At 37.7% G+C, this 288,358-nt stretch overlaps 1 protein-coding gene, 1 long non-coding RNA gene, 1 other non-coding gene and 1 pseudogene across 8 annotated transcripts, besides 3 other annotated features; 3 read left to right on the top strand and 1 right to left on the bottom strand.

Annotated features, from left to right (window-relative positions):
• Positions 30,706-31,228: an enhancer, noted in NCBI's record as "NANOG hESC enhancer chr11:101480606-101481128 (GRCh37/hg19 assembly coordinates)". NCBI's record gives its function as "activates a minimal SCP1, AML or CMV promoter by ChIP-STARR-seq in naive H9 embryonic stem cells {active_cell/tissue: H9 hESC(naive)}" and the evidence as "EXISTENCE:reporter gene assay evidence [ECO:0000049][PMID:30033119]".
• On the bottom strand, positions 46,172-47,026 carry KIAA1191P2 (KIAA1191 pseudogene 2; annotated as a pseudogene).
• On the top strand, positions 57,096-189,539 carry TRPC6 (transient receptor potential cation channel subfamily C member 6). 6 transcript variants are annotated; one of them, XM_047427509.1, is made up of 13 exons: positions 57,096-57,171; positions 136,305-137,079; positions 149,365-149,547; positions 152,002-152,166; positions 157,938-158,154; positions 164,569-164,802; positions 167,330-167,594; positions 168,771-168,966; positions 169,717-169,920; positions 171,602-171,676; positions 186,002-186,085; positions 187,378-187,453; positions 187,997-189,539. In XM_047427509.1, exons 2-13 carry the CDS (start codon positions 136,393-136,395, stop codon positions 188,146-188,148), a joined length of 2,538 nt encoding a protein of 845 aa, XP_047283465.1. In that variant the 5' UTR covers positions 57,096-57,171; positions 136,305-136,392; the 3' UTR covers positions 188,149-189,539. The 6 variants fall into 6 exon arrangements, with proteins under 6 accessions (XP_047283465.1, NP_004612.2, NP_001426264.1 ...); NM_004621.6 differs by having other exon boundaries at positions 57,096-57,769; XM_047427511.1 differs by lacking the exon at positions 57,096-57,171 and adding an exon at positions 57,836-57,928.
• On the top strand, positions 121,198-121,283 carry MIR3920 (microRNA 3920). Its single transcript, NR_037485.1, has one exon. It is a non-coding gene; the product is annotated as a microRNA 3920 (primary transcript).
• Positions 126,446-126,971: an enhancer, noted in NCBI's record as "NANOG hESC enhancer chr11:101384863-101385388 (GRCh37/hg19 assembly coordinates)". NCBI's record gives its function as "activates a minimal SCP1, AML or CMV promoter by ChIP-STARR-seq in primed H9 embryonic stem cells {active_cell/tissue: H9 hESC(primed)}" and the evidence as "EXISTENCE:reporter gene assay evidence [ECO:0000049][PMID:30033119]".
• Positions 174,696-175,379: an enhancer, noted in NCBI's record as "NANOG-H3K27ac-H3K4me1 hESC enhancer chr11:101336455-101337138 (GRCh37/hg19 assembly coordinates)". NCBI's record gives its function as "activates a minimal SCP1, AML or CMV promoter by ChIP-STARR-seq in naive H9 embryonic stem cells {active_cell/tissue: H9 hESC(naive)}" and the evidence as "EXISTENCE:reporter gene assay evidence [ECO:0000049][PMID:30033119]".
• LOC124902737 (uncharacterized) lies at positions 202,035-206,377 on the top strand. The gene is made up of 3 exons (XR_007062861.1): positions 202,035-202,074; positions 204,088-204,300; positions 204,721-206,377. It is a non-coding gene; the product is annotated as an uncharacterized LOC124902737 (long non-coding RNA).
• The last annotated feature ends 81,981 nt before the right edge of the window (positions 206,378-288,358 follow it).

The raw sequence follows: 288,358 nt of genomic DNA, 5'->3' as shown, positions 1-288,358 counted from the left end.
TTTATCCAATTTGCCAGTCTGTGTCTTTTAATTGGGACATTTAGCCCATTTACTTTTAAGGTTAATATTGTTGTGTGTGAATTTGATCCTGTCATTATGATGTTAGCTGGTTATTTTGCCCTTTAGTTGATGCAGTTTCTTCCTAGCATCGATGATCTTTACTATTTGGCATGTTTCTGCAGTGGCTAGTACTGGTTGTTCCTTTCCATGTTTAGCGCTTCCTTTAGGAGCTCTTGTAAAGTAGACCTGGTGGTGACAGAATCTCTCAGCATTTGCTTCTCTGTAAAGGATTTTATTTCTCCCTCACTTATGAAGCTTAGTTTGGCTGGATATGAAATTCTGGGTTGAAAATTCTTCCCTTTAAGAATGTTGAATATTGGCCCCCACTCTCTTCTGGCTTGTAGAGTTTCTGCCGAGAGACCCTCTTTTAGTCTGATGGGCTTCTCTTTGTGGGTAACCTGACCTTTCTCTCTGGATGCCCTTAACATTTTTTCCTTCATTTCAGCCTTGGTGAATCTGACAATTATGTGTCTTGGGGTTGCTCTTCTCGAGGAGTATCTTTGTGGTATTCTCTGTATTTCCTGAATTTGAATGTTGGCCTGCCTTGCTAGGTTGGGGAAGTTTTCTTGGATAATATCCTGAATAGTGTTTTCCAACTTGGTTGCATTCTCCCTGTCACTTTCAGGAACACCAATCAAACCTAGATTTGGTCTTTTCACATAGTCTTATATTTCTTGGAGGTTTGTTCATTTCTTTTTACTCCTTTTTCTCTAAACTTCTCTTCTTACTTTATTTCATTAATTTGATCTTCAGTTACTGATGTCCTTTGTTCCACTGGATCAAATTGTCTATTGAAGCTTGTGCATGCGTCACGTAGTTCTCGTGCCATGGTTTTCAGCTCCATCAGGTCATTTAAGGTCTTCTCTACACTGTTTATTCTAGTTAGCCATTCATAGTTTTTCAAGGTTTTTACCTTCCTTGTGATGGGTTCGAACATCCTCCTTCAGCTCAGAGAAGTTTGTTATTAGTGACTTTCTGAAGCCTACTTCTGTCAACTTGTCAAAGTCATTCTCCATCCAGCTTTGTTCCGTTGCTGGTGAGGAGCTGCGATCCTTTGGAGGAGAAGGGGCACTCTGATTTTTAGAATTTTCAGCTTTTCTGCTCTGGTTTCTCCCCATCTTTGTTGTTTTATCTACCTTTAGTCTTTGATGATGGTGACCCACAGATGGAGTTTTGGTGTGGATATCTTTTTTGTTGATGTTGATGCTATTCCCTTCTGTTTGTTAGTTTTCCCTCTAGCAGTCAGTTCCCTCAGCTGCAGGTCTGTTGGAGTTTGCTGGAGGTCCACTCCAGGTGCTGTTTGCCTGGCTATCACCAGTGAAGGCTGCAGAACAGCAAATATTGTAGAACAGCAAATATTGCTGCCTGATCCTTCCTCTGGAAGCTTTGTCTCAGAGGGGCACCCAGCTGTATGAGGTGTCTATTGGCCCCTACTGGGAGATGTCTCCAAGTTAGGCTATAGAGGGGTCAGGAACCCACTTGAGGAGGCAGTCTATCTGTTCTCAGATCTCAAACACCATGCTGGGAGAACCACTGCTCTCTTCAGAGCTGTCAGACAGGGACATTTAAGTCTGCAGAAGTTTCTGCTGCTGTTTGTTCAGCTATGCCCTGCCCCCAGAGGTGGAGTCTGCAGAGGTAGGCGGGCCTCATTGAGCTGCAGTGGGCTTCACCCAGTTTGAGCTTCCTGGCCACTTTGTTTACCTACTAAAGCCTCAGCAATGGCGGATGCCCCTCCCCCTGCCAGGCTTGCCGCCTTATGCGGGATATAATCTCCTGGTGTGCCGTTTGCTAAGACAGTTGGAAAAGTGCAGTATTTAGGGCGCAGTGTCCTGATTGTCCCAGTACAGTCTGTCATGGCTTCCCTTGGCTAGAAAAGGGAAATACCTCAACCCCTTGTGCTTCCCAGGTGAGGCGATGCCCTGCCCTGCTTTGGCTCGCCCTCCACGGGCTGCACCCACTGTCTGACCAGTCCCAGTGGGATGAACCGGGTACCTCAGTTGGAAATGCAGAAATCACCAGTCTTCTGCATCGATTATGCTGGGAGCTGCAGACCAGAGCTGTTGCTATTCGGCCATCATCAAATTTCCTTCTTAACACTTCTTTAGCTGCATCCCAGGGATTCTGGGACATTTCCTCTTTGTTCTCATTAGTTTCAAAGAACTTCTTGATTTCTGCCTTAATTTCATTATTTACCCAGGAGTCATTAAGGATCAGGTTGTTCAATTTCCATGTAGTTTTGTGGTTTTTAGTGAGCTTCTTAATCTTGAGTTCTAATTTAATTGCACTGTGGTCTGAGAGACTGTTTGTTATGGTTTCAGTTCTTTTGCATTTGCTGAGGGGTGTTTTACTTCCAATTATGTGATCAATTTTAGAGTAAGTGTCATGTGGCACCACGAAGAATGTATATGCTGTTGTTTTTAATTGAAGTGTTCTGTAGGTATCTATCAGGTCCACTTGATTCAGACCTGAGTTCAAATTCTGAATATCTTTATTTTCTCTCAATGATCTCTCTAATATTGACAGTGGGGTGTTAAAGTGTCCCACTATTATTGTGTAGGAGTCTAAGTCTCTTTGTAGGTATCTAAGAACTTGTTTTATGAATCTGGGTGCTCCTGTATTAGATGCATATGTATTTAACATAGTTAGCTCTTCTTGTTGAATTGAGCCCTTTTCCATTATGTAATGCCCTTCTTTGTCTTTTTTGATCTTTGTTGGTTTAAAGTCTGTTTTGTCAGAAACTAGGATTGCAACCCCTGGCTTTTTTTCTGTTTTGCATTTGCTTGGTAATTTTTCCTCCATCCCTTTATTTTGAGCCTATGTTTGTCTTCGCATGTGAGATGGGTCTCTTAAATACAGCACACCTGTGGGTCTTGACTCTATCCAGCTTGCCGGTCTGTGTCTTTTATTTGGGGAATTTAGCCCATTTATATTGAAGGTTAATATTGCTATGTGTGAATTTGATCCTGTCATTATTATGCTGGCTGGTTATTTCACAGACTTGTTAAAGTAGTTGTTTTATAGTGTCATTGGTCTGTGTACTTCAGTTTTTTTTTTTTGTAGTAGCTTGTAATGTTTTTCCTTTGCATATTCAGTGCTTCCCTCAGGAACTCTTTCCAGGCAGTCCCGGCGGTGACAGAATCTCTCAGAATTTGCTTGTCTGGAAAGGATTTTATTTCTCCTTTGATTATGAAGTTTAGTTTGGCCAGATATGAAATTCTGAGTTGGAAATTCTTTTCTTTAAGAATGTTGAATATTGGTCCCCCAATCTCTTCTGGCTTATAGGGTTTCCATTGAGAGGTCCACTGTTAATCAGATAGACTTTGCTGTGTAGGTGACCTGACCTTTCTCTCTGGCTGCCATTAACATGTTTTCCTTCATTTCAACTTTGGAAAATCTGATGATTATGTGCCTTGGGGTTGATCTTCTCATGGAGTATCTTACTGGGGTTATCTGGATTTCCTTAATTTGAATGTTGGGCTGTCTTGCTAAGTTGGGGAAGTTCTCCTGGATGCCATACTGAAGTTTGTTTTTTAACTTGTTTCTGTTCTCCTCATCTCTTTCAGGTACCCCAGTCAGTTGTAGGTTCAGTCTTTTTTACATAATTCCGTAGTTCTTGGAGGTCTTGTTCATTCCTTTTCATTCTTTTTCCCCTAGTCTTTTCTGCCTGTCTTATTTCAGCAAGATAATCCTGAAGCTCTGAGATTCTCTTGGTCTATTCAGCTACTGATATTTGTAGTTGCACCGTGAAGTTCTCCTGTTGTGTGTTTCAGCTCCATCAGGCCATTTATGTTCCTCCCTAAACTGGTTATTCTTTTTAACAGCTCCTCTAATGTTTTGTCATGATTCTTAGCTTCTCTGCATTGGGTTAGAACATACTTCTTCAGCTCAGTGAAGTTCATTATTGCCCACCTTCTGAAGCCCACTTCTGTCAGTTCATCCATTTCAACCTCAGCCTAGTTCTGTGCCCTTGCTGGACAGGTGTTACAGTCATTTGGAGGAGAAGAGGCACTGGCTTTTTAAATTTTCAGCGTTTCTGTGCTGATTTTTTCTCATTTGCGTGGGTTTATCTCCCTTTAATCTTTGAGGCTGTTGACCTTTGGCTGGGGTTTTTATGGGGTCGTTTTTTGTTGATGTTATTGTTTTTTCTTTTTTTCTATTTTTTTTTCTTTTTTTACATTCAGGCCCCTCTTTTGCATGGATGCTACAGTTTGCTGAGGGTCTATTTCAGACCCTGTTTGCTTGGGTCTCTCCTGCACCTGGTGGTATCACCAGTGGAGGGTGCAAAACAGCAAAGATGGTTGCCTGCACTTTCCTCTGGGATCTCGGTTCCAGAGGGCTACCAACCTGATGCCCGCCAGAACTCTTCTATATGAGATGTCTGACAACCCCTGTTGGGAGGTCTCACCCAGTCAGGAGGCACAGGATCAGGGACCTGCTTAAAGAAGCAGTCTGGCTGCCCCTTGGCAGAGTGTATGCACTGTGCTGGAGGGAGTTCCATTTGCTGCCCTGACTCCTCAGAGCCAGCAGGCAGGAAAGACTAAGTCCACTGAACCAGAGACTGCAACCGCCCCTCCCTCCAGGGGCTCTATCCCAGGGAGATCAGAGTTCTGTCCATAAACCCCTGGCTGGAGTTGCTGCAACTCCCACAGGGAGGTCTTGCCCAGTGAGGAGGGATGAATCTGGGTTCCACCTAAAGAAGCAGACTGGCCACAATCCGCCACAGCCGCTGTGCTGTGCTGTGAGGAATTCCTTCCAGTTCAAACCACTCAGCCTCCCTGGTACTAGCAGGGTAAGATGGCTGCCTGGAGCTGCAGTGATGGCTGCTACCCCTCACCCCTCTGGAATCAGTGGTCTTAGGCAGTCTCTAGCCTGCTGCCACTGCCCAAAACCCGAGCGGCTGCCAAGAGTCTGCACAGTTCTGTGCTTGGGACCCAAGGCCCTGGTGGTGTGAGTTCACCAGGGGACCGCCTGATCCACTGGTTGCACAGATCTGTGGGAAAAGTATGGTTTCCCTGGTTGGGTAGCACAATCACTCACTGTCTACCTTGGTTGCAGGTGGGAGTTTCCCTTACCCTGTATAGCTCCTGGCTGGGCTGTCACTACATCCTGTTTTCCCTTGCTTTCCGAGGGTTGCACCAACCACTTACTTAGTCCCAGTGAGAGAACCTGGATACCTCAGCTGAAGGTGCAGGATTCACTTGCCATTTTCATTCTTCTTGGTGGGAGCTGTAGATGGGAGCTAATTGGTCGTCTCAGCCTCTCCCACATCTATGACTTTTGATTTTAGAAAATCACTCTGTAATAATTTTCCTTTTTTTTTTGGTTATGTTGGTAATATTTATTCCTTTAGTGTTTGGGGAAATTAACTTTCAAAGCCATTAGGTCCAGAATTTTCCTTATACTGTGGTTTTTCAGAGACTTCAACATCTTTAATAACTATAGAACTACCCAAATTTTTCAATTTCCTCCTAAGGTTTTTCAAAAGCCTTGTCTCCTTGATCTGACTTCTTATTTTCATATTCTAAAAAATTCTTGTATTTTCTTTTAAAAAGCTGTAGAATCTATGAGAATGACTCGTTTTTTGCACTGTTTATGTTGGTTAAATTGTGTTTTCTCTTTTTTTCCTAGGGGTGTATGAATTTTACTAGTCTTTTTAAAGGACTTCATTAGTGTTCATTTATTTTCTATTTCATTAAGTTCCTATTTTACCATTTTTTCTTGCTAGTATTTTTTAGTTTATTTTACAGTTTTCTTTCTGTCTTCATGAGAAAAATAATTAGATCATGGATGCTTAGCCTTTTTGTCTAGTATATGGAATTTAAGGCTATAAAATTTCCTCTAAGCACAGCTTTAGCTGAATTTAATTTTTTCTATTGTCTATTTTTTTCTCGGTTATCAGTCCAATGTTATCTTTTCAATGCTTGATTTTTTTTTCTTTTATTGAATGACAGCCTTTATGTGAAAAAAATAAAACAGAGAACCTTTGAGGTTCTGGTAATAGTATACACACCCAGAAAGAATTTACTTCTTTAAGCATGCTTTTAGACATTATTGGCAGATCACTTTAATTCAATTGGGAATTAAGCTGATTTGAGTCTGGAATTTAGTGTTAGTGCAGATTATTTCCAGTGCATTCCTATTCCTGGGGTAGATAGTCCTTTATGTGTTCTTACTGAAAGCCAAAGATGTTCACCAACAGGTCTTCACCTTAACAAGCCCTGAACATCAATGTTTATTTCCCCAGTACAGTGAGATTATTGAAAGCTCTGAAAGGTCTGTTAGTCTCTAGATTGCCATTTGTGGACTGACAAAATGCCTAGAGGAGAGAATCAACACAGAATGTTTGGTTCATCTTTCCTTGCTGTGTTGCTCTTTTGAATCTTGTTCACTCAGTGTTGGTTACTTTGTTAGTTTTCTTTTGCCCTCAAAGATATATTTTAAAATATTTTATCCACATTTATTAGTTGTGACTATTTTCCTTGAACAGTATTTAATGGCATGAAAACACACAAAACAAAAGATAAAAATCAGATTACAAGTATTAGTCTTTTGAAATCATGTATATTTATGTATATGTGAGCACATGCATAGAACTCATTCTGGCTGATGGATACCAAGATATTAGTAGTAACTGTCTCAGACTGATGGAAGTATAAGTCATTTTTAGTCTCTCTCTCTCTCTCTCTCACACACACACACACACACACACACACACGCAAACACTCTTACATACACTCATCCCATAGATTCCTGTGGTGCTTCTCGGTTCCAAAGAGTACAGGTCCAGAGTTCAGGTTCTCAGATTTCATACAGTCAGATCATATGTATGTGTGTGAAACATGTGGAGGAGAGTTAAATGGTTAAATGGTACCTCTTAGTCTCCATCTGACACCAGAAAAGTCACTAGCAACTTTACCACTAGGCCAGACCTTGGATTCCTCAAAGTCTGTGGTTTCCCTCAGGTTCTGGCAAGCCAGAAATATGTATATAAGTGATTCTTATTAGATAATAGTGAATTTGGTATGGTTAGTTTGGGGCAAGGGGGAGTTGGTGAGCAGAGATACATGAAGTTATCTATGTTCCTATGTACATTTTTATTGATACATAATATTTATTTGTATTTATGGGGTACATGTGATATTTTGATATATGCATATAATGTGTAATGATCAAATCAGGGTAACTGGGATATTCATCACCTAAAATATTTATCATTACTTTGTGTTGAGAACATTCCCAATCTTCTAGCTATTTAAAATACACACAAATTTATAGATAACTATAGTCACTCTTATAGGGACCTATAGTCATTCTTTTTCCTTTTTTTTTTTTTGTCTGAGTAGGTTATTTTAAAAGACCTGTTTTCAAGTTCAGAACTTCTTTCTTCTGCTTAATCTAGTCTATTGTTAATGCTCTTGATTGTATTTTCGATTTTACTACTTGAATTCTTCAGTTCCAGAATTTTGTTCAGTTCTTTTTTATGATACCTGTTTGTTGATTTTTAAATTCTGGTCGTGAATTATTTTCCTTATTTCTTTGTAATGTTTATCTGTGTTGTTTTGTATTGCACTGAGTTTCCTTAAAAGCAATACTTTGAATTCCTATTCAGTTATTTAATAAATTTCCTTTTCTTTGGGGTCAGTTACTGGAGAATTATTATGTTCCTTTGGAGGTGTCATGTTTCCTTGCTCTTTCATGTTTCTGTGTCCTTATATTAATATCTGGTGTAACTGTCACTTCTTTTACTTTTATTGAGTAGCATTCACAGGGAAAGACTTTTTCCTGTAGATGTATCTATAAGGTCAATTGGGTAAGGTTCTTGGGCTTTGATTTTGAGTGGGCAACAAAATGTGGTCTCCATATGATTACTTTGGCTATAATAAGTATCAGTGGTGTCCTTAGTGGCTTAGGCTGTGGTAGGTTGTGGAGGCTTTTCTGAGGATGCGGGTGCTGGGCAGACTGGTCTTCAGGCACCTAGCTAGGTGGTTTGTGCAGTCACCAGATGTGGTAGAAATATGCCCTTGGCAGGCCATTCCTTGCGCCTCAGGTGAGTCATGCAGTAACTGGTGGTGGTAGTGTTGGGCCCTGAGTGGGGCATTTGGGCACTGGCAGTAGCAAAAATGGGTCAGTCATCAGGCACCTAGGTGGGCCCTTTGTGTGTCAGTGGCGTTGATGATGGGTCAGCTGGCCTAGTCCCCAAGTCCCTAGGCAGGGTGTGCAGACACTGGAAATGTCCATGTCAGGCCAGTCCCCAGACTCCTAGTGGGCTGTGTCATTCCGCAAGGGCCGTGGCTTTGAAGTCAAGTGGGGTCACTGTTGGTAGCCACAGCCTTAGATAGGTGGATCTCAGGCTTTGGGGAGTGCCTGCTTTAGTTCCCTATGTCCCAGGGCAGCCTCCCTGATGTACTGGACTATATATTCCCTGGGGTACAGGCACTTTGCTGGCTCAGGTGCTGGCGATGTGATCATACCTCTGGGTCCAACTGGTACCACAATGCTGTAACCCTTTGGGTAGATGTGGGGGGATGTTGGTGGGGCTCCAGGGATGTGGAAATGCAGGGGCTACTGGACCCCTAGGCAGGTTGTAGCTTGGTGTCAGCTCCATACTCAAAATGGTACCAGGGGTAGAACCCAATATAAAGTTCCTTCTCTGGAATAATACCATCATGTGGACTCCAGGCAGCCCCTTATACTAGGCTCAAGGACTATGAGGGCTGAGGGGCTTTCCTGCAGTTAGAACTGTCAGAGTCTGCAGTGGAAATGTAGACTGCTGAGGACCTCTTACCTTTTCCCCTCAATGGGGAGTCCCTCCGGGCTCTGAGCCAATCTGGCCAGCTGCCTTGCTTCCCTCTCTATGCTGCCATCTCAAGCTTCTGTTCCTCATAGGGTACCTCTCACTTCCTGCTGGATTCTAGCATTCCCCTCTAGAACATCTACTTGATGTGCAGTTATCTCCTTGCTACTTTGGTCTTTGTTATGGAGGAGGATAGTGCTGGGTGCATCAACCATAGTGATGATGTCTCCTCCTTAGGTGCATTTTGATATATTCTCCTGGAGGGATTTATCCCAAGGTGACTATTGATCATGGTAGTGTGTGGTATCCCATAGGGATGGTTTGGTATAAATAACAGCTAAGAGTAGTTCATCGCTGTTAAAGTGGAGTTGTTCTTATTTTTAAGGTAAGTCTAATACAAGATAATCCTCCATAGACAAAAGCAGAAATCCCTACCAGCCTGCCTTTTTCTACAGAGAATAGCCAAAGTGATCTTTTCAATTCACAGATCACTTCAGATCACTTTTCTAAGTAGGACCCCTGGAAGTTTTTCAGAACACTTAGAGTAAAAGCAAAACTGCTTACCATAACTTGCAAGGCCTCACATGGTTTGGCTTCTGCTTGCCATCCAATCTCATCTAACACAATCTTCACGTTTTGCTACACCAGCCACCAAGGTCTTCTTCCTGTTCACAAACTCACCAAACTCCTACCTGCCTTGGGATTTTTGGTTCCTTTTGCCTGAACACTTCTACCTCAGAGGGTTATATGGATGATAACTTTTTAATTAACCAGGACTCCACTCAAATGTCATCTCTTCAAAGAGGCCCTTCCCCGAACCCTTAGGGCTGCTGTGTAGCACAGTTGAGGGGACATTATCCGTATTAGGGACTATGGAAACGGCACTGGAATTCGGCAGTGCACAGCCTGGTGTGGCTCTATGCTTTCTTCCTGGACCACTCTATTCAAAATTCCTCCTCCATTACTCTCAAGCACAGAACCTTATCATTATCTAAAATTATGTTATTCATTTACTTTACAGAAGGTATGCCTGCATGCTGCCACTTGCATCCCAAGAAGGCAGCAACTTTGTCTCTGCTATTCACTTCTATATTCACAGAGTTTAGAGAAGAACCTGGGACAGGTGCTTCCTATATATTTGTGGCACTTCCAATATATTTCCTATATAGTATGGATTGTAGGGGTATCTCAACACAGATCATAGGTCGTGTCTCCCCGGTTTCATTTGCTCTGCTTCTTTAGGGGTCCAGTGGACCATATTTGCTTCTTGTTCCAGATATTAAGTATTTAATAAATATTTATTGAATAAAATTACAATAAAGATACAATAATTAAGATGGCATGATGGTCATACAAGAATAAATAAATAAATAAATGGAACAGAATAGAGACACGAGAAATAGAACACACAAATGTAGACAATTGATTTTTGAAGAGCTCTCCATGTAATTAAAAGCAAACTAAATGTTTTATCAATTAGTAGTCCTGAAGAAACTGAACATTCATATAGAAATAAGTGATTCTTTACCCCTAATTTGTACCATACATAGCAATTAACATGAGATGAATCATAGACTTAAATGTGAAAGCTAGAACTGTGAAGCTTCTAGCAGAAAACATAAGAGAATAGCTTTAAGACCTGGGGATACAAAGATGTTTTAAATAGGAAGCCAAAAACACTTGCTATAAGATAAAAATAATAAATCAAACATTATCAAAATTAAAATTTTCTGCTCATCAAAATACCATTAAGAATGTGAAAATGCAAGCCACAGGCTGGAAGAAAATGTTTATAATACATATATCTGTCAAGGGTGTCATATCCAGAACATATAAAGAAAAATAAAAACAATCCTATTTTATAAACATAAATAAAAGTACTTTAAAAGTACTTCATAAAATAAAATATCCAAACAACTGATAAACATATAAAAAGATATTCAACATTATTAGCCATCCAGGATATACAAATTAAAAACACAATAATATACCAGCCTACATCCACCCTAAATGACTGATATTTAAATGACTGAAAACACAAGTGTGTTTTCTAGAATTTTGAGCAAACAGAAACTTTTTTTCAATAAAAGCCCATAAACTGAAAACAACACTAAATGTTCATCATCAGGATAATGGATAGTGATGTGAGTGCATTACAAACTGATACAAGCAACAATATGAAAGAATCTCAAAGCATGGGGAGTGACAGAAGCCAGAAGAGTAATAGTATGTGATTCCTTTTATTTATTTATTTATTTATTTATTTATTTATTTGTTTATTTTTAGACAGAATCTCACTCTGTGGCCCAGGCTGAAGTGCAGTGGCACGATCTTGGCTCACTGCAACCTCTGCCTCCTGGGTTCAAGCGATCTTCTGCCTCAGTCTCCCGAGTAGCTGGGACTACAGGCATGCACCATCATGCCAACTAATTTTTTGTATTTTTAGTAGAGACAGGTTTTCACCATTTTGGCCAAGCTGGTCTTGAACTCCTGACCTCGTGATCCACCCGCCTCAGCCTCCCAAAGTGCTGGGTTGCTGGTGTGAGCCACTGCACCTGGCCTATGTGATTCCTTTTATATGAAGGTCAACAGCAGAAAAAACTGATCAGTTAAGAAATATGGAAATAAGTGATTCTTTACCCCTTATTTATTGACTGAGAAGGTGCACAAGTAAGTAACGGAAATATTTTTTATTTTTATTTTTAATGGGGTGGTAGTTACATGGATGTTGTGATGGTTAGTACTGGGTGTCAACTTGATTGGATTGAAGGATACAAAGTATTGATCTTGGATGTCTGTGAGGGTGTTGCCTAAAGAGATTAACATTTGAGTCAGGGGAGTGGGAGAGGCAGACCCACCCTTAATCTTTGTGGGCACCATCTAATCAGCTGCCAGCCTGGACAGAATATAAAGCAGGCAGAAGATCGTGGAGAGACTAGACCGGCTTAGCCTCCCAGCCTACATCTTTCTCCCTTGCTGAATGCTTCCTGCCCTCGAACATTGGACTCCAAGTTCTTCAGCTTTGGGACTTGGACTGGCTTTCTTGATCCTCAGCTTGCAGATGGCCTATTGTGGGACTTTGTGATTGTGTGAGTTAATACTTCTTAATAAGCCCCCCTTTGTATATAAATATATATAGCAGCCTCTCTCTAAAGTCATAATTATATATACATATATATATATATATATATATATATATATATGTATATACGTAGACCTCTCTCTAAGGTTGTCATTATATGTATTTTATATAATATAAATATATTTTATATATATATATTTTATATATGTAATGATGACCTTAGGTATATAAAATATTATATATTATATATAATTTATATATAAAATATTATATATTTATATATATTTTATATATAATATATATAAAATATATATAATGACATCATATATATAAAGGGGAGTTTATTAAGGAGTATTAACTCACACAATCACAAAGTATATATATTATATATATATAATATATATATACTATATATATATAATATATATATCCTATTAGTTGTGTCCCTCTAGAGAATGCTGACTAATACAAATTTATATGTATTGGCTATACAATTAAGATTTGTGCATTTTCCTACATTTAAATTATAGTTCATTAACAATTATACTAAGCAAAAATAGAAAATATATGTTGAATGAAAAAACAGGGAAATTATTTACTATACAAAAATAAATGTTCAAAGAAGGTTGTAATACATTTTTCCTTCAGAACTACATTTATCTCTCTTTATTTGACTTATTAATATTGCCTATTATTTTAAAATATTATATATGCTAAAGAACTAATATAAATTGCTATTCAGAATTTCCAGCCAGAAGTTTAACTTAAGAAAGAAGAAAGCCATGATTTTAATTTTACAAATAACAGAAATTTCCCTAATGTCAGACTATTGCAAAACAGATGATATTATACTCTGGACAGCAGTTATGAGCCTATAATTAACAACAAGATGACTTTCCCTGCTGGTTTCATGAGACAGCTTAACATCCTAAATAAGTTATACAATGCTTATCTCAGATAGCAGCAAAAATGGAACATATTTATTAGCCATGCTTTGTATGTTTTACGTTCTTCATGGTTTTCAAATTCTGTGATTTTTCTTCTCCCTGTATCTCTCATATTCACCCCATTCTTCCAATTCCCAGAAACACACCATAATTCAAGCTCTTGAGCATTTCTCATAGGGAGTGAAGATCGTACAGTAAAGGTGACATTTTTGCTGTATTATTATTTGATTCTAGTTTTAACAATGACATCTACAGATTGACAGGCCTTTCAACTGACTGAATTAAGCTTATGTTATGACCTATGTTATTAAATATTATCCCCATTTTATTCCCCATCTTTTTCACATGCGTCCTCCTTTATGTGCTCATGGTGTTATTTGCCCAACTTTTTTCTCTATCACTTTTTTCACGATCCACTCAGCCATACTCTATCATTCAAGGCAATGACTTCCTGTTGTATTTTCCACTGGTGCCTTTCACTGGCATTGTTGATCTGTCTTGCTTATGTCCTTCGTATGTTCACATCTTCACAGATAATATATACAGAGTCACTGAATGTTCTGGAAATTTCTGTTTCCTTCTCCAAGTTCACACTCCACCTTTTCCAGTGGGCTGTGTGCCTTAGGAGGCTGACCTCTTTAACTTCATCACTCACATTCCCTCACTCTCTAGTTTGTGGGTGGATTTTGCAGGTGACTCTTATTGGCTGGATATTGGTGAGTGGGAGTACAGAAAGATGGAGATGTTTGCTTTTGAGATTCTGCAGTGGTTGCACCCTCTCTCTAAGGTTGTCGTTATTAATGGGTAACTCCTGTCCCACAACTGTAATTTTTGCTGAGTTCTGTTATTAACTACCTTCTCTTACCCCATTAGACCAAAGGAGTACAAAAGTTTCTAGCCATTTCTTGTCCTAGAATTCTTAATCCTTCCTGTGTGTTCCTACAACTTGCCTACAGCTTTTCAAAATGATCTCTTCCCAAAATTCTCTTTGCTTTCTTCTTTTAGTATGACATCTCTCAAGACCTTGATGGATACCCCTGTTTGACATAAATAAATGAGGCTTGAATATGTGACCATCTCTGAGGACACATATGCTAACTTTTCCAGCTAGCCATCAAGATTAAACTCATGAGATTTTCATGCTTAAATTCGTGAACTTATCTCAGGAGTTGCACAGATTAGGTGTGGGGCATAATCTTGCTATTACCTAGAAATTCCTGGGATTACCATTAGTATGGAAACTTGCTAGGCCTCCTCCTGGAAGGAACAGTGCATGCAATGAACTATGTCAGTTAAGGACCTCTGGACACAAATATTATAAAATTAGTCAAAAATAGCTGGCACTTATCAAATGCTTAATGTACATTGGAATAATTGCTTTACATTCATTATGTCATTTAATTATAACTTTTTCTACCACTACTACTCCAATAAAACATAATAAAACTCATCCCAGGCTCTGGGGATTTTACTACATTTGAGTATATAACTCTCCACTGTAATGTTTTGCCCCATTAGTTGACAGCTGTCAAGATGATGAGAGGTTGAAAGGGCGTATACCAAGATATCTCTAAATCTCCTTCATTGAAAACATTTTATTTCTCTAATTAAATCTGTCACCTGAAACAGCACACATAGACGAATTTTCCTCATGGTGAAGTGACTCAGGAGGAAGATTCCTTTGATTAGCATTTACTGCATATCTGCTATGTGTAAGACACTGTCTGTCAACCTAGGAAGATGAACTAAGTACAGCCTATGCCCACAAAATGCTCATAAACATGAACACATAAACAAAGTGAGCATACAAATACAAAGTGTGACCTAGGTTGCCAAGTTGTAGCACATGAAGGACCCTTTGAAAACTCTAATCCGTCCTCCTCATCTTATACATGAAACCCAACTATAAACCCAACTAGTGTAAGAACTTCCCAGGTCTGAATTCATGGAGTCACTCATTAGTTTAATAATTAAAATTTAAATTGTTAGAGGGCCCTATTCCATGTATTGGAGGAGTAGAATGCCTTGTACAGTGTCAGCAATTTGGCAAAGATTTAAATTTTAATAGTTCTATCCCACTCCAGTTTCATATTTCTAGGAACCCTTGGTCTTATTCAGGACTTTCCCCACCATGGCCATTCTGTCGTCTTGTCTCTGAGATCTTTAAGACATTTATCATAGTCTCTTGTCTGTGTGTGATGTCTCTGAAGCATCACCCACAGAAGGCAGTCTGTAGTTTGGAGGGAAAGGGAGAGATACATTGTAGCATGCCAAAACCTGTACAATTTAATATTAAATATCCTGGTTCATAAATAGCATCTGGACATCCCCTACCTGAGGAATTACATGGAAGAAATAGCATGAGTTGGGCTCTGAAGAACAACAGAATTTTTTAAAGTTAGAAGTTGGGGGTAGGGACATTTAGAGAAGAAACGTTCGAAGTAAAGGTTCAAGTCAAGGATGGGGCATGAACAAAAATCTTTCACAAAAATGACTTCCCTACTTGTCCACCACTACTCTGACATACACACCATTCATCTGGCAACAATAGTACCCTGAACTGTCTTAGGGAATAGTGGTTTTGCTAAATGGAAGATGCGTAAGTGAGTACTGTGGATAAAACCTAGAGAGGTGGCTTGGGTGAAATAATGGAGAGTTAGCTAAATGTGGTGTGTACGATGGAAGCGTGTGAAGGTTATTGAGCAATGGAGTTTCATTACCAAACCTGGGTTGTTGGAAGATTAATATGGGAATAATGTATGTGCTAAATTACAATAGGGAGAGGTGAAAAGAGGAAGGCTAGCTGTCATGAACAGAGGGATGTGCTCCCCAAGTGGGGCAGTGCTCCTGGGAGTGTTGATCATAGACAGCCTTCTGTTGTCAGACTTGCTGTGGATTGCCTCACCTACAGAGAGTTCTCTCAGCCAATGGCAGACCCCTTGGATTAGTGGCTCACCTCCGGTCACTGATGTATGTTTAAGTATAAAGGCCTGGACATACTGGCCCAAATCGGGCAACCCTGTAGTGTCCATCTAGCTTCTGAGCTTCTCCTGGGAGGGGGGTGGTGGGGTTGGGCTGACCTTAGACCTGACTTTTATCTCTATGTACTCCAGGTTCCTTCCTCTCCCTTCCACAGGTGTTGATTCCAAGGGTACACTTTAATCAGTATTTGGCACCTTAAACTACATCTCAGTCTCTTTTCCAGAGAAGTCAATCTGAGATATTGGTTAGAACATGATTATCCTAGTCTAGGTGAGGGGCAATAAAGACCTGAATTAGAACTGTCTCATCTGGAATAGAAAGTTCAGATATAAAGGAATCAGTTTCTCCATGGTATAGCTTTGCTGCCATGTAGATGTTATTGGGGATTCTGTAACTAGGATTCACTAGGACTAAGTCTGTGTGACTACAGAAATGATTCAGCCTAGTCCATTCAAAGCATATGTGAAAACACGAATGAGAGAATAAATCCATGAATGGATTAGTAAGTGCAACAGATGTGTTAAGTTCATTTATCATCTCATGAATAGAGTGGGTCCAGAAATAATTATTCTACTGTTTGTAGGGCAACAGTAACAAGCCATAGAGAAGCTGACTGGCTGTCTGCGTTGTTGCATCTGACTCGGCTGTACTTGTATATACAAAGACTGTGATCAGAAAAGCAGCACAGAGCATTTTCAATGAGATATTTGTTGTACTACAATTGCAAGTTCCACACATGCTAATCAGGAATTTGAGTTATCCTAAACAGGTATATGTTACTACAGTCCACTGCCAGCTGGGAAACATGAAATGACCTTTTGTTTTGCATTTAAGGTATCAGATTTATAAAAGGATACACTGAAATTTCACCAAGTATTTGTTAACTATGAATCAGCCGGGAAATTGTTTTTCAACACTTTGATTTTATGAGCTAGTAAAAAATAAAACAAGATGGTAAGACCAATTTTACAGTAAATGAGCTTGTTCTGTTATAATTCATCTCTTTCTACTAAACATAGCAAAAATAAGACCTGGATAATTTTAAATATTATCTTTTAGGTACTTGCTCATTGGGTTTTTATCCCATTAAGAAAAGACAGTTCAGGGGATGGCCTAATTTCTACACTAATACAGTCAGCTTCCTACCCTAAGTATGTCCATAGCTCAGACACACTAATCCTTAGACACTAAAATATACCTACTCTCCAAAGAACATGTATTGTTGTGTAATATATTATTCTTATCAAATATATTTTTATTCCACAAATACTTATTGAGGACTAACAGTGTACTAAATAACACACTAAGCAGGGGGATCTAATGTTATAAAAGAATAAAAGCACTGAAGGAGAAAGGGAGAAGGGGAGGGAGGAATGGAACTCTTGACAGTGTCACTATTACTGAAGATTAAAATAACATAAAACCCAAAAAACATTCATTAGATTTAACATCTTGTACATTATAAGCAACTTTTGAAAAGCAGTTTCTGCAGGGCAGAGGACAAAATGTGGTGGGTTCGTATTTTCACATCAAGAGAAGGAAGTGGACACAGCAGATTCTTTGAGTTTTTTGTTTGTTTGCTTGTCTGTTTGTTTAAGTTCTGTCACCCAGGCTGGAGTGCAGTGGCACAGTCATAGCTCACTGCAGCCTCAAACTCCTGAGCTCAAGTGATTCTCCTGCCTCAGCCTCCTGAGTAGCAAGAACTACAGGCATGTGCCACCACACCAGGGTACACAGCAGGCTCTGAGTAGATTTCCGGGAACTCAATGTGAAGCAAAGGAAAAATGCAGGGCAGTGACTTGGAAGAGGAATAAAAGCAGAGAAAGAAGCTTTTTTACAGATGTGAAATAATTGATCTTATATGCTGAGAGGAAGAAAACAACTACTAGAGAGGAAAATGCAGAAAATACAGGAGAATGAGGAGATAAATGAGGCAGCCTGGGATGGGACTGTGAAGATAGGGGTTGAGGATGGGTTTCAACAACAACCAGAGTAATAGCAATAATGATAATTAATAAGCATTGATCTCTATGTGCTATACCTGCCTAAGGATTATATATGTTATTTAACCTCCCCCATAACATTGTTAGATGTATATAATTATTATCCCATATTTTAATGGTAGCTTAGGAAAGTGAGACACAAAGAGGAGTAGTGTAGATGCCAGGCAAGTTTTTAGGTGGAGAAAGAAGTTGAGATGTTTGCTTTGGTGGGCCTCACTTTGGTCTGTAAGGCAGAAGGTGAGTAAATCTGCTGAGAATGAGGAGGAAGCTGATACAGCTTGTGAATTGTGAAGGCTGGAAATGGTTGTGAAGGAAACTGGAAATCATATGAGACTTCCTTAGTAGGTCTGAAGAAATTAGGTTCAAGATCATGGATTTTCATAATTCCAATCAACTTAATTGTACAATTTGCTCTAGGAGCAGAGGAGGAGCTCCCAGGAGCAGAGGAGGTAGACACAGTGTTGACACCAGGATCACAGTCTTTCTCTGTAGCTCCAAGAGCTTCTAGCATCTTGAGGACATCAGTGTCCACATGATGGCCATAAAGTATCCCATTGTTAAAGTTCCTTGACCCTCTCCATTCCAATGACCTTCCTTCTCACTCCATTTCATCCGCTCATTTCAAGGACATTTCATGGACTTGTTATAAACCTTATTTGTGCAATATACGTTCGGAGACCTCATTAAAACTAGCAGTACTTAAGTCCTCCATCTTTTCCCAAGCTATGAGATTCTTCCTATCCGGCCCAGATCCATACTTTCATCATTTTAATTATTTATTTGTAACTTTCTTTTCTTTTCTTTTCTTTCTCTTTCTTTCTCTTTCTTTCTTTTCTTTCTTTCTCTTTCTTTCTTTCCTTTCTTTCTTTTTCTCTTTCTTTCTTTCTTTCTTTCTTTCTTTTATTCTTTCTCACTCTTCTATCTATCTATCTATCTATCATCTATCATCTATCAGTCTATCTGTTTAGAGACAGAGCCTTGCTTTGTCACCCAGGCTGGAGCACAGTTGGACAATTATAGTTCACTGTAGTCTCGAAACCTCCTGCTTTGGCTTCCTGAGTAGCTAGGACTGACTACAGGCATGGCATGTGCCACCATGCCCAGATAATTTTTTTTGGAGGGATGGGGACTTGCTATGTTGCCCAGGCTGATTTTGAACTCCTGGCCTCAAGCAATCCTCCCACTTTAGCCTCCCAAAGTGCTGGGATTACAGGTGTGAGCCACTGCACTCGGCCTTAATCATTTATTGATACTGTCCAAACTACTGCCTCCCTATTTGTATGTCCTTGCACATGCTCCTCTCTTTGTCTAGTACATAGTTTTCTGCTTTCTTTGTCCGGAAAAAGCTGTCCTATATGTCATATGTAGCATATGTCTTATTCGTTCTCTAGGAAACCTTCCTTGGCTCCTCTCATCCCTAAGGATTTTTTAGTTATGTATCTCCCATAGGCTTCCTCCTGGAGCACTCTGCATGACTCCTCCAGTTTATTTTCTGGTCTCCCATACAGTTAAATCACGAGGCTCTTGAAGCCAGAGATTCTGTTTTTGTTTAATGTCTATGTGCATATAATTTACCATAGTGACTTAAATAGAGCAATTGCTTAATAAACCCTTGAAAGATATAATCAATTTCTTTTTAATATTAATTCAATACTACATAAATGTTCTTCCACTCATCATTTCCCAAGAACATGAAAATAAAATTCTGAATACAGACACACATTCACTGTCTAAGAATTTAATGAGGTTAGACTGATATATACTAATTTTCAGTAATATACACAAGCATTCAGAAGTCTTGATGCTATGTTTATCCTTTTATTATTTCTTAGACACTGATGCATCACATGCTATTCCTAAGAAAGTATCTCAATATTAACATGAGTGATATTAGCACTGAGGGGCTGACAAAGTTACTATACTTTAAGGAAAATATTTTTTAAAAGGGAATACATTTTGTATTTCAAAGCTTTGTGCTATTTTTACAACCACAGAGAAATTAAATGAGATCTGATAGGGCCTAGCTTTATTACTTGTATTACGCTTCATTACTTGCATCTTGGAGTAGCTCAAATCTGTCCTCACTGGAGATAGAATATTATTTTTATTTTGATATGTAAAAATAGTGATAAACAGTTTATCTTTAAAAGTTTGAAGAGTTATATATGTTTTTAAAACACTGGAGAGTTATGTAGAATTTCTAAGACAAAAGTAACAGAATAGGAGGAATGATCTTGTGTAAAAGTGTTGAGAAGGTTATGATGCATCATCCAAATATGGAAGTTTATGATGAAGCCACCCAATATTCCTCTGCTTCCCTCCATGACAGCTCATAAGATGGAGCACCTCTTGTTATTTCAAGCCAAGGGCCTTGTCTAACACTCTCCTCCAACGCTTAGCTCATGGCTTGCCTCCTTCAGGAAGACTTACTGGACACTTTGGTTAATTTAAATTCCCCTTTTCTGTGATCTCGCGGGACCCAGACATTACTTTATCTATCCAAGCACCCAGAGCTCTGTATTTTGATTTTAGTGTATTTATTGGTTTCCCTCCTAGACCATAAGCTTCTTTAGGTCATGGATCATGTCTTATCTGATTGTTCATCCCCTCTCTTTCTTAACAGAGAGCTTGGCACAGAGTAACTGCTGAATAAATATTGATGGTTGAATGGATGGATACATGGATGCATGAGATGAATAAGTACAAAATACTAGATCTTTGCCTCTTTCCCTGCTTGTAATGCAGACAGGGTATATGTTGGAGCTAGAGAGTGGAATATGGGAGATTTGTGGTTAAGAGTGTCTCTCTTTTCTCTTACCACCAGTTGTTTTTCATGAGATTTATACTTCCCATATATAGTAAACTTCCTAAAGCAATTAGCTCTACTGTTCAATTCCATCCTGCAAAGATCACATATCCATCAGTCTATGCACAGAGCTCACAGAGAGATAACCGTTTTGACACAAAAAAATCCAATTCTAATGTCACTGAGCTGCCTGCAGATGTCACTCAGAGATAAAGCCCGTGTCTCTGTACCTGTCTTTCTTCATTCTGGGCCACTGTCTCTTTAGGTAAATAAAGAGGAAGAGATGAGGATTCTGTTGCCTGTTATGTGCCAGGCCTTATTCTAAGTGTTTTACTTTGTGTCATCTCATCTCGCCTTCACACAGTACTGCAATACAGGTACAATTTGTAGATAAGAAAACTGGGGGCTAGCTACATTCATTAGAAGCAATGGGACCCATTGAAAAGTGCACCAGCTTTAGATTTAAGCATTGACCTAACCATGTGCCAAGATATTACCTTAGACAAGCCATTTACCTTTCCTAACATTCAGTTTTTTAGTCTGTAAATGTCAATAATAAATGCTTTCTTTAGAGAGTGGTCATAAGAGTTAAAGCAACTAGCACAGTGTTAGGCACATAGTGTTAAACAGATCTACTTTATTATACAAATAGTCTAATATCATTCTAGTCAATAGTAAAATTAACTCCAGTTTCGGAAGCCCATGTCCCCAGCCTGCCACAACTTCATCTTGAGACAGGAATACTGGGTGGTCACAGAAGCGAGAAAATGTCAAGCAGCAATTTCATATGGCAGCAAGAAAGGAGCTGTTAAAATTAGCTACAGGCTGGGTGCGTTGGGCCTGTAATCCCAGCACTTTGAGAGACCAAGGTGGGCATTTCACGAGGTCAAGAGATCAAGACCATCCTGGCCAACATGGTGAAACCTTGTCTCTACTAAAAATACAAAAAAATTAGCTGGTCATGATGGTGTGCACCCATAATCCCAGCTACTTGGGAGGCTGAGGCTTGAGAATTGCTGGAGCCGGGAGGCAGAGGTTGCAGTAAGCCGAGATCACGCCACTGCACTCCAGCCTGGTGACACAGCAAGAGTCCATCTAAAAAAAAAAAAAAAAAAAAAATTAGCTTCAATGACAAGGATGAGCCTAGGCTGATAAGACCCTAACAGAAAGGATATGGGATAACCTGGTTGAAACTGGCTAAGTCCAACATGGTGGTGGATTTGACCCATGCCCTATCCAGACCTAATTATATGCTCATTACCATACTAAATTACACACCCACCAGCACCACAACAGATCCGAGCAAGCCCATAAAAATAGGTGCCACCCCAATTCTAAGAAATCACCACCTTTTTTTCCTAGAAAACCTCATGATTATTCCACCCCCTAATTGAGAGGAGCACATTAGAATAGAAAATTCCTTTGTGTGTGACTTGTTCTCATGAGCATGCCTGCACTTCTCTCTTACGTGTGTACTTTCTCTTCACAATACAAGCTTCTTGTCTTTCGCATCATTCTGACTCATTCCCAAATCCTTTCTTGTGATGGTGTCAAGAACCTGGATACTGGCTGGGGCTAGGGTTTCACTAGCATCTGGGGACCTTCCTGAGCCCTCCAACAATAAGCTGACCTCATCAACCACACCATGACCAATACTGAACACATTTCCCATTGGGGCCACTTGTTATAAGGGAAAGCAGAGAGAATTTAGAATCTGAGGACATGTGAGTGTCATCTCTGGCACTTAACCTGGTCTTGGGCAGGTGATTAAAGTTCTGTAAGTTTCTGTTTTCTCATCTGTAAGATGGTGATAATACAATGATACAATGAGATAATTTATGAAACACATTTGTAATAATATGTTAGTGTCCTCCAAAGATTACTATTACTAGTATCACTACTTCTATATTTAGTACTTATTCTTCTACAATCATGCTGAGTTTTCTACACATTATCTCATTTAAACCTCACAAAATGCTTGATGTACTGACATTTGTCATACAGTAATTACAGCTGGAGAAATTAAAGCTTAGGGAGTTTAAGTCACTTTCTCAAGGTAAAAAAGCCATTAAGTGGCTGAGTTGGGATTTCAACATATGTCTTCATACTCCATGACCTAAAAATGCTACTGTATGGCCTGTAACGTGGCACAGAAAGTCCCTATTCAAACTAGTTTACCATGTGATATGATGGCAGCAGTTAATTGTATCATGTAACTGAATGTTTAATACCTGTAAGAAGGCATTTGAAAATTTTCTCTATGATTCATTCTCAAATTACTTCCTTCTGAATTAGTAGGAGCTGTGGGTAGTTCTGCACATCTTGCCATTACTCATCCTGGAAGATCTATTGCTAAGACAGAAGGAGAGGAAATGTTACATACATTTCCAGAGTACTGAGGGCTCAGGCATTGATGAAGATGAGCCAGTCAGATGGGAGTGGGTCCCTGGCAAACTCCTACTGGCCTGCGCGCTGGGAGGAATGCTCACTGAGGTGGATCCTTGGGAAGTTTGCCCCGTCTGCAGCTGGGAGGAGCCTGGCCCCTCCTCTTACGGTGTGTGGAACCTGGAATTCAAACTGCTGGAGGGAAGCACTCTAACGGGACCCTGGCCTTGTGGAGAGTCTCTGTTTCCCCCTTTTCTTCCTTTTCACCCAATAAAACCCTGCTTTACTCACCCTTCAAACTGTCTATGAGCCTAAATTTTCATGGCCATGCGATGGACAAGGACCCTGTCTTCAGCTGAACTAAGGAAAAATCCTGCAACAAAGGCAGTGCCAGGTACTGAAGAGAGCTCCTGGTTTGATTCACACACTAGAAACCAGCTTTGCCATCTTGCAGCTTTAGCAGGAAAGCATTCTATACCTCATTTCCCTCATTCATAAAATGGGAACAATTATACTTCAATTACTTCGTTAACCTGAAAGCACAAAAGGTGATTCAAAAGCCAAAGATTTCCAAGAAGATAACTAGAAAGGCAGGGCAAGTCTGCAAGCCTTTGCCAGACAGATAGCGTTAAAAAAAATCACCCCTCAGTGTGAGACACTTTATGATCCAAATATCCAAGTTGAACTGGGATTTGTTTCATGAGAAGCAGTGGAGCCAATATGAAGGGGAAAACACAATCGCAAATATGTTGTAATCTGAAGAATGTGATTAAAGAGCAATATTTGTTACTCAAAAGCCCCCACAAAGTGTGGCGTACTTGTGAAATACCCATAAATGAGTACCCTCTGTCGGGATGAGACACTATAGGACAAGTTTTAGCTTCATCAGCATGTCAGTGCTTATGAGCCCAAGTAAGTTTCATTGCATGATGGAGCTGCTGCCTTGCAGAGTGCAGGGCAGGGAAAAAGCTTTCTGAGAAAGAGACTTCAGTCCCCTTGCTGTAAGTCAAGGTTCGCAAAGGAACATCTCAAATCACTCCTAGGTCTGCCTACAGGGAGAGGTGAGTGGACATTAAGGCTTTCAGATATTTCTGGGCTGTGAGGCAGGCACTTTTCATGGTTTCTCAACAGCTTCCCATGTTGCTTACCACAGGAGAAGAATGTGCTTGTTCTACGTCTTTTATTGCTGTGACAGTTGTTTTTTCCACGGCTAACACCAGTTCTTTTGTGCATTTTAGTAAGCATGAGCCTGGTTCCCAGGATCTGACCACCTTGAGGCATTGACCCAATTATGTCTCTGAGCCTTCACAGAAAAGGGCTACATCCAGTCGCATTTTCTCAGAAGGTGCTGCTTCCCCATGCATATAGGCACACTCTCACACTCAGAGCATGCCCATTTTAGATGAAAGAAATAAACGTAGTTAGAGACCTGCTTGCCTGCCATGGAAGGGAATCTTGGACACTAAGATCGGCATGTGATTTCCTATAAAATTACAAGAGAATGTGCTCTTCCAAAAAGAAATGTAGTCTTTTTTTTTTTTTTTTTTTTGCCTGAGGCAGGTCATGGAAAGTGACTGATACCAACATTTGCCATCATCCCTTTTTTGTGACCTTGCTCCCACTTCCTGATTCCTCAGATCTGTGTGAACCAGACTGAAGCTCAGTAGTGCAATAAAACTTTATGCCATAAAATTCAAAATTCATCTGAATATTTTAGTCCAAGTTAGTCATTTTCCAACTCTAGCAGTGTGTGAACATTGAACATGCTCAGTGCACATATGTTCATACCACATCCCAGGACAGGAGATGATCATGTGGCTGAATGAGTGAAGTCTTCCACTTATGCAGTGTTCTGTATCTTCAAATTCAGAAGAGTACAAAGTGCTCAATACATACATGGAGGCTCAGTTAGACACATTTTTCTCTTAAAAACCATTGCCTCATTTACCAACTTTCTTCTATCAGCCTCTTTGAATTCACTTGCATGAAAGCATGAGTCAAATACATAAAATTTTCTGAAGACATCATAGAGGAGACAGAGGAATTCTTCTCACACGTTCCACAGCCAAAATTTTGGAAGAAAAGACATGACAATAGATTTTTGTTTGTTCAAGTTTTTTTTTAGCCAAGGATGCTGGGCTACAGAGGAGCATTTTTCTTAAAGTAGAATCACTGGCACCTCATTGATGCTAGCTCCCTTTCCCCTAGATCTTCCTCCAGGAATTTGAAATTGCCAGTCATTTTTGGAGGACTTATTTTCCATCTCAAGAAACTTATAAGCAGTTTCTCAATGGAGGATAACCTGCTGTGTGAGGAATTCTTACACTAGCTTCTAAAAGACAAATATCACAGTTCCTTATTATGTAATAATATAAAGAATATTCTTATTTTTATGTGTGTGTCGGTTAATATGCTACAGACATGAGGATATTTCTTTTTGAAACATTTAGAACAGTGGAAATAAAAATAAACTACAGACTTCTATATTTATAGATTAGAGATCTATTTAAAAGTAGTGCTCTATACTCTTCTGTGGAATGACTGGTTAATTATATTTAATGACTGAAAAATAGACACATTGAAACAGCACACTGTATCTCATAAATATATGTAATTAGTATGTATCAATTAAAAATAAAATAAAACTTTAAAAAAATTAGGAAAAAAGCTAGTCTACTAGGTTAAAACCATTAGTCATTAATACTAATTATGAAAAAGGATATATTATCATAGTCAGTGGTCTGTATTTTGGAAAACTTTGGCTGTAGTTGAGTATGTTTCTCAGAAAGAAGACATATGATTGAGGCAAATCTGCTGGAATCACACCTTCTATGTGGTTATATAAATGATTTGGAGGGACAGTTGCTTTATCAGTCAGGGTCCAGGTGGGAAAAGAGAAATCACTCTAGCTCTTTCAAATACAGTTAATTTGATACAAGAAATGGTGGAACTGGGATAGAAAGGATGACAAGCAAATACGAGGTGGTGAGCAACCTAGAGATTTAGCAGCAACAGTAAGACAACGGGGTGATGCCCGACCTTGGACACCAGGGCTGTGTAGAAGGTGCTAGAAGAAGAGTGGGTACCTGGGTGGGTGCTGGGAACCCAGCTTGGTCAGATTGTGAGCCATGGTGAAAGTGTAACTGCTGCCAGACACCATAGGAAGCAGACAGAAAGAGGGAGGGAAAGAATTACCCTGGTTGCTCCCTTCCTCCTGTCCCCCCATCTTCCATGATTGCCACCAAGTACCCAAACTTACCGCCAGACCAAAAGAAATGGCCTAGGCAATGTAGCTTCCTATGATTCAGGGCATAGGAAAGAAAGGATAAGAAATGGATCTGAGAGGAAATGGAATTTTGACATGCATAAATGCTCTTCTTATAATCTGTGTTTGAACTAATAAGAAACTTAAAAGATATAATTTCACTGGACAAATAGTTGGAGGAAACCTAGTCATGTACTTTCCCCACTACCCTTCACCAACCTATTGAGCTCTTCATTGAACACATCCTTACTCTCTTACCTCCTTTATCAAAAAACTGTTCTTCCTTAAGTATCATAATCCACCTAGGCTCATGTCATCCCGCCGTAACTATGTTCCACCACTAATCCATGTGTCCTCAAATATGTTACGTCCCTCTCTATTCTTTCAGCCAAGATTCTTTGCAAAAGAGCATATACATGGTTTTTACACTTTTTATTATTCACTTTAATCTGATTTCTGCTGTTACAGACTTTAAATCTGACAGAGTTTTCCAATAACTCATCTTTTACCAAATTGAATGGGACTACCGCTTATAAAACTTTGATGCTGAATTTGATTCTATTTATCTCTCTCTCCTTTAAATTGTTTCCTAACTTGTCTCTGTGAGACCAGTTCCTGTAAGTTTTCCCTTTCTTAAATAGGGAAGGGTGACTTTTCTCCATGGGAAGAAGAAATCGGGGAGAAGGCAATGCTAGGCTGGGAAATAATAAAGGACTCTTGGAAAGAAGAAGTTAGAAGATAAGTTTCAACATCCCCAACAATCTCCCCGGCCAAACCCCCTATTTTGTGCCAATTAAATGGATACCAATAACTGTGAAATCCCTGGTAAAACTACCACATTTTTCTGAAAAGGAAAGGAAATCTTGTAGTTCAAATAGTTCCCAGCAGAGTGGATTCTTTCAGCTCCCACCCACAGGCCTAGCTACCAGCCAGCTGCCATATGCAAACTGTCTTCATAATGCAACGAGGCTGAGCTGGGAATATCACCCTCACCAGTGGTTGGAAAGGCTCCTGTATAGCTTCATACCCAAGGGCTAAAATATAGAGAAAAATTAAGTTCTTCAGCGTGAGTTTCAGCAACACTAACAAATGGCCACTTCATGGAGTCCAGTCTATCCAGTGTTTTGGGTTCCAGGAGTTCTCTCTCTCTGCTAGGTCCTTGGACTCTATCAGGCCTCTCATACTGTATCCAAGACAGCTGGCTGGCACCTGCATTCCTCTCTCATTCCTACCCAGCTCTGCTTCTTTGGACTCAGCCCTATTTTGAGTATTCCATGGTTCATCTCAAAAAGAGATTATCCAGGGCATATCTCTGACATCCAGTTGCCATTTCTGTCTCTGCTCTGCCCTCCTGAATCAAACTTTTGTTTTCTTCCTCAAACCTTGAGGCTCTGCCACTTGATATAAATCTTGTGGCTACACTTTCTTAGGATCAAACATTTCTGCCCCTGGTGGTGCCTCCTTACTCCTGTGAATTACCTCTCCCTTGATGTCTTCCTGTGTCGGATGACAGAAAATGGATGGGAGCAAACAACTGAAATGGTTAAAGCTTGCTCTTAAAAGACATGTGTCTGGTGGCTGAATACTTCTTATACAATAAATTAATTAGTTAATCAATATTACTGAGCCTCTACCCATACTGTTTCCAGCTGTGCCAAACAGCATGGAGGAGGCAAAAGGATACTCTAAAGAGTGTATGATCTAATCAAGTAGATTAATAAATAAGTGAATACAAGTAGTAAATGATTAGACCCTAGTTCCAATCTGGGCTCTCTCACTACCTGTGTAACTGTGAGGCTTAGAAAGGTAAATCACTTTCCCTTCCTATAGTATAGGAATTTAAAACATATCCTTTTGGATTATTGTGAGGATCAAATAAGAAGATGAAAATAGAACGTATGGCACACACTGAAAAGCTCCCATTTTTTGAGCACTGCTTCAGTAAGTGTTCAATAGGGTAAACAGAAAAGACTTTGAGTATTTGAAACAGGAAATGCAATGCTCACAGTTAGTTACACAGGTGGTAGGAAATCTACAAAGATCACAGGAGGTGAGGGAGGCAGCCCAGAGATTAGCAGCAGCAGGAAGTCACTACCATCCTTAGGCTGGAGGGACTGGGGAAGATCTGGGTTATAAGCAGGGTCACCCATCGGAAGTTGGAACCACAGTGGCATGTGCAGTAGTAGCAGGAGCCACAGAGCAGCTGCCCCTAATGCTGGAGAAGAAGCCCTTGGCACTGAGGGAGGGAGAGATACTTTGTTTTCCATTTTCCTCCTCCTTCCTCCACCTGCAGTCTTCAGGAGATAATTTTCATTAGCTGAATCCAGCTTATTCAGAAATAGGGAGAGCAGCTGAAAAGATTTATTGTCCCCCACCAACTATTCCTTGGCTCCCCTTGCAGTACAGGCACACAAAGGTGAGGACAAGGAAAAGATTTAAGGACAAGCCTGCCCAGCATTGGCACAGCATTTGCCTTGGGTATGCGTGTGTATTGTGGGGTGTAGGGTGGGTGGGGTGGGAGAGAGGTTCACAGATGTATGGTATTTGTGCTGGAGAGACGCATGACATGGCTAGGGTGAGAGATCATGTAGGGGTTCTAGAGAGAGTAGGCCTAGGCCAGAAAGCAAGTGGTCTTTTTTTTTTTTTTTTTTCCAAGACGGAGTCTTGCTTTGTTGCCCAGGCTGGAGTGCAGTGGTGTGATCTTGGCTCACTGCAACCTCCACCTCCTGGGTTCAAGAGATTCTTCTGCCTCAGCCTCCCAAGTAAGTAGCTGGGACTACAGGTGTGTGCCACCACGCCTGGCTAATTTTTTGTATTTTTAGTAGAGACGGGGTTTCACTGTGTTAGCCAGGATCGTCTCAATCCCCTGAACTCGTGATCTGCCCGTCTCAGCCTCCCAAAGTGGCAAGTGGTCATATTTAAGAAAACCAGATTGAAGGGGTAGACAGTAGGGAGTCATTGTGGATTTCTGAGTAAGAGCAATAGCAAGATAAGTATAATATCTAAGCCAGGGCCTTACAAGCACTGATTGCACTGAGAGCAGAACAGATTATTTTTAAAAACATTTTATTTACTTAATTGCTAAATAAAAATTGTATACATTTATTGTATACGATATGTTGTTTTGAAATATGTATACACTGTGAAATGGCTAAACTGAGCTAATTAACATATGGATTTCCTAACACACATTATTAGTTTTTGGGGTGATGAAAACACTTAAAATCTACTCTTTTAGCAATTTTCAAGAATTCATTACATTGTTATTAAATATACTCACCATGTTTCACAATAGATCTCCTGAACTTTCCTCCTAACTAAAATTTTGTACCCTTTGACCAACATTTCTGCTTTTAAATACTTTTACATTCAATATTTAAAATGTAAGTGATGGCTATTCTTAATAATTCTACCTGCTAGTCCATCTGGATAGTAAGAAACTAAAACTTGTACTTTTCATGGGAATAATATATGAATGCAAAGGAGACTCATTTCAAGTGTTTTCATGATTTAGTTGTAATTAAAATACACCTGATTTTACTCAAAACATATATAACAAGATTAATCATTTTTTTTTTTTTTTTTTTTTTGAGATGGAGTCTCACTCTGTCACCCAGGCTGGAGTATAGTTGCGTGATCTTGGCTTACTGCAACCTCTGCCTCTTGGGTTCAAGCAATTCTCCTGCCTCAGCCTCCCAAATAGCTGGGATTACAGGCATGCACCACCATGACTGGCTAATTTTTGTATTTTTAGTAGAGATGGGGTTTCACTATGTTGTCCAGGCTGGTCTCGAACTCCTGACCTCAAGTTATCCACTCACCTCGGCCTCCCAAAGTGCTGGGATTACAGGCATGAGCCACTTCACCTGGCCTGATTAATCATCATTTTTAATTAAAAGATTATTTGCAAAATGTTTATACAGCTTCTTTGAAAATTTATAGTCTCATAAAATTCAACTCTCATAATGAAGTTTATTTGAAGCCTTTGTGTAATATAAATCTAGCTATCTATGCAGATTATGATGCAGAAAGATCTCTTTCTTTCCATGTAGCAAATTGGCAGTGGTGAATTCATACCCCAGGAAACTACTCTACAATGTTGTCTCTGCATACTTGTTGCCAGGCACTGATCTCCTCTGGGGCATTATGTTTCTTAAGTATCTTCTTATGCCCTGGACCTAGCACACTGCCTGGCACATGGGAGGAGCCAAGTTCATGTTGGCCAATTTGCTCTCATTAAATTAACTTCAGAATATTCTTACTAAAGAGGCCGCAAAAGGGTCCCATTTCTATCCCTTCTGTTACTCTAATGTCATGCAAATGAGGCTTGAAGTAATGCTTCTGACGAAGGGCGGACTTCTTGGGCCTTCTCTGATGCTGTCTGACCTGTATTCAGATCTTCATTGTACCAGTCTTGGGTCATGTGAAATTAGCTTCCCTGAAAATAAGCTTTTGCATTTGCAAGGTAGACTACCCATACCTACATTCAGGGAGTTCTGAGGGTTAAAGAAAATCATGTAGCTGGGAGTGAATAACAGTTATTAGCTACCTACTATGAGTCTGGAGTGGTTTCACTCAGCTACGAATCTGCTAGGACACTACTTATTCTCAGTGGGGCTGCACTTCACATAGTTTTCTCATGGTGATGTGAAGTCTCATTGAATAGAAGCTATGAGGTTAATTTCAAGACAACTGGCTAGGTGCATTCCAGCTGCTTAGCTAATCATATCATCATTACCTGCCTTTAACACCCATTCTGTTCTATTTCCTATGGTACAATGTCCTTGTGGTTCTTCCTCTGAAATATGCCTTATATCCCAACTCTTCTATTTTCATTGCCGCCATACCTATAGGCTTTAGAACCCAAGATAAATCACTGCAATAATTTCTTAACTATTTCTTCAACTCCTGTATTTCTGTCTCGTCTCTCCATTTCTATATACACCTGCTGGATTTATCTTCCTGAATCCTCCCCTCTCAACCTTGCATCAGTTAGAATTGTGATAAAAAAACAGGATTTCAAAGAGTATTTCCAACTAGCCTCAAAAAGCAAAACAAAATAAAAGCTAAAACTTACTTTTCCTTTAACATTTTTTAATGCAATGATTTTGAAGATAGTAGAATAGATGTCTTTTGGAATATAGGCTATTACACCAATGTGGCACTTTTAGCTTTATGCAGAATTCACTAGATAGCGTTATTATTTTTACTTTTTAACTGAGGTCATTAAAAATTTCACCACATTCGTTGGCAAAAATAAAAATAAAAAAATTTCACCACAAATAAGCATTCAGAAACACTAAAATATATATCTCCTTTAATAGGTGTTTGGAGCCAAAAGCAATCTCTAAAACCAAGCCCCAATGAGTAGTTGAGGACATGAGAGTAAAGGCAGGATAAGGAATGGAAATAATTTCTTCCATTAACTCTACTAAACTAGACTCTTTGCTGTCTTTCTCCCCACTCACCTCTCTAACCTAATGAAATGTCCCGTTGCACTATTCACTCATTGCTACTGGGGAGAGTTTCAGTCCTCACAACCCTGATCACACCCATCCTGCATAGCTCATTACTTGGACTGGGATAACAAAATACAGAGTGGCCATGTACACCAGATCATGGGTTTTGAACTCAAGAAGCTCTGCATTAGAAGTCTCAGGTCTATTGCGTAACCGTCTGACAAACTCAGACAAGTTTTAAAAAATATTGGTGTTAAAAATGTCTGGGACATTATAGTTCCTGATATATCACAGTTGCTCAATGATTGGTGGTTACATTTTTTTTTTTTCAAGACGGAGTCTTGCTCTGTTGCCCAGGCTGGAGTGCAGTGGCGTGATCTTGGCTCACTGCAACCTCTGCCTCCTGGGTTCAAGTGATTCTCCTGCCTCAGCCTCCCAAGTAGCTGGGATTACAGGCACGTGCCACCATGCCCAGCTAATTTTTGTATTCTTAGTAGAGACGGGGTTTCACCATGTTGGCCAGGCTGGTCTCGAACTCTCGACCTCGTGATCCACCCACTTTGGCCTCCCAAAGTGCTGGGATTACAGGTGTGAGCCACCCCCACCAACGACCCGGTGGTTACATTTTAACTTTATTTTAGGACATGAGAACAAGAATAGAAAAGGTTAAACTGTTTCAGAACTGTTTGTAGGTTCTTAGTCATGAATAAAATGGTATTAAAATTTCGGAGTCATCTTCCTTTCTCTTCAACCATTTTAACACTATTCACTTTTTTCTACTATTGTGCAGAGCAGAAACTACAGTCATGTGCAACATAATGACCTTTCAGTGAGCAAGGGGCTGTGTCTACAATGGTGGTCTCATAAGATTATAATGCCATGTTTTTACTGTATCTTTTCTATGTTTAAATATGTTTAGATGCACAAACCAGTGTGTTGCAGTTGCCTACAATATTCAGTACAGTAACATAGCATACACGTTTGTAGCCTAGGAACCACAGGCTATACCATATAGCCTAGGTGTGTAGTAGGATATACCATCTAGATTTGTGTGAGTGTAGTCTATGATGTTTGTACAAGGACATCACCTAATGATGCTTTTCTCAGAATGTCCTCTTACCAATATACAGAGAATAAGTTCCTAATTTTTCCTAAGATCTACATTAGTAGTCATCAGAGCTCAACTTAGAATATGTTCATTTCAGAGAAACAAAAATTAATCAAAATTCTTCCCTGAAGTATTAATTCCATGTATATGAAAAGGAAAGCCAAGGAGTATGGGAGCAGGTAAGTCCAGGAAATAGGGATCATTGAACCCGTGGTGGAACGTCCAATAAATCCTCAGTGGGAGGCTCAAAGGAAAGAGTAGGTTCTGTTTATGCAGAATAGTAAAGGTCACCCTTGCTTATTTTTGCTGCTTCAGGGAGAGAAGAGGCAGACCTAAATATATTTAAGAGCTTAAAACAGAATGAAGTTGAGACTGTCTGGGTTATCTGACTGCTGGACTTTTTCAGTCCCATTAGATTCTAAACAGAATCCATCTGTGTGCAGTGTTCAAAATCCATACTGAGAAAACAGGCCATGGAACCACAAAGACTCACTGGAAAACAAATCATATTGAAAAGAGCTGATGTGCAGGGTTTATGACCTTCCACATGTCATATATCCCCTGTAAATAATTATAAAACAAGGTACTGATTCATGACCCCACCACTGTATGGAAATTCATTTAACTTTCTTCCTGAAAAATTTGTAAATATGTGAACTTTGACACAAAATTGAAGAAAATGAATTTTGATACATAGCACCAAATTTCTATTTAAAATTCTTTTTTTTAGAGTGAAGAAACATTAGTATAACCAATCAAGTACTGATTTGTCTAATATCTACTTATCCAATATTCAACATATTTACATAATTGTATACTTCTTAAATGTACGTGTGTCCTATGCAGTATTAAAGTGCCTGATGGTGAAGACTGGATGGCAAGAGAGTGAGATAGTGCTGACTTGTTTCCTCACCAGCAGGAAAGCAGCGAGGTGTAAAAAACAAACCAAAGGCCAGTAGTGACAATCACTCAGATCAGATCTGAGCTGAGGTAGCTCATGCCTGGCCCTTTACTCTCCTGGAACTCTAGGTTCTTTGGATGAAAGATGGGGTTCTAGGTCAAACCCAGGAAGAATGAAGGCAGGGAACAACAACAACAACAAGAACGCAGAACAATAAACAGTTGAGAACATTGCGCTGGAGTCAAGTAATTTTTAAACTCCCAAGGAAGTTGTGGGTGATGCAGAAAGGCTGGATGGGGTTAGAAAACATTTGCGATGTTTGAGTTGCCCTGGATAGTTGCCCCTGGTGACTTGAAAGCAGATTTGCAGCTTCTTCTCCATCACTTTTGGTCATTGATGGGGGACTCTCCTCACCAGACACCCATCCCTGCCCATGAGCCAGTGAAGGCTATCCTTACATCTTTTCCACTTTGGAATGAGAACCTATATTTTCATGCTAAAATTTAGTCATTAAGAGAAAGAGTAAACAAAACCTGGGATAGGAGGCTACAGAATGAAAATTTGATAGAAAGTTTTTGAGAGAGTCCTGTATCAGCAAAATGGGAACTTGTTATCAAGGCAGGTTAGATAGCTGAGTTCTCTGCTTGTGGTACACATGTAATAAAAAATACATTAAAAATTTTTATTTGACAGTTGGTTAATTATCAATTTCACTTTGCTCAAAAGGGTTTAATGTAAGGATAGAGCTCTAGAAGGCATTCTTAGCTTAGATCATGCAATTTTAGAGTTTCAGGGATCTTAGACATCAGATAATCTAACATTTTCATTTTGGAAATGGAGATAAAGAAGTCTGAAAATGTTAGAAGAGAGTCAAAGTCACATAACCCATTCATTTATTTTAAAGTATTTTTATGGTCTACAATGGGCCAGGCAAGTGAATCAGATAGTGACAAAATCAGGACAAGAACCCAGATATTCTCTGCTGTATCCCAGGGGCCTCACCACTGAACCACTGGTGCTGGGTACCCCATGAAGCCCCCAAATCTTTCCAGTTATACTGTTTTCTTCAGAGGAAAATAGAGCCAAGTAGTTCTTTTATGCATAAAGAATCAAGTAATTGTAATCTTCCTCTCTGGATACTGGACAAGTCAAAGAAAACCTGCACCACGTTGCTGCAATCCAATATGAAGTTCCCCTGACCTTATCAAATTTGCTCTGTGGCAATAGTAGATACTAAGAAAAAGTAGGTTTGTTGCCCAGTTTGGATAGTACCAGGCCCAGATTGACCGTATGGTAGGTGAGCCAATTCCTTGAGTTATATGCATTTTTGTTATTCCTGTACTAAATCCAGGGTGAAACAGACTTGATGCAGATAATGCATTACATTGGAGACTAAGGGCTACGAGGGACCTGTATAGATACATTCAGTGGGAAGGGCCACAAATTGAAGGAAGGTATACATCATGATGTTGAAGAAGTATAAAAAAGCAGGAAGAGAGCCAGTCATGGTAGCATACACCTGTAGTCCCAGCTACTCAGGAGGCTGAGGCACGGAAAGATAGTTGGAGGCCACAGTGCGCTATGCTAGCACTTGTGAATAGCCATGACATGCCAGCCTGAGCAATATAACAAGACCTTGTCTCAAAGCTACAACAACAACAACAACAAAGAAGCCGTAAGAGGTAACATGTAAAGTTTTTGAGCTACAGTAAGGAGTTGGAATTTATATTGCCAAATAATTCCAAGATTAATTTATAGCTTTGAAAGAGTTCTCAACAAAATCTAATACAATATGCAACTTAAAAATTTAGCATTACATTTCTATAATATATTAAGCAATTATTATTGACTACATATTAGGGAGATGGGATTCCATTAAATGTAAGATCAAGATGGAAAAGCAAAAGTGTTTTTCAAGTGAGCAAATGTGAGAAAGGTACAAAGGGAGATTTTGGTAAGTCTCATGAACTCCTCTAACCCAGCAAGGTCCTCTGGGATCCAGTTTCAGCTTTTCAAAATAATGTACACAAAGTTTTATCAGTAGCAGTTAGAATATAAAAAAACATTTGTGGGAAAAGCAAAAAGGTTATGGCTTAAATCTGCATATTATCAAATAAGCTTAATTTATGACAAATAATATATCTTCTCTCTATAGCACTCAGTGGAGCTGCACTTAGCAAGGTGGGTCAAAGAAAGTGGAGAATAAAGAGGTTCATGCCACATCCTGTATTAAAAACTCCTTGGATGATTATACTCTAAGTCTTCACTTAAATTCCTTCTTCTGATGAAAAATGCATATAGTTAATAACTTTTGAGTTTTTCTGCCTTGTTGGAATAGTGAGGAAACAGGTAGACCTTCAGAGACCTAAATATTTCATGATATTTGGGGATTACTTAAGTTCTGCTTGAAACCACAGGCAGATCTGACCCTCTGCCGAGAGTTTTCTGGTAACATGGGAGGAGAAATTGGGAGAAAGGAAATTTATTATTCCTTATTAGATTTCATTTAATTTTCTTTCTGATGGGATTGCCAGTAGATCAGGAATCCTTTAGATTACTGTAGTTACTAAGACCACCATGATAGCTCTGTGAGTTAACAGGGAAATACAGGCAAGGGTTTAGTGCACTTAGTTTTAAAACTAAGCAGTCATGTCCAATGAGTGCTCATAAATGAACTGGTGCCAGCTTGGAAGGTGGTATCTGGTAATATGTGAAACATCAACATGAATTTGAATGGGCTTGAATCAGGAGATTAAAGTGAGTATTCCTATTCCTCCTCAGTATGTTTTCAAGTTTTGTTTCCTTCTAGTCCATCCCCATCCCACACGCTTACCATAGAAATAGAGCACTATTTCTAGAACCTCACTCTGTCACTTGCCACTTTAAAACTTTTCAAAGATTCATCATATACGTTGGGATTATGACTCAACCTCTAGGCATGGTTTGACTCTTTGTATTTTCACAGTCTCATCTTTCTTGTCCCTGTCCTCTCTTTCATACTTTAAGGATAATTAACCAGTTTGGGGGTTTTGGACATATGGCTTTTTCTGTCTGAAACATCACTTCCCCTCACTCTTCAACTGGCTAACACCAAATCACCCTTCAAATTTCAACTCAAGTGATTCTTCATCAAGGTTCATCTCTGAACCTTTCTTCCACAGGTAGGATTAGAGTTAGAGTTAAGAAGGTTAAAATTTCTTCACAATCACATAACTTCGAATCAGAAGACTTACTAAATGTATTGGTCTTTGTTATCATTAATCCTAAATAATACCTGGCACCTAGATAAAAATTTTTAAATGTTTACTGAATGAAGAGAGAATACTATAACCAAAATTCAAATATTTAAGCACTCTGAGATAGCCATTGTTTAAACATTTCTAAAAGTTTGAGCTTATGAATAAACAAACAATACAAAATTAATGAAACCATACAATGGAACACTATACAGACATCAAAATGTTATTGTAAAAGAATATTTAAAGTATACAGGTAAATATTTACTACCTGTGGTTAGATAAAAGAAGTAGGATACAAAGTCGTATTTATAGAATGTGCTGTTTTTGTAAAAGAGAAAAGTATAAATAGAAAGATAAAATTTTCAGAAGAACCTACAACAAATGTTAACAATGGTTGCTTTGGAATGATAGAAGTGGTATGATTTTTATTTTCAGTGTTTCACCTGTTTATATTTTGTAACATAAATGTTTGGTCTGTAATATAAAAGGGAAAATATTTTAGGAAATAGAATCAACTCGCTGAGAAGCTCATGATGAGGAAGGCTCTTCAGGGGCACTCCTGCATTGCCGATTCCCTTGGGTATGAGTCAGTGGAGACATAAATGTGCATCAGGGCACAATTCCTTTTGCTCCCCACATTATCCTCACATAGGGGTGAAATGACCAGCTTAACAAAGCAATGATATGGTGTGTGCTTGGTGGCCCCTTGGCCACCATAGTTTTCACCCTGTATGCTTCATGAAATAATCTCTATCATCCTTGAGAAAACCACACCAAAAGTTAAGGCCCTACACAAGAATTTCCTTATGGTTAGCTTCTGGAATTTAGCCATGCTAACATGTTCTTTGCGCCATGTTTCTCTGAGAGTGTAAATCTTCCTTCAGACTTCCAGACTGTGAATTCCCACCCACACAGTAGCTGCCTCGGCTGTGAGAAATGCATCATTCATTCCCCATCCAGAGACTTTGTTAAATAGTGTGGGGGACAGAGCAATCTTTAGGAAATGCACCCTAGATTAGAAGAACATTATGTAGGAATATCAGCAGAATAATTCAGGACTCCAGTTTGGCTTAATCTCACATCTGACGTCCTTCGAGTTCTCCTTGCTATACATACACACACACACACATTGAAATGCTTCCTTCTTTGCTGCTGAGCCAGGGAAATCTTGAGAATACATTTGCAGGCATGCTCTGTTATCTTCTGTATTTGAGAAGGGAAGGCAGTGTGAGGATCTGTTATCCTCAGGTTAAGCTAAATGGCAGGAGATGAGAGGGTGGGATGGAGTGTCAATTTTGTGGAAAACAAATTTTCCTAGTTTTTAAAAGACTGCTAAGATCTTAGGGTAAACAGAGTGAATGGAATCAAACTTCACATAGGAGGGTGTGAGGAAGAAAGTTAGAAAGGGAGATTTTGAGTCTCAACAATATTAAAAAAAGGGACAATAATTTATGTGTGTGTGTGTGTGTGTGTGTGTGTGTGTGTGTGTGTGTGCGACCAGAGATTTTTGCTCAAATCAGTCTACCTGAGCATTTGGGGATGAGAGTTTTCAAGGACAGCTTGGTGGGGGGGGTAAGCCAGTGGGCTAGGAGTGCTGATTGGTCAGGTCAGAGCTGAACTCAGGGAGTTGAAGCTGTCTTTTTACAGAGTCAGTTCCTGGGTGAGGGCCCCAAGATCAAATGAGCCAGTTTATCACTCTAAGTGGTGCCAGCTGATCCATCGAGTGCAGGGTCTGCAAAATATCTCAAGCACTGGGCTTAGGTTTTACAATAGTGATTTTATCCCCAGGAGCAATTTGGGGAGTGTCAGAATCTTGTACCCTCCAGCTGCATGACTCCTAAACCATAATTTCTCATCTTTTGACTAATTTGTTGGTTCTGCAAAGGCAATCTAGTCCCTAGGCGAGAAGGGGGTTTGTTTTGAGAAAGGGCTGTTATCATATTTGATTCAAACTATAAAGTTCCTCCCAAAGTTAGTTCAGCCTATGCCCAGGAACAAACAAGGACATCTTGGAAGCTAGAAGCAAGGTGGAATTGGTTAGGTCAGTTCTCTTTCACTGAAGAGACAATAATTTTTAAGAAGAGAAGGGAGATACTTTGAAAAGAGAACTTAGATTTCCCTTAGGAGTGAGGTAGCCTCTTCTCACTCCACTTCCTGTTTCAATTTTGTGTTCCCATCATGAAGTTTGCAGCATCCCTGAATCTTCCATGCTGCCTTTCACATTCAGGTTATTCCCTCTTCCTGGAACATGACCACCTTCTCCCCTAACTCCTAGGGATATCAGTCTGTTGATGTCAGATGCTGTGATATCTCTTCCGATGCTCAAAACAAAGTAAGTCTCTAACCCAAGCACCTCCATACCATTGTGTTTATCCTTATCGTAGGTGCTATCACAGCGCATCCATTCTGCCCTCAAGACAAAAAGCAGATAGGGTTTTAGAGTTGGTGCCATATAAATTTTCACCATTGTATTCTTGGTGCCTCCAACAGTGCCAAGCACCAAGTAGAACTCAGTACATTTTTTTAAAGATATTAAAGAAGAAATGTTGGACCGAGAATAATCTAGACTTAGATTTGAGAGGGAGATCAGAAATATTCAGAAAAACAAAATTAATAAAAAGAGTTGTTTCTACTACATTCATCGTGTAACTTACATATGTTTAATTTACTCACAGAGTTGATACCCCTCTCTATTTCCATTGCCTGTGGTATGGCAAAGCAGTTACCCTGGAGAGGGCCACTGGAGGAAATGTGTTATAAAAATAAACTTCCCACCTATTTTCTCTATGACTGACAGAAGCTGAGTTATCTTTGGAACATAAAGCCTTTTTAAATGTATTTCAGGACTATCTCAGTGTCATTAAGCTGGGAAAAAACAAATTTTTTCTATCCATATTTCCCTCCAATTCTCGAGGGCCTACTAGGGCAGAATCACAGACTAAAAATAGATTAGACTAATTTAGGCTCCGTTAGGCAGGCTATTTCTTCTGTTGTACATAGTTGGGTTTTTTTTTTCTTCTGAAACATCTAGTTAATTCTATTAATGCTATGAAAGCATCTATGTGGTATGAACAAGACCGACAAGACTGCTGTACATATTGGGTCACTTCCTTGAAAGTAATTCTCAGAATTCAGCTTTTGTTGAGCATCTGTTATTTCTCTCTTCAATTGCATTTTGTTACAAATTATTTTTCTATATTATAGCCACAAATCCTTTATTATCTGCCTGATTATTGATAACACATTCAAGTATGCAAACAACCACGTTCTCAACACCTAAATATTTTGGTTATAAAAGGAGAAAATTAGTTTTATACATTTTCATCTCTTTAACTTCTGGGTTTCATAGGTCACTTTATATTGAGTACCCGAGTCCTTGTGTTTTTTTTTTCATATGTATATATATATTATATATATGTTTTATTCAAGTCAAGATACTTCCTTCATTTTCTTCCTTGCACACTGTGATCATCATTCATTAATGCTTTATCCATGTTTATGTTTCTTACTCATTATATCTTTCAAGTTCTTCCTTTAAAGTTCCTTCATGTTCTCCAAAGTATATCTATCATCTTGGTTCCTTCATGTGGCTTTTTATGAAGGTTCAGTTTGTGATTTTCTCAGTGTATGGAATTGCTGGAAAGAACAATGTCAAGGGCAATATATTTCTAATATTTCTATCACGTTAAGAACTCTCAAAGTATTGAGTAACTATTCCATCTTTCAGCAATTTCTAACTCCCACCTCAGTTTATCACCTCCACCCCCAGCATGCGTGAGGTTCTGGTGCCTTACATTTTGCTAAATTAATAAAGATCGATTTAGTCAGTAAGACCCAAGGCATAGTCTTGATATGGCAAATAATTCTCGAATGCTGATTTGCTATGCACTCTTCTAGGCACTAAGAATTCAATGGTAAAATAGAAAAGGTTCCTGCACTGGTGGATCTCATAATCCAATCATGGAAGATGGCCAATTAATACATGAACATTCTATATGTAATGAGTGCAAAAAAGAAAACTGGAAAACAGGGTAGTGATGCCCTGTACTTCTTTTTCTAGGATACATTATTTAGCTTATATATTCTGAGAAGGCTCCTCTGATGAGGTAGCAATAAGCAGAGACAAGAATGAAGGCAAGAAGTGAAGTGTGCTGATAACCACAGGGAGGATCATTCCAGATAGAGGGAGCACACACAACTAAGGCCCTAAGGCAGAAGCACTCTCTGCCTGTTTGAGAAACAGCAAGAAACAAGTGGAAATGCAGAACCACCATGTTTGCAAGTTTCTGCAGGGTCCACATCTGCTAATACCGCAGCCAAGCAAGTTATACGGCCAAACTCAGAGTCAAGGGTGAGAAAATCGACTCCCATCTTTAAAAGGAAAAATTGCAAAGTCCCATGGCAAAGAACATAGAGAAATGGGTGAAAAACTGGGACTCAGAACATCTTTATCCACATTCCCACTTATTCTAAGGAATAAACATCAAAAGTAGGAATTATGAGACCAATGATCTTTTGAGTTTTTTCCTTTATGAAATCAATGTAACAAATAACTTGTTTGATTTTTTTAATATTAAATTCCCCTTATGTTCCTAAGATAAAATCAATTTGTTCATGAAGTGCATAATTTTTAGGTATTTATGTAGTGCATGGTAATGAGTGAAACTGGCTTGTAATTTTCTTTTCTTACATTTTCTAGTCTGCTTTGATATTAAGGCTATGCTGTTCTCATAAAAATCATTGGCAAGTATTACCCCTTTTATTAGTCTGTGGCTAAGTTGGTGTAAGATTGCATTCGTCGCCTCTTAAAATGTTTAGTAGAACTAGTGAGTGAAGCTATTTCACATTGTTTTCTTTATGAGACAGTTTTAAACACTGATTCACTCTTTTAATCAGGAACTAGAAAGATTTCTTGTTTCTCCTTGTGTTAGTTTTGATAAGATGTATTTTTCTAGGAACTTTTCAGCTTTCATTTGCGTATAACTTTGTTTATAATATCTTTCCATTATTTCCTAATGGAACTGTACACCTACCTCTAAGATGTACAGTGACATTCTATTTTGCAATTCTAAAATTGCTTTTTTGTTTTTTTTCTCTTCTTGGTAAGCTTGCAATAGGTTTATCAATTTTACTAATACAAAATATATTATCTATACTACACTACTATTTTGCATTACACTGGTGGTATTAACCAATGCAATTAGACAAAAGAAAACAACTAGACTCGTAAGAATTTGAAAAGTGTAGAAAAAATGTTTCTAGTTGCAAATGGTATGATGGTACTCTTAGAAAACTGAATAATCAATGACAGAAGTAACTGAAACAAAGAACTTGGTAGGGTAACAGGATATGAAATTAACATAGAGAAATCAGTGACCTTAATGTAAATAAAAATAACTATGTATGTAACATAATGAAAAATAAAACTATATTTAAGTAGAGTGATAAAAATTTTAAAAGTTAAAAAATGTGCTTAACAAGAAATATACAAAAACTGTGTGAATAAAACTAAAACAGTTCTGAAAGATGAAGACATAGATTTCAGCAAATAAAAAGGACATCCCTTGTATTTGGATACAATGACTGAACCCACAAAGATGTGATCCCAATAAAAATACCACCAGGCACTTTTTCTAGTGTCAGGAATATTGATACTAAAATTCATCTGAAAAAATAAGTATACAAGAATAGCTAGGAATATACAGAAAAGAAACACTAACAGACTAGTCTTACAGTATATTAAAATATATTATAAATCCTCTACAATTATAACAATGTAGAACTCACAAGTGAAAAAACATATAAATGAAACAGAAAACCAAGTCTAGTAGTAGACCCAAGTACATGTGGAAATTTAATATGTGAAAAAGATGGTACCTAAGAACACCAGGACAAAGGTGAAGTTTTTAATAAATGCTATTGGGGTAAGTGGATAGTCATTTGGAAGAAGACAAAATTGAATCCATAACTCACACCATACATAAGAATAAATTTCAAAATGAATCAGGTATATAGATATAAAAATGAAGCCATATAAGCTCTGGAAATTGTATCATCTCTTACACCTTGGCTGTAGGGAAAGGAAATTTAACTATGACTCAAAATTCAGATTAGTTAGATGAGATTTGAAGAAGTTACATCACTACGTTCTGGTACTTTAGAGAGAAATCATTGGCTAATTGAATTGTTGTTCACCTTTGTATATTTTATGTTTCTACTAGCTTCTTTCAAGATTATCTCATGGCCTTCAGTTTTCAGTGGTTAAACTATGTGTCAGCTTCTATATGGTAAATTAAGTTTCTTCAAGACTCACACCTGCCATATGTAACAGCTATTAATTCTGGGAAAAAAGCAAAAAAAAAATACACAAAGGCACTTGAGAATGAATGAAAGCAGGATAATTCTTGAGGGGAGTGAAAACTTGAAAGAAGAGTCTCATTTGAAGTACATTTCTCTTTTTTTGACTTTTATGGAAGGACAGGCCAAAACTGCCACCAAATCATCAGTAGAAAACTCATAACCTGGCCGGGTGCGGTGGCTCACACCTGTAATCCCAGCACTTTGGGAGGCCGAGGCGGGTGGATCACGAGGTCAGGAGATCGAGACCATCCTGGCTAACACGGTGAAACCTGTCTCAACTAAAAATACAAAAAAAATTAGCCGGGCGTGGTGGCAGGCGCCTGTAGTCCCAGCTACTTGGGAGGCAGCAGAATGGTGTGAACCCAGGAGGCGGAGCTTGCAGTGAGCCGAGATTGCACCACTGCACTCCAGTCTGGGCGACAGAGCGAGACTCTGTCTCAAAAAAAAAAAAAGAAAACTCATAACCTTTATGGCATGTAGACAAGAGGACAAAATTCAGGGCAGTCTCAGCTGCTGGGAAGTCAGGGAAGATTCCGAAAAGAAGAGAGCCAGAATGGGGGTGATTTTCAAATTATGTAAACAACTCTGGGCAAGTCTGGATGGAACTAAGCATACATGGGTGTAGATTCAAAGTAGCACAACCAAAAATAAAAGAACTGTCTTGAGCGGCCACCCCAAAGAAATAGTTTGCAACTTAAGTTTGATCAAATGAATTGCCTTCCAAATAAAAACATAAGACTTTTCCAGAGTCTTCAAAACCTTATGTTCACTTTGCTCAGGTTACAATCATATATATATATATCTCATATATGTTTTTTAAATTTTTGTGGGTACATAGTAGGTGTATATATTTATGGTATACATTAAATATTTTTATTCAGACATACAATGCACAGTAATCACATTAGGGTAAATGGAATAACCATTGCCTCAAGCATTTATCCTTTCTTTGTGTTACAAACAATCCAATTATACTGTTTTAATTATTTTAAAATGTACAGTAAATTACATTTTATTTATTGTTGACTGTAGTCACCCTGTTGTGCTATCAAATACTAGATCTTATTCATTCTATCTAACTATATTTTTGTAGCCATTAACCATCCCCCCTCCATGCCCACTACCCTTCCCAGCCTCTAGAACCACTATTCTACTCTCTAGCTCCATGAATTCAATTGTTTTAATTTTTGGCTTCCACAAATGAGTGAGAACATGGGAAGTTTGTCTTTCTGTGCCTGGCTTATTTCACTTAACACAATGACCTCCAGTTTTATGTTGCTGCAAATGACAGGGTCTCATTTTTATTAATTGACAAAGAACTAGGTGGAGAAACCCTATCTCTACTAAAAATACAAAATTAGCTGGGCATGGTGGCACATGCCTGTAATCCCAGCTACTAGGGAGGCTGAGGCAGGAGAATCGCTTGAACCCAGGAGGCGGAGGTTGTGGTGAGCCGAGATGGTGCCATTGCACTCCAGCCTGGGCAACAAGAGCGAAACTCCATCTCAGAAAAAAAAATAAATAAATAAAAATAACTAGGGAAATGTGACCTATTTTTTTTTTTGAGAAAGTAGTAAGAATTTTTATTGTTTAATAAGAGATCATAATAGAAGATGCAAATAAATTAATTGTTCTGATAATTCTAGATTCCAGGCCTCTCTATGGAAAGGTCAACTTCTTATGCGGATGAGATACTATCCAAAACAAAAGTGGGTGTTTGAGACAGTGTTCAAGACAATGACTGAACTTGTACACAGCGAGGAGAAACAAAAAGGCAGTTTCCCTATTTCTTTTCCTCAGAGACAGAGACAGAGAGAAAGAAAGAGTTATGTGTTGCATAAAGGAATGAGGCTTATTTTGGTGAAAAATGCTTTCGTACAAAAAATTTTGAATTCTTTCACCTCCAGGTGCAGATATTTCAGGCCCTGACTTGAACAAGGATATCAAAATAAGGTAACACTGGTTTCACATGAGCCTCAAGACTGTAATCTAACTGTACCTACCATCTTACTTTACGTTACTTTAAAAAAGTTTAACATCCATTTACCTATGCCAATTCAGTAGACTGAATTTTTCTCTCTTAGGAAGTCTTCAACCAAATTGGAATTAAATTAATCTCACTTTAAAGCTCAAGAAAGGCTTTGCCAGACTAGGGTTTGTTCTGCGGAATAGAAAGAGAAGCATGCCTCCCTCAGCACTGGCCTAAGAGGCCCCACATGAAGAACTGGCTGCAGGACAGTGATCCATGAGGTCTACCAAAAAGCAGGGGGACTCAAGGTTCAGCCTAGAAAGAGGGGTCCATGCCAAGTCTGGCTTTTATCTGTACCCAGGTTCTAAACATATCTTGGGGCCCCTAACTGACAAGGCTGGGGCACAGCACCAGCAGTCAAGAGGGTCAGAGTCCTCTCAACGAGTCAGTGAACCCCTCTATGCCATGATTTGTCAATGCTCACATGGATAGTGGTAAAGGAATCAAGAAGTCTGGGTTTCAGAACAGCACAAACATTCTTTACCTAGTAAGCAATGATCGAAGTTCTTATCTAGGGTAAATGATGAAAAAATAGGTAATGAGATCCCCCATACATCACTGCTGAGATTATTTAGTCCAACTTTAAAGCAGTACAAAATGGCTTTTTGCACACAACAAGGGCAAGCTTTGTACTAATGTTTCTCAAACACCAATTATGTCTCCAGTGCTAGTCTCAATTTAACAGGTTTTGAAAAATGTAACCTTCCTATGTCACAGCCAAGGTAGAGTCCCTAGAATAGAAAGGGCTCTAGAAGCCAGTGGGTGTGAGCACATTCAAGTCAGGTGGTTTGAGCTTATGGGTCCATGGTGGCTGTTTCTTCCCTTCCATCACTAGGATGTTCATCTTGGGCAGCTTCAAGGTTACTGGATCTTCAGCCATTCAGCTGGCCTGGGCATGGATCAATTCCATTGGAGAAGGCTTCTAGGCTCCTTGGTAGGCCTGGGTGGCAAAACTTCCAGAATCAAACTTCTGAAGGCATCTTGGTCCAAAGAGGCTCCACTTACCTGACAAGTTTCTGTCTTTATCCCCACTTTCAGAATCCATGGTGCTAGGATTTGGGCCAGGTAAAGCTGTGGAAGAACCAGAAGTGAGCCAGCCTCTGGGCTTCTGCTTAGGGGAAGAATGAGGAGTGGAGCTTGGGGTGACCGGGCTGATGCAGGCTGCCTCTATTCTTTTGTTATCTCTCTACTCTGTAGCTTTAGTTTGTGGAGTGCTCCTGCCACTGGAAGGTACTTGGTCTCCTCGGTGGTGAGGCCCCTGTGGGGTGTGTAGCCAGCATCTCTCAGCCCTGCCTGTCACCCAAAATGCTGAATACTTTCCTGGGTCTGTTTTGTGATCCGATAATTCATGATGACATGTGTAGCTTAGCCTTCACCACTGGGACCTTGTCCACACTGTCAATGGCCGATGACAGGGTCATGGCTGGGGAGGGTAGGCTGGCCTCATCTTCCTCCACCTTGGTGATGCACTGATATTGTGCTCTGGAATCACTGGCTTCTAGGGGACACTGCTCATGTCCAGTGGAGGAAGAGTCATGGGCGCAGGGTCCTTGAGGGCATCATCGTAGCTGGATGCCCAACGGTATATCCTGGTGGGCAGGAACATCTTGCCTAGAGGCCCACTAGCCTCAAGAGCAGGCACTTCTGGTTGTCTTGAAGCCATTGAAAAACTGGGATCCAGGTGCTTTTTCTATCTAGAATTCTGAGCTGAGTCCCTGCCACCACAGTGAAATGATGTGATGACTAAACTGACAGACAGATGTTAATGAGAAACACGGTCCAGCTGCTGCAAATTAGCAAAACTTCTCAGGAAGTATCCATCCAGAGGTTCTGTTATCCTACTGCCAAGGGGCTGCCTGCAGCCTGGAATCTGGCACTAAAGAGGTTCCGAGGGCCCACGTCTCCTGAGAGGCTGTGGTGCAGTCTGGATCCAAGCCATGGTGAGAGCAGCAGTGACACGGAAGGTCTCCAGTACCCACCAGACAACACTGCCCCAGTGCGACCTATTGTTAAAGGAAAAGATAATGAACAAAGGTGATGCAGTTGTTGGAAGTAGTAGATAAGGGCTTTAAAGGAGTTGTTATAACTATGTGCAATGAAATAAAAGAAAATATTAATAGAAAATATCTAAAGTAAAGGAAGATATAGCTTGCATATATATAGAAATAAAGAATAGATATGCTTTTATTTATCCTTATTCTTTATTATCTTATCCTTTATGTATAAAAAAGTATCCCAAATTTTGGATGTAATATCTGAAATTTAAAAATTTATTTCATCATCTTAGAAGAATTGAGATGGCAGAGGAAAAGAACAGAGAATTTAAAGATGGACCAATAGAAAATATATAATACAAAGAAGAACCAGAAAAATAACACTGAAATAAACTAAACAAATAACACACATGTGTTTATTAGGAGTCTGAGAAAGAGACAAGAGATTGGGCCAGAATAAGATATTTGAACTTATAATCACCAAAATTTTTATCCAAGTTTAGTTAGGCACAGGTTTTCAGATTCAAGTAACTCTGTGCTTGCTTTTGAGCCATCAATTCCACTTCTAGGAATTCATACTAGAGATGTACCTCTGTATTAGTCTGATCTCACACTGCTAATAAAGACATACTGGGTAATTTATGAAGAAAGAAGTTTAATGGACTCACAGTTCCACATGTGTGGGAATCACAATCATAGGAGAAGGCAAAAGAGGAGCAAAGCCACATCTTGCATGGAGGCAGGCAAGAGCGAGCGTGTGCAGGGGAACTCCCCCTTTATAAAACCATCAGGTCTTGTGAGCCTTACTCACTATCATGAGAACAGCACAGGAAAGACCCTCCCCCATGATTCAATTACCTCCAACCAGGTCCCTCCCGTGACATGTGGGAATTATGGGAGCTACAATTCAAGATAAGATGTGGGTGGGGACACAGCAAAACCATATCAATCTCCAATAATATGAAAACACACATGCACAAGACTATTCATTATGGCATTATTAATAGTTAAAAATATTGAGTACAGTTTCAATATCCACACATTGGTTATTGTTTGAACAAATTATGATTAATTTTCACTAAGGGACAGCAAAATTTTCTTAAAAACGAGGGAGGAATTTTTGGCCCACACAGTCTCTATTTCAATTACTGAACTCTGTGGTCGTAATCCAAAAGCAGACATAAAAAAACATACAAACAATTGTGCATGGCACATCAATCAAAGATCATTTACAAAAACAAATGGTGGGTCAGATTTTGCCTGTGGGCCTTAATTTGTAAATCCTTGATTTACACAATGGATTTATACAACAATACATCAATTTAAAAAAAGATTGAAGAGGATCTCTATAAACTGATATGGAGGGATTTTCAGAGGCTGATCAAAAGTGCCAAATCTAGAATCATTTGAGCAGCAAAATAAATTATGATGATAATGGATAATAACCACTTCAATCAAATATCTGTCCATGAATCCACGGATAATGAATGAATGGCAGAAAAAGAAAAAAGTTTTCATTCACTAACCATGCATTCATGAATATGAATTTTATGTATTTATACATATTTGTGTATATATATTTATTCTTCACAGATTATTACTCTTATTATATTATATATATTATTATTATTATTTCTGTGCTGTCTATTCTGTTCCATTGGTCTGGGTGTCTGTTTTTATGTCAGTACCATGCTGTGTTGATTACTATAGTTTTATAGCAGATTTTGAGATCAGGTAGTGTGATACCTCTAGTTTTGTTCTTTTTCTTCAGGATTGCTTTGACTATTTGGGGTTGTTTCTGTCTCCAAAGAGACAGAGCCAATATAATTTATAGAGAGATATATGAAAAAGGATTTATTAGAATTGGCTCACTTTATTTTGGAAGTTGAGAAATCTTGCAGACCATCTTTATCAAGTGGGAGAACCGGGAAAGAGAGTAATGTGTCTCAGTCCAAGTCCAAACTGCAGAACCAACAAAGCTGTGGTGTGATTTTCAATCCTGATTGCTGGAGAGCCTGAGGGCTACTGGTATGAGTCCTGGAGTTCAAAGACCAGACCACCTGGAGTTCTGACATCCAAGGGCAGGAGAAGAAGGTGTCCTGTCTCAGGGAGGGAAAGTGAGAATTCTCCCTTACTCTGCCTTTGCTCCATTAGGGCCCAAAACTGATTGGATGATGCCCACTCACATCGAGGGTGGATCTTCCCCACTCAGACCACCAACTCACATGCTAATCTCTTCTGGAAACATCCACACAGACACACCTAGGATAGCCCGATCATCTAATCAAAACCACAACTACCTGGACTTCCCTTTTAGCAAAAGAGGGATCAGTTCCTTCTGAAACATTAAGAATAACGCCTTACCTGCTATCTGAGTATGCCTTAATCAAGTCAAGTCCAAAGTTAACCATCACAGGGATTTTTGTGGTTCCATGAATGCTTTAGAATTCTTTTTATTTCTGGGAAAATGTCACTGGAATTTTGATGGAGAGAATCTGTAGATAACTTTGGGGGAGTATAAACATTTTAACAATATTAATTCTTCTAATCCCTGAACATGAAGTATCTTTCCATTTATCCATGTCTTCTTTACTTTCATTCTTCAGTGTTTTATAGTTTTCAGTGTCAAAGTCTTTTGCCTTCTTTGTTAAATTTATTCCTAAGTTTTTTTTTTAACTATTGTAAATGGGATTGTTTTCTTGATTTCATTTTTTGGATAGTTTGTTTTTTTAATATAAATGCAATTGACTATTGTATGTTGATTTTGTATCCTGCAACTTTACTGTATTGTTTATTAGGTTTAAGTGGTTTTTTTTGGTGGAGTCATTAATATTTTCTAACTATAAGATTATGTCATCTACAAACAGGAACAATTTAACTTTTTCCTTTCTAATTTGTATGCTTTTTATTTCTTTCTCTTGCCTAATTGCTCCGGCTAGAATTTCCATTATACTATATTGAATAGAAGCAGGAAGAGTGGACATCCTTGTCTTGCTCCTGATTTAGAGGAAAAGATTTCAACTTTTTACCACTCAATATGATATTAGTTGTGGGCCTGTCATATATAGCCTGTATTGTGTGATGTACATTGCTTCTATATCTAGTTTGTTAAGGGTTTTTATCATGAAAGGATGTTGAGATTTGTAAACTGCTTTTTCTTTAACTATTGAGATCAGGTGGGTTTTGTGCCTTATTCTGTTAATGTGGTATATCATGTTTATGGATTTGCACATGTTGAACCATCCCACATTCCAGGGAAAAATGCCACTTGATCATGGTGTACCATCCTTTTAATGTATTGTTGAATTCAGTTTGCTAGCATGTTGCTGAGGATTTTTGCATCAATGTCATTGAGGATATTATAACTTTCTTTTCTTGTAATGCCTTTGTCTGGCTTTGGAATCAGGGTAATGTCAGACTCATAAAATGAGCTTAGAAGTATTTCGCCTGCTTCAGTTTTTTGAAGTAATTTGAGAAAGATTGGTACTAATTCTTCTTTAAATGTTTGGTAGAATTCACCAGTGAAGACATCAGGTCCTGGGCTTTTCTTTGAAAAATATTTTTGATTACTGATTCAATCTTCCTACTTGTGATTGGTCTGTTCAGATATGCTATTTCTTCATAGTTTAGTCTTGGCTGATGGTAAGTTTCTAGGAATTTATTTCTTCTAAACTATCCAATTTGTTGGTGTATAGTTATTTGTAATAGTCTTCTAAGGTTCTTTGTATTTCTGTATAAGTTGTAATGTCTCCCTTTTCGTTTCTCATTTTAGAGTCTTCTTTCATTTTTTATTAGCCTAGATAAAGGTTTATCAATTTTATCTTTTCAAAGATCCCCTTTTAATTTTGTTGCTCTTTCATATTGCTTTCTAAGTCTCTATTTTATTTATTTTTTCTTTGATCTTTGTTATTTCCTCCTTCTACTAGCTCTGGACTTAGATTGTTCTTTTTTTTCTAGTTTTTTTTTTTTTTTTTTTTTGAGAAATGATGTTAGGTTGTTTATTGGAGGGTTTTCTTCTTTTTTAATGTAGGTGTTTATTGCTACAAACTTTTCTCTTAGAACTGCTTTGCTGCTTCCCATAATTTAGTAAGTTGTGTTTATATATCATTTGTCTCAATATATTTTTTTATTTTCCCTTTGATTTCTTCTGTGATCCATTGGTTGTTCAGAAGCATGTTTTAAAATTTCCAAATACTTGTGAATTTTCCAGTCTCCTTCCTGTTATTTATTTCTAGTTTCATGCCATTGTGGCCAAGAAAGATACTTGATATTAATCTTTTCTTTTCTTTTCTTTTTTTTTGAGACAGTCTCACTCTGTTGCCCAGGCTGGAGTGCAGTGGCGCGATCTTCTTAAACGTGTTGATTATCTTTGTTTAGTAGGTTTTACAACTTCTTTAATTACATTTGACTTATTAACGCATACCATTTGTGGCAAAAGTACAAGATAGAAATCTCTTATCCAGTTTGATTTATTCCACATTCCTTCACATCTCCCATTGACTTAAGATGTGCTCTTTATCATACCATAAAATCTTTTGTATCCTTTATTCTTTCCATTAAATTCTTTACATATTTCTAGTTTGTGTGTACCAATTTATATTATTTTTGTGGTTTCTTTAAATCATTCGATATTTTTTACACCAAGTTTCTTTCATTGCTTTTCTTTTTTTGGATTTTTCTTTCTTTTAGATATTTATTTTTAGAAATGTGAAAAAATAAATAGTAGAGAAAAACCTGTCCTTCTATAGGAAGACATAAGTATTGAAACTACTACATTCTAACTAAATCTGTAAATTTAATACAAGTATAATGAAACTATCAATAAAATGTGTTATATAATTTGATACAGACCTCTGATTATTTTTCAATTAGGTCTTAGTGAAGATTTATAATTTTCTTTTCATAGGTTTTACAATTCTCTGTTAAATATATTTCTGCTTATATTATATTTTATAGCTTTTATTATATTTTGGCTATTGCTGATATAAAGGAAAACTACTGAATTTTTAATATTTACTTTTATTATCTGGCATTGTACCAAACACATTTCTTACTTCTGAATCTAACTATTTTTAGCTAAAAATCTTGAATTTTTTATAGTAGACTATTATATAGCCTGTGAAGTAATAGATTTATGTCCTCATTTCAAACTTTTTCATCTTATTTTTTATGTTTTATTTTACTTATTGTTGAAGTTCTTAGCTATGAAAAATAGTAATGATAATGACAAACATCTTTGATTTCTTAAATTAATGGAAACATCTCTGGTGTTTCTCCATGTTGTTTTTATCTAAAATAGTTTTCTCTGCCATGTTAAAAATGTGTCTGTTACTCTTAGTTTTCTAAGCTTTTTCTTATTTCCTTTTAAAAAATGAAGAATAGATATTTTATTAACTTTTTGGATCCATGGAGATGATGATTAGTTTTTGAATTTTAGATTTTTTCTTACAGGATCTTAGTGTTCACTTAATTTTCCATAAGTATATTAATTTTCCTTGTAGTATACGTGGAAAATTGAGGTCCAGGTTGTATTTGAACATGTCCAGTGAAAGAAAACAAAAACAAAAACAAAACAAAACAAAAACCAGCAAAAACAAGCCAAAACAAAAAACCAAAAGCAGCTCAGTCCATTCTTGGTATGTCTTCATTTACTAAACTTGGGTGACATTGATGTATAAATCAACAATCTTTTCAATCGTCTTCTAACTATTTATGAATCACTCCTTTGTTACCCAGTTCTTATTTTTCAATCGTGCTGTCAAACATATCACACGATGCTCTTGGTAAACAGTTTACTAAAAATGTCCCAATAATTCCATCAAAAGAGATATTAACATAACTTGTTCTCTAAGTGAAACCATATTAATCACAAGTGCTTACAAAATAACCATATGATAATGTTAGAATTTTGGACAACATCTATGTCAAGCTCAAATTAGAGCAAAAATGAAATTAGCAATCTGTAGATTCTTCTATTTGTTTCTGATGGTTAATAACATTTTAGCTGCAAGACAGATACTAAATGTAAAGTATTATAACCCCTTTATTTTAAAAATTAAGAAATTGAGGTTCAAAGATATAGCAGCACCTGCTCAGATTTTACTCAAACTGGAGTTTGCAGGGCACTTTCATTCATAGAGAATCAGCAGCCCCTCTGAAGCTTCTGAAGTGTTTCTGTTTTCACCCGGTTGATTCTACATGTGATAGGAGTCAGGGCTCAGGGTTTCCATGCTTTAAAATATCCAGATGAAATCACGACTAAACTTTTATCTGTACTTCTGGCCAACCAACCCCAAACTGCATTTTCCAGAGAGACTCCTATGTTAGTGGTTTTCCATCAGCAACAGCAACTCACAAACTGCAGCTTTGTGTAACTTTTGAGCTTCTTGAGTTATTAAGCATTTAATGTTTTCTCAACCTTTTGCTTCTAGTGGCAATTTCTTTTCCTTTCCCTTTGGGCTCCTTGCCTGAGACTTCCTAGAGCAGCGGTTCCCAACCCCCAGGCTATGGACTGCTATCCATCTGTGGCCTATTAGGATCTGGGCCACACAGCAGGAGGTGAGCAGTGGGCAAGCCAGCGAAGCTTCACCTGTATTTAGTATTTACAGCTTTTTCCCATCACTTGCGTTACCGCCTGAGCTTTGCCTCCTGTGAGATCAGCGGAGGCATGAGATTCTCCTAGGAGCATGAACCCTATTGTGAACTGTGCATGTGAGCAATCTAGGTTGTGTGCTCCTTGTAAGAATCTAATGCCTGATGATCTGTCACTGTCTCCCATCACCCCCAGATGGGACCATCTAGTTGCAGGAAAACAAGCTCAGGGATCCTATCAAGTCTACATTATGGTAAGTTGTATAATTATTTCATTATATATAAAACAATGTAATTATAATAGAAATAAAGTGCACAATAAATTTAATGTACTTAAATAGTCTCCAAACCATCCATCCCACCCCACAGGTCCGTGGAAAAATTGTCTTCCACGAAACTAGTCCCTGGTGCCAAAAAAGTTGGGGACCACTGTTCTAGAGGACAACCATTTTTCTTTACTCATTTTTCTCCTATCAGCTTTTCAAAACACTGTGTTATATATATATTATATGTATAATATATATACACATTATATATATTACACACATGTATATATGTAAAATATCTGTTTTTGTAAAATCAAACTAATAATCAAACAGTGCAGATATATATAATGAGGCAAAGGTCCTCTCTCATTAACATCTCTTCCTCTGCCCACAGAGACACATAACTCACCTTCATCCTCACATCTCAGAATTAATGACTGAGTGTTTTTTTATTTCAATAGCATGAACATACTACATAAACATACATAACCTATAATTGCATAGCAATTTCCAACTCTGTGAGAACTATCAGTCCTGTGCTCACCCAACAATTTTTTAACTTTAAAAACTATTGTTTCTTTGTTCACTCAGCTTTCTTCATGACTCCAGATCTACTCAATACTTCCATAGTTGATTCAAAAATTATATTATTTAATCGTATTTTGTCTTTTTAAAAATTGGTTTCACCATGTTTTTAATGTAAAGTGATAAAACTGCATAGATAACTATATAATGTGGGAAGTTAGAGATTGAGGCGTAATTGTATACCAGCTTACTGATGAAAAAACTGAGGCAGAGAGAGATTTAATGACCTCTCTGAAATCATGTAACTTCAGTTAGGGAAGTGGCCGAAATAAAAATCCAGGCTTTGAGACTTCTGATCTAATGATTCCACTTCATCATGTCATAAGCTCTTTCAGAATCTTCTAACATTTGTACACCACCTTATTCCTTCTGGGTACTCAATAAATGACTGGGCTTGTTGTTCTAGTACTCACAATAATTCAAAAAAAAAAAAAAAAACAGAGGAAAACATGTCTTACCACATGATAAATTGATGTCAGAATAAGTTTACTGTAGTAATTTTTTCAGTGTGAAGGTTGTTACCTGTGAATGAAAAACAGTGTAACAACAGCAAAATAAATTCTGTCTCAGTTTTTGTTTTTTTTCTTTTTATGTGAAAGGTTAACACTTCAACTGACACTACAAATGTTTATTAATTTGGCTTTAACTCACAGAATTTGAATTGGGTAGAAAACCTTTGAATATTACTTTTCCCATGAATGTTTTCCCCATACTTGGTGTTGCCAAAGAGATTACCTTGGCACTGTTTAACTAAACGTTTATTGATTAATTCATTCAAGCATCAAAGCTAATGAATACTTACAGATAGCAGTTGCCACAAACAAATTTTAGGAAGAATATCTTATTGCTAGGTATAGTAACTAGAAAATTATAAGAATTTTAAATCATGGCTCCACATGTTGAAAGATCAAAAAGGAAGGCTGTTAAATCAGAAAGAACAGACTTCAGAATGATGCAGGTTGTTTGTTTCCCCAGGGAAAATGTTCTTTCCAGGGCCAAGAGCATTTTCTTATTTTTTCTATATTCCTTCCATCCATCCATCCATCCATCCGTCCATCCATCCATCCATCCACCCACCCACCCACTCACCCACCCAAGCATGCATGCATGCACCCTACACACCTGTGTCAAATACGAAGCTGGATCCTCAGGACACAGTGGTTTCTGCTCTCTCTGAGTTTCAGTTCTAAATTTAAAGGCAAACTCAGAAGTTTCTAAATGTGTGAGCTCTTTTCCCTTCTATCAAATCAATTGCATTTTCCCACACTTCCAACATTCATTTTGTTGTCCACCTGTTCATGGGAAGCAAAGGCACCTTTGCAGACAGATTTCAGTCTGGCTTTCTTTCATCCAATTGCAATGGGCCTCTGATCTTTTCATGGCTGGCTGCTTGCCATGCATGTCTCAACTTAACGAGCACCTCCTTGGAGGGGCCTCTTTTAACCATCTCATCTGAAGTAGTCATTCACCAGCTGCCATCACATCAACCTGTTTTATTTTCATTGTAGCATTTGTCCTTGATATTTTTTCATTTGCTTATTTAATTGGTCCCCCTTTCTGCCACGAAAGCTCTATGAGGGCAGACAGGTGCCTCATCTGCTTCTTTGCCTCCGAATTCTGAAATGATTTGAAACGCAGTTGGCATTCATTAAATATTTGTTGACTTAATGAATGGATTCTTAATTGGCTACTACTGCTTAAAGGTCTACAAATACTGATTCATCCTTGTTGACAAGTTTTTACTTCTCACACGTATGCATATTAATCAGAATTTAAAACTAAGTCTTAAAAATAAAACAGCTTGGAAACGTGGGAAACATCTGGCAGAGAAATCATTCTTGCATTCGCAGTGACGGAAGGAAAATTTTTTCTCTGAAGTAAGCAGGTTGTTGGCCTCTTTATCGGTATCATTGGAAAATGCTTGCCTATTTTTGTTGGTTTTCTCAGGAACTGGGAACATCTGGCGTTTGGAACATAGAACGTTGTTCATTTTTAAAGCAGAGTCATAATAACTTTATGAGTTGAGGGTAAGAGAGAAAATGACCAAAGAAAATGAAGGCAGTCTGGAGAAAGAAGAGGCTCGTGTCCCTTTTAAGGAACAGGTTTCCTTGGCTCTTTGAGAGTGGTTCTTAAAGGAAGCTTCCTACGAAGTCCGCAGTTGGTATCCTTACTAAATGAGCCAACTAAATAGTGGAGGGGAAAAAAAGAGTGCGTGCCTGGCTCCTCCTAGTTCAGGCTCATACCGCCTCCTGAAAGTTGTGGCTACAGGACAGGCTTTGGCTGCTTTCTAGAACGTCGCTCGGATCCCTTTAAAGGTGGGGATCTTGACGGAGAGTGCGGGGGATGAAGGCGGGAGCTGAGGGCTGGAGAGTCTCTGTTGACATAGTAACTCTTCAGCTCCGTCTCCCTTGCTCTCCGCTCTTACGCTTCGCTACCACCAGCGGCCCCGCCTGTGCCCTCTCTGCCCGGGCGCCCCAGACGCATCCTCGCGGGGTCTCCTCGGCCTGACCTGCTCAGGTCAAGATCCTCTTTGCACCCCCTTAAGTGGTGACTTTTCCCCGGGCCAGTGGGCGAGCCACTTGCGGCGGGCGTCTGCACCCCCTGCTTCACCGTCGTCCCCTGGGCACCGGTCTGCCCAGGTCCAGTTCGGCCGCTGACGCGAACCCTCCGCACCGGGTCCCCGCTGGAACTGCCCACTCGGCTCCCCCGGGAGCGGGGCCCAGGCCAGTCGGGCGTTCCCGCCATGAGCCAGAGCCCGGCGTTCGGGCCCCGGAGGGGCAGTTCTCCCCGGGGCGCTGCCGGAGCCGCTGCGCGGCGCAACGAGAGCCAGGACTATCTGCTCATGGACTCGGAGCTGGGAGAAGACGGCTGCCCGCAAGCCCCGCTGCCTTGCTACGGCTACTACCCCTGCTTGTGAGTGCCGGCGACGCGGGGCGGATCGGGCGCGGGCTGCGCGGAGGGAGGTTGTGCGCTCGCAGGAGTGGCCGAGTCCGTCCGCGCGCGTCCTGAACCCGCGTGTGTACCTCCTAGGACGGTGCTGGGAGGTCCGCGAGAGCCAGGGCTGGGACCTGAGTGAGTGGAGGGGCGCGCGGGGAGTGGGGGAGGCGGGGTTGTCTAGGTTTGCTCCTCGTAGGTACGCATGGATATGTTTGCCCACGAGAGTGAGACCGCATAGTAACACCACCATTGCAGGTGATTAGATGGGTGGTCGATTTCTCCAGACCCCTTCATCCTGCGCTCTACAAGAGACAGGATCGCTACGTAACAGGCGGGATCTGAACAGGGGGCTGATTCAGATGTGCGCCCGGGTGACTCTTAGCCTATGTGGGGGAGAGATGACTAGAACTCCAAGGGTTGGAGCTGCCTGGGTGCTGGGTGCGCCCGGCGGTCTCCACGCTTGGCTTAGCGTTTCGGGCTGAGCGCTGAGGTCCTTGGACCGTGGGACAGCCAAAGTTAGACCAGGACCTCTCCCCGGTCCTGGGGCCTTGGAGTGAAGACAGAAATAGAACCAATAGGACTCTCCACCGGCGGCGCGAACCTTTTCACCCGGGGCGTCTGGGGAGACGAGCCTGTTAGGGGCTGGGAGACTCACGGGCTATAGAAGTGAGGGCGTCGGGTCGTTTGTATTGGGCTGTGGGTAACTGCAAGCTTTTGTTTATGAATCTAGGGTATTTTTTTTTTTAGCTGGGTGGGTGGCGGGAGGGGAGGTAGGGAGTAAGCAGAGTGGACTCCAGAAGAAAAGACTCCGCTTCCCCGACACCGCTGTGACCACATGTGCAGCGGGCAGATAGCATTTCTGTCCCATTGCCCCTTTGGGTGATTGGGTAGTCAAGTTTCCTGACTTGTCACATCCACCCGCAAGCGGTTTCCCGAGGTTCTCAGCTCTATAAACAGCTTTAGTTGGAGGGAGGATTCCACCCCATAGGCGCCTGGCAGACCCTCCTGATAGATGGGTGCTGTGTCAGGGCTGCCCAGCCTCAAGCCCTGCTGCGGTGCCCTTTCGAAGTAAGAGGTGAGCCGCAGTAAAGGGAGCATCTAACTTTTCTCAAAGATAAAGGAGAATAGTTAGAACTGGTTTCATTCATCTGTGTGCTGTGCAAGTTAAGAGCATTTACAATTATGTATATGTTTTTCTTTTTAAAAGTTCAAGACATAATTCCCATACCACGTAATTCCCCCATTTAACTTGTACAATGCACTATTTTTAATATATCCATAAAGTTGTACAGCCACCACTAATATCTAATTCCAGGACAATTTCATCATCCCTCAAAGAAATCTTACACTTGATGTGTTAAATTAGAAGATATTTTTATGTCTCATAGTACAGACTTTTCCAACTTTAATGGCTAGCATGCAAATCATGTGGAAATCTTGTTAGAATGCAGATTTTGAGAAGGCAGGTCTTAGGTACAGCCCAAGATTCTCCATTTCTGACATCCCTCAGATGATGACAAGGTTGCTAGTCCGTGGACCACCCTCTGAATAGCAAGGTGATATATGACAAGAAAAAACAAGAATAGAAAGAAAAATAAATAAATCTTGGATATTCTGAAATGCTGCTATTTTAAAATGTACTTTGAAGGTGTAAGTTTAAGACATAGATGGAATTTTTATTGGTTAAACTTGAGATCTCCGATGTCTGAGGGTTATAGGTTTGGCAACATTACCTCCTGGCTAAACTAGGTGACTAAAAATTTATACGGCTTTTTAAAAATTAGACTGTTCCATGAACAAAACCTTTTTTCATTCTGTAATCCATATAATCACTTGTCGCTGTGTCTGTCAAAAAATGATTTGATTAAAAACCTTGTGGTTATATATCAGTAGTGAGAGAGACTAAATAAAGTAATAATTCCAAGTTGTCCTGAAAACTCTTCCCAGTGCTTTCTTCAAATGTGGCTTACTGCCTAATTTGTCTAATTATTGTTATTACATTTTTTAGCTACAAGTTCTCACTATGTTACCCAGGCTGTCCTCAACATGCAGTATTTAGTGAATATTCCCTTAGTTCAAGAATCCTGGACTATTCTTAATAAATAGAACTGAGCAGCAGAGTGATGAACAGAAATATTTTAATGTGCTTCAATTCATAACATCCACCCTCTGCGTGATGTCAGAGGTACTATAATACATGTAAGAGTGAGCCATGCTCTAGAATTTGGGTTTGGTTTTATATGAATCTATTATTTCCAAAAGGTTCTATAGTTACATTTCATCCACTGTTTTCTCTGACAAGATTTTAAGTTTTTCTAGTTGAATAATCAACTAACAGAAAAATTTTAACCAAGAAACAAAAGTACTTCACACCTATGATGTATGAGAAAGAGCTAAAGAAAATTACTCCCTCTGGTAGAGTAGAAATCAACTCTTCCATATGCTTTTGACTTGTGATTTATACAATTTCATAGTGGGAGGTGTATCATTTCTGAAAGTGGCAATCACTAGTACATTTTAGATATGAATATTGCCATTTCTCAAATCATTGAGATTTTCCCTTATAAGATCCCAAGTCTTTGTAAGTTGTCATTTCTGTGGAATAAATTCTATGACTCTTGCCAAAAATTTCTGTTTCATAGTTTTCTTATTTAGAAAAATTTTTTACATATATTTATGGGGCTTCAGTAGTAATGGGGCTTCAGTAGTAATGGGGCTTCAGTTTTTATTTATATTTATGGGGCTTCAGTTTTCAGTAGTAAAACTGAAAATTATGGTAAATTATCTTATTTGTGAGCAATTATGTGCAATAAGGCCTTAATAGTTAAATAAGGCCTTAATAGTTAAAATAGTAATAAATTGAAATGGTGTTCAGAAGAAAATGGCTCAGATTTTCTCTTTATTCAACTTTCAATAGCAAATCAATTAATATTCTCTATTGTGATCAATTTGTAATGGTGATTAGCAAGAAAGGCCCATGTCCTGCCAAGGTCCCAGGAGGCATTTCAGATTTCCTTTATTTAGAACTTTAAAGGTATGTTTACAGTTCATCACTGCTGAACTTGGGGAAGAATCCCAGACATTTAAAAAAGTTAAGCATTTCTAAAATCTCAGGATCTGAAAACACAGTCCAACTAAACTTTCTGCTTGGGAAGGAGTAATTGATTGATTATGAATAATGAAACAGTAAACTGTAAACTAAAGCACTGGCAATTCAGCTGACTGAGACAATCTGAAAAATTTATGGTTACAGACACCTGGCAGTACTGGATAAAAGATTTTAAATGATTTTAAAACATCTCCCAATTTTGTGAAAAATAAAAGGGTAATCTACCATGTGCTAAGAACAAAGACATTAAAAGCGAGTATAGATTGTGAAGTGATGATGTGGTTGCCCTGTGAGTTATGCGTCCCAGTGACGAAGAAGCCTGGAATCTGATGTCCATATGAGACAGAAAGAAGGTAAACTCTTGGTGCCAGATGAGGCAGAGAGCTGGAACTGAGATACCCCTGTGCCCTGCATAAAGCCATTAAATAAAAATGTAGGCTAGAAATATATGCCCACCAGCATACAGTGAGAACAGGAAACTTTAACAGTAAGAAGAAAAGAACACTCCCCTTGAGAATATCGTTTTTGGGGTTTTTGTTTTTATACCCTACCTAACTAGCCTAGAAATAGTCAACATGGAAAATACTCCTGAGGTTCCTATAAGAGTAAAACACAAAATCATTATGAAAGACTAGTATCAAGCATCTAGATTGCCTAGGCTTTTCAAGAAGAAAGCAAGTCCTGCTAAAGATATGCTTGCTATAATGAATAACAAAACACACAAGGAAACAATCGACCAAGAGTGAGAGTCAGTGGACCATGGACTCAATCGACCATGAGTGAGTAGATATAAGACATGCAGTAGTTAGTGGATTTTTTAAAAAGTTGAGATAATACAACCACATGAAAAAGAATCTTTAAAAGTACATATAAATGTTGACAATATAAAAGAATAAATCAAACCTTAAGAAAAAAATGACATTTTTAAAGAAAAGGACAAATAGAACATCTATAAGTAAAAAATACAATTCTTAAAAAAAATTAATGGAAGGGCTAAATGCAGATTAGAACATAATTGATGATAATACCCAAAATGCAGAGACATAAAAAATATTTTGTATGAACATCGTTAAGAGTAATGGAGCTAGAAGGTAAGAGTTCCAGGAAAAGAAAACATATAGAAGTGGGAGAGGCAAGACTTGAATAGATAATGGGTAAGGATTTTCCAGAAATAATGAATTTTCATGTTTATGAAGTATACCAATATTATTGTAAAACAGAAAAAAAACCCCATTTAAACATATCATTTAAATTGCAGAACACCAAAGACAAGAGGAAATACTAAAAATTAAAGAAAACAGAGATTTGAATGAGAGAGTTTTAAAATTCAAAGTATTTACAGTGGAAATGCACTCATAATATATTTTGATATTACCTTGGTTAAAGAATGTATAGCTTGTAAGAACTATGGCTTTTCCATTACATAAAAGGTTTACTCTCTTGTTATTAATGGAGTCAGTGCTCCATTGCTGATAAGGTCTCCGATGGATATGTACTAAATATTTTTAAAAGGTGACTTATTGCATCACAGTCTTAGAGGAAACTCAAAGTGATTCTTAATTATATCCTCTCACATGAAAAAAACAAAAAATGACTTTTAAAAAATGGGTCACAGATCCTTTAAAATTTTTATTGACTTCAAGAGGGTTTTGGGTGACCTGAACCCCATTTATGAAAATAAGATCCAGAGTTTGAATTCCCAGTTTAAGAAAGGTAATGTAATGTTAGAGACCACAAGTAAAATCCCCCACATATTGTTTTCTTTTCTCCAGGCAAAAAAAGTTAGTATTGAACACATTGATAATAAGGGAATGAAAAATTCAGACTGTAGGCTAGAGAATCTTTCCTGATATTACTTGCCAATAGGATAACTAGTCTCTTAAAGAAGTTTAAGATTGAAGAACATGGACTCAGGCCTATGCATCATATTAAATTATTATATCCTTGTTATCTCTCCCTTGTTTTTGGCAACTATGTTCATTGAAACATCTGTTACACATTTTTACATTTATTTGTTCACACGTCCTTTTCCTCTGACTAGAATGTAAGCCACAAGAAGTGGGTCTGTCCTTCATCCCCCTATCTTAACACAGTGCCTAGCAGAGAGAAGGTACCATTTAATCTATTCCTCAACAAAGAGATTTCCTCCTCCTTGATATTTATTCAAATAAGGAATAAAATGATGCCAGCTACTTTAATGAAATAGCATCTGGATCAGCTAAGTTGGGCAGAAGAGTGAATGTCCATATCAAAAGAGATACCTATATCTTGTATTCCAGCTGCCTGTCACAAAGACTCATCTTTCAGGGAATCTTTCACCAATCACTACTGCCACCAGCATACTACTCTTCTTTTAGCTCTCTAGCCTGAGGCTCTTCCGTTAAAGTTCCCTCTGCACACCTGAGGCGAGGCTATATCTTTACCAAAGAGAATTAATAAAAAGGGAAAAACTCCTGGCTGGCTATAACTGCTCTTCCAGCTCATTTATGGAGTCTCCTGGGGATTGACCCTTGCCTGGCCCCAAGCATTATCTATCTGGCAGCGAGCGTTCTTGTTTTCCCTCTGCAGACCGTCCTCAATCAATCTAGTCCTTTGTCCTAGCCCAGACTGAAGAATGACTGCCTCCCCACCTCCCGCCACAACCTTTTTCTTTGGTGTAATATCTATTTTCCAAACTTTATTTCTTTTTAAAATTCTCCTTCTTTCCTAGATGATTGACATTAGATATGTCTACTCCTTTAAGCAAAGATACCACCACTGACCTACAGAAGTGTGGCTTTACTCTCTGACCCCAAAGGGGCAGTCACATCAGAACATGACAGTCCAGCAGCAGTACGAGGTATTTCCAAATAAAATTAAAGGGCTGATTTTCTTAACAAGACATATTTATTGAATGGTAAGTGAAATCAATAAAAGAGAACATGTGCGACACAATGATTTCTTATACATATGTAGTGGTCTAGAACGCAGAAAGAATCCTATAATCTAGTATACCCTTTGAAATGGCATCTATAACCATAAAGCCAAGACCTAGACTTTGGTGAAAGATTGCAGTGTGGAAGCTTGCTCTTCCAGGGGAAAAGCACGTGTAAAAACCACCTTCAAATCTGGCTCCCCTTCTATTAGGAGTAATCGTCTCCCCCAACCACTTGGATTAATGGTGGGTCTCATAGCTGATGACTTTGAAGCTCTGTATTCTGCATGGAAATGACCTGTTTTGTGTTGAAACCTCCCCTGGCTTGAAGTAATCAACTCTACTGGTAACATATTATTATCGTGAAGCATTTTTAGGGTGCCAGCATTGTAGGTTGTGGAATGATTGCCAGATGTGCTTAAAAGTCCACATTTATTCTGTAACAAAATGTTTGCCTCCAGGAAGACATTGCATAATTTTTTTTCTCTAGACAGTTTATGCTCCTTGAGTTGTAAGAAGTAACTTCATAAGGCAATTCATCTTAAAGAGGGTAAAAGTCATAAAAGGAAAACATTTTCTTGAGTCCATTCTTATTTTTCTCCCTCTTTCATAAAAAATGCCAAATATAATTGGTTCCAGTTGGATAAAATTACCATGTGTGTGATTGCTCTTTGTTTAGGAATCTTCTGATGGCTTTCAATACATGCAGAAGTGTTCATCCATATGCCAAGTTTCAATTAAACTTTGGCATCTAAAATTTGGTATGCTGCTCAAGAGGCTTTAAGCCATTGGAACTGACTGAATCACAGTTCTTATAGAATCTCTGTTTAGAGCAGAATACAGAAATGAGTGTTACACATACTCAAACAACCTATATGATTGCAGCATAACTGTTCTCCACCTAATTCAGCTCTCAGCCATGACAAAGAGGAGAAATGATGTTAACTAGAATTACATACAGTTTAATGTAAGTTGCTGTTTCTGTGGAGGACTAATCCAAAATATTTATATATATTTGGGGCAACTAACATTTTTTGAATACCTATTCTGTAGCAGGTTCTTTTCTAGTTGTCATACAAATGTAATTTGATCTTCAGAGCATCTACTCAGCTATTTTTAGCATCCGTTTTATAAAGAACAATGCTGAAATTTAGAAATGTTAAACAATGTGCAGTAAGTTACACAGCCAGTAGGTTGTTGTCAAGTGGGCAAAACCCAATATATTTGGGGCTGGAACACGTGGACCATGGGGCTGGCAGATTCTCTCAGTATCCCATATCTCAGTCCTCTATTCTCTCAGTATTCAGCCAGGCACAGCTGGATACAGGTGGATTATGCTCTTCAAAAGCGCACTCACCCCCATTCCTTCTCTTCTCCCTTTTCATAGGAATTTGGAAAGCCACACGTTGGCTCTGATCTACTGAACCAACATTCCTTGTGCTGTGCTCATTATATCTAAGTTATATCCTGGGTACGGATAGAAGACTGGAAGAAAAGGGCATAAATAGCAGTAATAAGTATGTTTAACCCCCACTTTCTCTTTCTGTTGAAATCTTAGCCATCTTTGGAGGTCAAGCTTTATATCTCACTTCTTTCATTAATTCATTAATCTATTTATTCATTCATCTCTGTTGATTTTATATGATTATGTCCAGCAAGAATAGAAATAATAGCTAGATTTATTAGCGACTTCTGTGTGCTAGGCCCTTCTCCAAGTGCTTTGTAGGTATTAACTCATTTAATCCGTATCACAAACCTATGAGATATGCATTTTTATAATCCTCACTTTACTGATAAGAAAAAAGAATGACAGTAAAAAGAAGGTAGGTGACTTGCCAAATGCTACACAGCTAGCAGTTGGCACAAATGGGAAGAAAGAAAGGGAAGAGCAAAGGATTTTGTTTTATCTCTTATTTCAATAAAGAGTGAAACTAGGTTTTGAAAAATTGCCAGTCTTTGTCACCAAAGGAAGACTATGAATGTTAACAAAATTGTGTCGATTGCTAATGTTACCAAAGATCCACAAACTGATCATGACTAAAGATTGCAAAAGGCAAGGCTTTCTTTTACTTTTCATTGCCATCATGTGGATAAAACTGCTTCTATGCTATAATGCAGGTTGTTTTAGAGACATTGACTCACATGACAGTGTGAAACTGGGGATTTAACCACAAGATTTGCATAATTTTTAAAGCATTTACATGGTATTCGTCTAAAAATATAAGTTGCCAGGAATCAATTACAGTGTGGATAGTCATGTTAAGATTGACTGCCTATTCAAAGCAGAGTTCATGTTTCCATTGCACCAGCTTTGGTTTGTGATACAAAAAGCATTTTGTCCTGACTTGTAGTAGCACAAAACCTTCACAAAAAAAAGAAAAAACAAAAAAACTAGGAAGAGTTCTTTTCATGGGAATCGCTAATAAAATTATCTTGAGAGTTAGGAGTCAAAATAAGAATTAGAAATGGCAATTTCTAAAGGTAACTTAAAAATTCTTTTAGGGAGCTAAACTGTTACAGATAAAAATCATTTTTGTTATTACTGAGTTAGCCTTCTTGAAACAGAATTTTGTATAGAGTAGATTGAAGGGTGGCAGAAGCAGCTATAAAAAGCTGATCCTGGGCAGTAAGAAAATCCCCACACTTAACCTAGGGGAGGGATTTCTGCAGGAACCCTTTTCTTGGAGGGGCATTCAGGGCCAGACACTGTATTCCATCTGGAAAGATTCTTAATTTATTTCAACAAACATTTGTTTAAGTTCCTTTGGTATGTTAGGCACCATTTTAGGGTAACCAATGAATACCATATAGCATGAAGTCTAAGCTTCTATCAATTGTAACCTGCTCTGACATTTTATGTATCTTTAAGAAATAAGCAAAAAGAAGTGTTATCAGTTAAATTATATCTTAGATTTTTATTTTATACCTCTTAAAACAGTTCTTTATACTCAATTAGATATAGATTTGGATCATATATAACTCTTATGCACATAATTAAAAAATAAACAAATTTGTTATGGTATTCCTAAGTTCCTTCACATTTGGGGATGGAGTCTTCAGAATCACTTTTCAACTCAGAAGCTTCAGTGCCCATATTTTTCCACAGGATTGTGCTCTGTGCCAAAAGGACATTGGTGATGAAGGATTTCTTTAAAACAATCTAAAGAATCCATAATAGACCAAAAGCTTTTGGTGCTAGACAATTAAACTGAGTTTGCAATTACATAGAGGTAGACTGTTTTGAGTAACAGTTCCAGAATGTTGCTAAACAAATCTGATTCAACACTGTTCCTTACGTACTCTCCACCCTTCTCAACACACACACACATACACACACACACACACACACACACACACACACACACGTATTTGTTTCTTAGGCTTGAAAGGAGCTTCACTACTGTTCCCAGGATTTTTTTCAAACCATGCCATTCATTCTGAAACTCTGGATGCCATTGTTATTAATGTTGGCACATGCACTGATGATGAAAACTATGTCACGGTAATGACTGACACTTGACTGACAGCGATTGCAAGAAGGCTTGGATTATAAGACATGTTGTATGTAGAAAAGTTAAAATGGGAGAAATATGTGTCTTACACTCAATGAAATATGATGTTCAGTGGGCTAGAGTTACTGTAAATGAGAAAGAAGAGGAAACATGAAAGATTACAAGGCAAACAGTATTGTTTATGATCTGTCCAAAAGCTAAGAAGTTTGGATTTTATTCTCTAGCTAACTTGAAAACACAGATAAGACTATGCCAGGCCCTAGCTTTATTTACATTAGCTTATTTGATCCTCACAACAAACCTGTGTGGTTGGTAATATTATTTCTACTTGTAAATGCAGAAAAAGAAGTTCAGAAAGGTAAAATAATTTGCCAAAGAATTAATGGTTCTTAAGTATCTCAGCCAGGATTTGGGTTCATATTTGACTGTTTTGTTTATTTGCTTGTTTGCTTTTACCTTTACTGTTCTACGCTTCCTCTGAAGTAGAATACCAGTTCGATGAGGAAAGGAGGTACTCTGTAAAAAAATGACTCGCATCTGGTAGGGACTCAAGAAATATTTGTGAAATGAATAAATTAATGCCTGCCTTATACAAAATGATTTCAGTGTATTGGCCTTATCTCTACAATTCTTTCCTCTATGGACGTCATACTGTATCACTAGATTTTGCCTTTAGGGTATCAAGTTTTCATCTTAGCATTTTTAGAAATACCTTATTGGAGTTTTATATTCTTGGAGCTTAGGTCATTTGATGAGTTTTTTTTTTAATTATACTTTAAGTTCTGGGGTACATGTGCAGAACGTGCAGGTTTGTTACATAGGTATACACATGCCATGGTGGTTTGCTGTAGCCATCAACCCGTCATCTACATTAGGTATTTCTCCTAATGCTATCCGTCCCATAGCCCCTCACCCCCTGAAAGGCCCCAGTGTGTGAAGTTCCCCTGCCTGTGTCCATATGTTCTCCTTATTAATCTCCCACTTATGAGTGAGAACATGCGGTGTTTGGTTTTCGGTTCTTGTGTTAGTTTGCTGAGAGTGATGGTTTCCAACTTCATCCATGTCCCTACAAAGGACATGAACTCATCCTTTTTTATGGCTGCATAGTATTCCATGGTGTATATGTGCCACATTTTCTTTATCCAGTCTATAATTGATGGGCATTTGGGTCAGTTCTATGTCTTTGCTATTGTGAACAGTGCTGCAATAAACATATGTGTGCATGTGTCTTTATAGCAGAATGATTTATAATCCTTTGGGTATATACCCAGTAATGGGACTGCTGGGTCAAATGGTATTTCTAGTTCTAGACACTTGAGGATTGCCACACTGTCTTCCACAATGGTTGAACTAGTTTACACTCCCACCAACAGTGTAAAAGTGTTCCTATTTCTCCACATCCTCTCCAGCATCTGTTGTTTCCAGACTTTTTAATGATCACCATTATAACAAGCATGAGATGGTTTTAATTTGTGGTTTTGATTTGAATTTCTCTAATGAGTTTTTTTTTCATATGTTTGTTGGCTACAAAAATGTCTTCTTTTGAGAAGTGTCTGTTCATATCCTTTGCCCACTTTTTGATGGGGTTGTTTGTTTTTTTCTTGTAAATTTGCTTAAGTTCTTTGTAGAGTCTGGATATTAGCCCTTTGTCAGATGGATAGATTGCAAAAAATTTCTCCCATTCTGTAGGTTGCCTATTCAATCTGATGATAGTTTCTTTTGCTGTGCAGAAGCTCTTTAGTTTAATTAGATCCCATTTGTCAATTTTGGCTTTTGTTGCCATTGCTTTTCATGTTGTAGTCTTGAAGTCCTTGCCCATGCCTATGTCCCGAATGGTATTGCCTAGGTTTTCTTCTAGGGTTTTTATGGTTTTAGGTCTTATGTTTAAGTCTTTAATCAATCTTGAATTAATTTTTGTAGAAGGTGTAAGGAAGGGATCCAGTTTCAGTTTTCTGCATATGGCTAGCCAGTTTTCCCAACACCATTTATTAAATAGGGAATCCTTTCCCCATTTCTTGTTTTTGCCAGGTTTGTCAAAGATCAGATGGTTGTAGATGTGTGGTGCTATTTCTGAGGCCTCTGTTCTGTTCTGTTGGTCTGTATATCTGTTTTGGTACCAGTACCATGCTGTTTTGGTTACTGTAGCCTTGTAGTATAGTTTGAAGTCAGGTAGCGTGATGCCTCCAGCTTGGTTCTTTTTGCTTAGGATTGTCTTGGCTATGTGGGCTCTTTTTTGGTTCCATATGAAGTTTAAATTAGTTTTTTCCAATTCTGTGAAGAAAGTCAATGGTAATTTGATGGGGATAGCATTGAATCTATGAATTACTTTGGGTAGTATGGCCATTTTCACAATATTGATTCTTTCTGTCCATGAGCATGGAATGTTTTTCCTTTTGCTTGTGTCCTCTATTTTTCCTTGAGCAGTGGTTTGTAGTTCTCCTTGAAGAGGTCTTTCACATCCCTTGCAAGTTGGATTCCTAGGTATTTTATTCTTTTTGTAGCAATTGTGAATGGGAGTTCACTCATGATTTGGCTGTCTGTTTGTCTGTTATTGGTGTATAGGAATGCTTGTGATTTTTGCACATTGACTTTGTATCCTGAGACTTTGCTGAAGTTGCTTATCAGCTTAAGGAGATTTTGGGCTGAGACAATGGGGTTTTCTAAATATACAATCATGTCATCTGCAAACAGAGACAATTTGACTTCCTGTTTTCAAAATTGAATACGCTTTATTTCTTTGTCTTGCCTGAATCCCCTGGCCAGAACTTCCAATACTATGTTGAATAGGAGTGGTGAGAGAGGGCATCCTTGTCTTGTGCCAGCTTTCAAAGGGAATGTTTCCAGCTTTTGCCCATTCAGTATGATATTGGCTGTGGGTCTGTCATAAATAGCTCTTATTATTTTGAGATACATTCAATCAATGCCTAGTTTGAGAGTTTTTATCATGAAGGGCTGTTGCATTTTGTCAAACACCTTTTCTGCATCTATTGAGATCATCACATGGTTTTTGTCATTGGTTTTATTTATGTGATGGATTACATTTATTGATTTGTGTATGTTGAACCAGCCTTGCATCCCAGAGATGACGCCAACTGGATCATAGTGGATAAGCTTTTTGATGTGCTGCTGGATTTGGTTTGCCAATATTTTATTGAGGATTTTCGGATCAATGTTCATCAGAGATATTGGCCTGAAATTTTCTTTTTTGTTGTATCTCTGCCAGGTGTTGGTATCAGGATGATGCTGACCTCATGAAATGAGTTATGGAGGATTCTGTCTTTTTCTACTGTTTGGAATAGTTTCAGAAGAAATGGTACCAGCTCCTCTTTGTACTTCTGGTAGAATTTGGCTGTAAATCCGTCTGGTTCTGGACTCTATTTGGTTGGTAGGCTAATAATTGCTTCCTTATTTTCAGAACTTGTTATTGGTCTATTCAGGGATTTGACCTCTACCTGGATTAGTCTTGGGAGGGTGTATGTGTCCAGGAGCTTATCCATTTATTCTAGATTTTCTACTTTATTTGCATAGAGGTGTTTATAGTATTCTCTGATGGTAGTTTGTATTTCTGTGGGATCGGTGGTAATATCCCCTTTATCATTTTTTATTCCATCTATTTGATTCTTCTCTCTTTTCTTCTTTATTAATCTGGTTAGTGGTCTATCTAGTTTGTTGATCTTTACAAAAAGCCAGTTCCTGGATTCATTGAATTTTTTTGAAGGGTTTTTTGTGTCTCTATCTCCTTCAGTTGTGCTCTGATCTTACTTATTTCTTGTCTTCTGCTAGCTTATTGAGTTTGTTTGCTCTTGTTTCTCTAGTTCTTTTAATTATGATGTTCGGGTGTCAATTTTAGATCTCTTATGCTTTTTCTTGTGGGCATTTAGTGGTATAAATTTCCCTCTAAACACTGATTCAGCTGCATCCCAGAGATTCTGGTACATTGTGTCTTTGTTCTTGTTGGTTTCAAAGAACATCTTTATTTTTGCCTTAATTTTGTTATTTACACAGTAGTCATTCAGGAGCAGGTTGTTCAGTTTCTATGTAGTTGTGTGGTTTTGAGTGAGTTTCTTAATCCTGAGTTCTAATTTGATTGCGCTGTGGTCTGAGAGACTTGTTTGTTATGATTTCCATTCTTTTGCATTTGCTGAGGAGTGTTTTACTTCCAATTATGTGGCCAATTTTAGAATAAGTTTGATGTGGTGCTGAGAAGAATGTATATTCTGTTGATTTGGGGTGGAGAGTTCTGTAGATGTCTATTAGGTCTGATTGGTCCAGAGCTGAGTTCAAGTCCTGGATATCCTTGTTAATTTTTTGTCTCTTTGATCTCTCTAATATTGACAGTGGGGTGTTAAAGTCTCCCACTATCATTGTGTACAAGTCTAAGTCTCTTTGTAGGTCTCTAAGAACTTGCTTTATGAATCTGGGTGCTCCTGTATTGGGTGCACATATATTTAAGATAGGTAGCTCTTCTTGTTGCATTGATCCGTTTATCATCATGTAATGGCCTTCTTTGTTTCATTTGATCTTTGTTGGTTTAAAGTCTGTTTTTTCAGAGGCTAGGACTGCAACCCCTGCTTTTTTTTTTTTTGCTTTCCATTTGCTTAGTAAATATTCCTCCATCCCTTTATTTTGAGCTTATGTGTGTGTCTTTGCATGTGAGATGGGTCTCCTGAATACAGCACACTGATGTGTCTTGACTCTTCATCCAACTTGCCATTCTGTGTCTTTTAATTGGGGCATTTAGCCTGTTTACATTTAAGGTCAATATTGTTATGTGTGAATTTCATCCTGCCATTATGATGTTAGCTGGTTATTTTGCCCATTAGTTGCAGTTTCTTCTTAGCGTTGATGGCCTTTACAATTTGGTATGTTTTTGCAGTGGCTTGTATCGGTTGTTTCTTTCCATGTTGAGTGTTTCCTTCAGGAGCTCTTATAAGGCAGGCCTGGTGGTGACACAATCTCTCAGCATTTGCTGGTCTGTAAAGGATTTTATTTGCCCTTCGCTTATGAAGCTTAGTTTGGCTGGATATGAAATTCTGGTTTGAAAATTGTTTGTTTAAGAATGTTGAATATTGGCCCCTCCTCTCTCCTAGCTTGTAGGGTTTCTGCCAAGAGATTCGCTGTTAGTCTGATGGGCTTCCCTATGTGGGTAACCCAGTCTTTTCTCTCTGCCTGCCCTTAACATTTTTTCCTTCATTTCACCCTTGGTGAATCTGACGATTATGTGTCTTGGTGTTGCTATTCTTGAGGAATACCTTTGTGGTATTCTCTGTATTTCCTGAATTTGAATGTTGGCCTGCCTTGCTAGGTTGGGGAAGTTCTCCTGGATAATATTCTGAAGAATGTTTTCCAACTTGGTTCCATTCTTCCCATCACTTTCAGGTACACCAATCAAACATAGATTTGGTCTTTTCACATAGTCCCATATTTCTTGGAGGCTTTGTTCGTTTATTTTCACTCTTTTTTCTCTAATCTTGTCTTCATGCTTTATTTCGAGTTGATCTTCTGATACAGTTTCTTCCACTTGATCAATTTGGCATGTATGATACTTGTGCATGCTTCACGAAGTTCTCGTGCTGTGTTTTTCAGCTCCATCAGGTCATTTATGTTCTTCTCTAAACTGGTTATTCTAGTTAGCAATTCTTCTAGCCTTTTTTCAAGGTTCTTAGCTTCCTTGCATTGGCTTAGAACATACTCCTTTAGGTCTGAGGAGTTTGTTATTACCCACCTTCTGAAGCCTATTTCTGTCAGTTCGTCAAACTCATTCTCCATCTAGTTTTGTTCCCTTGCTGGTGAGGAGTTGTGATCCTTTGGAGGAGAAGAGGCATTCTGGTTTTTGGAATTTTCAGCCTTTTGCGCTGGTTTCTCCCCATCTTTGTGGATTTATCTACCTTTTGTATTTGAAGTCCATGACCTTTGGAAGGGGTCTGTGAGTGGATGTCCTTTTTGTTGATTTTAATACTATTCCTTTCTGTTTGTTAGTTTTACTTCTAACAGTCAGGCCCCTCCGCTGCAGGTTTGCTGGAATGTGCTGGAGGTCCACTCCAGACCCTGTTTGCCTGGGTTATCACCAGCGGAGGCTGCAGAATAGCCCAGATTGCTGCCTGTTCCTTCCTCTGGAAGCTTCATCCCAGAGGGGCACCCACCAGATGCCAGCCAGAGCTCTCCTGTTTGAGGTGTCTGTTGGCCCCTACTGGGAAGTGTCTCCCAGTCAGGATACACGGGGTTCAGGGAACCACTTGCGGAGATAGTCTGTCCCTTATCAGAGCTCGAACACTGTGCTGGGAGATCCACTGCTCTCTTCAGAGCTGCCTGGCAGGGACGTTTAAGTCTGCTGAAGCTGTGCCTACAACCACCCCTTCCCCCAGATGCTCTGTCCCAGGGAGTGGGGGTTTCTAAGTTCCTGACTAGGGCTGCTGCTTTTTTTTTTCAGAGATGCCCTGCCCAGGGAGGAGGGAATCTAGAGAGGCAGTCTGGCCTGAGGGGCTTTGCTGAGCTGTGGTGGGCTACGCCCATTTGGAACTTCCCCAGGGCTTTGTTTATACTGTGAGGATAAAACCGCCCCCTCAAGCCTCAGCAATAGCGGACGCCCCTCCCCCCACCTAGCTAGAGTGACCCAGGTGATCTCAGACTGCTGTGTTGGCCAGGAGAATTTCAAGCCTGAGGATCTGAGCTTGCTGGGATCCATGGGGGTTGGACCCCCCCCACCCCGCCCCGAGCCAGACTTCAGCCCCCTTTCCAGGGGAGTGAATGGTTCTGTCTCACTGGCGTTCCAGGTGCCACTGGGGTATGGAAAAAAACTCCCGTGGCTAGCTTGGTGTCTGCTCCAAGGGCCACCCAGTTTTGTGCTGGAAACCCAGGGCCCTGGTGGTATAGGCACCCTAGGGAATCTCCTGGTCTGCGGGTTGCCAGGACTGTGGGAAAAGCCCAGTATCTGGGCTGGAGTGCACGGTACAGTCCCTAATGGCTTTCCTTGGCTAGGAGAGGGAGTTCCCCGACCCCTTGCACTTCCCGGGTGAGGTGATGCCCCACCCTGCTTTGGCTGGCCCTCCTTGTGTTGCACCCACTGTCCAACCTGTCCCAGTGAGATGAAGTGGGTACCTCATTGGAAATGCAGAAATTACCTGCCTTCTGCGTCTATCTCGCTGGGAGCTGCAGACCGGAGCTGTTCCTACTGGGTCATCTTGCCAGCAACCTTGATGAGTAATAAGACCTGGGTGATATATTCTTGATCTCTAAAATGGTGCTTGTTAAATATTTTTTAACAATCCTACAAACAAGATATGTAAATAAACATTTTTTCTTTTCATGTTGATAGAATACCTATGGGGATACATCTTTTTTGTTTTTATTTTAATAACAAGAGGAAAGGGGTATAAATTTTTATTTAAGTTGAAAGAATTTGTGAAAACTAAACTTCCTGAGACCAAAGCTCATTATCTCCAGAAAAAAAATCTTAAATACTGAAATGAAGAAATCCAACTTAAAATCAAGAAAGTTAGAAAAGAATGGGTAAGTAAAGAATGGTCTAAAAGTTACACATTATTGATAATATAATTTTGATTTGTACCATGTTGTGCCTGGGCAAAACTTACAAAGTGATTTAGTTGATTTTTATTGTAACCTGTCTTCTAGAAATGAGGTCAATCATTTTCAGATTAGATTACAATATACCCCATATACCCAAAGTGGCTTAGAAATTATCCTCATGTCACTTCTTACCTGCAAGAATCTAATAACCATTTACTAGAAACTTATGGCGAAAGATATTACTGAAGAAAGAGTGCTGTGCATTAAATGAACATAGAGAAAATATTAGTAAGTCCTTGTCTAAACATGTACACTGGATGATGGGGATTAAAAAATGTTTTAATTAGTGGTTTTCACATCTCGTTATGTTTCTGAATCACTGAAATGATTTTTAAAAATATAGTTTCCCTATGAAACAGTTACTGTGTATTTATCCAAGAACAAACATATGAGATTAAAAAATTATGCTATTTAGGGTACAATGATCAGGTATTGTCAAATAAATTAGAAAATAGTACATTCTAATTTAGCAAGTTTTCATCAAATACCTATTATATACAAGGTGCTATTCTTAATATATTTTAGGGGCAGAAATGATGGGTCTATATGATATGCTTGATAAGATGTCAGGAGAGTAATGTCAGAGAGTTGTTTTTTGAGAAAGTATATTAAAAAAATTCCCCTTCCAGTTTGTTTCTTAAAGAACAGCCTGTTGCAAAATTTTATATTGGAATTACAGGATAAAAGAATTTCTCAGAATTTTATTTTTATCTTAATGTTGACTTTCTTCCTCATTTGGATTCTCAGTGTAAACTTCAAGTCTGTAATTTCAGGAAGTATTGAGGAAATTTGTCCTTTTTAAAATCACCCAAGATTTTTAGGGTAAAATTTCCCCAAAGGATGAACATTTTGCTATTAACTAAACTCATTATCACTTAGGTTGGTTTCTTCTTTTTCTGAATATTATGTAGTTTTGAACACTTCTTTTCATTTGTTGATTGTTTTCTTTGCTGTGCAGAAGCTTTTAGTTTGAAGAAGTCCTACTTGTTTACTTTTGCTTTTGTTGTCTATGCTTTTGGTGTCATATCCAAAGAATTATTGTCAAGACAAATGTCAAGGAGCTTTTTTCCTATGTGTTCTTCTAGGGAAAGATCTTATGTTTAGGTCTTTAATCTATTTTGAGCTGATTTTTGTGTATGGTGTAAGAAGGGTCCAATTTAATTCTTTTGTGTGTTGCTATCCAGTTTTTCCATATCATTTATTGAAGAGACTATCTTTTCTTCCATTGTGTCTTCTTTGTACCCTTGTTGAAAATTATTTAACCCTATATGCTTCGGTTTATTTATGGGCTCTCTGTTCTATTCTATTGATCTATGTGTCTGTTTTTAAATCAGTACCATATTGTTTTGATTACTATAACTTTCAAATATAATTTGAAATTAGGTTGTGTGATGCCTCCAACTTTGTTTTTCTTTCTCAAGATTACTTTGGCTGTTTGGATTCTCTTGTTGTTCTGTATACGTTTTAGAATTTTTTTCTATTTCTGTGAAAAATGCTACTGGAATTTTGATATTGTTTTGAATCTCTATTATCACTTTGGGTAATATGAAAGGTTTAACAATATCGATTTTTCCAATCCATGAGCATGGAATATCTTTCCATTTGTTTGTGCCTTCTTCAATTTCTTTTATATTGGAAGCATCTCTTTTTAAATTCAGGAGGAAGACAATGATGCCTCCACTGCTGCTTCTATAAGCATGTACTGGAGCATTAACTAGCACAATAGAAAGTGAAAGAAATAAAAATAATAAGTTTGTAAAGGAAGAAATAAAAGTGCCACTATTAGCATAAGATTGTATAGTAAAGCTCAAAAATTCCATGGAAAAATTATTAGATACAGTAAGAGAGTTTAGCAAATTGCTATGTATATGATTGTTATATAAAATCAATCATACTCATTTATATCAACAATGAACTGTTAGAAAACATAATAAATATACAGTTCACATAAACAACAAAACTTAAGGAATAAACCTAGCAAAAAACATGGCTTTAATGGAATAAAATTTAAAATTGTATTGAAAGACATTAAAGAGTATTCATACAATGCAAAAGCATATGCCATCTTCACAGATAATAAAACTCATTATTAAAGATGTCAGTCTTTTTTTTTTTTTCTTTACGAACTGATGTCTCACATTGGATTCTTTACTGGGGAGGTGGGAGTAGGAAGAAGGACAAGTTTGTTAAATCCTGCAATGCGTGCAGTAACATTCTGTTTCTGTAGCTTCACGCAGTTAAACATATAACCCTGTTTTCCTCTGGTCATCTCTTTCTCACTCTAAATGTACAAGTAGAAAATGGAACAAAGAAGGAAAATACTTAATATGAAACTAGCTGGATGATTCTTGGGTAGACAGATGCGGAGGCCTGTACTGCCCTCACCTTGGCTTTATAGCCCCTCTGTGTGTTCACTTCCTCCTTCATGCTCTGCGTACTCAGTTTTAAACAAACCCACAGTGTCTCCTCCCATCCTGCCCCTCTCTTTTCTTCTCCCTCCAGCCCCATTTGCAGATATTCCCATCCTCTTTATCCTCACTCCATTCATACTGACTTTTAAAATTTATAAATTAAATGAATGTATGGTGAGTACCTATTAGGCAGTAATTATTGTACTAGGAACAAGAAATTAATAAAAAAAAAGATTACCTACACAGCCTACAGACAATAAACAGCTTTAACATTTTTTGTAATGTTTTCCTACCTAAAACCTATTCACTCTTCAAGACTCCTTAAGCTTCAGTTTTCTATCATATCAGCCCTGCCCCACTCTTGCAGACACATGGGAAAAGACAGACACGTACACATGCAAGCATCCTCAGCACTTCATGCAGCTTCTGGTCCAGAGTAAACCCTCACTCAGTATTTTCACAACTACCTGACTCAACACATTCTTATCCTATTCTATTCCCTTGGGTCTCTGTTATTCTTCTAATCAACCTTATAATCAGTTTCTAGTACAACACTATGTGGTAGAACTTTTTGAAGTGGTGGACGTGTTCATTATCTGCTCTGCCCAATGTAGCCACCACCGGTATTGAGCACTCGAAACATGGCTGGTGCAACTGAGGAACTGACTTTTCAGCATTAATTAATTTTAATGAATTTAAATTGTTATATATGGCTAGAGGTTACCATATATACTGGACTACACAATTCTAACCTCTTTACATGGATTAGTTTTCCAGATTACTGGCAGAAGAAACGCTAATGAAGAACATACTATCTGCCAGGCATGATGCTAAGCGTTTTACACGTAGGAATCCATTAATACCTCACGGCAGCCCCATGAAGTAGGCCTATTATTTTCTCCATTTTGCAGCTTAGGAAGTGAAAGCCCAGACATGAACTAACTTTTGCAAAGTCACGTAGGTAATTCGGAGAGCTGAGGTTCAAACTCAAGCAGTCTGGATCCAGAGTTTATATTCTTAGGGCTTATTCTTTACTCTCTTGGACAAGGTATTTTTTATACTTACTTTCAATGTCATATTTCACAGGGGTCAGAAAGAAGGACAAAGGCACTTTTCCTATTATGCTTCAGCTCACAACAGTAGGTAGCTACCTACATATGAGTAAGGCTCAGATTATTTTATTATGTAAACTAGGATTTTTGGTATGAGGTCTGTAGAGCAAAATTTAAATCACTGGTTCTACAATTTCAGGTTTTATAGAAACAAGCATTTTCATATAATATATAAAAAATATCTAGTGAAAAAGAGAACAGAGAAAGAATTTTAAAACATGGGATTTGCAAAGGGATTTACCCTGGAAATATTCTGGGACTCAAGATGAAGCCATAAGCTTTTTGAGGACTGTCCAAATTCACAGGTACTAAATAGTTAACTAAATTATATACTAAATACATAACTGCTCATTTAAATCCTTGCAAGTCCCACTGAAATTGAGTTATTTCCCCTAGTTTCTTATCTTCCTCTTTGTATTCCTTTCTTCTGTTACCATCTTTATTTTTAAGTCAATTATGTCTCTTTCTCTTCCATTTTATGACCAGGTTTATCCATTTTCAGGAGTATTAGAAGAGGATAAGAACTGAGAAATAGGAACCATCCCCAATCAAAGGTAGTTTGAATTTTTAGTTTCCCAGGATATTCATTTACCACAGGTTCACTTCACTCACCCAGGCAACCAGCACCATCTTTTTGTGATCCTACGGTATATCTTAGGCATTTGTGAGCTGTGCCCCAGGCAATTTGTTAGTAATCAGAACTAAAGAACCAAACTCTTAAAATGATTTACTTTTAAAAGCATTTTAATGTATATTCTTTAATATCTTTGTATTTATAAATACATATAAACTAATATGTATAAATATATAAACTAATATGTGTATATTTAATATATATTATTTAATGTCTTTCTATCTATATTACATATATTTTTAATGGGGTCATACTATGCTTGCTTATATTGTAATTGTTTTTCTTTCCCATTTAACATGATTATGAATTTTAGGGTGTTTAAGTTTAGCCCTGGAACTCTGATACTGGCATGCCCTCTCATATGTTTCCTGAGTAGAAGAGAGAGGAATAAGGCTTTTGAAAGTCCCAGCCTACACTGTCAGTGCCTCTATATAGCAATAGAGCCTCTATATATCCTCTATATAGTAAGGGAGCTCTTGGGTCAGATGTAGAGTAGAAGGATATAAAGGATGAGAACCACTGTTCTCAAATGTTCTCAACAGTTTCCATGAAAATTTAAAATAAAAAGTATGGAGAGGCTTCTAAGTGAATAAAAGAGTTGGCATGGAACTCATGTATACAATTTATAAGGGTGCTTATTCTAACTGAAATGAATGACTTACTTTATGTATATCTAATGAACTTGCTCTTTTAGCTTATAGTATATCAGAACAAATGAGAAGGAGGACAGTACTTGAGACTGAGTTTTTGTTGCTGTCAATTTGCCTAACAGCTTTATATTTTAAAAAGATGAGTTACTCAAGTGGAATATTATTAGTGTAGGAGGAAAAGTCCCATAACCCTCAAACCCACTGATAGAATTGATACTTTATCAGCAGTGTGCTATAATGATTGGATGACTCAAGGATACACTATGAATGTCAAACTCAATCTGATCATTGTGAATATAATTTAAGAAAAGAGAGATGTATCTGATATATTTTAGAAAGATTTTAAATCCAATACAACAAAAATATTCATGCAATAAGACATGGTATTAAACTGGAATGCTCTTTTATATGGATTAACTCATTGGCAACAATCTGAGACCCTATTGTGGGTAGTTCAGGTTGACTTCCACTCTGACTTCTGCCTTCCCTCACCAACATTAACTCTCCTTACCTTCTTCCCCATCTTTGTGCTCTAATAATAAATGATCAATGCTTCTGACGGCTGTGCCATTCCTACACTGTTCTCTGCCTAGATTACCTTTGACTCTGATTCTTTTTTCTTCAGGAACAGCCCTTCAGAGAATCCTTCCCTGAATTTTCCTCTGCACTCCGGGTTGCTTCTCAGAGCTCTCATAATGTTCTGGGCAGATCTATGCTATTTTTTTTTTAATCACACTGTAGTATGATTTATTTCTGTGTCTGCTGTATGGGGCTTTCGGGTATTTCAGGGCAGTGGCTATGGCTTAGTAATATACCTGTTAGTTACAAAACAGTTTGTCACACACATTATCTAAAAATGTTCAATGCATGGAAGGATGGTTGAATGAATCAGTCTTGCCAACTTAAATGCTTAAGTGCAAGAAATGAAAACAAGTAAAGCAAATCTGATGTAAAGGAGGGTTGGGGACATAGTGACCTTGAGAGCAGCCTTACATAAAATTGATAGTGTTCATTCAACCCTGACCAGTTGTTGCCTGGAGGCTCTAGAGGCTTGTGTTCCAAAATTCTCTGTTTTTTTTTTTAAAGAGAAGCCAGAATTAAGGTTTTATATGTGAAGTGTTCTGATTTTTTCAAATGCTAAATGGTCCAAAAGAAGTATATAACGGGCTCACCCACAGACTAATCATTTTTAAAATATTTAGAATGAATAATAGGTCAGTTTCCATGAAATTCTAATTGGAAATTGAATACATTTTGCCCACTCATATGCCACCATAATGAAACCTAAAACTCTGTTGATCCGAAACAAAATTGAAGTTATCTTGTTGTCATACAGGTTTTATTTTTATTTCAGAACTTGATCTGACAGATATTACTTTTTCACAAGATGGTCAGCTGTTGCTTTAAAAATGAACTGTAAGAAAACCTTTGTAGGGACATGGATGAAGCTGGAAACCATCATTCTCAGCAAACTATCGCAAGGACAAAAAACCAAACACCACATGTTCTCCCTCATAGGTGGGAATTGAACAATGAGAACACTTGGACACAGGAAGGGGAACATCACACACCGGGGCCTGTTGTGGGGTGGGGGGAGGGGGGAGGGATAGCATTAGGAGATATACCTAATGTTAAATGATGAGTTAATGGGTGCAGCACACCAACATGGCACACGTATACATATGTAACAAACCTGCACGTTGTGCACATGTACCCTAAAACTTAAAGTATAATAAAAAAAAAAAGAAAAGACATTATAGTGGATGCTCTTAGGTGTAGAGAAACAAAAATTTTGAAAAATCACTGAAATAAAAATTCTTTCAAATTGCCAATAAATTATCTTAGCTCCCTATGAAAAAAAGTTAACTTTTATTTAGAGGTGTATTCATGATATGTCATGATCATTATTTGTTTTGTTAAAACCTATGGTGACAACTTCATGGAAAATCACTCCCTAGGGAATTGCTGGGCTAGTGCTTCTCAAACTTTTTAAAATTGTAAATTGGCAATTTATAATTGTCTAATTTTATGGGGTATAAAGTATTGTTATGATTTATGAATACAGTGTAAAATTAGGGATTAGTCTAATCACTGAATAGACTAGCTCAACAGATTAGTGATGTTGAACATTTAAAATATCTCTGGCCATTTGGATGTCTTCTTTTGAGAAATGTCTATGTAGGTCTCTTGCTCATTTATTATCTGTGTTTTGTTTTGTTTTGAATTGCCTGAGCCCCTTATATAGTGTGGATATTAACCCCTTATATATATGGCTTGCAAATATTTCTCCCAATTCATAGATTGTCTCTGTACTCTGTTGTTTCTTTTGCTGTGCAGAAGCTTTTTAGTTTGATATAATCCCATTTGTCTGTTTTTGCTTTTGTTGTCTGCACTTTTGGGCTTAAATCCAAAAAAAACATTGCCTAGATCAATGTTGTGTAGTTTCTCCCCTGTTTTCTTCCAGTAGTTTTACAGTTTTTGATCTTATGTTTAAATCTCTAATCCATTTTGAGTTGATGTTTGCATATGGCATGGGATAAGGGCCCAATTTCATTCTTCTGCACGTGGATAGCCAGTTTTCTGAACACCATTTATCGAAGAGACTATCCTTTTGATAGTTACCATTGTGTATTCTTGGCACCTTTGTCAAAAATCATTTGACCATAGGCTGGGCATGGTAGCTCATGCCTGTAATCCCAGCACATTTGGAAGCTGAAGAGGCAGAATTGCTTGAGCCTGGGAGGTCAAGGCTGCAGTGAGCTGTGATTGCACTCCAGCTTGGGTGACAGAGCAAGACCCTGTCCCAAACAAACACACAAAAAATCAATCGACCATACATAAATCATGTCCTGGGCTTTCTATTCTGTTTCACTGATTAGTATATGTGTGTGTGTGTGTGTGTGTGTGTGTGTGTGTGTGTATGTGTGCGTGTGTATATATATGTATATATGTAGATATGTGTGTGTGTATATGTGTGTGTGTATATGTATACATGTATACATATATACATGTATACCCATATACATGTATACATATATACATGTATACCCATATACATGTATACATATATACATGTATACCCATATACATGTATACATATATACATGTATACCCATATACATGTATACATATATACATGTATACCCATATACATGTATACATATATACATGTATACACACACATATATATGTATGTTTATATATATTTGTGTGTTTGTGTATTTGCCAGTACTTTGCTCTTATGCGCTAGATTTTGAGGTCAGGTAGTATGATAACTTCAGTTTTATTCTTTTTGCTTATGAATTGCCTTGGCTATTTGAGGATTTTTGCAGTTCCATATGAATTTTAGGACTGTTTTTCTCTTTTTATGAAAAATGACATTGGAATTTTGAAAAGGATTGCATTGAATCTGTAGATCACGTAATCTGTAGATCACTTTGGCTAGTATAAACCTTTAATAATATTAATTCTTGTAATCTATGAACATGGAATATCTTTCCATTTATTTGTATCTTCCTCAATTTGTTTTATCAACATTTTATAGTTTTCCTTGTAGAAGACAGTCACCTCCTTGGTTAAATTTACTCCTAAATAATTTACCCTTTTTGTAGAGATTGTAAATGAGATTGTTCTCCTGATTTCTTTTTTTGGGTAGTTCTTTGTTAGTGTATAGAAATGTTACTGATTTTTCTGTGTTGATTTTGTATCCTGCAACTTTACTGTATTCATTTGTTATAACAGGTTTTTTTTTGTGTGTGTGTGGAATTAGTAGAGTTTTCTGTATGTAAAATTATATTATCTACAAGCAGAGAAAATTTAACTTCTTCCTTTCTAATTTGGATGCCTTTTATTTTTTCTCTTGCCTAATTGCTCTGGTAAGCTCTTCCAGTACTATGTTGAATAGAAGTGGTAAGAGTGGGCAACTTATCTTGTTCCAGATATTAGAGAAAAAGCTTTCATATTTTCACCATTGAGTATAATGTTAGCTGTGGGCTTCTCATATTTGACTTTTATTTTATTTTTTGAGACACAGAGTCTCACTCTGCCACCCAGGCTGGAGTGCAGTGGCACAGTCTCGGATCATTGCAACCCCTGTCTCCCAGGTTCAAGCAATTCTCATTTCTTAGCCACCCGGGTAGCTGGGATTACAGGCATGTGCCACCATGCCTGGCTAATTTTTGTATGTTTAGTAGAGACAGGGTTTCACCACGTTGACCAGGCTTGTCTCAAACTCCTGGCCTCAATGATCTGCCTACCTCAGCCTCCCAAAGTGCTGGCGTTACAGGCATGAGCCACCATGCCCAGCCATCTTTATTTTATTGAGGTACCTTTCTTCTATACGTAATCTGGTAAGAGTTTTTATCATGAAAGAATATTGAATTTTGTCAAATGCTTTTCCTATATCTAATTAGATGACCATATGGTTTTTTGTCCTTTTGTTTTTCAATGTAATGGATCACATTTATTAATTTGTGTATGTTGAGCCATCCTTGCATCTCAGGAATTAATCCCACCTGATCATGGAGGATGATCTTTTTAATGTGCTGTTGAATTTTGTTTGCTTGTATATTTTGTTGAAGATTTTTGGATCTATGTTCATTGAGGGTACTGGCCTATAGTTTTCTTTTCTTGTAGAGCTCTCATCTGGCTTTGGTATCAGGGTAGGGCTGGCTTCTTAAAAAGAGTTTGGAAGTATTCCCTCCTGTTTAATTTTTTGGAATAGTTTGAAAAGGACTGGTATTATTTCTTCTTTAAATGTCTGGTAGAATTCAGCTGTGAAGCCATCAGGCTTTTCTTTGATGAAAGACTTTTAATTATTGGTTATTTATTCAATCTCCTTACTTGTTATTGGTCTGTTCACATATTCTATTTCTTCATGATTCAGTCTTGGCGGGTTCTATGTATCTAGGAATTTATTTCTTCTAGGTTATCCAATTTGTTGGCATATAATTGTTTCTAGTAATCTCTCATGAGCTTTTGTATTTCTGTGGTATCAGTTTTAATGTCTCCTTTTTATTTCTGATTTTATTTGAATTATCTCTATTTTTTTTTCTTAGTGAGCCCAACTAAAGGTTTGTTGATTTTTTCTTTTCAAAAAACATACTCTTCATTTGTTGATCTTTTGGATTGTTTCCCTAGTCTCTATTTCATTTATTTCTGCTCTAATGTTTATTATTTGCTCCCTTCTGCTAACTATGGGCTTAGTTTATTTTTTCTGTTTCATTGAGGTATAATATTAGGTTGTTAATTTGAGATCTTTCTTCTTTTTTGAAATAGGTGTTTATTGCTATAAGCTTTGCTCTTAGAACTGCTTTTGCTGCATTCTGTAAGTTTTGGTATATTGTGTTTCCACTTTCATTTGCCTCAAGACATTTAAAAAATCCCCCTTTTAATCTTCCATTCACCCATTGGTTGCTCAGGAGCATGCTGTTCAATATCCGTGTATTGGCAAATTTTTCCAAAGTCCCCCTGTTACTGATTTCTGTAATTTCAGTCTTTTGAAATTTGCTGAGGTGTATTTCGTGCCCTAACAAGTGATCTGTCTTGAAGAATGTTTGTGTGCACTGTTCTTCAAGTTTTGTAAATAAATTTTATTTATATAAAATTCTCCACATTTTCTGTTCCTGACTACAGAAAAAAAATGACTAGTTCTCATAGAAATCTGGTACAGTCCACCATAAACACAAATATTCTTTGACATCTGTTTTACATTAAAAGTTTGCATTCTCTTACATAATGTTCCCATGTTCATCTAAAAATAAAGTTGTTTTTCTACCATCCTTTCTTCCAAAAAGATGAAATATGTTTATCCATAACTTCATATGTCCTTAGGTCACACTGCATGCTCAGGGGTATTCATACCAGGATGCGGAAAAGCAGATGACTCACATCGATAACTATGAGCAGAATATATCAGCTCAACCACTTACGAAGCTCAGGTCATGAGCAAATACATTGAGTACCCAGGACCCTTCCTAGACAGGAAAAGGAAGCCTTTTGGTGGTCGTTGTTAAATAATAGAAGTCCATTGCAGAATGGTGAAAGAGTAGGATGCCATGTGGCAAAGTTGAAAAGAAAGGTACAGCCTTTGGAACGGAAGAAATAATGTGGAGTCCTCGTATGTTCCATGACCCGTTGACACCAAGCCTAAAACATCCTGCCTTTGAATAATAGGTGAAGCCTGATTTCATCAAAAAGAGATTTAGTTGTATAATCATCTAGTGAATGTACACTTCACAAGAGGATGAGCTCCCAAAGCCTGAAACTCTCCTTCTCATGGCAGTGTCTCTTAGCCTACCACAGAGTGAGGGCTCAGTGACTATCAGACCGCAGTGTCATAGCACTGAAATTACCTAGGTAAGAAGAAAGAGCAAACACTAATGGAACCCAGAACAACTTTAACCCATGGAGTGGCATCTTTGTGGCCTGTTTTAAGACTCAGGCATAGAGAGCAAGACAAACTTAGAGAGGACAGAGAGGGAAGGGAGTCAAGCGGGTGATGTGCCTACACCCAGTGGGAGGACAAGCTAGGGCAAGGAAATAGGGCTGGGATTGATTAAGGGTGTTATTCAGCTTTGAAAGAAGATCAGCTGCTATCTTTCTTAGGCTGGAGTTTACAATAACTTTCATTAACTTTTAGTTAATAAAGAATTTTGTTGATTGGTTATTTTTCATCTTTGTTTTTTAAAATTTTTTCCTCACTTTTTGGGTGATGCAGGGAAAGAAATATAGTGAGGCTTATAACTTGATTCTTCCCATTGCCTGGCACTGGGCAACCACCACCTGAAACTGGCCAGGGCACTGAAGGATACTGTAGAGGTCAGTGTCTCACACTGAAACCAGGAAAACCCACCATATTCCCAATTTATATATATGTTTTATACATACATTCATGCAAACATGGGAAACATTAAGGATTCCAACATAATCAGGCCACTGTTTATTCTCTTAACAGGTTAATTTTTTTTTTTTACTATTGCTCTACTTTGAAATAAGCTTAGATGCCCAGTTAACATACCAAGCATAACATAAATGTAAACAAAAGTTTATATGCAAATCTAAAACTTTCTTTTGTTGTTCCAGCTTCTCTACTACTGGCCTCTTAATAAAAAGCAGAAGTGAAAAGGAACAATTTTCATTTTCAGTTCTTCCTATTGAAGAGACACAGTATAGAATATACTGTCTCACACATCCATTTCACTGAATATACTGGTCTGTCTGCCTGGAGCACTGATTTCTCCTTCCTCTTTATTTATAGAACCATTTTGCATCTGACCACGTGTTCTTTAAAAGTCACCGGCCAGTGAATTCAGCTTCAACTGATGCAGAGTCCAGTGTGTCTATTTCTGTATTTCCATGTGCATTGCACATACCTCTAGCATAGCATTTAAAGCATGTGTGAAATGTGTTCACATAAACATTTTCCCCACAGAACTATGAACACTTACAACGGCATCTAGTATAGAGCAGGGACTTAATTTTTTCTTTCAATTGTCTCATTTTCCTTTACATATACCCTATTACTGAGCTTGGTATCTGGGACACGATAAATCTTAAGAATCTTTTTGTGGAGAGAATGATGTATGAGTGCACTTACTCTTCTAAAAGTAGCTATGGGAGCCAAAAGAGATGTGAATAAAATAGAGGAGCTTATCCATACATGTGTGCTAGAATATATTATAATTCTTAGTGAATGTGATCCAGTGTATGCTAAGTTCTCAGTAGGTGAGCTGGTTGAGAGGGAGGAAAGCTGGAAACTATTAGAAACACAACCTGGGTGGATTCTAAAGTACTGATCAGCAATCTAGAGTATAATGTCCAAAGGCACGGGACTAACATTACTTGCTTTAAACTAACATTGGCATCCAAGAGGGGCTGATGCGATAGGTGAGGAACGCAATAGGAGTTAATAGGCCGGGAGATATTTGCATTTAGCCTATGGTTTCATCTCAATTATTCTTTTGTTTATCCAGTTTGAAATAGAATACCAGCTGTGATAAAGGTTCAGTGAGAGGGTTACAAAGCCTAGTCAGGAGGAAACAAAAGAAAAATTAAAAAAAAATAAGGCTGGTATCAGAGTAGGCAGAGATGGGATAGGTTACAGGAAAGAGTTAGCTTAGAACAGCATTTGGTTTCTGCAGTCAACTTCAGTGTTTCAATGGTAAACTTCACTGTCTAGAATTATTACATTTATCAGAGCTGGCTCAGGTTCACGATCTTGAATCAGATGAAGAAAGAGGGGACTGGCACTGATTCTTTGATTACATCACCTATCTTACTTCCCATTAATACTCTACCTCACCCTATCTTACTTCCCATTAATACTCTACTTCCTGAATTTCTGCAAACCCAGACTTTAAGGAAGCTTCTCTTTTCACATTAGCCAAATACCACATATTTCTCAGCCGTTATCTGATAAAAGAATAAACATTTATTGGTTATGATATTTTCACTTAATTTCTGCCACTTGAAACAGAAAAACCACACTGGATAAAGTTTGACAGTGTTTGTCACTATCATTTATATTTATGCCATATCATTTACTCATGTTATTCCAAACACTAACCAGAACCCAGAATTAGACCTGATCCTGAGCGGCTATAAGATGTATATTTAGTACCAATTGAAAAATAATAATGTAGGAATTATAGAGGAACTATGCAGAGTTTGAGACATTTATCATCTTAATTAGATGGAGAATTTTTTTTAATGGATAATCTAATAGCTAAGACTAAACTTCTTGTAGGATTTGTTGTTGGATCATAAACCAGTGTTCACTTTTTGATTTGGGCAACAAATAAACAAACCTAAACAGAAGAAAGATGTCTGAAGAGCAAAACTTGAACTTTCTGACTCACCTCCTTAGTTTGCCTTGTGTCAGAATGGATTGACTAAAGCTTTATTATTTGGTACAAATACTTTCTGGACCATTTTGTTTCTTGACATATAAACTGCTGAGACAGAAGGTGATGAAAATATTTAGAGCCAAGTAATTTTGGATGATTAGAAAAGCCAGCCTCATGTGGCTTTGTTATTATGTTTTCAAATATAGGCCACTGTGTGTTTCAAACATGGGTTACGTTGATTTCTCCTCTTCGTCATCTTTCTTGTTTCTTACAGCTAGAGGTGACCTGCTGCCCAGTGGAAAATGTGCAGTGAATGGCCCTGGCTTCACTTAACAAAAGAAAACTAAGTTTCTAAGTTCTGAAAATAACTTATAAAGGGTGCATCAAGTATATGATCTTATTGGTGTAAAGAACTGTGAAGGGTCTGAGATTTTTACTTGCAAACTTACAAGATGGCCCGCCATAGTTTCATGGATGCCGATAAAAGACACAAACCTCCTGGGCCAAAGTTGGACAACCTTTAATCATAGCAATAACAGGAGCTAGTGTATTCTTATTTTTGTATCAGTTCCCCAAGCCCCAGTTTCTACAAGGAGACACAAAAGGATGGGATGGTACCTGCACTAACAGTGAGTTGTGTTACAGAAAGGATCTCTGAGCTTAGAGAACCTAAATCTTTTGTAATGAGCAATAACCATGACAGCCCTGAGGCTCTGGTGGGAGACATTCTATCTTCCAATGCTGTTTGTTTGCTTTAGAGATGTCCTTGAAAATATAGTTTGGATCAAAGGGCAAACATTGCTTTGCACACAATATGTGTAGAAACTCTAGACCCATCTGTAAATAATTGAATTTTAGGAAAGTTTTTGAATCATTAATTGGCAGAGATAATTTGTTGGTGGGGGAGGGGGGAGTTGATTTAAACCTTGTTTAGAACTACAGAAAAAATGTGCAGCTTTATGACTGTATGAGAGAGTAATGAAAAGCAATTTCATGAAGCACTGGTGAATCAAGTTTTTTTTTCTAAAGAATGTTATTTCTTAGTAGAATAATTTGTATTAAGTTATTTTTTAAAAAGAGAAATTATGCCAACAAAGAAAATACTTTAAGTGGTCAAATCTGATGTATTTTTTGGCCTTCTTTTTGACAAACAGTTTATAAAAATATTTTGTTACTAAGATTGTCACTCCAGATTGGCCATCAATACTGTTTATTCTTTAATACTTTATGGTTGCAGTTAATAACTGCCAGTTCATAATATTCATTTAGTCCTTTGAATTCATTTAATAGTTTCACTGACTGTATTTAATGATTAAATGTTAAATACTCATTTCCAGGAAGTTTGAAATTGAACTATTTATTTATAGAAGGATGTTGACTTGAAGATATGCTCTTATATGGAGAAACTATTTTCTGATTCCTAAAGTACAGAAGCATTTTCTCTAAGCAAACTAGACTATGGATACTGACCACTTTGTCCTATGTACGTACGTATTTGTAGTCATATAGTTGCTCTTAATGAAAAGATTATTTTAATTTTGGTCATTGTAGCACCAAAATTAAATATTTCATTATTCAATCACATGGTTCAATTTACTTTAAATACCATGATCTAATAAACTATGGGAATCATCTTTTATATCACAATGATATTAGGTGAGCTCAATGAATGTATAGTTAAGCACATATATTATTTTTAAAATAAAAATGAAATATATAAATATGCAATATTTCAAAGTACTACATTTGATAAGAACACATTTTTCCAGTCCAGTGAGGTTATACCACATACTCTCCATGTTGTGTGTATTTTTTACTTAATCTGTTTGTGTTTTATAATGTATCAGACTACAAAGGCCTTAGGAAACATTTATATATAAAGAATAATATTGTTATTCAATTGCCCTTTATCCTTATTTATTAGTGCTTATGACAAATGTTACAGATTTTGCTGTTGAAATTATTTTTTCTTTAGTTCTGTTGCTTAAAAACACTACTGTGTGTTTTAAGGTTATGAAAATTATTATTATCAGTTGAACAAATATTTGCATAATAGCGTTAGCAGAAATAAAATTAAAATTAAGAAAAAAGTATCAATAAATCTGCACTCTAACAAATCAAATTATATTTCTCTCAGTTATGTTCTTATACCTATCCATATATATGCATGATTTTACATCCATAGCTTATATCCTTGCGTCTTTTTTAATTTAATGTAACATCATACTTGTGTTTTCATATGTGTAATATGTATTCTTCATAATAATTATGATAAAAGGCAGATAAAATTCTATCAAGGAACTTTTTGTTGAGGAATTAATTACATGATGATTTTGTAATTGTTGGGCATATGTAAGTTGATTCTAAATTTTTATTCTTATAATGTTGCAAAAAACATCTTAAAAAAATTTAGATTCTTTTTAGACTAAATTTTATCAGTAATAATTTCCAAAGCACAAAAACTGAATAGAATTATTTTCATGAGTCTTAGACTATAATTTCCAAAAAGACTGTTCCACTTTCTGTGTCATCAGAAAAAAGGGAGGTTATAATTTGGTATCAGTCTTGTATACTTTTGATATCATTCTTTATACTGCTAACTCAGTATGGAAAAAACAGTACCTCATATTGTTTTTAATTTGCACTTATTTGTCTATTCATTGACTAAATATTTTTCTAAGTATTGCTTTATTAATTATATTTTAAAAATTGTATTATATTTACATGAAATTTACCTATTTATCTATTAGGGCCATAATAGTTCTTTCTCAATTTTATTTTATTTTATTTATTTTTTGACATTTTTTCATTTGTGTTTTTATATTTTTATTATTTATTTTGAAATATTCCATTTTGCATACAAGTTTTCTTTTTTATCCCTTTTTTCTCTGTCAGTTTTTCTCTCAATTTTAAACATAACTCCTCTTTTCTCCCTTATTCAATATGTTTTTCTCTCTGCCACTTTTTATTGAAATGATTTTATCATAAACATTTAAATATTTCTTTTTATTATAGCCTCTTGTAACTCATCAAAGTTGGTAACTACCAGTATAAGATCTGATAAATGTTGACTTGCCTTTTTGCTATTTTCTTGGATTTGTTTTTATTTAGCTAGCTAAATAAAACATGTATAAATGTTTTATTCACATGTTTGTTTTGCTTTATGGCGTAATATGAGGTGTGGATATAAATAATTATTTTTCATATAGCTGACCATCCTCACATTGTTTCAATAACTATTTTTTAAATTTTATAATATATCCCTTTTTAAAATCAACCTAGTGAATAAGTTAGATGTATTTCTAGGTTTTGAGTTCTGTTCAACTTACAAAAGTGTTTGATTTTGTACTTCACTTGCTCTTAAATCACTTCAGGTGATTAAAGCAGGCATTTCTAATATTCAGCTCCTCCCATTAGTAGGCCTTTGTTCTGATCTGTACATCTCACAATCTTTTTAAAAATTGGATTGTCTTTAATTTTAAAAAGTGATATTTGAACATGAAACATCAAAAAAAAACAGAAGGATACAAAGGGAAAATGTCAGTCTCTCTGCATGAACCCTACCCTTGGTACTACCCCCAGAGTTACCCACTGACATTTCCTTGCACACTCTTTCAGAACTTGTCAATGCATATGTAACCGTATATATTTTTTGACAAAGCAAAATTATATGATATCTTCATACTCTTCTACACCATGATTTTTTTCACTCAATAGTATATGTATTTTGTAAAATCTTGCATTTTAGCAAATATAGATTTATTGCATTCTTTCTGAGAGCTGCACTATATTTCATTGTGTGGAAATGTTCTTAAAAGTTTTAAATAATCATTTCATCTCAGTTTTCTTTTTTATAAATAAGCATGATTGTTTACGGATGCAGCATCTCTTGAAGTGAGAATGGTACGAGCTTTGCTATCACAGAGAACTGGTGTCAATTAAAAAATAGAATTGGATTCTTACTTTGGTTAAATGGCTTGACACCTCTTTGGATAAGCTACTTAACCTCTTTCAACCTCACTTTCCTCATCTGTGAGAGACAGAGAGAGAGAGAGAGATATATATATATATATATATCAGTATATATAATTATGTATTATATATTTATATATTAAATATATTTTATATAATTATATATTATACATAATATATTTATATATTATAATTATAAGATATAATTATATAATTATATATTGTATTTCAATTATATATAATTATATATTATATTGTATTTCAATTATATATAATTATATATATAAATTATATATATATGTATATATATATGATCTAGTTCTTAGGCTGTTGGGAAGATTAAATGAGATGATAAATTTTAAATGCCTGGCATACAGTTCAAGAAGTGAAAAGAGAGAATATTTTAGAAAACCTTATTTGTTGAAGTTCTCTTAGATTATAGTTGGTGCATAAAAATCCTATTTTAGCCCCATTACTGAAATAATAGATTCACTGCACATGGCAAGACTTCCATACTCTCAATAACCTTAAGGAATCTTAAAGTCATAGTTGGCATCTCCTGGATACAGTTTATATGTGAGAAGTATGTGTGAATATATTTGCAGCATATGTATTGACATAACAGTTACATTTTGGTGTCAGAATTGTCTAGTAGTCTTATTTCAGTGTTCCTTAGTTGGCTATATGATTCTGAATGTTGAGAATTAATGAGTAGGAGGAGACAGGCAGCAGGCTAGGAGCATATAGTGCCTACTGGGATCAAAGAAGATACACACCTGTGTGCCCCTGTTCCATTCTCCATGTCCATTTGTTAGTGTATGCTGGACCTTCAGGCAGTTTTCTAGGACACAAGTCAGAAAGATTACTACCTGGATACCTGTTAACATAGTATGTCTTCTACACAAAATTTCTGATAACTTATTGCTTTCTAAATTACAGATAGGAAGAAATATTCATAACAGAAATCGATGATCTCAATTGATATACTGGGGGCATGGTTGACGTAATTGATAGGGCTTGTGCTAAATGCGCGGGGAGTGTAAGTTCTCCTTAGTTTGAACCAAGAAGGTTTTGGGAATTTCTAAATAAGCCAATAGATTCCTACAAAATGTTCTTGGCAGCAGAGCATTTGTTCCATGCTATCCATCCTATTTGTGCTTTAGAGTACTTGAGATGCTTTGTTATTCTCATATCAAAAAGGAAATATTACATTAATGTTTGTGAGTACATGGGAATCTCAGGGCCCATATAGACTTAGATGTCATGTGTTTGTGAAAGAAAAGGAACATTAATTAACTAAAAATAATTAATGCTTTGTAATAATAATGACATTTTTGTTCTCATTCTTTATTGGGAGACACAATACACATGTAGAAAAGTAAATAATACATATAAAGTTTAATAATTATAAAATGAATTCCATGTAGCAATGGCCAAGATCAAGGAACAAAATGCCACCAAACCCAGAAGATTCCCATGGACCTCTTTCTGACCTGACTCTTGTGAAGATCGTTTTTTTGTTTTTCATTATCACTTAACATTTATGTATTTATCCTTAAACAATATAATGTGTTTGAACTTTCTATAAGTGGATGATGTCATTTGTATTTTTTATTTCTTGCTTATTTTGTTCACCTGATAATTTTGACATTCATAAAATTTTAGTCTCTCTAGTTCATTTTATTACTGTACAGTATCCCTTGTATAAATATACCATCCTTTATTTATCCATTCTATTATTGATAGATATTTGTGTTATATGTATACAGTCTTTGTTTGGTAAAAGACATCTTTTTAAAAAAATCATGAATAGAAGTTAAATTTCATCAATTTTCCTGCAGCTGCACTTCACTTTTTTTGAAATCCACTGCTTCCCAAATGATATGATAGTTGCTTTATATACATCATGTTTAAAACTCAGATCAGTGTTACAAGTAAGTATTACAATTCCCACCTTGTACATGAAAAAGCCAAAGCTCAGAAAGGCTAAGTAGCTTGCCCAATTTTCTAGGTACTAAGTGGAAAAGCCAAGATTCAAAGTCAGGTTTCTCTGGTCACTTCATTCACTCATTCATTAACTTATGCATGTATTTATTCACTAACTTGTTACCGAGGAACCTCCATGTTATCTTGAAATCTTTGCAGTGGTTCCTTTATCTCATCACATGAGTATGAGGATAAAGAGTTATAAGGCCGGGTGCGGTGGCTCACGCCTGTAATCCCAGCACTTTGGGAGGCCGAGGCGGGTGGATCATGAGGTCAGGAGATCGAGACCATCCTGGCTAACAAGGTGAAACCCCGTCTCTACTAAAAATACAAAAAAATTAGCCGGGCGCGGTGGCGGGCGCCTGTAGTCCCAGCTACTCGGGAGGCTGAGGCAGGAGAATGGCGTGAACCCGGGAAGCGGAGCTTGCAGTGAGCCGAGATTGCGCCACTGCAGTCCGCAGTCCGGCCTGGGCGACAGAGCGAGACTCCGTCTCAAAAAAAAAAAAAAAAAAAAAAAAAAAAAAAAGAGTTATAAATGTGATACTAGATCCATTATTTTTTTATTTCCTGTGAACTCAGTTTATCTTCACTCTCTCTTCTTCTTTATAGCCCTATTCACAGAACGGAACAAGTTGAACATCATAGGCAAGCAAATAAATGAAGGGCCCATCTGTGTGAAAACCAGAAAACACCAGAAATGCTACACGTGTAAATAGGTCAGATAAAATTGATTCCTATGTTTAGTAGCTAATATGAAAAATGAAGTCTATCTCAAGCAAGTGGAAAGATGTCTTAATTAAAGGAAGGTAAATGATAAAGCCCTCTCCATCATCTACCTAAAAATTATTTTAAGAAATAGGGGGCAACTCCTAATGTGTTAGCTAAATTATAAGAAATGTATTAAGGCTGAATCCAGATGAGTGTTTTATCTGACTATTTGGTTTTTATCAGAGACTTAATAATGTTAACAGAGTATTGGATTAGCAGTCAAAAGACCCAGACGATCTAATAATCTCAAGAAAGCTATTTTATGGATTACAAAACTAGCTAATGTGCCTTGTAAAATAGAAGTTTTGTTTATATCAATTGTTGGGGCAATGTAATGGATAGATATACAGTTGTTCCTTACTATCCATAGGGGATTGGTTTTGGGTTCCCCACTCCCCACGCAGATAGCAAAATATATGGATGCTTAAGTCCCTGATATAAAATGGGGTAGTATTTTCATATAACCTAGGCACACCCTCCTATATACTATAAATAATCTCTATATTACTTACAAAACCTAATACGATGTAAATACTGTGTAATAGTTGTTGTATTGCTTATTTACCATATTTTAATTGTTGTATGGTTATTATTTATTTATTTCAAATATTTTTGATCCACAATTGGTTGAATCAGTGGGTGTAGGATCCATGGATACATAGGGCTGACTGTATATGATGTTTGTGTTTATGTGTGTATGTGTGTGTGTATAAAGACTAATACAGACCTATTTTTCATTCAGAACAATAACTCTTATAGGAGTCTCATACTTAAAGGCTAGGTGATCTTCATAAATTGAACAAATTCCTACAATGTTATTTCACAGGGCAGGGTTTCTACATATAGCACTACTGGTGCTCCAAGTACATTCCTAGAAAAGTTCAAAAAGTGTCAATTAATTTGAAGACCACTGAACAAACATTTTTTTTAATTATACTTTAAGTTCTGGGGTATATGTGCAGAACATGCAGGTTTGTTACATAGGTATACATGTGCCATGGTGGTTTGCTGCACCCATCAACCCGTCATCTACATTAGGTATTTCTCCTAATGCTATCCCTCCCCTAGCCCGCCACCCCCAACAGGCCCCAGTGTGTGATGTTCCCCTCCCTGTGTCCATGTGTTCTCATTGTTCATCTCCCACTTATGAGTGAGAACGTGTGGTGTTTGTTTTTCTGTTCCTGTGTTAGTTTGCTGAGAATGATGGTTTCCAGCTTCATTCATGTCCCTGCAAAGGACATGAACTCATCCTTTTTTATGGCTGCATACTATTCCATGGTGTATATGAGCCACAATTTCTTTATCAAGTATATCATTGATGGGTATTTGGGTTGGTTCCAGGTCTTTGCTATTGTGAACATTGCCACAATAAACATATGTGTGCATGTGTCTTTAGAGTAGAATGATTTATAATCCTTTGGGTATATACCCAGTAATGGGATTGCTGAGTCAAATGGTATTTCTAGTTCTAGATCCTTGAGGAATCACCACACTATATTCCACAATGGTTGAACTAATTTACACTGCCACCAACAGTGTAAGAGGGTTCCTATTTCTCCATATCCTCTCCAGCATCTGTTGTTTCCTGACTTTTTCATGATCATCATCCTAACTGGTGTGAGATGGTATCTCATTGTGGTTTTGATTTGCATTTCTCTAATGACGAGTGATGATGAGCATTTTTTCATTTGTTTGTTGGCTGCATAAATGTCTTCTTTTGAGAAGTGTCTGTTCATATCCTCTGCCCACTTTTTGATGGGGTTGTTTTTTTCTTGTGAACTTGTTTAAGTTCATTTTAGATTCTGGATATTAGCCATTTGTCAGATGAGTAAATTGCAAAATTTTTCTCCCATTCTGTAGTTTGCCTGTTCACTTTGATGACAGTTTCTTTTGCTGTCAGAAGTTCCTGAGTTTAATTAGATCGCATTTGTGTTTTTTGGCTTTTGTTGCCATTGCTTTTGGTGTTTTAGTCATGAAGTCTTTGCCCATGCCTATGTCCTAAATGGTATTGCCTAGGTTTTCTTCAAGAGTTTTTATGGTTTTAGTTCTTACATTTAAGTCTTTAATCCATCTTGAGTTAATTTTTCTGTAAGGTGTAAGGAAGGGATCCAGTTTCAGCTTTCTGCATATGGCTAGCCAGTTTTCCCAACACCATTTATTAAATAGGGAATCCTTTCCCCATTTCTTGTTTTTGTCAGGTTTGTCAAAGATCAGATGGTTGCAGATGTGTGGTTATTTCTAATCTGATTTCTGATCTGTTCCATTGGTCTATATATCTGTTTTGGTACCAGTACCAAAACAGTACCATGCTGTTTTGGTTACTGTAGCCTTATAGTATAGTTTGAAGTCAGGTAGCATGATGCCTCCAGCTTTGTTCTTTTTGCTTAGGATTGTCTTGGCTATGCCAGCTCTTTTTTGGTTCCATATGAAATTTAAAGTAGTTTTTTCCAATTTGTCTTGGAGTGGGATTGCATGGTCATAGAGTACATGTAAGTTGAACTTTATAAGAAATTGCCAAAGTGCTTTTCAAAATGGTTACACCATTTTGCATTCCCACCAGCAATGCATGAATTCTAGGTGTTCCACATGCTTGCCAAACTAGATGTGGTCAGTCTTTCTTTATTAGCTCTTTCCTGATTAATTATGTTGAGCACCTTTTCACATACTTAAGGACATTCACATATGTATGTTTTCATTTCTTGCCCTTTGTTTTGGGCTGTTTGTCTTAATTGAGTTGTAAGAATTCTTTATATATTCTGGATAGAGGTTCTTTACTGTGTATGTATTTTGTAAATATTTTCTGTCTATAATTTGTTTTTAGCATTTTCTTGAGTATCAAAGAGCAGAAGATTATAATTTTAATGAAGAACTGTTTACCAATTTTGAAAATAGTTAATATTTTTAATATCCTATCTATGAAACCTTTGCTAATCTAAGGTCACAAAGATTTTCTCATGTTTTCTTAAGGTTTTTCCTCTTATGTTGAAGTCTGAAGTTCATAGAATTTTAATCTGTTTAGATGTGTCTTTTATTTTCATTTAAAAATTATATATATATCACATTCATTATGCATAATAGATTATATAAATTTAGCTATAAAGATAGAATTTGTTTTATTCACTGGCTTTCATAATGGCAAATTATGCTTATTTTTTAGTAGATACTATTCTGTCTTTAGTTTTCTTGTGTTTTTTTTTTTAATGCTGTAGCTTTTTAGGATTCATGATAAATGGTTTAGACAATTAATTACTCATTCTGGGTAAAATGCAGGATGCAAAACCCAAATACATCATTTGGTTTCTGCATATCAGTTGGGTTTGACTGCTGACTTTAGTAGTGACTATCAGCTAGCTGAAATCAGCATTTACACAAGACAAACTTGCAAAACTACCTAACAAAGCTAGATCTGTCCCAGAAAGATGTATTTTAGATTTTTACTTAAGGGAACTATCTTTATCAGTGGGTCTGAATACAGTGGCCAATGTACATTTTTTCAGTCATGAGGAGTTAATTAGCACCCTATTTATAATTGATCCTGGTATTCATTTATTACATATTTAGACGGGTTGCCACAGGCAGGTGCCCAACAGACCTTGCACTTCTGTTTTACTCCGTGTCTCATCTATCCTTGAAATTACAATAGTCAAAACACTATAGATCAAGACACAATAAATACATTAAGTACAATTATGGCTCTAATTTCAGTTCTTTCAATTATTAAAAAAATTTATCTAGGAATAGTTCTTTTTCTCTTCCAGTAGAGAATGCGCCAGCCATTCTACCAATTACATTTTAGACCTAACAATTGCTGATTTCAATCTGAATTATCCAAGAGTTGCCTGATATTTTCCAGATATTCCAAACTTCTAGACATAGTATATATTTCAAGATAATAGGGTGGTTCTTGGTTGGAGGCTCTCTGCTTGAGTCCTCCCTGTAAGCCTCTTGAGAGCCCATTGTCGTTACCAATGTTAAACATGCATATACATTAGCATGCTCTGAGCTTTAGCTCTTGAATTATTAAGAAAATTAATAATGTAATACTTTTTTTTCTTTTGCACTGCATAGCAATTGAAGAAGGCATCCTCCAGCCTGATATCCTCCAAGGTGTTCTTCAGCAGTTGGCAAAAGTAGGCCTGTGTGGAGCCCTTAATCAGAAATTGCCCATGGAGAATTCCCTTACCATATCCATCCACTCGGCCTGCCTCTGGCCTAAGCTTTCTGTCTCATATAGACTATAAGAAACAGTAAAACCCTGTCTGTACTAAAAATACAAAAAATTACCCGGGCGTGGTGGCAGGTGCCTGTAATCCCAGCTACTTGGGAGGCTGAGGCAGGAGAATCGCTTGAAACCGAAAGGTGGAGGTTGCAGTGAGCCGAGATGGCACTACTGCACTCCGGCCTGGGCGAAAGAGCGAAACTCCGTCTCAAAACAAAAACAAAAAAATACAGTCATTTTAAGAAGAAATTTATTTGTTTAAAGCATCATAACTCTTCTACTCCATTTTGTCAAAAACCTCACATAATTGGATGATAGATAACCAGCGAGCTGAATGAGTTTAAACATTTTGGATATGTTTTCATCATAGAAAAAAACAAAAAGACTGGCTTTTATCTATCAAAGGGACTTATTTCTAAGGTTAATATAACTAAAGAATCCTTTAGCCTCATAAAAGTTCCAACCAAATTTCTTTACTTATGAACATTAATATACATTTTCTATTAATTCATAAAATATGTTTGTCTTTGTTTTCACATCCTGACTCTGTTAGCCTACGATGACTTGTGTAGCTGCATTTCTAGCCTGATTTTGTTTCTCCTATGCATTAAGCAAGTTTCAAAATACTCTTTTAAGTTAAAAAGTTTACATATGTAAAGGGTTTTATAGTTCCTTGCAGGTTTTTGTGTAGGTTATATTTAATCCTCACGATTCCTGCGTGCCTTTATCTCCTCTCCACAGATAAGAAAATAAAAACTCACAAAATTGAGTCAACAGAAACCAAAAATGGTGGTCAAATAAGGAATGTAACCAAAACATTTTGATTTTTAACTCATCTTTCTTTAGAGTTCATACTCAAATTGTTTCAGTATTTCAGAACAAAAAATATTATATCTGAATTAACTGGACTCCTTACATGAAAATTATTTTTAATATTAAGTTATGTGTACATGTTTTTTCTAACATCTTCACATTGATGAAATAAATGGCTGTGACCTCTGAATTATACATTGAGTTGCCTTGGATGTCTCTTTACATTACATATAACAGCACAGTTAAACAAGAATGAAATTCCATAGACTCCAAGCGTGTAGGATGCAGTCATTTAACACTACATATGCCCAGGAAATGCAAAGGATAAAATACTTTAAAAATACGCTGTGAAGAATATCACATTGTTCTTTTCCTCCATGTCTTTAAGAAAAATTAAAATATCAGAAGATTATTTAATTTGCTGTAATTTAATGTCCTGCTCTGAGTACCTAAGTCTGCTTAACTCTCACAATGTTCCTTAGACCCTGCATTGCTTTGTTTCCTCATCTGCTCTTGCTCTGCCTGTGCCCTTCCTATCATAGCTGAAGAGCAGAGGCCTCAGGCAGTCTTCTCTGTGTGTACCCCATTGGTGTTGCCTCATTTCCACTGCTGCGATAATTGTCTCAGCATTTCCTAGAGAACAGGAATTTTACACATATGTGTTGTTCACAGCTAAGAGAAGCTAAAGAACTTTTGAATAACTTTTTAATCTTATATAACTCGCTCAATTATTTGCTGTATTTTGACATAAGTAGAGGTTTAAAAAATGATTTAGTATTTCAAATCTATAATTAATTACATAATAAAAACAAATGCTCCCATTGAAACTTCCATGATTGACTCTGAATGGCTGTTCCTTCACCACCTGCCAATTCTCCAGCATTGATGTCTAGACAGGTGGGCTTCCTTTCACAAACACTCCCAAATTCATAAAACAGATGGCCTAGGACTTAATTAAATATATTTTAATGTAACGCTCCTAATGCAGAAACTTATTACTAAATTTATTTATAAAGACAATTGCCATTAGAAGATTGAAATATGGCCTGTTTTAATAATAATATTTATGAGCAATTTTTCTAAAGTATGTTTAGATTAGGCCCAGGATTCTGGAAAGATGCTGATGATGGTAAAAGAAGCATAGTTTTTAAAAATGTCTTCAAATTCCCTCATATAAACAGCCAAGGTAACTGTTTAGTAAAACCAAAAAATGATGGACAATATTTATGACAAAATTGGTGACAAGGTGTCTCCACAACCCCAAAATGAACGTTGATGAGGCAAGTCAGCAGTAGCCAAAAGGCCTGCTTGGAATAAGTGTCTTCAGAGGAAAGCTCAGTGTGGCGTCTGAGAAACTGAGAACAGGTTAGCTCCGCACAGCAATAGATATTTACTAGAAGGCCCAGGCAGTCTGAGAACAGCAGCTGAAACTGGGAGGGTTTTCCTCACTCTAATAGCAAAGTGCACAAGGCTTATGGTCAATTCTAAACATGAGAGCAGTCTAGCCTCAGAGTTGGAGCAGTCTAGTTCTAAGGAATCTGAAAACCGAGACTTTAGGGCTCCTTTCTAGGACTAGACCTCACAGTGAGGGTTGGAGTCAAAATTGAGCGTGATAAAGATGATGGAAAGAAACGAAAAACATTCAAATGAAAGTGGATGTGTTTGTTTTCAAATTACTAGTGTAAAACACTGCCACAAATTTAGTGACTTGAAACAACATACGTGTATTTCTCACGGTTCTGCAGGTTAGCAGTCTGGGTGGGCCTGGCTGATTTCTCTGTTCTGAGTTTCACGAAGCACAAACCAAGGTATCAGCTGTCTGGGCTCTTATTGAGAGACTTTAGAAATAGTTCACTTCCATGTTCATTCAGGCTGATGGCAGAATGTTGTAGCATGTAGTTGAAGGACTGAGGTCTCTGTTTCCTTGCTGTCTGTTCTGGGGATCATTCTTAGCTTCTAGGGCCTGGCAGCATTCTCTGGTTCATGACTCTCTTCATCTTCAAAGCCAGCAGCAGTGTGGCCTTCTCACGTGGGTCCAGTTTTTATCATGTTTCCAATCTCTCTGATCTCTCATTCTGCCTTACGTCTCCTGCCTTCAGTTGGAGAAAGTTTTCTCTTTTTAAGGGCTCATGTGATTAGATTGAGTTTACATGGATAATCCAGGAAAATATCTCCAGACTTTATTTCATAGTCTATAACCTTAATTACATCTGCAGAGTCCCTTTTGCCATGTAACGTAACATACTTACAGGTTCCAGGGATTAAGGCACAGACATCTTTGGGAGACCATTCAGCCTCCCACACAGGATTTGGTTGAGGGGGTAAGGAAAGGGGCCACAGAGCCAGGAAGTCTTGGGAAGCAAAACTGCCGTACAAAAATGACAGAAGAGGGAGCTTTGTGACATTAGAAAGTTACCCTGGACTATGTACCTCCTAAAAATTCAAAGAAACTAATTTCACAGGAAAACAGGCAATAGAAAAGTATAGAAATAGCTTTTTCAAAATAAGCTAAAATACTTAAAAAAAGATGATGTAAGAGCAATATTCACCAGAATGAGAAAAATTCAGAAAGGAGGTAACAGAACTGAGGTATTAGAAATAAAGAACAAAAATCCACACAAGAGAGAAGAAACATACTAGAGAGTGCTAAGTAAAAAAATTTTAAAAATGAAGAGATTTTAAAAAGAATTAGAAAGTTAACAATTGTGAACAGGCAAAGAAGAATCAACATAAAGGTAATTGAGATCTATGGAAAAAAATTAAAAACAAAGCAAGAGGACAGAAAAATATACTAAGAACTGCAATCCAAGAAAACTGCTAAAAATATGTATACGCTTAAAACTACATATTGATGGTACATGGAATACCTAATAATATCAACCCAAATGACAAACATCAGACACATTCTAGTAAAATTACTCATTTTAAAGAGAAAATAATTTGGCATCTAAGCAAAACCAGTAGGTGAATTATAAGGCAAAGAAATGTAAATTATCATCAGACTTTTTTTTTTGACAGCAATGTTTTTTTGCTAGCAGAAAATGGAATAACATATTTAAGATACTCTAGGAAAGAAATATTAGACAATGATTTTTATATTCAGCAAACTGACATTCAAGTAGAAAGGGTGCAGATTAACTGTGAACAACATACAAGAACTCAGGGAAATAGTTCCCAAGATCCCTTCATGAAGAAGTTTCTAGAAAATGTGCCCCAGATGACCAAAATGACTAGAGAAACATCCACATAAGGCCATGTGGTAGCATTAAAGATGTAGTTACTTATAGAATTCAGACAAGTGTTTTTGAAAGAGAGAGAGTATAGTGTATATGGCCAAATGTTCAGACAGAATATGGTGTAACTACAAAAAAAAATACAAGGAGAAAAAAAATAAACCCATTCTCAGTAATTGCATAGGCAACAGTAGCATTAGTGTAACAGTGAGACTGTTAATGATTGTAATGTGGGATAAAGTAAATGAATATATGTGGAATATTCTATCATCCCTTGTGTCCTTGGGAATCAGGATTCTTGGTGTAGTTGAAAAAAAGGTATAATATAAAAGAGGTTAATGTAGTCTTGAATTTGGTTTTAAATTGGAAGTACTATTTTGAATATTATCTTAAAATTTTCTAAACAAAGTGCGGTTCAAAGTCTGCATTATCTTATCCCAAAGTACTCCAAATGTAGATGGCAGCACTATAACCCCAGAGGTTCAGTCCAGACACTTGGTAAACACATTTAACCTTTTACATCCTTAACTCTTTGCTCACAGCCAGTCTGTAAATCCTATCAATTCTACCTTTCCAAGATTTCTCAAATTCATCAACCCCTTTCCATCCTAATGGTGCCATCTCTCACCTGGAGTACCGCAATAGTCTCCTAACTGGTCTCCTTGCATCTAGTCTTGCTACCCTCCCATCTATTCCTCAGATTGCAAAGTATCTCTGCAAAACAGATCTGATTGCATCACTCCAGGTTTTAAACTCATCAATGACATCCCAGAATCCTAAGAATGGTACAGCGGCCTGAATGCTCTCGCCCCTGACTAATGACTGAGCCCAGAGAGGCATCATTCTCCTTTCAGCTCTCTGATCCCCCAGCCCTACTGGACTTTTGGCTCCTCAAACATGCTAGGATCTTAAGGGCCATGATATTAGTTATTTTCCCTTTCTGGAATGCTTTCTTCTCCCCTCTACTACATCTTACTTTTTCTTTGGTTTTCATCTTAAAAATCATTGTCTCCAGGAAGATTTTCCTGATTCCTACCCTAGAGTAGAGAATATACCTGCGAGTGTATCACATTCTGCAGTTCTTACCACACTCTGAGCACTTGCAGTTACATTTTCTTTTCTTTCTTTTTTTTTGGTGGGGGGGAGGGAGGGGCTGGGGGATCGAGTCTTGCTCTGTTGCCCAGGCTGGAGTGCAGTGGTGTGATCTCGGCTCACTGCAACCTCCGCCTCCCGGATTCAAGCGATCCTGGTGCCTCAGCCTCCCAAGTAGCTGGGATTACAGGCATGAACCACCAAGCCTGGCTAACTTTTGTATTTTTAGTAGAGACAGAGTTTTGCCATGTTGGCCAGGCTGGTCTCAAACTCCTGACCTCAGATGATCCGCCCATCTTGGCCTCCCAAAGTGTTGGGATTACAGGCGTGAGGCACTGAGCTTGGCCTGCAGTTACATTTTCAATGTCAGTTTTTCTCATCAACATGGAAGTTCCATGAAGAGAGAAGTCTGTCTGCTTATTTCCCACAGTTTCCCCATTTCCTAGCACATAGCAATGCTGATTAAATAAATATTTATTGAATGGATGAGGGAATTACTGTCTAAATAGACAGAATTGGAGCATTTTAAACAGTCTGCCATTTTCCTTGTTATTCTTTGCATTAATTAAAATCAAGCATGATGTCATCTATTTTATTTATAGGAATATTATTTAAAGGATATTCTCACATTCTATAGCCATTAATCTGGTTACCAACTTTTTGTTATTAAAATTTTTCCAGGTAGGTCATTTCATTTATCTACACAGTATTTTATTCTTTCCATCCTAACTTCTAACTCCAATAAAAGCTCATTGGTATGCCTAATCAATAGTGCTTTTATGCTCTGCTTTTATCAGACTAGACAAATCACAAAGGAGAAACAGTCTATTATCAGGGATTTTACTAACAAGTAAACAAAACTATTAAGTCATATCCTAGTCAGCCCAGTTTTCTGTATGTTCTATATTTGAGGTGAACATAAAGGTTCAGAATAATGACCCTATAGTCCTCTGAAGTTCTGTGTCATTAAAAAGACTCAGAAAGTTTGAAAGAGAAATAGACAAATATCTTTTATGAGTACTTTCAGTAACAAAGGTTAAAGCAAAAAAAAAAAATAATAATAAGATTAGGGAATAAGTGGGCTAGTAACTAAGGTATCCATAAAAATAAGTTAACTAGAACATGCTACTTCTGAGCATTCTGGAAAGTTTTTACCTTTACTTTTATGTTATTATACATTTCTTAATCACTTTGTCTCCTCAAATGCTTTGTGTTTTCTTCCTTCCTTCCTTCCTTCCTTCCTTCCTTCCTTCCTTCCTTCCTTCCTTCCTTCCTTTCTTTTCTTTCTGACAGAATCTTGCTCTGTCACCCAAGCTGGAGTACAGTGGTGTGACCTTGGCTCACTGCAACCTCTGCCTCCCAGGTTTAAGCGATTCTTGATCCTCAGCCTCCTGAGTAGTTGGGATTAGAGGCATGCGCTACCATGCCCAACTAATTTTTTTTTGTATTTTTAATAGAGACAGGGTTTTGCCATGTTGGCCAGGCTGTTCGCGAACCCTTGACCTCAGGTGATGTGCTCACTGGGCCTCCCAAAGTTCTGGGATTACAGGCATAAGCTACTACGCCCAGCCCAGTTTGTGTTCATTTTCTCATATAAATCTTGCAGGTTTATATGAACCATATACGTTTCTGATACGTAGAAATCTCCTAATAAACCTTTTAAAAAATTTTCTGAAATGCAGATTGGATTGAAACTTCACTCAGCTATGAAGTAGTTATGTTAAAAAGATGTGAACCATCTCTTGCTAAATGAACCACTACTTCTAAATATGTATCAGTTGTTATTTAGTCTTTCTTTTAATTAGGAATATATGGAGTTATTAATCTTTTATCTATAGTATTATGTAGTGACCTGGGTTTTTTTTTTTAATAAACTTCCTTGTCATTATCAACACATAATTCTAGGTGAATTCATTTGTTTTAGGATTATGTTTACACCAAATCCTTACTGTTATATCTTGAAATGATACTTTAGTGTGGGCAGTAGTAGTACAGATTGTATAAGAAGTGAAGGGGTACCAGTCGCAGTGGCTAATGCCTGTAATCCCAGCACAGTGGGAGGCTGAGGTGGGTCGATCATCTGAGGTCAGGAGTTCGAGACCAGCCTGGCCAACATGGTGAAACTCCACCTCTACTAAAAATACAAAAATTAGCCAGGCATGGTGGCAGGCACCTGTAGTCCCAGCTACTCAGGAGGCTGAAGTAGCAAAATCTCTTGAACCAGGGAGGCAGAGGTTGCAGTGAGCTGAGATGGCGCCACTGCACTCCAGCCTGGGCAACAGAGCAAGACTCCATCAGAAAGAGAGAGAAGAGAGGGAAGGAAGGGAGGGAAGGGAGGAAGGAATCGGGGCCCAGTTCAGTATCCATCATTGAGGAAGGATAAGAACAGAGGCAACTTCCTGATGGCAGAGCCTGATTTTGGAAGAGTGGCCTCCTGAGCTAGATGGAATGGGAGCTTCCAGACAGGCATATAGCACACAGCATCAAGGAACGTATTAATAGCTAATGTGGAGTTACAGGAGTGGATGATCATCAGCTGTAAGCCAATACATTATGGAGCCCTCAGTTGCCTGAGTGGGGCTGTGAATACATCAAACAAGCTGGCCTTTGATATTGGGCTGAGGTTCAGGGTAGGATTAAGTCCCAGAAGGGAATGGAATCCTAAGCAGAAAGCGAGTTAGAATAAAGGAATGGGGAGAAAGATAGAAGTCCCTGTTTATAAACTGAAATACCTTAAAAAAAAATAACGGCCAAAACTTAAGCAAAGCCCCAGTTAAATTTAGGAGTGACACCAAGATCCCAGTATGGTCAGGCTCTTTCTGCTATGACTCCCTGAACCTGACACTTGAGTTTCACTTGGCACTTCAGACCTACAACTCTGATATGGTTTGCATATTTGTCCCTGCCCAAAGCTCGTGTTGAATTGTTGTCTCCAATTCTAGAGGTGGGGCCTGGCAGGAGGTGTTTGGGTCATGGTGGCAGATCCCTCATGGCTTGGCACTGTCTTTGTGACAGTGAATTCTAGTGAGATCTGGTCATTTAAAAGTGTGTGGCACTGCCCCGCTTCCCCCTTCTCTGCAACCAAACTCTCTCTCTCTTGCTCCCATTCTTGCCATGTGATGTGCCTGTTTCCGCTTTGCCTTCCACCATGATTGGAAGCCTCGTGAGGCCTCCCCAGAGGTAGATGCCACTATGCTTCCTATACAGCCTGCAGAACCATGAACCAATTAAACTTCTTTTCTTTATAAATTACCCAGTCTCAGGTATGTCTTTATAGCAATGCAAGAACAGCATAATACAAACTCTTACTCCCATCTTTTTCACCCTGATCACCTCCCAAAGACTGAGCTTTATTCATTGTTCATTTTCTATATTCTCAATCCCATTTTTCTAAGTGCTTCCTCCACCCTGACCTTCTCGGTTTGTGGCTCACCATGGCACTGTTGAATGTCTAGCCATGCAGCTCAGCCAGCTCTGAGGTTCTGCGATGCTTTTTTTCTCAGGAGCTCAGAGTGGCTGCTGGCTTGGCAATGAATCCTTGGGGCAGCTGGGAGGAAGAAGGATCTGAGGCTGCCGCATAGTCTCAAGAACCTTTGTTCTTGGAAATCTGATGTACCTTCCCATTCACTGCCTCACCCTCTTAACTCCCCAAGTGACAGGGAGGGGAACAGCTTCTCCCTTTCTCCCACACTCCTCTGTCATGCTACTGGGTGCTCTTGGCTAATTCTTTCTCCTCCTCAAAGTATCCTTCTTATCAGCTGAATTTCACCAGCAAAACAATGTTGGCTGAGGGCTGGAGTCACACTTTTCATCAGACCTCTTCTCTTTACAGGAGTTGCTTAAATTCACTACATTGTCCGCTCCCAGTTACTTCCACCTCTTGGACAGTCCTGATGAACAGGCCATGCATCTTTCAGTTGTTCTCATGCCATGCTATGAGTGACCCTCATGCACACTGACCCTAGGCTAGGACTCAAAATCCTGGCAAATCATTTTTATTCCTGGATGCTTTTAGGAAAAGAATAAGATCTATCTCAAACTCAGGTTAGCTTCAATAATTTATAAAACAAAGTAAGATTTCCTCAAAGGTGGAGTGAGGCAGGCTTTAGGACACCAGATATGCATTTTATCTGGTTTCCAATTTTCTAAATAGCTGAACCAAATTCCACCTTGAAGGTGTGATTAAAGCCATAGCTTCAATGAGAAGATTTAGGTTTTGGATTTTTGCACTTATATAATTTTAGGGACCTTTGCTACAGTCTCTCCCAAGACTTGGAAAGAGACCTGTACCATTGAGATACTCTGAAGATTGAGTTACTTAGCTTCAGGATACATGTGCCCTTGGGTTCAACTGTACAATGTTGTTGCTTGATCTAAACCCTGGACTTGCTTTTGCTTCAGCACCATGAGTGATCTCATTTTGGTCCCTGTCCATCTAACTGTGCCTCTGCCTCAGGACACTTCTTGCCATGCCTGGAAACTGCTGAGCCGACACCTTCCCAAGTCTCCTTAACCAGCAATCTCTGCTATGGCTAAAACAGGCAGATAGGAGAGGGAGAGAATGCTTAGGGCGGTTCTACAATAAACCAGGAATGGGCTTTTGAACCTCAGTGGAGCAGAAAGAACGGGGAGAAGAGAGAATGAACTCGATTGGTTATAGAAGATACAAAAAAATGTAATATATAATGTCAATACTAACTGGAAGTGGGAACAATGGATGTGGAAAATTTGCTGATTTGGGCCTTGCATATTTAGATTGGGTGAAAATATGGTAGGCAGTAAAATAGTATTAAATACAAAACGCCTCAAATTGTGCCTGCTTCATTCATCCTATTCATAAGATTTGGGAAGAGTAATTAGCAAATAATCTTTCAGTAAAATCAGATATTCCCAGAATCAAGATTGTGAGTCAAATTCTTTTTTAGAATAAATGTTATGCATGATGTTCATATGTACTAATACAGTCTTTCCTATCTAGAAAAAGCAATACTGAATGCCTACCAAGATAAAAGGCAATGCATTTGCAAGGTTTAGGATGCAGACTTTGGGTCCAGACTTCCTGGGGTCAAGTCTCTGTTCCACCAGTAAGCAGCTATGCTACCAAGACAAAGTTATTTATACTCTTGTTCTTCAGTCTTCCCACTTGTAAAGTGCTGGTACTAATATCATGTACCTCATAGAGTTCTTATGGGGATTGAGTTTTTTCCCAGATTTATTAGGGTGTAATTGACAAAAATTGTATATATTCAAGGTATACGACATGATGATTTGATGTATGTATGCACTGGGTAATGATCATCACAATCAAAGTAATCAACACATCCATCACCACACATTGTTACCGGTGTGTGTGTATGTGTGTGTATGCATTAAGCAACATTAGGTTACTCTGTTAGCAAAGTTCAAGTCAACAATACAGTATTATTTACTATAGTCACCATGATGTACATTAGCTTCCCAAACTGAAAGTTTGTACCCTTTGACCAACACCTCCCCATATCCCCCACCCCCAGGCCCTGGCAATGCTATGTGTTTGACTTTCCAAGATTCTACATTATAAGTGAGATAATAAATTTGTCATTCTGTTTGGTTCTTTTTTATGATTTCTATTTATTTATTAAATATCTTATTTTGTGGATGCATTGGTTTTCTGCTTTTGTTGGGTCCCAGGGCTGATGGGATTGCCTCCAGATCACAGTTCGTGGTTGGCAGGCCTGTTACCAGGGGCTCGAGCTGGCGTGAATATTGTTTGGTCCCTGGGCAGACTGGACTTCCAGGATCTTGGTCAGTAGGGCTGGTACTGGTACAAGGGTCCACTTCAAGGTCTGCAGAAAATGGGCCTGTTACCAGGTCTGTAGACAGGTGTGGCTTCTTCTTGGTTCCTGGGAAGGGTCACTTGGTGGGACCCTGGGTGGGCAAGACTGGCCCCAGACTGCAGATAAGAGGAGCTAGAACTGAGTTACAGGGCTGCTTCAGGGTCTACAGCCCAGCCTCATGTCTCAGACCTGCCTCTGGAGGCACAGATGGGCGTATCTCCTGCCAGGTTCCTGGACAGGCAGAACTGATCACGGATCACAATTGAAGGGCACTGGAGACAAATTTCTGAGCTGTCGTAGGATCTGCTGTGGGATGGAGTTCAGCAAGCCTGCTTCCCAGGGTACATACAGTGTGACTCCTGGCAGGTTCCTGGGTGGGCAGGACTGCATTCAGACTGCAGTTTATAGGGGCTAGAGCCAAGTTAGAGCTTTTTCAGGGTCTGCTATGGGACTGAGGGTAGCAAGCCTACTTCCCAGGGCACAGATGGGTGTGTCTCCCAGCAGGTCTCTGGGCAGGCATGATTGGTCTCAGACTAGATGAGGGGCTAGAGCTGAGTTACAGGGGTACTTCAGCGTCTGCTGCCAGGCCTGTGGGTGGTGGACCTGTCACTTTAGGCATGGGTGAGCATGACTCCTCCTTGGAGGATGGTTCTGGTGGCAGGACCAAGGTGAAACAGGATTGTAGCTGGGTCCACAGGGGATGCGTTCATTTTTGATCAATGGCTTACTCCATAGTCAGCAAAATTGCCACCCAAGTGTGGGCCTGCCCTATTAAAATGAGCCTCCTTGGTTTTGGCCTATACCAGAATTTTAACATCTGCTCCCTAGATCCCAAAGCTCCCACTGAGGCACTTCTATCAGTGGATGGCTGCCAAATGCTTCTTGCTGTGTGGGTATATGAGCAGGGGGCCTCCTATTCCATTATCCTGCCAACTGTGATTGACTTATTATTTATAAAAACATGTTTAAAATTGTACCTGGCCTGTACATAGGAAGCAGTATCTGTATTTCATAAATAAGTGCATTTTTTAAGGTCCCCCCTAATTCCAAGATTATCAAATTCTGTAGGACGATCTATTCTAGCCAGGCTTTAGCATTGGTTTACTGTGCATTCAGATGATTCTGCATTAAAACAAACAATTTTGAAGTACTATGTATGTCCGAAGTCCTAGTTAAAGGGCAAGAGATCACTCAGTGCACGCTCGTGCTTTTATCTAGGCAATTTAATTCTTTTTATGAAGCAGCAGCATCTCCTGTTTCCCTTAGGGGAGTGTTCCAAAGGCAGGAGCTTTCATTGCCAAGATGCTGCCCTGATATTTAGCCTAGACTCTGATTTCTTCTATGTCTCACCATCCCTCCTAGTTAATCGACTATATATGCATTATCCTACTCCCATCCTCAGGAGCAGATATTGGGCAGTGAACTCCCTTCATCCTTTCTGATCTTTCTAGGCTTTTAGTGAAGTTTGAAGCTTTTCTGAACTGTTTGATCTGTGAACCCCTGTGTCACAAAATGAAGTCTTGTGGATCCAGAAGTCTTTATTTAAAGTATGTGGGAATTCCTTAGAAAACACACTTAGTATTTCTTACTTTCAACTCACATTCAGTTCATGAGTTGTTCAAAGGAGAAAAATGGTGTCTATCCACTGTTCATGTCTCCTGCTTGCTAATGTGGCTGTGCATTCATTAGTTGGAATTTTCCAGAATATATGGCTTGGGAAGAATCATTAATATTTTCATGATTCCAGATGCCGATTGGCCTGTAGTATTTTTTACAGATTATTTCTTCATACGCATTCTTAAGTCAACTTAGCCTTCCAGAAAACATCTAAGAATCTTTCAGTCTGTTGAAATTCCATTTGGCCCAATGAATTTTTATTGGTGCAATTAATTCTTACCTCATACTGCTAAGCATGTTTATGTTTTTCAGATATGCACAGGCTAAGAAAGTACCACATGGCAAAGGTGATGGTCCTGCATCTGCACAGATTTCTATAAGAGAAAGCAGACTACACATAAGAGTTAGTACAAGCAATAATACAATAGTAATATACACATTTATTGAGTGCATATTATGTGCAACTCTATATAATGTGTTGCCTCATGTAATATAGATGCCAATAACCCTCTAAAGTAATATCTGTTTAAAGATAATTTTAAGTATTTCATAATAGATCATATCAAAAAATAAGATCATATTGTATATATTAAGCTTTGTGCAGTGACAGTGCCAATGAGGTTTGCAATGTGTAGGCAATGAGGTTTATCCAAGGCACAATATTGCTGATTGAAAACTCTTCCCGTATTGCATATACCACCTTATGATCTACTTTGTTTTTCCAGGTCCAATGTGGCAGACAATTTTCCATGTCAGTATCTTAAGTTCTAATGATTAGATAATACTCCACTAATCTGACTTTTACCTTTCCTATTACACATTCTTTAAGATAGTAAAGAATATGTAAATTTAACATAGATTTATTTATTCATATTGATAGACATAAATCTGTTTATAGATATGGATATACAGATAGACATAGACAAATATATATATATATTTTTTTGAGATGGAGTCTCACTCTGTCACCTAGGCTGGAGTGCAGTGGCACGATCTCGGCTCATTGCAACCTCTGCCTCCCGGGTTCAAGCGATTCTCCTGCCTCAGCCTCCTGAGTAGCTGGGATTACAGGTGCCCGTCACTATGCCCAGCTAATTTTTTTAATTTTTAGTAGAGACAGGGTTACACCATGTTGGCCAGGCTGGTCTCTAACTCCTGACCTCATGATTCGCCCACCTTGGCCTCCCAAAGTGCTGGGATTACAGGTGTGAGCCACTGTGCCTGGCTGACAAAAATATTTTACACTCCATCACATTCCAGAAAATGTTTGTACTATCATGAATTTTATCAGAACTATAGGAAAAAAAATCAATTATTTAGTTGCTTTATTTTAAAATGTCTTTCTGCAAATAACTTTATAAAGTTGATTAGCAAAATTCAAATTTTATACCATTGTTTTTATAAAGCCTTCAAAATGTCCATGAAAAGAATTAAATAACATGCATGTGTGCACACCACCCCCCAACCACACACACTTCACAAATGCCTATAATCTCCTGTTAACCTAGGATACGGTATTGGAACTGTGTCATCAAAAATGTAAATTTTGAAATCCGTATTTCCTTGAATGTTATGTAAGAACACTTACTAGCCCAGTCAAATCATTATGGGCATAAAATGATCAAGCAAAAGACTTGCTTCATTAAATTATTAAGTGTCCTAGAGGTTTGTATTATAATTAAATATAGTGATTTCAAGTATTGTTTTTCAAGCTTCAGAGTAATTAGTGAAAACATAAACATATTTAATCAAGACTTGGAGGCAGTAATTCAACAGAGCCTTGTCAAACCAAGAAACCCTATTTGGTATTTAACAGGGTGTATACATTTCAGAGGTAAATAATATATTGCAGTAAATGATAAAAAAATAGAAATTTTATTCCTGAATAAATAATTAAAATTGTTCATATTGCCAGCATGTTTTTCTTCTCCAGTGTTAGTAGTGTGCTTTATAAAATAGTACACAGCCTTGCAGCTATATAATATTTTTTGAAATTGTAGTCTTGTTAATTCATTAAACATTTATGTATACAGTGAATAGTATTGCTCACTGGAAACATGACTGGATCAGATATACTTTAAAAATACATTTTCTATTGTCCAGGAACTAAGACTATTTAATTTTTTTTTTTTTTTTTTTTTTTTTTTTTTTTTTTTTGAGACAGTCTCCTTCTGTCACCCAGGCTGGAGTGCACTGGCGCAATCTCAGCTCACTGCAAGCTCCGCCTCCCGGGTTGACGAGATTCTCCTGCCTCAGCCTCCCGAGTAGCTGGGATTACAGGCACCCGCCACCACGCCCAGCTAATTTTTTGTGTATTTTTAGTAGAGACGGGGTTTCACTGTGTTGGCCACACTGGTCTCACACTCCTGACCTCGTGATCTGCCTGCCTCGGCCTCCCAAAGTGCTGGGATTACAGGTGTGAGCCACTGTGCCCAGCCAAGACTATTTAATTAAATCATCTTCTGATGTTCAGAAAATTCTGGAAAGGATTTATATACACAAATAAAGAGAAAGTTTAGGAATAACACATCTGAAAAGATTCACTCAGTAAGAAAACAACTATACTTATTGATCTTGACTTTAAAAGAAGGAAGAGAAACTAAACTATGCCAAAATTTATTTTTTTAAGTTCAAAGCATGTATCTTATAGAAAAGTTTCTGAGGTCAGAAAATGTGCCATATTTAACTTAATGTTCAGCATGTAATACCATTTCGCATGGATATCGACACTGAGAGTTTCTGTAAGAATAACAGTGGTCTTCTCTCTACTGGAGGAAACAGTTCCATTCATTAGAGGGGTCTGCATCATGCCTATGAGTGGTCATTGTTAAAAAGAGAAGGACAAAGAGAGAGAGAGAGATTCATATTTATACCCTTTCATTAATGTACATATATGCAACTCTTCAGGTGCCAGAAATTGCATGAGGGACTGGAAACAAGACACATCTCTTGCCCTCTTGGAATCTGTTTTACCGTGTAATTAAAATATACTGTGATAAGCACTCTGCAATGAGGGCTATGAGTACAAAGGACTGTGGATCCCAAAGAAAAGGAGCTGCCCCGCCCATCCTATGGAATCAGGGAAGGTTTTCCTGATGTGTTCTCTTAGTTCCTGCTGGCGATGCCTCCTTTAGGCCACCACTGTGGCTTGTAGCCATAGTCTCTTGCCTGGTCATCCTGCTTCCTGACCCTGATCCTCTCAACTTCAAATATGATTTAGAAGTTTTCAGTGTCTCCACATTATGCTCAGGATAAAGTACAAACATTGCATCATAACTCAAAAGTTTCTTCATGACTGGCTGCCCTTTCCCTCCATCTTAATCTCTAGCTACCCTGTTGTACTTGACTGTCAAAGTGTATCAAAATACTTTGAGTTCCAAAAACGTGTTACGTTCTCTCTTAACTTCTGCCTTTTGTTCATGCACTCCCAAGTTCTAGAATAGTCTCTTTCCTCTTACTGAACATTTACCTGGCTAATTCATACTCATCCTGTAGGTCTCAGTTTGTATCTGTTCATCCAAGCCAGAACTATGAGTGTTGTCCTAGTCTCTTCCCTTTACTTCCTCCTTTCCATTCAATTCATCACCATGTCCTGAAAATTCTAAGACTAAGCATCTTTGCTGTCGGTTATTTTTAAATTTCTCCTACTTATTACAATAAAACCACACAGTTGGTATTTATGTTCCTCTTTTACAGGTGGTGAAACTGAAGCTAAGAGATATTAAGTTAGTCACTCAAGATCACACTCTTAATAACTCATAAGCTAGGATTCGAGCCAAAGTCCATTTGACTCCAAAGCCAAAATGCTCTACCACCTTGCCTTTCCATTGCCAGAGATATGCTAATGACCATTACATGCTTGTTCCAAAACAATAGTACTTTGATACTTTTCATTTTGTTTAATTGTTTCTTCCATGGTTATGAAAAAATCAGTGGCTAATGTAACTGGCACCAGACTTTTAAACATATTCATCTCTTCAACAATTCCTTTAAGATTTCTACTTAACGCAAAGGCTATTTTAAGTGAGGCAATGAGACTTGATTGATTGTTGCTACTTTATTTCTAAGGCATAGAAATGGAGAAATAGTTGGAAAGTGAATTGAAGCAGCATTACATTTTGTATCAAGGAAAAATGTATTATTTATAAAGTATTGCAGGCACACTGTAGGAAATTCATAAAATAATGACACAAAACAAGTGAAAGATAAAATCACCTGTACTTATTCCTTCCATGGATAACACTGCATCAAATTTTGCTGTCTATTTTTCTTAAATGAAGTCTATGTATCATATTGTATACAAACATATCATACCACCTACTACCTACTACTCACTGTTTTGATAAATGGGGAATATTGACATGGAAAAAACAGAGTGCTGAAATCAAAGTTCTTGCAGCATGGTAGAATTATATTTAACGGTAGAATTACATTTGTGATTTAAATACATTTAAATTTAAGGGATAAAAATGGCCTGGGCCGGGCACAGTGGCTCATGCCTGTACACTTTGGGAGGCCGAGATGGGTGGATCACGAGGTCATGAGATCGAGACCATCCTGGCTAACATGGTGAAACCCCGTCTCTACTAAAAATACCAAAAAATTAGCTGGGCATGGTGGCAGGCGCCTGTAGTCCCAGCTACTCGGGAGGCTGAGGCAGTAGAATGGCGTGAACCTGGGTGGTGGAGCTTGCAGTGAGCCGAGATCGTGCCACTGCACTCCAGCCTGGGTGACAGAGTGAGACTATGTCTAAAAAATAAAAAATAAAAAAATGGCCTGATTGAGACTGAAGCCACTGCGTCTCCATTTGTTGGTAAATTCACTTAAGGGACCTTGATCAACCTATAATCCCAAATTTGAAAATGGAAGGCTGTTGTGAATACAAAAAGTAAAATGAATGAGAGGCTACTTTTACATTGGAGGAATGTGGACTAAACAATGGGATGTAGGCAGCTGAGTATGTATGGGTAATCCTGTGTTGACTTTGACAAAGACAATGGCTATTCCTCTCAGAGGAATGCCTCCTAAATTAACAGCCATTATAATTTTAAAACCACAGAAGAATCAGGGTGAGAGGAATAACAGGGGACAATATGTTTTACTAAAATGTAGGCAGGGAAAAGAGCAGAAAATTTCACATGAATCACCATCTCCATTCTGAATCATTTTTTGCAATAATAGAAAAATTTTAAAACAACCTTGTTTCCTACTTGTATGTACATGCATTAAATGATGACTGTAAGTGAAGCAAAGTATTTGAGTAGAGATTGGATATATTTTATCTCAAATGTAGAACCACTGAAATGGTTTAGTCTTTTTCAATTTGCTGTATTCAATTTCAGCTAACAATAAGTATCTGTGAAATGAACTCCTGTCTAAACTAAGAGAAAATGTGGAATTCTTGCTTTTTTACTCTCCAGTGAAGTTTGAAATTGGTTTCTTCCAAGATTTAGTCTACAAAGTTTAGTGTAATCTATATTTTATTTCTGCTATTATTGATTTAAAATGTTTTATAAGAAAGAGAAAATTACAGATAGTTGAAGACAATGGCAACTGTTCAGTTCCATTTTCTCATATATCTTAGAAATGATATAGACTAAGAAAGGAGAAGTAAAACTTCACAGGTGTCATGCCCATGGCATAACTTGAAGACAGAGAATCACCAATTTCAAAATAACTGTGACCAGTAAAAGAAAAAACTCTGTTAAATCCTAATGCAGATCTCTCATCCTCCTGCTCCTTGCTTTCACTCTGACCTGTTTTGGGACAAGTAAAGACAGCTAGTGAACAGCCACAGGTTGGTCTAAAACCACTGCCAGAAAGACTCAGTTTACCTTAAATCTGAAGAATACTAAAAAAGTGCCTTGGTAGATCAGAGCATGAAGAGTAAGGGTTCTTTGTTTTGATGATGCCCAATTTGCCAAATTTTTAAATTCATGGGATCATAATTTTGGTGTCATATCTAAAAGTCCTTTGCCCATTCAAGCTGTCAAATGTATAGGCATAAATTAGTCCACAATATACTATAATCCTGACATCTCTAGACTCTGTGATGGTATCATCTCTCTCATTCTTGGTATTGGCTATTTGTGTTTTCTATCATTTTTGTTTCTGCTTAGTCTGATAGAGCTTTACAAATTTTATGGATTTTCTCAAATAATTCTATTGTAATGCTGGCACTGAAGCTATGCCTAACATTTCCTTGCAGACATAGATACATAGGTTATTTCTATGCATGCTTTCATGCATTCAACAGATATGTGCTGAGAACCTAACAGGTGCAGGCCCTGTTTTATGCACTGGGAATATTTTGGGGGAAAATAAATGCTTTCATAGAACCTACATTCTTATGAAAGAGACAAACAATAAACAAGATAAATAAGTAAAATGTACAGATGTTAGTGATAAGATGAAAAAAATAAAGAAGGGAATGTAAACCTGGAATGTTAGAGGTTGAGATTTTACTTTTAAATAATAACCAGGGAAGGCCTTAGTGAGAAGGTGACTGTGTTAGTCTGTTCTCACATTGCTATAAAGAACTACCTAAGACTGGGTAATTTATAAAGAAAAGAGGTTTAATTGACTCACAGTTCTGCAGGCTGTACAGGAGGCATGGCTGGGGAGGCCTCAGGAAACTTACAATCATGGTGGAAGGCAAGGCGAAGCAGGCACATCTTACATGACCAGAGAAGGAGGAAGAGAGTGAAGGGGGAGGTGATATACATTTTTAAACAACAGATCTTGTGAGAACTCACTCACTATCATGAGAATAGTAAGGGGAATATCCATACCCATATTTGATCACCTCCTACCAGGCCCTTTCTTCAACACTGGGCATTACAATTCAACATGAGATTTGAGTGAAGACACAAATCCAAACCATATTATTCTGCCCCTAGCCCCTCCCAAATCTCATGTCCTTCTCACATTGCAAAACACAGTCATCCCTTCTTAATAGTCCCCCAAGTCTTAACTAATTTCAGCATTAACTCAAAAGTCCACAGTTCAAAGTCTCATCTGAGATAAGGCAAGTCCCTTCAGCCTATGAGCCTGTAAAGTAAACAAAAAGTTACTTACTTCCAAGATGCGACAGGGGTACAGGCATTGGGTAAATACATCTGTTCCAAAGGGGAGAAATCAGCCAAAGGGAGGAGTTACAGGCCCTGTACAAGTCTGAAACCCAGCGGGGCAGTTATTAAATCTTAAAGATCCAAAATAATCTCATTTAACTCCATGTCTTACATTTAGACCATACTGATGCATGGGGTGAGCTCCCAAGGCCTTGGGCAGCTTTGCCCCTATGGCTCAGCAAAGTTTAGTTCCCATGGCTGCTCTCAAGGGCTGGTGTTGAGTGCCTGTGGCTTTTCCAGGTTCACAGTGCAAACTGTCAATGGATCTACCATTCTGGGGTCTGGAGGATAGTGGCTGTCTTCTCACAGCTCCACTAGGCAGTGCTGCAGTAGGGACTCAGTGTGGGGGCTCCAACCTCACATTTCCCCTTAGCACTGTCCTAGTAGAGGTTCCTCATGAGGGCGCAGCCCCTGCAGTAGACTTCTGCCTGGACATGGAATAGTTTCCATACATCCTCTGAAATCTAGACAAAGGCTTCCAAGCCTCAACTCTTGCCTCTGTGCACCTGCAGGCTTATCATGACATGGAAGCCACCAAGGCTTATGGTTTGCACCCTCTGGAGCAGCATCCTAAGACATATCTGGGACCCTTTCAGCCGCAGCTGGAGCTGGAGTGGCTGGGAAACAGGGAGCAGTGTCCTGAGGTTGCACAAGGAAGCTGGGTCCTGGGCCTGGCCTACGAAACCATTCTTCCCTCCTAGTCCTCCAGGCTTGCGATAGAAGGGGCTGTCACAAAGGTCTCTGAAATGCCTTTGAAGCATTTTCCCCATTGTCTTGGCTGTTAACATTTGGCTCCTCTTTACTTATGCAAATTTCTGCAGCCAGCTTTAATTCCTCTCCTGAAAAATGGGTTTTTCTTTTCTACACAGGGTCAGGCTGCAAATTTTCCAAAGTTTTATGCTCTGCCTCCCTTTTAAATATAAGTTCCAGTTTCAGATCATTCCTTTGCTCATGCATATGAGCAAATGCTGTTAGAAGCTGCCAGGCTACATCTTGAATGCTTTGCTGCTTAGAAATTTCTTCCATTAGATACCCTAAATCCATCACTCTGAAGGTCAAAGTTCCACAGTCCCCTAAGGCAAGGGCACAGTGACTCCAACCTCTTTGCAAACGCATAGCAAAAGTGACCTTTACTCCAGTTCTCAATAAGTTCCTCATCTCCATCTGAGACCACCTTAGCCTGGACTTCATTGTCCATATCACTATCAGCATTTTGGTCACAACAATTTAACAAGTCTCTAGGAGGTTCCAAATCTTTCCTCATCTTCGTGTCTTCTTCTGAGCCCTCCAAAACAATTTAACAAGTCTCTAGGAAGCTCTAAACCTTTCCTTATCTTCCTGTCTTCTTCTGAGCCCTCCAAACTGTTCCAACCTCTGTCCATTACCTGGTTCCAAAGTTGCTTTTACAGTTTTAGGTATCTTTATAGCAATGCTGTACTTCTCTGTTACCAATTTTCTATATTAGTTTGTTCTCACATTGCTCTAAAGAACTACCTGAAACTCAGTAATTTATAAAGAAAAGAGGTTCTGCAGGCTGTACAGGGAACACGGCTGAGGAGGCCTCAGGAAACTTACAATTGTGGTGGAAGGCGAAGGGGAAGCAGGAACTTCTTACATAGCCAGAGAAGGAGGAAGAGGGTGAAGCGGGAGGTGAGACACACTTATAAACAACCAGATCTCATGAGAACTCACTCACTGTCACGAGAATGGAAAGGGGAAAATCCACCCCCATGATCTAATCACCTCCCACCAGGCCCCTTCCTCAACACTGGGGATTACAATTCAACATGAGATTTGGGCAGGGACACAAATCCAAACCATATCAGTGACTTCTCAGTAAAGAAATACCTGAATGAATTGAGAGTGTGTGCTCAGGTATCAGGATAAGAGCTTCCAGGCAGAGGGTAGAGAAAAGTGCAAAAGCACAAGCAAGCTTGGTACATAGAGGATGAGCAAGCAGATCAGTGTGGCTGGAGCAGAGAGACTGAGTGAGGGAGTCAGAGAGTTAAGAGAATTAGTACAGGTGAGATTGTACTGATTATCTTAACTCTCTGACCCCCTCACTCAGTAAAGATCAGATTGTGCCAGGCCTTTCAGGTCATCGAATCTAGATCTAGTATCTAGATGCCTGGACTGGGGTGGTAGCAAGAGGTGTTCAGATTCTGGATACATTTTGAGATACAGCTCAGAATTTTGAAAAGTAAGCAGGATTTCCTGATTAAATGGTTTTGGAGTACGAAAGAAAGAAGCCCAGGACACCACCATGATTTTTTTTTCTGAGTAACTAGAAAATTGGGGTGCCACTAGCTGACATAAGGATCAAGATGGGTGAAGCAGATATTGGAGAGAACATCATTTTGTAGCATGTTTTCACCAAGTTCTCACCTGACTAGGTTATTTAGCTTAGTCTGTGTCCTCAAAGCGGTGGAAAATGAAGGTAAATATTCCACTTAGTTAAAACAGAGAAATAGAATTAAATGTTGTATTAACTGGAAGGGTCCTTAGAGGTTGCTTTATTTATCTTATTTGATTTTTTAAAATTATTTTTAAAAATTTTTGTGGGTACATAGGTGTATATATTTATGGGGTACAGGAGATGTTTTGATACAGACATGCAGTGTGAAATAAGCACATCATGGAAAATGGGGTATCCATCCCCTCAAGCATTTATCCTTTGAGTTACAAACAATTCAATTACATTCTTCACATTATTTTTAAATACACAGTTAAGTCATTATTGACTATGGTTAACCTATTGTGCTATCAAATAGTAGGTCTTACTCATTCTTTCTTCTTTTTTGTACCCTTAACCATCCCCAACTCGTCCCAAACCTTCAGTACCCTTCCCAGCCTCTGGTAACCATTCTTCTACTCTCTGTGTCCATGAATTCAATTGTTTTAATTTTTAGCTCCCACAGATGAGTGAGAACATGCAAAGCTTGTCTTTCCGTACCTGGCTTATTTCACTTAACATAATGATCTCCACTTCCATCCATGTTGTTGCAAATGCCTGGATCTCATTCTTTTTTATGGCTAACTAGTCCTCCATTGCGTATAAGTACCACATTTTCTTCATCCATTCATTTGTTGATGGACACTTAGGTTGCTTCCAAATCTTAGCTGTTGTAAGCAGTGCTGCAACAAACATGGGAGTGCAGCTACCTCTTTGATATACTGATTTCCTTTCTTTTGTGTATATACCCAGCAGTGGGATTGCTGGATCATATGGCAGCTCAATTTTTAGTTTTTTGAGGAACCTCCAAACTATTCTTCATAGTACCAATTTACATTCCCACCAACACTGTACAAGGGTTTCCTTTTCTTCACATCCTCACCAGCATTTGTTATTGCCTGTCTTTTGGATATAATTCATTTTAACTTGGGTGAGATGACATCTCATTGTAGTATTGATTGGCATTTCTCTGATGATCAATGATGTTAAGCATCTTTTCATATTTCTGTTTGCAATTTGTATGTCTTCTTTTGAGAAATTTCTATTCAAATATTATGCCTATTTTTCGATTAGATTATTAATTTTTTTTCCTGTATGGTTGTTTGAGCACTTTATATATTCTGGTTATTAATCCCTTGTCAGAGGGGCAGTTTGCAAATATTTTCTTCGATTCTGTGGGTTGTCTCTTTACTTTATTGATTGTGTCCTTTGCTGTGCAGAAGAGAGATTACTTTAAAAGCAAGGAAACAGAAGACCAAAGAGGGCAAATGATGCTTTTCTTTCAACTGAAATGGTGGCAAAAATCTGGCTGATTCTATTGATTAAGTTCCACAATAACATCTCATGAGCAGATATACCAGTATATCACAACTCTGAGCTCCAGCTAAGATCTGAGGATTATTGACTCAAACAACTTTTTAATCTAGGCCAATTCTTCTGCTTTCATTGGCCACAGTATAAATGGGAACAAATTTAACACCAGCTATGGGAATATCTAGAGAACAATATGTTGTTTATTGAACTGGATCTTCATCATAAGAAAATTCTCCTTAACAGGACCAGAAACTAATTTCCTTTCAATAACATTTGTTTTTAGGTAATAGCATTTTGGAATAAAAATGATCTAACAGCTGAGGGTTCTAAGTAGCTGTTTAACATTGGGCAAGTTAGTTTGTATCTTGGTTTCTTCAGGTAGAAATTAACTATATAATTAATAATTTTTATATATTCCCTCCTCTAGAAAAACTTAAAGCAGTTACTTGAAAAGTGATAAGGTTGAAACAATTTTAAATACCCTTCTGGAACTTAAAACTTGTGGTTCTATCATTATTACTTTGGTGGGTAAAGTGGAAGTAATGCAGAAATGTATTCCATGCATGCAAACACTTAAATAACTAGCATTCAGTCAGTGACTAATGGCAGTAATAAAGAATCACCGAGTAGGATACATAGAGGAAACATGAGCCTTCGGCAGAGTTCTCAAATTTAAATTTACTAGCATAGGAATAAAAAGACAATTAGTAAAAATGGTTTGAGTTATATCTGTAAAGACTGAAAACAAGCATTCTTAGCATAAGAGAAAAAGGGTAAGATAAGAATAATTTGTCCGTGGAAAATAGAACTTTTCTTTCATGTTATACCAAAACACCAGGGCTTTAGTCAACTAGATTTGCTTTATGGTGTACCAAAGCAATGGCTTCACTAGTTTGACTGAATTTGTTTTCCTTTTCACCTTCCTTTAGGGAAGTCATATAACTTTTATAGCTTGAACATACTATTGTAAGTAGAGGCACATTGATCACATCTCTGAAAACTGAATACAGCTGCAAATGGATATAGACAAATTCCATTCTGGTTCAACATAATGGGTAGCTTTCCAGCTACTGGCTGTTCATATTATGTAGCTTTCAGCGTAGTTCAGTGTTTTGCTTTTGTAAAATTGGTTTTAAAAAAATGTGGGCAAAAGGGGAAACATGGCAAAAAACCTTGATTGACAGCCTTACTCCTAAAGGCAATGTGGAAGAGTTCAGTGAGGGTGAGCCCTCTCTCGCCTCTGAGGTAATGTGTTCTGACCTGCTCTTTTATAGCAGAGAAGAGAGTAGACAGCAGCAGATGCATGGCCAGATGCCCTGCTGGCTACTCGGCTAGCTGCTGCAGCTCTGAGGAACCCTGCGTTCCCAGGATGAAATTCATGGTCACCCCCTGAGCAACCTACAGGGGCTCTTGCAAACTCTCAGGGAAGCTGGAGCCAGATAATGAACCACAGGTTCTGCTCTGCTTATCTCATGTTAGGAGCCTTCCTCTAAGAATATAGCAGTGGCAGTATTTCCCTTCCTTATTCTACCAAGTTTGTGCTAAGTACTTACTTTTTTTGAGCTAATTTGTATTGTTTAGGGCATGCAAAGATGGAAAAGCTATAAAAAATAAGAGAGTGCTTAACATAAAAACCAGATAATGGTTGGTCGTTGGGGTTCAGGGGAAGATAGTAATTTAAATAGGCACACAGAGGTCTTTAAAATGATCAGCGATCACATTCTTAAGTGGGGATGGGTAGGAAAATGGTGTTAATTTTGTTATTAATCTTAAAATTGTAGTTCTTTTCAGCATGTGTGCGTCACAATAATAAAAAATAAGATTTAAGAAATGAAATAGGACATCTGCAAACCTAGGTTTACAGTCTTGCCTTACCATGCATTGCTAGCATGAACTTAAGAGGGAAGTTTCTATGTATCAATCAGTTCATAACTAATCCTAGGTATTGTTGAAATCCACAAATTTTCACAGTTTTTGGGGAGGGGATATTGAAACTCTGCTTTTTTTTTTTTTTCCCAGCTGCATTTTAAAAGAAATTCAGAAAACAAAAGCCCCCAAACATTTTTCCTTATATATGCCATGCCTGTTCAGGAGTGATCTCCAAACATTTCCTCATGTAGTGAAATAACAAAGCCAACCTCACCAAATGCCGTGAAAATTAAATAAAATAACACCTATAAAGTTATTTGGTCATAGTAAAAACTTTTAATAAATATCAATTTCCATCCTCCTAGCCTTAGTGAAATTAATTTAATATATGTGTACCTACAAGTTTATATAATATTTTTATTGATAAAGCTAGAGAAACAGGGCTAAATATATAGTAAACTTATAATTTACTTGACATGATTAGTATACTCAAAATCAAACTCCATCAAATTGCTATATTTCATTTTTACTTAGGGTGGATAAGTACATTTCACTTTATGACAAGTAAAAATTTGTTTAAAATACTGTGAAATTCTAATTTTTAAAAAGTTTCTTGAAATGGAGTAAAATAATTTGAGAAACTCCTAAAAACTGTGACAAACTAGGGTGCTCTCCATTCGTTTTTCTTTTCATGTTGCTTTTTTATTCATTTGTAGATGCATAAAACATTTTGTGTCTGGCTCTGTGCTTGGCACAGGAATTCAATGATAAGTTCAGGTTTAAAGAATATAGGTAAGAAGGGAAAGGGAAATATATAGTCACAGATGAAGGTATAAGAATAGAATACACTTCAAGAATAGTGGCAGCAAAACAAAGCACAGAGTATTCCGAAGATTAAAAACATAATGCCCATTTGGCCATGTTGACATCACAGCAAGGGAAAAAACAAACGAACAAAAAAAACAAACGAGGTCAAACTGTGTTCTTTGGACACATGGTGCAGATGTAACAGCTGGCATTAAAGGAAGAGAAGCCATTTAATGATTTCTTAGTTTCTATCTCCTTTATTAAGCAGCACATCTTCAAACTGGAAAGTCTTGAATAATTATGATTAAGAAGGATTTAAAGTCCATGACAGATGAGGCATTGAATTACCTTAAGCAGAATTCCACAAATCACCAATTTCATAGTAACCCTAACAGGTAACTGCTATCCTTGATGCTGTTCCCTTTCCATTTTTACAGTTAAGGAATCCGAGGCTCAGAGGGATGACACAGGTAGTAACTGACAGAGTAAGGATTCCCAACTCAGCATGTCTTTCTTTAAAGCTTTGTTCTTCCAAATATTTTGCAAGGTTCCCCCAAAGTTTTCTCAAGTTTAGGTCCCTAAGGACTCAGTTCTCAGTTTCCCTCAATTTGTCCACAGTTATTCTCAACTTGAGATCTTGAATTATATAAGCTCCAAACCCTTCAGAACAAAACCTTTTGGGGCAGCACTCCAGTCTCCGAGTTTTGAAGCTTGAATCTCCTAAATTGGAATCCTGAGTTGTTAAGGAATTACCTTAATGTTTACCTTTCTGCCCTACAGTAGAAGTGCTAAGTGCTAAACTGTGAATATCAATGGATGTTTAGCTTCTAAACCTGAGTGCTAGACCTTTAGTTAAATTGAGCCAGGAACCAGAAATCCTGTTGGGGATGGGAACTCTTATGTGTTCCAGCCATAATAAACATGTTTCAGGGTTTTTTCTGGGCTGCTGACTTAAACAACTGTGATTTTCTCTGCCTGCGGGCTGAGTCTCCTCTTCCCTCCTCTCAGCTAACTCTCCTTCATTCTTAGGCTAAGTGACATGTCCTCAGAAGGCTTTCCCTGACCTTCAGATTGGGTTGAAAACTGTTCGCTAATCATTTATATGCCACACTACTTCCTTTTTGGTAACATTCATCACCCTGTAGTCTTTTGCTTATTCTCTTTTTTTCTGCCATACCCTTATTTTTCTGTGGCTGTACCCCCAATGTGCCTAGCACAGTGCCTAGAACATGTTGAAGCTGAGGTTCAGTAAATATTTGAATTGATGAATGAATGAATGAATGAACTGTTACGATCCCGGTGGTGGTGGTGGGTGTGAGGGTTGATAATGATGTCTGAAATCATATCACATCAGCAAAGAAAAGCATTTCACAATTTTGGTTTCAATAAATGAAAGCTATGTGCTGCATGGTCCTGCCAATTTCCCTATCCATGTACTCTGTTACACATAGCAGTCACATATAGAGTGAAACCTGTACTGTGAGCATTTGGAGCTATCCCCCATTGTGGAGAGTTAGAGCATGTTCCAGACCTATTATCAAAGTCTTTCTTCAGCACCATTATCTCTGGGAATCAGCAGCTTCAGCTTGTGCTCTTCACATTTTGAATGTTTCTATGACATCAGATTATCCTTGTTCTCCCCCTCCACATAAGAGTTGTTCATCCTAAGCCTCATATGAACATCAACTTAGAATTTCTATGGATGAATCTTAGTTACAAGTTAATTTTTTAAGATAATGGACTGCATGAACTTGAATGTGGGTGTCTTTCTTGACAGCTTAAAGAAGGGAAAAATAAGCTCAGAAAGGCGTGAACTGATGATGCCGTGGTTACCCATCATCAAAAATACACTTACCATTTTTTTGGTGCATATGTTTTCATCAGTAATTTCTTTTCCTCTCTCTCTCTCTAGTAGTTTAAAATCTTTTAAAAATTATTTCAGTAGGTTTTTTTGGGAACAGGTTGTGTTTTACATGTATAAGTTCTTTAGTGATGATTTCCGAGATTTTAGTGCACCCATCACCCGAGCAAGGAGTTAATTATGGCAAAGTCAAATTATTGTATCTAGAGCATATGCTGGGTGTTGTTGGCTTGGTCATCCTGGCCTACTCTTCATGTTTTGCATACTGTTCACTGACTGTGGAATAGCACCAATGCAGACCTGTGTGGACTGCATCAATGGGCTTCTTTGTCCCCCAGCACTAGTCTGAGTTCAGCCCATCAGAGGCACTTGTGGGACATCAGAGGGCAGGAGAGTGAGGTCAGAGTATCAGTTCCCTTGGCTCTCTCCTTGATGGTGGGCTGTCACCCTTCATAAAAGGTCAGGGCCACTGTCAGGTGTCCCTTGTCTTATGGTTATCCTGTTCTGGTAACTGTTCCCTCATTATGCCCCTTCAGACTTAAGCCTACATTGTCCTAGATGTGGGCACTTCATGGTGCCATGTTGGATTTCCCTAACTTCTGCACACATACTCCTAGAGTTCCTTCATTAAGTTTTTTCAGATTGTCTTATAATTGAAGTGTGTTTTTTCCTCCCCAGAATCTATCTTATGCAGAGGAATTGGAAAATGTGCTTGTGTAATACACATGATTATGGCAGTCATTGGTAATAGAAGCAAAGAATTTAAACCTCTTCTTTGATGAGATAATTTGGATATAGTTTGCTGGTATTACAAAGAAACTTTTTAATATTCCCAAGAGTACTCTATTTTGTTCTTAAAGCTTTGTTCTTCCAAATATTTTGCGAAGTTCCCCAAAGTTTTCTCAAGTTCAGATCCCCAAGGACTCAGTTCTCAGTTTCCCTCAACTTGTCCTTAATTATTCTCACCATAAATGTCTGGCCCCAGAACTCTTCCAAAGAGCATTTCAAAGTAGGAAGACATGACACATGAAATAAATTAAACCACCAAGGAGAAACTAAAAGGGAACAATGACATGTCAGATGTTGTTTTATAAAAAGGCAAGTTCCTATAACTTCCGTTATTTACTCACAATTTCATTCTCTCACACAGTTTGAGTTCTAATTTACACAAACAAGATGTCAATTGATGATACAAATGAAATGATGATACAAATGAAATGATGACCAAAAATTTGTTACATGCACCTGAGATTTTTCAGTCACACTTTTGCTGGCTCCCAACTGAAAGTGACAAGTAGCTCAGGCTCTTACCATTTCATTCATAGAATACTAAGGCAGGGTGTGATGTAGTGTGACTGATCAAACAGAAAGTTAGTATTTGAAGAAATGAGAAGAGTTCGTGAGGAGAATTGAAACTAATTGAATCAAAATGAAGAATTGCTATCTAGAAGACTATCTGGAAGTTCAAGGGATTTGGGAGTTCACTGTGAAGATGGGTGCTCACTCTCTCACCCTCTAAACAAGAGGGAGAGAGAACAGGGTGAGAAAATATTAGTTTTGCCTTTATTTTTATTTTTATTTGTTTTGTTTTTTGAGACTGAGTCTTGCTCTGTCGCCCAGGCTGGAGTGCAGTGGCGTGATCTCGGCTCACTGCAACCTCTGCCTCCTGGATTCAAGCTATTCTCTCGCCTCAGCCTCCCAAGTAGCTGGGATTACAGGCCCCCACCACCATGCCTGGCTAATTTTTGTATTTTTTAGTAGAGACAGGGTTTCACCATGTTGGCCAGGCCGATCTCAAACTCCTGACCTCAGGTGATCCACCCACCTAGGCCTCCCAGAGTGCTGGGATTACAGGCGTGAGCCACCGCACCTGGCCCTAGTTCCATCTTTAAAGTCAAGAAAATCTCTGCTTCTGGATCATGAACAAGTCACAAGGATGCCATTAAAAACACGGCTTTCAACTTCCTTTGTCCCCTGTTGAGCTCACTACTTATTTGAAATGAATATAAAATATTATATTTACACTAGAACACACTGTGGCTCAACCTTTATATTTTGTTCCTTTTTTTCTGTGTAGGGTTGTACATTGTAGTCGTTTGCAGTCAGGTTAATAGGGAACAAACAAGCTCTAAACTTTATTCCTTTAACGGGAGGGATTAATGTATTCCAGTTATGTACTGAGAGTTTACAATGTGTCCCTCTGCAAAGAGGGGTGAATTCAGTGTGAATAAGGCAAAATCATCATTGCTCTCATAGGACTAAGGAAAACCACTTTAATTGTTTATTGCTTCCTCAACCCCAGAGGAAGAGCATAGGGTATGTGCCCAGAGATTAAGTAGTCAGGGCAAAAACAGTGTCAGTGTTGTAAAATGAGAACAAATGACTTCTTTCATTCATCTCCCTAAAGTGGTTTGCAAACTTGCTAGTTGTGTATAATGTTAATCTCTAAATATCTGAGTCTAATTATTCCCATTGATAATTGTGCATGTAATAAAATGCAAATTCTGGAATTTCTTTTATTTCTACTTTCCTAGGATGAATCTACATTACGCTTACGGCTGACTACACTGCCTGGAATAGTTACATTCCATTTACAATTTTAGAACTTCTGCTGTAATAGAATTGCGCTTTAAAATATTTGTAAGGATTTTTAAAGCACAAAGTCAAAGTTAAGCTAAGAACTTAATATGGAGCTTAGTTTGTATAAAAGCAGTTCCATGTTATAAAAGTGTATCATAGTTGAACAGGAAGTAGAGAGAATTACTACACATGCTGTGGACTCTAGCATGCAATCCACTCTACTCAGAAGCTAATTTGCATTGCTGGCATTTTCAATAGAGATGGATTATTCCATCTCTCACTATCTGGGGCAACAAATACTAAAAGGACCAGGAAAATGAGGTATGTAAAAACATGGTTTTCATGACCTAATCTACATTTGAGTGCCATAGGGGTGGTGGCTAATTACTCTTTCTTAGAACCAGTATTTATATGTTGTGATAAACACCTTGTAAAAATACAGACATGAAAATGTAGGTTACTAATCTTTTAACCATGCTAAATGTGGCTAAATGGGTGAAGAAAATTTCTTAATAAATATTTTCATAAATAGAAGAGCCGAATTTGAAAAGTGTGCCCTTTAGCTGAAATGAAAATGTCTTTTGTTGAAGTAGTGCTATGGAGCTATGGGCTGAGTTGTTCCTCTTTTTAACAGATGATTTTGCTAGGTTTCATTTGCTATTAATGTAAAATTCTACAACATAGTTTTATAAAAACCATTTGCAGAGAGGTTTGTAATATAATCTAGTAACATCTAGTATCTTTCCTGAATTGCTTTCAAATATCTGTTACTTAAAAAGTTGTTTTACACATTTTGCTTTTGCATAGGAGAGGCAGGGAGTAAGCAACACCACTTGTGACATAAAAATACAAGTAGAATCTTTTATTGCTTCTCCAGGCTGCAGTTAAGAAAGATAAGGAGAGCAGCAAAGCATGCGTTTTGTTCTGTCAACAACATACAAGCAGCTTTTACTGTGTCTTACTACTCATGCAAGGGGTGCTGAATCCATTGGGCCTGCATTTGTAATATGCCTAAAACAATAAAAATTCATTGTGCCTGCTGTTGTAATATTCCTAAAGTAATCAAAAACAAACAAAAATGTATCAGATACATTCTGACTTTTCAGATACAGAATGACCAAGTTGTAATTCTGTCACAGACTCATATATAGTTGACAGAGTGCTAAACAGATTATGATAATCTAGGCCTTTTTATAAAAATGTATCTAAAAATTATATCATTGCATATGATTAATATGTGTGGTCACAACAACTAAGACAGAAGATGCTTTAAAACTGAAAAAAAAAATTCTACGGAAATATCTTTGCTGTTCCTTCAAGAAGTTATAGGTACAAAAGCCACAGTAATTTAGAAGGAAATAAGATACATCATTATGATTAGTGGCTTGCCAAGATAGAACTTGTCATTTTTCAAATAAATGGGCAGGAAAGTCATAGATTGTTATTTTAAAATCTTAGAATAAAAGATGTCACAACTCAGACATTCTATTTAGCTCAATGTAAACTTAGTATTGGATGAAAAAATAAAATTTTGTAAACCAGATTAAAAATTGAGATACAAGTAAAGTTGCTAATTCTTATTTTTCTTTCTTTAAAAAGACAAACAAAGGGCAGGTGTGGTGGCTCATACCTGTAATCCCAGTATGTTGGGAGGCTGAGGTGGGAGGATACTTGAGCCCACGAGTTTGATACCAGCCTGGGCAATATGGCGAGACCCCATCTATAAAAAAAATACAAAAATTAACTGGGTGAGGTAGCATGTGCCTTTAGTCCCAGCTACACAGGAGGCTGAGGAAGGAGGATTGATTGAGTCTGGGAGGTTGCGGCTATAGTAAGGCAACAGAACGAGATCCTGTCTCAAAAAAAAAAGAAAAAGACAAAACAACTTACATCAATTACCATCTCAGTCCTTGCCTTTTTTTCATGGGTCTTCTTATTGCATAACAGCTGAAAAATGATGAAGTCCAAGTGTCCTTCTTATTTTTATAAGTGCTATATATGTGCTTATTATTATGGATGTGGCTGTAAAAAAATTTAAATCCAACCTAAAATGCTTTCCACATTCATAATTTCAATTACCTCTGAAAGTAGTCCTTTGAGATAGGTCAGAATAATTATTTCTCCCATTTTAATGGATGAAAAAAAATGGAGCTTGTTCTTGATGTTTTGATATGTTACTATTTTGTGTCAGTTTTGTGTCATTTTTTTAGTTACATGAGAACTTATCTTGCAAGTTCTCACTCCCAGTACTTTCATCTTACTTTTATAGATCCCTGATCCTATTTTGTTTCTCCCTTAAATTTACAGTTTTTCTTTTTCAAAGCATTCTTCATGTTTGGAAGATACTGTCTCTCCCCCTAATCTTTGAACTTCCTCTTGTCTACAATAGAAACTACGCAAAGCAATAAATACAGAAGATAAGAGAGAGGAAGTGAAAGCCTAAAGAGGTTAGTAGAAGCCAGAAAAGTGACAGAGAGAAGGGAAGAGGGTTAAGAATTTCAGTAGGAAGATGATGTTTCCTCATGTAACAAACCTTGATGATCTCCTGTCTCTTCTACCTCATCCATCTTGTTAACTCAGAAATAATGTGATTCTTCTAGAAACTCACCGTAACTCAGACATCACCTTTTGCCAAAACCAACATTAGGCTCACTCTAGTTTTTATAAGGGGAAATTATACTCTCTTAGAAAAGACATTATAAGGAATATTTCTTTAAAAAGAAGCAAAGAATATCTACTAAGAATCACTAGCTATACGAGGAAAAATTCTACTATGAAATACAGAGACCAAAGCAAACAAACATAAAAAAGCAACTCAGGAGTAAGTTCTCTAAATTGTGATGTGTGCAATCTTTAACATCCCCAGAGAGAGAAGAAAAAATGTTTGTGCCTTTAAAAGCAGAAAAGTCTTATAAAAAGTAACATTTGAAAATAAAGGGTGTTTTTGAAAATTAAAAATATAATAGCAATTTTCATAGATATAATCTAAAGTTGAAGAAATTTCCCAGAATATAATAAATAATATTGAACATAAATAATTGGAAATAGAAAAGATAAGAAAATTAAAGGACAATTACAGGATGTCCAACATCAAAAAGAAGGAGTTCCAGAAATGGTACATTGAAAGCAGAAAACAAAATGATCAGATAAATAGGGCAAGACTATTTCTAAGAAAAGGACACTTTTTATTCCAGATTAAATGGGCAGCACTGTGGAGAAGAGACTCCCTTCAATAAACAACCATGTAATTTTAGGACACCAGAGACAAAGACAATATCCAGAATCAAAATTGCATCATGCTTCTCAATAGTAGCCACAAAACTATAATTTATTAGAGCAAGGCCTCCAAAATTATCCTCAACCTTGAATTCTCTACCCAGCCAAACTATCAGTTAAGTTTAGAGGTAGGACAAAGTCAGTTTTAGATGTACACGTTCTTTAAAAATTCACCTATGCATGCTTTATTAGACAGCTGTTGGAAGATGTGCTGTACTAGAACAAAGAAGTCAACTCAGATAAAAGAAGATCTGGGATACAGAAAACAAGGACCCCAATACAAAAGCAAAGTGAAGAGAATCCTTGGAATGATACCAAAGGAAGATTCAAAGAGAACATACATGCATCAAGTCTAGACAGCAACTGCTGTCTAGATTTTCCAAAATTGAAAAAAAAAAATACCCACTTAATATGTAGAATGTATTAAAATAAGACTTATATTGATGGAGAAGAGAGTTTGATTGAATTAGTCATATGTATATAGAGCACTGAGAAAATGAAGAGAATTTTTATCTATTAGGTTTAAGGTTATAGGGAAGCTGTACCTGAAAAGACACTATAGTATACCACTTAGCTATGATTAGCACTTGCATTGTCATGTTTTAAACAGTAAATAGTTATCTAAAAAAAAGTCATGATATAACAATTCTGGAATGATAAGGGACCATGAAGGGGGTCTGTGTGTGTGTGTGTGTGTGTGTGTGTGTGTGTGTGTGTGTGTGTTAGAGAGAGAGAGAGATACGTGAAGGTATGGTGTAATGGGAAGTCCATAGGTAATGCCAAACCTGAAAAATCAAGAAGTAACAATATAACCAAAGCTATGTGGTTATAACATTTAAAATTATAAAATAACCAGCTAAAATAGTTAAATTGAAATGTATCACCTCTGGAGATCAAGACATAGAATAAACTAAAATATGCACATGTATAACTTTACTAAAATTAAAAATGGAATTAAAAACAAAGTAATAGCTATGGGACAAAATAGTTACAGATGCTATTCTCTTATAATAAAAGTTGCATATGTATTATCTAATGACCCATTTTAGAAATTATTAGGTTGTATAACTTGATATCGGCCCTTCATGTCATTTTCGAAACTTACAAAGTTGTCTCTTTGAAAAAAACATCAGTTTGGTTGATTTTGAATAGGACTTGGATAGTTAAAGGAATCACTGTTGAATGAAAATCTATGAAAAATATTTGTCAATATGGTGGTATACTCTTCAAGCTCCTCCAAGAAGCAAAATCTGTTTGTGAGTTGCTGAAACTTTACTATCTTCCTTTCTATTCCTGTCCATCACACTGCCACAGACAGCACTGTCTGGAGATGTGGAATCAAGACTGATAAAGGCCAGTAGGGAAAGCAACTAAGATTCTCCAGACCTGAACATATTGGAGGGAAAGATAGCTTATGAGGCCCTTGGATCTTTTTATTGTCCTCTTTATACTGGGAAGTTTGTGACCGTTTTTAAAGAGGGATGCCTCTTTAGCCTCCCCTATAACCTGGCCCTGTTCCAGTTCTGCAAAAACATGCCTTCTTTGGGTTCAGTTAGTGATACTGGTAAGAGTTGAACCTCTAATTGTAATGAGATCCCTTGAAGCTCAAAAGACCTTAAGACACGAAGTTATGAATTAATAACGAAAAAATCTTCATTATAGCATTTTGATCAGAGGAAGAATCACAGCCCCCTTCCTTTTTTTTTTTTTTTTTCTTTGATATAGGATCTTGTTCTATCACCCAGGCTGGAGTGCAGAGGCATAGTCATGGCTCTCTGCAGCCTTGATCTCCTGGGTTCAATTGATACTCTACCTCAGCCTCCTGAGTAGCTGGGACTACAGGCATGTGCCACCATGCACCACTAATTTTTCTATTATTTGCAGAGATGGGGTTTTGCCATGTTGTCCAAGCTAGTCTTGACTTCCTGGGCAAGTGATTCGCCCACCTTGGCCCTGCAAGGTCCTGGGATTATAGGCGTGAGCCATAGCACCCGGCTCACTTTCCCTTCTTATCACAGATTGAAGGACTACGTTGAAGGCTGGCCACTGCTCTGACCACTGCCTGCACCATAGAAGTGTTTTTTCCTACCTGACAACTTGATTATAATTTTCTCCAGTCTGCAGTGATTTTTAGGACAGCAGAGTTCAAGCATTTATTGCCCATATTAATGAAACCTATACTCTAACATCTAGCCGATACCTCTGCTAGAGAAAACTTTCTACCTATACCTAACCCCTGTCTCACCCTCCTGAAGTACACTCTCACCTGACTTCTACTTATCCTTCCATTTTCAGCTTGTCATTTTCTCTCAGAATCTGGGATAGATGCCCCATTATAGGCTTATCATTATAATTAAGCAGCTGATAACAAAGCAGTATGCTGATTGCCCATCTCTCTCTTTGGTCTATAAGACTTGTAGAGGCAGGAAAAAGCATCTATTTGTTTTTTCACTATTGGCCTTCTTGGACCGAATATAGTTCCTAGACCTGGCATCAGAGGGACTCAATAAATATTTGTTAACTTGAGTGGATTTGCTATTGTCTCTACTTCTTAAAATGTAGTCTTATATTCTCTATCACATTGTGACTGCATATGGATAAGAGGGTATGGATATAGACATCTTTCCTAAGTCTATACCATCTATATAGTACATTAGTTTCTATCTGAATGGCACAGAGTAATTATGGCAATTGCTAGTCTCCACCCCAAATGGGAATGTTAAAATCTGCAAAGTGCTTGGCTTTCTTAGACGTGAAGTTCTTGGAATCCATTAACAAATAAATGCATCTTCATTTTATAATATAGTAGGTCTAGAGATGATGAGACAACATCTAATATACTTGAGGATTGTATTAGATGAATGGCAAGTCATTTGGCACACTAAAATGCTCTTAATGTGATTTGTTTACAATCTTTCTGTTTTATTGCAGCCGGGGATCTGACAACAGACTGGCTCACCGGCGGCAGACAGTTCTCCGTGAGAAGGGGAGAAGGTTAGCTAATCGAGGACCAGCATACATGTTTAGTGATCGCTCCACAAGCCTATCTATAGAGGAGGAACGCTTTTTGGATGCAGCTGAATATGGTAACATCCCAGTGGTGCGGAAGATGTTAGAAGAATGCCACTCACTCAACGTTAACTGTGTGGATTACATGGGCCAGAATGCCCTACAGTTGGCAGTGGCCAATGAGCATCTGGAAATTACAGAACTTCTTCTCAAGAAAGAAAACCTCTCTCGAGTTGGGGATGCTTTGCTTCTAGCTATTAGTAAAGGTTATGTTCGGATTGTGGAAGCAATTCTCAGTCATCCGGCTTTTGCTGAAGGCAAGAGGTTAGCAACCAGCCCTAGCCAGTCTGAACTCCAGCAAGATGATTTTTATGCCTATGATGAAGATGGGACACGGTTCTCCCATGATGTGACTCCAATCATTCTGGCTGCCCACTGCCAGGAATATGAAATTGTGCATACCCTCCTGCGGAAGGGTGCTAGGATTGAACGGCCTCATGATTATTTCTGCAAGTGCAATGACTGCAACCAGAAACAGAAGCATGACTCGTTTAGCCACTCCAGATCTAGGATTAATGCCTATAAAGGCCTGGCAAGTCCGGCTTACCTGTCATTGTCTAGTGAAGATCCAGTCATGACGGCTTTAGAACTTAGCAATGAACTGGCAGTTCTGGCCAATATTGAGAAAGAGTTCAAGGTAGGTCACTAACAATAGAGACTTCACCCTCCACAAGCCAGAGTCAAGGTGTATTTACCAGCTTCCCCCATGTGCTCAGCACTGTGCTAGTTACTGTGGACACTAGGTCATTTTATAAGTTTATTCAACAAGCTCTTTATTATAATCATTGTAGCAAAAGTTGTGATCGCTACCATTTAGTGATGCTCTACTGTCTGCCAGACATTTTGCATTTATTATATCTAATCTTTATCCGTTCCCCTTGAGAAGCTATTATTAGTTCCTGTCTAGATGGGTAAATGAAGGCATAGAAAGTTTCGCTAATGCCCAATATCAACAAATGGGAAATAACACAGCTGGGTTCAGAATCCAGGTATACTGCACTCTGAAAAGCCCAGGCTTTTTCCTCCCACGAAACACTATTTCCATGTTCAGAGCACAGTGATAGATGCTGTTGAGGTCAGAAAGAAGAATAAGCTTAAGGAAGTCACAGTTGACTAGAGAGACAAATGCACACATGAATAAAAAATAAACAAAACTACCAGGTAGAGGTAAAAGCAACATACTGTAGAAGTTCAGAGAAAACAATATTTAATTCCTGTTAGGCTGCAGGGAAGTATGTGTAAGATGGCATTTCAGCTGTATATGGTGGAACAAGTAGGATTTTGGAAGGCAGAGAATGAGGGAAAAGATATTTTAGGCCAAGGTGTACCAGCAAAAACAAAACATGATAGATATGAAATAGTAGGAAATTAGAACTTTGACCAGTCAATCTCTTAATAAGAGGTATCTGGAGAGATAAATGGTGTCAGATGCTGCCATTAACCATAAGGGCTGTGCTCCACGTGGAGAGGATGAAAGCTTGCATCCCTAGCTAAGATCTTCCCCACAGGTATCTCTAAACTCCCTCTACCTGTTTGAGGTAGTTCTGATCCTCTAATGCCCATCACCTTTTACCATGGATTATTGTTATTTATGATGCACTTATCTCCTTTACTAAATAATGCAGGTTGGAAACAGGTTTGATTCATCAAGTACAATGTTTTACAGAAGTGAATATTGGTTTCATTTTTTTTCTATATGCTGAGAGAATGCTTGTTTCTATACTCTTTTCTTGAGGGATTACAGCCCAGTCTTTCCTGGGCAGCTTCTTGGTGCCACTGTCACTGATGTTTCACCCCAGTATCAGATGTCATGTGTCTATCTATCCTCAGGTCCAGTCTATCCAGAAAGGCTAGAAGGAGGAAAATGGTTACTGAAACGCTCAGTATGTGCTTGGCTCCCAAGGTAGAGGAAGGTGCTTTTCCTCCAGCTACCTGGCAGCTAACAGGGCAAGACAAGTAAATGGTCCTTCTAACCCTGTCTCAGATTCTTACCTACTTTTCGCTTGACTCCTAGGACACAGAGACTTTCACCTGATTCAAATTAAAGCATTTTGAACTCTGATTAATATTAATTATTTTCAAAATCTATATTACTAATTTTGCCTAATTTCAACATTTCTGTTTCCTTTACTGTATCCTTGTTTACATGCTTTCTCTAAACCACTGAAGACTATTATATTCTTTATTTGTTCATTAATTCACTGGCCTACATCTTTGGAGTCCCTGCTCTTTTTTACTGGGGACAGTTGAGGATGAGGATGGCGAGGTAGTACAAAATACAAAGACAATTCAGTCAGCAATCCTGTCCTCAATTGGTTTATAATCCAATGTGATAGAAAAGATCTGTGTGTAGTAACTATCATATTAGGCATGACCTTATGGAGTGAGGAGGGGGCTAGTGGCTGAAAGGTGGGAAGAATCACATTTAACCAGGATGTAAATTCTTCATGGTCCCTAAATGCATTGCAAAATGTTGAGGCCTCCACACGATGATGAAGACGTAAAGATCTGGACATTCTTCTGTTTGTTCATCACACCCTTCTTTCTGCTGTCATCAGTGTGAAGTGTATGGATTAGCCACTTTCCGCCCATTTGTGCTTCCCTATTTGCTCCATTGTCTTGAGCAGTTACCTAGAGCCTCTGGACATGCATACCTTTTTGCTAATGCCCTGCCTCTATGAAGGTTTCAAGGCAAAGAAAGGATAAATCTAACTGAAAACATAAATGTATTTAGGAGTATGTTACTAATGTCTTTTAAAAATCACTTTCAAAAATTAGATTACTGTTAAACAAGAGTAGCAGTTTAAAAAATGCTTTTATAAAGTATATCCTAGAACTTGACAATTTTTATAATTAGAAACCTAACTCAAAATTACTGCACAAGGAGAAAGGGCAGTTACTGGCTTGATTTTTAAGGCCTTTTTACAAAAACAAACCAGAAAAGATTTCTTCCTTGCCAGGTATCAAGCATTAAAACAAATATTCTTTTTCTCTGAGATTAGTTTGGACAGCAGATGAAAGAACTGCCATACAAGGGTGAGCCTCCCTTGCCTTTGTGTGTAAACTCACAGGGAAATAACATTCCCCCACCACCCATGGCTACTGGGACACTAACTCTTGTCCCAGCATCCCAGTCTCAGTTTACAGCAGAGTGGGACCTTACAGGAATAGAGAAGTTGGTGTCTCTGAGGTGAGGTTTGCTGCTGAGTTTGCTGCTTCTACCCTTAAAAATAACTTCTTTTTTCTTACTTTAAAGTAATATATAGCCATGTTAGAAAAAAATAATATAAAAATGAAGGAAGTTTAAAAAATCATTCCTAATTTTAGCCATCAAGAAATAAACACTGATACACTACCAACATGCTAGCACATATCCTTTCAGTCTTTTTTTTTAAAATCTTTTTAAATAGTCAACTCCCTTAGAGTCTCAGGAAATAAAAGTCACTGAGGGCTGGATAGCTTAGGCCTGGTCAGCCTCACAGGGACCTGAGAGATTGTATTGGCCACAGGAGATCCTCCCTGTTCATGGTATGTATGTATGTATGTATGTATGTATGTATGTATGTATGTATGTATGTATTTTGCTCCCTTTCCATCTGAAAGATGTTTGAAAAACTGTGTTCATTCACACAGTTTAAAATTGATACCTATTTTTTGTCTTCTGTGAGTATAAATATTTTTAAGGGATATGATTTCTGCATGGTGTACATATTGCCATTTAAGAATAGAACTCTTCAATTCTCCTTCAGATATATGCAAAGGACTCTAAATGCTGTAATGATTTCATGCCCACCATCAACTAAGCGAACAACATCTTCTTTAATGTTCAGAATAGCTGCATCTTTCCTTTTACTCCTTGAGGTTATATTTTCAGTCCAATTTCCTTCATAAATGTGATTCCTCATATTATAGCTTTTATTATTGTAAAGTCTCTTAAAATCCCTTTATATAGATATCAACATGTATATCATATATAAATAAAATACATATAACACACACATATATATGAAATTTTAGAATTTGTTTCATTTCCTCTTGCTAAAAGGCTCTGGATATTGAAAATACTCTGGAAAGAGTTGTCTTTATATCTATTATTAGTATATTAGATCAAAAACTACAAAAATCAACCCAGCTGTTAAAAATAATTAATATGGGCCGAGAATGGTGGCTCACACCTGGAATCCCTGCACTTTGGGAGGCCGAGGTGGGTGGATCATGAGGTCAGGAGTTTGAGACCAGTCTGACCAACATGGTGAAACCTGTCTCTACTAAAAATACAAAAAAATTAGCTGGGCATGATGGCACACACCTGTAATCCCAGCTACGCAGGAGGCTGAGGCAGGATAATCACTTGAACCTGGGAGGCGGAGGTTGCAGCGAACTGAGATTGCGCCACCGCACTCCAGTCTGGGCAACAGAACAAGACTCCGTCTCAAAAAAAAAAAAGAAAGAAAAAAAATACACATTTTGAAAAATAAATTTTAACTATGTGACACAATTCTTATTGGATGTATTTTTTAGTGGTACTCATCATGTTCACACTTTGGCTATATATTTAAGGAAAGAAAAATTGTGTGTGTGTATATATATATATACACACACACATATTTTATATTGTATATATATACACATTTTATATTGCGTATATATATACACATTTTATACTGTGTATACATATATACACATTTTATACTGTGTATATATATACACATTTTATACTGTGTATATATATACACATTTTATACTGTGTATATATATACACATTTTATACTGTGTATATATATACACATTTTATACTGTGTATATATATATACACATTTTATACTGTGTATATATATATACACATTTTATACTGTGTATATATATATACACATTTTATACTGTGTATATATATATATACACATTATATATTGTGTATATATATATACACATATACACAATATAAAATGTGTATATATATATACACATTTTATATTGTGTATATATATATACACATTTTATATTGTGTATATATATATATACACATTTTATATTGTGTGTGTATATATATATACCATATATACGTATATATATACGTATATATACACCATTTATGTATATATATGTAGCTAAAAATTAGTTGGTATGGCAGCCAGTATGTTATTTTAGTCTTTGTTGATAGGATATATAAATTATTAAAGGTTTTATGGAATAAAATTAAAAAAGGATAAATAGTAGTAGGAATAAATATTTCTAGATATGATTTGATAACTATCTTACTAGATTAAAATTCTAAATCAGAAAGAAATCACATAAAATTTCATCCATGGGCTTTGACCATTTTCCTGTAAAAATTTTGAGTTCTGCAAACCATTCCAAGTCACATTTAAAAGAATCACTCTCACTAAGCTTTTCTGCCTTGCCTGTTTGAGATACTTTTCTAGTGAATGATACATCTGAAAGATATTAAGAATAATATAAGGAATCATTTACATTTCAATACATGACAAAGCATTGTTTGGTATTCAGTATTCCCTGCTGATGCTGTCTTTGCTTAACTTTTTCTGGACTCTCACTCAAGAAGCGTTCATTCTTTGACAATTGTTGGCAAATGAAGAGGCAAAGTCATAAAAAATGGCCCTTGTTTCTGTCTCCACCCTGCACTGTCCATCTGAAATCAGAACATCCCAACATGAGCCAAGGTGCTGCATTTCTATCATTAAGCTTCATCTTCAGCAGAAATGTGTATTTATTCAGGGAAGCCCTTCAGGGTTTATAGTAGCTGGATACTGTAAAAGGGGGACTCTCTGTTGTTTAAAGGGGGACTCTCTCTTGCTTGCTACATGGGTGGGTGGGCGAGCAAAAGATGTATTTTCAAGGAAATCCATTTTAGGAAAGTGGAGATCTGCAAATTGATTCCCTAAAAATTATCCATATTCTACAGCCACTTGGAAAGTATTAATGTACCTCTGTTTGAAGACGATTAATCTATTTTATGACAGAGAATGGGACTTTTCATAACGATTTTGTAAGCTCCAATACATAGCTTGCTTTTCTAAGCACCTTCCAAACTGTCCCCTACTACAATAACCCATAGTACATTAACAAAAGAGACCATGGGAGACGTTACTGGGTTTCTGAGGCAGTTTTATCCTGTGCCTTGAACCTTCTAGGCCTAAGTGTTTTGTTACTCATATCACCACATGTATAGCTGGTTCCAAGCAGAGGTGACACGAGACCTCAGCAGAGAAATCTAACAATTAGATGGAGCCACAGGAACAAGAAGAAAACCAAGAGATGTTGGGGAGTTGCAGGTTTTTAAAGAAAATGGGAGAAAACATTAATACAATTTTTACCCATTCAAATTCAGTTTTTATATTGAATCTTTATAAATAGTTTTAGGCTTTGGTAGCATGAGACCTCAGCCATCTTAAGCTTAAAATTGGGTTAAGACAATTTTGGCAACACAAAGTCAGTAAAAAACAGAAAACCCAAAACTTTGACTGGTTTTGATACCAAAGAAGGACAGCAAAAACTCTTGCTTTCTCTCCTTGACTTGAGTTTTAATTCAAATAAGGGACAACAGACTTAAAGACAAGGAGATCAATACCAGGGATGGTCTTGTCCACAAACACATTCCCCAGCATTCTTAATTTCATTTTAGTTCTCAATATGTGCCCAGGACTTATGTCTCTAATTCCCTCTTTTTTTGAACCTATTTACCTTTTAGGTTGTTTGTAGTAACACACAATGTTTCTTTTTATTCCTCTTAAAAATCCCCTCTTTTGGGAACATCACACACCGGGGCCTGTCAGGGGGTGGGGGGCAATGGGAGGGAGAGCATTAGGACAAATAATGCATGCAGGGCTTAAAACCTAGATGACAGGTGGACAGGTGCAGCAAACCACCATAGCACATGTATACCTATGTAATAAACCAACATGTTCTGCAAATGTATCCCAGAACTTAAAATAAAAAATAAAGGAAAAAAAATCCCCTCTTTTATATAGCAGGAATTGTCCTCTTCTCTGTCATTCTGGATAGAGAGTTTTTCTGGAGGTCTTCCAGCTCCTTTACATCTTCCTAGAGGTCTGCTCATGCATGTGCACATGGCCCTCCAGATGCCTCTGCTGCTGACACTGAGAAAGAGGAAGGGTAGAGAAACTCCCGCCGTGTCTGTTTTTAGACCGTTGCTATGTTCTAGTGTATAATATTCAAAAAATGCTTGGCATTGTTTCAAAGATAACTATCCTCCAAGAAAATGGCTGCTTTGAAAAGTACTTTTCGTTGGGACAAAGGTGGTGTGACTGTTATCAGACCTTAACAGGGTGACAAAGGGTGTCACAAGCAAAATAGTCTGCGAGGCAGAATCACAGCTCCAGAAGAACAGGACTTGGATCCTGACCAAAGAGGAAGAAGAAAGTGTACCTTAGCTGAGCTTTATGAATTATTCTGTTATTTACAGTCTATGCTATAGCAGAATTTAAGTTGTCCATAATGACGTGAAATTAGGAGAAGGCCAGCAAATGAAATAACCTTTTCAAGATCATATAGTTATATAAGTGGCAGGGCAGAAATTCAAATCCAGGTATGCTTTCTACTCAGCTATGTTCCTTTCTTTACATCGGTTAGCAAAATGTGTTGATTACCTACTACGTACCTCACACCATGCTAGGTTGGGAGGATTCAAAGACGACTAAGATATAATCCTTGTCTTGAAGGATATTGAGTCTATTCAAGAGAGGCAGAAACATAAACAAATAAATGCAGTAAGTGATATGGGGGTATGTGTATGTGTGTTCTTGCCTTTGAATATCCTATTGTAGTTTGAAACAGATGGGCAGAGAAAATCTCATTCTCACAGGACTGTAGGTCTATGACAAGTCAACAGTTAGGGAGGGAGTTAAGTGCAACAGTTTGATTGATGAGCAACCCCAGCCCCTGAAACAATCTGTTTACCTTCATCGCCGCTCTCCAAGCTTCGTAGCTTCAATGGGACCTGAAAATTCTTGTGCAAAGGGAAGAGTAAAAGCTAACCAGACATTATACTAAGTGTATATAACCAAACACTATATTAACTAAGCAGCCACTGCTGATGGCAACAATCAATAGAAAAAGGCTGACATATCTAGGAAAATGTTTTTCTTCAATTCTTGTTTTGAAATTGTATTCCATTTCTTTTTACCTTTTCTATAGAATAGTGCCGATTAACTTTTATATCCTCACAACCCCACATAGTAGATGCTTTATAAATGCTTGTTAATCATCACCATAGAGCTCCATGATCAGTGTGCCATCTGGTGACAATTATCCTGAGGAGCAGAAGAGCCCCAGAGTTACACTTGGTCCCAAGAAGCATGGTTGGCCAATGCAACACTGTATATATCATAGTATAATACACTTTTCTTACTGATATGGTTTGGATTTGTGTCCCTGCCCAAATCTCTTGTTGAATTGGAGGAGGGGCCTGGTAGGAGATGACTGCATCGTGGGGATGGATTTTCCTCTTGCTGTTCTCATGCTAGTGAGTGAGTTCTCATGAGATTTGATGGTTTAAAACTGTGTGGCACTTCTCCCTTCACTCTCTCTCTCTCTCTCTCTCCTGCTGCCACATGGAGAAGGTGCTTGCTTCCCCTTTGCCTTCCGCCATGATTGTAAGTTTCCTGAGGCCTCTCCAAAAGCAGAAGCCTGTATAGCCCATAGAACCATGAGCCAATTAAACCTCTTTTTTCTAAATTACCCAGTCTCAGGTAGTTCTTGAGTGTCAATGCTTCTATTGCTGACTGTGAGAAAGAGGAAGGGACTAATATGCTTACTCCTCACATGTAGAATCTTATTTTACAAACTCCCATCTTAATAAGAGAGTGGTATCTATCTCAGTGCTGTGTGTAAAAGATTTGTTGTGAAAATATATGAATAATTGTTTTATTTCCAACACCTGCAGATAATATCCAGGAATTCCAACATGACTTTCTATATGATAGCATAGCTTTGTGATGGGGACTGCAAAGAGCTAGATACTGTTTGTGAAATAATGAAAACAATGATAATAATAATAATAATAATAATAATAATAATAATAATAATAATTACCATTGATCTGCACTACCCTGTGCCAGGAACTTGGCATTCATTGTCTTGTATGATCTTCACAGCAACACTAATTCATGGGTACTAATATTATTCCCTTTTTAAACATTAGGGTTAGAAGCTTTAAGATACTATATCATTTATCTAAAGTCACATAGCTAGTAAGTTTCAAACCCAGGTCTGCCATCTCCAAAGCCCACATAGTAGATTACTGAGAATCAAGACATGCATTTTTCTCTACACTGTTAATTTCTATGAAGTAAACTTCATTCTTTATATAGAAAGAAGAGCCAGAGATTAAAATCACAAATCATAACATCTATTATTTAAAATCCAACTAAGAGGAACTTCCGAAAGGATCATTTTAACGGGTATCTTTTATAGTTTCTAAACTGTGTTTCATTAGCCCACTGTGAGTTATCTCTTTTCAACTTTTCAAAGGTTAATAGGCAAGCACCCATATTTGATTAATGAATGAATGTACAGTGTAGGTGTGTGATCCAAAGACATGACCCAGAATTAAGTTAACCCATCAGCTTCACTTTTCCTCTCAAGGAACCAAAATCATAGAGCTGCATTCTGGCTAATGAGCTACCACCAACATTTTATTTGAGTGAGTTCACATGTCAGTTACTTAAAATATGAGTTAATAGTAATGTCAATAACTGAAAATATGAAAATATTTGTAAATGATTTCCCAAGTAGAAAAAGTGTGTATTTCTGAAATCATAGTCTTATTCTTTCTTTCTCTCTCTCCTTTTTAAATAGGTATTTTTGCTTAAGAAAATGTCTTAGGAATTAGTGATGAATTGGACAAAAATTTATAGATTAAGGTTATTAAATACCACAAAGCTCTTGCACTTTACTTTTTCAGTCCATGTGGGTTCTGCTTTAAAAAAGTGTTACCTACATTTGAAAGATCATACTTTCTTTTCAAATATCTAAATATATCTGAGCTTTCTTAGAATTCTAGAGAGCACTGCTTTTGACAATTACTTTGTTGCTTTTAAAAGGACTAAGAATTCACTATACTTGAACTCTACATTCAAGAGAAGCCAGGTGCGTTAAATTTTGTCTCAGCTCCATGGTATTTTTTTAATGTCAAGAGATGGCCTGTTTCCAGATCTTCTCTTTGATGATATAAAATAAAGTAGTTACAATTTATCGAATGCTTGCTAAATGCTCACAACCTTGCTAAGTCCTTGGCATGCATAATCTCTTTAATACTTATTTAATCTCACTAAGCCTCAGTGTTCTTACCTATAAAATGAGAGTAATAAGAACCCCTACTTCATAGACTGGTTCTAACATATTAAAGGTCACATGGCTCGTAAGTAGAAGAGTTGGGATTGATTACAGGTATATCCAGCTCTAAACTACCAAGTCGTAACTACTATACTATAGTATAGTGGACATGGACAAATATGTACCTCCAAATCTAAGAGTTCGTCCGCATGGCCCTAACAGACCATTTTATAAAATGGGCAAAGCCGTTTCCTTGTAACACTCTAGATGCTATCTGCCCAGACGTCTGTTTATAAGTAGTTTGAGCCATTCTCAACTAGCCATTCTCAGGTAAGACACAATTTGCTTTATTAATTTGCTTTTCTGGAATCTTTTTGGACCTGCAGTTTAGCAAATTGTAGCCTCTTTAATAGTTACTAAACTGCAATGATATTCACTTTTGGCATAATTTACAGAAAGGAGCCCAAGTAGGTACCTTACACATACCTAGTATTAAGCTGTTCTCCATACAGACACCCCCCACATATGGCCTTATTGACTGACATCCAGAATCACATACATTTCTCTTGAACTTTCCAAAGAAATCTTTTCATCCTACAACACACTGGTTTCAGGAAGAGAAGACAACTAACTTTAAATCTGCAGTTCTGGGTTTAAGAGAAAAGTCTGTCACTGAAGCTGTGTGAGAACCTTAGTTTTTTCATGTGCAAAATGGGAACGGTATTTGCCCAGCTTGCCCCCTCAGTTGTTTCAAAAATCAAAGTAGAAAAGTACTCTACAAATAAGAGAGATAAAGTGGCATTATCTCAAAGGCAAAAGGCTTGGGGCCAAGCAGATTTAGGTTTAAAGCTCGATTTTGGTGCTTACTAGCTGCATGATTTTGGACACATAATTCAACCTGAGCAATTGTAAAGATTAAATGAGATAATACCATCCACCTGCAATACAACAAGCTCTAGCTCAAGCTTGTCCAACCCACACCCCAAGGACATGTGGGTTGGACATGAGGCCCAGGATGGTTTTGAACACAGCTCAACACAAATTTGTAAATTTTCTAAAAACATTATGAGATTTCTTTGTGAAAATTTTTTAAGTTCATCAGCTATCATTAGTGTTAGTGTATTTTATGTGTGGCCCAAGACAATTCTTCTTCCAATGTGGCCCAGGGAAGCCAAAAGATTGAACACCCCTGCTAATAGGCTTTCTTGATTAGCATTTGGTTATAGGTGGTCTTAGTGTAAGAAAATAGAGGGAGGAAATATTAGAAAAAGCATGAATGAAGATATAAAATGATGCCTTATAGAAGCATGACATGAGTTTACGGTAATCTGAATGTGACCTGCATGATTTAAGTCTTCCCAATAGAGTATTAGATTATCAGCAACAAACTACAAAACTACAACAGTGTTTCATTAAACTTTCTTTTCTCTAAAGAGAAGAGTCTCAAATTGCAGACTCTATGTCTAGATTTCATCTTTTGACCCTGTGCCTGCCATATAAAGTTCTTCAATTAAAATCTGTTAAATAGACACGTACTTGCTCTTCTCTGGAAACTTTCCAAATGTTCTATGCTCCTCAAGTTTACTAACACAGTTTACAAGGTCTTCCAAAGACCTATTAAATGTATATTGTATGCCTAACTGATGAAGTTGTGCCCATGAAGGAGATGATATATGCAAAGTCCTATGATCATGCTGTGGAAAAAGTTGGTTATATTTCTTCCGAATCAACAGGTGAGTTTGGTACACCATACTCTTTTTTTTTTAGACAGGGTCTCGCTTTGTTGCCCAGGCTAGAGTGACAGTGGCATGATCACGGATCACTGCAGCCTCAACCTGCCCGGGTGATCCTCCCATCTCAGCCTCCTGAGTAGCTGGGACTTGACAGGCACACATCCCCACTCCCGGCTAATTTTTTCTGTATTTTTTAGAGACAAGGTTTTGCCATGTTGCTCAGGCTGGTCTCCAACTTCTGGGCTCAAGCGATCTGCCAACTTCAGCCTCCCAAAGTGAGGGGATTACAGGCGGGAGCCAACACACCCGGCCAGCATACTCTTTTTTAAATAACTTTGATTATGCTTTAGATAAATTTCCTTTTTGAGGGTATGAAGAAAATCTTCATGTGCTAAAATATTTTAGAGGTCAGTCAGCAGAAACTGCAATTGATATATGATAAATGAACAGTAAAACTAAAAATAGAATGTTTCTCGGCTGGGCATGGTGGCTCACGCCTGTAATCCCAGCACTTTGGGAGGCCGAGGCGGGCGGATCATGAGGTCAGGAGATCGAAACCATCCTGGCTAACACGGTGAAATCCCGTCTCTACTAAAAATACAAAAATTAGCCGGGCGTGGTGGCGGGCGCCTGTAGTCCCAGCTACTCGGGAGGCTGAGGCAGGAGAATGGCGTGAACCCAGGAGGCGGATCTTGCAGTGAGCCAAGATTGTGCCACTGCACTCCAGCCTGGGCAACACAGCCAGGCTCCGTCTCAAAAAAAAAAAAAAAAAAAAAAGAATGTTTCTCTTAAAGTATAAAATCCTTCAAGTCTCTGAAGCATAGTAAAACGTGGTATTCTCCATTATTGCTTTTGTTTTGCTTTGTTTTTCCTAGAATGACTACAAAAAACTGTCAATGCAGTGCAAAGACTTTGTTGTTGGACTCCTTGATCTGTGCAGAAACACTGAAGAAGTCGAGGCCATTCTGAATGGGGATGTTGAAACGCTCCAGAGTGGTGATCACGGTCGCCCAAATCTCAGCCGTTTAAAACTTGCCATTAAATATGAAGTAAAAAAAGTAAGGTCAGGCGTGAAGCCCGTTTACATTATTTTGGTTCTTGTTGGTGCTAAATAAGGATAAAGGGTTGATATTGTTAGATTAAGCTGGGATTTTCTTTTCTTTTCTCTTTTTTTTTTTTTGAGATGGAGTCTCGCTCTGTCGCCCAGTCTGGAGTGCAGTGGTGCGATCTCGGCTCACTGCAAGCTCCGCCTCCCGGGTTCAGGCCATTCTCCTGCCTCAGCCTCCCAAGTAGCTGGGACTACAGGCGCCCACCACCACGCCCGGCTAATTTTTTGTATTTTTAGTAGAGACGGGGTTTCACCGTGGTCTCTATCTCCTGACCTTGTGATCCGCCCGCCTCGGCCTCCTAAAGTGCTGGGATTGCAGGCGTGAGCCACTGCACCCGGTTAGGATTTTCTAATTAACAGTTGCACTAGGCAGATTCTCTAACAAATCATAAGCATCTGTACTAATTGTGAGGCACTCTACCTACACTAAATGCCAGTCTTTAAAATCTAGACGTATTTATATAGAATCTTACAGGGATTGCCATTTTCTTACTGTGCTAATGATATAACAATGACTTTATGAATCCAAATTCTAAAACATTTGTTATAAGACAGGAACATCACCATTTGAGACTCAACTCCATTTTCCCATTTGTTGCTGTTTTCCAATAATGCCTTCAATTCCTTCTTTACCGCATTAGAATTTCCACCAGCTGCATTTTTATTGGTGGAATATTTTTAGTCTCTCTCTTCAAGCACTGGCCCCATTCTCTGCTTTCTTAGATTATGTGAGGTATCTTTTAAAAAGCTGGCCGGGCACAATGGCTCATGCCTGTAATCCCAGCACTTTGGGAGGCTGAGATGGGTGGATAACTTGAGGTCAGGAGTTGGAGACCAGCCTAGGCAACATAGTGAAACCCCGTCTCTACTAAAACTACAAAAATTAGCTGGGTATGGTGGCGTGCACCTGTAGTCTCAGCTATTTGGGAGACTGCAGTGGGAGGATCACTGAACTCTGGAGGCAGAGGTTGCAGTGAGCCAAGATCATTTCCTGCACTCCAGGCTGGGTGACAGAGTGAGACTCTGTCTCAAAATAAATAGATAGATGGATAGACAGATAGATAGCTTTTAAAGGTAGATTTTTCCAATAAAAGTAATATATGTTTATGGTAAGTTTTCAAATAGTATAAACATGTCTCCTCCCAATTTTTCCAGTTCTGAATGGAGAATAATGAACCATTGTTATATTTCTATACACAAATTTCTTTCTTGGACAACTTTATATAACAGTCAATAAATGTCCACTTTATCTTTTTAAAGGTTGCATTGTTACTTCATTATATTCACATAATCTGTTTACTATTTAGGGATGTTTATTATAATTTTCAGATTTTTGTTATTAGATTTTTATTTTTTATACAGTAAACATATTTGTTGATATAGCTTGCTTACTTGCATGACTTTTACTCGTAAACAAAAATTCTTACATGTGGAATTAATATGTCAAATTTTTATTTTTAGGTTTCCAAACATTTGCTAGGTTTCCCTTCAAAAATGGTGTACCAGTTTCCATACACACCAACAGTGTGTGACAGGGCTTATTTCTTCCACCCACAGTGGAATGGGTTTTATCCAACTTTACCATTCTGAGTAGATAAACATTCTATCTTGTTTTAGACTCAACTCCTTTTCTACCTATCTCTCAAACTACCTTTGAGGTTAACCACCCTTAAGATTCACTTGTAGTTCTTCTATATAACCTGTCCTTTGTAATATTTTAATATTAATATTAAATATTGTAACTTTTTAATATTCTTTACCAATTTTTATTTTGGGATAGTGCTTTTTGTATATTAACTCTGCCATATGTATGGTTCAGTTGTAAAAATAAATACATGAAAACTTAAAGATTCCCTCAAAAAAAAAAAATATTGAAAATTAAAGTCTTCTTAAGTGAAAGAGTTTTTGGCACAAGAATAAAAGGAGAGATCAATAGAATAAAACAGGCAGTCCAGAGACAGAGCCATATACAAACGGGAATTTAGTATAAACTCTGTGACATTTTAGATCAATGCAGGAAAGGTGGTATTTTTAAAAAAGTATTTAGGCAACTGAGTTAATATTGATCTCTTTCTAGATGAAAAAACTATATAATCATAAAAGCCGTATGTAAAATTTAGATTAATCTTTTTATAATATTCAATTAAAATTTTTTCTGTGCTTTGAAAGAAAGCTTGTTTGTCATAAAGGAAAAGCTTGATAAATTGAAATCTTCAAATTTATGTAAAACATATTAGAACTTTTTGCCATTTGTTTGTTGCCTGTTAATTTGATGTTTTATGTTTGTTCTTTAATTCTAACAATGTATTTCATTGGAAAGCATGGAACTATTAGAACACATGAAAATCGTTTATGCTGAACCTTTCTTTAGTCAAATTTAAATATTTTGTCACTTCCCTGCTAGTTTGTAGCTCATCCAAACTGCCAACAGCAACTTCTCTCCATTTGGTATGAGAATCTTTCTGGTTTACGACAGCAGACAATGGCGGTCAAGTTCCTTGTGGTCCTTGCTGTTGCCATTGGACTGCCCTTCCTGGCTCTCATTTACTGGTTTGCTCCATGCAGCAAGGTATGTATGTGAAGCCTGGACCTCTATTATCTACTAGAAATATGTTTTAAGTGGGGAAAAATCTTATCTCCAAAGTGAAAATTTCAGGGAATCACAGTTGGGTTTCAGTAATCTTTATTGTTTTTAACATTACAAAATAATTCCTGTTTGGGTTTAAATAATTTGTATTGCTTTTATTATCAAAAAGTAATACATGTTTGCTATAGGAAACAAAAAAAACGGAAAAGATAAAATTCACCTGTAATATCACCACTGTTAATGTGTGAAAGGATACTCAGTAACTATATTAATTTCCTTTTACTCTTTTCTCTATGTACATCTATGCATATACTTTTATATTTCTTTATGAGGTCATAGTACCATTGAGCATATATTTCAAATGACATCCTAAAAGATGAACACTTTTTCTGTTTCTCCTCTGGCAAAATTTGAGATGAAAGTTTTGTCTTGTATTTATTTTAGCTAATATGACCAGATAAATCTTAAATAAAAGGCAGTCATGTAAATACTAATGTAATACTTGTTTCAGTAAAGAATATACATTTTTTAGGGACTAAGTACACCAGAACCTGACAGCAAAAATAGCCTATTTTCTTAGCAAAAGCTATCTACCCATGCTTTGGTAAAAATGCTATGTTCAGATGGATCTAGCCTTTCATTAGTGTGACAGGATAGGTTTGAGAAATATTGACCTATCATTCTGTTAACAAGTAGAGAAATTTGTGTCTTGCATTGCTAACAAGCCTATTCTTCACGTTTTTGAAGCCACATTTCTGGATCTGTTTAACTCTGAGAGGCAGATTGAAATAATTCTGAAGCTTAGTGCCTAAATGTCTTTTGGACCATCTATTAATGTGCTATGTAGAAAGAACTATCAGTTGGGTTACTTCCAGTGCTTAAACATGGGCATGATTCATTTTCAAACATTCGTAATATGTGGGCGCAAACACAAACATCACCATTACTAACATATTGTTTTCTAATTATTTTGTCATATTTTTGGTGTTTTAGCCATATTAGGGCTGTTCAAAATGACTCATGCTAGAAAGCTTGTGCAAAGCCTTTTAGACAGTGGAAACATCCTAATTATTTCTAGTGATGATAGGAATTACAGGAAACTGGACATTTTCTTATGAGAGTAAAATCCATCATCATAGATATTTTCCCCTTAAAATATATAAGGCCAAAATTTGGTATCTCAGATTCATAATATAAATGAGGAACATAAAATGAAAATAGTGCAATTTACTAGAAATGACATCTGTAGTACAGATTTTCATCTAGAAAATTGACTTTTTTTCCCTTTTTACTAAAAATGACAGATTTTGCCTGGAAAAATAATGTGTGTACATGGACATGGAGTGTGGAATGATAGACATTGGAGACTTAGAAAAGTGGGGGCTCAGAAGAGGGGAGGGACAGGTGGTGACAAATTATTTAATGGGTACAGTGCATATTATTTGAGTGACTGGTGTACTAAAAGGCAAGACTTCACCACTATGCAGTATACTGGTGTAACAAAATTGCACTGGTATCCCTTAAATTTAGACAAATACATTTCTAAATTGTCCTCCCTAGAACATGGGTTATATCTATGTAGGTAGTCTCTTTGTTCTTCTTCTCCTTATATTTCCTGAGTCATCTGAGATTTTAACTGAATTAAAATGGGGGGAGTTTTTGAATTCTCCCTATTCTCATTCTGTGACCAGTTAAATTATAATCTCTTTCCTAAACTGAATAATTTTCCTTTTCCATAACCAGTGTGTTCGAAAGCATAATGTATTCCAGAGTGTCTGGTGCTTTGACACAGACTATTTTTGGCAATCCTTAGAGTTACACATTTCTTAAATTTTGATTGAATTCTAATTAAACTGATTTCCTTTACTATTTCTTCTTCCCTGGCCATATGTCTTTCTGGCATCTGTTTTCCATCCTTGTTTATGAACATTGAGGCAAATAATCAAATTAAAAGGACATTGTCAAGGTATTTTTTTTCTCCTATCCAAAACCTATTTTACTGTTTTTATCTTTGAAGCATGATGATAAAATCTATTTTACAGTTTTCCATTTGCAGTGAACATAAATATGCTTTACAGGCCACAGGATTTTTTGTGGGAGGGGATTGCTTCAGCTAAATTGGTGCTTTTATTCCAAATATATTTAAAATATTTTGGATTTTCCAATATATCCATGAACATCAGTAAGATCAAATTGCAGGCCTATGCACTGTGACTGAGTCCCCATTTTTGTTTAAAGTTGGTTTTGCTGTAGGAAACAAAAGTTGGGTTTCTTCTTTCCCCATTCCGAAATCCCTTTTGTTTTTACTTGCTCTCTTTCTTCTACTGTAATCCAAATATCAATTGTTTTTGTTCATTACAATAAGAATAGTCATACTGCAATTACAAATCATTTTAGTTTAAGCTAGTCTCAACCTTTTTCATTTCTAAGTGGTGTTGAGTAGCTAGGTATTTAGTCATCAATAAATACCTAAAAAGAGTATCACATATCATATTTAAAGACAAGTATTTATTTCAATGCTTACCCTCAGTAATTTTCCAGGTACATAAGTTGTTCAATTTCTTCATCTAGCTCTCCTCCTTTATAGTTATTTTTTGGAAATTTGTCTATATCCCAGAGTATATAGATGGCAAATTTTACCAAAAAGGATAACTCCCTTCAATTCCTAAAGTCTAGTGAGAGATGCCAAAATCTCCCTCAGTTTGAAGAGAAATACAATTCTCAACTTTTGTAAGAAAAATAAAGGCTACGAGGTTTCAAACATGCCCATTTTAGTTTCTAGGCAACCAGCTTTTTGTTTGATTGCTAAAACAAAACAAAACAAAACAAAACAAGAAAACACCAACAAACAAACCAAGAAATACCCTAAGACTTTTAATAAGCAGAAGAAGATGCCTGGATTGATACTCCCTTTAGAATAAAATAAAGGAAGAGTAGTGTTACATAAAGGTCAGTAGGCCAGTGGAGAAAGAAGGGAAGCCAGGTAGGGGCCAGGCACACAGATCAGACACCTTGCCCCGAAAATTGAAGATTGACTTTAGAGTTGTTCAGGACAGTGAAACTAAGGTTCCAGAGTTTTCAGATTTGTGGCTCATTCTAAGGTAGATAGCTTTATTTCAACTCCATTTTATGTCCCCAACCTCGTGTTTTCTATTTATGTTATTTATTTGGTTCTACTTTAATTTACGCTCTACTGTATGATGTCCTTGAAAGCTGCTTCTTATTCTTCCTGGAACCAGGCAGGTGATAAATAACTTTTTCATGAATTTCACTAACAGTCATTGCCTCTAATCCCAGGTTTCCTCAAACAGTCAAATAAATTGAGAATTAAAAAAAAAAAAGTTTAGGATTTATAATGGATTTTCCCATGAGAAAGATATGGATTCTTGCAATACATTTTCACTTGCTCTAATACACGGTTAAAATAAATCATACATAAAACATTATAGAATTAAAATTTTATGTGAAACATATCATGGAAATATAACATTGATGTTTATTTTTAACTATTTATATTTAAAAAGAAAAATAGCAAAGGACAATAGGCAGAAGAAAATCAAACTTACTTTTTATACCATTTGTTTTAATTTTGCCATCGTTTGATTGAGAGTTTGATTTTAAAAGGATCTAAAAAAAAAAACAAAAATACTCCTTGAATCAATTCAGTAGGTGATCTTATCTAAGCATATTTTTACAGCAAACTTTTACAAACTAACTTTGGATTGGCTCTGCAATTCTAGAATCTATTGGCTTTAAAACTCTGTGTGTGTGTGTGTGTGTGTGTGTGTGTGTATTCTTTGGCCCTCTGTATATGTGGGTTCTGCATCCCCGGATTTAACAAACCGCAGATTGAAAACATTTGAAAAAAATTGTGTCTGTGTTGAACAGGTACAGACTTCTTTTGGCATTATTCTATAAACAGGATATTGAATATTCTCAACACAAAGAAATGATAGATGTTTGAGATGATGGCTATGCTAATTACCCTAATCTAATCACTATATGTTATACGTATTGACACATCACTATATACCGCCCATAAATATGTACAAATATATGTCAATTTAAAAGTGTATCTTATAACAAAAATTTACATAGCATTTACATGATATTACGTATTATAAGTAATCTCGGCATGATTTAAAGTATATGGGAAGATGTGCCTAGGTTATATGTAAATATTATGATTTTATATCAGGAACGTGAGTAGCCTTAGATTTTAGTATCCACGGAAGGACCTGGAACCAATCCCTCATGGATACCTAGGGACAACTGCACTCATACACACACACACACACACACACACACACACACACACACACATAGCATGAGAGAGAGAGAGATACAATACAATATCTCCTGATATTCTGTGTCTGGCCTAACATTCAGAATGTCAAGATAAGTTAATTGGTTCCAGCTCTAAGTTTTATTATTTTGAAAACCATATAGACAAATAAAGGTAGGGAAATAGAGAACACCGATTGTGTTCCTTCCATGATAGCATTTATCTTTTCCGAGTCTTAAAAGATAATTCCTAATAATTTACATATGTAGGCCCATTGATGAGAAAGTATGAAATTATTCTGTAAACCAAATAGAAGTATTAACTTAGGAACAAGAATGCCTGGGTTCAAGTTCCAGCTCTACCACTTATGAGATATGTGACCTTGAACAAGTTTCTGGACTTCACTTCCTCAGTTTCTTCATCGAAAGTGGGCATTTGAGTGCACCTGCCCTTTTGAATTGTTGTAATGATTACAAGTTAACAGTGTAAAGCACTTAAAACAGTGCCAACTAAGTGTTGGTTGTATTTTATTAGTTTTCAAAGTTTTCTGTAATAATAAACTCACTTGAAAAGCAGTTGAAAGCTATGGACCATCTCCTAAAGGGTGGGGGAAACTGCACACACAGCTTAAGTTTTGTTCATTTCAGAGGATGTCCAGACCCCTTAGTCATATCCTAGATCCTCACTCTGCCTAGGTGAAGATCTGTACCTCTTAGACAGAGATGAATCGTGTACTATAAAAGGCACACTAGCTTTTTTTGTCCCCCGTATTTCATATAAAGAATCTGGTTTTCACATAATTTAGGAAATGTGCTCATTGTCACTCAGCTAATGAGGGAATGAAACTGGAACCTGAACCTAAAATGTTGGACTTTAAATCCAGTGTCCTTCCAGGAGATTGTTTCAATACACTGTAGGAACTGTCCTGCTGCCCTGTCCTCAGCTGGGAGTTCTCTTCTTGGTACTCATGACTTTTACTGCATTTACAAGATCACCAAAATAACAACATCCACTCAGGCCTGAATTGCATGCCTGTCAATGAAGTATATGTGAGGACACCCACCAAGGTTCTATACCTGGCAAAGTAGACTCAGTTTCATATTTTCATTGCCACTTCCTCAATACCTCAGACCCACTAAATTAGTTTTCTTTATATGAATAATGCTGATATTATTATGCTCTATATTTTGTCAACGATATTATATATTTTAAGAATTTAAATATCCTTTATTAGAAAAATACATGTATTTAGTTATTAATCAAGAACATCAGCACATGTAGGTGAGGAACGTGAACAAAATTTTGTAACAGCATAAAGATATTACTCTATCACGAATTACATAAATATAAACAATTATCTCAGGAGATCATTGGAATGTGCAGATGTTTATTCTTGCATGTATGTATGTGTGTTTTGCAAAGTGTACAAAACAAAGTTAAGATTTTATTTTGGTGTGTGTTGTGGCAGATGGGGAAGATAATGCGTGGACCATTCATGAAGTTTGTAGCACACGCAGCCTCCTTCACCATTTTTCTGGGACTGCTAGTCATGAATGCAGCTGACAGATTTGAAGGCACAAAACTCCTTCCTAATGAAACCAGCACAGATAATGCAAAACAGCTGTTCAGGATGAAAACATCCTGCTTCTCATGGATGGAGATGCTCATTATATCCTGGGTAATAGGTAAAGACTGATTTTCTGTCATGTTTTCTGTTTGCAGTCTTAGCAGTTGGACTGAATGACACTGATTCTTTCACACATCAGTTATACAAATGTATGCAGCATGATACAGTGCACCACACATCATAATTTTCTTTGTGTTCCTAAAGTACAGTTGCCTTGGGTTCATTATCAGTGCCATAGTCTTCTCGCATGCTGTGCGCCTTTTGCATTTCCAAGGAAAACCCAGGAAGAAAACCAACAGGGTAGTATCAATCACATCCCACCAGTGACAAAAAGCTATTATACTATTCATATTTTGAGAGCGAGCTATGATTTCAAGCTTAAACACAACCACAATTTTACATTGAGATTTGATAGGAATTGAAGCTAACAGCCACTTGCATTTATTGAGCATTTATTTTGTGCCAAGAATTATTCCAAGCACTTTATATACATCAAATCACATCATTTCTTTGCACCTCAGTTTTCTAGTCTATAATGTATAATCACATCTATTTTATAGGATTTATCTAAGGATCAAGTAACTTTCTTTAGGCCTCTTGGGTGGTAAGTGGAAGAGAAGGAATATGATCTTAGTTGCTATACTATTTGTCTTTAGAATCAATCATACATGTAGCTTGCCATTAAATATAATGCAAACAATAAAGATACTTCAATTAGATATTTATGAATAAATAAATCCAGTGGCTGTTAAGTGCCTTTGTTAAGTAACGAGGATACTAAAGTGAATGAGACAGTCCCTGTGTTCAAGGAAGTTAAGTCTGGGAGGCAGGTCAGTAAGTAAATCAATAATTAAAATTCAATGTGACAAATGCTATAATTGAGTTATTGGGATATTATGAACATACACAGATTGGGCATCTAAATCTGAGGTGGGATGTGAAATGGAAGGGGCAAGAAGCCCTTCCTGGGCAGTATCTTCAATGTGGTACTTTGAGGATAAAAGAATGTTAAACAGACCTGTTTGGGAGACAAGGATGGCATGGGAACATTAGAGATGTGGAACTATGGCAATACCTCGCACACTCGAAATATGATGAGTTAGGCAGAGAAGGAGCCAAGGTGCATTTATGGATGCGAGTGATGGGAGATAAGGGTGGAGAAATGGCTAGAAGATGCTTTTCAGCAATTGGTGATTTGATCTGATCATGTTTTAGAAAGGTCACAGTGGTTGTGAGATAGACGGTGGCTTTAAAGAGTCCAGAGGCTGAGACTCAATGGAAGTGCTCCCTGCGAGGAGGATGAGGCCTGGCACTCAGGAGATAGGGGAAAGGACTCGAGAGCACCCTAATAGGTAAACCCCAAACAACTTGGTGATTATTGCACATCAGAAGGGAGAGCTGTGGATTCTGCCTTGGATCAGCAGGTAGTGACTACAGTCTCTAAGAGGGAGAATACAGAAGGGAGATCATGCCTGGGACTGGAGGAATGAAAAGCTGATTAAAGTTTAGGTTATGACTGACTTTGAAGTGCCCATGGAATTTCAAGGTGGAAATGTCCATTCGGTAATAGAAAGTATGATCCCTGGGAGTATTTGGGTTTTGAATAAAGTTCCAGCCATCCTCAATTCCAGATGGTACTTAAGGCCCTGACTATGCATAAAATTATGTAGGGTTAACATATGCAAGATGTAAAGAAAATTAGGCTCAGGGATTTTCATATAAATCCTTTAATAATCCACAGGCTTCTCCATTCCCTCCCCCCAACATCCCACCTCCCTCTCTAGGGACCTGGAGAAGCACTGACAGTCAGTTTTGTATCACTTCTAAGGCAGGACATGTCTTCTTGGCTTCATGCTGGAGCTTGATGAGATGATCAGTCAAAATATTAAGACGCATTTTTCAAATTACCATAGGAATATTTTAAATTTAATTCAGTAGCATTTGAGTTATTCAAAACTTTCAAATCACTTCATTTCCTGAATATGTTTTAGGGAAAAATATGGATAGTGGCATAAAATGTGAATTGTATCACCAAAGTAATGATAAATCTTGGATACAGAAGATGGCTTTGATTTTATTCTATTTCTTTTCTAATTTAATTGATGAGACTAGAAAAAGAAATTATATTTCACTTCCAATATCTGATTTAAAATAAGAATAAACAATCACTTGTGCATGGCCTTTATCTTGTTAAACTAAAAGCCCATGTCTCATAGTTTATTTTTTATGTCTTAGTATATGTAAGGTAAATAATACAGTACTTGGCACAACGGACATGTTCAAGAAATTTCAGATAATTACAATTATTATTCAACTTTTCACTGAGCATTTATATGTCACTTTTACAAGAAGTGCTATTTTCCTATTAGGCAAAACATGACTGTTTTAGGACAAGATGAAACTTTGAAAAATTAAATTTTCTATAAGGGGTAAAGAATTTTAAAAATTAAATTTTATATAAAGGGGCATGAAGAGAATGATTTATGGTAAAGAATAAAATGAACATATTATATTTTATATATAAAATATGTATAAACTTGAGAGCACCCTAACAGGTAAACCCCAACCCACTTGGTGATTACTGCACATCAGAAGGGAGGAGCTGTGGGTTCTGCCTTGGACCGGTAGGTAGTGACTGCAGTCTCTAAGAGGGAGAATATAGAAGGAATATCACGCCTGGAACTGGAGGAATGAAAAGCTTTGAAAACAACTAGACTGCATGAGTTCAGTGAGTTATATTTTATATAACATGTTCATTTTATTCTTGACCATAAATTATTCTCCTCATACTAGTCTTAGTTTCATTGATTTTTTATTTTATTTATTTTGAGACGGAGTTTCACACTTGCTGCCCAGGCTGGAGTGCAATGGCGCGATCTCAGCTCACCGCAACCTCCACCTCCCGGGTTCAAGCAATTTTCCTGCCTCAGCCTCCCGAGTAGCTGGGATTACAGGCATGAGCTATCACGCCTGGCTAATTTTGTACTTTTAATAGAGATGGGGTTTCTCCATGTTGGTCCAGCTGGTCTCAAACTTCCAACCTCAGGTGATCTGCCCACCTCGGCCTCCCAAAGTGCTGGGATTACAGGCGTGAGCCACCGTGCCCAGCCGTCTCAGTTTTATTTTAAACTTTATATATATTTTTTCCTTTTTCACTTAGCAACCTAACAAACACAGGAATATTAAATGAGGCTCTAATCAAAAGCATTTTCCTTGTAACTTTTGTCCCACCAGCCTTTGTATTTGACTTCAGAGACTAGCTAACACTGTTTATTTAAAGGGAAAATAATGAACAACTCAGGATAGCTGATGCTTTTGTAGCCTATGTTAGATTCCTGGTTCAGTTTCTGACATTGGTATTTATTTTCTTCTTTGAAGTTATTCTTGAAAGAAAGTTGTACTTTCTGGAAATGTTAATAAGAAGTGGCCTACTTAGATGAGATGTTGGGTGTGTTATCTGGGCTTGAGGGAGAGGATGACACTATTAGTCACAAAACAAATTTATCTCATTTTTAGTTGACAAAAAGTTGAAAGGTTAAATGACAAAACTGATGTGTTAGGAGATGTTGACAAGGCAGAACAGTGAGCTCAAATCAATGAGAGGACATGTAGGACATGTAGCAGGAACACAGGGAGGAGGACGTGCTTGAAGACACTAGTGAAAAGGGCCTTAGGAGCACTTGTCACTTAACGGCCAGTCTGAGCTGCTGAGAAAGCAGATGCAGTCCTGGGCTGACTCTTCAACAGAAGGAGAGGACGGCAGTCCAGGCAGTAATTACCCAATGGCGAGACCACATCTGCAGGCCCTGGGTGCCACGTGCAGCCAATTGGCAAACTAAGGAGCGTTTCAAGCACAGCAGTTAGTTAGGAGAGTGAGTGGTTCTCAGAACAGCACTTGAGGGGGCTGGGGAAGCTTACCCTGGAGGGTGAGGCATGGTGTAAGACCCAGTGGAATCTGAGGCTTGTTTATTCAGAGGGCCCCATTTAGTGAAAAAGAAGACAAAGTGACGACTTAGCAGGAGCCTGGGCAAGTAAAGGCATCTTGAAGCTTCAGTTTCATGGTTAACCTGCCTCTGCTAGAGAAAAACAGATTTAATGAGCACGCAGGTGGGTTTTTTGGTTGTTTTTTGTAAAAAGAAATTTGAAGGCAGAGGGAGCTGACTCATTTGCTACCTGTCTAGAGGGCAAAAATAGAACCACTGCATCCACGTTGAAGGAATATTCTGAAAATTCAACAGTGGAATGAGCAGCCTTCAGAATTAGTTAAGCACCTTATCGCAAGATCTATACGAGCAGAGGCTTGATCCCTGTGAAGTCTCCTGCCTGGGGCAAGCTTGGACTTGATGCGGGATTTCAAACTCTCCTTGGCAGCTCTCAGGGGTCCTCAGGACAAATGAGACACGAACTTTTCCTTCAAGCAGAATAGCTCACTTGTTTTAGTTTTTAAGCTTCAGGAAGACATCATTTGTGCCAAGAATTCTATTTATTTCTTAAAGAGAGAAAGAGAAAAGAAAATGGAAAAGTGGGAGGAAGCTTTGAAAACAACTAGACTGCATGAGTTCAAATGTCCCTTTAGTCCCCATGCTTGTTACTCTGAACCATCCGCATCTCCTCGTGAGGCTGACAGGAGCCCGGGGACCACAGTAGGGGGAAAAAAACTGCCGTATTTCCTGTTACAAATTTGATCCCCCAGATTATATATGAATTCAATCCTAGTCCCCTCTTAACTTGAAACAACTCAAAATAAGTAATGAAGTCTTCTCTTAAATCCATGTCCTCTATGCTGCACTTAATGCTGGCTTTAAGAAAAGGCACATGACGTGCTCTTGGAAATTAGAGACGGGGCATTTCCTTAATCCCCACAGGGCTCTGCAGCTATTCACATAGCAGGTTTTGTGACTGACATTTAGGACAAATGTGAGAATTTGAGGCAGGTGGTTGCTGAGGGTAAGAGGAGAAGATTATTTTCAACTCGAGGCTGTGAAGGACTTCTTGATGGAGGCAAGTTTTGATCAGTTGTTGGTTTGGGTTGTATTTCTCCAGATGGCTCCAGCAGGAGGCAGGATGTCAGAGTAGAGTATCTTAATAGGGATAAAGCAACTTCTTTTTAATTAAAAAAGTGGGATTCTTCAAATTAAGAAAAAAATACATGTGCCAATCATGGAAAATTTTAAATAGTAAGCACTCAATAAATGTTAGTCATACTTTTTTCCAAGTGCCAGACACTGAGCTGTGTATTTCACATGAACTATTTTATTTAAGCCTCATAACAATCCAATGAAGTAGGAATGAACCAATATCATTCCCATTTTACAAACTGAGTTTTAGATAGTTTAAATACCTTATCAAAGACTTCATAGCTGACAAATGGAAGAAGAAATTCTCGAATCCATGGTAGCCTGATCTCAAATCCAGTGTTCCTAAATACTACGTTAAAATTTTGAAGAAATATGCAGTACTATTAATAATTCTACCAGAAAAAGACAACTACTATTAATAAGTTCCTGTCATCCCATCTAGGCTGTCACTGTGCTGGTTTTAAACATAAACCACACATCATAACATTTTAAACATTTTTACTTAGCATTACAATATAAAGATTTTTCCAGTGTATGTTAGTCCGGGTCCTCCAAGAAGCAGGCACAAAGATTAAATGTTCAACAGGTTTATTAAGGGAAATGGGAATTTTATTAAGGAACATTTCTTGTGAGAGGAAATGGCAAGAGAGCTGAGAAGGGTCTCAAGGGCTCTCAGGCAGGGATACAAGTCAAACCCCAAGGGACAGAGAGCAGGCAGGAAGGTTGGGTAGAAGCATCCTAGATCTTTACACAGTCTAAGGAAAGGTTGGCAAGGCTGTCATGAAATCCTTGAGCCAAAGTCAGCCATCAGAAGAGTCCCATGTCTCCCAAGAAGGGGCACCCTCAGTAATTGGCTGAGAGCAGCCGGGGGGAGACACGGCCTTGGACAAAAGTGGCAGTGGTTTTCAGAAGGCAGTAGGTGAGGCCTGTGATCAATCAAATTCCTGTAGTTGGATGTCACTGAGACACATTCTCATGGTCACTGTCCCATGGTAATTAATAAAATATTAAATGGCTTGATAATACTCCATCTGCGGAAGTCCCACTTCCATTTTACTTCTATTTTGAGTGTGTGGGTGTGTTTGGGTTATTATAAAGTATCCTACAATAAACATCTGTTAAATATATTTTTATGTGTGGAATTAATTGATCAGCAGGACATTTGTTATTTTAAGGTGTTCAATGAACTTTGTCAAATTGCTTTCAGGTATGCACTGATATTTCTGGACTAGGATATTTGTGAGGATATGGGAATTATGGTGGGACGGCAGGTTGGGACCAAATTTTGAAGGGTTTTGTAATGTCAGGCTGAGACCTTTCAAACATATTTTGTTTTATAGAACAGCTAAGGCTGAATGCGATTGAATTGATATTTTAACCCCTTTCTGATGCAGGCATGATATGGGCTGAATGTAAAGAAATCTGGACTCAGGGCCCCAAGGAATATTTGTTTGAGTTGTGGAACATGCTTGATTTTGGTATGTTAGCAATTTTCGCAGCATCATTCATTGCGAGATTCATGGCATTTTGGCATGCTTCCAAAGCCCAGAGCATCATTGACGCAAATGATACTTTGAAGGACTTGACGAAAGTAACATTGGGAGACAATGTGAAATACTACAATTTGGGTGAGTTTACAGTACAGTCAATATAAATAAAAATGCAGAATTTTCTTGTAAAACAGATGTCAGTAGTAGTTCGGTTACTGCACAATTCTCATAAAATTGTTTGTGAGTTTCCAACATCTGTATCTGAAGAATGAGCATCTATATGTGAGGAAGCATGCTTTCTGCTGCTTCATTTGATTTTTCTACTCCCTGGAAAACTCTCTTAATCACAAGACTCATCTCCCTTTATCTCTTGGATCAATTGGCTACTTATCAAACTTCATGGAGAATACATGTCTTATGTCCTGGATTTATTTTTCCCTCTTTTTTAATTAAAAATAGTTCACGTTTGATCTATCTCTCTGTATCTCTCTCTCTGTATACATATATATGTATATGTATATATACACGTGTGTGTATATATGCACACACGTGTATATATGTATATGTACACACATGTGTGTGTGTGTATATATATGTGCAATGGAATAGTATTCCACCTTTTAAAAGAAGAAAATCCTGTCATTTGTAACAACATGAATGAACTCGGAAGACATCATGCTGAGTGAAATAAGGCAGGCACAGAAAGACAAATGGTATATGATCTTACTTATTTGTGGAATCTAAAAAAAGTCAAACTCAAAGAAGTAGAAGGTAATGGTGGTTGTCAGGGGCTGGGGTAAAAGGCACAAAATGGGGAGATGTTGGCCAAAGGTACAAAGTTTACAAAGGGTACACGGATAGGATGAGTAAGTTCTAACTTATTAGTTAGAGCTTATAATAAGGGAGCTTGTAATAAGCTTATAATAAGGGAGATATACAGTATAGTGGCTAGAGTTAATAATCATGTACTGTACTGTATACTTGAAAATTGCTGAGAGTAAATTTTAAATGTTCTTACCACAAAAATGTAAATATTCGAGGTGATGAATATGTTAATTAGCTTAATTTAATCTTTGCACAGTGTAGACAGACATATATGAAAACATCAAGTTGTGCCCCATAGATATATATAATAAAGTTCACATTTGAGTGCCATTTTCATTTAAGATATATAAAAAGTATTTGAAAACGAAGGAATTGTTGGGATCTCTGAGAGGTTCCCCAATCAATAACACCACTGTTTCCCAACCAGGCTTAGAATTAGTTGAGAAATAAAACAAGAAATTAATATGGAGGCCAGATCATCACCTCTAACACTGATAAAATCCAGGGTGGATGACATAGTTCTATTAGCTAATGGATTCAGTAATACTGAACCCCAGAATTAGGCAGACATATCCTCCAGTTTCTAGATAGCAATGGGCCAGGGCAGTCCTCCTCACAAAAAGAGGATGGCAGCAAGTGCCCGATCAAGTGAGATCTTCCATGGAGGACCAGAGGAGAATTCCCAAGAGAGAGAAGGTAATGCCGAGCTAACTATGTCCAGTTATTCATCCCAATTTAGCAATCAGATAAGTCATTCCAGCTTTCCAGGAAGAAAGTGACTAAGGGATGGAAATTGGTCCAGTTATGTACTTAAGGAGACTACCACCTCGTAGAAACCTGGATGGGGAAAATATATTCCCTTTGAATACTCATTTCAAACCCTCTGATAAGAAATTAGTTAACATTCACTTGTGAGTTTATTGGCAATATCACATAAGGCCTCCATTATTATTATTAATGTTTATTTTAATGTTTAATTTTAAGATTTTTTAAAATGCACTTAATTAAAAAAATTCAAAGCTATTTGTAGATAATACTTATATTCAAAGCACTATAAAAAAGGAAACTGCTTTTATTAGTTTCTTGTTATCCTCTCCTAATTCCACTTCTCAGCAAATAAGCAAATACAAATTTGTAATTATGTTTTTCCCCTTTCTTACACACTGTTTTGTGTTTTTCTTCATAATGGTTTCTTAGTTGCATTTTTGATGACCTGATGTAATAATGCCAAAAAAATCCATAAGTGAATAATTGCTTCATTTTATGGTAAAAATAGACTTGTTTGAGTGACCAATAAAAGTTACTTCTAATACATTTAAATGACTACAAATATGCTACAAGCCTAAAATTATATTATAGTGTAATTATAGTTTAAGACTGAATAATAAACGCTACCATTTATTAAGTGCCAGGCACTTGCTAAACGCTGAACATATGCTGACTTACTGAATTCTCACGAAGACAAGAGAGTTAGAAGGGATATTATCTCATTTTCAAAAATGGGGAAACAAAACTAGAGAAGTAGTTTGCATAAGTTCTTTGTTATACGTGTGTGTGCGTACATACATACATGAATTTTTACAGATACTGAGTCTATAGTCTGAACTCTTAACTATTATGCTATCCCCTTATGGGAAATTGCTAGTAAACCAGGAGAGTCATGTTCTCAATAAACTAAGAAGCTCAACTCTAGCAGACACTTAAGAAGCCCTTTAAGATAGGAGACTTCCATTCGAAAACCGGATTCTAACATAACTATATTTCTTTCGCAGAAAAAGAAGTTACCTAAATAAAAAACTTGAAGAAACTCACACAACTCTTTGTCTTTGCTTTTTCCTAGCCAGGATAAAGTGGGACCCCTCTGATCCTCAAATAATATCTGAAGGTCTTTATGCAATTGCTGTAGTTTTAAGTTTCTCTAGGATAGCTTATATTTTACCAGCAAATGAAAGCTTTGGACCTCTGCAGATATCACTTGGAAGAACAGTCAAAGACATCTTCAAGTTCATGGTCATATTCATTATGGTGTTTGTGGCCTTTATGATTGGAATGTTCAATCTCTACTCCTACTACATTGGTGCAAAACAAAATGAAGCCTTCACAACGTATGTGATCTCAGATATTTTGATGATAGTTATTGCAAATTAAATAAATATTAGTTTAACAGCGTTTATGTAAGTCCATGGGATAATGTTTTGGTAAAGACTTCATCTCTAGTTCCTGTTTTGCAAAATGAGGGGATTTTACAAATGAGTTGGAGGGACTCTAAAATATAGGAAGCTTTCTAATATTAAATAATAACTTACATTTTTAGAGCCAGGTAAATACCTTGCATGCCTCCCTTTATTATCTCTATTTCACCAAGAGGCAACTGAAATTCACAAAAATTAAGTAATTTGCTGAATATTCCATAGCTGTGTGTGGAACAAGCCAGGCTGTAACCCTTGCTTGCTGACTCTAGGGTCTGTTGCTCTAAACTCCCTTACCCTCCTGCTTACAGGGGACTCACTCCTGGGGATGCTAACTATGAAAACAGCTACTTTCCTAATTGAATTTCTCAGATCTTATCACTGAGTAGATATGACTTATCAATAGTGGCAAGAGTTTTGACTTATGTTCACCATGGACACGTGTTTTTTTTTTCATAAAGTGTGTTTGGAATAGATTATTTAAATATTAGGTCTTCAGTGTTATAATAAGAAGCAACAACTGAAATGTAAGCCTACTGTTTTCCATATTTCTCTAAAATACAGTTTGCCAGGGAAGTGAAACCACCTGAGTTAAGCAAACTGGCTTAGCTTTGGTCAATAATTAGGCCTAAAGCATTGAAATTCCTACCTAAGACATGTCAGTGATTTTGGTAACATTGTCTGTTTATATTGTATTTTCCATTAAGATGTATATGATTATTATCTATTGGATATGAGTAGAAGTATAGATCAGGAGGAAACCTAAAAGGATTCTAACAATTCCATTGCCAACGCTATGGATTAAGTGTTCATATCTGTGGTTATGAAATTATGTTAATAGCATTTATTGAGTGCTTATGTATTTAGATATTGAGCTATGATTATGTACTTCATATGCACAATATTACCCCATCCTTGCAGCAATCCTATTGTAACCATTTTACAGAAAAGAAAAGTGAGCTTCAGAGAAGTGAAGAATTTTTTTTATACTCACTAATTTGCAGACACTAAACAAACTCACTTTTATTATGGTAATATTGTTATTTATTTATACACTTTCTTATTTCTTTTCTTCTGTTATTTTTTCCCCAGAGTTGAAGAGAGTTTTAAGACACTGTTCTGGGCTATATTTGGACTTTCTGAAGTGAAATCAGTGGTCATCAACTATAACCACAAATTCATTGAAAACATTGGTTACGTTCTTTATGGAGTCTATAATGTTACGATGGTCATTGTTTTGCTAAATATGTTAATTGCCATGATCAACAGTTCATTCCAGGAAATTGAGGTATAATCTCAATACATTTTTATAATTTGTGCCTTCATGTTTTAACTATTCCAAGGGCTAACTCAGCAATGGGGATGAAAGCATGGACTGCTCTTCGCCCTTTGTTCATTCCCTGTTTTATACACTCGTTTGACCAGTAATCTGGAAAATTTTAACTCTTTGCTTCCAAATGCAACATCAGTAAGGTGTCATGGGGCAGAGACGTAAGGCATAAGAAGCAGAAATGCTGATTTGATACTAATTTAATAAAAAACTTTAGAAATACTATATCAGCATGAATTTATATTTTATTCAAAAAATTATTGCTTATGAATACCATCATTCTCCAAGTCTTTTTTGAGTGATATTCAAAATTGACCTTTTCTCAAGTTGAGATTAATAGTGTAAATTTTTATTCCAGAAATCTTGATCTGTGTCCCAAATAAATGAGTGGTATATTTCAGAATAAAAGAGAGAATAATTTTTCATAGCATTTTTCAGAAAGTAGGAAAATACATTTATATCTATCAGGTATTTATAAACACATGGGAACTTGGAGATTAATAGTCTTGCAAGACTGTCAAAATTTTAGACAAATTTAAGAAAGAATATGTGAATAGAATGTTAACATTTTGAAAAAATCTTGGAACGATCACTGGGGTCTGAGAGTGTTTATAGGCATTGTCCTCCATCTAGCTACACAATGTTAAAAGCATCCCAGTAATTCTGTTTATGCATTTCCTTGCTGAACTGTCATGTGTATTTGTATAGGATGACGCTGATGTGGAGTGGAAATTTGCAAGGGCCAAACTCTGGTTTTCCTACTTTGAGGAGGGCAGAACACTTCCTGTACCCTTCAATCTGGTGCCGAGTCCAAAGTCCCTGTTTTATCTCTTACTGAAGCTTAAAAAATGGATTTCTGAGCTGTTCCAGGGCCATAAAAAAGGTTTCCAGGAAGATGCAGAGATGAACAAGGTAACTTAGCTTGATAAGTTATCATTGTATTCTTAAATTTTGTGACTACTGTAACCACTATGCCACATCCCTTTAAAGAGAAGCAGTTCCTGATGACACATCCATTCATTCCCATATGCAGTCACTTCACACAGCACAGTCCTTTGGCTTGTGTCTGTTCAACATGAGCACACTGGACATTTCCTACTTAAAAGAATGTAAGAAAAATTCATGAAATATAACTAAAATAATATGTTATCTGGAGTGGGTACTGAAAGAAGAACTATTCTGGGCTGCTTTTTTGCTGTTATGGCTACATGTCCCTCACTTTTCCTACAATTTATACAGCCCAGTAAATCGGCAGCAGCTTGTTATGACTCGGGGAGGGGGGGGGGGCGGGGCAACTTGATTAACTCTTAGATAGCTTCTACATTGAAAAGTTCAGAAATCAGTTGCTCACATAGAATTTGGGAGACCAGGCTTGGCAATAAGTAGTTCAAGAAAGAAAGAGCTAAGGACATTGATTGAAAACAGTAATCCCACAAGGTGATGCAATCTTTAAAAAAAATAAAAAGATTTAGTGCTTAGATGAGGCAGTAGGGCGATCACAGCATGTTCAGATATGTTTAGAGAACATGTGGAATTTGTGTCTCACTGGAGGTGGAAGGTGAGGGCTTATGCTATGCAAAGATCTCTGCTGAGCATTTAGACCTCTGTACTCAGAAGGAGCACTGAGATACCAGGTGTATCCAGAGGAGGAGGACCAGAATGGAACACATATGGATAAAGTGTCATATGAGGGAGGACTGAAGGAGCTGGCTGTTTCTTCTGAAAAAGGAAGATTGAAAGTGACTAAAAATATCTTTGTAATTTCCATCTTTAATTAGGAAGTACACTTGTTTTTCAAAAATGGGAAGAAAAGCAATGGGCCAAAAATTCAAATTGTTAAATTTTAATTCGATATAAGAGCAAACTTTTAATAAGAAAATCTGCCCAACAGAAGAATGGGCTGCCTTTAGAAGTAGTGAGCCTCCCACCATTGTAAGAAGTCAATAAATGCCAGATGGCTGACAGTGGGAATGTATTGAAGATTTTTCCTTCTTACACTGAGTGGGCAATTGGGCCAAATGATTATAAAGTTTCCTTGCAATAAGATTCTATCATTAAATAAAAGGAAAATGTTGTAATTCCTGCACTGTTTCCCATTTACTATTTAGGGTGCTCAAGTAAGTAGCACATTCTCTGAGTTCTAGTTTCCTCAACTGTAATATGTGAAAAAAATTATATCTACATCCTGAAGATCAACTCAAATAAGTATATAAAAGTACTTTGAGAATTTTAAAGCTTTCTTTAAATGTGATTATGATTAATTTGTGTAGGAATTTTGGAAAAAATACAATCTATGATATTCTTCCAGAAGTATAACTTACAGAACTCAGTGGATTGAGTGGCAAAAATTTCCCTTCCTTTATTTTACTTAATTAAATGGGTGGTTTACAGGTCTGGTTAGAACTGCAACCTGAGGGAATTCAGAGTCCAAAGGAAATGTCTAAGCAAGCACTTGCAAAGGGAAGAACCCCGTAAGAATATGTTTCTCTCATTAAAACTTGTTGGAGAATTAGACGAAATGGCTTTTAAAATACAGAATGAAGAGTGAAATTGGTTATGCAGTTATACTCATTTTACTATCTATCTTTAAAAGATAAATGAAGAAAAGAAACTTGGAATTTTAGGAAGTCATGAAGACCTTTCAAAATTATCACTTGACAAAAAACAGGTAAGCTCATATTTGAAAATATGAAGTCATGCACATGATCGGGCTTATCTTTTCAAAGAAAGGGACAGATGTTCAGAAGCAATTTTAGCAAGTAGAGAACAGACCCATTAAATAATTCAACTATTTTAACAAATCTCAACAATTCTGTTATTGAGAGGTAGAAATAAGCTATGTTTGATAAGCAAAAAAGAATAGCATGTACATTTAAGACATATACTAAGCACATATATATACTTATGGTGATGGAATAGAAGACTGGTGATATAAAGAAGGGAATATTCTGTCAGGAACCTGATGGAGGGTATGATTAACTTCACTCTTTGCAGCTCAGGTAGAGAGCAGGCATGGTCCCCAGTGCCTCCTAATTTGTCAATAATCAAGAAGCGATGGAAAAAGGCACTGTGGGACCTTAATGGCTATTGTGGTCGACACCGTGTATAATGAACAATGTACTCTAGAGATCTATCAGCTCCTTCACTGAGAGTAGCAAAATCCTCAACGATGAGGATGTTTCCTTTTTTGTGGCCTGTACATAGTAGGGCCACAATAAATGCTTGTTGCTGAAAAGAAATGATAAAGGAATGATTAGGAAAAGGGCAATGTATCAGGTAAGACCTGCATCCAATTACACATAGTAATATAAAATCCAAATCATGGTGGTTTAAACAAGACATTTGCTTTTCCCCTGTCTCATTTAACTCCCCAGATTTATGCAGTATGGGGCTGTTACCAGGCAGGAGTTTCTGTGATTCTCCTGGATTTTTTGTCATAGTCAGATTCAAGAGGACAGCTTTACTTTCAGCTATTATACCCACTTTTCAGGCATGTAGGAGTAAGGGCAAAGGAAAAGTCGGGGATGCTAGCTGAATCTGCCACCACCTTTAGAAGAATCTCCCAACAATTTCTGTTGTTATATCTCATTGACCAGAACTATGATATATGGCTATCCCATGGAATACAAATGACAAGGAGGGAGACCATTTTTTTGTTAAGCTGGTTATGTTACCTCCCCCAACAACATAGGAATCCTCTTAAGGCCTATCTGATATCCAACCTCCCAGCTTCCTTTCTAACCATCCCTTCCACTAGCATGTCAACCATCGCCCATTACAAATCAGAAAACAAAGGAGAGCTTTAGGTAAGGGGAACCCTAAGCCATTAGCCCTAGTTAAGATTAGGAATTTTGATTGGGAAGAAATTCCAAAAAACAATATTACAGGTGAGAAGGGCTGCAGTGGGAGGTAACATGTGGATGAGAGACCTGTGCATGAATTCTGTGAGCCCTGCCACAGCAATGGGGCCGCATGGGCTGAGAGTAAGACAGCAAGAAGGCAAGTGGAAATCGTCCCTGGTCATCCAAGAGAGTCAGCAGATTAGGGTCATTGCAAATTGGCACATTCTTGCTGTTCAGACAAGTTTTGTTTGGCTTGCCTATCCAGGTGAATCTAGATTGCATTTAAAAATGATTCCAATAAAGGAAATTTAAGAAATGGAAAATAAGGTATTTAACAGAGCTACAAAGTCATTTCACTCTAGAAAGGATAGTTCAGTGGTTAGGAGGCTAGTGTATGGGGGTCAACAAGCCATAGCCCTCAGGCCACATTTAGTCTTCAGCCTGTTTTCAGACTGAGAGTTAGATATTTAAAAAAAATTACATTTCTAAATAGTTGTTGTGAAAAAAATAAGGATATGTGAGAGAGACCATATGTGGCCCACAAGTCCTAAAATATTTATTATCTGGCTCTTTACAGAAGAAGCCTACCACCCATGTTCTCATAATGATGGTTATCATGAATAGAATACATAGGAAACACGGAATTAAGTTCAAATATTTTGTGAGCAATTTCTGCCATTCTAATGCATGCCTGTGTGTGTTGTACTTAAAATGTTGTCTCATTAAGACTCTTTACTTGTTCACAGGATGTAGGCAGTAATCACACCAACATCCAAATGTTCTTTTGAATATTAAATTACTTAATACTATAAAGTTCTGACAACAGGGCCTGGCACATAGTGGGTATGTAATAGCTATTTATTATTTTTATTGCTATTACTAGAGAGCAGGAAGAGTAAGTATACTACATAATTTGGTAGTGATATTAATCCAGTGAGGACAGAGAAATAATACTAGGCCTAAAAGCCCTATAAAAAGAATGCAAAAAATAAAGAAGGGGTCCAGTTAAAAATCATAAATGGGCATATCTAGAAAAAAATAACTTGAAATAAATGAAGTAGTGAGTGGAAGAAACAAAAACAGGATTGCTGGCAAGATGGCCGAATAGGAACAGCTCTGGTCTGCAGCTCCCAGCAAGATCGACGCAGAAGGCAGGTGATTTCTGCATTTCCAACTGAGGTACCCAGTTCATCTCATAGGGACTGGCTGGACAGTGGGTGCAGGCCACAGAAGGCGAGCTGAAGCAGGGTGGGGCATCGCAAGGGGTTGGGGAATTTCTCCCCCACCCAAGGGAAGCCATGAGGGACTGAGCCTGAGGAACCGTGCATTCTGACCCAGATACTGTGCTTTTCCCATGGTCTTTGCAACTCACAGACCAGGAGATTCCCTCTGGTGCCTACTCCACCAGGGCCCTGGGTTTCAAGCACAAAACTGGGCGGCTGTTTGGGCAGACACTGAACTAGCTGCAGGAGTTTTTTTTGTTTGTTTGTTTTTTCCCCATACCCCAGTGGTGCCTGGAATACCAGTGAGACAGAACCATTCACTCCCCTGGAAAGGGGGCTGAAGCCAGGGAGACAAGTGGTCTGGCTCGGTGGGTCCCACCCCCACGGAGCCCAGCAAACTAAGATCCCCTGGCTTGAAATTATCGCTGCCAGCACAGCAGTGGTCTGAGATCAACCTGGAATGCTTGAGCTTGGTGGGGGCAGGGCCATCCACTATTGCTGAGGCTTGAGTAGGCAGTTTTACCCACACAGTGTAAACAAAACGGCCAGGAAGTTCAAACTGGGCAGAGCCCACTGCAGCTCAGCAAGGCCACTGTGGCCAGACTGCCAGATTTCTCCTCTCTGGGCAGCAGATCTCTGAAAGAAAGGCAGTAGCCCCAGTCAGGGACTTACAGATAAAACCCTCATCTCCCTGGGACAGAGCACCTGGGGGAAGGGGCGGCTGTGGGCACAGCTTCAGCAGACTTAAACATCCCTGCCTGGCGGCTCTGAAAAGAGCAGCGGATCTACCAGCACAGTGTTTGAGCTCTGCTAAGGATCAGACTGCCTCTTCAAGTGGGTCCCTGACCCCTGTGTATCCTGGAAGGTGCCCCTTTGGGACGAAGATTCAAGAGGAAAGAACAGGCAGCAATCTTTGCTGTTCTGCAGCCTCTGCTGGTGATACCCAGGCAAACAGGGTCTGGAGTGGACCTCCAGCAGACTTGTAGCAGAGGGGCCTGACGATTAGAAGGAAAACTAACAAAGGAATAGCACGTCCACTCAAGAGACCCCATCAGAGGTCACCAACATCAAAGACGAAAGGTAGATAAATCCACAAAGATGGTGAGAAACAAGATGGTGAGAAACCAGTGCAAAAAGGCTGAAAATTCCAAAAACCAGAATGCCTCTTCACCTCCAAAGGATCACAACTCCCCACCACCAAGGGAACAAAACCAGACGGAGAATGAGTTTGACAAATTGACAGGAGTAGGCTTCAGAAGGTGGGTAATAACAAACTCCTCTGAGCTAAAAGAACATATTCTCACCTGGTGCGAAAAAACTAAGAACCTTGAAAAAAGGTTAGAGAAAGTTCTAACTAGAATAACCAGTTTAAAGAAGAACATATATGACCTGATGGAGCTGAAAAACACAGCACGAAAACTTTGTGAAGCATACACAAGTATCAACAGATAAATCGAACAAGCCAAAGAAAGGATATCAGAGATTGAAGATCAACTTACTGAAATAAAACATGAAAACAAGATTAGAAAAAAAAGAATGAAAAGGAATGAACAAAGCCTCCAAGAAATATGGGACTACGTGGAAAGACCAAACCTACATTAGATTAGTGTACCAGAAGGTGACGGGGAGAATGGAACCAAATAGGAAGACACTCTTCAGGATATTATCCAGGAGAAATTCCCCAACCCAGTAAGACAGGCCAACATTCAAATTCAGGAAATACAAAGACCACCACAAAGATACTCCTTGAGAAGAGCAACCCCAAGACACATAATCATCAGATTCACCAAGGTTGAAATGAAGGAAAAAACTTAAGGGCAGCCAGAGAGAAAGATTGGGTTACCCACAAAGGCAAGCCCATCAGACTAACAGCAGATCTCTCTGCAGAAACCCTACAAGCCAGAAGAGAGTGGGGACCAATATTCAACATCCTTAAAGAAAATAATTTGCAACCCAGAATTTCATAACCAAACTAAGCTTCACAAGTGAAGGAGAAATAAAATCCTTTACAGACAAGCAAATGCTGAGAGATTTTGTCACCACCAGGCCTGCCTTACAAGAGTTCCTGAAGGAAGCACTAAGTATGGAAAGGAAAAACCGGTACAAGCTGCTGCAAAAACATACCAAATTGTAAAGACCATCGACACTATGAAGAAACTACATCAACTAACAGGCACAATAACCAGCTAGTATCATAATGACAGGATCAAATTCACGTATAACAATATTAACCTTAAATGTAAACAGGCTAAATGCCCCAATTAAAAGACACAGACTGGCATATTGGCTAAAGAGTCAAGACCCATCAGCATGCTGTATTCAGGAGACCCATCTCACATGCAAAGACACACATAGGCTCAAAATAAAGGGATGGAGGAATATTTACCAAGCAAATGGAAAGCAAGAAAAAAAAAGCAGGTGTTGCAATCCTAGTCTCTGATAAAGCAGACTTTAAACCAACAAAGAACAAAAGACAATGAAGGGCATTACATAATGGTAAAGGGATCAATGCAACAAGAGACCTAACTATCCTAAATATACATGCACTCAATACAGGAGCACCCAGATTCATAAACCAAGTTCTTAGAGGCCTACAAAGAGACTCAGACTCCCACACAATAATAGTGAGAGACTCTAACATCCCAATCTCAATATTAGACAGATCAACAAGACAGAAAATTAAAGATATTAGGGACTTCAACTCAGCTCTGCACCAAGCAGACCTAATAGACATCTACAGAACTCTCCACCCCAAATCAACAGAATATACATTCTTCTCAGCACCACATTGCACTTATTCTAAAACTGACCACGTAATTGGAAGTAAAACACTCCTCAGCAAATGCAAAAGAACAGAAATCATAAAAAATGGTCTCTCAGACCACAGTGCAGTCAAATTAAGAAATTAACTCAAAACCGCACAACTACATAGAAACTGAACAACCTGCTCCTGAATGACTACTGGGTAAACAATGAAATGAAGGCAGAAATAAAGATGTCCTTTGAAACCAATGAGAACAAAGACACAAGGTACTAGAATCTATGGGAAACATTTAAAACAGTGTTTAGAGGGAAATTTATAGCACTAAATGCCCACAAGAGAAGGCAGGAATGATCTAAAATTGACACCCTAACATCAAAATTAGAAGAACTAGAGAAACAAGAGCAAACAAATTCAAAAGCTAGTAGAATACAAGAAATAACTAAGATCAGAGCAGAACTGAAGGAGCTAGAGACACTAAAAACCCTTCAAAAAAATCAGTGAATGCAGGAGCTGGTTTTTTGAAAGGATCAACAAAATAGACCACTAGCCAGGCTAATAAAGAAGAAAAGAGAGAAGAATCAAATAGATGCAATAAAAAATGATATAGGGGATATCACCACTGATCCCACAGAAATACAAACTGCCATCAGAGAATACTATAAACACCTCTACACAAATAAGCTAGAAAATCTAGAAGAAATGGATAAATTCCTGGACACATACACCCTCTCAAGACTAAACCAGGAAGAAGTTGAATCCCTGAATAGACCAATAACAAGTTCTGGAATTGAGGCAGTAATAATAGCGTACCAACCAAAAAAAGTCCAGGACCAGATAGATTCATAGCCAGATTCTACCAGAGGTACAAAGAGGAGCTGGTACCATTCCTTCTGAAACTATTCCAAACAATAGAAAAAGAGGGAATGCTCCCTAACTCATTTTATGAGGTCAGCATCATCCTGTTACAAAAACCTAGCAGAGACGCAACAGAAAAAGAAAATTTCAGGCCAATATCCCTGACGAACATTGATGAGAAAATCCTCAATAAAATACTGGCAAACCGAATCCAGCAGCACATCAAAAAGCTTATCCACCATGATCAAGCCGGCTTCATCCCTGGGATGCAAGGCTGGTTCAACATACGCAAATCGATAAACGTAATCCATCACGTAAACAGAACCAATGACAAAAACCACATGATTATCTCAATAGATGCAGAAAAGGCCTTCAACAAAACTCAATAGTGCTTCATGCTAAAAACTCTCAATAAACTAGGTATTGATGGGACGTATCTTAAAATAATAAGAGCTATTCATGACAAACCCACAGCCAATATCATACTGAATGGGCAAAAACTGGAACCATTCCCTTTGAAAATCGGCACAAGAGAAGGATGTCCTCCCTCACCACTCCTATTTAACGTAGTATTGGAAGTTCTGGCAAGGGGATTCAGGCAAGAGAAAGAAAGAAAGGGTATTCAAATAGGAAAAGAGGAAGTCAAATTATCTCTGTTTGTAGATGACATGATTGTGTATTTAGAAAGCCTCATCATCTCAACCCAAAATCTCCTTATAAGCAGATAAGCAACTTCAGCGAAGTCTCAGGATACAAAATCAATGTGCACAAATCACAAGCATTCCTATACACCCATAACAGACAGAGAGCCAAATCATGAGTGAACTCCCATTCACAATTGCTACAAAGAGAATAAAATACCTAGGAATGCAACTTACAAGGGATGTGAAGGACCTCTTCAAGGAGAACTACAAACCACTGCTCAAGGAAATAAGAGACGACTTAAACAAATGGAAAATCGTTCCACGCTCATGGATAGGAAGAATCAATATCATGAAAATGGCCATACTGCCCAAAGTAATTTACAGATTCAATGCTATCCTCGTCAAGCTACCACTGACTTTCTTCACTGAATTGGAAAAAACTACTTTAAACTTCAAAGGGAACCAAGAGAGTCCACATAGCCTAGACAATCCTAAGCAAAAAGAACAAAGCTGGAGGCATCACGCTCCTGACTTCAAACTATACTACAAGGCTACAGTAACCAAACAGCATGGTACTGGTACCAAAACAGATACATAGACCAATGGAACAGAACAGAGGCCTCAGAAATAACACCACACATCTACAACCATCTGATCTTTGATAAACCTGACAAAAACAAGCAATGGGGAAAGGATTCCCTATTTAATGGTGATGGGAAAACTGGCTAGCCATACGCAGAAAACTGAAACTGGACCCCAAGTGAGTTTCCTCACTTGTCATTACTACAGCCTCAAAGGGTCATTAAATTAATGAAATAACATACCTAGCAAGGAACATGGTAGGAAGTATATTTTGCTACTCACATGCCCGTTTCTTCCTCCCATTCCTCTTCCTTGGTGAAATCATGTTGGTCATGGTGTGTTAACCAATCTCCCAGACCAGGAAGAGGCAAACTAACTGATGAAGGTGTGGGTTCTGGAAGATAGAGCCCATGTCTTAGTTTAACTCTGATCCTTAATACTTCTATAGTTTTGGTACCTGCAAATGTCTGTGGAAAGAAAGAATGCGTGAATGTACAGAAGGAAAGGTGTACAGACAGAAAGATAAAGGGGAAAATGTTACTGAAAGAATATGAAATAGCTTACCTCCAAAAGGTATTCAACTCAAAACGTTTTATTTTTATTTCATTTTAGTTTTTGAGACAGGGTCTCTATCACCCAGGCTGGAGTGCACTGGTGCCATCATGGCTTGCTGCAGCCTGGACCTCCCAGGCTCAGGTGATCCTCCCACCTCAACCTCCCAAATAGCTGGGAGTGCAGGTGAGCACCACCACGCCTGGCTAATTTTTAGTATTTTCTGTAGAGATGGGGTTTCGCCATGTTGCCCAGGCTAGTGTTGAACTCAAACTCCTGGACTCAAGTGATCCACCTACCTCAGCCTCCCAAAGTGCTGGGATTACAGGCATCAGCCACCGTGCCTGGCCCAAACAATTTTATAATTTGCTAGGACATTTTAGTAAATTCTTTTGTTTGTGTGAAGTAAATTATCTGCACATATCACATAAGAAAACTGGAGTAAGGTGAAATGATTTAATTTCTCAAAGCCTTCCCTAGTTAGTGGATATATTCAGAAAAGAATTCAGTCATTCCTGGTGACATATTGTGTGGTCCCAATCATTTTTAACATGTGTACCAAGCACTATATAATTAAGTCTATCTTACCAGTTTAACTTCACTCTATGTATTTTAAATATTGAAATGCTTAAAGGAAAAAGAAAGGGGTGACATTTCAGCTAGTAATGTTATTGTTGTGTTATAATTGACAATATGGCCCATTATGTTTTCTTACGGATAAGAGGTTATGAATTATTAGTCTCAAGAATAACAGTGTCCCTCTCCAAAACCTAAATATTCATAGCAACCCTTGGGGTTGACATATACAGGCAACTGACTTCTTTTTTATATTTATTTTCATTGTTATAAAATATATATAGCATAAAATTTACCATTTTAACCATTTTTAAGCATATAGTTCAGGAGCATTAAGTGCATTCACAATGCAGACTTCTGATTCTTAATTGAATATTCCAAGGAGATGGTTATGGCTCTTTTCCTTTCCACCTAACTCCCATTTATGATCTACAAAATGTGTGATATGACAAAATTGTTTTACAGTTTTGCAAAGGGCATTTCAATTAAATATCACACACATACACAGTCCACCCTCCATGTCCATATGTTCTGCATTCACAGATTCAACCAACTACAGGTCAAAAATATTAAATAAAAACATCAAAAATAATATGATCATAAGAATAATACAAATTTAAAAAACAGTAGAGTATAACAATATTTATCAGTTACATAAAATTATATCGAGCATTGTAAGTACTAGAGATGATTTAAGTTATACCAGTGGCTATGAGTAAGTAAGTTATATGGAAATAGTACACCATTTTTTATAAGGGGTCTGGGCATCAGTGGATTTTGGTGTGCTCAGAAGGAGGGTCTTGGAACCAATCCCCCATGGATACCAAGGGGTACATGTACTGACTTCATATAATATACAGTTGACTACGTATAACATATATAATGGATTAATATGAAGATATAAAATTCACCATGTTTGATCAATATTTTATATTCACTGCTTTTCCTTCCTTATCAAAACTGCACTTTGGAAATTGATAGAGTAACAGTATTGAACTAAGTACTCAGAAGATTGAGATCTTATAATAAGTGTACATCTCTGCCCCTTCAGCAATTCATTTAACTTCTCTGAACCTTAGTTTCCTCATCTATAAAACAGAAATAATCAAGTTGTACAACCCATCACACAAGCATATTGGAAAGATTAAATTGGTACTTTGAAAATCGTAAACACTACGCAAATGTAATATACTCATATTATAAAGAAATGGCTCTTGTTGTTATTTGGTTTTAAAAATCTCAATAAATTTTTTGCAAAGATAGGTCAGTGTAATTGGCTCTTATATTTTTCCAGTAAGAAAATACTCATCCTGAAAGCATGAAGGATGTATAATAAGTCACTGGACAGATAAGAGAAAAATTAAAATAAAATCAAAATGCCTTTTCTTTATGATAGAAAATATGGTATCTATCAAATGAAATAATTTTATTTTCCCTGTAGCTTCTCTAAAAATGTGGAAAATTAAAATTTAACCATCAGCAAAATGTATATTATATATTGTAAATGAGAGTTACACTTTTCAATAACACATATTTTAATCATAGCTTAAAACAAACTGTTTAGTATTTTAGAAATACTAAACCTGTGATGTCTGACCTCAGTTGTGAAGTCTGGAATAAAATGTTGATTCCACTGTCAGTTTAACAATCTAGAGAGCCTTTTGTGTAAGTGTGTCTTCTGGCAGCTACAGAGATGTGCCGTTCCCTGTTGGGCTGACTGACTTTCCCAGACAATCGTCTTACCTCTCCCCCTTTCACAGGTGAGCAGAGCCTCACAGTGGAGAGGATTTCTCCGCCTTCTCCCGTTCCACTTCCCTTTATCTCTCATAGGTATAATCCTGGGTACATCTCATACTTCCAACTCAGTCTTGGCATTTGATTCTTGGAGGCTTAAATCAACACAAGTATCTCTTTTCCCCTGCCATATGAGCTTGTGGTGAACAAAACTTGAGACACATTTCACATGGCTTGGTTTTACGACATACATTAAACTGTATTCCTGAGAAGATTTTTTAAGGCAATCATTTATATTTCAAATAATTTTTGCCCATTGCTAATGAGATGGTTTGGCCCTAGTGTATGCATACTAAGAAAAACTCTCATGGTTCATTCTTTCCTACCCAACTCATATGGCTTATGCTTAATCTTTTTCATAACATCTATATCTAAGATGGTAAGTGAATTTCTGATTCACTCAGGTCTTCTCTCTCTGACCTCTTGAATTTTAAAGTATTTAGTTAGCTGCACAAACACTGCCTTCACATCTGCTCCAGGTGCACCATAGATGTCAGTAGGATGAACCATATATAAAAATACATTTTGAAACAAGGTAAGCATACTTATTCATTATCTCTGACCGTATCCTTTAACTCTAAAGGTCACTGACTGGTGGTTGCTAGCATTAGCTTTTCAGATAATAAGCAGACCTATTCATTATCTTCAGTCATATCCTTTAACTCTAAAGGTCACTGAGTTTGGTGGTTGCTAGCATTAGCTGTTCAGATGTACAGTCTGAAAGGATAGCATAAATTAAAAGTTGATCTCTTCCATAGTCTATTACATGTGTAAACCTCAAAATGCCAGATAACTTCTTGAATAACTGCCCTGTTCCACCTTCTGAACAGATCACATTCCAGTTGTCGTCTTAGGGCAGGTTTTTAAACCATGTAGGGTAGAGCTTAGGAGGTTATAATGCTCATCTGAATGCGTGAATCACTGACTATTTCATTCCCTGAAGGACTTAGTCATGGACTTGGGCACATCAGTAAAAAGTAATATTTGGCAAAATATCTCTAGGATGAATTGACTACAGACAGTCCCAGACTTACCGGAGTTCAACTTCATGATTTTTCACCTTTATGATGGTGTGAAAGCAATATGTGTTCAGTAGAAACTGTACTTCAAAGTTTGAATGTTGATTCAAATTTTGTATAATAACTTTAATATAAAATAGGTTTTGTGCTAGATGCTTTTGCCCAACTGTAAGCTAAGGAAAGTGTTCTGAGTATGGTTAAGGTCAGCTAGGCTAAGTTATGATGTTCAGTAGTTAGGTGTATTAAGTGCATTTTCAACTTACTTACAATGGATTTATCATGACGTAACCCCATCATAAGTAAAGGGGTATGTGTAGATTAAAGTTAACCATGAAATAGACCTAAAGCCACATAGTAGATATTTATCTTTCTGTAAAATAATAGCTCTTGACAATTATAGAATGTCCAGTGTATTTCAAACTATATATTCTCTATACCCCATCTCTTTAATTCTTGCAATAGCTCTGGAAGGTAGGTAATATTATTTTCCCTATTCTGTATCTGAGGATCCCAAGGATATAGAGGTGAAATGATTTGCCTCAAGTCCCATTTCAAACAAGTGACAGAGCCTGAATTTGAACCAACATCCACTTGATTCAGAGCAATATGTTTATAAGCACTGTATAACACAGCTTCATTTCATATCTGCATTCACTGCTGACTGAATATATTGTCCATACCTTTTCAGTTCATTGCTCTGTTCCCAGCTGCAGGACATTTACTGCTTGTGGGAAATAGGTGACTCCATGAACTGTTCCTGTATCCAGCAATATAAGAAACTTTAAAGACTTAAAATTACTTGTTCTTTTTAACGAATTAGAAACAAGTTATTAGTATTGCTCACTCTAATCCTAAAATGAACCTACAAGATGAGAAATGTTAATATCAAACTAATTATTAGGAAATGAAAAAGAAAATGAATAAAGAATGCATAAAATGTGGTAGAAGGTATTAACAAAGGGGGCAGGCAGTGGTTCATTCAGAATTGGAGAGAGTGTTTATTTCCATATTAGGAACAAAGCTTGCATCCAGTCCTTCTTGCTTGTAGTCAACAAGCTTCCCACTTCCAACCTCTATGACAGTATACATGTTGGCACCATCTATAAATACCCAAATCCCTAAGCTTTAAATACTATTCAATTTTCAAATTGAATTTTCTTTTATGTACAAACGTGTTGCAGACTTGGATTTCCAGACATTAAATAATTGTACATGGAAACAATTATATATTAGGATTTTCTGCCACCAAGTGGTAATAATACTTCCTTGCACCATTGGATAGGTTTACTCTTCTCTGTATCATTAAGTTTTTTATGAAATATTTACTGAATTTCTATGATGTATTAGAAACTGACTAGAATTTTTTTCTGAAAATAAAATATGTTATATATGCATCCAAAACTTGGTATTTAATACTTAGAAAAAAACTAGACCCATAAAAATGCTTCATGTGAGTTTATATTTAGTTTTATGCCATTTAACTATACCAGTGATTCTCACCCAGGGGTGATTGTGCCCTCCACTCCTAATCTGGTGCCTTTGATAATACCTACAGATATGTTTGGTTGGCACAATAGGGGGTGGTGGGAGCTGTGACTGGCATCTAGTCTGTAGATTAGAGGCCAGGGGTGCTGCTAAGCATTCCATAATGCACAGGAGACCACCTACACCAAAGAATTATCTAGCCCAAAATGTCAATGGTGAGTTAATGAATAGATGGTAAATAAATCAGAGACATGATGGTTATGAGCCTGCCCTTACCTGCATGCTTTATCATAATGGGCTTAGTGGGAGCTTCACACTGGTCTTCACCTTTTATGATGTTCTTAAGGCATAAATCATAGTTTCAAAGCCAGGGTTCCCATTATATTATTTAAGATGTTATGTGGAAGTTTTTATGCATTTCACAAATTCATAAATTAGTGGGGCTTGAATGATAGAAACTAGGTAGACCACTTCCTTCATTGTCAGACAAGGTTATAGAAAGTTGAAGCATCTTGCCTCTGTTCCATGGCTAGCTTGTGGCAAAGCCAGATGGTATTTATCCTTGAGGTTCCCTTCAAGTGCTCGTTTTGGGAACCTAAACTGCCTCTCTTTGGTTAATTTGATGAATTATGTAATTTATCAGAGTGGTTTTAAAATTCAGTATAAGTAAAATTATATGGACACTAAAATTTTTAGAGTGAGTAAAAGAAAAAGGAAATAATAGATACATGAAAAATGATGCTATTTTCAAATTTATATATTGTTTATTATTAATCTTATCAATCTTGCCATATTTTTCATAATTGAGCTGTTACCATAACTCAGCTATACCATAATTGCTTATGTTCATTTATACACAGAGCCTAGCACAGCACCTTACATTTTGAGGACCCTCAATATATACTTGAATATATAGATGAATGTCTGAGTAGCTGTTTTAATTCAGTATGTGGCTATTTAAAGTATCAAAGCAAAGCACTGAAGTGAATGCAAGGATTTTAATTCAGAAAATGCATTAAAGAGGTTTTAAATCATCCTCTTAGCATGTTAATAAGGTATGCTTTATTGCAGATTGCTTTAATTTTTTGTTATTTGCCTATTTGGGTTAATGTATTTTAATTTGAAAAGTGCTGCCCAAATGGGATAGTATACAGTACCTAAAATTCAAACATTAATTAGAGCTTTTTTTGAAACTGAATTCTGCTCCACCACAGTCTTACCCTGGTGTTTCTGCAGGATCCACATCAGACCCTGCTTCAGGTGTGGATGTCTTAGTTAATCAGGTGGCACTGTTGATCCCCCATCAATGGACTTCTGAGATCACCACCATTATTTCCTCAATTTGTTTGACTCTTTCTCTACCATGCATTCATCTGTGAGAAGGTTAACGCGTGATTCTCATGACAACGTGATTGGCAGCCACAAAGTCTAAGAGACTCCTCAGACAACCTCTAACAAACAGCCATTAACAAACTGAACACACCTAAAATGTCACTGATTTGTCTTGGAAGACAGAATACTAAGCAAGATAAATGGCACTATACATATAGATAATTTGTGTATGTAAGACTATTAGTTCATTAGATAACTAATCTCACTACTTTATTTAAAAGAAAATGTAAGTAGGAATCCATTTCTAAATCTTTTCAAATTACAGGTTGGGCACAATAAACAACCAAGTATAAGGAGCTCAGAAGATTTCCATCTAAATAGTTTCAATAATCCTCCAAGACAATATCAGGTAAGCATGGATTTTTAAAGGAATAAAACTAGTTACTTGTAATATTTAGGTTCTTGAACTATGTGATTCTTTAAAGTATCAGGATATTTTTCTCAATATCAAATAATGCATTAATTCAATAAATATTTATTAATTACCATGTACCAGGCATTTTGTAAGTGACAGAGATATATAAGTTAAAAAAAATAAAGTATTGGAATCACAGATCTGAAAGTCTCCATTAAAAAAGAGAGTGTTCATTGAAAAGGCAAACCTTACAAAAAACATAAAGACGACAGTAAAATTCATGTCAGATTCCACCAGTGAGAAACAAAGTCTGCTTGCTTTTGGTGAAAATTCTGCCAGATGATTATATGCCTATATGTGCATAATTTTACATATATTTTAATATTATTATAAAATGCATATATAATACTATATAAATCAGCTAATACTTATATAATGAGTAATAGTTTTTAGCTTGTGATTTTCTCTCCACAAAATATATATTCCTATTAATTTCAGTGAATGTATCATATTCCTTCATACAAATATATAATTTACTAAAAATAATTCCTTACTGATGAACATTTAAAGTTTCATTTTTGTCTATTATATAACTAGTTCTATGAACATACTTGTTAATGTACTAAATCATATCTTTAGAATAGATTCTTGAAGGTAGAGTTTTACTATCTACCATTTAACCTTGGCTTAGGTGTAAAATTTTATTTAGTTCTATATCCATCAAGACTTTCTGAGCACCCACTAAGACTCCTTCTTTTTATGAAAAATATATAATAAAAGCAATGTTTGCATGATAGAAGCCCAGGTACTTGAAAAATATATTACATTGAAACTAGCATTCCTAAATTAATAGAAAGTTTAAAATAAAAATTGGTTCCATTTTTTGGTGGGTCAGACGTGGGGCTTAAATGAGCAGACATTAGCTTAATTTCCCATTTCCACGAGCAGTAGTGTACATCTTTTACCTACCCCACTGAAAGACTGTCTTACTCTAATACTTTTCAAATAAAATACAAGCAATGGACATAAAGGATTTCATACTTGCTCTAAACATTCTTTTCTAAGAACTCACTTTTGAGTCATTAGCCTAGGTGATGTGAAAACTGCTTTAAAAAGGAAAGCAAAATGTAGAGATCGCCTGCATCCTGGCTGAATCATCTTAGTCCTTGACAGCCATCACTTCCAAAGGGCTCACTACAGGGAGGAAGACTCTGAAACTTGTTCCAAATGAGAGATTTGTCATGAACCTGAAACTGACATAGATTTCTCCTTTCTCTGTTTTCTAGAAAATAATGAAAAGGCTCATTAAAAGATATGTACTGCAGGCCCAGATAGATAAGGAGAGTGATGAAGTGAACGAAGGTGAGTTGAACGCAGAAGCAAATCAGCCCCTGAATGTGAGTCAGGACGGGGGCCTAGCGCAGAGTGCCTGGAGAGCTGCAGAGATGCGTACAGGGAGAGTGAACTTCAAGGGGAAAAGTAGAACAGGATCTCACCAACCGCCGTTCTGTTAAAGAGTGGGGAACAGGCTATGTCTCCACAGGCGGGGACAGGTGCCACTTGCTAGATAAAAAGCTCTCATTCTTATGGTGGACTTGGAGGGAGGAGGAAGTGGGTGGGAAAGGCAAGGAAGGGGCTGCTGCCTCAACCCCTGAATCATTCACCACCTTTTTGTTTTAACTTACTTTAGGAGGGCTTTTGTTATCATTCTGCTATAATCTCTTCATTCACAAAAACACTTAGCTAAGAAAACAAAAACCTGCTCAATTAGGAAGTTATTTCCTTTCAAAGGATTCAAAATAAAATTGTGTGTGAAATTAGAGCTGATTTCCTCCTGTCCCACAGTCACTAGTTTTTCCGCATTGCGTATTTATAGTTGACTTCTTATCACTCTTGCTTTCAAAGGGGAACTGAAGGAAATTAAGCAGGACATCTCAAGTCTCCGCTATGAACTCCTTGAAGAAAAATCTCAGAATACAGAAGACCTAGCAGAACTTATTAGAGAACTTGGAGAGAAATTATCCATGGAACCAAATCAAGAGGAAACCAATAGATAATGCGAAGACTTCCTTAGAAATTCATATTTATTTGTCCACTTGAAGCCATATTATTTTCTGATTTATTTTCTTAAGTGCCAATGGGCCCACCTTTTAAACAAGAAAACGTTAAATAACTTGGGCCATCCTATCATCTGGAGCCCTAGTATCTAATTTTTTTGGTGATTAAACTCCATTGTTCAGGGTAAAGGCTGTAGATAATGAGGAAAATTATGCCCAGTTGTTTGGTGCTTGTTTTATAAACTGCTTTCTTGGATATAACTAACTCTTGTGATGATGTCATTGCCATGTAGTGTCTGCCTGAAAATGGGTCCCAGCGGACAGGGGCTGACCCACGTTACTCCCCATGCGGTTTTTCCTCTGAAGTTTATTTCAGGTTCCTTCTTGCCTGCTCTGTGGATCCCCTGCTGGGGACTCCCAGCTCTGAAATTTGGGAAAAAGTAGCCCATGGGCCTTTAGAATGCTTTAATCCTTTCTTTAGAATGCTGTTTAAACACCATTTACCCTACTTATCCCTCAATGCACATGATTGATACCGTTCATACAAAATGGTCTTACATCTATGTAAAATTTTCTGATTCATCTATTTGAAAACATTACACTTAACAATGAAAAAAGTTTTTCCTCCACTGAACCCTGGAAACATGGTCCAGTTTTGTGTGTGTGCGTGTGTGTAAATGTGTACACACAGACATAAAGTACTTGCCCTAGTTTGTGGCTAATGTGGACACACAAAAGCTCTTTATGTTATAAATTTTTATTGTCACTAAAAAATTTTACTGTCTAAATAAGTACCTTTTATTGGAGAAAAATCAAAACCCCAAACAAACACTGTGGTTGTTTGGTTCCATTATAGCACAATTTTGTGCCATTTCTGGGAGCATTTACAGATGAATCCCCACACTTAGCCATTGAATGTAAAGGGGAAAAATAAGGTGAGAATTTGTAAATACTTATCTGTTATTTTCAATATGTTCTATCCTTCTACCCAAATATATAAAACAGGAATTTGCATTCATGTGCATTTACCAAGAGGTTGTTGTTGTTACTTACTGATCATGTGAAGTGGTGTCTTAAACAACTAAAAGCGATGAAGGTTCATATGTTTACTCAAAGACCATTGGCATTCAGAGGATGCTGGACATTAACTGGAACTGCTACTTCCAATTCAATAATGGGAGATTTCAAATGCAAATCTTTAACTTCATCTTAAAGATGAAATGGTTGCAGAAAATCTGTTTAGCTCCAACTTTGGCTTAATTTAAATCAAAGAACATTTATGTAACCAGATCAGAAAATACAGCTGAAAATTTATATTCAGTGATTTTGTATTTGTGGATACTACTTATGGAAAAGTTACTTGGTGATACATAAAGATCGATTTTCAAATATTTTGTGACAGTATTTGAATCAGCAGTTGTAAAAAATCAACCTCATACTGAATGCACTATCAGCAAATTAAAATAATCTAACATCCACAAAAAAGTGTGTGTTGTGCCATGCGAGAGATGGACCTTCATCCCAAGGATGCTCTATGACAGCACATGGTCTTGACTCCAGAAGACTCAAGAAAAGATATTCAGATTCCTCAGTGTCTTTTAAGTTGGATTGACTTGACAAGATATAAGTTTTGGGAAACTCAACAGGCATGACTGTGGGTTCCTCAGCAAAAGGCACTACCCTCCTGGTGGCTCTTATGGTTCAAACTAATGTCCTGAAGTCAGATTTTCATCAAAGTGCAACTGAATTGACATCTCTTCGAATTTCATCTTCCAACTTAGAATAATTGGCATTTCTTCTAAGTTGGAAGATGAAAAAGGAAATTAAACGCATTTTAAGAAAGCTTTTAAAATTCTGATAAGAGCTTCATTACAGGCACATCGCCAAAAGATGGTCATAAGCATGGGAAAAGTCTCAAGACCACTGGCTTTAAATCCTACCTTCACGTCGCAGTCGGCTTCATCTTTGAAACTAAGATGATAAGTTGAAACGTTTTTATCCCAGTTGCTCTCCTGTCCTATTTCTCCCCTCTGAGTGGATGCTTTCTGGAGGTTCATGCACCCGTGAGTAGGATGAAGCAGCGCTGCTTTTCACTGTGACCACACAGCTGCTCCCTGAGGGCTGAGCCCTGCCCACTCTTCACCATCTCACCACAGATCGACCACCAAGGAACAGAAAAAAGTCCCTGTTTTTGTCCATCAATGCCTGGGTTTCCTCTCTGCTGCTCTTATTACTTGAAACTGAGAAATAGCACAAACTCAATATGATTTTATGAGGCATATCAAAGAAATTACCAGAATCTGCTGTCTGCTTAAAACTACCAGGGATTGAAAGGAGAAGAAAATGAGTGTTTGAACTCAAGGTACTTGCAACCAAATGGGGTAATGGGCCTTAATACAAGTATGAGAAATGTTGAATATTTTCTATGAATTATCAAATTTAATCTAACTTAATGCTTACAATGACTGTGTGAGGTAAATTCTATCATTATTCTCACTTTGGAAAGGAGACAACTGAAGGAGTTAGAGGCTAGGTGACTTACACATGGAGTGTCAAAGCCAGAAATGAACACTATGCCTGCCTCACAGTTATTGTAGGTCTTGATGAGGCATATGGAAGTGTGGTCGTCTCATTGCGTAGCTTATATTTAAGTTTCTAGGTGAGGAAGAATATGTGGTACCTGAACACCCTAGCTCCCATTATATGTCCAGTCTAGGGAAAAATAAGCATTAGGCAAAGAAGGCTATGGGTTAAGAGAGGATTTGGTTTCAAAAGGATTGTAGATATTGGGGAGGAGAAGTATCTCTTTCTCACTCATCCTACGTTCATGGCTGAGGCCTCTATAACCAAAGACAGGTTAACAAAAGAAAAGTTTACAAATTTATTTACTGTGTTTTATGTAACACGTGAGCCTTCAGAAAGACTCAAACACTTAAACTTATGTATTTTTATGTTAAGTTTGACAAAGAGTGGAATTGAACAAGGGGGTATTATGTAATGGTACTGAAGTGGTGGGAACTTAGCAAGGCCTATTCAGATTCTTCTCTTACTATCTGGTTCTGTAACAAGAGTCTTTTATTCTTTTAATCACTCATGGTCTATCTCTAACATTCCCTTTAAGGGTCTGAGTAAAGTTGAGAATCTGAAAAAACACTGATGTGATTAAATATAGTGTACAGAAATCTATTTACAGTCAATAAGCCAATAAGGCCTGGGGCTTTAAGAGATGTGAAGCCTGTGTGTGTGTGTGTGTGTGTGTGTGTGTGTGTGTGTGTGTGTGTTCTCTCTGTGACCCCATGTCTTCAGAGATAAGGAGGTTCCTGTCCTCCATGTATAGGAAGGACACTTCTGGAATGAGGGTCTCATGACCTGCTTCAGTGGAAGATCAGAAAATTCTTTCTAGGGAAAGAATTTCTCACCTGCTTCAGGAGAGAAGGGTGAAGGGAAGGTGAGAATAACCTTCCTGCTTCTGCTGTTTCTTGAATTCCTTCAGCTCAAAATATTCAATATGCTGGGGTGCCATATTTTCAAGTAGCATGTCCTGAACCCTGTGATAGTTATAAAAAAGAATAAAAGATTGAGATGTATATTTCTTGGCAGGGACAGTATGAGCAAAACCAAGAGCTGGCCATGAGTGTGGGACACTTAGGGAGTTCTTTGGAGAGCAAATAGTAAATTCAATGGCTGTTGAGTCAGTGAGGAGAATGGATTGACTCAGGAGCAAATGGTTTCACTTTAATTGGACAGTCTATCCCACCCTTCCAGGACTGTTTCAGTATGAAAGAATTTTATTGTCATGTGAAGAGTGAAAACAAACTGAATTTTCAATTAAAATGGAGAGACTATATGTCAGTATTTGCCTGCCAGCCAGTCCCCTAACGAAATCACTGTCAGGATCGATTACCAGCTTCAGACCAAGGAAGAGCCCCAGACACAGATGATGTTTCTCCAGGTGGCACGTTCTAAGCATGCCCCACATCAGTTCTGATTTGAACACATAAATATCATCTCCCTCTTGGCTCCGAAACCCTCCTTCATCACTGTGTGCCAAGCAAGGTTTGTGAGCGTCATGCCAGTCATCTTGGCAGCTCTGGTGAATGGTGCTGAATATGAATTCCTACACTTCAGAGTCTCTACCCTTTGATGTAGACAGCGCATGTTTCCAAGTTAATCCAAGGTTGTGCAGGAGTGCAGCCCAGAACCCTAAAATGGATGGAAACTGAAACTTCAGCTGTTATCTGTTGTTATACAAAACATGGACTGCTAGTCCAAGTCTTTACTTCCATATGTGGCTAGCTGAGGTGAGCGACACAGCAGAGACTCTCTACAAGACCGGGTAATTAAAGTAAATTCATTTTTCTTTTCATGAATCTTAGAATGATTGCTTGAATTTTCTTCCTTACTCTGTATTCATAACTACAGCTATAAAAGTTTCCAGAAGCACTTTTCAAAAACACTTTCCTGGGATGGATTTAATGATAAGACCTATCAAAAATATTTCATTTTAAATTAGAGATTTTTGTATAGCTGTGTAAATAGCTAGAGACACTGACCAACTGTATGATCGTTTCTTTTTTTTGTTTTTAATATTAGTGCCATTTGATGGATAATCAATTTATCCAATATAAGTGGATCATAGAAATAGTGGCTCATATTTTTCAAAATCTCATGAAAATTACATATCAAAAGGCACCTTATTCAATGGTAAAGGTAATTATATCTACTAAGGAGATCATATATTCATAACGACTGTAACACTTCCTAACTAAGTATAATGTTACCTGGAACGCTGAAGAAAAAACAGGAGAAAGATTGGTATTCTAGTCTATTTGCACTGCTAAAATAAAATACCGTATTGGATAGCTTATAAACAGCAGAAATTTATTTCTCACTCTTCTGCAGGCTGAGAAATACAAGATCAAGGTGCTGGCAGATTCAGTGTCTGGTGAGGGCCCACTTTCTGGTTTTTGATAGTGTCCACTTTCTGTGTCTCCCATGAAGGAAGGGGCAAGTGAGGCCTCTAGGGCCTCTTTCATAAGGGCACTAATCCCATTCATGAGAGCTCTGGCCCCATGACATAATCACCTCCCAAAGGCCCCATCTTCAAATGCCCTCACATTGGCGGTTAGGATTTCCACATGTAAACTCGGAGAGGACACGAGTATTCAGATCATAACAACTGGTTTGTAGAGAATCAAATGAATTTTTAACCTTTCTTCTTTTTCTAATGTCCACCCTGGAAGTCACAAGGCTTTCATCATTGCACAGTGATAAACTGATGGAGTAGTGTATCAAAAGTTGACAGAGAGCTATATCTTCTGGCAAATGCATAGAAAGCACACTTTTTTTTCCTAAATAATAAAAGAAAACCTTGATGCTGACATTCAGGAAGTGAGTCTGGAATTTCACGTCCCTGCATTTTTGTCCTAATTATTGTCTATGAAAAGATACTGTTATACCACCATAGGAAGAATTTTTTCAAAATAAAGTAAGTTTACTTATTATCATGTCTCAGGCTAAAAGAACTGTGGCAATGCTCTGCGTTTGCTTTAACCTTTTTAGTAGTCTGTGATTCAGCTGTGTGACATTTACCCTTCACTCTTCTTCAGAAAATGGACTTTCACCAGAATGATTGGAAAAGGTCAAATTGTAAAGTGTCTTCTTATATTCTGGAAAATGTTAACATATCCTGTTGTTGCTACTGTTTGTTAACATTGAGAAAAATGTATACATACACACACACACACACACATATATATAAAGAGAGAGTCTGCCATGATATACAATCAATAGCTAAAGAACACATATATATGTAATTGTATATATGCTCAAAGACATTTTTCAAAACACAGCTATCTATAATTCTATCAAAAATTATAAATATGGATCTTTTTCTTTTCCCACATATCCTTTTACATTTTTTTCTTCATTTCAATGATTTTACTCCCTTTCTAGTCTCTCTGTATTATTTATCTCTTTGAATTCTTTTCATCCCAATGGTTCAGAGTATAGCATCTGCAGCCAGAAGTATTGGGTAATCCCAGCTCTGACAATAGCTGTATACTCTTCACCAAGTTTCTTAACCTCTTTGGACCTCATTATCCCAATTCTACAGGTGAAAAACAAAACACTAATATCTCCTACATTGAGTTTTTGTGAGGATTAAATGAGTTAATACATTTTAGGCTGATGATAAGCATTCAGTTAATACTAGCAATCATAGAGAAAGCATGTGGCTCCAAAATTTCTTTTTCCACTCCGTCTTAAACAACTCTCACTTAAACCTCACAAATCTATTGAAATTTAGGTTCTAACTCATGTTTCTCTGATCACTTGGTACATTACGTCTAGGGCATTGTGCTAGGAAGGATTCTGAGGCCCAGTCAGAATTGGTAGGAAAGAATGACATAGAGACATTGAATAATGCTTGCCATGGACATGGGAAGTTGGCCCTCATGCCACATATTTGCCATTTTTGAAAAAGATGAGTCACATTTGAGCAATATGTGGGAAAAATTCAAAGCATTTTTATTACTTGTGAGCATGATATTTGTATCATTTTATAACAGTATCATTCATAAGATGGCTTAGGGCAACTCCCATATTAGGTCCAGCTCACAAAACTTTTATTTGAAACCTATGAAATTCATTGCAGTGCTCTGGGTGCTATTGCCAGTAGCAGTACTAGAAACAGAATACAAGTAGTCTATTTATAAGCAAAAGACCTAATTAATACAAGCTACTTCCATGAGGCCCATCTTAATTTATTCATCCTAGATAGCTATACAGCCCTTGAGAATGAAACCTGGACTAATTTGTTTTGGGTTAATTTACCTGCCACAGCTTGTGGCTTCATCTCATTTTTTAGAGGGCATACCAAATCTATGTAAGAAAACCTTGACATTGTCCAGTCATTGGGTGGCTCCTGAGTGATTTGCATCTCCCTTTTGCAGGGTGATGACTTTTGACTCATTCACTCATACTTTTGTTTAATAAGAAAGCCATCTTTTGGCTGAAGTAGAAGTAAACAATAAATGAATCACATGCCAGCTTTTTCTGCTATTCCATTTACAGGTCTAGCCTATCAGGCTGCTTCAGAGCCATGATCCAGTTGTCTTTCATGACCTACTAATAGGATATAATTAACCCATAGCTTGTGTCATTAGTTCTTTTGACATTTAGCCTCACTAAGAAGCAGGACACAAAGAGCCTGTCTCAGTTTGATCACTTCTGCCTGATGCTGTCCACTCTGAGACCTAATTACTTTTTCTTGCAAATCCCCAAAACATTTAGGTTTGAACTTAGGGTAGGTGTCTCTCTCCTAAACCAATGACATCTCACTAATGATTTAAGAGCCCAGGGAGGGTTTATAAAGAAAACCTGTGTGAGGAACAGTTATGGCCCCTTATAGCCTTTGAATTGCTATCAATTAGGACAAGCCAGAAGTCCTCCAATATTGTGGTTGGTAAAAGGCATTTAATATGTCACAGGATCAGCAGTTATTTTTTAAAATAAACTTTTTCCAATAAGAAGTCTGGCCTGAGGCTGACATTATGAGGACATAACTTTTCCAGCAATTCATTTATTCTTAGTGTTATACTCTAGACATTAATTGTAACCTATCTGCTCCTGACTGCATCCAGTGAGATAATCTAAATCATTCCCAATTCCTTCCTCTTGAAGCAGGCACCAGGCCTGTTAGCCTTCTAGTATTTTCCAGTATTTCATGAGAATTGCAAAAATATCCATAAGAAATGCATTATCAGAAAATCAAAATAATGCAGTACTCCATGTGTCTTGACTTGTGTTTTGCAAGAGAAGTATCTAATGCCATTTTCATCCAATGACTTTTATGCATCTCCATGCTTGGAAGGGCTCCTGGGACTTTGTGGCTGCCCAGCAACATGTGATTTATTCAATCTGTAAACCAAAAATAAATTCTAAGCTCCACCCAGCCATCTGAATGGGCCCCTCCTCTCAGCCAAGGATATTCCAAAGTTATCCTGAAAAACTCATTAAGACCAGGATGGGAAGGAGGAGCTAGACACGCTTTATTACCCTCCTCTCTTTTGGAATTACTGGTAGAACAGACTCTTTAAATCTGATAAGAAATATTCACAATCGATTCTCTCTGAAGCCTGCTACCTGGAGGCTTCATCTACATAAAACCTTGGTTTCCACAACCTCTTATAACCCAGACATTCCTTTCTATTGATAATAACCAACTGTCAATCAGAAAAATGTTTACATCTACGGATGACCTGGAAGCTCCTGATTCGAGTTGTCCTGCCTTTCCGAACAGAACCAATATACATCTTACATGTATTGATTGATGTCTCATGTGTCCCTAAAATTGGCAAAACCAAGCTGTGTCCTGACTGTTAGCGGTGGTGAATCCTTAGGAATCTGCAGTAACCTCAATTCTTGCTACTTCAGAAGAAAGAATTCGACCAAGGGGACATAAAGCAGAGTGAGAGACCAAGGCAAGTTTTAGAGCAGGAGTGAAAGCTTATCAAAAAGCTTTAGCACAGAAATGAAAGGAAGTAAAGTACACTTACTTGGAAGAGGGCCAAGTGGGCGACTTGAGAGATCAAGGGCACAATTCCGCCTTCCGACTCATTGGCATGCTTACAGGATCTTGTGTTATTTCTGCCCTGATTCTTCCCTTGGGGTGGGCTGTCCACATGCACAGCAGCCTGCTAGCACTTGGGAGGGAACACATGTGCAGTGTGTTTACTGGAGGTGTATGCATGCTCACTTGAGGCGTTCTTCCCTTACCAGTCAAATGTCCCTAGAAGGTGAGACACCAGTTAAATTCCGTATGTTTTTGCCTCTTAATGTGCATGCTTGAGCCCATTCCCCCAACTCCTGAGATCTTGTCAGGAAGCTGCTGATTACCAGTTTCAGGTGTTTCTGTTTATAGGAAGACTGCCTTTCCCTGGTGCTGGCTGCAACCAATTATTTTAGAGACAGTTTAATAACTGCCCAGCACCTGATGGTTGCCTGACATTCCTGGTTGAGGGGGACCTTCACCTGCCCTGCTCATGTCTGTGTGACTACCTGCTGTAACATAACCACCTTGGGCACATGTGGTCAGGACCTCCTGAGACTGTGTCATGGGCATGTCCTCAACCTTAGTAAAATAAACTTTCTAAATTGATTGAGACTGGTTCACAGTCATTTCACAAATAATTTTGGGATCACAAATCATTTCACTTAAAATTCAAATAATAACTAAAACAGTTTATGCTCTCAAAGAGTTCTGAGCCAGACATACAGCCTATTAAATGCTGTGAAAGCCCCCAGGAGAAGCATCTAGGTATGTATTTGGAAGGGGGTGGGTGGGCTGGAATTTCAGGTCAAAGATGCTTCTGTTTGGAAGTAGCATACATTTTGGGGAAGCCTGCACTGAGACTGAAGCATTGTTACTTCCATTCCTTGGGACAACGATGTCAGAAGGAGACCCTAGAACAAGATTCACGTGCAATCAATTCACGAAGAAACGCTCCCAAGAAAAAACTGAAAGTGGTAGGGAAGGCAGGACAAGGAAGGAGAAAACCAAGCAATTGTGCAATTCAGGCAAAATCCTGCTAAGGGTAACTTCAAACAGATCCTGCACAGGAATTCTCTGAGCTGGACTTTCATTTTCCATTTTCTACCAGTCATTGGCTAAGGGCTGCCTCAGGAGGACGTATACTCTCAGGCACTTTCAGCAAAGGCTCCGGTAGCCCAAGTGTAGGCTTCCAGAGAAAGCAGCAGGTGCAGGTATTTAGAAGCAAAACCACACAGTCTTCATGGACGGACACACTGAAAAGGGATCTTGGAGGAATGCTAACAGCATCCACTCCACACCCAATGCACAGCACCAGGAACAGTATTCCTTGTAGTCACAGATTGCATCAGAATTCTAAAACGTTGTTTGGTGGCAAATTTTTTGGTACTTTGTAATTTTGGAATTTTCTTTTGGAACTTTGAGATTTTGAGAAATTGTATGGTTTTTTTTTTTTTTTTTTTTTTTTTTTTTTGAGTCTGTAGAGGAAATGCATTGTATCCTCTTGAAATCAAGGAATTTTTGGGTTACATGGGGTTAAACCAGGTGACATCTTTGTCCGCTGGGGACATGGCTGCTTTTATAGGTGGCTGCTGACTCCATTAAACTAAATTACATCATTTGGTTACAGAGATATCCCAGGCCCACCTCCCCATCTTATGAGGCAGCTAGGCCCTTCAAATTGCCCACTAGTTGTCCTTCCTTTAAGTGAAGTTATAATATGCTTCTTTGAAATGAAATTTTAATGAGGGTTATACATGAAACAGTTATTAATATTAACCTGACAGAATTTATCAGGACCTCTAAAGAATGAGACCCAGAATCAATAACTTTCAATGAGGGTCTAAGAAAATATCCAGAATATGGGGTCATTTTGTTAGGCTGTGTTGTAACTGAGAATACCATAGCAGTATCCTTGGCCTGAGGGGCAGCAGGAATGTATTCGATAGCTATGGGAAATGTAAGGGCCAAGGGCAGCCTCGAGAATAGGCAGCCAGCAGCATGAATGACTAATTTTCCCTTAGCTGGCCTTGTTCACAGTACTCACATTCCTACTGCCACAAAAAAATGACCCTGCACAAACTTTAGAGATTCATAACCCAAGGAATTAGTTCACAGTCACTTTCAGGCATTCTAGCGCATATTGGGTACTCAAAAATATTTACTGAATGAATACATTTGTTGAATGAATCCTTTGTTTGGTGCGACTTGCAACCCCAGAGGGGCTGGTAGCCACAGCCTGGAAGAGAAAAGGTGGAATAGGCCTTAGGTAGAGAAAAACTCCCAAGGGACCATTTCAAGACTTTCTGGCTGAATGTTGTGACATAGATGTCTCAGTAGCCTTCTCCAGGCTTAGTCAGCTTTGAGACTTAGTGTGGGACATGATCTCCAGTGATAGGGGAGCTATCTCTGGCTGGCTGGCACAGGGATCTCCTTACAGACTGCCAGAAAGAACACACCAACCTGGCTTGACTTGGGTTCTCTTTGTTTCCTGTACAGCTGACTGCTGGCCAAAATACACAGTATTCCAGATTGAGAGGTCACACTGACACAGTTCAGGCAGGCTGGTGACAAGGCCTCTGAAGAAGTAGGCGGGAAGCACCCACCCCCTGCCACTGCTGCTGATGTCATGTGGCAAAGTGGTTCAAGGAAATGGACACAGCTCCAGAGTCATAGCTGGAGCAAAACCTACCAGCTGCCACTTATCACCTCCCAGATGAACTTGGGCAAATGTTGAGCCTTTCTGAGACCCACTGTCCTCAGCTGTTTAAGAATAACCTATTTGATGAGATTGAGTGATGGTTAAACAAGAAAATGTATATGAAGTGCTTTTTCTTTGAGGGTCTTAAAATTGAGCATCCCTGTCAGGAACTGGGCTAATACCTTGCCTTATACATCTGCATCAGGTCTGCCCTAGAGGCCCAACTCAATTTTGAGATGAGATTTGTGCTGTAAAATAATCCCAGGACAAGCCTTCGGTTATGCATCTGGGCTATTAAAGACAAAGCTGAGACATGAACAGACCAGTCTTGGGGAGATGGGGGGCAGGCAGATAGCAGACCAGTCTTGGGGAAATGGGGGGCAGATGGATAGCAGAGTGGGAAATAGGGAGCTCTGGCCCAAAGCCACGACAAGACAAACACACCTGTTCTTGTCTATAACTCTTGGTTAATCTAGGTGCTAAATTTTGCCTCCAAACTTCACACTGGTCTTTTCTTCTATATGTGGCTGCTGTCCCTGGTGGGGACACGGCTTCAACTGGGCTTTATTTTCTGACACTTCCATGGTCTTGATGGTAGGGGCTTAGTCATTGGTGCCCTAGTCTTATGCCTATTCCTCAAAGTCGGCTGGGTTACGATCCCGTAAACTGCCAGGGGTCTATTGCTGAATCTTAAACACTCCTGAAGCATTCCTAGTCCCCAATGGACTGGAGCCCCTTCCTTGATACTTCTGTGAGAGCCCCATGTGCTCAGGACTGAAGACTTCCTGGAGCATGTGTGCCCCATCAGAGATGTGGTACTGAGAATTGCAAGTCCAAGATTCATTTGTTGAAAAACAAATACGCTCTGAGTGCCTAACATGTGCAGCAGCTGTTCTGAGTGATGAAGACAACAGGGAAAACCTCTGCCTCCCCATGGAATTTGTATTCAGGAAGGCAAAGACAGACTATAAGCAAAATAATTAGAGGTAAAGGAGTTGCGGTTTTAAATCGGGTGGTCAGGAAAGGCCACCCGATAAAAGATCTAAAGGAGCTAGAGGAGGGAACAAGCAGATACGTAGGAAGAACATTCTAGGCTGGGTGAACCTGAGTACAAAGACTCGGATGCATGGGCATGTCTTGGTGGGGGTTGTGGAACAGCGAGGAGGAGAGGGGCGTTGGAGGGAAGGAGGGGGACAGCAGGAGGAGATGAGGTCAGAGAGGCCACAAGAAGGGCCAGAGCATGGACGGCCATGAGAGCCACAGGGAGACTGTGGCTTTTACGCTGAGTGGAAAAGGAAGACCGAGCAGGATTTTGAAGACAGCGAAAGCAGCATTGTTCTCTGGCTGGCTGTCTGCGGGGCCTGTTCCTACCCTCACTTCTAGAGCTAAGACCTTCCTTTCTTCATCTCACTTTGCCATCATCTCCTGAACGGCAGTTTCTTGTGATATTGGGAGCATCAGAACCGGCTGGGTCGGGTCAAAACCCACATTGTGACATGCCGTGCAGACTTTCACTCTGACAAATGGCCGGAGCTGAACTGGAACACACTATCCAGTTGACACTATCTCCAACACCAGCCTACCCTCCCCACAAGCCTTCCTCCTTCCTGCTAGCTTGTAGCTGAATCTCTCGCCTCCTCCTTTCTCCCACTCTTTCCCCATAATTTCCTTCACGTGGGCTCTTTTGCGCCTAGAAAAACTGATGCTAACCTCAGGGTTTTCTAAATACCTATTAGAAGCCAGTGTTGACAGTGTACCAGGCTACCTGGTGTTTCCCTGGAAGCTTCCACTCCTTCATCCTCCCACCTATTTATGTAAAGAAACGGCAATAAAATTAGCATAGGGCTTGCCTCAGGAAATTATAGGCCCAAATGAACACTGATTTCAAAAAGGAGTTTCTAAAATCTCTTCATTTTTCTTTTTGAAATTGACTAACCTGAGCCGGCGTTTCAGCGCAAACCAACTGTGGTTTGTGACTGAATCAGGCCACAGCCAGTTTAAGCCATAGTGCCCACTTCACTCTCTAGCACTACTCTGTGGTGGAGAAGGGGTGATGCGTGAAATTTTTTTTTTTAACTTTTATTAAGTTCAAGGGTACATGTGTTGGTTTGTTACATAGGTAAAGTTGGGTCATGGAGGTTGTTGTATGGATTATTTCATCACCCAGGTATTAAGCCTAGTATCCATTAATTATTTTTACTGACCCTCTCCCTCCTCCCACCCTCCACCCTCAAATCGGCTCCCCTCTATATGTCCCTGTGTTCCATCACTTAGCTCCCACTTATAAGTGAGAACATGCGGTATTTGGTGTGTTGTTTTCTGCATTAGTTGCTAAGGATAATGGCTTCCAGCTCCATCTATGTCCCTGCAAAAGACATTCTCTTTCTTTTTTATGGCTGCATAGTATTCCATGGTGTATATGTACCACATTTTCTTTATCCAGTCTATCATTGACTGGCATTTGGGTTGATTCTATGTCTTTGCTATTGTGAATACAGCTGCAATGAACATATGTGTGCATGTGTCTTTATAACAGAAAAATTTATATTCCTTTGGGTATATATCCAATAATGGGATTGCAGGGTCAAATGGTTTTTCTGTCTTTAGGTCTTTTATAAATGGCCACATTGTCTTCCACAATGGTCGAACTAATTTATACTCCCACCAACAGAAGGTAAGTGTTCCTTTTTCTCCACAACCTCACCAGCATCTGTTATTTTTTTGACTTTTTAATAATTAGCCATTCTGACTGGTGTGAGATGGCATCTCATTGTGGTTTTGATTTGCATTTCCCTACTAATCAGTAACATTGAGCTTTTTTTCATATGTTTGTTGGCCACATGCATGTCTTCCTTTGAGAGGGTTCCTGTTTATGTCCTTTGCCCACGTTTTAGTGGGGTTGTTTTTTTCTTGTAAACTTAAGTTCCTTATAAATGCTGGATATTAGACCTTTGTCAGATGCACAGTTTGCAAAAGTTTTCTCCCATTCTGTAGGTTGTCTGTTTACTCTGTTGATAGTTTATTTTGCTGTGCTGAAGTTCTTTAGCTTAATTAGATCCCATTTATCAATTTTTGCTTTCGTTGCAATTGCTTTTGGCATGTTCATCATGAAATCTTTGCCCATGCCTACACCCAGAATGGTATTGCCTAGGTTGTCTTCCTGGGTTTTTTATAGTTTTGGGTTTTACATTTAAGTCTTTAATGCATCTTGAATTGATTTTCATGTATGGTGTAAGGAAGGGGTCCAGTTTCAGGCTTATGCATATAGCTAGCCAGTTGGCCGTCTCCAAGGCAAGGAGCAGCCAGCAGGGAGCAGCTTGTGCTCCAGCTCTGGAGCAGCCTGCCAGGAGGCCTGGAGCACTGTGACACAGACTGGTTTTATGAGTAACTGGTAGCCTCTAATAACCCTGCTCATAACTATGGCATTGGAGATGGGGCCCTGAAGACCATTCATAGAGCCAATGCAATTATGGCCTTGACTTGCACATGGGCCATACACAAGTCATTCCTTCATGTCATCTCCCCCAGCAGTGAGTGAGATGCTGCAATATTTGAGTTTTGCAAATAAATATATTCAAATATAACATAAATATATCTAAAAATAGATTTTTAATAAATAACATTATTTTTAATTTTTACTATGTAAAAGTCCTAATTCTTGTAGAAGATTTAGTAATATTAATCAATGACAACTGTCATCTATTAAACAGACATAAATGGCAGATTCTGTGCTAGGTCTTCAATCTACTTCATCTCATTGAATATGACAACCCTATGTGTAGATATTGTTCTATCAGAGATGACAACATTCAAGTTCAGTCAGATCAAATAACTGGCTCAAAGTTAGATAGCTAATATGTGGTAGAATCAAGATTTAAGTAAGAACTTTTTGGAAATAACAGTAAAGTGCAAGAAGTAGGTATTGGAGTTAAAATGCCTTAATTCGCCTGACTGTGTTTGACGTTTGTGGATGGAGGATGATTTACACACATTTAATGGTGTTGCATCCGTATGTTATAGCATTGCAAAAATGGAAGGACTTATTTCCCACTCTGAGAAGAAAAACAACTCACTCCACACACTATCACAGCTCACTAGGAAAGCCAGTCACTCAGAGGAGCTGCGACGGGCAGAGGGCTACAGAAGCTCAGGTCATGGAGAGAGAGCCCATTTTGCACTGCCATGTCCAGAGTTCACACACACAAAAAGACTGATTTTTTTTTTTTTTTTTTGGTTACAAAGACACAAAAACATAAAGCTAGCATACAAAGAGTGGTCTGTTCTGGTGAGACTCTCGGTTTTGTTGCTGGTTTATTCTGAATTCTCTTATATTTCCTCATCACATAGGTTAAAACAAACACTAGCTCTTTAGCAAGAAAACCTTGGAGCATAAGCACTGCAACTGATCAAAGATGGATACAGAAGGTTCTGATAAATGTATAGCATTTCTTTATTTTTCCTTGCAGAGCATTTGACTCAGTACCTTGTGGAGAAGACAAAAAGATTTGATAATAATCACTGTACCCCTTTTTTCATATATATGGATCCCATCTGACTATTAAAATTGTACTTCATAGTGAAAAAAAAGTAGATGAATGCTTAAACAATGCTTCTTTAATATATCTTATTTTTCTCTGGGTGCACGTCATGTTCTATCTTAACACATTTGCTAATTTAATTTTCACAGTAGTCCCCATCTTGCATCTTAGAGAAGAGAAGTAGCAATCATTGTTCTTGCTGAAGACCAGGATTCTAAACCCAGCGCTTTTAAGACCAAGGCCAGTACTTTATGTATGCAAGCATGTAGAGTAATTGCAAAAGAAGAGGCTCTCTCAAGAGGAAGAGTGTTGAAGTAATTTTCAAAGTCAGGTCAAGTTGCTCCTGTCTATCAGCAGTGAAGGTAGGTAAAGAACAATTTGTCTTTCAATTTGCCAATGAAGGATAGAAGCAAAAAGCATCTTGACCTAGGTAAGCCAGCAGAGGGTGCCATTGTCCCTTCCTGTAGATGTAATCATGCAAGCCCAAGGGGCTCACCTTTCTTGCCTAAAGGAAAAGGTCCAGGCGAGAGGTCCCAAACTTCTCAGGTCATAATGCTCCTGCATCTTCTTTCCACAAAATTTAGATCAGTAAAAAAATTTTCCTATAAGCAAACAGGGAGCTGAGCTTTATGGATACAGGTAACTTAGTATCTTTGAAACCGGCTTTAAGTAATTTTTTTGAACTCACTAGAAAATGTTTTTTCAATGACTAAATGAGACCTGGGAGGACACACAATAGTCCCTGCTGTCTGGCTTTGAATAACTTTAATTTTCTTTTTTAGGAAGAGAGGATTAGTCTGTGAAGAAGCAGCTTTGCCCAGCCCTACCAGAAGAATCAGAGTTTAAACTGCCATAGAGTGATTTCTAACCCCGTCCCCAAACCACCACCACCACCACCATCATCCTAAATTCTCATCCAGCCACCTTGCTGGACCTATTAAACAGTGGACAACACAAGGACTTCTGTCCACAGGAAGCACTTAATAAACAGTGGTTGAATGTGCGAGTGCAGCCCCTGCTTAAATACCCCCAACAGCAACAAAGTGATGTGCACATTCCCCAGCTACCCATCCTGCCACGGTTTTGAGCTGCCCTGCTTGTATGTGTCAGGAGTGAGCATGCTGAAAATCAAGCAAAGAAGATGTTTACATGTGTCTTTTGCTTGCCAGTGGTTACAGACACAGCCTTACTCTCACCATAAACGCTTCAAAAGTACCTGCTGAATTGAGTAAGTAGGAGCTGGCTCTAATTATGAGTAATAAATGAAACTGAGCCAGGAAAATTGAGTATGAAACAGTTTAAGGGGAAGACATTAATGATAAAGTCTGCTCATGTGTGTAACTGCCTCCCACCAGCAGCAGTGGCTGTCCCCTGCCTTAATTAACTTAGCAAAAGAAATAGTTCAGCCTAGAGCTCTTCATGCGGGGATGCAATGAGAGGATGAAGGAGGCAGGGGAAAGCACAGCAAAGATGCCCTAATGGGTTTTCTACATCTAGGTTGATTGACTGTTGAGAAAAGAAAGAACAGCTTGTACTATTCTGGGTAGCATGAGCACTGTAATTTGTGACAGCTATAGGTCATGTATCTATTTTTCTGTCTGACAAGGACGAGGAGCAGCTGGTGGCTGGTACAAACTCAGATTGGCTTGGTCAGGCTGTGAACTATGATAGAGCCTTGGTTTTCAGCCTGAGCTATAATGGAGGAAGGGTATGTGGTTAATGTTTGCATGTCTGTGCAAATTTAACTGTAGTTAACAGATTTGTGGCTGCAGGTGGAAAATGAAGCTTAATGATTCCAATAACTCGTCCTTAATTTCCTTCTGATTCTGAAAACAAGGTAGATTTTATACCTTTCATATCTCTCCCCACTCCCACTGTGGCCACCTTCAATTAAGTCCAAAAACATTATTTTAGTTCTTGTTAAATACTTGGCACCATGCTGGGCACCGAGCAAGTGAGAAGAATGTGGCATGCTCCCTGTCCTTCCAAGAATCATTTAATACAGAAGATAGATAAGTAATCAAATAGGGTGGTAATTGTGATAACAGATCTATGCACAAATGCTACAAAGATGCAGTACAGATAAGGGAGTGATTTCCTCTATTGCTACAGAATAAGGAGAATCATAGAAAACATCTCAATTCATAGAAATGAGGAGACCATATTAAAGAATGCAACTTTCCAATGCATAATTCAAATTCTTCCCTCCTGTAAGGTGATTTAAAAAGTGTTGAAGGGTAAAAAGACTACCTCATCCTTATAGAGAGACTTTCTTCTCTGCCTATCCAAACCTCCCATGCCAAGTGATAGACCTTTGCTACTGTGACCAGATCCCTAGCCGGTGCCCTGCTCATGACCCCCACCCCTTCCTAGGTCATGGCTTCCAACTACAGTAATATATTTTTTGTCTTACAAAATATTCTGGGCTTTTTATTTTATTTCCTTTGGACATTTAAAAAAAAAAGATCCTGCAAAAAGCATTCAGCTGGAGCAGGAGTGTCCAACTTCTGGCTTCCCTGGGCCACATTGGAAGAAGAAATGTCTTGGGCTCCACACAGAATACACTAACACTAACAGTAGCTGATGAGCTAAAAAAATTGCAAAAAAAAATCTCATGTTTTAAGAAAGTTTACAAATTTGCATTGGGCTGCAAAGGCATCCTGGGCCACATGTGGCCAGTGGGCTGTGGGTTGGACAAGCTTGAGCTAGACTGTGCTTGTCTCTGCAAGCCTGAAGTGTCAGTGTTTCCCTTAGGAAAAGAGCATTATCAAAGCTCCATGTAGTTAAACCAAGCCAAACGCATGTGTTGAAACTGTGAACTTCAGAAAGTCAAATACACAGAGTTTCCCGACATCTTCTTGTTCCTAACATGCTCATTAATTCTGTCCTCATTTCCCCTTATCCCTTCTTAACCACACCTTCCATCACTCCTCCCTTTATGGACCTTCTCCCTGTTATGCCACATGCCACAACAAACAGGCCTCCCTCGTAGACACTGTCATCCTTCTCCAGGAAAAAAATTACTAAGTGGAAAGAGGGAGTTGCAATGTCCTATCCCTATAGGAATAGCAATGTGGTTCACTTTTGGGGAACCAATGCAGAATGAACAACAAATGAATAGAAAACTAGTCTTGTATATTTGGAAAGAGCTCATATTCTTGGAATAAATCTATGCCCTCAGATCTTCAGTGGAAGGGAGTAATAAATATATAAATAAAAATAAATATTGAAGTAAATCCTCAGTGGTAAAGAAAATGCATGGGAACTTTTAAAGAAATTGCATGTAATAACTGAATATTCCACAGTGCAACAGCAGTTCTCTTTATATTCCCAGGCTCATTGAGTTAGCCCTGGAGTATTTAAACATTCAATTATGTCCAACCATCAGACTGAGCCTCAAGATTGTAAGAAAACCACCAATAAGGGAATGTCCCCTGAATCCTAGATCCCTAGGATTTGCTGTATTAGCCAAGCACTTAAATCTTTTCAATTTGACTTAGGCTGTATTTCCTGCTTGGGTTTGTCAGGTGATCTACATGGAAAGGAGTCCCTAACTCCAGAGAGTAATTGACAAAAATGTTCATTCTAAAGCAATTCAGGTTATGTTTAGACCATAGCACCGAATGTATATGTATCCTGGAGTCTTCTCAAATTTGGATTTTGATGTGCGATAGATTTGAATATAAACTACAATTTTGGAGGCCTTCGAACAGAAGTACAGTCAGGACCCATGGCTTATGGTGTGTCACATAAACAGGAACAGTTTGTTTAGCAAAAGCTTGGAAGTTTTAGTGTTTTCAAAACAGATATTCAGGGACATAATCCAATATCCTCTATTGCCAAATGAATTCCAACTGTGACCTGTTTTTCTCAGCCATGATGAGCTTTGTGTTTTTGATGGAACCCAATTGAATCCGGGAAGAAAAGGAACTAAAATAATTAACTGCACATCTCAGAGTCTGGGTCTGGCAGTGTTTAAAGTTGAAGGCAGGGACTAGCATTAAACACCTTTATGTTGCCATAGAAGCATCCAGGACGTTAAAATCAAATCATTTGCAGTCTCAATGGCTCTTGCTGCAGGAAGCTCCTTGGAGGGGCAACAGGGATCAGTCTTATTTCAGCAGAGACTCCTTATCAGGGGAAGGCACCCCACACCCTTCTCACATGCAGCCCTGAATTTTGTGCATGCCAGTCCCTGAGGCATCAGCTGTGAAGTTACTGCAAAAATAAGAATGGACTCTATGAATTTTGTGGTAAATAATTTTGGAAGTTATTACATACTTTATCTCCCTCTTGAAGATTCACCACACTCTTGATCACCTTAAAGACCCTGAGAAGTCTTAAAGTCAAAATGTTTTATGTGTTCCTATACATATGTATTTTTAAACACAGACTTCTCTAAATTTATTTGACTGAAGCCATTTTTGCAGGACAATTATTAACATCTCAAGGAATCGATGTTCTATGACACACGTTTTGGGAAAGACATATCAAAGTAACGCGCACTTCACACAGCAAATGAACGTTTGCAAGTAGGTGCACAAACTACTCACAGGTGAGGAGGGATGCAGAAGAATATTTGTAAAAATTCACAATATAGGAGCCTCAGGGAAGGCAGCCAATATCAACCAGGTGAGTCTTGTTCAAAAGTGAGGGTGTGTTTGGTGAAGGTGAAAGTGAAAGTGGCGAAGTAAAAGTAATTTCACTCAAATGGAAGGAAATTGGCACAAGGTGGGCTCTCACTTCCAGGTATTTCTATCAAACCCCAAGGCAGCTCTTCCTGTCAAATTACAAAATCTCTGGGCTGGGTGGAGCCTGAAACCTAATCAGAACCACACAAGGATTCATCTGGGATGGGTCCTATGTGGGAATAGATCTTATGGCTCCCTAATGGGTAACAGATAACATTATTAAGTATGAAAGTAAAGGGAGGGATTGAGACACATTGCGCACAGACAGACCACACAGGACTGTGATCAGCAAGCTTCCTTTTGTTTCCATAATTATCAGCTTAAAACTGACTTGGAATGAGAACTCTGAGGATAGAATCAGAGCCCTCTGGCCTCAGAAGTCTAAATTGGAGCTCATGCTCTTCAATCTCTGCTGTATGAGTGTTGTAATTTATATTCTCCTGTGAAGGGGAGTAGCCTTGGGAAATAGAATTCTAAGTCTGAGGGTGTAAGGATAGCTTGGGGACAAACAACTCATTGCTTGTTTACTGGAGATTTTGGGGGAAAAATCCAGGGAAAATAATTTCTCAAGAAAAACAAGTTTTTATGGAGTTTCTACCTCTTTCTGGCTTTTCCCCTCATAGACTAATACCAGAATGTTCCCCTATGTTAATTTGGATTCCTCTTAAAAGCAGACACCAAGATGAGATGTTACATACAAGAGATTTATTGGGGGAAATACCCCAATAGGATAAAGAAGAGGGAAATTCAGGCTGGGCACGGTGGCTCACGCCTGTAATCCCAGCACTTTGGGAGGCCAAGGCAGGCGGATCACGAGGTCAGGAGATCGAGACCATCCTGGCTAACACGGTGAAACACCATCTCTACTAAAAATACAAAAAAATTAGCTGGGCATGGTGGTGGGCACCTGTAGTCCCAGCTACTCGGGAGGCTGAGGCAGGAGAATGGCGTGAACCCGGGAGGCGGAGCTTGCAGTGAGCCGAGATTGTGCCACTGCACTCCAGCCTGGGCGACAGAGCGAGACTCCGTCTCAAAAAAACCAAACAAACCAAAAAAAAAAAAAAAAAAAAGAAGAGGGAAATTCAAAGAGTGGGCGGAGTCAGACAGCTGTGAAAGAGGGGAAAAGAAGGATGACTCAGTGGAAGGCAATTCAACCTGCAGCAAACTGCAGTGTGTTTCTAAGAAAGTGTCAGCCAGGCCAACGGCAAACACATCAGCTGAGGGTGCCTGTTGAAATACTCCAGGCAAAATTGCATTTCTCACAGGAAGGAGCCTGCAATTTACCTCCACAATGCTCCAGGCTTCTAATAGCCACCCTAGAGGTGAGTTTACCCTATCCCCAGGGGTCCTCACAAGAATGTTAAATTCCGTGTCGAGAAAGTTCCCCCAAGTCAATGAATTTTTGCTTGTCCACTCTTACATTCCAGTACCCTCCATCAAATATCACTAAAATTCCAATACAAGTATAAGCTAGCTAAAATTCATAGTTTCTCTAGTATATAATTTCTTCCTTCCCTTATCTGGCCCAGCACATCTTCAGCTGGAATCATAGTTATCAGTGTGGAATGCAGGAGAGGAAGTAGAGGCAGCTCTTGAGTGGGATTCTTCTTGATTCACTGCTTTATCTTCTACCAAGAGGGTAGCGTAGTTCTTACTAGGGAAGGGTTGTTAACTGCTGAAAGCTCTGAGAATGGTCAGCATGGGGAGGAGTGTGCAGAGTCAATATCCTCAGGAAATCCATCCAGTTGCCCCCATCTCATTTTTTAGGGTCCCAAGTTTTCTCAGCCATTTTCAATCTTTCTCAGCATTTAAACATCTTTGGGGCTTCCAAAGGAGAAATTAAGGGGGATTAAGTAATAAGAGTTCCAAGCTGCAGCACAGTTCTAACAAGGTTTTAGCCATATGGAAATTCTCAAGTAAAGTCACCAAAACAAGAGTCCTGTGTTTTACAGGAATAGGCCTGCATCTGTGAGGCCAGTATCCCCACTATGCTCATTTGTTAGCTGGAAGGAATTCATGGGAGGCATGCTTTTGGCACAAACAAATGAGCAGGGAAGAGCTAGAAGAAGAGCAGCTGAGGCTACCAATCAGTTATGCTCCCCGAAGCAAGAGATCTGATTGGCACATTTTTATGGCCATCCCATCCTTCCAGGTACTGTGTTGCTGCCCTGAAGACCTGTCTGACATTGAAATGACATTCTGGGAAAGTCTGTCTACAGCTTGAAGAGGCCAATTCTATATACAGCAAACTATCCCTCTGGCTGATTCCTGCTGATACTCTCCAAATGAAAGATGGGTGAGAGCCAAGAGGCAGAAGGAGAATGTAGATTAAAGTGGAGAAAAAAGAAGAAAACAAAAACTGAAGCGTGGAGCAGTGCCTCTTTTATGTCAAAATAAAACTCAAAAATGAAGTAGCAGCCAGAAGATGAAAAAGAATAACAACCACTACACAATTCAAGAAATATGAGGGGAAGAAAGGTTGCTTCTCTGCAAGACTGTGTGCTGAGCTCAAAGAGAAAAAGAAACCCTGAGACTGCTCTTGCCCTCATTCTTCCCTAGCAATAGCTGCTGATTTGTTGACTCTGCCATGTGACCTTTGCAACCACTTAGCTGCCTTTTGTTAACATGTCAAACACTGAAGTTTCTTCTTTAATCACCACCAGCAGATGATTCAGTGAAAATTTAAAATGGATTCACTGATGGCATCAAAATGGCAGAGTAGGAGCAATCTGGCTTCACTCTCCCTCATAGAAAAGCAAAAACAACTATCTAGTGCCAAGATTATCACCCGGAATATTCCAAAACTTAAAACTGAGGCTGCGACAATCCCTAGAGCCTCAGAGAAGTGAAAAACCAGGAGCAGAAGGTAGGGGAAATGAATTTCTTTAACCTTGATGCCCCTCCAGCAAGCTGCCAGGCACCACATGGAAAACTGCCCCTAGACTTCTTTCTACACTGAAAAAGTGTAGCCTCTACAATGGAAAAACTGAGATCAAGGCAGACAGCTGGCTTCTCCACCATCCTGGGTTCCTTAGAAGGAAAAACATTCCTGCCTTAACCCAAGGGAATCATTGCAAGTGCCTGTAGGGTAAAAACTCCTTAGGTCAGCCAGAGACAAAAAGTGGAGGTGAGGCTAGCAGCAGTCAGCATGCAAAATCTGGTGGCTGCTCTTCATTTCTACCTAGGGAGGCATAAATCAGAAAGGCTCTTCAGCAGGATCATGCTATAGGAGGCATTATCCATGACTGCTTTGGGCACAAACCTTCGCCAGCCTTCCCAGACAGCCATGTATCCACTTTGGATCCCACCCCCAGGCCCATCCAAAAATAGGCACTATGCAAAACTCAGAACCTGTGAAAGAGCTAGAGCAAAGATTAGCTTAGGGCACCATCTAGTGCTGAGAAGGAGTCAGCAATCTTGAGATAAGGCACCTTAACAGTCTGCCTAGGACCTTTAGACATATATACTCTAGAAAGATCAACACAAAGCAAGACAGACAGAGAAGCCTGGAATAAATACCTAATACTTCAGTGCAAAGACATAAAAATACATCCAAAATAAGCAAGAGCAAACAGGAAACTGTGGCCTCAAAAATTAACAAAATAAGAAACCAATGACTGACCCTAATAGGATGGCAATGTGTAACCTCTCAGATCAAGAATTTAAAATAGTAGTTTTGGGGAAACCCAGTGAATTTCAGAATAACACAGAAAAGCAATTCAGATATTTATCAGATAACTTTAACAAAGATATTGAAAAAAAAACTTAAAAATCAAACAGAAAGCCTAAAGCTGAAAAATGTGATTAATGAACTCAAAAATACAATAGAAGGTCTCAACAACACAATTGATCAAGCAGAAGGAAGAATCAGCAAGCTCAAAGATAAACTAATTGAAAATAGAGGAGAAAAAATTAAAAAGAATGAAAAGAAACAAAGCTTACAGGTCCTAAGGGACAACATCAAAAGAGCAAATATAAGGGTCACTGAAGTTCAAGAGAGACTTGAAAATGACAAAGAGGTAGAAACTTATTCAAGTAAATACTAACAGAAAATGTTCCAAACACGGAGAAAGATATAAATATCCAAGTATAGGAAGGTTCAATATCACCAAATAGATACAATATAAATATGACTATCCCAAGACATATTGTAACTAAACTCTCAAAGGTCAGTGACAAAGACAGGATTCCGAAAGCAGCATGAGAAAAGAAGCAAATGACTTATAAATGTCACCCAAAGTTCACTCTGGCAGTAAACTTCTGAGTAGAAACCTTACAAGCCAAGAGAGGGTAGGATGATATATTCTGAGTGCGGAAGGAAAAAAAAAAATTGCCACCCATGAATACTATACCTGGCAAAATTATCCTTCAGAAATGAAGGATAGATAAAGACTTTCTCAGACAAACAAAAGCATAGGGAATTCATCACTGCCAGACCTGTCTTGCAAGAAATGCTAAAGGGAGTTATTCAAACTGAAAGAAGAGGTGTAACAAGAAAACATCTGAAAGTTTAAAACTCACTGGTAAAATTAAGCATACAGACAAATTCAGAATACAATAATATGGTAATTGTGGTATATAAACCACTTATATCCTTAATATGAAGAATAAAAGACAAAATATTTAAAAATAATTGTAACTACAAATGTTTGTTAAGTGATAGGCAATATAAAAATATGCAAATTGTGACATCAAAAATTCAAAATTTTGGAGGGGCAGAAATAAATTTAAAGCGTTGAGTTTTATTTTGATTATTTCTTTTTTGACAGGACTAAAGTTAAGTTGCTATCAGGTTAAAAATAACTGGTTATAACTATAAGATGTCTTTTGTAAGCCTCTTGGTAACCACAAAGCACAAACCTATAATGGATACACTAAAAATAAAAAGCAAGGAATCAAAACACATTGCTGAAGAAAATCACCTAACCACAAAAGAAAACAGCAAGAGAGGAAAAAAAGAAGAAATAATCTACAAAATGACTAGAATGTGAGTAACAAAATGACTAGAATGTGAGTAACAAAATAGCAGTAGTAAGTCCTTACCTATCAATAATTATCTGGAATGTAATGGATTGAATTCTCCAATTAAAAGACAGAGTCACTGAATGGATTTTTGAAAAATCAGGAAAACAGAAAAACAAGACCTGATGATATGTCGTATACAGGAGACTCATTTCATTGTTAAACACAAATACACACTGAAAGTAAAGGAATATTAAAAAAAAATCCATGCAAGCAGAAACCAAAAGCAACCAGGACAGCCATACTTACATATAAATTAGACTTTATATCAAAAATGGCAAAAAGAGGTCAAGAAGGTCATTATACAATGACAAAGAGATCAATACAACAAGAAGATATAATAGTTTTAAATATTTATGCACTCAACACTAGAGTATCCAAATATATAAGGCAAATATTATTAGATCTAAGGTGAGAGACAGGTTGTAATATAATAATAGTAGGAAACTACAACACCCCACTTTCAACAGTAGATAGATCATTTAGACAAAAAATCAACAAATAAACATCAGTCTTCTGGCCAGGCACAATGGCTCATGCCTGTAATCCCACCAGCATTACCCTGATTCCAAAGCCAAACCATAACACAACAACAACAACAAAGTACAAACCAATATCCCTGATGAACATAGATGCAAACATTCTTAACAAGATGCTTGCCAGTGGAATCTATCCCAAGTATACAAGAATGATCCCACATAAGCAAATCAATAAACGTGATACACTACATTAACAAAAAGAGAGGAAAAAAACTCACATGATCATTTCAATAGATGCAGAAAAAGCATTTGACAAAATTCAACATTCCTTCATGACAAGGATGCTCAACAAATTAGATATAGAAAGTATGTGCCTCGATAGAATAAAGGCCATATGTGATAAACTCACAGCTAACACATTAAACAGGGAAAAGCTAAAAGTTTACCTCTAAGATCAGGAGCAAGACAGGGTGCCCACTTTCACCACTCTGTTCAATATAGTACTGGAAGTCCTAACCAGAGCAATGAGGGAAGAAAAAGAAATAAAGGGAATCCAAATTGAAAAGGAGGATGTTAACTTGTCCCTGTCTTTAGATGACATTATCTTATATATAGAAAACCCTAAAACTCCACCAGAAAAAACAATAACAACAACAACAACTGTTAGAACTATTAAATGAATTTACTGAAGTTACAGGATACAAAATCTACATGTAAAAATCAGTAGCATTTTTATTTGTGAATAGCAGACTATCTGAAAAAAAATTTTCATTTACAGTAACTACAAAATTAAAGGTAACTAGGAATAAACTAAATCAAGGAATTGAAATAACACCACATGGAAAACTATAAAACACTGATAAAAGTAATTGAAGAAAGCACAAATAAGTAAAAAGACATCCTGTGTTCATGAATTGGAAGAATTAATATTGTTAAAATGGCCATATTACCAAATGGTATCTACAGATTTAATGCAATACCTACAAAAATTCCAATGACATTGTTCACAAAAATAAAAAGAAATCTAAAATTCATATGGAACTACAAAAGACCTAAAACAGCCAAAACAATCAACAGCAAAATGAGCAAAGCTAAAGGAATCACACTATGTGATTTCAACATATACTACAAAGCTACAGTTAACAAAAGAGCGTGGTACTTGTAAAAAAAAAAAAAAAAGACACACTGATCAATGAAACAAAATGGAGAGCCCAGAAATAAATTATTGCACCTATAGCCAACAGACTTTTGACAAAGGTGCCAAGAACACACATTGGGGAAATGATAGTATCTTCAATAAATGGTGCTGGAAACATTAAATACCCATATGGAGAAGAATGAGACTACATCTCTACTTCTTACCATATACAAAAATCAACTCAAAATGGATTAAATACTTAAATGAAATTACGAGAAGCAAACATAGGGGAAACATTTTATGGAATTGGGCTGGGGAAGCATTTTTAAAATAAGACCTCAAGAAAATTAGAAAAATGAGATTACATCAAACTAAAAAGCTTTTGCATAGCAAAAGAAACAATCTACAGAATGAAGAGACAATTGCCAGAATTGGAGAGATATTTGCAAGCTATGCATACATCTGATAAGGGGTTAATAACCAGAATATATAAGAAAGTTAACAACAACAACAAAACTAACAAAACAAAATAACCCCCCCCCACAAATAACTTGATTAAAACATGAGCAATATTTTAATAGACATTTCTCAAAGGAAGACATTCAAATGGCCAAAACGTACATGAAAAAATGCTTAGCATCACCAACCATTCATAAATTTGAAATGCAAATTAAAAGCACAATGACAGACCATCTCCCTCCAGTTAGAATGCCTATTATCAAAAAGTCAAATGAAAACAAGCATTGGAAAAGGTGACTAGAAAAGGAAGTACTTAACACACTGTTGGTGGATTGTAAATTACTATAGCCACTATAGAAAACAGTATGGAGATTCTTTTAAAAATTAAAAATCAAACTGCCTAATAATCCAGCAATCCCATTACTGGGTACATATCCAAATGAAATGAAATCAATATGATGAAGAGATATTTGTACTCTCATGTTTATTTCACCCTTTTTATAAATGCCAAGACATGGAATCAAGCCAAGCGTCCAATAACAGATGAATGAATTTAAAAATGTGTCATATATACATAATTAAATAATATTCAACAATAAAAAAGAATGAAATTCTGTGACAATGTGGATGGATCTGGAGGACATCATGTTAAGTAAAATAAGTCAGACACAGAAAGAAAAATACTGCCTGATTTCACTCTTTTTGAAATCCTTTTTTTTTTTTTTTTTTTAAAGGCAGTTGATATTATAGAAGCAGAGACTAAAACAGTGTTTACCAGAGACTGAAGATAAGGAGAGTTTGGTCAATGGGTACAAAGTTACAATTAGATAGCAGACATAAATTCTGGTGTTCCATTGCACAGGAGGGTGACAATGGTTAACAATAAGGTATTTTATATTACAAAATAGCTAGAGGCTTTTGAACATTCTCACCATAAAAATAATAAACGTATGAGGTGTTGGATATGCTAAACACCTTGATTTGACCATTATACAACATATATATGTATTGAAACATCAAATTGTACTCCATAAATATATATACATTATGAAGTATAATTTAAAAATATAAAAGGAAAATTTAATGTTGATTTTTTAAATGCAATACTCTTGGCTATCAAGATGGCTGACAAGAAGCACCAAGAACTCACCTCTTCCACAAAAAAATGACTAAAATAACATAATAGATAATCACATATCAAATAGAGCAACTGAAGAAGAACACTGGAATTTAGCGAGGAAATGGCAAAGACACTATGAAGCACAGAAATTCACAGTGGAAGCATGGAGAGGGAAGTGAAGCAGTTGGCCAGGATTAGCTCAGAGCTAGGAGGGACTCCATGTTGTGAGGAAAATGTAAACAAGAAATCCCAAGAAGTCTACATTCCCACCACAGAGGCCCACAATCCTGACTACAAAAGAGCTCTGCAGCCCTTACAGGTCCTGAGCATTGTGCAAAGAGCTTCCTGGAGTCCACACATCTGCATTGTTTCGGAGAGGAAATAAAAAATTGGTCCCCAAACCCCCTTGGAACCAGGCCGCTGCAGTATGGTGTTATTTTGAGGTTGGAGCCACCGCCACACTACATCTTGCCCTAAGGCCAATAGCCCATCCCCCCACATCCATAGAGGGCTGCAGCACTGTGACATCACCTGGACCCAGTGGTCTATGTTCCCAGTCACATCCCCAAAATAGAGCTCATGCAGTACTCTCCACCCTGAAGAACAGGTGGTCAAGTATATCAGAGAGTCTACACCCAGGAAACAGAGAAGCAAAGCAAGTATTCCCTAGAACCTGAGTGCCACCAGCCTGGGGTTTGCACACTAACAGCAACCCCTTCCCCTCCAGTGGATCCACCATCTGTGCCTGGCCAAGGTCTGCTGCCACCACCAGCACCATGAGTATTGTTTGGAGCCTGAAGACCAGCTCACTTGGGGCCAACTGCTGTCATCACTGATGCCCGTGTACTCTACCTAGGGGCCCAAGGAACAGCCTACCCAGGATCCCCCACTGTCACTGCTTGTAAACCCTCCCCTTCCAGTGATGGGTTTATCAATATCCCCTTGTAAAACTGCCCCATGACCTCCACAAACAACTGCAGCCTAGGCCACTGAGAAACTCAGACACGACTGACGTTGATTACAGTCAAAGAAATCATATAGAGACTATACTACTGCTACCCAGAACCAAAGACAAAGCATCCTACTCAATTGACACTATAAATATGTCTACAGGAGGAAGTCTTTTCCCACAAAAGATACTTCATAAAATTAGAAGTGGCTGTTACAACAGATGTGCAGATATCAATATAGGGACAAAAGAAACATGAAAAAGCAGGGAAACGTAACACCTCCAAAAGAGGACAAAAATTCTCCATGCTCAGATCCCAAAGAAAAGGAAATTATGAGATACCTGACAGGAAATTTAAAGTAATTCTTTGAAGAAAACTCAGTGAGATATAAGAAAACATAGATAGACAATACAAAGAAATCAGGAAAACAATTCATGAGCTGAATGAGAAATTCAAGAAAGAGAAAGACACTACAAAAAAGGACCAAACAGATATCTTGGAACTGAATAATTCAATGAATGATATGAAAATACTACTCAGAGCTTCAATAATAGACTAGATCAAGCAGCAGAAAGAATTTCTAAACTTAAAGCCAGGGTTTTTGAAATACAGACAAAAAAAGTCAAGAGAAGAAAAAAGAATGAAGTAAGCCTTCTTGACATATGGGATACCATTAATTAAACAAACGTTTGAATTTCAGGATTTCCAGAAGGAGAGGAGACAAGAAAAGGCATATAAAATTTATCCAGTGAGATTATAACTGAAAATATCCAAAGTCTTAGGAGAGCTATAGACATCCAGATCCAGTAAGCTCAAATACCCTGACTTAGATTCAACTCAAAAATATCCGCTCTCTCAAAAGTCAGAGGCAAAGAGAGAATTCTATAAACAGCGAGGGACTGTTCCACAAACAGTCAAGCCACACATAAGGGAATCCCTATCAGGCTAACAGCAGATTTCTCAGCAGAAACTTTATAGGCCAGGAGAGAATGAAATGATACATTCAAAGTGCTGAAAAAAAATTTAAAAAACCCTGCTAGCCTACAATAGTGTATATATTCAGCCAAGCTATCTTTCAAAAATGAAGAAACAATAAATTCTTTCTCAGACAAGCAAAAACTGAGATATTTCATCACCACTAGACCAGCCCTCCAAGAAATACTTAAGGGAGTTCTACATCTGGGAAAAACAATATCTGTCATTATGAAAACACATGAAGATATAAAACTCACCAATAGAGCAGATACACAAAAGAGAAAGCATCATTACTACAGAAAACCATCAAACCACAAAGATAAACAATGAGAGGAAGAAGTAACAAAGGGTATACAAAACAATCAGAAAACAATAAAACGACAGGAGTAAGTCTTCATCTATCAATAACAACTTTGATTGTAAATGGTTTAAATTCCCCATTTACAAGATATAGTCTGGCAGAATGGAGTAAAAAAAAACTATACCCAACTATATGCTGCCTACAGAAAACTCACTTCACCTGTAAAGACACACACAGACTGAAAGTGAAGCGATGTAAAAAGATATTACATTCTAATGGAAACAAAACATGTATGGTAATACCTGTAATTATATCAGACAAAATAGAACTGAAATAAAAAAACATAAAAATATTCAAAGAAAGTCATTATATAATGATAAAGGGGTCAATTCAGCAAGAAGAAATAACACTTATATCTATGCAACCAACACTGAAGCATCCAGATATAAAAAGCAAATATTTTCAGAGTTAAAGAGAGAGACAGACCCCAATACAATAATAGTTGGAGACTTCCACACTGGGCTTTCAGCATTGTACAGACTATCTTGACAGAAAATCAACTAAGAAACATTGGACTTAAACTGGACTTTAGACTAAATGGACCTACCATTTGCAGAACATTTTTTCCAACAGCTGTAAAATACACATTCTTCTCATAAGCACATGAAACATTTTCCAGAATAAATGATATGTTAGCCCACAAAACAGATATCAATAGCTTTTCAAAAATCAAAATCGTATCAAGTATCTTCTTACACCACAATGGAACAAAACTAGAAATCAGTAAGAGAAACTTTGAAAACTGTAAAAATACATAAAAATTAAACAACATACTTTTGAATGACCAATGGGTCTTTTAAAAAATTAAGAGATAAATCAAAAGAATTTCTTAAAACAAGTGAAAATAAAAACACAATTGATATGGTTTGGATTTGTGCCCCTGCCCAAATCTCACGTTAAATTATAATTCCCCAATTTTGGAGTTGGGCCTAGGGGGAAGTGATTGGATCATGGGGATGGTTTCTCATGGTTTAGCACCATCACTCTAGTGCCGTTCTCATGATAGAGTTCTTACAAGATCCGGTTGTTTAAAAGTGTGTTGTACCTCCCACCTCTCTCCCCTTCCTCCTGCTCCAGCCATGTAAAATGTGCCTGCTTCCTTTTGCTTCCACCATGATTTTAAGTTTTCTGAAACCTCCCCAGAAGCTGAAGCCAGTACAGCCTGCATAACCATGAGTCAATTAAAACTCTTTTCTTTATAAATTACCCAGTTTCGGTTATTTCTTTATAGCAGTGCAAGAATGGACTAATACAACAATGTACCAAAACCTATGGGAAACAGCAAAAGCAGTACTAAGAGGGAAGTTTATGGCAATACATGTCTATATCAAAAAAGTAAAAAGATTTTAAATAAACAACCTAACAATGTACATCAAAAAAGTAGAAAAGCAAGAACTAAGACAAAAATTAATAAAAGGAAAGAAACCAGAAAGATCACGGCAGAACTAAATGAAATAGAGACATAAAAATAACACAAACAAAAAATTGGTTTTTTTAAAAAAGATAAACACAATGGAGAAACCATTAGGAAGACTAAGAAAAGAAGGAAGAAGACACAATCAATAAAATCACAAACAACAAAGGGGATATTATAACTGATACCACAGAAATACAAAGAATTATTAGAGGCGATTATGAACAACTACACATCAACGAATGGGAAGACCTAGAAGAAATAGATGAATTCCTGAACACATATAAGCAACCAAGATTGAACCAAGTAGAAATAGAAAACCTGAACAGACCAATAATGGTAACAAAATTATAAGTAATAAAAAGTCTCCCAACAATAAAAAGCCCAAGACAGATGGCTTTACTGCTAAATTTTACCAAACATTGACAGAAGAAATATCACCAATTCTTTTTAAATGATTCCAAATAATTAAAGAGGAGGAAATTCTAATTTATTCTATATGACCAGCATTACCCCAATACTAAAACCAGACAATGATACAACAATAAAAGAAAACTAAAGACCATTATCCGTGCTGAAAATAGATGCAAAAATCCCCAACAAAATACTAGCAAACTCAATTGAAAAGCACAATGAAAAGATAATACAATACAATCTAGTGGGATTCATTGAAGGGATCAAAGGATGTTTCAGCATATGTAAATTGATAGAGGTGACACATCACATCAACAGAATGAAGGACAAAAACCATATGATCATTTCAATAGATGCAGAAAAAGCATTTGATAACATTCAACATCCCTTCATGATAAAAATTCTCAATAAATTAGGTATAAAAAGAACATACTTCATCACCACAAAGTCCCTATATGACAAACCCACAGCTAACATCATACTGAATGAGGAAAAGCTGAAAGTTTTGCCTGTAAGAACTAGAGCAAGACAAGGATGTCTACTTTCACCACTCTTTTTTTTTTTTTTTTTTTTTTTGAGACGGAGTCTCGCTCTGTCGCCCAGGCCGGACTGCGGACTGCAGTGGCGCAATCTCGGCTCACTGCAAGCTCCGCCTCCCGGGTTCACGCCATTCTCCTGCCTCAGCCTCCCGAGTAGCTGGGACTACAGGCGCCCGCCACCGCGCCCGGCTAATTTTTTGTATTTTTAGTAGAGACGGGGTTTCACCTTGTTAGCCAGGATGGTCTCGATCTCCTGACCTCATGATCCACCCGCCTCGGCCTCCCAAAGTGCTGGGATTACAGGCGTGAGCCACCGCGCCCGGCTACTTTCACCACTCTTATTCAATGTGGTACTGAAAGTCTTAGGCAGAACAATTAGGCAAGGGAAAGAAAGAAATGGCATCCACACTGGAAAAGGGAAAGTCAAATTGTCCCTCTTTGCAAATGACAGATGATCTGCTATAGAGAAAAATCTAACAACTTCACCAAAAGACTCTTAGAAGCGATAAGCAATTTCAGTAAAGTTGCAAGATATGAAGTTAACATTAAAAAACAGTAGCGTTTCTCTACTAACAATCAACTAGCTGAAAAAATTTAAAATAAAAACACTTAAAATAGCTACAAAAATACAATACTTGGGAATACATTTAACCAAGGAGGTTAAAAATCTCTACAATGAAAATTATAAAATATTAGTGAAAAGAACTCAACAGAACACAAAAAGGACATCACATGTTAATGGATTAGAACAATATTACAAAAATGACCACACGGCCGGGCGCGGTGGCTCACGCCTGTAATCCCAGCACTTTGGGAGGCCAAGGCAGGCGGATCACGAGGTCAGGAGATCGAGACCATCCTGGCTAACACGGTGAAACCCCGTCTCTACGAAAAAATACAAAAAAATTAGCCGGGCGTTGTGGCGGGCGCCTGTGGTCCCAGCTGCTCGGGAGGCTGAGGCAGGAGAATGGCGCGAGCCCGGGGGGTGGAGCTTGCAGTGAGCCGAGATCGTGCCACTGCACTCCAGCCTGGGCAACAGAGCGAGACTCCGTCTCAAAAAAAAAAAAAAAAAAAAAAAAAAAAGACCACACTACTCAAAGCAATCTACAGATTTAATGTAATCCCTATGAAGATACCAATGACATTCTTCACAGAAATAGAAAAATAAAACCTAAAATCCACATGGAACCACAAAAGACTTCAAATAGCAAAAGCAATACTGAGGAAAAAACACAAAGCTGAAGGCATCATACTACCTTACTTCAAAGTATATATTCCAAAGCTATAGTAACCTAATCAGTATGATACTGGCATAAAACCAGACACATAGACCCATAGAAAAGAGTATAGAACCCAGAAATAAATCCAAATATTTACAGTCAACTGATTTTTCCACAAAGGCATTACCAACATGTAATGGGGAAAGGACTCTTCAGTAAATGTTCACCAAGAACATGCACTGGGGAAAGTCTCTTCAATAAATGGTGCTGGGAAAACTTGGTATCCATATGCAGAAGACTGAATCTAGACCATCTATCTCTCAACATATACAAAAATTAACTCAAAAGGAATTAAAGACTTAAATGTAAGACCCAAAACTCTAAAACCATTAGAAGATAACACAGAATAAACTCTTCAGGACATTTTCTATACTTTGGATTTTGGACCCTCCAAACCTCATGTTGAAATTTGATCCCCAATGTTGGAAGTGGGGCCTAATGGGAGGCATTTGGGTCAGGAAAGACGATTCCTCATGAATGACTTGGCACTGTCCTTGAAATGAGTGAGTTCTTGCTGTAATAATTTCTGAGAGCTGGTTGTTAAAAAGAACCTGGAACCTGGCTGGGCGCGGTGGCTCACGCCTGTAATCCCAGCACTTTGGGAGGCTGAGGCGGGCGGATCACAAGTCAGGAGATCGAGACCATCCTGGCTAACACGGTGAAACCCCGTCTCTACTAAAAAAAAATACAAAAAAAAAAAAAAAAAAATTAGCTGGGCGTGGCAGTGGGCGCCTGTAGTCCCACCTACTCGGGAGGCTGAGGCAGGAGAATGGCGTGAACCCAGGAGGCGGAGCTTACAGTGAGCCAAGATGGCACCACTGCACTCCAGCCTGGGCGACAGAGTGAGACTCCGACTCAAAATAAATAAATAAATAAATAAATAAATAAATAAATAAATAAATAGCGAGCCTGGGACCTCTATCTGTCTCTCTCTTGCCATCTGACCTTTATGAACCAGCTTTCTTTCACCTTCTGCCATGAGTGGGAGACTTAATCCTTCACCAGAAGCAGATGCTGGTGCCATGCTTATACAGCCTGCAGAACTGTAGACAAACAAACCTCTTTTCTTTTTAAATTACCCAACTTCAGGTTTTCCTTTATAGCAACACAAAAAGACTAAGAAAATGTTGGTCTTGGTAACGATTTTATGGGTAAGACCTTGAAGTACAGGCAACAAAAACAAAAACAGAAAAATGAGACTGTATTATACTAAAAAAGCTTCTGTACAGCAAAGGAAACAATCAACAGAGTGAAGAGACAATCTGTAGAATATAAGAAAATATTTGCAAACTATTTATTTGACAAGGGAGTAATATACAGAGTATAAAAAGAAACAATAAAAAAAACCAATAATCCAATTAAAGAATGGGCAAAGGATCTGAATAGACATTTTTCAAAAAAAAAAAAGATATGTAAATGGCCAACAAGTATGAGAAAAAATGCTCAGCATCACTAATCATCAGGGAACTCCAAATCAAAACCACAATGAAATATCATCTCACCCCAGTTAGAATGGCTATTACTAAAAAGATAAAAAGTAAATGCTGGTGAGAACATAAAAGGAACTCTTATACACCGTGGGTGGGAATGTAAACTAGTTCAGCCATTACAGAAAACAGTATGAAGTTTTCTCAAAAAACTAAAAGTAGAACATACAATCTAGCAATTCCATTACTGGGTATATATCCAAGGAAAGGACATCAGTATATTGAAGAGATATCTGCACCCGTACGTCTATCGCAGCACTATTCACAATAGCCAAGATATGAAATCAACTTAAATGTCCATCAGTGGATGAACAGATAAGGAAAATGTAGTGTGTGTATGTGTGTGTGTACCCACACAATGGAATCTTATTCAGCCATTAAAAAGAATAAAATTCTGTCTTTCAAGGCAACATGGATGAGACTGGAGGACATTATGTGAAGTGAAATTAGGCACAGAAAAATGAGTACTGCATGTTCTCAGTCACATGTGGCAGCAAAAAGAAGTTGAGCTCATGGAAGTAGAAAGTAGAATTGTCATGATTAGTAGCTGGGAAGGGTAGGAGGGAGAGGAAGTTAGCGAGAGTTAGTTAACAGATACAAAATTACAGTTAAGTAGAAGGACTAAGTTCTAGTGCTCTGCAGCACTGTAGAGTGAATATGTTTTTTTTTTTTTTTAAAAAAACTTTCATTTTAGGTTCAGGGGTACATGAAAAGGTTTATTATATAGGTAAACTCGTGTCATGGGTGTTTGTTGTACAGATTATTTCATTGCCCAGGTATTACCCAGTACTCAGTAGTTATATTTTCTGCTCCACTCCCTCCTCCCATCCTCCAGCTTTAAGTAGACTCCAGTGTCTGTTGTTCTCTTCTTTGTGTTGTTCATGAGTTCTCACCGTATAGTTCCCACTCATAAGTGAGAACATGTGGTATTTGGTTTTCTGTTCCTATATTAGTTTGCTAAGGATAATGGCCTCCAGCTCCATCCATGTTCCTGAAAAAGACATAATCTCATTTTTTATGGTTGCATAGTATTCCATGGTATGTATGTGCCATGTTTTATTTATCCAATCTGTCATTCATGGGCATTTAGGTTGATTTCATGTCTTTGCTATTGTGAATGGTGCTGCAATGAACATTCATGTGCATGTGTCTTTACGGTAGAATGATTTATATTCCTCTGGGTATATACCCAGTAATGGGATTGCTGGGTCAAATGGTAGTTCTGTTTTTAGTTCATTGAGGAATTTCCATACTGCTTTCCACAATGAACTAATTTACCCTCCTGCCAACAGTGGATAAGTGTTCCTTTTTCTCCACAGATGAGCAGCATCTATTATTTTTGACTTTTTAATAATAAAGATTCTGATTAGTGTGAGATGGTATCTCATTGTGGTTTTGATTTGCATTTCTCTAGTGATCAGTGATATTGAGCTTTTTTTCATATGCTTGTTGGCCACATGTATGTCTTCTTTCGAAAAGTGTTGTTCATGTCCTTTACCCACTTTTTAATGGGGTTGCTTTTCTCTTGTAAATTTAAGTTCCTTATAGATGCTGGCTATTAGACCTTTGTGAGATGCACAGTTAACAAATGTTTTCTGGATGAATATAGTGAACAACTTATTGCATATTTTCATGAAGGTAAAAATGAGGATTTTGAATTTTCCCAACACAAAGAAATTATAATTATACCTTAATGCTAATAACCTTGATTTGATCATTACAAATTGTATACAAGTATCAAAATATCACTCTGTATCTCATAAATGTGTACAACTATTATGTGTCAACTAAAAACAAAAGAAAAAAGTAATATGGAATAAATTCCCAATTAATATATTATCTATTTTTTTTTTATCAACTAAAACCTTATTATAAAAATGAGGGATGTTTTTCTTCTCCTGTCCCAAAAGGGTAGTTAGAACTTTGTGTTCTACAACTTTTGGCTCCTCTCATACCCAAAAAAGGGTAACCAGTTTTTATTTTCAAAAGTGTTGACTGGAAAAAATGCCTGTGAAAAGTGGGTGTTGATGTCATAGAGCTTCAGGTAAAAAGGGGAGAAGGGCTTAAGCCAGAGAGCAGAGCTGGCTCCCCTGAAATCAGGAGTAAAACATAAGAGGAATCAGGCCACCTTTGGGCCTCTGACTGCTCTCAGTGAAAGAGATCTCTCTGAAGGTTGTCTTTGTACCTCAAGTAGTTAAATGGGCCGCAGTGGATAAATACAGAATTTTAGAAACATAGTGTGGAAAAAGTGACATGGCAAATTAGACTTGAAAGTTGAATAGAGTCACTCAGGTGATGTGCAGAAGGAGTAATATGTATAGCCCCTAGCTAGATATCTGTTTAAGTGGCCAAATTGTGGAACTCCCCTTCTCCTACCCACATAGGACAAAATGAATTGGAGGAAGATATCAGAGAAAGAGGCTACGGCAGAGTGCCCTGCATCCAACTACTTTATATGGCAATATTTTGTACATTGCACAGCCCTCTTTCAAGGCTGTCTAGCAAGAAAATCCAGTAGGGAGAAGTTGCTGAGTAGAAATCACTAGGAGTGGTTGCTGAACAGGGTTAGAAGAGCTCAATGGGGAGCTCGATCTCTCCCATCAGGGAACGGCAACAATGCCTGCACCTCTCCACCTAAGAAGTCCCTCCAAAGAATCTACATAAGTTTCCCTCAACCCCAATAGAAGAATCAGCATTTGAGTGCCTGACACACCAAGAGTTTAGAGGGTCAGTCAGACCCAGAGAAGTCAGACCCAGGGTCAGGCCAGAGAAGCAGCAAAAACCAACAGAGAAAGGACTGGAAGAACCACCAGCACAGTTTAGGGAGAAACAGATGTTGCCTGCCCCTTCCCTGTCCTGGCATAGCCTAGGAGTTCGAACTTTGAAGAGAGAGAAGAATAAAGTATTCCAGATGCATATCCTACATCCTGCAGCCTCATCCAAGCAGAGAGCTCAAGAACAGGGCTCTCTCTCCCAACTCCATACACTTGACTTACAAAAGGAAGAGTGAAGGAGATTAGATTGACCCTTAATAGGAAATTGCCCTTTTAAACTTAATGGACTTTTAATATACTAATATGACTCAGGTGTTAAGAAATCTGCCCAAAATGTCATGAAGGATCCTGCTTCTAAGCAAGGAAAGGAGAGCCAATACTGACCATCAGGAGTGAAAGGAGAAAAAAAAATTTTTTTTCAAGGTTATACCCCACCAAATGGAGATACTGCAAGAAGCTAGTTATAAGAATTTGAAGTTTTCCTCAAGGCAATGAGAAGACATTGCATTTTTTTTTTAAGAAAGAGGGTGCTCTGATCATATTCACATTTTAGGGAGATTGCTTGGTACAATATGGAGAATGGGTTGTAGGTGAGTATGTCTCCGTGTGTATACCTGGCGGGTAGGGGAAGAGTTTGGAAATTAAGATAGAAGGAGGCAGACCAGTTAAAAGGTGTAGTAGTGTCTATGTAAATGGAGACAAGTAGACAAATTTTGACATAAAAAATGGAAAAGTCCTTTGGAGTTAGGTAGATACCAGAGCAAAGGGAAGGGAGAATGGACACAATAACACCCATACTTCCAGCTTGAGCAATTGAGTACTATTAACCTAGATGAGGACCATCAGGGAATAGCGTGTTTGAGCACAAGATATGATTTTAATTGTAGACAGGCTGACTTGAGGTGTTTGTGGGATGGTCAACTGGAGATATTTAGTAAGCAGCTGTATATACTGATCTGAATTTCAGGAGGAAAGGGCAGGATTTGGGTGGGAGATAGAGACTTTAGGGACCTTAGCTAACACAAAATAGTAAAAAAAATTAAATTAAAAAAGGAATGGATAAGAGTTATCAGGAAGAATGAGAAAATAAGAGGAACTTCGACAGAACCTAATAAATATCAGCATTGAAAGGGTGAATAGTAAAAATGAGGTCAAAAGGAAACTCTAACAAGGGTTGAGAGAGAGCTAAGAAGAACATTAGGGAGTATGTTGTTATCAAAAGAAGAGATGGTTTTGAGACGGGTAGTTCCCTTGACCCCTTGCAAAGGGGTTGGCTTGTTTACTCAGCCTGCAACTCTCAACACCTCACAGGAAGGGAGCACACAGGTAAGCAGGTACAGGGGCTTGGATAGGTGCTTCTGGGCACCAGCAGGAATAGAACCCTGTCAGGCCCCATGGCAGCATCTAGGGGAGTACCCGTGACCCCTGGAGCCCGAGAGGGCATCTGTTACAGTGTACTCTTTTAGCTTTGCTTAAATGTTTAACAGCTCAGTGGAGGGTCAGGGTAACAACCTTTTGCACTCACCCTCTTGGTACCCGAGTTGTTGTCTGGCATCCAGGAACAATCAGGTTGCATGAATGAATTGAAGGGTGGTGAATGTGGAAGAATTTATTGAACAGTGGAAGTGGTTCTCAGTGGTATGGCGAGCTGGAAAGGGGATGGAGTGGGAGGGTGGTCTTCCCCTGGAGTTTGGACATCCCTGGCCAAAGTCTTCTCCAAAGTCCTGTTGATAAGCCATCCCTCTGAAGTCAAGCTGCTTCTCTCTGACATCTGGCTGCTTCTTCTTTTCTCTCTTTCTCTGCTGCTCCACTCTGCCACTCAGCCACTTTGCTGTCCCTCTGCCAGTAGAGCCTCAGGTTTTTGGGGGTACATGATGGAGGGTAAGGCAGGCCAAAAAGTAACATTTGAGCAGGAAAACAGGAATGCATGTTCTCACTTTGGGCCATGGATTCAGGCTTGAGGGTGGGGCTTCGCCAGGGACCCCTCCCCTTTTCTGCCTAGTATTTCCCTGCCTCCTGTCCATATCAGTTTCAGGATGGGAGAAGGGTTGTTTAGCACTTAAAGTTAAGGAAATATTTGAATGGAAAAGTGACTTTGAACATCATTGGTGAACTTGAAAACCAGTCTCAATGAAGTTGAGGAGCTGAGGCCAGATTATAGAGGGTTTAAGCATGAATGAAAGGTGAAGAAGTGATAATAGATACAGAAAACCACATTATAGCAGCTGGAAGTGTATTATTTTGGAGAGAATTTATTATTCTTAAGATAGGGGAGACATTTAAGCATAATTAAATCCTGATGGGCCATAAATTGAAAGAGGCAAGGGACTGGTAAAGCAGGAAAGCAAGTCACCTACGGAAATGAAAGGAGGTACAGGAGTACGGACAGAGAGTTTATCCTTAGGCAGGAAGGCAATATGTCTTATTTAACAGACAAATAATAAAGAATACTGTGTGGACTCCATAACTATGTGAGTTTGGTGGGAGAGTGTATCAGGAATTACCATTAGCTGGCTTTAATTTTCTCTTTAAAGTCAGAGACAAGGGAAATTCTTATTTCCAAACCATTCGGTGCCTTGTTATCCCTTGATCATTACTTCTGTCTCTTTTCTCTTCCCAACATTTACATGGAGCTCTTTATAATTTTGCATGGATTTCAAAAACATTATCTCTTTTTTTCTAGGGTGACCATATAATTTATCTTCCAAACTGAGACAGTTTAGAGAGCGAAGGAAACATTAACACTTAAGCCAGGCAACAGACTATGAACTGGTTCTGTTCTGACCAAACAGGGATATAGGGCCAATCCTATTATATGTATATTTCCTTTTCTCAAAGAACTTTCCCCAGACCTAACTAAATCATAGCTGTTCTAGAAGATACAACTTCTTCTGAAGGTACTTCTATGAGGGCTGCTTATTCTCTTGCATTTTACATAAAAAAAGGTCAGAAGGTGAGGCAGCATCCTTCAAATTCTCAATGATGCTTTCATGGCTTAATTCCATTACTGCTTGAGGCTTATAGATTTGGCTTCTCATCATTTTGTCTGTCACTAACCACTCCCATGGTTATACATTAGAACTTGATCTTGTCTAAATTTGTTCTACTTGGAGATTTTAAGCCCTGAATCTTTTTCTAAGATATCAATCATTTTAACAATCCTCTCATAACCTTACAACGACTACAGATCCTCTGCATCAGCATGACTTAACAGAATAGACCTTCTTTTCATCACGTTGATGGTTAAATGCTCATGGAACAGTTTATAAAAACTTACCAAAGTTTAAGTCACCAAAAATTCAATAAATTTACCAAATTAGAAATTATCTGACCAAAATGCAATATAATCAGAAAATAATCCCAATGAAAAGAACAAAAACAAAAAACCCATTACTTCAAATTTTTAAAAAATCTCCTAAATTCAGATATCTTCAAAGATAAAAAACAAAATTTCACAATGTCTAAAAGATACTAATATTGAATTTACTATATATAAAAATATTAAAAAATATAAATATGACTAAATCTATGACTGAAGAAATTCATAGCTTGAATTTGAGTGTCTGTATAATTTATAGTAAGCATTCAACTCAAGAAGACAGAAAAGGGCCATAAAATGAATCTAAGCTATAAAAAGAAAGGAAAAATAACAAATTAGAAATTGCTATAAAATAAAAAAAGTAGGATCACTAATATACGTGTGATGTGCTTTAAAGGTACACAAAATAAAACAGATAAGATACTAGCTAATCTAAGAAAAAAGGAAAAAGGCACAAAGACAAAAAATGAACAATAAAAAATAAAGTGGGTTTTATCAGGAATTGGTAAGAGTAGCTTACAAAATATGCCAAAAGATCTGAATAGCTCAATGAGATGACTGGACTCCTAAAGAAATACAAATTATCTATTGCTCATTAGGTCATTTTGATGACTTTTTTATTTCCTGTAAGGCCATAGATCTGTTTCAGTTTTCTAAGAGGTAATTCCTAATAAAAGACCAACATAGCCATTAAAATGTTTAAACAGAGGAGTGAAGAGATCAAAATTGAATTTTAAGAGATCACTTTTATCCTCTAGCCATGCCATTCCTTACTCTGTAGCCAGGGAGAATGTCAGGACACCAGTTAAGAGGCTATTACAAGACACCAAAGAAGGATGTTGGTGGCTTTGACTGGTGGCTGTAACTGAGAGATATCCACAGATTCAAAATGTAGTGAGCAGAAACATGATTGGTGATTGATAGAGGGAAGGGATGGGAACTGCACACAGCAAAATGATCATATTCATTTCCTCACTTGTCTCTCCCCTTCGTCTTTGTAGCCCCAGAACCTAGCATAGTATCTGTCCCATGTTACAAGTATTCTGTGAACTGTCCATCAGTTTACTCAACACATCTTTATTTCCAAATGACACTGAGGAAATATTGATTTACCTTCTGAGTGTTGCTATTTAGACAGTAAAGGTTACAAAAAATTGTCTACATGGGAAATTGCTTAGGAAATGAAGAGATTTGAATAAACTCACCATGACTCTTGATTTGCAATCAAAAGGACTATGGTGGATGCATTAGTAACATCCTAAGAACTCACATTATGTGAATGACATTCGGGTGGCCATTTTCCTCAGAAAAAGTCTATTAATTCAGATGTGTGACTCTGTTCCCAAAGACTGTAGAAAATATCTTTTACTTTGTTCATGCTTGGTAAAAGCATAAGCCCATATAAATGAATTTGAAATGAATTCTGGGATTTTTAAAAGCATACCAGAAGTACGTAATGACAAAGCATATTAAAAATCCAGTAGACTGAGATTGTACAAGCATATCATAAATCTCAAATTGTAGTCAAACTTCCTATTCAAAAAAAATTTCTAATCTTCATAATTGAAAGTCTCTCTGACCCAGACAGAGTTCCTTCCATTACATGAGTTTGCTTCCATTACATGACTATCAGAGCACTTACACATTACATAAAAATGATTGGATTTTCGGTCAGCATCCCCTCAAGTGAGTTTGAACTTCCTAAGGACAGCAGCCATGCCTTATTTATTTTTATGTCTTCATGGGTGATATTTGGCACACACCAGTGTATAATAAATAATGAATAAATGAAAATCTGTGCTAACTGCTACTGAAAAATAAAAGCCTTTGGAATGCCAAAAAGTAGATGAGTTAAAATTAATATCCAGTTTTAAAATGCTTCTGTTCTTTCAACTGAGTTGAATTCATGTTTACTGCTCACCTAAGACTCATCTTTTGTGATGTAGTTACCCAATTCAATTTTTTTGCCCAAGGTTTCTCAACCTCGGCACTGTTAACATTTTTGGATGAATAATTCACTATTGTGAGGAATTTCCCTGTGCATCATGGGATGTTTAGCAGCATCCTTAGACTCTACCCATTAGACACTAGTAGCACCCTCTTATTGTGAGAATAAAAATGTCTACAGACAATGTCAAATGTCCCCTGTGGGGTAAAAATCACTCTAAGTTGAGAACTACTGCTCATGTCTGCCTTGGATTTTATCCACAGAGGGAAAAGAAAAACAAAAGCAAATCCTTGTCTAAGACAGGCTAATTGGCATGTACCAAGTTATGTGACTCAAAGGTTACAATGGGAATAAAGGCAATTCTAAACGTTTATGGTGGGAATTACGTGTGATAAAATAGGTAAGCATCCTTGATAAATTTTCTAGCACATACTGGGTGTTGGAAACACTTGTTGATTCTGAATGCTGGTGTGTGATGACTCTGGAAAAATGTGTAATTTAGCAAAAACTAACTGACAAACATGAGACATTTGGGGTTTGCTGTCAACATGTTCAGCTGCAATGATATGGCTTTATTAACATGTGAATTTTTTTAAACTTTGTTCTTTATCTTGTGTTACCGTTTATAAAAAGTAGAATGATAGCTTTGATTATTTTTAATTAAATTATTCACTTTGACCAAATTTTTAATCTGGCATTGTTCTTCTAAAATTTATTTTGACATAAATAGAGCCTCACTGTCACCAAAGTCAGCATTTGACAGGAAACCATTTCTTGAACTTAAATACATTAAATCTTCTAGAATGCTTTAGCTATCTTTAGTTTTGACTTTGAATACAAAGGGAATTATGATTAAGAATTAAACCCAATTTTACATATATGTGTTGACAAGTCACTGAAGAAGATATTAAATAATTAAACAAAGGAACACTGTCCTCTAAATTTTGTCTTTCAAAATCATTTTTTTCTCAAATCCAAACATTTGCATTAATCAAATCTTAAACGAGAAGCTTTTAAAAAAGTACGAGTGAACTACATGGTATTTTCTAGGAACTTGAATGCAAAACAATTTCACAAACTAGATATATGGCTTAAGTGGCAGATTCTGCCCCTTAAGCCTAAACTGGAATGGGAAAGGTCAGGGTGTCCTAGAGAACAGGTCTCCATGGCCCTGGGTATGCTTTCATTTTGCTGTGGGAGAAAGAAAGAATAAAGAACTGTTCTCTCCTCCTTAGAGGAAAGGCAGCTCATCCCTTGGCAAGCCTGCTACATTCCTCCTGGTTTTGAAACAGCCCACATAAGGTCCTGGAAGTCTTACCAACCTTGGACTTCTCTGTGAGCCTGAGACACTTTTAAGATTGTTTTAGAGACCGGAGCCATACACAGGCTAAGAGGCAGCTGCCGACTCCTGCACAAGTATTATTTGGGTGTTCAGATTTTGACAGTCTATACTATAGAGTGAATGCCTGTGTCCTTTCAAAATTCATATGGGGAAATCCTAACTCTGAAGGTGATGGTATTAGGAGGTGGGATTTTGGGGAAATGATTATGTCATGAGGGAAGAACTTTCATGAATGAGATTAGTTCCCTTATAAAAGGGACCCCAGACTGATCTCTCACCCCTTTTGCCATGTAAGGATGCAGGGAGAGGGCATTATCTAAGAACCAGAAAGTGAGCCCTCACCCGACACAAAATCTGCCAGTGTCTTGAGTTTGGACTTTCCAGCCTCCGTTTATTTCTCTGTGAGAAATAAATTTCTGTTGTTTCTAAGCCACCCAGTTTATGGTATTTTGTTACAGCAGCCTGAACAACTAAGACACTTCACCACCACCCCAGCCCCCCTCCCCTTTTAAGCCCTCAAACTCCATCCGACTCCCCACCTTGATGCAGGTGCTTTAAAAATGGTTTCCTCAGTGCTGCCTTAGGGATCTTCTGCAAGCCCCACTCTTCCCAGTCCCACCACTGCTCTAGATGCTGCTACAGATCTGGTCCCTGCTGTCTGCCAGCTCTATGATCATGACTTCTTGCTTCTCATGGCTAACCTTATCAAGGAGCCTCGTTTCGTTTTTTTTGCAAGTACAGAGACCACAATTGCCTGTGGTCGAAGACTTACTCCTTTGGAAGGTGACATGTATAAGAATTTGGAAAAGAACTATACAGAAGGACTTGCATACTTACAGAATATATCTTCGTTAGCAGGCAATGAGAATCTAAGACTCACTTTTGCAATCATCAATACTGGAAGTTGTGTCCACATTGATCTAAGCTTAAGGCAGAACGAGTACCATTCTCACTTTGAGATGTAGTTTCAGAGGAAAACAGCACTATTACTTGTTAATGTGTTCTGCAGTAACCATAAAAATACCTGCATGAGGCACCCTGGGAGCTGGAAAGATACCTCTTGCCAGCAGCTGGATTGAAGCTACATTCTGCAGCAGGACTGTTTGTTTGCAGAACAAATGAACTGGAAAGAATGATGAAGGGGGGACTAATAATTATAATTAATAATATCTGTAGATAATGTTTTAGTGAATCCTCATATAATCCTTTAAATAGGTATATGATTATCCCTATTTGAACCAAAGCATAGAGTTGTTAAGAAGCTTGCCGGTTTTCTGACAGCTAATAAATAACAGAGGCATGATTTAAAACTAAGTGTCGGATTCCAATGTCAGTGTTCTCCACCACCAGGCTCTTTTGCTGTAGACTACTTAAGTTCATTTAAGTCCTAGTTCTTAGTTGTCACCTCAGCTTGCTTTGCCTTGGTTACTTCACTCATTTACAGCATATGAAATTTGCTAAGAGAGTAGATCTTAAGTGTCTTCACTGCACACAGACACACACACACAAAATGGTAACTATGGGTGTTGATAACTGTATTAATTTGACTGTGATAATCACTTCACAGTATATATATATATGCTGTATATATATTTATAACATATAAAATATATTTATATCTATAGTACAAATCTAATTATATGTATATAAATATGTATTTTATACATATATTTATATAAATATATAAATAAATATATAATTATATATTATATATTGCATATAAATACACAATATAAAATATAAAGAAATATAAAATACATTAAAATTTTTATATAGATATATAATATAAAAATTTATATAAAATCTATATTTATATAAACATATATAATGTATTTTATATATCAATATATTTATACTATACATATATACTGTGAAATGATTATCACAGTCAAATATATTTATATATTTAAATTAAAAATATATTTCTATATTTCTATATATAATTATATAAATATATATATATATACTGTGAAGTGATTATCACAGTCAAATTAACACATTTATCACCGCCCAGTTACCATTTTGTGTGTGTGTCTGTGTGCATGCGCGGTGAAGACACTTAAGATCCACTCGCTTAGCAAATTTCATACCCTGTAAATAAGTGAATACGTATATATATATATATATATATATATATATAATCATCACATTGTACACCTTAAATACATACAATTTGTATTCGTTAATTATATCTCAATACAGCTGGAAAACATAAATTATAAAATAAATAGGCAACACCTTCCTCAGAAGACTGTTGTGGAAATGAGAGAGATAATGGATGTGGGAGGGAAATATTTCAATTTTAGGATATCTCATTGTTATGGCAAGATGTAGTGCATTGTTGAGCTTATGGTAATACTGTGGAGTGGCTTCCAAGAGATGCTTTTCGCAGCTGAATTTAAAAGAATATTTCTCTATCTTTGTGACCAGATCTTTTAGAAATTCAATTTAGGCAACATATTATTTTGTGACACAGTTGAGTTTCAAATAAAACAACTTGACATGGGTGTTGCCAGTCTGGATTTATAGTCAATTTGTCACTGTGATCTTAAAAGAGGAAACAGCGTAGGTTGGAACAACATCTGACATGTTTATCATGGGAAGTCATATGTTAACAAAGAACTTGGGGCTTCAGTCAAGGTTTGTATTTGTACAAAGAACCAAACTAATGCTATTTAATAACCTTTCAGGAAATTGGATACTAATGTTTTATTAATGCTGCAATGATTCTGAAAAAACTACCAGGCACTGGAAACATAAAATGAACAACTCCCGGAAATAAGAGGTAGAATAAGAGTGGTTGAAAAGAAATAATGAGGCTTGAGGGCTGGTCTGTGTGAAGGTTATATAAGTGCCATTTGCATAGGCACAGAAGGATTTTCCTTCCAGAAATTTGCTGCAGTTATTACAATGTCTAAGATTCTACTATTAGAAAGCCTTTTTTGGTCTAAGTGTCCATCTCTTCCTGCCCTTCCATTGTAAAAGGAAAGTCCTTATGAAGGGGAGCCCAAGAGTCTGTGAGCGATTTATTAAGTTTCCCAGATTATTTTCTGGAAAAGAATCATATAATGGAAATAGAACTTGTTTTCAAGTCAAACATAGCAACTTCATTTCAAATTTCAGCCTTGCCACTTTCTAGCTTTGTGAGTTTAAGCAAGTTTCTAGCTTTGTAAATGTAAGCAAGTTGCAAAACCATTCTGAATCTCAGTATTCCTCAGTATAACAGTAAAAATAGTTAACAACATTGTATACCATTTCAGGTAATCTCACAACTTACTCTGGGGGCTGCATGTAGATCTGAGTCTGCCATATAGGAAGCCCTAGACAAATCATCACCTCTCCACACATGTTCACCATGATTATTCAGGTTTGATGTCAGAGGATGAAAGAAAAAAAAAGTAGCGAGCTAGAAATGGAAATTACCTTAGGAATAGTCATATTAGTTATACTTAACCAGGCCGGGTGCGGTGGCTCATGCCTGTAAACCCAGCACTTTGGGAGGCCCAGGTGGGTGGATCACGAGGTCAGGAGATTGAGACCATCCTGGCTAAGACAGTGAAATCCCATCTCTAAAAAAAAATACAAAAATTAGCCGGGCATGGTGGCGGGCACCTGTAGTCCCAGCTACTCAGAAGGCTGAGGCAGAAGGATGGCGTGAACCCGGGAGGCAGAGCTTGCAGTGAGCCAAGATCACACCACTGCACTCCAGCCTGGGTGACAGAGCAAGACTCTGTCTCTAAATAAACAAACAAACAAACAAACAAACAAACGTAACCAACATCCTCTCTCTTGGGTTATTACTCTAGCTTTGGGAGTATTCTTGGCTGCCAAGAAGAGATAAAGATCTTCCCCTAGGAAAATGCTGGCATCTACTTATGATACCACCATTCCCTGTCCCCTCCTCCTTAGGCTGCAATGAGTGTCAAAGCAAGTATGCAAATCTTGCTTTCAACCTTACACAGCACAGTGGTAGCCTGACCCTTTCGAGAGCTGAGAGCAACACCATTTAGCTCCCATCAAACCCAGCACTGTATTTGTGCTCTTAAAAAGTCAGTCATGTAGGTGCTACAGAAACAGTAGTAAACATGACAGCCTGTCACTTAAGTAGCTCACATTCTGGTGAGAGAGAGGGGACAGAAAATAAACAGGAACATATCAGAAACTGGAATTATTTCTTTTAAAGTGATTAAATAATTTGGGCACTGAGATGGAGAATAACAGAAAAAGTCATTTTCTAAATGGGCCAGTCAAGAAAAATGGTATTTCAACCTAAAAGGAGCAAGTATTCAAAGGGCTGGAGAAAGAGCAGTCCAGGTGGAGCTTGGTGGGAAGAGCTTGGTGCATGTAGTAGAAACTCTAAGGGATTGTAGGTAGTCTGGGGCAACAACAGTTGGGGAGGTAGAGAGATGGTTTAGAAATGCAAGCCAGAGGAGAGAGAAGCATTCCTCATAGTCCTCTTGCCTTCATTCAACAAGGTAGATGGGAACATCTTCACAGGAACCTCAGGCCAGGATATTTGGTTCTTGCTTGAAGTTGGGTTCCAGAGGAGAAAGGTCTCTAGTATCAACTGCTGCATCTGTTTTCCCTGAAGATGCCACAGTGAAGGTAGAATGAAATGGGGCTTCCTTGTCCCTTCTCAACTTCTTGAATGAGCCCACTTTAGCGAGAGAGCCTGTCCTTCCCTTCATCTCCAAGACTGAGGTTTAAGGACCTGTTCAGTAAAGTCATCAAGGAGATCAAGCTGACCCTCTAATGTTCCTGAAGTTTTTTTCTCTCCTTGTGTCCATGTGCCCCAAATTACTCCATTTACACTGACCGACTGTCCTTGGCTACTATCCTAAATCTGCTATCACAGGGCAATTTTCAATAACCTACAATCACCCATTCCTACTGACCACATTCCTATCAAATCTCTTTCCCCTAAAGAAAAATATTATCTTGGCTATGGTTGTTGCTGGGGGTGGGAGTGGAGAGATGCCTTGTTAAAATAAATAGCACTGAGGGGGTATAAATAACTCAGTTTCCTCTTAATACCTCCCAAAGATACTTAAATTCTTGGAGAATAGCTTAATACACACAAGATAACCATTTTCTGATGACAGAATTCTAGAAAAGATACGCTGACTTTCTATGTCTTATGAATCCATGAAATATATAAAAATTTTAAAATGCACTAAGTCAAATGGGCTTCTCTTGATACATACTCATGCAATAAATACTTAGGTCTATCATGGCATACGTTTTATAGTCAATTGAAAGTGTTATTGACCTAAAATTTATGAGTGTTCTATTAAAGAATGCTGACAACAAGAAGAAGATTTTTAAAAGTATAGCAGTAAAAATACTCCATAATATAATAATAAAATTCCATTTTTAAATTTTGTGTTCAGGGGTACATGTGCAGGTTTGTTACACAGGTAAACGTATGTTGCTGGGGTTTGTTGTACACATTATTTTGTCACCCTAGTATCCAGTAGTTATTTTTCCTGATCCTCTCCCTCCTCTCACCCTGCAGCCTCGAGAAGTTCCCGGTGTCTGTTGTTCCCCTTTGTGTCCATAAGTTCTCATCATTTAGCTCCCACTTATATAAGTAAAAACATGCGATATTTGGTTTTCTGTTCCTGTATTAGTTTGCTAAGGATAGTGGTCTCCAGCTCCATCCATGGTCCCACAAAAGACATTACCTCATTCTTTTTTATGGGTGCATAGTATTCCATGGTATATACATACCACATTTTCTTTATCCAATTTGTCACTGATGGATATTTAGGTTGATTCCTTGTCTTTAATATTGTGAATAGTGCTGCAGTGAACATTGGTGTGCATGTGTATTTATGGTAGAATGATTTATATTCCTTTGGGTATAAACCCAGTAATGGGATTGCTAGGTCAAATGGCATTTTTGTGTTTAGCTTTCTGAGGAATTGCCACACAATCTTCCACAATCACTGAACTAATTTACACTCCCACCAATAGCGTATAAGCATTTCCTTTCTCCACAGATTACCAGCATCTGTTATTTTTTGACTTTTTAATAACAGCCATTCTGACTCATGTGAGTGCTATCTCGTTGTGGTTTTGATTTGCATTTCTCTAATGGTCAGTGATATTGAGCTTTTTTCTTATGCTTATTGACTGCATATATGTCTTCTTTTGAAGAGTGTCTGTTAATGTCCTTTACCCACTAATCAATGGTGTTGTTTGGTTTTTGCTTGTAAATTTGTTTAAGTTTCCTATAGATGCTGGATATTAGAGCTTTGTCAGATGCATAGTCTGCAAATAGTTTCTTTTGCTGTGCAGAAGTTATTAAGCTTTATTGATCTAATTTTTCAATATTGCTTTTGTTGCAATTGCTTTTGGCATTTTCGTCATAAAATCTTTGCCAGTTTCTATGTCCAGAATAGGATTGCCTAGGTTGTCTTCCAGGGCTTTTGTAATTTGGGGTTTTACATTTAAGTCTTTAATCCACCTTTAGTTGATTTTTGTATATGGTGTAATGAGGGTCCAGTTTCAATCTTCTGTATGTGGCTAGCCAGTTATCCCAGCACCATTTATTGAACAGGCAGTCCTTTCCTCATTGCTTGGTTTTGTCAGCTTTGTTGAAGATCAGATGGTTGTAGGTATGCGGATATTGCAAAACGGAAGAAAGAGATCTGGTGTTTTGTTTTCCAAATAGCAAACAGAATACAAAAATTATAAAGTATATATTTGGCAAAGAATTCTTTATGAGAAATTTTATGTATTTGGTGAAGAATTCAGATTCTTTATGCTACAGAACACAGCTATAGAAAGCAAACAAAATGCAAGAATTAGAAAACTATATATTTAGTAAAGAATTCTTTATACATAATTGTATTTTTTGGTACAGAATTCAGATTCTTTATGCTATAGAGCACAGTTAAAACACATCCAGCAGAATGAGAACAAAGTTTATGTAGTGCCACTCACACAGTGAGATGGTAGCAGGGCTCAGAGGACAACTCTAAACCTAATTTGAAGATTTTTATAGAGTTGGCTGAGTAGCATGACCCAGAGATTAAATTGAGTTAGGATTTTGACCAGATTTGATTTCTGATGACAATGTAAGAGACGACTGGGAACAATGCTGAAAGGAAGAAGCTTATTCCTTAAACCAGCTAGTTTCACATTTTTCTTCTAACAGCCCATCTTACCCTTCATTCTGGGATTTTCTGTTCATGAAATTTTGCCTCATTTTGATTTGGAGCATAACTGCATCCATTCTTGAAAGATTTATCATCTAGCATAGTTCCTAAGTACTTGGATTTAAACGTCTTTTCTTGTGCCAGAGTATTCTTGCTTTATATGTCTTTTAATTCTCTGCCTTAATATCCCTACAAATTTTACATTTTGTCATTTTATTCTAAAAAAATTATGTTTCATTTTCCCAGGGAAATCTCATTTCTCTGTCTCTGAATGCTCAGGGTCTGAGCATCTCTTCATCATATGGGACATTCATCACCATGAGGTATCTCATTTCCTGAAATTCGGGCTATTGATCTAAGGAAAAAGGCCAAAAATCAAGTTGAAAGCAAATCACTAATACATTTTAAGGATGTATCACAGTTTTCTTGTATAAAGTTGTTATGCTACTTACTACAATTTCTGTTTTTTATATAAATAGTGGAATTTCCAATGTCCTATGGAAATTCCACACTGAATAAAGAGATGCTCCTATGTTTAAATTACTTATAGTTTTTAAAAAAGACAGCTTACGTTCCCTATCATATTTTCTGGGGGCTAAGTCTGTTTAGACATAGCTCTAGGCACCAGAATTAGTCTGGATCAACTCTAGCGGGGTCATCACTGCCAGACATGGCTCCTCTCTCTCCATTTAAGTCCTTAACAAATGGATATTATTGTAATAATAAAAATTATTATTTACCATGCACTGTGTTAAATGCTTTATTGTATCCCATTTAATATTTACAACAGATGCTTTGAAGTCTTTTATTCATGCTACCATTAGGGAAAACGAGGCTCATAGAAGTTAAGTAACCTGCCAGAGGTCACACAGTTTGAAAGTAATACAATTAAATTAATTCAGTATCCCTCAAGCTTGTACTTTATCATGTGATCTCTCTGGAGGCTGGTATTCCAGATACCAGAGTCAAAGTCATATTGGTTTCAGGAACTTAGTATTACATAAATTTCAGTTTCCTCCTTGTGTCCTTAATGCCCCATTATAGTCCTGTAACTCTCATATGCAACAGGAATCAATTTTCCACTCTTAGTAAGTTTAAATCAGACCTAAGGCACACTCCTTAAGTCTGTTTTCATTCAGTCCAATTTGTTCACGCTCAAGATAAAACTGCCTCATTCAACAAGGTTGAGTATTTGCTCCATGAATCCTCTTGTTTTTTATTCATAGTTTGCCCATCAATTAAGATACATTTTGCTACAGGAAGCCATATCCAAACTGGCATTAAAGAAATGTATTCTTGCACATAACAAGAAAGCTACACATTGTGTGGACTCCAAGCTTGTTTGATCCCCAACACTGTCTTCAAGGACATAGGCTCTTCACATTTCTTCCTCTCTAATAAAATGGCAGGAGCAGTTCCAGGAGTTACCTCCAGAAACAACAGGGTCCTGGGAAAGAAGAGAAACCATCCCTCCATATAGACCTCTTTATAAAGCTTATTGATAATGAAACTTGTAGAAAGTGGGTAGAAATATTACTATTGGCTGGAAGGTAATGGATGTTGGACAATCCAGAACAACGTCTGCTTCAACTTGTGGACCACTTCTACCTAGAAATAACTTACACTTAACAAAGTGCTCCCACATATATGATTGTACAACAGTGCTGTTGGGTGGATATTACTAGGCTTCTAGTTTTACAGCTGTAGGAACTGAGGCTCGGAGAGGCAAGTGTCTGTCCACGATGAAAGTGCTAACACAGTGAACTAGACCTGAAGTCTGTGCTCTTTCCACTCAAAAGAAGAATACATGTGATTGTGTATTTTCATACCCTTTAGTGATTATCCAATTTCTGAAGCAAAGGTTCTCAACCCTGACTTTGCATTAATACCAAAACAATAGACAAACAAACACATAAGTAAATAAAAACTGGGGAGCTTTTAAAAAATCCTGATGCTATGCCCTGTTCAATACAAACTAAATAAAAATCTTCAGAAATGGAATCTAATTTTTTTTTGCAAAGCTCCCCCAGGGGATTCATATGCAGCCAAGATTTGAATCATAGTTTTAAAAATAAAAGCCAAGCTGTTTTACTTAAAACTTATCATGATCTGACCTCTCTTTCCTGTCTCACCGATGGGCCTAGTGCGTCAACAAGCTGGTCCCCTTGAGGATCTATATTCCAACAGTACAAGATTGTTCCTGAACTCCTGCATATACTAGGCTGTTTCATGATTCTGAGCCTTTGCATCTATCTATCTATCTATCTATCTTTTTACAGGAAATGTTTGTTCTATCACTACATATTCCCCATCATAGCCACCTAAAAAACTCCAATTAGCCTTTCAATTGCAGCTCATACATAACATCTTCTGGGACATCTTTCTAGACCTCTCCTCAATAAATAGAGATTATCACTCTCTCTGCTTCTTCCTCATTTTTCATTTACATGTCCCAGGGAAATACTAAAATCATGTATCAAAAAAGTGAAATTGCCATGTCCCAATGGACCGTAAGTTTTTTAAGGACAGGGACAGCATTTTATTTATCTTGGTGTCCTAAGAACTTAGCTTGACGACTAGTACTTGGGCAACACTTAATAAATGTGTGTTGAATTAATTTCTTTTACTTTTTACTCACTTTCAGAAAAAATTTTCTATTTCAATTATTATTTTATTTTCACAAAGCTTCTTCTCATCCAGACATTCATCTTAAAAAAATAAAACACGCTAGAGAAGCAAGAGTAAACAAATTCAAAAGCTAGTAGAAGACAAGGAATAACTAAGATCAGGGCAGGACTGAAAGAGAGACACGAAAAACCCTTCAAAAAAAATCAATGAATCCTGGAGCTGGTTTTTTGAAAAGATTAACAAAATAGATAGACTGCTAGCCAGACTAATAAAGAATAAAAGAGAAAAGGATCAAATAGACACAATAAAAAATGATAAAGGGGATATCACCACTGATCGCACAGAAATACAAACTACCATCAGAGAATACTATAAACACCTCTACGCAAATAAACTAGAAAATCTAGAAGAAATGGATAAATTCCTGGACACAACACCCTCCCAAGACTAAACCAGAAGAAGCCAAATCCCTGAATAGACCAATAACAAGTTCTGAAATTGAGGCAGTAATTAATAGCCTACCAACCATAAAAAGCCGAGGACCAGATGGACTCGCAGCCAAATTCTACCAGAGGTACAAAGAGGAGCTGATACCATTCCTTCTGAAACTATTCCAAACAACAGAACAAGAGAGACTCCTCCCTAACTCATTTTATGAGGCCAGCATCATCCTGACACCAAAGCCTGGCAGAGACACAACAACAAAAAAAGAAAATTTCAGGCCAATATCCCTGATAAACATCAATGTGAAAATCCTCAATAAAATACTGACAAACCAAATCCAGCAGCACATCAAAAAGCTTATCCAACACGATCAAGTCAGCTTCATCCCTGGGACGCAAGGCTTGTTCAACATACAAAAATCAATAAAGGTAATCCATCCCACATAAACAGAACCAATGACAAAAACCACATCATCACTAGTCATTAGAGAAATGCAAATCAAAACCACAGTGAGATACCCATCTTACACCAGTTAGAATGGCAATCATTACAAAGTCAGGAAACAACAGATGCTGGAGAGGATGTGGAGAAATAGGAACACTTTTACATCTCAATAGAATGCAGAAAAGGCCTTCAATAAACTTCAACACCCCTTCAAGCTAAAAACTCAATAAACTAGGTATTGATGGAACATATCTCAAAATAATAAAAGCTATTTATGACAAACTCACAGCCAATATCATACAGAATGGGCAAAAGCTGGAAGCATTCTCTTTGAAAACTGGCACAAGACAAGGATGCCCTCTGTCACCATTCCTATTCAACATAGTATCGGAAGTTCTGGCAAGAGTAATCAGGCAAGAGAAAGAAATAAAGGGTATTCAACAGGAAGTGAGGAAGTCAAATTCTCTCTGCAGATGACATGACTGTCAATTTAGAAAACCCCATTTTCTCAGCCCCAAATCTCCTTAAGCTGATAAGCAACTTCAGCAAAGTCTCAGGATACAAAATCAATGTGCAAAAATCACAAGCATTCCTATACACCAATAACAGACAAACAGAGAGCCAAATCATGAGTAAGCTTCCATTCACAATTGCTACAAAGAGAATAAAATACTAGGAATACAACTTACAAGGGATGTGAAAGACCTCTTCAAGGAAAACAGCAAACCACTGCTCAAGGAAATAAGAGAGGACACAAACAAATGGAAAAACATTTCATGCTCATGGTTAGCAAGAATCAATATTGTGAAAATGGCCATACTGACCAAACTTATTTATAGATTCAATGCTATCCTGATCAAGCTACCACTGACTTTCTTCACAGAACTGGAAAAACCTACTTTAAAGTTCATATGGAACCAAAAAAGAGCCCGTATAGCCAAGATAATCATAAGCAAAAAGAACAAAGCTGGAGGAATCATGTTACCTGACTTCAAACTATACTACAAGGCTACAGTAACCAAAACAGCATGGTATTGGTACCAAAACAGATATATAGACCAATGTAACAGAACAGAAACCTCAGAAATAATGCCACACATCTACAACCATCTGATCTTTGACAAACCTGACAAAAACAAGCAATGGGGAAAGGATTCCCTATTTAATAAATGGTGTTGGTAAAACTGGCCAGCCATATGCAGAAAACTGAAACTGGACCCCTTCCTTACACTTTTTTTTCTTTTTTTTTTTTGAGATGGTGTCTTGCTCTGTCACCCAGGCTAGAGTGCAGTGGCGCGATCTTGATTCACTGCAAGCTCTGCCTTCCGGGTTCATGCCATTCTCCTGCCTCAGCCTCCTCAGTAGCTGGGGCTACAGGTGTCTGCCACCATGCCTGGCTAATTTTTTTGTATTTTTAGTAGAGACGGGGTTTCACTGTGTTAGCCAGGATGGTCTTGATCTCCTGACCTCATGATCTGCTTCCTTACACCTTATACAAAAATCAACTCAAGATGGATTAAAGACCTAAACGTAAGACCTGAAGCCATAAAAACCCTAGAAGACAACCTAGGCAATACCATTCAGGACATAGGCATGAACAAAGACTAAAACACCAAAAGCAATGGCAGCAAAAGACAAAATTGACAAATGAGATCTAATTAAACTAAAGATCTTCTGCACAGAAAAAGAAACTATCATCAGAGTGAACTGGCAACCTACAGAATGGGAGAAAATTTTTGCAATCTATCCATCTGGCAAAGGGCTAATATCCAGAACCTACAAGGAAATTAAACAAATTTACAAGAAAAAACAAACAACTGCATCAAAAAGTGGGTGAAGGATATGAACAGACACTTCTCAAAAGAAGACATTTATATGGCCAACAAACATATTGAAAAAAAGCTCATCATCAGTGGTCATTAAAGAAATGCAAATCAAAACCACAATGAGATACCATCTTATGCCAGTTAGAATGGCGATCATTGCAAAGTCAGGAAAAAACAGATGCTGGAGAAGATGTGGAGAAATAGGAACGCTTTTACACTGTTGGTGGGAGTGTAAATTAGTTCAACCATTGTGGAAGACAGTGTGATGATTCCTCAAGGATCTAGAACTAGAAATACCATTTGACTCAGCAATCCCATTACTGGGTATTTACCCAAAGGATTATAAATCATTCTACAATAAAGACACATGCATGTATATGTTTATTGCAGCACTGTTCACAATAGCAAAGACTTGGAACCAATCCAAATGTCCATCAATGATAGACTGGATAAAGAAAATGTGGCTCACATACACCGTGGAATACTATGCAGCCATAAAAAAGGATGAGTTCATGTCCTCTACAGGGACATGGATGAAGCTGGAAACCATCATTCTCACCAAACTAACACAGGAACAAAAAACCAAACACCAGATGTTCTCACTTATAAGTGGGAGTTGAACAATGAGAACACATGGACACAGGGAGGGGAACATCACACACCAGGGTCTGTTGGGGTTGGGGGCTAGGGGAGGGATAGCATTAGGATAAATACCTAATGTAGATGACAGGTTGATGGGTGCAGCAAACCACCGTGGCATGTGTATACCTATGTAACAAACCTATACATTCTGCACGTGTATCTCAAAACTTAAAGTATAATAAAAAAAGAAAAAAAATTAAAACATAAAAATTACATATAAAAAACAGAGCAGGGATGTATTTTTTATTTTATAATACACCTGTGTATAATTGGAATGTTTTTCTTATGATTTATCACTCAAACTTAGCAGAAAAATGCTGTGCTGACTCTCTGATAGCTGCACTAAAGCAAATGGGAAAAAGAAGCACCCTTTCACTCTGGAGAAAAATTAGGCTGTGGTCAATTTAGCAATTTGATAAAAATCCACCGTGTTCTTGTGTGTAACATTTCAAGTTTGGGACAGGCTGGAAAATCTGAAGTCATTTTGTATTTAATCAGAGCAAGAAGAAAACAAGACTTTTTGAATACTGGGCTATATCATCCAAAGTGGCAATCCGCATTGTGGCTAGTCTGGAAAAACAAGTGAATATTGCTACAGGTACATTTAGATTCAAAGTGTATGTAGAGAGCTAAGTGAATTTTTCACATTCTTCTAGCCTAGCTTGGGCAAGGAGACTGTACAAAACAAGAAGAGAAGTCAGTATCCAATCCAAAATTAAAAGTACTTGTAAAGCTGTGAATCCAAAGGGAAGAAAAATCACTCAGAATGGCAACAGGATTAACGACAGGGAATGCATTTCTATAAAACATATAATTAATTATTTATGAAGGAAGACAGAAGAATTCTGTTTTTACATAATCCATGACTTGGATATTGACTTAAGTACTTTAACTCTTAGAATAACACATGTGGAAACAAAGAAGGGACGCCCCATTGCAGTGACAGAGGAGCTCTGAGAACTACTCCAGGTAGGGAGGGTCCAACTGCCCCTGCACAAGTGTGGGGGCCAGTTACCCACATATAACAATTCTTGATCAGTCTTCTTATTTTAACAATATAATCACAGCTGCCTATTGAGATCACCACAATCCTTCATTCTGGTCTCTGAGAAGGCAACCTGACTATCCAATATAGCAATTCTCATCTTGCTGTCTCTTTACTTTTCTTTTTCTTTTCCTTTTTTGAGACAGAGTTTCACTCTTGTTGCCCAGGCTGGAGTGCAATGGCATGATCTCAGCTCACTGCAAACTCTGCCTCCCAGGGTCAAGTGATTCTCCTGCCTCAGCCTCCTGAGTAGCTGGGACTACAGGTGCACACCACCATGCCCAGCTGATTTTCTTATTTTTAGTAGAGACAGGGTTTCACCAGGTTGGCCAGGCTATTGTTAAATGCCTGACCTCAAGTGATCCACCCACCTTGGCCTCCCAAAGTGCTGGGATTAGAGTGCATTTTCTTTAAAGTACTTATCACAACCTGAAACTACTTTTTTTAAATTGAATTATGCATATATTGTCTCCAATCTCCACTAGCATAAGAGAACATATTTTGTCTAGTTTGTTTACCTTTTTTAATCAACTAGAATATTGTATGATGCATCACATGTGCTCAGTAAATACATATATATGTATAAGTGTGTATATACATATATATGTACACACACATATTTTTAAATGCATCAATTACTTTAGTGAGATTTTCTCTTCTGTGGCAAATATTTTGGTGTAGTTGCTAGTGAATCTAAAGCATACAAAACGCAGTTATTTGGCAAAAAACATATATGTATACACACACAAATATTTGTATATACACATGTGCACGCACACACACACATATATATCTATACTTCTGCAGTCTCCTCACAACTGATGAATAGTAAAATCATCAATGAAAAGAAAGACTGAAATAGGTTGAGAATGTCTCTGTTCCAGTCAGGAGTTGAGGAGGAGTGATCCAGAGGGCCTAAGAAATTTGGTATCCCCAAGGCTAAATGGTTGTAAGAAAGCTTCCCAATGTAATGCAGATTTGGAAGGAAGCAGACATTCTTATAAACTTTTATGTTTATAAAACATAAAAATTATGCTGACAGAGAGGACATGCACCTTGCAGGAGGACCCTCAAAGGGCTGCTGGCAGAAGATAAATCCTTATGCTATGAGATAACTTCTTTCATTTAAAAAAATTGCTTGAGTTCAACCAAAACCAATAAGAGACAGTAAAACAATAAACTACCATCTGGATTTAAAATTACTCTTAAACTCTCCCTTTGTTGCTCCTAGCTCTGGACCAGAAGTTTTCCCTTTCCCTAGCCAGCAGCACAGGGTGTAATTAAGCCTATGAACTCGTACCTCCAAGCTACCAAGACACAAGAAAGGACCAAGGAAGGGCCACAGCCCGGAAATGCAGGGCAGATGGGGCCTCCAAGGGAAGCTTGTGCATTAAGAAGGTGAGATTATCTCCACGAGGATATGCTTGGAAGGTCTGCACAGTGATAATGGGTTTTATTTGGTTCTTGGCGACATTTTAGATAGATTAAAATTTCTATACTCAGATTTCTGTCCTACACCCTACTCGGTTTGGAGTCTACCACTATCAAATTGTGGTAAGAATCTTTCAGTCATTTTTGAGGTTCTTGGCACAAAAGGGGGAATAAATCATTTCCTGAAGCCCCACCACAGCCCCTGCAATCATTAGTAAGCAAAAGACATCATTAGTGAAGGCACAGGGCTGAAAAGAGAGAGTCAAGGTTATTGCCAGGTAAAGGTAAGGCTAATTTCCGTTACGGCAGCTCTTACTTGGGAAGAGGTAAAAGGCCAACAGCACCAAAAACCAAAAATCTAAGGCTTGTGGCACACAAAGAAAGAGAAGTGTACTCTGATTCCACAATTTTAATATTGACGTGTAATGTAGTGAAAGAAAAACATATCAGTTGGCATGTCTTAAGCAGTTACCTCAGTATAAAATGTAAATAAAATTACTGAGTTATACAAAATACTAAAAATAGAATCTGGTAGTATATTAACATATAATGATAAAGTAAGGTTTATTTCAGAAAAGCAATATTTATTCATTATTAAGACATAGACTTGGGGAAGAATTTCCATAGATCTTATTCTCTTACTGTCTTATTATATCAACTTGAGTTTCTTTACAAGTGAGTCCATCTCTTTTTCATTCCCTTATCCCTCTACCTACTGATAGTTTTTAGAGGCTGTATTGATAAAAGGTAGTTTGGGAGTAAAGGCAAAAAATTACAAGGTAACACCACTGAGAGAGTAAGCAATCAGGATATGCTGTATAATTGTTAAATCTATTCTTAATAAAATATATTATAAAAAAAGTGTCATCAAAATTGACTCAAGAATTACTTATAAATCTAAATGACTGATGATTTTTTTCAAATTTTTCTACAGCTATTGAATGATTTCCTCAAAGAAAGGTTCTAGATTTTAAAATCAAGATGGTATATTGAAAACACAAGTCCACCAAAATATCCATGAAGTAGAAAAATAGAGAGGAATATAAGAATAAAAGCATAACAAATGTGTAAAACAGGAAAGAGTGCCACCAAGTGGAATGATGTATTATTTAGGGTTCTCCTGAGAAACAGGACCAGTAGGAGACTGGTTCTCCTATTCTCACCAATAAAGCTATTGTATATATAGTATGACGTATTATTTAATACTATATATATATATATGGAAGAGTTGATGCTGCAGTTCAAGTTCAAGGGCAATATGCTGGCAGAATTTCCTCTTCAAGGATGTCAGCCTTTTTTTATTGAGGCCTTCAACTAATTGTACGAGGCCTTCCCATATTATGGAGGGTAACCTGCTTCACACAAGCCTACTAATTTAAATGTTAATCTCATCTAAAAAATACCTTCACAGAAACATATAGAATCATGTTTCATCAAATGTCTGAGTACCATGGCCTAGCCCAATTGACATAAAATATTAATTATCACAGATGATACTTGAGGAATTCCTAAAAGAAAACTGAAAGCAATCATATTTGCTGCAAAAATAAAGAATCACTGTCAACCCATATGAGGAAAAGAGTGAGTTTAAGGTTTTTCCAGAATCCATTTTCTTCTCCACAAAATCACCAACAGATAACAATGAGCAGAAGAGAGCCGTTGGACAATTGTTGGGATAATTGACTTCATCTCTATATTCAGAGCAGGTAAACCGTTGGCTCCTTGCCCTTCCTGACTTGAGCTGAGCAATGGGCAGCAGCAACATTAACTGACAGGTTTCAGCTCTGTATGGACAGTGGGGTAGAAGGGGCAACACAGAACAAGGGGATAGGTTCTGACTCTCAGAGAGATAGAGATCACACACTCCTAGAAGCCTGAGGAACACCACACTTAGTGGCACACGCCACACTTTACCATGATCACATAATCAGCACCTACTAAAGGGAAAACAGAAACTCTTAAATTCAGAGATAAAATCAAAATCACCAATCATTTGAATAAGGAATGCAAAGAATTGTAAAAAGAGCAGTATGACCAAAGCACAGAAGGTCAAGAAATAACGTGGCATGAGAAGTCAGTGGAGCATTAGGAAAAGAGGATCATGCAGGGCTCTGTAAGCCAATTGATGTTTTAGCTTTATCCTAAGAGAAACAGAAATCCATCAAAGGAGTTTCAGCCTTGATGTAATACAACACATTAAAACAAAAACAAAACAGATAATGTGGTTGTCAGAAGAAAATAGTTTGGACAGGCTTTCCATTTCCAGTTATGATAGACTTAGTAACCAAACCAAATTTCCCTCTGAAAAAAAAATTCTAGATAAAACACACACACAAAAACCCCACCAACCTAATGGAAGAAATATACAGAATACTGACTTCAAAATCCACATGCAGACAGAAACCCATATGAATGAAAATAACACAGAAACCACTTTTGGCCTAAATTCAGCTAAAGATGTTGAACTCAAGTTTTGTTCTTCATGTTTTTTGGGTACAGGCAAAATGAGGCACAGTGCAAGACCAACCAAAGTATGGAAGATAACAACAGACTTTATTTTCATAAAGCTGGTACCCCAAAAGGCACATCCTCAATATTTGAGTGAATTAGAACTAAAGTCAAGATTTCCTAATCCCGCTCTTGCCATGGAATATTTCCTGTTTCAACGATGTTACTGAGAAAAAGGGGGAAATGGCTCTGAGAAATGTGACATAAGGTGGCTTTCTTATGGATTTGTAGCTCAAATTCACATTGACTGGGTAAAGCAAAATACCTTAAGTAGTGATTTTAACTAAAATGGTCCCACACAGGTAGTAGCTGCCAGAGACGTGAAACAAATCCACATGAAGGGAAATTGCCTTTATCCTAAGCATCGAATAATTCTCACAAATAAACCTACAAGGAAAATGAGCAGCTTACAGTAAAAATATAATAAAAATAAATCACTAAACGTTAAGTAAAACAAATCTTCATGAGTGAAAACCAGCAGAAACAATGAGTAGTTGAAAGATACCTGTAGAGAATACAGAATAGTTATGTTTATTATATTTAAGGAAATAAAAAACAAGCTTAAATACCAATTCAGGGTACAGAAAACCAAAGTAACCCAGAAAGAAACGTTAAAGCATCAAATAAAAATTCAAAAAAATAACAATTAATATTTTAAATAATCAGTGGATGATTTTAACAACAGGTTATACAAAATTAAAGAATTTGTGAACTGGAAAATATTTAAGGAAAATAAATCTACAATGAAGAAAAAGAGCCAAAATACATGAAAATATGATAGAGAAAATAACATACAGAGATCATAGAGTAAGAAAGTCCAATATATATCGATCCAGATATTCCAAAAATAAATAGGACAGAGGCAATATTTGAAGCAGTAACTACTAAGCACTTGTTCAAATCTAATGAAAGACATCAATTCACAAATCTAAGAAGTTTAACAATTCCCAAGCTGGATAAAAGGAAATCTATATTTGAGCAGTCATAATGAAAATATTGAACACAAGCATAGAGATAATATACAAAACAATAGTTTTTCAAGGAGAATAGTTAGACTGGGAATTGACTTATCAATAGCAACACAATGGAAGTGGAGATTTAGTGGAATAAAATCTTCAATGTGCTGAAAAAATAACAATCAAAATATTTTACCAGATGATTCTGGTAATTGCAAATAAGCCTGCTGTAGATAATTACTTCTTTCAAAAACAAGTAGAAAGTCTGAAAAAAATACAAAACAAAAGAAAGAAAAATTATTTGAAGATGTCAGAGACCCACCTTGGAAGCAAAAACTTGAGGGGACAACAGAGAGAAGCAAACCTGACATTCATTGTCACTTTTCTCACTGGGGCATTTGCTGTCTTGGAAGCAGGTATTGAGGGACTGAAAAGCTGCCCAAACCTTTCAGTAGGCTTTTAAGGCTAGGGGAAAAATGAATGTGGGTCTAGAAAGAGTTGGGGGCCCAGTAAACACTCTAGGCTATCAGTTGGAACTCCCAAAGGGATACACTCTAGGAACAGCAGTGAATTAAAAATAAACACAAACCTTGAAAGCTAGCTGTGAAACAATTATAATCTCTAATTAAATTGAAATGATCAGTCCCAATTTTAACAGCCTAACACAAAGTAAATCCTCTCTCAGGGAAGACTTACCTTCAAAAAACAAAAAAAGGGATTAGTCATCAGGAAAGTTAATGCAAATAAATACCATAATGAGATACCACTGGATACTCAACAGAATATCAAAAATTAAAGAGACTGACAATTCCACAATTCTGTCAGCAAGGATATGAAACGGTTAAATGTTGTCGTTGAAAGCACAATTAGGTACAAACACTTTGGAAAACTTTGGCAGAATCACTGCGGAACATGCATATAATCATCCCCAAGCAATTCTTCTCCTAGGCATATAACCAACAGAAATTAATATATGTGCACAGAAGGACAAGTACAAGCATGTCACACTGTTTTATTGTAATAGCTCTGAACAAGAACAATCCAAACATCCATCATCCATAGAAAGGATAAATAATTTGTAGTCTGTTTATACAAAGGGAGCACTATAAACAATGAAAATAGCCAAACAAATGCTGCATACAGCATGAATGAATTTCGCCAATATGATATTGTACAAAATAAGAAGTCTAATAATACATACCATACATAAAGTTTGAAAACATGTAACATGTATCTGTGATGTTAGATACCAGAATAGAAGTTACCTCTGGAAAGAACAGAGAAGGGAAGGTCACTAGGGTCTCAGAGATGTCCTCTGTCTTGATCTAGGTAATGGTTACACAGGAGAGGTCAGCTTATGATAATTCATTAAATTGAATACTCAAGGATTATTAATCATCTACATGTATGTCATATTAAAATAAAATATATTTTTAAAAATATATTTAAAAGATATACACAGTGAAAATATCCTTCAAAAATGAGGGCAAAATAAAGACATTTCCAAACATAAACAAATAGAGCTTGTTACAGCAAACTCTCCGTAAAGGAAGTTCTAAATCATGTACCTCACTTAGAAGGAAAGTGATACCAAATGATATGTCTGAGGTGCAAGAAGAAATAATGAACAAATAAATAGTTAAATATATAAATAAATGTAAACAAATATTAACTCTAATAATAATAACAATAATGTCTTGTCCAGTTTTAGAGAGAGATGAAAATAAAACATGTTAAACAGTAGTATATAATTGGGGAGTGGGTTAAATGGAATTCAGCTGTTTTGAGTTCTTGTATTGCTTAGGAAGCAAGTAGGACGCTGATTAAATTTAGGTTTTGAAAAGTTAAGATGCATGTAATAATTTCTAGCCTAGCTTCTTGTAGAGAAAAAAGGTGTAAAACTTTCAAGCTGGTAGAGAATAAAGCAGAACAAAAAATTGTCAGTCCAAAGGAAAGCTAGTGAGGAGAGGGAAATGAAACATAGAAGAGATAGAACAACTAAAAAGCAAAAAATAATATCATACATACAACCCAAAATCTATCAGTAATCACAATAAATATAAATAACTTAAATTCTCCAGTTTACAAACAAAAAATTACAGATTAAAACCATAAAAACAGACAAAATACCTGTACAACAAGCCCATATGAGACAAGTTTACCTATATAACAAATCTGCACATGTACCCCTGAACTTAAAATAAAAGTTAAAGAAAAAATAAAAGTATATATATATGCATATATATATGTGTATATATATATATGTATATATATGTGTATATATATGTGTATATATATATATGTATATATATACATATGCAAAACCTAGGTTCAAGCTCCATACAAAATCAAAACAAAACAAAAAGGATAAAGAATGGTTACATGTAAAAGAATGGAAATGATATTTTAGTCAAATGTGAACCAAAAGAAAACTAGAAAAAAATATGTAAATATCAGATTAAATAAACTTTGAGGCAAATATATTCATAGAAATGAAGATAACTTTATCAAAATTGGAAGTTCAATTCACCAAGAAGAATTTACTATTACAAAAATGTGGTTATGTAAAATAGTGGGAGATTTTTAACAGGCATGTTGATTTCTCCTTGTTCTGTGATTTTTTGCTATATAAGTGCTGAGTATATAAATATGTTTGCATAAGTAACTAATACATTAAGCAGATAAATCAGTAAATTATAGAATATTTGAATGAAACAATAAGCCATATTTAATGGACATAACATATAGAACACTAAACATATTACAACAGGGTAGATTTATTTTGTTTAGCCCAGATAGAACATTTATAAAAATGAACTGCAGACTGGACAATAAAACAAGACATATTTCAAAGAAAAGGAATCAGAGAGTTTTTTTTCTACTATCAGCAACATTAAAATGGAAAAAAATCACAAAAGATAGCAAAATAAATTCTGTATTTCTGAAGTTAAGAAACACTGAAAAATTTAAAATATGTAGAATCAATAATCACTACCTATCAAAACTTCTGGGGTGCAGTTAAAACAATACCTATCATTTTACAGCCTTAAAAGAGTACATTAGAAAATAAAAGTGGCTAGTATTTATTGAGCTAAGCATCTGTCTTTAGAAGTTAGAAAAATAACAGCAAAAAAAGCTCAGAAAATGGATAGGCAGAAGACAGTAACAAAAATGGATATAGGGAACCAGGTAAAGACTAGTGAAATGTCCAGTTGGAAGAGGCTCTTTAGTAATATGAGAGATGGAGAAAAGACCAACTCTAGAAATAATATGAGGCAGGGAAGCAAATCTCTGTGAATTAATTGATATAGGAGAATGAGGGAAGGGAAGTTGTAGGATTATTCCCCAACTCTGGAATTGATTCAAATTATTTTTCATTGGAAATTGATGAACAACTTGGCCAAGTGTAGAAAATGGAAGTGAAAGGAGCTATCATTTGTTGAATGCAAATGCACATATCATTTTTGAACAGCCAGCACTGTACCATTGTACACATTGGTCTTATTAATTCTCACAATAGCCTTTTGAGGTGCATCTGTTAATATACTCCTTTGATCTAAGCCTTCAGATGTATTAACTAGCCAAAAGCCATACAGCTTGTGTATGAGTAAACAGTGACTTTAATTCAGCTGTTGCATTTAAAGTCCATATCCATTCTTGGTTTTGCTTCAGACATGTTACATTTGAGTTGTCCGGAAAAAAACTAAGAACACTGGGCAAAGTACATATGAGCTGGCCACCAAAAGAAAAATAGCCAAATATAGGATGAAGATATATTCCAAATTTAGAAATTTCATTAGCATGTTACTAAATTGCATCTATTAAATTTTCTTGTGGTTCACTTTACATTCCGTGACGATATAGGGGTACTTCTTTGTCCAATAATAACCATAATGCAGGTTTAAATAAAAGCAGGAACTTGATAAATGTTATTCTTACAAACTACAAATCATTTCAATGTGTTCTGCTTGTTGGCTTATGAATCACTTACAGAATTGATTGCAACTCTGTGGAAGTGGAAATAAATGAATCAAACTCAAATTTAGTGTCCTTAGAAGTCTCCCAAAACAAAATTCGCTGCAGTCTTTTGGCCAATAAGTTAGAATGCTTCCTCAGAGGTAACACAAGGCTTGATGGTAAGTAGTCTCTATCCACTTAGTGAAATAGTCTTGAAAAATAATCTTATCAGAAGAGGAAAACAGGAATTGTTTAGGGGAATTTCCTAAGGATAATAACTTTACATGAATAATTGGTTTTTCCACAAATTCTTTCATGTCTGTATAATCATACACAATAAGGAAATAAGTCAATTGAATGCATTATTCTGCCATGTTAATTTTGGACAGCAAAATTGCTTACTATATTCTAAAGAATATTTACCCACACATGGCTGCTTCTTACTGGTGAAACCACAAAGATTATTACAGTAAAATGAAAGTGCAAAAGGACTCAGAAGGAAGAAGATTTTTTAAAAGTTATTTCTAGAACATGAAGTCAATTTTCAGAGTATAGCAGGCAAAGTTAAAGGAACAGAAACTTCACTTTTTCCAGGCAACTCTCAAATATTCAAGGATCAAAAAATAAAGCTGTATTCTGTTACAAGAGAATGTAATTTCTCTCCACTAAAAACAGCGGGCATTTGAGCTCGATAATGAGGAGGCAGAAAACATGTTAATCTTGTTTTACAAATTAAGGTAAGTGAAGTAAAGTCTTCCATGTATGACAATTATATAGCAAAAATTATAGAAAAACATCATAAGGGAGAATGAACATTTGTTAAAACAATGGGTATATGCAGTGTTAATATTTTCCATATATATTATTCTTTTTTTATTGTTCTTATTTCTCTGTGGGATTTATTTATCCCTTAAGCAAATTTCTGTATCAACAAAACGTAATGTTTTAAGTGCTGCCTCACAAATGATATCAGGATTATCAGCAGCCATATGATAAGCCAAGAGGGAGAAGGGAGGGAGCGATGGACCACGAGTTAGGACACTTTGGTAAAAGTTCTAGCTTCACCAATGAGGCCAACGCTATACACTGCTTATCAATAGCCATTTTGCCCCCTCTGTGCTTCCACATCCTGTTTTAGTCAATATCTTATTTATCTAAATGTACATTGAAATATAACTTTACAGTGTGAATTTGATAGCTAGGCTCATTAATTTATTTGCTAAATATTTATTAAGCATTTGTTACAGACCAGGTGATAAGCCTTGCAATATAATACAAAACATGTCTATCCCCTCAAGTAGTTGTACATTACAGATAACATTTGCATGATTTTATATTTTTCCTGTGCCTTTTTATGAACAACGTGGACTTTCATTTTTTATTTCTGTCAAAACTAAAAATATCTTTTACTTGGGAAGTTTAGATCATTTACATTTATTATGATATATTTGGTTTTCTGTTGCTATAACAGAATATACTTGAGACTGGGTAATTTGTCAAGAAAAGAGAAAAGTTTTCTTTGACTCACAGTTCAGGAGGTTGGGAAGTCCAAGACTGGTGGCCAAATCTGGTTAGCTCCTGATGAGGGCCTCTTGCTGTGTCATAACATAGCAGAGAAGCGAAAGGGAAGCAGGCATCTGTAAGAGCACAAAAGGGAAGCAGGCATCTGTGAGAGCACAAAAGCACACAGGGAAAACTCGCTATAACAACCTGCTCTCCCAGTAACTAACCCACTCCTGCTATAATGACATGAACACATTCATGAGGGCTCCACTACTGTGACCCAAACACTTCCCAGTAGGCTTCACTGCCAAACACTGCTGCAGTAATAAGCAACCTTCCAACACATGAATTCTGGGGAACACACACACAAACCATAGCAATATATAAACACACTTATACATACATAAAACTTTTTCTATCTACTCTCTATATTTTTTATCTTCTATTTTACATTTGTAATTTTTTTGTTTCTCCATGTGGTTGTCTGATAATTTATTCAGGCTTATATTCTAAAGATTCTCTCTTCGGCATTGACTAATATTCTGTATAACAATGTATTAAGATTTTAATTTAAAAATTTACTTTCTATCTAAAATTTCTGTTTTGTTCTTTTACAGATCTGCCTAGTAATTTTGGTGTTCTCTTAATTCTTGATCATTATTTATTTACTATTTATAGAAATTTATGAGATACAAGTATAATTTTGTTACATGGAATTATCATGTAGTGGTGAAGTCAAGGTTTTTAGTGCATTCATTATCTGAATAACAAACATTGTACCCATTGACTAATTTTTCATCACCTAATCCCTCCCACCCACCCCCCAACCTTCCAAATTTCCATTGTCAACATCGTCACCATTATTCAATACTCTATGTCCATGTGCACAGATTATTTAGCTCTCACTTTTAAGTGAGAACATGTGGTATTTGTGTTTTCGTATCTGAGTTGTTTCACTTAAAATAATGGTCTCCAGTTCCATCCATGTTGCTGCAAAAGACATGATTTCATTCTTTTTATGGCTAAATAGTATTCCATTGTGTACATATGCATCATATTTTCTTTATCCAATTGTCTGATTGTTGTGGACACTTAGGTGGATTCCATATCTTTGCTATATAGTGAATCGTGTTGCAATAAACATACAAGTGCAGGTATCTTTTGATATAACTTATTTTCTTTTCTTTTGGGTGGATACTCGGTAGCAGAATTTCTGGATCAAACAATGGGTCTATTTTTTATTTTCTATTTTACTTCTTGAAAATTTTTATACATGTTTATTTTACATATGGAACCTGATAATATCTGAAGCTCTTAGATGTCTAAATATATTGTTTACTAACTTTGCTGGTTCTCTATAGTGATTTCTTATCTTGTGGGTTTGAAAATGCTTTCATGGTCAAGTTCATATTTTATTGAACTTAATCCAAAATTATAGGCAACTACAATGGAAATGCTTCCTTCCAAGAGAATTTAGTTATTACTCTATAGGGCATCAAAATATGCTACTAATTGTCTATGGCTTCATTTCCCTATTGCATCACTAATCATCAGGACTCCATTGCCTTTCACATTCACAATTTTATCTTGGGGAGGCTGGGGGCTGGAGGTAAGCTTGTAGGTTTCATTAATTTCAAGGAATACAGGGAGAAAATTTATTTTTGTTACATGTAGGATCTAGTTGTAGTTTAGTAGACAGGCTCTTCATAAAATCTAGTCTGTCATAAGACCACGAAAAATAGTCCCTTTATTTTTCCAGGTATTGAAAGGTATATTGAGGTAGTGGAAGTATGAGAGTTATTTACCCAGTAATAAATAGATTAAATCACATTGCTCACTTAGTTACATAATTAAGGTTGTAGTAATAGGCAAGGAACTTCAGTAACAGAATTAAAGCTGGTACTGGTAGACATCTGTATACATCCATGTAACATCTAGGTGAGTTATTTCAATTGAGTACACAAGCATTTTATTTAGGATGATATCTATAGAGAGAGTTTTGTTTTAAATGAGGATGAGAAGGTAGAAAAAAATAGGATGAGGAACAAACTTTTGAACAAAAAATATATAAATTACATAGTAGTTATATGTAGTATAATTACAAAAATATTTTCATTTGCATATATTTTTAAACCTGGTAATTCACTTTCTTTCTAAAAACCCTTAAATGATGCCCCATTTTTAAATGATAAATCTGAACTCCTTAGCATAACATACTAGGAACCTGATGATCTGTTTCCTCATCAGATCTTATTGCTCACCACTGTCCACTTCATAGTTTACACTCCATCTATATTGAATTACTGAATGCAGCAAGCATCTACCTAACCAAAAGCTAGCTGTTTTCCTCTTCCTTGCAAACAGAATCTTGAGTTTGCTACAATATTGAGAAGAGATCTTTTTCTCTCAGAGAATTCTGGCCTATTATGTAATCTGGAGATGGGCATGTTCCTGAGTTCTGGGTAAGAAGAAGTCTTCTAAAAAATATTGGAAAAAGATCTCTCATGAATAAAAGAAAATATCCATTTTTCCTGTATTTATTTTGCTTGTGAAAAACCAAGATGCCTAGTGCTACAGCAGCCATCTTACAACCATGAGACAATAAGACGAGCCCAGATCTATCAGACTCTGATGTCCACATTCTTCTCACTACCTCTTTGCCTCTTGAACAACCTTGAGGTCATTTGGCTAAGATTGCCATCTAATCTGTGAATAGAATGAACAGAAATGTAAGGTTTAATATGCCAAAGCTGAATTTCAGCTCAATCCCACTTCTACCCAACACATGAAAGAACAATCCTGATTCACCTATAATGTTCCCATTGTAGCTGCTGTGACTCTGTATAATTTTAGTTGCCGAGGCCATAAACCTTGAAATTGTCTTTGACTTCTCTTTTTGCACATGTCCCACAGACAATCTGTCTGGAATATATATCACAAAATATATCTGGAATCTGATCACTTCTTATCACAGATCCTGCTACTATCCATGTGTGAGGCACTGTCCCTTCTCACCTGGATTTTTGCAACAGCCCCCAAACATAGAAGACAGAGTGAGCCTTTACGAAAGCAATCCAGATAATGACATTCGTATGCTTAAAACCTTCCAAAGTCTCTCCAACAATTTCTATGTTCTGTCCATCAGCTCCCCATGGACCCCACATCACAGACCCTGGAATGTTAGAAGTTAAATGACTTACCCAAAGTCACAGAGCCTATAGTAATAGGGCCGAGGCTAGAACCCAACTCGAGGCAACAAGATGAAGATGGCAAGTTTCAGGTTCTTATGTTATATTTAAACACGAATAATTTATCTAATTTAATTCATAATAAAGAAAATTTGGGAAAGGACTGTCTTCCCTACCAAAATGAAAGTTGATCAAAGGCAATGATAGCCCTTATGATTCTGGAATATTCTCAGGTTATTTCTTAAATTCCTTCTCACAATGACCAAGTGAACACAATGACTTCCTAAATAATTACTGTGTTCTAGTAATTATTCTATCCATTAGTAATGGATGTCATCCATTAATAATCATCACAGTCAGGATTCTCCTACAATTCTCCATTGTGCTATAGCCAGCAAGTCATTAAGAAAGTCTTCTGATAGTGTATACATTTGTAACCAAGAAGTGCCTAATAATTATATGTATAGTGAAAGATGAAAGTATTAGTTCAATAATATCTTTATACCTCTCAAACTCAAACACCTTCTTCACTAAAGTCTCCTTGGCTAAAAATGTCCCCTTCCTCTCATCTTCTCTTCTATTCCTACACACATGTGAAATAAACTCTGTTAACCTGAACTCCTTCCTTTGGAAAACAAACATTAATTATCCAGTTTGCACTAGGCCTGGTTGAGAATGTTATTAATCTATGGTGGATACTGAAAATGGAAGTCCATTTGCGAGCACTGTGTAACATGAGGCTCTTTTTCCAGGGGTAGCAGGCCCCAAATTACACATTCTCCCACCCTGAATTAATGCAAGTCAAGTAGATAAAGTTATAACGCAAATGCCCATTGCCCTTTGGCATGATTCCAACCCTACTTGATTCTAGGGAAGAGGGTTGTTTTGATAGGTAAGATTTTGACTAGCAGCCCTCACCGACACAATGTCTTGGTAGTGGTAAGAGATAGATGTGTATAGACCACCAAAATAAATATTGTGTTCTATATCTACGTGTCTATAACCCCAAAACTCTGCATCAAAATTGACACTCTTTTTAGGTCTCTAAGGACTTGCTTTATGAATCTGGGTGCTCCTGTATTGGGTACACATATATTTAGGATAGTTAGCTCTTCTTGTTGAATTGATCACTTTACCATTATGTAATGGCCTTCTTTTGATCTTTGTTGGTTTAAAGTCTGTTTTACCAGAGACTAGGATTGTAACTCCTGCCTTTTTTTGTTTTCCATTTGCTTGGTAGCTCTTCCTCCATCCCTTTATTTTGAGCCTATGTGTGTCTCTGCATGTGAGATGGGTTTCCTGAATACAGCACACTGATGGGTCTTGACTCTATCCAGTTTGCCAGTCTGTGTCTTTTAATTGGAGCATTTAGCCCATTTACATTTAACATTAATATTGTCATGTGTGAATTTGATCTGTCATTATGATGTTAGCTGGTTATTTTGCTTGTTAGTTGATGCAGTTTCTTCCTAGCTTCGATGGTCTTTACAATTTGGCATGTTTTTGCAGTGGCTGGTACTGGTTGTTCCTTTCCATGTTTAGTGCTTCCTTCGGGAGCTCTTGTAGGGCAGGCCAGGTGGTGACAAAATCTCTCAGCATTTGTTTGTCTGTAAAGGATTTTATTTCTCCTTCATCTATGAAGCGTAGTTTGGCTGGTTATGAAATTCCGGGTTGAAAATTCTTTTCTTTAAGAATGTTGAATATTGGGCCCCACTCTCTTCTGGCTTGTAGAGTTTCTGCAAGAGATCAGCTGTTAGTCTGATGGGCTTCCCTTTGTGGGTAACCTGACATTTCTCTCTGGCTGCCCTTAACATTTTTTCCTTCATGTCAACTTCAGTGAATCTGACAATTATGTGTCTTGGAGTTGCTCTTCTCGAGGAGTATCTTTGTGGCATAATAACCTGCAGAGTGTTTTCCAACTTGGTTCCATTCTCCCCATCACCTTCAGGTACACTAATCAGACGTAGATTTGGTCTTTTCACATAGTCCCCTATTTCTTGGAGGCTTTGGTTTACTCTAAGACTCCCATGTAATAATAATGGGAGACTTTAACACCCCACTGTCAACATTAGACAGATCAACGAGAGAGAAAGTTAACAAGGATATCCAGGAATTGAACTCAGCTCTGCACCAAGCAGACCTAATAGACATCTACAGAACTCTCCACCGCAAATCAACAGAATATACATTCTTCTCAGCACCACACCACACCTATTCCAAAATTGACCACATAGTTGGAAGTAAAGCACTCCTCAGCAAGTGTAAAAGAACAGAAATTATAACAAACTGTCTCTCAGACAACAGTGCAATCAAACTGGAACTCAGGATTAAGAAACTCACTCAAAACTGCTCGACTAATGGAAATGGAACAACCTGCTCCTGAATGACTACTGGGTACATAACGAAATGAAGGCAGAAATAAAGATGTTCTTTGAAACCGATGAGAACAAAGACACAACATACCAGAATCTCTGGGACACATTTAAAGCAGTGTGCAGGGGAAATTTATAGTACTAAATGCCCACAAGAGAAAGCAGGAAAGATCTAAAATTGATACCCTAACATCACAATTAACAGAACTAGAGAAGGAAGAGCAAACACATTCAAAAGCTAGCAGAAGGCAAGAAATAACTAAGATCAGAGCAGAACTGAAGGAGATAGAGACACAAAACCCTTAAAAAAACCAATGAATTCAGGAGCTGGTTTTTTGAAAAGATCAACAAAATTGATAGACCGCTAGCAAGACTAATAAAGAAGAAAAGAGAGAAGAATCAAATAGACGCAATAAAAAATTATTTTTTTTATAATCATCAAAAAGGGGAGATCACCACCGATCCCACAGAAATACAAACTACCATCAGAGAATACTATAAACACCTCTATGCAAGTAAACTAGAAAATCTAGAAGAAATGGATAAATTTCTCAACACATACACCCTCCCAAGACTAAACCAGGAAGAAGTTGAATCTCTGAATAGACCAATAACAGTCTCTGAAATTGAGGCAATAATTAATTGCTTACCAACCAAACAAAGTCCAGGACCAGATGGATTCACAGCCGAATTCTACCAGAGGTACAAGGAGGAGCTGGTACCATTCCTTCTGAAACTATTCCAATCAATAGAAAAAGAGGGAATCCTCCCTAACTCATTTTATGAGGCCAGCATCATCCTGATACCAAAGCCTGACAGAGACACAACAAAAAAAGAGAATTTTAGACCAATATCCCTGTTGAACATTGATGCAAAAATCCTCAATAAAATACTGGCAAACTAAATCCAGGAGCACATCAAAAAGCTTATCCACCATGATCAAGTGGGCTTCATCCCTGGAATGCAAGGCTGGTTCAACATATGCAAATCAATAAATGTAATCCATCATATAAACAGAACCAAACACAAAAACCACATGATTATCTCCATAGATGCAGAAAAGGCCTTTGACAAAATTCAACAGCCCTTCATGCTAAAAACTCTCAATAAATTAGGTTTTGATGGGATGTATCTCAAAATAATAAGAGCTATTTATGGCAAACCCACAGCAAACATCATACTGACTCTCACCACTCCTATTCAACATAGTGTTGGAAGTTCTGGCCAGGGCAATCAGGTAGGAGAAGGAAATAAAGGGTATTCAATTAGGAAAACAGGAAGTCAAATTGTCCCTATTTGCAGATGACATGATTGTATATCTAGAAAACCCCATAGTCTCAGCCCAAAATCTCCTTAAGCTGATAAGCAACTTCAGCAATGTCTCAGGATACAAAATCAATGTGCAAAAATCACAAGCATTCTTATACACCAATAATGACAAACAGAGAACCAAATCATGAGTGAACTCCCATTCACAATTGCTTCAAAGAGAATAAAATATCTAGGAATCCAACTTACAAGGGATGTGAAGGATCTCTTCAAGGAGAACTACAAACCACTGCTCAATGAAATGAAAGAGGACACAAACAAATGGAAGAGCATTCCATACTCATGGATAGGAAGAATCAATATCGTGAAAATGGTCATACTGCCCAAGATAATTTATAGATTCAATGCCATCCCCATCAAGCTACCAATGACTTTCTTCACAGAATTGTAAAAAACTACTTTCAAGTTCATATGGAACCAAAAAAGAGCCCGCATTGCCAAGACAATCCTAAGCCAAAAGAACAAAGCTGGAGGCATCACGCTACCTGACTTCAAACTATACTACAAGGCTACAGTAACCAAAACAGCATGGTACTGGTACCAAAACAGAAATATAGACCAATGGAACAGAACAGAGCCCTCAGAAATAATACCACACATCAACAACTATCTGATCTTTGACAAACCTGACCAAAGAATGGGAGAAAATTTTTGCAATCTACTCATCTGACCAAGGGCTAATATCCAGAACCTACAAAGAACTCAAACAAATTTACAAGAAAAAAACAACCCCATCAAAAAGTGGGTGAAGGATATGAACAGACACTTCTCAAAAGAAGACATTTATGCAGCCAACAGACACATGAAAAAATTCTCATCATCACTGGCCATCAGAGAAATGCAAATCAAAACCACAATGAGATACCATCTCACATCAGTTAGAATGGCATTCATTAAAAAGTCAGGATTCTGGAAAGGATGTGGAGAAATAGGAACACTTTTACACTGTTGGTGGGACTATAAACTAGTTCAACCATTGTGGAAGACAGTGTGGTGATTCCTCAGGGATGTAGGACTAGAAATACCATTTGACGCAGCCATCCCATTGCTGGGTATATACCCAAAGGATTATAAATCATGCTGCTATAAAGACACATGCACACGTAGGTTTACTGCGGCACTATTCACAATAGCAAAGACTTGGAACCAACCCAAATGTCCAACAACGATAGACTGGATTAAGAAAATGTGGCACATATACACCATGGAATACTATGCAGACATAAAAAAGGATGAGTTCATGTCCTTTGTAGGGACATGGATGAAGCTGGAAACCATCATTCTCAGCAAACTATTGCAAGGACAAAAAACCAAACACCGCATGTTCTCACTCATAGGTGGGAATTGAACAATGAGAACACTTGAACACAGGAAGGGGAACATCACACACCAGGGCCTGTTGTGGGGTGGGTGGAGAGGGGAGGGATAGCATTAGGAGATATATCTAATGTAAATGACCAGTTAATGGGTGCAGCACACCAACATGGTACATGTATACATATGTAACAAACTTGCACTTTGTGCACATGTACCCCAGAACTTAAAGTATAATAAAAAAATATATAAAACAAAACAACAACAACAAAAAAACAAAAATGACACTCTTTTCTTCAAGTGAGCCGAGATCATGCCACTGCACTCCAGCCTGGCTACAGAGTGAGACTCCATCTTAAAAAAAAAAAAGTAATATAACTAGTACAATTTTGAGTTTAATTCTCTGAGTTAAATGTCTCTTGAATACTTTGTGCCAGGTCATTCTAGACAGCAGTCTTTATAGGTCACTCGTTCTTTCTCATTTAATTGATGAGGACCAAATCATTTTCCCAAAGGCACAGAACAGACAATGCCAGCACCAGACCCCATGATCCCATCACCCAATGTAGAGTCAGACAAGGCCATTTGTGACATTCTGATAACAATGCATCAGTGGAGAGAGGTGGAGCCAGAGGCCCTAAAATCTTCTTTGCTCCAATTTCCTTGATTGAAAGTAGCATCAAAATTGCTCCTTATTTTCCACAGTGAAAAAATGCTGCTCTTGACAAATTTTTTAAAAGGTTATATTAAGGGACACTATCTGTGAAACAAACATTTCCCAGGTTGTCTACCATCCTAACAACCACTTGCATTCAAGAAGGTAGTTTGTTTTTTATTTCACTTCAAGGATTTGGTTCAGAAATTGGCAAATAGATAGAACATTCTCAACTAAGAGCTCCTTTCATATTTTGAAATGTAAGACAGAAAACAGAATCAACAAAAATCTTTTAATAACAAGATGATAGTGCCTGGGGAGGTTATTGAAATGCAGGACACAGTGTTTCCTGGTGGTTTGAATGAGACTTGATGTAGAGAAAAGGGCCTAAAGAACGCACTTTAGACATTGTTGATCCACTCCTCTCAAGGTCCTTTAAGAACATGAAGGAAGAAGAAGAAGAACAGAAAAACTATGTACTAAGATTCAAAGGACTTGGTACGCCTACCATATCTGCCACCACTACCGTGGTACTTTGAGTAAGTCATTTAACCTCTTGAAGGTTTGATAAATCAGAGGGTTAAACCTAAGTGATCATATAAGGTTATCTTCAGTTTAGAAATTTAAAACTCTACACTTTAGCTTCAACAAAATGTTTACTCTAAACACCATTGCATCCCTTGCCCACAACGAATATATATATCCAAGTATTCCCCACAGTGAAAAATCTCACAATGTTGGATAAACTGCAGTTCTAGGAACCCATTCCCCTCTCTGAAATCAGAGTCTTCATTTTATAACACATGTCTAATCATGTCATTCCCTAGATTAAAACACACTATAATTCAATAGCTAACATTTATGGAGTGCTCACTATGTTCCAGGTTAAGTACTCCAGCTATTCTATGTACATTATGGGGTTTAAATTTTTCCATTGTTTCAACAACCCTATGAGGGAGGTTTTACTATTTTCATCCCCATTTTACAGATAAGAAAAATGAGGCATGGAGCCCATAATCCTAAACATTCTATTTTGCTGTGTCTTCTCATAGGACTGTTGAGAATGCATTGTCTCAGTTGCCCTTAGGATAAAGCTCAATTCCTAACTAAGGTGGGTTGAGTCCATGTTCAACAACCTCATTTTGGTCAGATCCTCTCCCAGTACTCTGAACTCATTGCAGTTCTTCTGAAATGCAGCCTTGAAGAGATAGGGAGAGTGTGATGTTTCCTCTGCCTCTACCATTGTTCTCTTAGATCATAAAAATGTCATAGTTCAGAATTCACTTCCTCCAAGAAAAGGTTAGTTGGTTGGGTTGGTAGGCACCCCTTTCTCATGCTCCTATATCTTTCCGTATTACTTTTACTGTAGCATGCTACAGTAAATATTCAAACAGGATATTGAAATTAACTGTTTACCTTTATGTTCCTCAGTACTGTAAGCTTCTTGGCTTTTTTCTCTTTTTCTTTTTTTAGAAACAGGGTCTCACTCTGTCACTCAGACTGGGGTGCAGTGGTGCAATCGTGGCTCACCACAGCCTTGAACTCCTAGGCCAAAAAATTTTCCCATCTCAGCCTCCTGAGTAGCTGGAATTACCATGATAAGCCCCCATGCCCAGGTCATTTTTTTAATTTTTATTTTTGTAGAGATGGTGTCTTGCTATGTTTCTCAGGCTGGTCTCAAACTCCTGGCCTCAAGCAATCCTCACACCTCAGCCTCTAAAAGTGCTGGAATTACAGGTGTGAACCACTGCACCTGGCCCTGTAAGTTTTTTGAACATGGAAACTGTGTATTCTCATGTTTATGCTCTCAAATATTCTTTGAATTCATGTAAACAAGGAAGCATATTTGCCTTTTTCCTCTTTACATTTCACATACTCAATACTACTATGTGACTTTTGAGAAACGTAGTGGATGCCATAGTGCTCCAAATTCATCTTTCTTCTTTCCCATTAAAATTTATCCATTCTGTGAACTTTCCTATCAGAGTCTTGATCTACTTGCCCATTTGTCTAATACTACTCACATTTCCCCACAAGTTTTCCAAAGGAGTTATTACAGGCATTCGAAGCACTGAGGTACATGAGCTACTTCTGACCAAGTCATTCCACCAAAAGGCCTGCCTGCTCTATCAACACATCAGGGGCCTTCCCTGCTACAGCATTATGACACTCTCGATTTTCAGAAATTTTTGATGTTCTGCAAATTAGGATGATCACCTCTATTCCTGGAAATAACGCAGAAAAAAAAATTCTAATTCAGAGAAAAGTTATTTACTAATTATAAATATTTGCCTGACATTTCCAGATTTTGCAAAAAATTCTTCTAAGATTATTTTTATTTCTTTAATCCTCAAATTGATACATGGATTTATTTATAAAGATGTAACTCTGACAATTCCATCTAGAGAGAAAAACATGAAAAAGATTTGGTATCAGAAAGTTAAATTGTATCTTCCCAGGAGAGAAAGTATAAAAAATTTTGGGAAGAAAATTCTTCACTTCACAGTTGGTCCCATGCCTGTTTAAAAGCAAGGGTTTCTCAACATTTGCACCTCTACTGTTGACTGCCTCACACAGTTTCTTGGACTTCAGGTTTGAAGTTTCTAGATTGTAAACACAGAAACATGATAGAATGTGACTACGGCAGCCAATAATGTCTGTTGCCAGTTTGAACCACTCTAAGCCCCCTAAGCATTTTTTTTTTTTTGAGACTGAGTCTCACTCTGTTGCTCAGGCTGGAGTACAGTGGTATGATCTCAGCTCACTGCAACCTCCGCCTTCGAGGTTCAAGCTATTCTCCTGCCTCAGCCTCCCAAATAGCTGAGATCACAGGTGCAAACCACTACACCGGGTTATTTATTTTATTTTTAGTAGAGACAGGGTTTCGCTATGTTGGCCAGGCTGGTCTTGAACTACTGACCTCAGGTGTTCCACCTGCCTTGACCTCCCAAAGTGTTGGGATTACAGGCTTGAGCCACCACACATGGCCAGCCTCCTAAGCTTTTAAATACTGTTTAAAAGAAACTGAAGAAAACAGGTTGCCCAAAAGGGAACAGGAAATAGCATACTGCTAGTCTGGAGAATTCTCCTTTAAGTCAGGCAAGCACAAATTGACTGGAGGTTTTTGGTGTGGAGCAATAACATTAGCAAATCCAGCAGAATTTGGTGGCATTAAATCAGCTTCTGAGATATCCAGATTTGGGCTGGAATCTAAAGTTTAGTCCTGCATGGAATGGTAATTTATTTGGCAGCATCAGGACTATAAGAATTATTGCAGAAACTATCACTTAAACAAACCTCTTTGCCTATTTCACATGAGTATAGACATGTTTAACCTTTAAATTCTGTGAAAATGTCCCCTTTGAAATTTAGATGATTTTGACTTCTGGGACTTTTCAAATAACAGAACTTCAAAAGCAAGGAGTGGGGAATCTGCATAACAGTCTTCCCTCAGCCCATTTCTCACCTGAACATTCTCAGAGAATTTTTAGTGCACCCAGGAACTTCCTCCTTTCTGTCCCTTCAGCCAGGGGAATAGAAGCAAATTGTTATAATAATAATATTTGGCACAGTACATAGCACATGGACATGTATTACCTTGGTCCTATCAATACCCCTGAAGTTAGGCTGGGGGCAGTTGCTACTATCACCATTTAGGAGATAAACAAACTGGCTACCAAAATATTAAATGACTTAACCAAATTTGCAAAGCTAAAAAATAGAGAAACCAAGATAATAATTCCAGCCTGTTGTCCCCAGGACCAGTGATTGCTGTATGTCTTGTTCTACTTATAAGATCCTGATATATATTGGGGGGCTGGCAAGATGGCCAAATAGGAACAGCTCCAGTCTGCAGCTCCCAGAGAGATGAATGCAGAAGGCAGGTTATTTCTGCATTTTCAACTGAGGTACCTGGCTCATCTCACTGGGTCTGGTTAGACAGTGGGTGCAGCCCACAGAGGTCAGACCGAAGCAGGGTGGTCGGGGAACTCCCTCCTCGGCCAAGGGAAGCCATGAGGGACTGTGCCACGAGCAATGGTACATTCCAGCCCAGGCACTGCATTGTTCCCATGGTCTTCACAACCCACAGGCCAGAGATCCCCTTGGGTGCCTACACCACTAGGGCCCTGGGTTTCAAGCACAAAAATGTGTGGCTGTTTAAACAGACACCGAGCTAGCTGCAGGAGTTTTTCATACCCCAGTGGCACATGGAATGCCAGCAAGACAGAACCATTCACTCCCCTGGAAAGGGGGCTGAAGCCAGGGAGCCAAGTGGTCTAGCCCAGCAGATCCCACCACCATGGAGCCCAGTGAGCTAAGATCCACTGGCTTGAAATTCTCGCTGCCAGCACAGCAGTCTGAAGTTGACCTGGGACACTCAAGCTTGGTGGGAGGAGGGGCATCTGCCATTAATGAGGCTTGAGTAGGTGGCTTTCCCCTCACAGTGTAAACAAAGCCACTGGGAAGTATGAACTGGCCAGAGACCACCACAGCTCAGCAAAGCCACTGTTGCCAGACTGCCTCTCTAAATTCCTCCTCTCTCGGCAGGACATCTCTGAAAAAAAGGCAGTAGCCCCAATCAGGGGCTTATAGATAAAACCCCCATTTCCATGGGAAAGAGCACCTGGGGGAAGGGACAGTTGTGGGCACAGCTTCAGCAGACTTAAACGTTCCTGCTTGCTGGCTCTGAAGAGAGCAGTGGATCTCCCAGCACAGCACTCAAGCTCTGCTAAGGGACAGACTGCCTCCTCAAGTGGGTACATGAACCCCATGCCTCCTGATTGGGAGACACGTCCCAGGAGAATTGAGAGACACCTCATACAGAAGAGCTCCGTCTGGCATCTGGCAGGTGACCCTCTGAGATGAAGTTTCCAGAGGAAGGAATAGGCAGCAATCTGTGCTATTCTGCAGCCTCCACTAGTGATATCCAGGAAAAGAGGGTCTGGAGTAGACCTCCAGGAAACTCCAGCAGACCTGCAGCAGAGAGGCCTGACTGTTAGAAGGAAAACTGACAAACAGAAAGGAATAGCATCAACATCAACAAAAAGGTCATCCACACAAAAACCCCATCAGAAGGTCACCAATATCAAAGACCAAAGGTAGATAAATCCACGAAGATGAGGAAAAACCAGCACAAAAAGACTGAAAATTCCAAAAATCAGAATGCTTCTCCTCCAAAGGATCACAACTCCTCACCAGCAAAGGAACAAAACTGGATGGAGAATGAGTTTGATGAATTGACAGAAGAAGGTTTCAGAAGGTGGGTAATAACAAACTCCTCTGAGCTAAAAGAACATATTCCAACCCATTCTTAGCAGAAAAGCTAAGAAACTTGAAAAAAGGTTAGAGAAAATGCTCACTAGAATAACCAGTTCAGAGAAGAACATAAATGATCTGATGGAGCTGAAAAACACAGCATGAGAACTTCATGAAGCATACACAAGTATCAACAGCCAAATTGATCAAGTGGAAGAAAGCATATCAGAGATTGAAGATCAACTTAATGAAATAAATCATGAAGACAAGATTAGAGAAAAAGAATGAAAAGGAATGAACAAAGCCTCCAAGAAATATGGGACTACGTGGACTATGTGGAAAGACCAAACCTATGTTAGATTGGTGTACCTGAAAGTGACAGGGAGAATTGAACCAAGTTGGAAAACACTCTTCGGGATATTATCCAGGAGAATTTCCCCAACCTAGCAAGACAGGCTAACATTCAAATTAGGGAAATACAAAGAACATCACAAAGATATTCCTTGAGAAGGGCAACCCCAAGACATATAATCGTCAGATTCACCAAGGTTGAAATGAAGGAAAAAATATTAAGGACAGCCAGAGAGAAAGGTCGGGGTACCCACAATGGGAAGCCCATTAGACTAACAGCAGATCTCTCTGCAGAAACCCTACAAGCCAGAACAGAATGGGGGCCAAACTTTAACATTCTTAAAGAAAATAATTTGCAACCCAGAATTTCATATCCAAACTAAGCTTCATAATTGAAGGAGAAATAAAATCCTTTACAGACAAACAATGCTGAGAGATTTTGTCACCACCAGGCCTGCCTTACTAAGAGCTCCTGAAGGAAGCACTAAATATGGAAAGAAAAAACCAGTACCAGCCACTGAAAAACATACAAAATTGTAAACACCATTGACAGTATGAAGAAACTGCATCAACTAACGGGCAAAATAACCAGTTAGCATCATAATGACAGGATCAAATTCACACATAACAATATTAATCTTAAATGTAAATGAGCTAAATGCTCCATTTAAAAGACACCGACTGGCAAATTGGATAAAGAGTCAAGACCCATCAGTGTGCTGTATTCAGGAGACCCATCTCACATGCAGAGACACATATAGGCTCAAAATAAAGGGATGGAGGAATATTTACCAAGCAAATGGAAAGCAAAAAGAAGCAAAGGTTGCAATCCTAGTTGCTGATAAAACAGACTTTAAACCAACCAAGATCAAAAAAGACAAAGAAGGGGATTACATAATGGTAAAAGGATTGATGCAACAAGAAGAGCTAACTACCCTAAATATATATGCATCCAATACAGGAGTACCAAGATTCATAAAGAAAGTTCTTAGAGACCTACAAAGAACCTTAGGCTCCCACATAATAATAGTGGGAGACGTTAACACCCCACTGTCAAGATTAGACAGATCAATGAGACAGAAAGTTAACAAGAATACCCAGGATTTGAACTCAGCTCTGGACCAAGAAGATCTAATAGACTTCTACAGAACTCTCTACACAAATCAACAGAATATACATCCTTCTTAGCAACACATTGCACTTATTCTAAAATTGACCACATAATTGGAAGTAAAACACTCCTTAGCAAATACAGAAGAATGGAAATCATAACAAACAGTCTCTCAGACCACAGTATAACCAAATTTGTACTCAGGATTAAGAAACTCACTCAAAACCACATAACTACATGGAAACTGAAAAAACTGCTCTAAATGACTACTGGGTAAATAACAAAATGAAGGCAGAAATAAATAAGTCCTTTGAAACCCATGAGAACAAAGTCACAATGTACAAGAATCTCTGGGACTCAGCTAAAGCAGTGTTTACAGGGAAATTTAGAGCACTAAATGCCCATAGAAGAAGGTAGGAAAGATCTAAAATCAACACCCTAACATCACAATGAAAAGAACTGAGAAGCACAAGCAAACAACTTCAAAATCTACCAGAAGACAAGAAATAACTAAGATCAGAGCAGAACTGAAGGAGATAGAGACGCGAAAAACCCTTCAAAAAATCAACGAATCCAGGAGATGGTTTTTTGAAAAAATAAACAAAATAGACTGCTAGCCAGACTAATAAAGAAGAGAGAAGAATCAAATAGACACAATAAAAAATGATGAAGGGGATACCACCACTGATCCCACAGAAATACAAACTACCATCAGAGAATACTATAAACACGTCTACACAAATAAACTAGAAAATTTAGAAGAAATGGATAGGTTCCTGGACACATACACCCTCCCAAGACTAAACCAGAAAGAAATCAAATCACTGAAAAGACCAATAACAAGTTCTGAAATTGAGGCAGTAATTCATAGCCTACCAATCAAAAAAGGTCCAGGACCAGACGGATTCACAGCCAAATTCTACCAGAGGTGCAAAGAGGAGCTGGTACCATTCCTTATAAAACTCTTCCAAATAATAGATTCTGGTATGTTGTATCTTTGTTCTCATTGGTTTGAAAGAACTTATTTATTTCTGCCTTAATTTCATTATTTACCCAGTAGTCATTCAGGAGAAGGCTGTTCAGTTTCCATGTAGTTGTGTAGTTTATAGAATAAAATACCTAGGAATACAACTTACAAGGGATGTGAAGGACCTCTTCAAGGAGAACTACAAACCACTGCCCAAGGAAATAAGAGAGAATACAAACAAATGGAAAACCATTCCATGCTTATGGATAGGAAAAATCAATATCATGAAAATGGCCATGCTGTCCACATTAATTTATAGATTCAATGTTATCCCCATCAAGCTACCAATGACTTTCTTCACAGAATTAGGAAAAAACTACTTTAAATTTCATATGGAAACAGAAAAGAGACCGTATTGCCAAGACAATCCTAAGCCAAAAGAACAAACCTGGAGGCAACACGCTACCTGACTTCAAACTATACTACAAGGCTACAGTAACCAAAACAGCATGATATTGGTACCAAAACAGATATATAGACCAATGGAACAGAACAGAGGCCTCAGAAATAATGTCACACATCTACAACTATCTGATCTTTGACAAACCTGACAAAAATAAGCAATGGGGAAAGGATTACCTATTTAATAAATGGTGTTGGGAAAACTGTCTAGCCATATGCAGAAAATTAAAACTGGACCCCTTCTTTACACCTTATAGAAAAATTATCTCAAGATGGAATAATGACTTAAATGCAAGACCTAAAACCAAAAAAACCCTAGAGGAAAACCTAGGCAATACCATTCAGGACATAGGCATGAACAAAGACTTTATGATTAAAACACCAAAGAGCAATGGCAACAAAAGCCAAAATTGACAAATGGGATCTAATTAAACTAAAAAGTTTCTACACAGCAAAAGAAACTATCATCAGAGTGAACAGGCAACCTACAGAATGTGAGAAAATTTTTGCAATCTATCCATGTGACAAAGGACTAATATCCAGAATCTACAAGGAACTTAAATTTATAAGAAAAAAAACAACCCCATCAAAATTGGGCGAAGGATATGAACAGACACTTCTCAAAAGAACACATTCATGCAGCCAACAAACATGAAAAAAAGCTCATCATCACTGGTCATTAGAGAAATGCAAATCAAAACCACAATGAGATACCATCTCATGCCAGTTAGAATGGTAATCATTACAAAGTCAGGAAACAACAAATGCTGGAGAGGATGTGGAAAAATAGGACGCTTTTACATTGTTGCTGGGAGTGTAAATTAATTCAACCATTGTGGAAGGCAGGGTGGTGATTCTTCAAGGATCTAGAATCAGAAATACCATTTGACCCAGCAATCCCCTTACTGGGCATATACCCAAAGGTTTATAAATCATTCTACTATAAAGACACATGCACACATATGTTTTTTGCAGCACTATTCACAATAGCAAAGATTTGCAACCAACCCAAATGCCCATCAATGGTAGACTGAATAAAGAAAATGTGGCACATATACACCATGGAATATTATGCAGCCATAAAAGGATGAGTTCATGTCCCTTTGCTGGGACATGGATGAAGCTGGCAACCATCATTCTCAGCAAAGTAACACAGGAACAGAAAACCAAACACCACATGTTCTCACTCATAAGTGGGAGTTGAACAATCTGAACACATAGACACAGGAAGGGGAAAATCACACACCACGGCCTGTCATGGGGTGGGAGGGCTAGCGGAGGGATAGCATTAGGATAAATACCTAATGTTGATGATGGGTTGATAGGCGTAGAAAACCATCATGGCACGTGTATACCTATGTAACAAACCTGCACGTTCCGCACATGTATCCCAGAACTTAAAGTATAAAAAAAAAGATCCTGATATATGTAATTATCTAACAGGAACAAGCACATATCAGGCTCTTAATAAATACCAGTAGGATGAATGAATGTTTATGATAGGGAGGAAGTAGGAAACTTACTATGTGTCTGGGGAATTAGAAGGTACCTACCACATTGAACCTCATGTAATCCTCACAGCTACTCTATGAGGCAGTGACTATTACCATTTTCGTCTTACTAATGCAAGAAATGAATTTTTGAGATGCTTACTGTGTAACTTATTGGAATATTATCATCAGCTAGGTATTGTATAAATTGCTTTACATAATTATCCCATTTAATCTTTATAACAATCTTATCTGATAAGTACTGTTACAATTTTTCAGATGTTACAGAAAACTAAAGTTTAAAAAAGTTAAGAAGCTTGCCCTAGGGCAGAAAGAGTGCTCAGTTAGATCCAAAGTCTGGAATTCTGATGCTTTATCACTGAACAGCCCTGGGTCTTCTCTGTTGAATAAGTCGTGGCTCACAAGGCACATCAGGGCTGGAGTTACAATTTAACTTCAGATTTCACAACTGTATTAGTTCCTTCCCATGCTGCTATGAAGAGATACCTTGAGACTGGGTAATTTATAAAGAAAAGAGGTTTAACTGACTCACAGTTTTGCATGGCTGGGGAGGTTTCAGGAAACTTACAATGATGGGGGAAGGTACCTCTTCACAGGGTGGCAGGAGACAGAATGAGTGCTGAGCAAAGGGGGAAGCCCCTTAGAAAACCACCAGATCTTGTGAGGACTCACTATCATGAGAACAGCATGGAGGGACCACCCCCATGATCTAATCACCTCCCATGAGGTCCCTCTCCCAACACATGGGGATTACAATTCAGATTACAATTCAAGATGAGATTTGGGTGGGGACACAGAGCCAGACCATATCAACAACTCATTCTGTTTCACCTAGAGCACACTCTCCTGCTGGGTCACTACGTACAACTTTAAGTATTGAAGAACTAACAATTGAACATTGTCAAAATATCTGTTCTTATATTAAATGTCTTACAGGAATTATAAACTCATCATAAATGAAACAACATTTTAAAACTGGTTTTGCAGAAATTCTCTAAATGAAAAAAAAAACAAAAAAATACAAGTTCTGCTCTCTTGGAGTGGTGTTTGTTTGCTTGTTTTATGATGGTTAAAACTTGCAGAGACTCAAAATTCCTCATTAACGTTAAAACAGTTGCTGATATACAATGAATTCATCTTTAAATGTAGGCAAGAATCACCCTGATTCTTATTTTGTAGAGGATTGAGGGGAAAGCAAAAGCCCTCCATATAAGATGAGGACTTCAAGATCTGTAAGTAAATGACAAATATGTCCTATATTCCAGCAGACCAGAACATCTAAAACTTTGATACACAAATGGTTTGGTGCTGGGAAATTCTGTAGTGCAATTTTTTTTTTTAGGTTTTAAAATATCTATGCCTCTCTCCTCTCAAAAGAGATATAGAAATACATGCTATTTTTATAAGTTTATAGTACATTTTATATTAAGATCTTTTTGAAAATTTAATGACACTACCTGCGCTACAGTGCCATGCTACAAAATAAGAATTCGGAATCACTGGTTGAGTGCTACCAAAAACCCCAGCTATATAATTGCAATAAGTGCTGAGTCATGGGAAAATCGTTCTGTGGAAGCCAAGTGCCAAAAACATCACTCCACAAACAAAGACTGAAAAGTATTTAGTGGAATATAGGAGATGGGATATATCCACAAAACTATAATGTAATTTAATTCTGCAAATATTTATTAAGAATCTATTTTATGCCCAGAACCATATAGATCTGGTCTTAGATACAATGGTAAATAACTTCTGGTTTCTGCCATCTTGTAATTCACAATCTAGTGAAGGAAATAAAATATACATTATATACTAAAAAAGGTAGAGGGGAATATAAAGTTTTAAATAACAAGCTCTGAGAATACTGGGGCTGAAAGAGATCAGTTCCAGGGAGAAAGATCTGGAATCAGTCCTTGTAGGTGCTTCCTACTCACCTACAAACCAACAGGGAAAGTATGGGTACACATCAGTGAGGATAGCAGTTCAGTGGAATGCTTAACTGCCTTAATCCTACTTTATCATCCTGAAACATCAGACACCTTTAGTTACTCTTTCCTTCTCTCAGTTTCTCCTCATTTTCCTTCTTTCCCTCTCCCACTGCCTTTGTCTCTCTCTCCTTCTTCCTCTTCCCCTCCCTCTTTACCCTTCCTCTATCTGTCTTTCTGTCTCTGTCTCTCCCTCTCTCTTCTCTCCATTTTTCCCTCCTCTTCTTATCCATAGTAATGCTTCCTACCAGTGTTTCTACAAGTTTCTTTTATCTGCCATGTACTCCCTCTGGTAACAATATTCTTCATACCTCCAAAATATGCTGATGTCTCCAAATCTACATTCCTTGTTCTACCTACTGTCTGCATTTGAAACCTTTACATCAAACTGTACTTGATTATCCTATTGATGCCTAAACTCATTATGTTTCAAACCATATTCAGTTTCTTTCAAATGTGCTTCTCTTCCTGAAATCTCTATCCTATGAGTGGCACCACAATCCACTGAGGGAGTGGGGATAAAAGACTGAGGAATACCCTAACCTCATCTCACTCATTCCTCTTCCAGAAAGCCAGCAAGGCCTACGGATTCTGTACTTCATCAGTGTATCCCTTGGTTCTACCCTCTTTATGACCTTGGTAATAGCTTTAAGTCAGTCCTCATCGCCTTTTCTTTTCTTGTATCCCCCCTTTTTTTTTGTATCCAACCTGTCACCTGTCTTCTTGCTGCAAAGTAAGACTTCTTAATCTGAAACCAAAATTTCTTGACTCAATATTTATGCTGAACATTATATGAAATAACAGGGGTTTCACACTCCTGGGTAGGTTTGCACGTAAGACACCTACCTATCTCCCTAGCCTCAATACTCAAGGCTGTTCGTAATCAGCCGCCAGCCTCTTCATCACCTCTCAGCCCCTCAATTTTACCATATTACTTTCAGGGATTAAAAAGCATTATACCGTATAATACCTTTATGCCTGCCAACAATATTTTGCCTAGGACTTTTTCCGTCCTCTCATATAGTAATCCAGTCTTCAAAAGTCAGCTCAATTATAATCTACTCCTCAACGGTCCACAGTTTCATTTATATGACCTTTCTCTGCTACCACAGAACACATGCACACTTTTATTAAAATTATTCTTCATTTACACACATTTCCTTCTCCTTAAACTAATCGTTTTTAACCTTTTGGGAGAGCCATTTAAGTTAAATTATGGAGATTCTAATAAACACTTTAGACACACATTCTAGAAAAATGTGTTCACAATTTCAGGTGCACACGGATACCTATACAAGGATTTCCCAAGGAATCCCCATGGACTCCAGAACAAGTGCCATTCCTAGATAAAAAGCTCCTTGAAGATAGAGGCTATATTTCTTTATTTGACTTTCTTTTCCCAATATCTAACACAATGTCTAGCATAAAGTACTGTAATCCCTCAATAAATGTTTATTAAATGAGCAAAGAATAGGTCTTTGACATTTGGATATGTCAGAGAGATGGAGGAAGAAAAGAGGTCTTTTAAGACAGATGAAACAGCTTGATGGACTGTGCATTCCATAAAAGGAATTAGTTTTAACCGTACAGACAATGTGTACCTAGTTTACTTTGGAAGGGGTTAAAACAGTAGGTAAAATTTAGGGTTCAAGTAATGCTTTTAAAATGAAGAAAATATAAACTGAAGGCCTCATAAGCATAACTATGTATCTGAAAATTATTGAATGGATAAACTTTAAGAATATGTAATTTGGGCTGCTCATCACCCCCCAAATTGCCTGCTTTCAGTGCCTCCAGCTGAAAGATAGACTACTCTATGTAATTAAATAATAGTGGAATTAATCAGAACAATCAACAGATTATTGAAAATCACATCTAGTACATTGCATCATGCTAATCTGACTCAAGGAGTGTGTGTTTTCACGTGGCTCACTAGTCATTGGTAATTGTATGGTTGCTCTGAAAATTCATGTTTACTTCTCCAAGACAGGATCAAAAGATTAGATTACAATAACCACTACAATAGCAATGTTGTAATGTCTTCTTTTAGTAGTTTCATAGTTTGAGGTTATAAATTTAAGACTTTAATCAATTTTGAACTGATTTTTGTATATGTCAAGAGATAGGGGTCTAGTTTCATTCTTCTGCATATAGATATCCAATTTTCTCAGTACCATTTATTGAGTATAGTAGCATAAGAATTCAGTCCAAGAAATATACCCCATCTAGTTTTTCTCTTCTACCTTTTGTTCTAAAAGTGTCCCTGCTGGGGAGTAGTAAACAAATGAAATGATTAATGATTAACTCCCAAAATTGAATACACATTAATGCTCTCATTCCTTTCACAGCCTAAATTCTAATTCATAAAATATTAAATATATAACATTATATATATTGTATATATTTGAAGAACATTTTTTAATTTTTAATTTTTGTGGGTACATAGTACATGTATATTTTATGGGTTACATGAGATATTTTGATATAGTCATACAATGCATAATAAAGTAAATGGGGTATCCATCAGCTCAAGCATTTATCCTCTGTGTTACAAACAATCCAATTATACTCTCTTATTTTTAAATATACAATAAATTACTGTTGACTGTATCGCCCTGTTGTGCTATCAAATACTAGGTCTTATTCAATCTATCTAACTTAATTTGTGTACCCATTAACTGTCCCCACATCCTGACACTCCCTCACTATCCTTAGCCTCTGGTAACCATCCTTCTACTATCTCCATGAGTTCAATTGTTTTAATTTTTATCTCCTACAAATGAGTGAGAACATTTGAAGTTTGTTTTTCTGTGCCTGGCTTATTTAACATAATGACCTCCAGTTCCATCCATGTTGGTGCAAATGACTGGACCTCATTCTTTTTTATGTCTGAATGGTGCTACATTGTGTATAGGTACCATATTTTCTTTATCCATTCTTCTGTTGATGGATACTTAGGCTGTTTTCCAATGTTGGCTATTGTGCATAGTGCTGAGAGTGCAGATATCTCTTCCATATACTGATTTTCTTCCTTTTGTGTATATAGCAATGAGATTGCTGGATCATATGGTAGCTCTATTTTTAGTTTTTTGAGTTTTCCATAGTGGTTGTACTACTTTACATTGCCACCAACAGTGTATGAGGGTTCCCTTTTTTCCACATCCTTGCCAGCATTTGTTATTGCCTGTCTTTTGGATAAAAGCCATTTTAACTGGGGTAAAATGAAATCCCATTGCAGTTTTGATTTGCACTTCACTGATAATCAATGATATTGAGTATCTTTTTATATACCTGTTTGTTGTCTTTTGAGAAATGTTTATCCAGATCTTTGGCCCATTTTTGTAATTGTATTATTAGATCACTTCCTATAGCTTTGTTTGAACTCCTTATATATTCTGGTTATTAATCCCTTTTCAGATGAATAGTTTGCAAATATTTTCTCCCATTCGGTGGGTTGTTACTTCACTTTGTCGACTGTTTCCTTTGCTATGCAGATGCTTTTTAACTTGATGTGATCCCATTTGTCCATTTTGGCTTTGGTTGCCTGTGCTTGTGGTGTATTATTCAAGAAATCTTTGCCCTGTCCAATGTCCTGGAGAGTTTCCCTAATGTCTTCTTTTAGTGGTTTTATAGTTTGAGGTTATAAATTTAAGACTTTAATCAATTTTGAATTGATTTTTGTATATGTCAAGAGATAGTGTGGTCTAGTTTCATTTTTCTGCATATAGATATCCAATTTTCTCAGTACCATTTATTGAAGATACTATCTTTTCCGAAGTGTATGTTGCTGGCACCTTTGTTGAAAATGAGTTCACTGTAGGTGTATAGATTTGTTTCTGCGTTGTCTATTCTGTTCCATTGGTCTATGTGTCTGTTGTTATGCCACTACCATGTAGTTTTGGTTACTATAGCTCTGTAGTATAATTTGAAGTCAGGTAATCTGATTCTTCCAGTTTTGTTCTTTCTGCTCAAGATAGCTTAGGCAATTCTGAGTCTTTTATGGTTTCATAAAAATTTTAGGTTTTTCTATATCTGTGAATAATGTCATTGGTAGGGATTGCACTGACTCTGTTAATTGCTTTCGTTGGTACGGACATTTTAACGATATTGATTCTCCCAATCTATAAGCATGTAATATCTTTCCATTTCTTTGTCTTCTTAAATTTCTTGCATCAATGTTTTATAGTTTTCATTATAGAGATCTTTCACGTCTTTGGTTAAGTTCTAGGTATTTCAGTTTATTTGTGGCTATTGTAAATGGGTTTGCTTTTTAAATTCTTTTTCTGATTGTTCACTGTTGGCATATAGAAATGGTACTGATTCCTGTATGTTGATTTTGTATTCTGCAAATTTACTGAATGTATCAGTTCCAATAGTTCTTTTGGTGGAATCTTTAGGTTTCTGCAAACATAAGATCATATCATTTGCAAACAGGGATAATTTGACTTCTTTCTTTCCAATTTGGATGCCATTAATTTCTCTCTCGTCTGACTGCTCTAGCTAGAACTTCCAGTATGGTGTTGAATAACAGTGGTGAAAGTGGCATCCTTGTGTTCCAGAACTTAGAGGAAAGGCTTTCAGTTTTTCCCCATTTAGAATGATACTAGCTGTGGGTCTCTCATACATGGCTGATATGGTTTGGCTCTGCATCCCCACCCAAATCTTATCTTGAATTGTAATCCCCACATGTCAGCCTTCTGCCACGATTGTAAGTTTCATGAGGCCTCCCCAGCCATGCAGAACTGTGACTCAATTAAACTTCTTTTATTTATAAATTACCCAGTCTCATGTAGTATCTTTACAGCAGTGTGAAAATGGACTAATACAATTGGCTTTAATTGTGTTATGTTCCTTCTATATCTAATTTTTTGAAGGTTTATATCTTGAAAGTATATTGAATTTTATCAAATGCTTTTTTCAGCATCAGTTGAAAGGATCAAAAATGGTTTTTGTCCTTCATTCTGTTGATATGATGTAGCACATTGATGAATTTGCATATGTTGAATCATCCTTTCATCCCTGGGATAAAACTCACTTGGTCATGGATGAATGATTATTTTAATGTATTGTTGAATTTGATTTGTGAGTATTTTGTTGATGATTTTTACATCAATGTTTATCAGGAATACTGACCTATAGTTTTCCTTTTTTAATAAGTCTTTGTCTGATTTTGGTATCAAGGTAATACTGACCTCATAAAATGAGTTAAGTATTTCCTTCTTCTCTATTTTTTTGGACTAGTTTGAGTAGGAATGATATTAGTTCTTTTTTAAATGTTTGGTAAAAGTCAGCAGTGAAGTCATTGAGTCCTGGGCTTTTCTTTCTGGGATACTTTTTATTACAGCTTTAATCTCATTACATGTATTTTAGTCCATTCTCACATCTCTATAAAGAACTACCTGAGACTGGGTACTTTATAAAGAAAAGGTGTTTAATTGGCTCACAGTTCCACAGGCTGTAAAGGAAGCATGGCTGGGGAGGCCTAAGGAAACTTATAATCATGGCAGAAGGTGAAGGGGAAGCAGGCACATCCTACATACCTGGAGAAGGAGGAATAGGATGAGAAGGGGGAAGTGCTACACACATTTATACACAACAAGATCTCATGAGGACCCACTCAGTAGCATGAGAACAGCAAGGGGGAGGTTCACCCCCATGACCCAATCACCTCCCTCCTCCAACATTGAGGATTACAATTTGGACAGGAATACAAATCCAAACCATATCAACATTATTATTGTTCTGTACAGATTTTGGATTTATGGTTCAATCTTGCTGGGTTGTATGTTTCTAGGAATTTATCCATTTTTTTCTAGGTTTTCCAATTCACGGGCATATAGTTGCTCATAGTAGCCTCTAATGATCATTTGAATTTCTGCAGTATTGGCTGTAATGTCTCCTTTTTCATCTCTGATTTTATTTATTTGGGTCTTCTCTATTTTTTTCTTAGTCTGTGTAAAGGTTCTTCATTTTGTTTATTTTTCAAAAAACCAACTTTTTTAAGTTGATCTTCTGTATTGTTTTCTTCATTGAAATGTCACTTATTTCTGCTCTGATCTTTACAATTTCTTTTCTTCTACTAATTTTTGGTTTGGCTTGCTCTTGCTTTCCTAGTTCTTTAGGGGGCATTACTGGATTGTTTTTTTGAAATTTGAAAAACACTATATTGATATTGGTTGACAGTCTAGATTTTGAGGTCAGAAAAACTGGGATTCAAGCCCCTGCTCCACTGATTTTAGCTGTGGTATTTTAGACAAGTTTTTTGTTGTTGTTTTTTGTTTTTGAGATGGAGTCTCACTCTGTTGCCAGGCTGCCAGGCTGGAGTGCAGTCGTGCCATCTCAGCTCACTGCAAACTCCGCCTCCCGGGTTCAAGTGGTTCTCCTTCCTCAGCCTCCCAAGTAGCTCAGACTACAGGTGCACGCCACCACAGCCAGCTGATTTTTGTATTTTTAGTAGAGTCGAGGTTTCACCATGTTGGCCAGATGGTCTCAATCTCTTGACCTCATGATCCACCTGCCTCAGCCTCCAAAAGTGCTGGGATTGCAGGCGTAAGCCACAGCGCCCAGCCAGTTATTTTACAGTTGAGAAAATTAGGGTTTTAAGAGGGTAAAGAAAATTTAATCTTACAAAATGGTACCTCTAAGTTATTATTTCAGTAAGTACATTTTTCACATTAAATCTGAAAGTAGTTATGTAGATTTGTATTTGACATTGCAGGAAATATTTACTTTCATGGCATCTAATGAGAGTTCAACATTATAGCAGCCTAAATTTTAGAATTCCTAGTAATCATTTAAAATAATATAAATTGCAGATGGACAGTCCAGTAAATGCTCATTTAAGACCCTCAATAAGTATTAAGCAAAGAATTTAAAAGGAACACATGACAATTATATTGAGGCATCAAATGTAGATAGCCTTTCCAAGAATATTTTTACATGATCATTTCACAAATATGAAAATGAAATACACAAAACAAGTTTCCTGTTGTTACAAAAGCTATTAGAATTAGATGTATGAAGAAAAGCCATTGATCTGTATGTCTAGAAACCACCTTGAAAGGAAATCAAATCTGCTGTGTAACAACCAACACTTGTTAAGCTTTATGTCAGTTATTTAGTACTTAGAATAATTTCAATTTTTCATGTTTTACATAAGAAAAGAAAGTTGTTTGCTTTCATGTCAACACCTGCTTCCTTTTAGCCAAAAGAAGCAGGTAAGGGAAGTCAAAAACTTCCCTGGCTTTGGACCAATTAACAAATATGACATTTAATTCTTCATTATGGAGAGGAGGTAAACATCGGGTCAGTATTTAAGCCTGTTCCTGCTGCTGGGGGGCATTGGTCCAAGACTGAATAGCATCTCTGGGCAATGGACAAGCAGGCAAGAGACGAGAAATAGGGAACTTCAGTGCAAGAACAATAAGAGGTCTCTCTGCTCATAACAGCGTCACGCTGACCACTCCCTGGAGGAAAGCTTGTATCTTCCTCAGGACAGTTTATTAGGACCTTGAGGTTGGATCTCTGAATGCTCACTCACAAGGGCCCCATGAATCAGGACAGATTTTAGGTCCATCCCCTTTGGCTCATCTGCTGAACAAACCAGGAAAATGCTTATTATGCAGATCAGCTCAGCAGTCTGCATGATTTAAAATTTAATCCTTATATATTCTGAATGCTGGCACACATCTATTATTTACAGGATGAAGAATTTATAGCCACTACATAATAGCTTTTGGTGGGCGTGGAGGGGAGCTAAGTACAGAAATTCAAAGATTTTTGCCTCCATTTTTCTGTGAAACTTTTATAGAGCTAATGACTTGTCTATGATCAAAAAACTAGTCACTAGTGAATCTTAGATCCAATCTAGAAATCTCTGATTCCCTGTTGGTATTCCGTTTATGAGTCTGGTGGATGGGGTGAATAACCTCACTACACCTCATAATACTGGGAGGAGTTTCCCTCTACAAATTAAAATGGACATATTTCTCATCTAGATCCCAGAAAAAAAAAAAAAAAAGATGTATCAGCAATCTCTAAAGTCCTGTTTCAGATCCTCTAGTCTTCTCCTGTCTCTTGGTCTAGCTGCTGTTATAGTACTCTTTTTTGTTTGTTTTTGTTTTGCTTTGTTTTATTCTGTTTTTGAGACAGAGTCTCGCTCTGCTGCCCAGGCTGGAGTGCAGTGGCACCATCTCGGCTCACGGCAGCCTCCACCTCCCAGGTTCAAGCAATTCTTGTGCCTCAGCCTCCTGAGTAGCTGCAATTACAGGCACATGCCACCATGCCCAGCTAATTTTTTTTGTATTTTTAGTAGAGATGGGGTTTCACCATGTTGGTCAGGCTGGTATCAAACTTCTAGCCTCAAATGTTCCACCCGCTTCAGCCTGCCAAAGTGCTGGGATTACAGGTGTAAGCCACCTCATCCAGCCTGTCATAGTACTCTTTATGGGATCTGAGGCAACCTGACAACACCTTATCTCATGCGGGTGGAGATGCGTTGTACCACTCACCTCCTCCCTAGAGTGACATGGACTGAGACCCCATATTATGTTTACACATGCCTAACCTAGAAAAACAAGTGTGTCAATGTCCTGTAGAACACACCCTTAACCAGGGGAATAAAAGGAGATTTTGGGTAATTCTTTACCCTTCTTCCTCACTAATGGATTATTCTGAACAACAGTTTGTATGACTTCTTAAGGACCGTCTTTTTGTCTTTTAGGATCAAGCATTCTTATCTTGACTCTTTCTCCTTTCCTGCTTCACTGCCTACAGTGTAAGGGAGGAACACGCTATCATTAAGACTGAAGTCCTCTGTATGTATCATTCAGAAGTCACTATTGTAAGGTATAGTTAGCATAAATCATGCTGTCACAAGCCATAAAGCCTATTAAATTTGAGAAAGCATAGTATTGCAATGAGAAAGTGATGATGAGAGGGTACATGGAATAAAAAAGGGTAAAAATCCAGACTATTATTGCTAGAGCCGTCTTTATGGATGGTTTGTTCAACCCCTGCATTTTAGAAATAAGGAAACTATAGCCAGAGAAGTTAGGTGACCTCTTTCAAGTCACACAGCCAGTTGATGGAACAGTCTGGGTGACCTCCAGGTCTCCCTGTGTCTCAACAGTCTGCTTCTCCCACTGAATCCTGATCAGTGACATCAAAATTCTGTCCCCTTGGCAGTTTTGGCACACAGAACAAATAATGTGTCATCAGGCCCCCAGAGTTTAATGAAAAATATTCAGCAAGGGCTCCAACTCATCATTCTTGGTGCTCCCACATCTTTTGGGTTATCACTTTTCACAGCTGATTTGATTCCAAAACGGGATAGCCATGATTGTTGTACATAAGTATTCACTCTACCTAATAGCTGCATACCCAAATGTAAATTATTTTGAATCAGTTCTTCAGAGCCCAATGCCTCTAAGTAAATGAATAGTTAAAATTTTGTTTCCTGAATTGGAGAGCCAGAAGACAAGACTTCAGAGCATGTGACTACAGCGACATTTGAGCATTTGCCCAACACAGAAGCCAGACTCCAATCCATATGACTTTCTCCTCCTCTTTAGTCCCAATCCATGAACAAAAAGTTTGCTCCATACATCACATCAGTTTAACTCAACGAACATCTGATGATGATGAGGGTCCACTTATGTA

Source organism: Homo sapiens, chromosome 11 (assembly GCF_000001405.40).
Source record: "Homo sapiens chromosome 11, GRCh38.p14 Primary Assembly".
Classification (NCBI taxonomy): Eukaryota; Metazoa; Chordata; class Mammalia; order Primates; family Hominidae; genus Homo; species Homo sapiens.
The sequence above is the reverse complement of the archived record's forward strand: the minus strand, read 5'-3'. Positions and strand labels throughout refer to the sequence as shown.

Excerpts from the sequence above, each read along its gene's own strand:
- TRPC6 (NM_004621.6), top strand. The coding sequence starts at position 57,600 with ATGAGCCAGAGCCCGGCGTTCGGGCCCCGGAGGGGCAGTTCTCCCCGG. Across the intron at positions 137,080-149,364 it reads ATATTGAGAAAGAGTTCAAG|AATGACTACAAAAAACTGTC; the intron begins GTAGGTCACTAA and ends TGTTTTTCCTAG. Across the intron at positions 186,086-187,377 it reads ATCCTCCAAGACAATATCAG|AAAATAATGAAAAGGCTCAT; the intron begins GTAAGCATGGAT and ends TCTGTTTTCTAG.